The sequence below is a fragment of the Anomaloglossus baeobatrachus genome, chromosome 4 (genome assembly GCF_048569485.1).
Source record: "Anomaloglossus baeobatrachus isolate aAnoBae1 chromosome 4, aAnoBae1.hap1, whole genome shotgun sequence".
Classification (NCBI taxonomy): Eukaryota; Metazoa; Chordata; class Amphibia; order Anura; family Aromobatidae; genus Anomaloglossus; species Anomaloglossus baeobatrachus.
In genome coordinates this window covers 7,309,382-7,593,028 of record NC_134356.1, presented here as the reverse complement: position 1 = coordinate 7,593,028, position 283,647 = coordinate 7,309,382, and the positions used below count along the sequence as shown (strand labels likewise).

The window sequence follows — 283,647 nt, the reverse complement described above, 5'->3', positions numbered from 1 at the left end:
TCACCTCTCTCTGTAGTCTCTCGTGTCTCTCTAGATGGTGCCATCAGATCACCTCTCTGTAGTCTCTCGTGTCTCTCTAGACGGTGCCATCAGATCACCTCTCTCTGTAGTCTCTCATGTCTCTCTAGACGGTGCCATCAGATCACCTCTCTGTAGTCTCTCGTGTCTCTCTAGACGGTGCCATCAGATCACCTCTCTCTGTAGTCTCTCGTCTCTCTCTAGACGGTGTCATCAGTGTCATCAGATCACCTCTCTGTAGTCTCTTGTGTGTCTCTAGACGGTGCCATCAGATCACCTCTCTGTAGTCTCTCGTGTTTCTCTAGACGGTGTCATCAGATCACCTCTCTGTAGTTCCTCGTGTGTCTCTAGATGGTGCCATCAGATCACCTCTCTCTGTAGTCTCTCGTGTGTCTCTAGACTGTCCCATCAGATCACCTCTCTCTGTAGTCTCTTGTGTGTCTCCAGACGGTGCCATCAGATCACCTCTGTAGTCTCTCGTGTCTCTCTAGACGGTGCCATCAGATCACCTCTCTGTAGTCTCTCGTGTGTCTCTAGTCGGTGTCATCAGATCACCTCTCTCTGTAGTCTCTCGTGTGTCTCTAGACGGTGCCATCAGATCACCTCTCTCTGTAGTCTCTCGTGTGTCTCTAGACTGTGCCATCAGATCACCTCTTTCTGTAGTCTCTCGTGTGTCTCTAGACGGTGCCATCAGATCACCTCTTTCTGTAGTCTCTCGTGTGTCTCTAGACGGTGCCATCAGATCACCTCTCTCTCTGTAGTCTCTCGTGTGTCTCTAGACGGTGCCATCAGATCACCTCTCTCTCTGTAGTCTCTCGTGTGTCTCTAGACGGTGCCATCAGATCACCTCTCTCTGTAGTCTCTCGTGTGTCTCTAGACGGTGCCATCAGATCACCTCTCTTTGTAGTCTCTCGTGTGTCTCTAGACAGTGCCATCAGATCACCTCTCTGTAGTCTCTCGTGTGTCTCTAGACGGTGCCATCAGATCACCTCTCTCTGTAGTCTCTCGTGTGTCTCTAGATGGTGCCATCAGATCACCTCTCTCTGTAGTCTCTCGTGTGTCTCTAGACGGTGCCATCAGATCACCTCTCTCTGTAGTCTCTCGTGTCTCTAGACGGTGCCATCAGATCACCTCTCACTCTGTAGTCTCTCGTGTGTCTCTAGATGGTGCCATCAGATCACCTCTCTCTGTAGTCTCTCGTGTGTCTCTAGACGGTGCCATCAGATCACCTCTCTGTAGTCTCTTGTGTGTCTCTAGACGGTGCCATCAGATCACCTCTCTGTAGTCTCTCGTGTGTCTCTCCAGACGGTGCCATCAGATCACCTCTCTCTGTAGTCTCTGGTGTCTCTAGACGGTGCCATCAGATCACCTCTCTCTGTAGTCTCTCGTGTGTCTCTAGACGGTGCCATCAGATCACCTCTCTCTGTAGTCTCTCGTGTGTCTCTCTAGACGGTGCCATCAGATCACCTCTCTCTGTAGTCTCTCGTGTGTCTCTAGACGGTGCCATCAGATCACCTCTCTCTGTAGTCTCTCGTGTGTCTCTCTAGACGGTGCCATCAGATCACCTCTCTCTGTAGTCTCTCGTGTCTCTAGACGGTGTCATCAGATCACCTCTCTCTGTAGTTCCTCGTGTGTCTCTCTAGACGGTGCCATCAGATCACCTCTCTGTAGTCTCTCGTGTCTCTAGACGGTGCCATCAGATCACCACCTCTCTCTGTAGTCTCTCGTGTCTCTCTAGACGGTGCCATCAGATCACCTCTCTGTAGTATCTCGTGTCTCTAGACGGTGTCATCAGATCACCTCTCTGTAGTCTCTCGTGTGTCTCTCTAGATGGTGCCATCAGATCACCTCTCTCTGTAGTCTCTCGTGTCTCTAGACGGTGTCATCAGATCACCTCTCTGTAGTCTCTCGTGTGTCTCTAGACGGTGCCATCAGATCACCTCTCTCTGTAGTCTCTCGTGTGTCTCTAGTCGGTGTCATCAGATCACCTCTCTCTGTAGTCTCTCGTGTGTCTCTAGTCGGTGCCATGAGATCACCTCTCTCTGTAGTCTCTCGTGTCTCTAGACGGTGCCATCAGATCACCTCTCTCTGTAGTCTCTCGTGTGTCTCTAGACGGTGCCATCACATCACCTCTCTCTGTAGTCTCTCGTGTGTCTCTAGACGGTGCCATCAGATCACCTCTCTCTGTAGTCTCTCGTGTGTCTCTAGATGGTGCCATCAGATCACCTCTCTCTGTAGTCTCTCGTGTGTCTCTAGACGGTGCCATCAGATCACCTCTCTGTAGTCTCTCGCGTGTCTCTAGACGGTGCCATCAGATCACCTCTCTCTGTAGTCTCTCGTGTGTCTCTAGACGGTGCCATCACATCACCTCTCTCTGTAGTCTCTCGTGTCTCTAGATGGTGCCATCAGATCACCTCTCTGTAGTCTCTCGTGTCTCTCTAGACGGTGTCATCAGATCACCTCTCTGTAGTCTCTCATGTGTCTCTCTAGACGGTGTCATCAGATCACCTCTCTGTAGTCTCTCGTGTGTCTCTAGATGGTGCCATCAGATCACCTCTCTCTGTAGTCTCTCGTGTGTCTCTCTAGACGGTGTCATCAGATCACCTCTCTGTAGTCTCTCGTGTGTCTCTAGACGGTGCCATCAGATCACCTCTCTCTGTAGTCTCTCGTGTGTCTCTAGACTGTGCCATCAGATCACCTCTCTCTATAGTCTCTCGTGTCTCTAGATGGTGCCATCAGATCACCTCTCTCTGTAGTCTCTCGTGTGTCTCTAGACGGTGTCATCAGATCACCTCTCTCTGTAGTCTCTCGTGTGTCTCTAGACGGTACCATCAGATCACCTCTCTCTGTAGTCTCTCGTGTCTCTAGACGGTGCCATCAGATCACCTCTCTCTGTAGTCTCTCGTGTGTCTATAGACGGTACCATCAGATCACCTCTCTCTGTAGTCTCTCGTGTCTCTAGACGGTGTCATCAGATCACCTCTCTGTAGTCTCTCATGTGTCTCTCTAGACGGTGTCATCAGATCACCTCTCTGTAGTCTCTCGTGTGTCTCTAGATGGTGCCATCAGATCACCTCTCTCTGTAGTCTCTCGTGTGTCTCTCTAGACGGTGTCATCAGATCACCTCTCTGTAGTCTCTCGTGTGTCTCTAGACGGTACCATCAGATCACCTCTCTGTAGTCTCTCGTGTCTCTAGATGGTGTCCTCAGATCACCTCTCTGTAGTCTCTCGTGTCTCTCTAGACGGTGCCATCAGATGACCTCTCTGTAGTCTCTCATGTGTCTCTAGACGGTGCCATCAGATCACCTCTCTGTAGTCTCTCGTGTGTCTCTAGTCGGTGCCATCAGATCACCTCTCTCTGTAGTCTCTCGTGTGTCTCTAGATGGTGCCATCAGATCACCTCTCTCTGTAGTCTCTCGTGTGTCTCTGTAGATGGTGCCATCAGATCACCTCTCTGTAGTCTCTCGTGTCTCTCTAGACGGTGCCATCAGATCACCTCTCTGTAGTCTCTCGTGTGTCTCTAGTCGGTGCCATCAGATGACCTTTCTCTGTAGTCTCTCGTGTCTCTCTAGATGGTGCCATCAGATCACCTCTCTGTAGTCTCTCGTGTCTCTCTGTAGATGGTGCCATCAGATCACCTCTCTGTAGTCTCTCGTGTCTCTCTAGATGGTGCCATCAGATCACCTCTCTCTGTAGTCTCTCGTGTGTCTCTAGTCGGTGCCATCAGATCACCTCTCTGTAGTCTCTCGTGTCTCTCTGTAGATGGTGCCATCAGATCACCTCTCTCTGTAGTCTCTCGTGTCTCTCTAGATGGTGCCAATAAGATCACCTCTCTCTGTAGTCTCTCGTGTCTCTCTAGATGGTGCCATCAGATCACCTCTCTCTGTAGTCTCTCGTGTTTCTCTAGATGGTGCCATCAGATCACCTCTCTCTGTAGTCTCTCGTGTCTCTGGACGGTGTCATCAGATCACCTCTCTCTGTAGTCTCTCGTGTCTCTAGATGGTGCCATCAGATCACCTCTCTCTGTAGTCTCTCGTGTCTCTAGACGGTGCCATCAGATCACCTCTCTGTAGTCTCTCGTGTCTCTCTAGACGGTGTCATCAGATCACCTCTCTGTAGTCTCTCATGTGTCTCTCTAGACGGTGTCATCAGATCACCTCTCTCTGTAGTCTCTCGTGTGTCTCTAGATGGTCCCATCAGATCACCTCTCTCTGTAGTCTCTCGTGTGTCTCTAGATGGTGCCATCAGATCACCTCTCTGTAGTCTCTCGTGTCTCTCTAGACGGTGCCATCAGATCACCTCTCTGTAGTCTCTCGTGTCTCTCTAGTCGGTGCCATCAGATCACCTCTCTCTGTAGTTTCTCGTGTGTCTCTAGATGGTCCCATCAGATCACCTCTCTCTGTAGTCTCTCGTGTGTCTCTAGACGGTGCAATCAGATCACCTCTCTCTGTAGTCTCTCGTGTGTCTCTCTAGACGGTGTCATCAGATCACCTCTCTGTAGTCTCTCGTGTGTCTCTAGACGGTGCCATCAGATCACCTCTCTCTGTAGTCTCTCGTGTGTCTCTCTAGACGGTGTCATCAGATCACCTCTCTCTGTAGTCTCTCGTGTGTCTCTCTAGACGGTGCCATCAGATCACCTCTCTGTAGTCTCTCGTGTGTCTCTAGACTGTGCCATCAGATCACCTCTCTCTGTAGTCTCTCGTGTGTCTCTAAACGGTGCCATCAGATCACCTCTCTCTGTAGTCTCTCGTGTGTCTCTAGACGGTACCATCAGATCACCTCTCTCTGTAGTCTCTCGTGTCTCTAGATGGTGCCATCAGATCACCTCTCTCTGTAGTCTCTCGTGTCTCTAGATGGTGCCATCAGATCACCTCTCTCTGTAGTCTCTCGTGTGTCTCTAGACGGTGTCATCAGATCACCTCTCTCTGTAGTCTCTCGTGTGTCTCTAGACGGTGTCATCAGATCACCTCTCTCTGTAGTCTCTCGTGTGTCTCTAGACGGTACCATCAGATCACCTCTCTCTGTAGTCTCTCGTGTCTCTAGACGGTGCCATCAGATCACCTCTCTCTGTAGTCTCTCGTGTCTCTAGACGGTGCCATCAGATCACCTCTCTCTGTAGTCTCTCGTGTGTCTCTAGACGGTACCATCAGATCACCTCTCTCTGTAGTCTCTCGTGTCTCTAGACGGTGTCATCAGATCACCTCTCTGTAGTCTCTCATGTGTCTCTCTAGACGGTGTCATCAGATCACCTCTCTGTAGTCTCTCGTGTGTCTCTAGATGGTGCCATCAGATCACCTCTCTCTGTAGTCTCTCGTGTGTCTCTCTAGACGGTGTCATCAGATCACCTCTCTGTAGTCTCTCGTGTGTCTCTAGACGGTACCATCAGATCACCTCTCTGTAGTCTCTCGTGTCTCTAGATGGTGTCATCAGATCACCTCTCTGTAGTCTCTCGTGTCTCTCTAGACGGTGCCATCAGATGACCTCTCTGTAGTCTCTCATGTGTCTCTAGACGGTGCCATCAGATCACCTCTCTGTAGTCTCTCGTGTCTCTCTAGACGGTGCCATCAGATGACCTTTCTCTGTAGTCTCTCGTGTGTCTCTAGTCGGTGCCATCAGATTACCTCTCTCTGTAGTCTCTCGTGTGTCTCTAGATGGTGCCATCAGATCACCTCTCTCTGTAGTCTCTCGTGTGTCTCTGTAGATGGTGCCATCAGATCACCTCTCTGTAGTCTCTCGTGTCTCTCTAGACGGTGCCATCAGATCACCTCTCTGTAGTCTCTCGTGTGTCTCTAGACGGTGCCATCAGATCACCTCTCTGTAGTCTCTCGTGTCTCTCTAGATGGTGCCATCAGATCACCTCTCTCTGTAGTCTCTCGTGTGTCTCTAGTCGGTGCCATCAGATCACCTCTCTGTAGTCTCTCGTGTCTCTCTGTAGATGGTGCCATCAGATCACCTCTCTCTGTAGTCTCTCGTGTCTCTCTAGATGGTGCCAATAAGATCACCTCTCTCTGTAGTCTCTCGTGTCTCTCTAGATGGTGCCATCAGATCACCTCTCTCTGTAGTCTCTCGTGTTTCTCTAGATGGTGCCATCAGATCACCTCTCTGTAGTCTCTCGTGTCTCTGGACGGTGTCATCAGATCACCTCTCTCTGTAGTCTCTCGTGTCTCTCTAGTCGGTGTCATCAGATCACCTCTCTCTGTAGTCTCTCGTGTGTCTCTAGTCGGTGCCATCAGATCACCTCTCTCTGTAGTCTCTCGTGTGTCTCTAGATGGTCCCATCAGATCACCTCTCTCTGTAGTCTCTCGTGTGTCTCTAGACGGTGCCATCAGATCACCTCTCTGTAGTCTCTCGTGTGTCTCTAGACGGTGCCATCAGATCACCTCTCTCTGTAGTCTCTCATGTGTCTCTCTAGTCGGTGTCATCAGATCACCTCTCTCTGTAGTCTCTCGTGTGTCTCTCTAGATGGTGCCATCAGATGACCTCTCTCTGTAGTCTCTTGTGTGTCTCTCTAGACGGTGCCATCAGATCACCTCTCTCTGTAGTCTCTCGTGTGTCTCTAGATGGTCCCATCAGATCACCTCTCTCTGTAGTCTCTCATGTGTCTCTCTAGTCGGTGTCATCAGATCACCTCTCTCTGTAGTCTCTCGTGTGTCTCTCTAGACGGTGTCATCAGATCACCTCTCTCTGTAGTCTCTCGTGTGTCTCTCTAGACGGTGCCATCAGATCACCTCTCTGTAGTCTCTCGTGTGTCTCTAGACGGTGTCATCAGATCACCTCTCTCTGTAGTCTCTCGTGTGTCTCTAGACGGTGCCATCAGATCACCTCTCTGTAGTCTCTCGTGTGTCTCTCTAGACGGTGCCATCAGATCACCTCTCTCTGTATTCTCTCGTGTGTCTCTAGATGGTGCCATCAGATCACCTCTCTCTGTATTCTCTCGTGTGTCTCTCTAGACGGTGCCATCAGATCACCTCTCTCTGTAGTCTCTCGTGTGTCTCTCTAGTCGGTGTCATCAGATCACCTCTCTCTGTAGTCTCTCGTGTGTCTCTAGACGGTGTCATCAGATCACCTCTCTCTGTAGTCTCTCGTGTGTCTCTCTAGATGGTGTCATCAGATCACCTCTCTCTGTAGTCTCTCGTGTGTCTTTAGACGGTGCCATCAGATCACCTCTCTCTGTAGTCTCTCGTGTGTCTCTAGTCGGTGTCATCAGATCACCTCTCTCTGTAGTCTCTCGTGTGTCTCTAGTCGGTGTCATCAGATCACCTCTCTCTGTAGTCTCTCGTGTGTCTCTAGACGGTGCCATCAGATCACCTCTCTCTGTAGTCTCTCGTGTGTCTCTAGACGGTGCCATCAGATCACCTCTCTGTAGTCTCTCGTGTGTCTCTAGACGGTGCCATCAGATCACCTCTCTCTGTAGTCTCTCGTGTCTCTAGATGGTGCCATCAGATCACCTCTCTCTGTAGTCTCTCGTGTCTCTAGACGGTGCCATCAGATCACCTCTCTCTGTAGTCTCTCGTGTGTCTCTCTAGACGGTGCCATCAGATCACCTCTCTCTGTAGTCTCTCGTGTGTCTCTAGATGGTGCCATCAGATCACCTCTCTCTGTAGTCTCTCGTGTGTCTCTAGACGGTGCCATCAGATCACCTCTCTCTGTAGTCTCTCGTGTGTCTCTAGATGGTGCCATCAGATCACCTCTCTGTAGTCTCTCGTTTCTCTCTAGACGGTGTCATCAGATCACCTCTCTCTGTAGTCTCTCGTGTCTCTCTAGACGGTGCCATCAGATCACCTCTCTCTGTAGTCTCTCGTGTCTCTAGACGGTGCCATCAGATCACCTCTCTGTAGTCTCTCGTGTGTCTCTGGACGGTGCCATCAGATCACCTCTCTCTGTAGTCTCTCGTGTCTCTAGATGGTGCCATCAGATCACCTCTCTGTAGTCTCTCGTGTGTCTCTGGATGGTGCCATCAGATCACCTCTCTCTGTAGTCTCTCGTGTGTCTCTAGATGGTGTCATCAGATCACCTCTCTCTGTAGTCTCTCGTGTGTCTCTAGATGGTCCCATCAGATCACCTCTCTCTGTAGTCTCTCGTGTCTCTCTAGATGGTCCCATCAGATCACCTCTCTCTGTAGTCTCTCGTGTGTCTCTAGACGGTGCCATCAGATCACCTCTCTGTAGTCTCTCGTGTGTCTCTAGACAGTGCCATCAGATCACCTCTCTCTGTAGTCTCTCGTGTGTCTCTAGACGGTGCCATCAGATCACCTCTCTCTGTAGTCTCTCGTGTCTCTAGATGGTGCCATCAGATCACCTCTCTCTGTAGTCTCTCGTGTCTCTAGATGGTGCCATCAGATCACCTCTCTCTGTAGTCTCTCGTGTGTCTCTAGACGGTGCCATCAGATCACCTCTCTGTAGTCTCTCGTGTGTCTCTAGATGGTGCCATCAGATCACCTCTCTCTGTAGTCTCTCGTGTGTCTCTCTAGACGGTACCATCAGATCACCTCTCTGTAGTCTCTCGTGTCTCTAGATGGTGTCATCAGATCACCTCTCTGTAGTCTCTCGTGTCTCTCTAGACGGTGCCATCAGATGACCTCTCTGTAGTCTCTCATGTGTCTCTAGACGGTGCCATCAGATCACCTCTCTGTAGTCTCTCGTGTCTCTCTAGACGGTGCCATCAGATGACCTTTCTCTGTAGTCTCTCGTGTGTCTCTAGTCGGTGCCATCAGATTACCTCTCTCTGTAGTCTCTCGTGTGTCTCTAGATGGTGCCATCAGATCACCTCTCTCTGTAGTCTCTCGTGTGTCTCTGTAGATGGTGCCATCAGATCACCTCTCTGTAGTCTCTCGTGTCTCTCTAGACGGTGCCATCAGATCACCTCTCTGTAGTCTCTCGTGTGTCTCTAGACGGTGCCATCAGATCACCTCTCTGTAGTCTCTCGTGTCTCTCTAGATGGTGCCATCAGATCACCTCTCTCTGTAGTCTCTCGTGTGTCTCTAGTCGGTGCCATCAGATCACCTCTCTGTAGTCTCTCGTGTCTCTCTGTAGATGGTGCCATCAGATCACCTCTCTCTGTAGTCTCTCGTGTCTCTCTAGATGGTGCCAATAAGATCACCTCTCTCTGTAGTCTCTCGTGTCTCTCTAGATGGTGCCATCAGATCACCTCTCTCTGTAGTCTCTCGTGTTTCTCTAGATGGTGCCATCAGATCACCTCTCTGTAGTCTCTCGTGTCTCTGGACGGTGTCATCAGATCACCTCTCTCTGTAGTCTCTCGTGTCTCTCTAGTCGGTGTCATCAGATCACCTCTCTCTGTAGTCTCTCGTGTGTCTCTAGTCGGTGCCATCAGATCACCTCTCTCTGTAGTCTCTCGTGTGTCTCTAGATGGTCCCATCAGATCACCTCTCTCTGTAGTCTCTCGTGTGTCTCTAGACGGTGCCATCAGATCACCTCTCTGTAGTCTCTCGTGTGTCTCTAGACGGTGCCATCAGATCACCTCTCTCTGTAGTCTCTCGTGTGTCTTTAGACGGTGCCATCAGATCACCTCTCTCTGTAGTCTCTCGTGTGTCTCTAGTCGGTGTCATCAGATCACCTCTCTCTGTAGTCTCTCGTGTGTCTCTAGACGGTGCCATCAGATCACCTCTCTCTGTAGTCTCTCGTGTGTCTCTAGACGGTGCCATCAGATCACCTCTCTGTAGTCTCTCGTGTGTCTCTAGACGGTGCCATCAGATCACCTCTCTCTGTAGTCTCTCGTGTCTCTAGATGGTGCCATCAGATCACCTCTCTCTGTAGTCTCTCGTGTCTCTAGACGGTGCCATCAGATCACCTCTCTCTGTAGTCTCTCGTGTGTCTCTCTAGACGGTGCCATCAGATCACCTCTCTCTGTAGTCTCTCGTGTGTCTCTAGATGGTGCCATCAGATCACCTCTCTCTGTATTCTCTCGTGTGTCTCTAGATGGTGCCATCAGATCACCTCTCTCTGTAGTCTCTCGTGTGTCTCTAGATGGTGCCATCAGATCACCTCTCTGTAGTCTCTCGTTTCTCTCTAGACGGTGTCATCAGATCACCTCTCTCTGTAGTCTCTCGTGTCTCTCTAGACGGTGCCATCAGATCACCTCTCTCTGTAGTCTCTCGTGTCTCTAGACGGTGCCATCAGATCACCTCTCTGTAGTCTCTCGTGTGTCTCTGGACGGTGCCATCAGATCACCTCTCTCTGTAGTCTCTCGTGTCTCTAGATGGTGCCATCAGATCACCTCTCTGTAGTCTCTCGTGTGTCTCTGGACGGTGCCATCAGATCACCTCTCTCTGTAGTCTCTCGTGTGTCTCTAGATGGTGTCATCAGATCACCTCTCTCTGTAGTCTCTCGTGTGTCTCTAGATGGTCCCATCAGATCACCTCTCTCTGTAGTCTCTCGTGTCTCTCTAGATGGTCCCATCAGATCACCTCTCTCTGTAGTCTCTCGTGTGTCTCTAGACGGTGCCATCAGATCACCTCTCTGTAGTCTCTCGTGTGTCTCTAGACAGTGCCATCAGATCACCTCTCTCTGTAGTCTCTCGTGTGTCTCTAGACGGTGCCATCAGATCACCTCTCTCTGTAGTCTCTCGTGTCTCTAGATGGTGCCATCAGATCACCTCTCTGTAGTCTCTCGTGTCTCTAGATGGTGCCATCAGATCACCTCTCTCTGTAGTCTCTCGTGTGTCTCTAGACGGTGCCATCAGATCACCTCTCTGTAGTCTCTCGTGTGTCTCTAGATGGTGCCATCAGATCACCTCTCTCTGTAGTCTCTCGTGTGTCTCTAGACGGTGTCATCAGATCACCTCTCTCTGTAGTCTCTCGTGTCTCTAGATGGTGCCATCAGATCACCTCTCTCTGTAGTCTCTCGTGTGTCTCTAGATGGTGCCATCAGATCACCTCTCTCTGTAGTCTCTCGTGTGTCTCTAGATGTTGCCATCAGATCACCTTTCTCTGTAGTCTCTCGTGTCTCTCTAGTCGGTGCCATCAGATCACCTCTCTGTAGTCTCTCGTGTGTCTCTCTAGACGGTGTCATCAGATCACCTCTCTGTAGTCTCTCGTGTCTCTCTAGACGGTGCCATCAGATCACCTCTCTCTGTTGTCTCTCGTGTGTCTCTGTAGATGGTGCCATCAGATCACCTCTCTCTGTAGTCTCTCGTGTGTCTCTCTAGTCGGTGCCATCAGATGTCTTCTCTCTGTAGTCTCTCGTGTGTCTCTCTAGATGGTGCCATCAGATCACCTCTCTCTGTAGTCTCTCGTGTCTCTGTAGATGGTGCCATCAGATCACCTCTCTCTGTAGTCTCTCGTGTGTCTCTAGACGGTGTCATCAGATCACCTCTCTCTGTAGTCTCTCGTGTCTCTAGATGGTGCCATCAGATCACCTCTCTCTGTAGTCTCTCGTGTGTCTCTAGATGGTGCCATCAGATGACCTCTCTCTGTAGTCTCTCGTGTCTCTCTAGACGGTGCCATCAGATCACCTCTCTCTGTAGTCTCTCGTGTCTCTCTAGTCGGTGCCATCAGATCACCTCTCTCTGTAGTCTCTCGTGTGTCTCTTTAGTCGGTGCCATCAGATCACCTCTCTGTAGTCTCTCGTGTGTCTCTAGACGGTGCCATCAGATCACCTCTCTCTGTAGTCTCTCGTGTGTCTCTAGACTGTGCCATCAGATCACCTCTCTCTGTAGTCTCTCGTGTGTCTCTAGATGGTGCCATCAGATCACCTCTCTCTGTAGTCTCTCGTGTGTCTCTAGTCGGTGCCATCAGATCACCTCTCTCTGTAGTCTCTCGTGTGTCTCTAGATGGTGCCATCAGATCACCTCTCTCTGTAGTCTCTCGTGTCTCTAGATGGTGCCATCAGATCACGTCTCTCTGTAGTCTCTCGTGTCTCTAGATGGTGCCATCAGATCACCTCTCTCTGTAGTCTCTCGTGTCTCTAGATGGTGCCATCAGATCACCTCTCTCTGTAGTCTCTCGTGTCTCTAGATGGTGCCATCAGATCACCTCTCTCTGTAGTCTCTCGTGTCTCTAGATGGTGCCATCAGATCACCTCTCTCTGTAGTCTCTCGTGTGTCTCTAGACGGTGCCATCAGATGACCTTTCTCTGTAGTCTCTCGTGTGTCTCTAGTCGGTGCCATCAGATCACCTCTCTCTGTAGTCTCTCGTGTGTCTCTAGATGGTGCCATCAGATCACCTCTCTCTGTAGTCTCTCGTGTCTCTCTAGGTGGTGCCATCAGATCACCTCTCTGTAGTCTCTCGTGTGTCTCTGTAGATGGTGCCATCAGATCACCTCTCTCTGTAGTCTCTCGTGTGTCTCTCTAGTCGGTGCCATCAGATGACCTTTCTCTGTAGTCTCTCGTGTCTCTCTAGATGGTGCCATCAGATCACCTCTCTGTAGTCTCTCGTGTCTCTCTGTAGATGGTGCCATCAGATCACCTCTCTCTGTAGTCTCTCGTGTGTCTCTAGTCGGTGCCATCAGATCACCTCTCTGTAGTCTCTCGTGTGTCTCTAGATGGTGCCATCAGATGACCTCTCTCTGTAGTCTCTTGTGTGTCTCTCTAGACGGTGCCATCAGATCACCTCTCTCTGTAGTCTCTCGTGTGTCTCTAGATGGTCCCATCAGATCACCTCTCTGTAGTCTCTCGTGTGTCTCTAGATGGTGCCATCAGATCACCTCTCTGTAGTCTCTCGTGTCTCTCTAGACGGTGCCATCAGATCACCTCTCTGTAGTCTCTCGTGTCTCTCTAGTCGGTGCCATCAGATCACCTCTCTCTGTAGTCTCTCGTGTGTCTCTAGATGGTCCCATCAGATCACCTCTCTCTGTAGTCTCTCGTGTGTCTCTAGACGGTGCCATCAGATCACCTCTCTCTGTAGTCTCTCGTGTGTCTCTCTAGTCGGTGCCATCAGATCACCTCTCTCTGTAGTCTCTCGTGTGTCTCTCTAGACGGTGCCATCAGATCACCTCTCTCTGTAGTCTCTCGTGTGTCTCTAGACGGTGCCATCAGATGACCTTTCTCTGTAGTCTCTCGTGTGTCTCTAGTCGGTGCCATCAGATCACCTCTCTCTGTAGTCTCTCGTGTCTCTCTAGGTGGTGCCATCAGATGACCTTTCTCTGTAGTCTCTCGTGTGTCTCTCTAGTCGGTGTCATCAGATCACCTCTCTCTGTAGTCTCTCGTGTGTCTCTAGACGGTGTCATCAGATCACCTCTCTCTGTAGTCTCTCGTGTCTCTAGATGGTGCCATCAGATCACCTCTCTCTGTAGTCTCTCGTGTCTCTAGACGGTGCCATCAGATCACCTCTCTCTGTAGTCTCTCGTGTGTCTCTCTAGACGGTGCCATCAGATCACCTCTCTCTGTAGTCTCTCGTGTGTCTCTAGATGGTGCCATCAGATCACCTCTCTCTGTAGTCTCTCGTGTGTCTCTAGACGGTGTCATCAGATCACCTCTCTCTGTAGTCTCTCGTGTGTCTCTCTAGACGGTGCCATCAGATCACCTCTCTCTGTAGTCTCTCGTGTGTCTCTAGATGGTGCCATCAGATCACCTCTCTGTAGTCTCTCGTGTCTCTCTAGACGGTGTCATCAGATCACCTCTCTCTGTAGTCTCTCGTGTCTCTCTAGACGGTGCCATCAGATCACCTCTCTCTGTAGTCTCTCGTGTCTCTAGACGGTGCCATCAGATCACCTCTCTGTAGTCTCTCGTGTGTCTCTGGACGGTGCCATCAGATCACCTCTCTGTAGTCTCTCGTGTGTCTCTAGACGGTGCCATCAGATCACCTCTCTCTGTAGTCTCTCGTGTGTCTCTAGACGGTGCCATCAGATCACCTCTCTCTGTAGTCTCTCATGTGTCTCTAGACGGTGTCATCAGATCACCTCTCTGTAGTGTCTCGTGTCTCTCTAGACGGTGTCATCAGATCACCTCTCTGTAGTCTTTCGTGTGTCTCTAGATGGTGCCATCAGATCACCTCTCTGTAGTCTCTCATGTGTCTCTAGACGGTGCCATCAGATCACCTCTCTCTGTAGTCTCTCGTGTCTCTAGATGGTGCCATCAGATCACCTCTCTCTGTAGTCTCTCGTGTCTCTAGATGGTGCCATCAGATCACCTCTCTCTGTAGTCTCTCGTGTCTCTAGATGGTGCCATCAGATCACCTCTCTGTAGTCTCTCGTGTGTCTCTAGATGGTGCCATCAGATGACCTCTCTCTGTAGTCTCTCGTGTCTCTCTCTAGATGGTGCCATCAGATGACCTCTCTCTGTAGTCTCTCGTGTCTCTCTAGACGGTGCCATCAAATGACCTCTCTCTGTAGTCTCTCGTGTGTCTCTCTAGACGGTGCCATCAGATCACCTCTCTGTAGTCTCTCGTGTGTCTCTAGATGGTGCCATCAGATGACCTCTCTCTGTAGTCTCTCGTGTGTCTCTAGATGGTGCCATCAGATGTCTTCTCTCTGTAGTCTCTCGTGTCTCTCTAGATGGTGCCATCAGATCACCTCTCTCTGTAGTCTCTCGTGTGTCTCTCTAGACGGTGCCATCAGATCACCTCTCTCTGTAGTCTCTCGTGTGTCTCTAGACAGTGTCATCAGATCACCTCTCTCTGTAGTCTCTCGTGTGTCTCTCTAGACGGTGTCATCAGATCACCTCTCTGTAGTCTCTCGTGTCTCTCTAGACGGTGTCATCAGATCACCTCTCTGTAGTCTCTCGTGTGTCTCTAGACGGTGCCATCAGATCACCTCTCTCTGTAGTCTCTCGTGTGTCTCTGTAGATGGTGCCATCAGATCACCTCTCTGTAGTCTCTCGTGTGTCTCTCTAGTCGGTGCCATCAGATGTCTTCTCTCTGTAGTCTCTCGTGTGTCTCTGTAGATGGTGCCATCAGATCACCTCTCTGTAGTCTCTCGTGTCTCTCTAGATGGTGCCATCAGATCACCTCTCTCTGTAGTCTCTCGTGTGTCTCTCTAGTCGGTGCCATCAGATGACCTTTCTCTGTAGTCTCTCGTGTCTCTCTAGATGGTGCCATCAGATCACCTCTCTCTGTAGTCTCTCGTGTGTCTCTAGATGGTGCCATCAGATGACCTCTCTCTGTAGTCTCTCGTGTCTCTCTAGTCGGTGCCATCAGATCACCTCTCTGTAGTCTCTCGTGTGTCTCTCTAGTCGGTGCCATCAGATGACCTCTCTCTGTAGTCTCTCGTGTGTCTCTCTAGACGGTGCCATCAGATCACCTCTCTCTGTAGTCTCTCGTGTGTCTCTAGATGGTGCCATCAGATGACCTCTCTCTGTAGTCTCTCGTGTCTGTCTAGACGGTGCCATCAGATGACCTCTCTCTGTAGTTTCTCGTGTGTCTCTCTAGATGGTGCCATCAGATGACCTTTCTGTAGTCTCTCGTGTCTCTCTAGACGGTGCCATCAAATGACCTCTCTCTGTAGTCTCTCGTGTGTCTCTCTAGACGGTGCCATCAGATCACCTCTCTGTAGTCTCTCGTGTGTCTCTAGATGGTGCCATCAGATCACCTCTCTCTGTAGTCTCTCGTGTGTCTCTGTAGACGGTGCCATCAGATCACCTCTCTGTAGTCTCTCGTGTGTCTCTCTAGATGGTGCCATCAGATGACCTCTCTCTGTAGTCTCTCGTGTGTCTCTAGATGGTGCCATCAGATGTCTTCTCTCTGTAGTCTCTCGTGTCTCTCTAGACGGTGCCATCAGATGACCTCTCTCTGTAGTCTCTCGTGTGTCTCTAGACGGTGCCATCAGATGACCTCTCTCTGTAGTCTCTCGTGTCTCTCTAGATGGTGCCATCAGATCACCTCTCTCTGTAGTCTCTTGTGTGTCTCTAGACAGTGTCATCAGATCACCTCTCTCTGTAGTCTCTCGTGTCTCTCTAGACGGTGCCATCAGATCACCTCTCTCTGTAGTCTCTCGTGTCTCTCTAGACGGTGCCATCAGATCACCTCTCTGTAGTCTCTTGTGTGTCTCTAGACGGTGCCATCAGATCACCTCTCTGTAGTCTCTCGTGTCTCTCTAGACGGTGCCATCAGATCACCTCTCTCTGTAGTCTCTCGTGTCTCTCTAGACAGTGTCATCAGATCACCTCTCTCTGTAGTCTCTCGTGTCTCTCTAGACGGTGCCATCAGATCACCTCTCTCTGTAGTCTCTCGTGTCTCTCTAGACGGTGCCATCAGATCACCTCTCTGTAGTCTCTTGTGTGTCTCTAGACTGTGCCATCAGATCACCTCTCTCTGTAGTCTCTCGTGTGTCTCTAGACTGTGCCATCAGATCACCTCTCTCTGTAGTCTCTCGTGTGTCTCTAGACGGTGCCATCAGATCACCTCTCTCTGTAGTCTCTCGTGTGTCTCTAGATGGTGCCATCAGATGACCTCTCTCTGTAGTCTCTCGTGTGTCTCTCTAGATGGTGCCATCAGATCACCTCTCTGTAGTCTCTCGTTTGTCTCTCTAGTCGGTGTCATCAGATCACCTCTCTCTGTAGTCTCTCGTGTGTCTCTCTAGTCGGTGTCATCAGATCACCTCTCTCTGTAGTCTCTCGTGTCTCTAGACGGTGCCATCAGATGACCTCTCTCTGTAGTCTCTCTTGTGTCTCTAGATGGTGCCATCAGATCACCTCTCTCTGTAGTCTCTCGTGTCTCTAGACGGTGCCATCAGATCACCTCTCTCTGTAGTCTCTCGTGTCTCTAGATGGTGCCATCAGATCACCTCTCTCTGTAGTCTCTCTTGTGTCTCTAGATGGTGCCATCAGATGACCTCTCTCTGTAGTCTCTCGTGTCTCTAGACGGTGCCATCAGATGACCTCTCTCTGTAGTCTCTCTTGTGTCTCTAGATGGTGCCATCAGATGACCTCTCTCTGTAGTCTCTCGTGTCTCTCTAGATGGTGCCATCAGATGACCTCTCTCTCGTCCTTTTTTCCAGGTGTCTCAGCACATTAGCACAGAACGGTCTGGAAGCCACCGGAGGCAGCAGGCGTATATAACCCCCACCCTGGCCCAGGCACCGTACTCCTTCCCGCACAACAGTCCCAGCCACGGAGCGGTCCACCCTCACCTGGCGGCTACAGCCCACCTGCCCAGCCAGCCGCACCTCTACACCTATACGGCACCAGCTGCTTTGGGATCCACCGGCACCGTGGCTCATCTAGTGGCATCTCAAGGATCCGCACGCCACGCCGTGTACCCCACCAGTATCGTCCCCGTCAGCATGGCATCCCGACTGCTTCCATCTCCAAGTCTTCACCCTAGTCAGTACCAGGCTCAGTTCGCACATCAGACTTACATCCCGGCATCTCCAACTTCCACGGTCTACACTGGATACCCCCTGAGTCCGCCAAAGGTTAATCAGTACCCCTACATCTAGACCCCCGGGGAATGAAGAGTAACTCAGGGGATGCACAGACTAAACCTGGAGATGCGCCCCCTGCTGGTAACTTTCTTCCTTTGTGGACATCTGATGCCACCCAGCGAGGAGGAGAGGAGGTGCGGGGGTGCTAAGGATGGGACCACTGGAACCTTCCACCACCTAGGTGTGGACCTTGCCCATGTGACGAGAGCCTCTCCCCTGGACTGTTGGGGAGGTCGGGCATCTCTGTAGGCCCCGCCCCCGAAGAGCCGCCTGGAGACGTTGTATTTATTGATCGTAGATCGCCAGGTTCTGGTGCCGTAGACCTAGAAGCTTATACAGAGTCTATAGAGTTAGGGTTCTGGATCATTCTAGATTTTAATTTCTGGTTTTTAATATTCGCAGAGAGGTTGACGTGTATTTGCACTCTGCGCCAAAGGGAGACCCCACTTAGTTTTGTTTCCCTCCCCCACTTTAAACCCCTCCCCCTTTCGGTATAAGGGGGAGGGGCTACTCTGGATACCTCGGATAACACGTTTGCACCGTTTTTTAGTTTGGAAGCCCCCCCGATGGTATTTTAGACGCGGCTTTTTAACGTTTTACAGGACGGCGGCGGCAGACTCCATTTTTAAAAATACCAAAAGGAAAAAAAAGGGGGGGGGGGGGGGCAAAAAATATTTTACTCTGTGAAGAGGGATCTGGGAAGTCGTTTAAAGGGGTGCGAGGAAGGATGACCGTGGCTACGTGGAGCGAAGACCAGGGGAATGATGGGAAAAGACGTGGAAACTTCCGGAAGGACTTGAGTCGGACACCGCTGCTAATCTCTATTCTGAGTCACTTTATTAGTTCCTCCCCCTGCGCTGCAGTGCGGCTGAGCGCGGCCTCCTCCCCCCTGCGCTGCGGTGCGGCTGAGCGCGGCCTCCTCCCCCCTGCGCTGCGGCTGAGCGCGGCCTCCTCCCCCCTGCGCTGCGGTGCGGCTGAGCGCGGCCTCCTCCCCCCTGCGCTGCGGTGCGGCTGAGCGCGGCCTCCTCCCCCCTGCGCTGCGGTGCGGCTGAGCGCGGCCTCCTCCCCCCTGCGCTGCTGTGCGGCTGAGCGCGGCCTCCTCCCCCCTGCGCTGCGGTGCGGCTGAGCGCGGCCTCCTCCCCCTGCGCTGCGGTGCGGCTGAGCGCGGCCTCCTCCCCCTGCGCTGCGGTGCGGCTGAGCGCGGCCTCCTCCCCCTGCGCTGCGGTGCGGCTCAGCGCGGCCTCCTCCCCCTGCGGTGCGGCTGAGCGCGGCCTCCTCCCCCTGCGCTGCGGTGCGGCTGAGCGCGGCCTCCTCCCCCTGCGGTGCGGCTGAGCGCGGCCTCCTCCCCCTGCGGTGCGGCTGAGCGCGGCCTCCTCCCCCTGCGGTGCGGTGCGGCTGAGCGCGGCCTCCTCCCCCTGCGCTGCGGTGGGGCTGAGCGCGGCCTCCTCCCCCTGCGTTGCGGTGCGGCTGAGCGCGGCCTCCTCCCCCTGCGCTGCGGCTGAGCGCGGCGCTCGCGGGTTCTGCGCCTCCCGTACTCTATTACCATGATGTAGAGAGTTTGTTTTTACTTTCAGGTTGCACAAAACAAATCTTCTTTGTTTTTATTTTTTATTCTCCCCGTCGTCCGAGACACTAACCACAGAACTATCGGCATGTGACGTGGTGATGTCCCGATACCGCGTGTGTGCGCGCGTGTCCCCCGCCATTATATGTCCTCTGCTCCTAGTGCCTTACAAACCGCTGAACGTGTCTGGTCCTCGTCGTTTCTCTAACATTGTCTCCCGTTAGGTCGGTTGTCAGGGAGTCACCCCTCCCCCACCCCCGGTGCTGGAGCGTCACAGGCCCTCAGTCTTCTGTTCCTTCCCCACTAAGCTTCGGGGGGTGACATCCGCGTCCGTCCAGTATTAGTCGTATCACAAAGTGTGGGAAAGAATAAAACCTGTAATAATCACCCGTGTGCGGCTCTCTGTGTAACCAATCATTGGCGGGGGCAGGAGGGGACAAGCTGAGGATGAAGGCACCTCAGCAGGAGGGAGGAAGTGATGTGCTGGGGATGAAGGCACCGCAGCAGGGAGGAAGTGACGTGCTGGGGATGAAGGCACCGCAGCAGGGAGGAAGTGACGTGCTGGGGATGAAGGCACCGCAGCAGGAGGGAGGAAGTGACGTGCTGGGGATGAAGGCACCGCAGCAGGGAGGAAGTGACATTCTGGGGATGAAGGTACCGCAGCAGGGGGGAGGTGACGTGCTGGGGATGAAGGCACCGCAGCAGGGAGGAAGTGACATGCTGGGGATGAAGGTACCGCAGCAGGTGGGGAGGTGACGTGCTGGGGAAGAGGGCACCGCAGCAGGGAGGAAGTGACGTGCTGGGGAAGAGGGCACCGCAGCAGGGAGGAAGTGACGTGCTGGGGAAGAAGGCAGCGCAGCAGGGAGGAAGTGACGTGTTGGGGATGAAGGCACCGCAGCAGCGAGGAAGTGACGTGCTGGGGATGAAGGCACCGCAACAGGGAGGAAGTGACATACTGGGGATGAAGGTACCGCAGCAGGAGGGAGGAAGTGATGTGCTGGGGATGAAGGTACCGCAGCAGGAGGGAGGAAGTGATGTGCTGGGGATGAAGGCACCGCAGCAGGGAGGAAGTGACGTGCTGGGGATGAAGGTACCACAGCAGGGAGGAAGTGACATACTGGGGATGAAGGTACCGCAGCAGGGTGGAGGTGACGTGCTGGGGAAGAAGGCAGCGCAGCAGGGGGGAGGTGACGTGCTGGGGAAGAAGGCAGCGCAGCAGGGGGGAGGTGACGTGTTTGGGATGAAGGCATGGCGGCAGGGAGAGGGGACGTGCTGGGGAAGTAGGCAGTGCGGCAGGGGAGATGTAACGTGCTGGGGATGAAGGTACCGCAGCAGGGAGGAAGTGACGTGCCGGGGATGAAGGCAGCGCAGCAGGAGAGAGGTGACATGCTGGGGATAAAGGCACCGCAGCAGGGAGGAAGTGACGTGCTGGGGATGAAGGCACCGCACAGCAGGGAGGAAGTGACGTGCTGTGGATGAAGGCACCGCAGCAGGGAGGAAGTGACGTGCTGGGGATGAAGGCACCACAGCAGGGAGGAAGTGATGTGCTGGGGATGAAGGCACCGCAGGAGGGAGGAAGTGATGTGCTGGGGATGAAGGCACTGCAGCAGGGAGGAAGTGATGTGCTGGGGATGAAGGCACCGCAGCAGGGAGGAAGTGATGTGCTGGGGAAGAGGGCACTGCACCAGGGAGGAAGTGACGTGCTGGGGATGAAGGCACCACAGCAGGGAGGAAGTGATGTGCTGGGGATGAAGGCACCGCAGGAGGGAGGAAGTGATGTGCTGGGGATGAAGGCACTGCAGCAGGGAGGAAGTGATGTGCTGGGGATGAAGGCACCGCAGCAGGGAGGAAGTGACGTGCTGGGGATGAAGGCACCGCAGCAGGGAGGAAGTGACGTGCTGGGGATGAAGGTACCGCAGCAGGGAGGAAGTGACGTGCTGGGGATGAAGGCACCGCAGCAGGGAGGAAGTGACGTGCTGGGGAAGAAGGCACTGCAGCAGGGAGGAAATTACGTGCTGGGGAAGAGTGCACTGCAGCAGGGAGGAAGTGACGTTCTGGGGATGAAGGTACCACAGCAGGGAGGAAGTGACGTGCTGGGGAAGAGGGCACCGCAGCAGGGAGGAAGTGACGTGCTGGGGATGAAGGTACCGCAGCAGGGAGGAAGTGACGTTCTGGGGATGAAGGTACCGCAGCAGGGAGGAAGTGACGTTCTGGGGATGAAGGTACCACAGCAGGGAGGAAGTGACGTGCTGGGGAAGAAGGCCCCTGCAGCGGTCGAACCGCTTGGATCCAGGGTCTGCTGTGGCTCGAGGGTCTCCGGATCCGGGGGCTCTTGAAAAGGGGGTATTTACAGGGGATAAGAGTTTGTGACACCACCCGTGGTTTGCGGTAATTGGGAGTACCGCCGCTGCCGATGGGAGTACCCAGGGAGATGGAGTGGGGCAGCCAGATGACGTTTCCTCCACAGGTAGGAGAGGCCTCGGGACTCTGGATGGTGGTGGTGTAGGGAGCGTGGTGCAGGTTGGAAGCAGGGGAGGACAGCGCACTCACTCAGGCAGTGTTGGTGTTGATGCGACCGCAAAGCAGACTCTGACACAAATGTAAACCAAGTCTCTGGGTGCCGCTGCCACTTCAGGGGAGCCCGTCCGTGCGTCCGCTCCCTTTGGTATTGCTGATGGTCTGTACCTTGCCTCCATGCACTGTATTTTAGATGTTCTGAATGACCCCTATGCTTGAAGCTGTCGGGGGTCCCACTCCCCACTGTTTAGTAATGCTGTGCTGTCGATGGCTGACACTTGGGATTTCAGTGGGCCGCATGGGTTGGAAAGCCCTATCCCCCTCGTTGTGTTGATGCCTTCGATCTCTGAGCTCTTGGGGAAAGTCCATAAAGAAACTATCCTCCACAGGTGAATTATCAGGTTGCGTGAAGCTTCATCCTGATTTAGGGTCCAGTACCCCGCCATGCTCGGTACCAGTCCGGTTACGAGATATTCCGGTGCCAACCGTTCCCCAAAACTAAGCCTGGCACCTTTCTCCAATACCCTGCGACCGGGTCTCCGACTTCACCGGTTCCAGACCATTGTCCGCGACCTAGCCCACGTCTTCCAGGGAGCTCCAACTCCCTCAGCTCCTCACTCTCTGAGGGCTACCACTGCTCTGACTCTGCCACTCCCCCAGTCTGTCTGACCCCTAGGCGGGTGGCCCTGTTCCAGCTAGACCACCCACTGGTGTGCCTGACAGGGTGTGGTGTGAGGTGTGACTAATATTTGCATGCTGATGGAGCAATACCAAAAGTCAGGATCCCAAAACCATGGGGGGTTGAGTCCTGCACCAGACAAGAAAAGGAAGTGCAGGACCCTGTGACACCCTGACTAGCTCAGGGGCGTCACAGGGGCATTGTTTGAAAGAAGATGGGATGCCATGACCTGGAGGAGGAGTGACTTTACAGAGCGGAAGATGACCATGGCAAGGAGGATTGGACGGCAGGGAGGAAGTGCATTGTGTCATGGAGGGTTGGATGCTGTGGCAGAGAGGAAGAGCACAGTGACAAGAAGAGGGTGATGTGGCAGAAAGGATGGGAGCCGAGGCGGGGAGGGGAGGGCACTGCAGGAGAGAGGCGAGGACAGGGTGGAGAAGAGGGGAAAGGAGAGCACTGCAGGAGAGAGGAGAGGACAGGGTGGAGAAGAGGGGGCAACCTACTGGGAAGGAGGGTACTGCCGGAGAGAGGACAGGGTGGAGAAAAGGGGAAAGGAGAGCACTGCAGGAGAGAGGAGAGGGGACAGGGTGGAGAAGAGGGAGAAGGAGAGCACTGCAGGAGAGAGGAGAGAGGACAGGATGGAGAAGAGGGGGGAGGAGAGCACTGCAGGAGAGAGGACAGGGTGGAGAAGAGGGGGAAGGAGAGCACTGCAGGAGAGAGGAGAGGACAGGGTGGAGAAGAGGGGGCAACCTACTGGGAAGGAGGGTACTGCCGGAGAGAGGACAGGGTGGAGAAAAGGGGAAAGGAGAGCACTGCAGGAGAAAGGAGAGAGGACAGGGTGGAGAAGAGGGGGAAGGAGAGCACTGCAGGAGAGAGGAGAGGGGACAGGGTGGAGAAGAGGGGGAAGGAGAGCACTGCAGGAGAGAGGAGAGAGGACAGGGTGGAGAAGAGGGGGAAGGAGAGCACTGCAGGAGAGAGGACAGGGTGGAGAAGAGGGGGAAGGAGAGCACTGCAGGAGAGAGGACAGGGTGGAGAAGAGGGGGAAGGAGAGCACTGCAGGAGAGAGGAGAGGACAGGGTGGAGAAGAGGGGGAAGGAGAGCACTGCAGGAGAGAGGAGAGAGGACAGGGTGGAGAAGAGGGGGAAGGAGAGCACTGCAGGAGAGAGGAGTGGACAGGGTGGAGAAGAGGGGGAAGGAGAGCACTGCAGGAGAGAGGAGAGAGGACAGGGTGGAGAAGAGGGGGAAGGAGAGCACTGCAGGAGAGAGGAGAGAGGACAGGGTGGAGAAGAGGGGGAAGGAGAGCACTGCAGGAGAGAGGAGAGAGGACAGGGTGGAGAAGAGGGGGAAGGAGAGCACTGCAGGAGAGAGGAGAGAGGACAGGGTGGAGAAGAGGGGGAAGGAGAGAGCACTGCAGGAGAGAGGACAGGGTGGAGAAGAGGGGGAAGGAGAACACTGCAGGAGAGAGGACAGGGTGGAGAAGAGGGGGAAGGAGAGCACTGCAGGAGAGAGGAGAGGACTGGGTGGAGAAGAGGGGGCGACATACTGGGAAGGAGGGCACTGTGGCGATGAGACCAGGAGGCTGTGGAGGGACGAGCACCATCTTTTCTCGCGAGATTTTACTTAGGAGAAAGAAAAGTTTCCAAAACTGCAAAATAAAAATAAGGCACTATCTGACGAGCATTCGACTAAACAAGGTTAACTCCGATGCTGCCGAGGTAAGAATACAAAATAAAAGGGAAGATAAGACGTGATCTCAGAGAAACATTTCCAGATTGATTTTTTATTTAAAATAATAATAATAAAAATTCTAACACCACAAAGAGAAGAGGACACAATCTGGGATTGATGACATCACAAACCGGGCGTGTCTGTCAGGTGTGTCTCATCAGTGATGTCATCACCAGGGGGTGAGGCTGTATATAAGGGGTGTGGTCGCCTGCCATATCAGTGATGTCATCACCAGGGGGCGGTGCTGACAACCTCACACAGGGAATAGAATGGTTGTCAGCAGTAATAGATGATTAGCTGGGTCACATATAGTAAGCAAAAAGGGGATGGGAAGTCAGATTTGACGGCACAATCAGCGTTCATTTAATTAACGCATGAAATCCTGGCTGTGGAGCTGTCCTGGCATAAGAGTTTCCACCAGTAGAGGGAGACACAAGCCCAACATATATATGATATACAAGTCTTTATTATCTATCTGCCCTGCTATACATGGGATATCTATTATTAATGTGTGGGCACTTCCATGCTCGGGTCCTCAGTATTCCTAACTAGTGATGAGCGGGCACTACCATGCTCAGGTGCTCAGTACTGGTAACTAGTGAGGAGCGGGCACTACCATGCTCAGGTGCTCAGTACTGGTAACTAGCGATGAGCGGACACTACCATGCTCGGGTGCTCTGTACTGGTAACTAGTGATGAGCGGGCACTACCATCCTCAGGTGCTCAGTACTATAACTCGTGATGAGCGGGCACTACCATGCTCAGGTGCTCAGTACTGGTAACTAGTGATGAGCGGGCACTACCATGCTCAGGTGCTCAGTACTGGTAACTAGTGATGAGCGGGCCCTACCATGCTCAGGTGCTCAGTACTGGTAACTAGTGAGGAGCGGGCACTACCATGCTCAGGTGCTCAGTACTGGTAACTAGTGATGAGCGGGCACTACCATGCTCGGGTGGTCAGTACTCGTAACTAGTGATGAGCGGGCACTACCATGCTCAGGTGCTCAGTACTGGTAACTAGTGATGAGTGGGCACTACCATGCTCGGGTGCTGAGTACTCGTAACTAGTGATGAGCGGGCACTACCATGCTCGGGTGCTCAGTACTGGTAACTAGTGATGAGCGGGCACTACCATGCTCGGGTACTCAGTACTGGTAACTTGTGATGAGCGGGCACTACCATGCTCAGGTGCTCAGTACTGTAACTCGTGATGAGCGGGCACTACCATGCTCAGGTGCTCAGTACTGGTAACTAGTGATGAGCGGGCACTACCATGCTCAGGTGCTCAGTACTGGTAACTAGTGATGAGCGGACACTACCATGCTCGGGTGCTCAGTACTGGTAACTAGTGATGAGCGGGCACTACCATGCTTGGGTGCTCGGTACTGGTAACTAGTGATGATTGGGCACTACCATGCTCGGTACTGGTAACTAGTGATAAGCGGACACTACCATGCTCGGGTGCTCGGTACTGGTAACTAGTAATGAGCGGGCAGTACCATGCTCGGGTGCTCAGTACTGGTAACTAGTGATGAGCGGGCACTACCATGCTCAGGTGCTCAGTACTGGTAACTAGTGATGAGCGGGCACTACCATGCTCGGGTGCTCCGTACTGGTAACTAGTGATGAGCGGGCACTACCATGCTCGGGTGTTCAGTACTGGTAACTAGTGATGAGCGGGCACTACCATGCTCGGGTGCTCAGTACTGGTAACTAGTAATGAGTGGGCACTACCATGCTCGGGTGCTCAGTACTGGTAACTAGTGATGAGCGGGCACTACCATGCTTGGGTGCTCGGTACTGGTAACTAGTGATGATTGGGCACTACCATGCTCGGTACTGGTAACTAGTGATGAGCGGACACTACCATGCTCGGGTGCTCGGTACTGGTAACTAGTGATGAGCGGGCACTACCATGCTCAGGTGCTCAGTACTGGTAACTAGTGATGAGCGGGCACTACCATGCTCGGGTGCTCAGTACTGGTAACTAGTGATGAGCGGACACTACCATGCTCGGGTGCTCTGTACTGGTAACTAGTGATGAGCAGGCACTACCATGCTCAGGTGCTCAGTACTGGTAACTAGTGAGGAGCGGGCACTACCATGCTCAGGTGCTCAGTACTCGTAACTAGTGATGAGCGGGCACTACCATGCTCGGGTGCTCGGTACTGGTAACTAGTGATGAGCGGGCACTACCATGCTCAGGTGCTCAGTACTGGTAACTAGTGATGAGTGGGCACTACCATGCTCGGGTGCTCAGTACTGGTAACTAGTGATGAGTGGGCATTACCATGCTCGGGTGCTCAGTACTGGTAACTAGTGATGAGCGGGCACTACCATGCTCGGGTGCTCTGTACTCGTAACTAGTGATGAGCGGGCACTACCATGCTCAGGTGCTCAGTACTGATAACTAGTGATGAGTGGGCACTACCATGCTCAGGTGCTCAGTACTGGTAACTAGTGATGAGTGGGCACTACCATGCTCGGGGGCTCAGTACTGGTAACTAGTGATGAGCGGGCACTACCATGCTCGGGTGCTCAGTACTGGTAACTAGTGATGAGCGGGCACTACCATGCTCGGGTGCTCAGTACTGGTAACTAGTGATGAGCGGGCACTACCATGCTCGGGTGCTCAGACCTCGTAACTAGTGATGAGCGGGCACTACCATGCTCGGGTGCTCGGTACTGGTAACTAGTGATGAGCGGGCACTACCATGCTCGGGTGCTCGGTACTGGTAACTAGTGATGAGCGGGCACTACCATGCTCGGGTGCTCGGTACTGGTAACTAGTGATGAGCGGGCACTACCATGCTCGGGTGCTCAGTACTGGTAACTAGTGATGAGCGGGCACTACCATGCTCGGGTGCTCAGTACTGGTAACTAGTGATGAGCGGGCACTACCATGCTCAGGTGCTCAGTACTGGTAACTAGTGATGAGCGGGCACTACCATGCTCGGGTGTTCAGTACTGGTAACTAGTGATGAGCGGGCACTACCATGCTCGGGTGCTCAGACCTCGTAACTAGTGATGAGCGGGCACTACCATGCTCGGGTGCTCAGTACTGGTAACTAGTGATGAGCGGGCACTACCATGCTCGGGTGCTCAGACCTCGTAACTAGTGATGAGCGGGCACTACCATGCTCGGGTGCTCAGTACTGGTAACTAGTGATGAGCGGGCACTACCATGCTCAGGTGCTCAGTACTGGTAACTAGTGATGAGCGGGCACTACCATGCTCGGGTGTTCAGTACTGGTAACTAGTGATGAGCGGGCACTACCATGCTCGGGTGCTCAGACCTCGTAACTACCATGCTCGGGTGCTCAGTACTGGTAACTAGTGATGAGTGGGCACTACCATGCTCGGGTGCTCAGTACTGGTAACTAGTGATGAGCGGGCACTACCATGCTCGGGTGCTCAGTACTGGTAACTAGTGATGAGCGGGCACTACCATGCTCGGGTGCTCAGTACTGGTAACTAGTGATGAGCGGGCACTACCATGCTCGGGTGCTCAGTACTGGTGGTAACTAGTGATGAGCGGGCACTACCATGCTCGGGTGCTCAGTACTGGTAACTAGTGATGAGCGGGCACTACCATGCTCGGGTGCTCAGTACTGGTGGTAACTAGTGATGAGCGGGCACTACCATGCTCGGGTGCTCGGTACTGGTGGTAACTAGTGATGAGCGGGCACTACCATTTACTGTTTTGGGGTGAATTACGATCCTTTCCCTCTAGCCCCCCCTGACTATCCCCTGCCCCCCCCCTGACTATCCCCTGCCCCCCCCCTGACTATCCCCTGCCCCCCCCCCTGACTATCCCCTGCCCCCCCCCTGACTATCCCATGCCCCCCCTGACTATCCCCTGCCCCCCCCCCCTGACTATCCCCTGCCCCCCCCTGACTATCCCATGCCCCCCCCCCTGACTATCCCCTGCCCCCCCCTGACTATCCCCTGCCCCCCCCCTGACTATCCCCTGCCCCCCCCTGACTATCCCATGCCCCCCCCCTGACTATCCCCTGCCCCCCCCCTGACTATCCCCTGCCCCCCCCCCTGACTATCCCCTGCCCCCCCCTGACTATCCCCTGCCCCCCCTGACTATCCCCTGCCCCCCCCCCTGACTAACCCCTGCCCCCCCCTGACTAACCCCTGCCCCCCCTGACTATCCCCTGCCCCAGCATAGACAGTGCACAGTAATGGAGGAGCCTTCCTAAGATTCACCTGGAATGATCACATAATCTACTATAGGCTACGGCGTTTTTTCCGGAAACAGAGAATAGAAACTGAAACTAACACCACGTTCTATTGCTCTGCGCGATCTCCTCCTGGATGAGCTCGGTTATGGCCAGAAGTCTGTGATTGGCTGCACCGGGTGTAAGCAAGGGTCTGGTGACCCACCCAGAAGCCTCAATGGTGAAGGGTTAGATGATGTAGTCGTGGAAACGGTGATCCTAAACAGTGATGGTGCAGTCTCTGCGGGTAACTATGGCAACCTAAACTATCTACAGGTCCTGACGCAGTCTCAAATGGTCTGGTGCCAAACTGCTGTGAGGTGTGTGAACGGTGACTGACTGCGATGGCGCCCGGGGCCTCAGTTATCAACCCGGGTCTGCTGTGGACAATATGACTTAAGTACAAAGTCAGATGAGAGGCCTCTCCAACAGGTGAGCGGTACTGCCGGTAACTGCGGCCTGACTCCTCTCCAACAGGTGAGCGGTACTGCCGGTAACTGCGGCCTGACTCCTCTCCAACAGATGAGCGGTACTGCCGGTAACTGCGGCCTGACTCCTCTCCAACAGGTGAGCGGTACTGCCGGTAACTGCGGCCTGACTCCTCTCCAACAGATTAGCAGTACTGCCGGTAACTGCGGCCTGACTCCTCTCCAACAGATGAGCGGTACTGCGGGTAACTGCGGCCTGATTCCTCTCCAACAGATGAGCGGTACTGCCGATAACTGCGGCCTGACTCCTCTCCAACAGATGAGCGGTACTGCCGATAACTGCGGCCTGATTCCTCTCCAACAGATGAGCGGTACTGCCGATAACTGCGGCCTGACTCCTCTCCAACAGATGAGCGGTACTGCCGATAACTGCGGCCTGACTCCTCTCCAACAGATGAGCGGTACTGCCGATAACTGCGGCCTGACTCCTCTCCAACAGATGAGCGGTACTGCCGATAACTGCGGCCTGACTCCTCTCCAACAGATGAGCGGTACTGCCGATAACTGCGGCCTGATTCCTCTCCAACAGATGAGCGGTACTGCCGATAACTGCGGCCTGACTCCTCTCCAACAGATGAGCGGTACTGCCGATAACTGCGGCCTGACTCCTCTCCAACAGATGAGCGGTACTGCCGATAACTGCGGCCTGACTCCTCTCCAACAGATGAGCAGTACTGCCGGTAACTGCGGCCTGACTCCTCTCCAACAGATGAGCGGTACTGCCGATAACTGCGGCCTGACTCCTCTCCAACAGATGAGCGGTACTGCCGGTAACTGCGGCCTGACTCCTCGGCAACAGATGAGCGGTACTGCCGGTAACTGCGGCCTGACTCCTCTCCAACAGATGAGCGGTACTGCGGGTAACTGCGGCCTGATTCCTCTCCAACAGATGAGCAGTACTGCCGGTAACTGCGGCCTGACTCCTCTCCAACAGATGAGCGGTACTGCCGGTAACTGCGGCCTGACTCCTCGGCAACAGATGAGCGTTACTGCCGGTAACTGCGGCCTGACTCCTCTCCAACAGATGAGCGTTACTGCCGGTAACTGCGGCCTGACTCCTCGGCAACAGATGAGCGTTACTGCCGGTAACTGCGGCCTGACTCCTCTCCAACAGATGAGCGGTACTGCCGGTAACTGCGGCCTGACTCCTCGGCAACAGATGAGCGGTACTACCGGTAACTGTGGCCTGACTCCTCGGCAACAGATATGCAGTACTGCCGATAACTGCGGCCTGACTCCTCGGCGACAGATGAGCGGTACTGCTGGTAACTGTGGCCTGGCTTCTTTCCAACAGATGAGCAGTACTACCGGTAACTGCGGCCTGACTCCTCGGCAACAGATGAGCGGTACTGCCGGTAACTGTGGCCTGACTCCTCGGCAACAGATGAGCGGTACTGCTGGTAACTGTGGCCTGGCTTCTTTCCAACAGATGAGCAGTACTACCGGTAACTGCGGCCTGACTCCTCGGCAACAGGTGAGTGGTACTGCCGGTAACTGTGGCCTGACTCCTCTCCAACAGATGAGTGGTACTGCCGGTAACTGTGGCCTGACTCCTCGGCAACAGATGAGCGGTACTGCTGGTAACTGTGGCCTGGCTTCTTTCCAACAGATGAGCAGTACTGCCGGTAACTGTGGCCTGACTCCTCGGCAATAGATGAGTGGTACTGCTGGTAACTGTGGCCTGGCTTCTTTCCAACAGATGAGCAGTATTACCGGTAACTATGGCCTGACTCCTCGGCAACAGGTGACCGGTACTGCCAGTAATTGCGGCCTGACTCTTCTCCAACAGATGAGCGGTACTGATAGCAACTGTGGCCTGACTCCTCGGTAACAGGTCAGCGGTACTGCCAGTAACTGTGGCCTGACTCCTCGGCAACAGTTGAGCAGTACTGCCGGTAATTGCGGCCTGACTCCTCTCCAACAGATCAGCGGTACTGCCAGTAACTGTGGCCTGACTCCTCGGCAACAGTTGAGCAGTACTGCCGGTAATTGCGGCCTGACTCCTCTCCAACAGATCAGCGGTACTGCCAGTAACTGTGGCCTGACTCCTCGGCAACAGTTGAGCAGTACTGCCGGCAACTGCAGCCTGACTCCTCTCCAACAGATCAGCGGTACTGCCAGTAACTGTGGCCTGACTCCTCGGCAACAGGTGAGCGGTACTGCCGGTAACTGTGGCCTGACTCCTCGGCAACAGGTGAGCGGTACTGCCGGTAACTGTGGCCTGACTCCTCGGCAACAGATGAGCGGTACTGCCGGTAACTGCGGCCTGACTCCTCGGCAACAGATGAGCGGTACTGCCGGTAACTGCGGCCTGACTCCTCTCCAACAGATGAGCGGTATTGCCGATAACTGCGGCCTGACTCCTCTCCAACAGATGAGCGGTACTGCCGGTAACTGCGGCCTGACTCCTCGGCAACAGATGAGCGGTACTGCCGGTAACTGCGGCCTGACTCCTCTCCAACAGATGAGCGGTATTGCCGATAACTGTGGCCTGACTCCTCTCCAACAGATGAGCGGTATTGCCGATAACTGCGGCCTGACTCCTCTCCAACAGATGAGCGGTACTGCCGGTAACTGCGGCCTGACTCCTCTCCAACAGGTGAGTGGTACTGCCGGTAACTGCGGCCTGACTCCTCTCCAACAGATGAGCGGTACTGCCGACAACTGCGGCCTGACTCCTCTCCAGCAGATGAGCGGTACTGCCGGTAACTGCGGCCTGACTCCTCTCCAACAGATGAGCGGTATTGCCGATAACTGCGGCCTGACTCCTCTCCAACAGATGAGCGGTATTGCCGATAACTGCGGCCTGACTCCTCTCCAACAGATGAGCGGCATTGCAGATAACTGCGGCCTGACTCCTCTCCAACAGATGAGCGGTACTGCCGGTAACTGCGGCCTGACTCCTCTCCAACAGATGAGCGGTACTGCCGGTAACTGCGGCCTGACTCCTCGGCAACAGATGAGCGGTACTACCGGTAACTGTGGCCTGACTCCTCGGCAACAGATATGCAGTACTGCCGGTAACTGTGGCCTGACTCCTCGGCAACAAATGAGCGGTACTGCTGGTAACTGTGGCCTGGCTTCTTTCCAACAGATGAGCAGTACTACCGGTAACTGCGGCCTGACTCCTCGGCAACAGATGAGCGGTACTGCCGGTAACTGCGGCCTGACTCCTCGGCAACAGGTGAGTGGTACTGCCGGTAACTGTGGCCTGACTCCTCTCCAACAGATGAGTGGTACTGCCGGTAACTGTGGCCTGACTCCTCGGCAATAGATGAGTGGTACTGCTGGTAACTGTGGCCTGGCTTCTTTCCAACAGATGAGCAGTACTACCGGTAACTATGGCCTGACTCCTCGGCAACAGGTGACCGGTACTGCCGGTAATTGCGGCCTGACTCTTCTCCAACAGATGAGCGGTACTGATAGCAACTGTGGCCTGACTCCTCGGTAACAGATCAGCGGTACTGCCAGTAACTGTGGCCTGACTCCTCGGCAACAGTTGAGCAGTACTGCCGGTAACTGCGGCCTGACTCCTCGGCAACAGGTGAGCGGTACTGCCGGTAATTGCGGCCTGACTCCTCTCCAACAGATCAGCGGTACTGCCAGTAACTGTGGCCTGACTCCTCAGCAACAGTTGAGCAGTACTGCCGGTAATTGCGGCCTGACTCCTCTCCAACAGATCAGCGGTACTGCCAGTAACTGTGGCCTGACTCCTCGGCAACAGTTGAGCAGTACTGCCGGCAACTGCAGCCTGACTCCTCTCCAACAGGTGAGCGGTACTGCCGGTAACTGTGGCCTGACTCTTCGGCAACAGATGAGCGGTACTGCCGGTAACTGTGGCCTGACTCCTCGGCAATAGATGGGCGATATTGCTGGTAACTGTGGCCTGACTCCTCTCCCAACAGATGAGCGGTACTGCCGGTAACTTCGGCCTGACTCCTCGGCAACAGATGAGCGGTACTGCCGGTAACTGTGGCCTGACTCCTTGGTAACAGATGAGCGGTACTGCCAGTGATTGCGGCCTGACTCCTCAGTAACAGATGAGCGGTACTGCCGGTAACTTCGGCCTGACTCCTCGGCAACAGATGAGCGGTACTGCCGGTAACTGTGGCCTGACTCCTCAGTAACAGATGAGCGGTACTGCCAGTGATTGCGGCCTGACTCCTCAGTAACAGATGAGCGGTATTGCTGGTAACTGCGGCTTGTCTCCTTGGCGGCATTCTATCTACAATCTTCTCCCATCTGGTAAGGATTTAGTTATGGACAGGGTCCGCTCCGCTCTGTCACGGCTCTGGTCAAGGTGAGAAACTTCTATGTCTCGATATTATTGACACTCTCTCCTCTCTATAACGGTCAACTCCACCCAAGATGGCCGCCGTCTTCCTTCCCATGATGTCCATTTTATATCCACTGGTAGCTCCGCCCCGTCTATTGCAGTGTTTCATCTGTGCTGTGCGCCCTCTTGTGGCTGAATAACGACACTTTAATCCCTTGTATAGTATTATCACGTTACTACAGGCAGCAGCAGATGATAAACTACAGACAATATACACAACGCTCACAGTTATACCACACAAATATATACATCTAAACTGTGCGGGTGAGGTGGTACAGGGGCATCTAAACCACGCTGGTAAGGTGGTACAGGGGCATCTAAACCAAGCTGGAGAGGGGGTACAGGGGCATCTAAACCACGAAGGTGAGGTGGTACAGGGGCATCTAAACCACGCTGGTGAGGTGGTACAGGGGCATCTAAACCACGCTGGAGAGGTGGTACAGGGGCATCTAAACCACGCTGGTAAGGTGGTACAGGGGCATCTAAACCACGCTGGTGAGGTGGTACAGGGGCATCTAAACCACGCTGATGAGGTGGTACAGGGGCATCTAAACCACGCTGGTGAGGTGGTACAGGGGCATCTAAACCACGCTGGTGAGGTGGTACAGGGGCATCTAAACCACGCTGGAGAGGTGGTACAGGGGCATCTAAACCACGCTGGTAAGGTGGTACAGGGGCATCTAAACCACGCTGGAGAGGGGGTACAGGGGCATCTAAACCACGCTGGAGAGGGGGTACAGGGGCATCTAAACCACGCTGGTAAGGTGGTACAGGGGCATCTAAACCACGCTGGAGAGGGGGTACAGGGGCATCTAAACCATGCTGGATAAGGGGGTACAGGGGCATCTAAGCCATGCGGGTGAGGGGGTACAGGGGCATCTAAACCATGAAGGTGAGGTGGTACAGGGGCATCTAAACCACGCTGGTAAGGTGGTACAGGGGCATCTAAACCACGCTGATGAGGTGGTACAGGGGCATCTAAACCACGCTGATGAGGTGGTACAGGGGCACCTAAACCACAAAGGTGAGGTGGTACAGGGGAATCTAAACCACGAAAGTGAGGTGGTACAGGGGAATCTAAACCACGAAAGTGAGGTGGTACAGGGGCATCTAAACCACGCTGATGAGGTGGTACAGGGGCATCTAAACCACAAAGGTGAGGTGGTACAGGGGCACCTAAACCACAAAGGTGAGGTGGTACAGGGGAATCTAAACCACGAAAGTGAGGTGGTACAGGGGCATCTAAACCACGCTGATGAGGTGGTACAGGGGCATCTAAACCACAAAGGTGAGGTGGTACAGGGGCACCTAAACCACAAAGGTGAGGTGGTACAGGGGAATCTAAACCACGAAAGTGAGGTGGTACAGGGGCATCTAAACCACGCCGATGAGGTCGTACAGGGGCATCTAAACCACAAAGGTGAGGTGGTACAGGGGCATCTAAACCACGCTGATGAGGTGGTACAGGGGCATCTAAACCACAAAGGTGAGGTGGTACAGGGGCACCTAAACCACAAAGGTGAGGTGGTACAGGGGCATCTAAACCATGCTGATGAGGTGGTACAGGGGCATCTAAACCACAAAGGTGAGGTGGTACAGGGGCACCTAAACCACAAAGGTGAGGTGGTACAGGGGCACCTAAACCACAAAGGTGAGGTGGTACAGGGGCACCTAAACCACAAAGGTGAGGTGGTACAGGGGCATCTAAACCACGCTGATGAGGTGGTACAGGGGCATCTAAACTACGCTGATGAGGTGGTACAGGGGCATCTAAACCACAAAGGTGAGGTGGTACAGGGGCACCTAAACCACAAAGGTGAGGTGGTACAGGGGCATCTAAACCATGCTGATGAGGTGGTACAGGGGCATCTAAACCACAAAGGTGAGGTGGTACAGGGGCATCTAAACCACGCTGATGAGGTGGTACAGGGGCACCTAAACCACAAAGGTGAGGTGGTACAGGGGCACCTAAACCACAAAGGTGAGGTGGTACAGGGGCATCTAAACCACGCTGATGAGGTGGTACAGGGGCATCTAAACCACGCTGATGAGGTGGTACAGGGGCATCTAAACCACAAAGGTGAGGTGGTACAGGGGCACCTAAACCACAAAGGTGAGGTGGTACAGGGGCATCTAAACCATGCTGATGAGGTGGTACAGGGGCATCTAAACCACAAAGGTGAGGTGGTACAGGGGCATCTAAACCACGCTGGTGAGGTGGTACAGTGGCTAGTGTGGCGCCCCTGAGGCTTCCGTCACCACAGAGATATTGCACCTCAGCCAGAGGTGTGATATCCCATCCTGGGTAAGAATGGGGTCATATGCCGGTCCACAGACTAAAGGGGGCTTTACACGCTACGATATCGTTAATGTTTGGTCGCCAGGGTCAAGTTGTTAGTGACGCACATCCGGCGTCATTAACGATATCGCAGCGTGTGACACTGACCAGCGACCTTAGGCGACTCAAGAATGGTGAAAATCGTTCACCATGGAGAGGTCGTCCCAAAGCCAAAAATCGGTAAGGGTTGTTTAGCGTTGTGGTTCATCGCTCCTGCGGCAGCATACATCGCTATGTGTGACACCGCAGGAGCGAGGAACGTCTCCTTACCTGCCGCCGGCCACAATGAGGAAGGAAGGAGGTGGGGCGGGATGTTACGTCCCGCTCATCTCTGCCCCTCTGCTTTGATTGGCCGCCGCTTAGTGACGTTGCGTTGACGTCGCTGTGATGCCGAACGTTCCTCCCCCTTGAAGGAGGGATTGTTCGGCAGTCACAGCGCCGCCGCCGACCAGGTAAGTAAGTGTGACGCTGCGTAGCGATAATGTTCGCTACGGCAGCGATCACAAACAATCGCATGCGCGACGGGGGCGGGTACTTACATGGTCGCTATCGCTAGAAATTGCTAGCGATATCGCTACCGTGTAAAGCCCCCTTAAAACTTGCACACACCAATTGGTAGGCATACACCGGGTCAGGGATGGTGGCAGCCACCCCCATAGATGTATGCATGGGGCCATAAGTCCCATTCCTGGTCCCAATAGTGTGGGTGGGGCCTAGTCAGTGGATGTGTGGGAGGAGTCAGAAAGAGAGAGCAGACGAGGGAACCAGGAAGTTGAAGTTCAGTCAGTCAGTCAGTCAGTCAGTCAGTCAGTCAGTCAGTCAGTAAGTAGGCGTGAGGAGGTAGTTACCTCAGGAGAAAGTGACAGAAGGAGGTTCCTGGTGGAGATCCTGGGGTCTAGTTAGGCCCAGGTGGACACCTAAAGAAAGAAGGATTCCAGGGGCCACGGAAGGGCATATTGGCTCGTGGCCTGCGCCACAGGAAGATCGGGTGGAGGGATCTGGCTGCATTCGGGGACGGTCCCCAGACAGAGGGAAGAAAGACAATTCCTCATAAAGTAACACCGAAGGCCTGGGGTGGTTGGAAGCGCCCAGGGCCACAACCCACCACAGATCCCGGTGAAGGGGGCAAGATACAACTGCGGTTAGCCCCCTTTGTACAGGCCCTGTGGTGGAGGCCGAGACCAGTTCAGCTAATAGAGTCGAGGCTAAGAAGTCAGTCAGGAAAGAGACACAGGAGGGGTGCACCGGTACTGACCTCTGAACTACCCGGGATTGGCGGCAGCCCCTGACAGTGGATCCTGGCACGCCGCGGGCAACCGGTTCCACGGCCAAATTGAACTGAACAGTGAGTAAAACATCTGAACTGCAAGCCCTGTGGTCGTCTGCTTTATCCTGCACTGCATCCACAAACACCATAGACTTTACCAAGCACCAAAGGTTGCCCCGGAGTGTCCGCTCTACCTGTGGAGAGCAAGATACACCTCAGCTGCCATAATATCAGACCCGGAGGTCCCTTCCAGCAGCCGCGGCTCCATAGCTGCAAATTACCACAGGTGGCGTCACGAATCTTATATAAACTTTAACACTATCATCACCCCCAATACCGCCACATTAACTGACTTCACCAGGGCCACGGAATCGGGCCCAGCCACCGCAGACTACCCCGGACTAGTCCGGCCCGACACCGAGTCACCTAAGGCCCTGGGGTGGGCGAGTCATTGCCATACCCATCTTTAAACCAGGTACATGCAGTTTATCTGGCCATGAAAATGGGGGCTATTTCACCATCTCACAATCCCCCTCCAAAGTAGGACCATTTCCCTTATCTCTGAAGTCCTCCCCAGTAGGGCCCTTTCCCTAATTTCCTAGGTCCCCTCAGTAGGATTTTCTCCCTGACCCCCTAGGTCTCCCCCCGGAGTAGGACCCCCTCGCTGACCCCTGGAGTCTCTCTTCCCTACCCCCAGTAGTCGGAATTTCTCCCTAATCTTCGAGGTCTACCCCCCCCCCCACACACACACAGTAGCACCCCCTCCCTGACCTCCTTAATCCCCTACCCCCCAACCCCCCCCCCCCCCCCCCGCGCAGTAGAGTAGGACCCCCTCGCTGACCCCCGGAGTCCCCCTCCGCTCGCTGTGTTTCCGCCATCTTCCACCTTCTCGGATGTGTTCAGATCCGGACGTGTTTGGAATATTAATGATTTTTCTTTCCTCTCATCTGTTACCGGCGGCCGCTGATCACCACAAAACCTCGCCAAGAAGCCGCAGCCGGAGCCGAGCACTACCTGCGCTGATACATTGTAACGCCGCCTTCATCTGCTGATCAACACAAGGACGGATGATACACTGTGACAAGTGCTGCGGCTGACACACTGTGACGAGTGCTGCGGCTGACACACTGTGACGAGAGCTGCGGCTGACACACTGTGACGAGTGCTGCGGCTGACACACTGTGGCGAGGGCTGCGGCTGACACACTGTGACGAGTGCTGCGGCTGACACACTGTGACGAGTGCTGCGGCTGACACTGTGACGAGTGCTGCGGCTGACACACTGTGACGAGTGCTGCGGCTGACACACTGTGACGAGTGCTGCGGCTGACACACTGTGACGAGAGCTGCGGCTGACACTGTGACGAGTGCTGCGGCTGATACACTGTGACGAGTGCTGCGGCTGACACACTGTGACGAGTGCTGCGGCTGATACACTGTGACGAGTGCTGCGGCTGATACACTGTGACGAGTGCTGCGGCTGATACACTGTGACGAGTGCTGCGGCTGACACACTGTGACGAGTGCTGCGGCTGACACACTGTGACGAGAGCTGCGGCTGACACTGTGACGAGTGCTGCGGCTGATACACTGTGACGAGAGCTGCGGCTGATACACTGTGACGAGGGCTGCGGCTGATACACTGTGACGAGGGCTGCGGCTGATACACTGTGACGAGTGCTGCGGCTGATACACTGTGACGAGTGCTGCGGCTGACACACTGTGACGAGTGCTGCGGCTGACACACTGTGACGAGAGCTGCGGCTGACACTGACGAGTGCTGCGGCTGATACACTGTGACGAGAGCTGCGGCTGACACACTGTGACGAGAGCTGCGGCTGACACTGTGACGAGTGCTGCGGCTGACACACTGTGACGAGAGCTGCGGCTGACACTGTGACGAGTGCTGCGGCTGATACACTGTGACGAGAGCTGCGGCTGACACACTGTGACGAGTGCTGCGGCTGACACACTGTGACGAGTGCTGCGGCTGACACACTGTGACGAGTGCTGCGGGTGACACACTGTGACGAGTGCTGCGGCTGACACACTGTGACGAGAGCTGCACCTACACGGCTGACACACTGTGACGAGAGCTGCACCTACGCGGCTGACACACTGTGACGAGAGCTGCACCTACACGGCTGACACACTTCGACGAGGCCTGCACCTACACGGCTGACACACTGTGACGAGAGCTGCACCTACACGGCTGACACACTGTGACGAGAGCTGCAGCTACACGGCTGACACACTGTGACGAGAGCTGCAGCTACACGGCTGACACACTGTGACGAGAGCTGCAGCTACACGGCTGACACACTGTGACGAGAGCTGCACCTACACGGCTGACACACTGTGACGAGAGCTGCGGCTGATACACTGTGACGAGGGCTGCACCTACACGGCTGACACACTGTGACGAGGGCTGCACCTACACGGCTGACACACTGTGACGAGAGCTGCACCTACACGGCTGACACACTGTGACGAGAGCTGCGGCTGATACACTGTGACGAGAGCTGCAGCTACGCGGCTGACAAACTGTGACGAGAGCTGCACCTACGCGGCTGACACACTGTGACGAGAGCTGCAGCTACACGGCTGACACACTGTGACGAGAGCTGCACCTACACGGCTGACACACTGTGACGAGAGCTGCACCTACACGGCTGACACACTGTGACGAGGGCTGCGGCTGACACACTGTGACGAGGGCTGCGGCTGACGGCTGACACACTGTGGCGAGGGCTGCGGCTGACACACTGTGACGAGGGCTGCGGCTGACACACTGTGACGAGAGCTGCGGCTGACACACTGTGACGAGGGCTGCGGCTGACACTGTGACGAGGGCTGCGGCTGACACACTGTGACGAGGGCTGCGGCTGACGGCTGACACACTGTGGCGAGGGCTGCGGCTGACACACTGTGACGAGGGCTGCGGCTGACACACTGTGACGAGAGCTGCGGCTGACACACTGTGACGAGGGCTGCGGCTGACACTGTGACGAGGGCTGCGGCTGACACACTGTGACGAGGGCTGCGGCTGACACACTGTGACGAGGGCTGCGGCTGACACACTGTGACGAGGGCTGCGGCTGACACACTGTGACGAGGGCTGCGGCTGACACACTGTGACGAGGGCTGCGGCTGACACACTGTGGCGAGGGCTGCGGCTGACACACTGTGACGAGTGCTGCGGCTGACACACTGTGACGAGTGCTGCGGCTGACACTGTGACGAGTGCTGCGGCTGACACACTGTGACGAGGGCTGCGGCTGACACACTGTGACGAGGGGCTGCGGCTGACACACTGTGACGAGGGCTGCGGCTGACACACTGTGGCGAGGGCTGCGGCTGACACACTGTGACGAGGGCTGCGGCTGACACACTGTGACGAGGGCTGCGGCTGACACACTGTGACGAGGGCTGCGGCTGACACACTGTGACGAGAGCTGCGGCTTCGGGATGTAATAATGAGTTTCCATTCAGTGACAGGAGCGGAGTTGTGGCAAAAGGCGGTGTTCACATTCTCCGCAGCTCATTAATATTTCAGGCTTAGCCGACAACGGTAACATCATCCAACCGTATAATGAAACCTCAGCCGGGGGAGGGGGGAGAGGTGGGGGGGAAGGGGGGAGGGGGGTGCCCGCCATCTGACCCCCGAATGTACGGAGAACAGGACACGAGGCGACAAATACCAGATCTCCTGTCACAAAACCGCAGCGACCGAACTAACCGGGGTCACATGATCATAACCGGCGACTAACACAGCCCCCGATATTAGAAAAGGGCGGGGCAAAACGGACCCCCCACAAGACCCTCCATATACCGGGAACACCCCACAAGACCCTCCGTATACCGGGGAACACCCCGCAAGACCCTCCGTATACCGGGAACACCCCCACAAGACCCTCCGTATACTGGGAACACCCCACAAGACCCTCCGTATACCGAGAACACTCCACAAGACCCTCCGTATACCGGGAACACCCCACAAGACCCTCCGTATACCGGGGACACCCCACAAGACCCTCCGTATACCGAGAACACTCCACAAGACCCTCCGTATACCGGGAACACCCCTCAAGAGCCTCCGTATACCGGGGACACCCCACAAGACCCTCCGTATACCGGGAACACCCCACAAGACCCTCCGTATACCGGGGAACACCCCCTCAAGAGCCTCCGTATACCAGGAACACCCCACAAGACCCTCCGTATACCGGGAACACCCCACAAGACCCTCCGTATACCGGGAACACCCCACAAGATCCTCCATATACAGGGAACACCCCACAAGACCCTCCGTATACCGGGAACACCCCTCAAGACCCTCCGTATACCGGGAAACACCCCTCAAGACCCTCCGTATACCGGGAACACCCCACAAGACCCTCCGTATACCGGGAACGCCCCACAAGATCCTCCGTATACCGGGAACACCCCACAAGACCCTCCGTATACCGGGAACACCCCACAAGACCCTCCGTATACCGAGAACACTCCACAAGACCCTCCGTATACCGGGAACACTCCACAAGACCCTCCGTATACCGGGAACACCCCACAAGACCCTCCGTATACCGGGAACACTCCACAAGACCCTCCGTATACCGGGAACACCCCACAAGACCCTCCATATACCGAGAACACTCCACAAGACCCTCCGTATACCGGGAACACTCCACAAGACCCTCCGTATACCGGGAACACCCCACAAGACCCTCCGTATACCGGGAACACCCGACAAGACCCTCCGTATACCGAGAACACTCCACAAGACCCTCCGTATACTGAGAACACCCCACAAGACCCTCCGTATACCGGGAACACCCCACAAGACCCTCCGTATACCGGGAACACCCCGCAAGACCCTCCGTATACCGGGAACACCCCGCAAGACCCTCCGTATACCGGGAACATCCTGCAAGACCCTCCGTATACCGGGAACACTCCACAAGACCCTCTGTATACCGGGACCACTCCACAAGACCCTCTGTATACCGGGACCACCCTACAAGACCCTCCGTATACAGGGAATACCCCACAAGACCCCTCTGTATACCGGGAACACCCCACAAGACCCTCCGTATACCGGGACCACCCTACAAGACCCTCTGTATACCGGGACCACCCTACAAGACCCTCCGTATACAGGGAATACCCCACAAGACCCTCTGTATACCGGGAACACCCCACAAGACCCTCCGTATACCGGGAACATCCTGCAAGACCCTCCGTATACCGGGAACACCCCACAAGACCCTCCGTATACCGGGAACATCCTGCAAGACCCTCCGTATACTGGGAACACTCCACAAGACCCTCCGTATACTGAGAACACCCCACAAGACCCTCCGTATACCGGGAACACCCCACAAGACCCTCCGTATACCGGGAACACCCCACAAGACCCTCTGTACACCGGGACCACCCTACAAGACCCTCTGTATATCGGGACCACCCTACAAGACCCTCCGTATACCGGGACTACCCCACAAGACCCTCCAAATACCGGGAACACCCCATAAGACCCTCCGTATACCGGGAACACCCCACAAGACCCTCCGTATACAGGGAACACCCCACAAGACCCTCCGTATACTGAGAACACCCCACAAGACCCTCCATATACCGGGAACACCCCACAAGACCCTCCGTATACCGGAAACACTCCACAAGACCCTCCGTATACCGGGACCACCCCACAAGACCCTCCGTATACCGGGGACACGTCACAAGACCCTCCGTATACCGGGAACACCCCACAAGACCCTCCGTATACCGAGAACACCCCACAACACCCGCTGTATACCGGGAACACCCCACAAGACCCTCCGTATACCGGGACCACCCTACAAGACCCTCCGTATACCGGGACCACCCCAGAAGACCCTCCGTATACCGGGAACACCTCAAAAGACCCTCCGTATACCGGGAACACCTCACAAGACCCTCCGTATACAGGGAACACCCCCACAAGACCCTCCGTATACCGGGACCACCCCACAAGACCCTCCGTATACCGGGACCACCCCACAAGACCCTCCGTATACCGGGACCACCCCACAAGACCCTCCGTATACCGGGACCACCCCACAAGACCCTCCGTATACCGGGAACACCCCAAAAGACCCTCCGTATACCGGTACCACCCCACAAGACCCTCCGTATACCGGGACCACCCCACAAGACCCTCCGTATACCGGGAACACTCCACAAGACCCTCCGTAAACCGGGACCACCCCACAAGACCCTCTGTATACCGGGAACACTCCACAAGACCCTCTGTATACCGGGACCACCCCACAAGACCCTCCGTATACCGGGAACACTCCACAAGACCCTCTGTATACCGGGAACATCCTGCAAGACCCTCCGTATACCGGGAACACCCCACAAGACCCTCCGTATACCGGGAACACCCCTCAAGACCCTCCGTATACAGGGAACACCCCAAAAGACCCTCCGTATACCGGGAACACCCCACAAGACCCTCCGTATACCGGGAACACCCCACAAGACCCTCCAAATACCGGGAACACCCCATAAGACCCTCCGTATACCGGGAACATCCTGCAAGACCCTCCGTATACCGGGAACACCCCACAAGACCCTCCGTATACCGGGAACATCCTGCAAGACCCTCCGTATACTGGGAACACTCCACAAGACCCTCCGTATACTGAGAACACCCCACAAGACCCTCCGTATACCGGGAACACCCCACAAGACCCTCCGTATACCGGGAACACCCCACAAGACCATCCGTATACCGGGAACACCCCACAAGACCCTCCGTATACCGGGGACACCCCACAAGACCCTCCGTATACCGAGACCACCCTACAAGACCCTCCGTATACCGGGAACACCCCACAAGACCCTCCGTATACCGGGAACACCCCACAAGACCCTCCGTATACCGGGAACACCCCACAAGACCCTCCGTATACCGAGACCACCCTACAAGACCCTCCGTATACCGGGAACACCCTACAAGACCCTTCGTATACCGGGAACACTCAACAAGACCCTCCGTATACCGGGAACACCCCACAAGACCCTCCGTATACCGGGAACACCCCACAAGACCCTCCGTATACCGGGAACACCCGACAAGACCCTGCGTATACAGGGAACACCCCACAAGACCGTCCGTATACAGGGAACACCCCACAAGATCCTCCGTATACCGAGACCACCCTACAAGACCCTCCGTATACCGAGACCACCCTACAAGACCCTCCGTATACCGAGACCACCCTACAAGACCCTCCGTATACCGGGAACACCTCACAAGACCCTCCGTATACCGGGAACACCCCACAAGACCATCCGTATACAGGGAACACCCCCACAAGGCCCTCCGTATACCGGGGACACCCCACAAGACCTTCCGTATACCGGGGACACCCCACAAGACCCTCCGTATACCGGGACTACCCCACAAGACCCTCCAAATACCGGGAACACCCCATAAGACCCTCCGTATACCGGGACCACCCTACAAGACCCTCCGTATACCGGGAACACCCCACAAGACCCTCCGTATACCGGGAACACCCCACAAGACCTTCCGTATACCGGGAACACCCCACAAGACCTTCCGTATACCGGGAACACCCCACAAGACCTTCCGTATACCGGGAACACCCCACAAGACCTTCCATATACAGGGAACACTCCACAAGACCCTCCGTATACAGGGAACACCCCACAAGACCCTCCATATACAGGGAACACCCCACAAGACCTTCCATATACAGGGAACACTCCACAAGACCCTCCGTATACAGGGAACACCCCACAAGACCCTCCGTATACTGAGAACACCCCACAAGACCCTCCATATACCGGGAACACCCCACAAGACCCTCCGTATACCGGAAACACTCCACAAGACCCTCCGTATACCGGGACCACCCCACAAGACCCTCCGTATACCGGGGACACGTCACAAGACCCTCCGTATACCGGGACCACCCTACAAGACCCTCCGTATACCGGGAACACCCCACAAGACCCTCCGTATACCGGGACCACCCTACAAGACCCTCCGTATACCGGGACCACCCCAGAAGACCCTCCGTATACCGGGAACACCTCAAAAGACCCTCCGTATACCGGGAACACCTCACAAGACCCTCCGTATACAGGGAACACTCCCACAAGACCCTCCGTATACCGGGACCACCCCACAAGACCCTCCGTATACCGGGACCACCCCACAAGACCCTCCGTATACCGGGACCACCCCACAAGACCCTCCGTATACCGGGAACACCCCAAAAGACCCTCCGTATACCGGTACCACCCCACAAGACCCTCCGTATACCGGGACCACCCCACAAGACCCTCCGTATACCGGGAACACTCCACAAGACCCTCCGTATACCGGGACCACCCCACAAGACCCTCTGTATACCGGGAACACTCCACAAGACCCTCTGTATACCGGGACCACCCCACAAGACCCTCCGTATACCGGGAACACTCCACAAGACCCTCTGTATACCGGGAACACCCCCACAAGACCCTCCGTATACCGGGAACACCCCACAAGACCCTCCGTATACCGGGAACATCCTGCAAGACCCTCCGTATACCGGGAACACCCCACAAGACCCTCCGTATACCGGGAACACCCCTCAAGACCCTCCGTATACTAAGAACACCTCACAAGACCCTCCGTATACAGGGAACACCCCAAAAGACCCTCCGTATACCGGGAACACCCCACAAGACCCTCCGTATACCGGGAACACCCCACAAGACCCTCCAAATACCGGGAACACCCCATAAGACCCTCCGTATACCGGGAACACCCCACAAGACCCTCCATATACAGGGAACACCCCACAAGACCATCCGTATACCGGGAACACCCCACAAGACCCTCCGTATACCGGGAACACCCCACAAGACCCTCCGTATACCGGGAACACCCCACAAGACCCTCCGTATACAGGGAACACCCCACAAGACCCTCCGTATACCGAGAACACCCCACAACACCCGCTGTATACCGGGACCACCCCACAAGACCCTCTGTATACCGGGACCACCCCACAAGACCCTCTGTATACCGAGAACACCCCACAAGACCCTCCGTATACCGAGAACACCCCACAAGACCCTCCGTATAGCAGGAACACTCCACAAGACCCTCCGTATACCGGGAACACCCCACAAGACCCTCCGTATACCGAGAACACCCCACAAGACCCTCCGTATACCGGGAACACCCCACAAGACCCTCCGTATACAGGGAACGCCCCACAAGACCCTCCGTATACCGGGAACACCCCACAAGACCCTCTGTATACCGAGAACACCCCACAACACCCGCTGAATACCGAGAACACCCCACAAGACCCTCCGTATACCGAGAACACCCCACAAGACCCTCCGTATACCGAAAACACCCCACAACACCCTCCGTATACCGAGAACACCCCACAACACCCGCTGTATACCGGGAACACCCCACAACACCCGCTGTATACCGGGAACACCCCACAACACCCGCTGTATACCGGGAACACCCCACAAGACCCTCCGTATACCGAGAACACCCCACAACACCCGCTGTATACCGGGAACACCCCACAAGACCCTCCGTATACCGGGAACACCCCACAAGACCCTCCGTATACCGGGAACACCCCACAGGACCCTCCGTATACAGGGAACGCCCCACAAGACCCTCCGTATACCGGGAACACCCCACAAGACCCTCCGTATACCGAGAACACCCCACAACACCCGCTGTATACCGGGACCACCCCACAAGACCCTCTGTATACCGGGACCACCCCACAAGACCCTCTGTTTACCGAGAACACCCCACAAGACCCTCCGTATACCGGGAACATCCTGCAAGACCCTCCGTATACCGGGAACACCTCACAAGACCCTCCGTATACCGAGAACACCCCACAAGTCCCTCCGTATACCGGGAACACCCCACAAGACCCTCCGTATACCGAGAACACCCCACAAGACCCTCCGTATACCGGGAACATCCTGCAAGACCCTCCGTATACCGGGAACACCTCACAAGACCCTCCGTATACCGAGAACACCCCACAAGTCCCTCCGTATACCGAGAACACCCCACAACACCCGCTGTATACCGGGACCACCCCACAAGGCCCTCCGTATACCGGGAACACCTTACAAGACCCTCCGTATTGCGAGAACATCCCACAAGACCCTCCGTATACCGGGAACACCCCACAAGACCCTCCGTATACCGGGAACACCCCACAAGACCCTCCGTATACCGGGAACCCCCCACAAGGCCCTCCGTATACCGGGAACACCCCACAAGACCCTCCGTATGCCGAGAACATCCCACAAGACCCTCCGTATACCGGGAACACCCCACAAGACCCTCCGTATACCGGGAACACCCCACAAGACCCTCCGTATGCCGGGAACACCCCACAAGACCCTCCTTATGCCGAGAACATCCCACAAGACCCTCCGTATACCGGGAACACCCCACAAGACCCTCCGTATACCGGGAACACCCCACAAGACCCTCCGTATACCGGGAACACCCCACAAGACCCTCCGTATGCCGAGAACATCCCACAAGACCCTCCGTATACCGCGAGCACCCCACAAGACCCTCCGTATACAGGGAACACCCCACAAGACCCTCCGTATACCGGGAACCCCCCACAAGGCCCTCCGTATACCGGGAACACCCCACAAGACCCTCCGTATACCGGGAACACCCCACAAGACCCTCCGTATACCGAGAACACCCCACAAGACCCTCCGTATACCGGGAACACCCCACAAGACCCTCCGTATACCGGGAACACCCCACAAGACCCTCCGTATACCGGGAACACCCCACAAGACCCTCCGTATACTGGGAACACTCCACAAGACCCTCCGTATACAGGTAACACCCCACAAGAGCCTCCGTATACCGGGAACACCCCACAAGACCCTCCGTATACCGGGAACACCCCACAAGACCCTCCGTATACCGGGAACACTCCACAAGACCCTCCGTATACCAGGAACACTCCACAAGACCCTCCGTATACCGGGAACACCCCACAAGACCCTCCGTATACCGGGAACATCCCACAAGACCCTCCGTATACCGGGAACACCCCACAAGACCCTCCGTATACCGGAAACACCCCACAAGACCCTCCGTATACCAGGAACACTCCACAAGACCCTCCGTATACCGGGAACACCCCACAAGACCCTCCGTATACCGGGAACACCCCACAAGACCCTCCGTATACAGGGAACACCCCACAAGACCCTCCGTATACCGGGAACACCCCACAAGACCTTCCGTATACCGGGAACACCCCACAAGACCCTCCGTATACCGGGAACACCCCACAAGACCCTCCGTATACCGGGAACCCCCCACAAGACCCTCCGTATACCGGGAACACCCCACAAGACCCTCCGTATACCGGGAACACCCCACAAGACCCTCCGTATACCGGGAACACGCCACAAGACCTTCCGTATACCGGGAACACCCCACAAGACCCTCCGTATACCGGGAACACCCCACAAGACCCTCCGTATATCGGGAACACCCCACAAGACCCTCCGTATACCGGGAACACCCCACAAGACCCTGCGTATACCGGGAACACTCCACAAGATCCTCCGTATACCGGGAACACCCCACAAGACCCTCCGTATACCGGGAACACCCCATAAGACCCTCCGTATACCGGGAACACTCCACAAGATCCTCCGTATACCGGGAACACTCCACAAAACCCTCCGTATACCGGGACCACCCCACAAGACCCTCCGTATACCGGGAACACTCCACAAGATCCTCCGTATACAGGGAACACCCCACAAGACCCTCCGTATACCGGGCACACCCCACAAGACCCTCCGTATACCGGGCACACCCCACAAGACCCTCCGTATACCGGGAACACTCCACAAGATCCTCCGTATACAGGGAACACCCCACAAGACCCTCCGTATACCAGGAACACCCCCACAAGACCCTTCGTATACCGGGAACACCCCCACAAGACCCTCCGTATACCGGGAACACCCCACAAGACCCTCCGTATACCGGGAACACCCCACAAGACCCTCCGTATACCAGGAACACCCCCACAAGACCCTTCGTATACCGGGAACACCCGATAAGACCCTCCGTATACCAGGAACACCCCCACAAGACCCTTCGTATACCGGGAACACCCCACAAGACCCTCCGTATACCAGGAACACCCCCACAAGACCCTTCGTATACCGGGAACACCCCCACAAGACCCTCCGTATACCGGGAACACCCCACAAGACCCTCCGTATACCGGGAACACCCCCACAAGACCCTCCGTATACCGAGAACACCCCACAAGACCCTCCGTATACCGGGAACACCCCACAAGACCCTCCGTATACCGGGAACACCCCACAAGACCCTCCGTATACAGGGAACACCCCACAAGACCCTCCGTATACCGGGAACACCCCACAAGACCCTCCGTATACCGGGAACACCCCATAAGACCCTCCGTATACCGGGAACACCCCACAAGACCCTCCGTATACAGGGAACACCCCACAAGACCCTCCGTATACCGGGAACACCCCACAAGACCCTTCGTATACCGGGAACACCCCCACAAGACCCTCCGTATACCGGGAACACCCCACAAGACCCTCCGTATACCGGGAACACCCCACAAGACCCTCCGTATACCGGGAACACCCCCACAAGACCCTCCGTATACAGGGAACACTCCACAAGACCCTCCATATACCGGGAACACCCCACAAGACCCTCCGTATACAGGGAACACCCCACAAGACCCTCCGTATACCGGGAACACCCCACAAGACCCTCCGTATACCGGGAACACCCCACAAGACCCTCCGTATACTGGGAACACTCCACAAGACCCTCCGTATACAGGGAACACCCCACAAGACCCTCCGTATACCGGGAACACCCCACAAGACCCTCCGTATACCGGGAACACCCCACAAGACCCTCCGTATACCGGGAACACTCCACAAGACCCTCCGTATACCAGGAACACTCCACAAGACCCTCCGTATACAGGGGACACCCCACAAGACCCTCCGTATACCGAGAACACCCCACAAGACCCTCCGTATACCAGGAACACCCCACAAGTCCCTCCGTATACCAGGAACACTCCACAAGACCCTCCGTATACCGGGAACACTCTACAAGACCCTCCGTAGACCGGGAACACCCCACAAGACCCTTCGTATACCGGGAACACCCCCACAAGACCCTCCGTATACCGGGAACACCCCACAAGACCCTCCGTATACCGGGAACACCCCACAAGACCCTCCGTATACCGGGAACACCCCCACAAGACCCTCCGTATACAGGGAACACTCCACAAGACCCTCCATATACCGGGAACACCCCACAAGACCCTCCGTATACAGGGAACACCCCACAAGACCCTCCGTATACCAGGAACACTCCACAAGACCCTCCGTATACCGGGAACATCCCACAAGACCCTCCGTATACCGGGAACACCCCACAAGACCCTCCGTATACCGGAAACACCCAACAAGACCCTCCGTATACCAGGAACACTCCACAAGACCCTCCGTATACCGGGAACACCCCACAAGACCCTCCGTATACCGGGAACACCCCACAAGACCCTCCGTATACAGGGAACACCCCACAAGACCCTCCGTATACCGGGAACACCCCACAAGACCCTCCGTATACCGGGAACACCCCACAAGACCCTCCGTATACCGGGAACACCCCACAAGACCCTCCGTATACCGGGAACACTCCACAAGACCCTCCATATACCGGGAACACCCCACAAGACCCTCCGTATACCGGGAACACCCCACAAGACCTTCCGTATACCGGGAACACCCCACAAGACCCTCCGTATACCGGGAACACCCCACAAGACCCTCCGTATACCGGGAACCCCCCACAAGACCCTCCGTATACCGGGAACACCCCACAAGACCCTCCGTATACCGGGAACACCCCACAAGACCCTCCGTATACCGGGAACACCCCACAAGACCTTCCGTATACCGGGAACACCCCACAAGACCCTCCGTATACCGGGAACACCCCACAAGACCCTCCGTATATCGGGAACACCCCACAAGACCCTCCGTATACCGGGAACACTCCACAAGACCCTCCGTATACCGGGAACACCCCACAAGACCCTCCGTATACCGGGAACACTCCACAAGACCCTCCGTATACCGGAAACACCCCACAAGACCCTCCGTATACCGGGAACACTCCACAAGATCCTCCGTATACAGGGAACACCCCACAAGACCCTCCGTATACCAGGAACACCCCCACAAGACCCTTCGTATACCGGGAACACCCCCACAAGACCCTCCGTATACCGGGAACACCCCACAAGACCCTCCGTATACCGGGAACACCCCACAAGACCCTCCGTATACCAGGAACACCCCCACAAGACCCTTCGTATACCGGGAACACCCCACAAGACCCTCCGTATACCAGGAACACCCCCACAAGACCCTTCGTATACCGGGAACACCCCCACAAGACCCTCCGTATACCGGGAACACCCCACAAGACCCTCCGTATACCGGGAACACCCCCACAAGACCCTCCGTATACCGAGAACACCCCACAAGACCCTCCGTATACCGGGAACACCCCACAAGACCCTCCGTATACCGGGAACACCCCACAAGACCCTCCGTATACAGGGAACACCCCACAAGACCCTCCGTATACCGGGAACACCCCACAAGACCTTCCGTATACCGGGAACACCCCACAAGACCCTCCGTATACCGGGAACACCCCACAAGACCCTCCGTATACCGGGAACCCCCCACAAGACCCTCCGTATACCGGGAACACCCCACAAGACCCTCCGTATACCGGGAACACCCCACAAGACCCTCCGTATACCGGGAACACCCCACAAGACCTTCCGTATACCGGGAACACCCCACAAGACCCTCCGTATACCGGGAACACCCCACAAGACCCTCCGTATATCGGGAACACCCCACAAGACCCTCCGTATACCGGGAACACTCCACAAGACCCTCCGTATACCGGGAACACCCCACAAGACCCTCCGTATACCGAGACCACCCCACAAGACCCTCCGTATACCGGGAACACTCCACAAGATCCTCCGTATACCGGGACCACCCCACAAGACCCTCCGTATACCGGGAACACTCCACAAGACCCTCCGTATACCGGAAACACCCCACAAGACCCTCCGTATACCGGGAACACTCCACAAGACCCTCCGTATACCAGGAACACCCCAACAAGACCCTTCGTATACCGGGAACACCCCCACAAGACCCTCCGTATACCGGGAACACCCCACAAGACCCTCCGTATACCGGGAACACCCCACAAGACCCTCCGTATACCAGGAACACCCCCACAAGACCCTTCGTATACCGGGAACACCCCACAAGACCCTCCGTATACCAGGAACACCCCCACAAGACCCTTCGTATACCGGGAACACCCCCACAAGACCGTCCGTATACCGGGAACACCCCACAAGACCCTCCGTATACCGGGAACACCCCCACAAGACCCTCCGTATACCGGGAACACCCCACAAGACCCTCCGTATACCGGGAACACCCCACAAGACCCTCCGTATACCGGGAACACCCCACAAGACCCTCCGTATACCGGGAACACCCCACAAGACCCTCCGTATACAGGGAACACCCCACAAGACCCTCCGTATACCGGGAACACCCCACAAGACCCTCCGTATACCGGGAACACCCCAGAAGACCCTCCGTATACCGGGAACACCCCACAAGACCCTCCGTATACAGGGAACACCCCACAAGACCCTCCGTATACCGGGAACACCCCACAAGACCCTCCGTATACCGGGAACACCCCACAAGACCCTCCGTATACCAGGAACACCCCCACAAGACCCTTCGTATACCGGGAACACCCGACAAGACCCTCCGTATACCAGGAACACCCCCACAAGACCCTTCGTATACCGGGAACACCCCACAAGACCCTCCGTATACCAGGAACACCCCCACAAGACCCTTCGTATACCGGGAACACCCCCACAAGACCCTCCGTATACCGGGAACACCCCACAAGACCCTCCGTATACCGGGAACACCCCCACAAGACCCTCCGTATACCGGGAACACCCCACAAGACCCTCCGTATACCGGGAACACCCCACAAGACCCTCCGTATACAGGGAACACCCCACAAGACCCTCTGTATACCGGGAACACCCCACAAGACCCTCCGTATACCGGGAACACCCCACAAGACCCTCCGTATACAGGGAACACCCCACAAGACCCTCCGTATACCGGGAACACCCCACAAGACCCTCCGTATACCGGGAACACCCCAGAAGACCCTCCGTATACCGGGAACACCCCACAAGACCCTCCGTATACAGGGAACACCCCACAAGACCCTCCGTATACCGGGAACACCCCACAAGACCCTCCGTATACCGGGAACACCCCACAAGACCCTCCGTATACCGGGAACACCCCACAAGACCCTCCGTATACCGGGAACACCCCACAAGACCCTCCGTATACCGGGAACACCCCCACAAGACCCTCCGTATATAGGGAACACTCCACAAGACCCTCCATATACCGGGAACACCCCACAAGACCCTCCGTATACCGGGAACACCCCACAAGACCCTCCGTATACCGGGAACACCCCACAAGACCGTCCGTATACAGGGAACACCCCACAAGACCCTCCGTATACCGGGAACACCCCACAAGACCCTCCGTATACCGGGAACTCCCCACAAGGCCCTCCGTATACCGGGAACACCCCACAAGACCCTCCGTATACCGAGAACACCCCACAAGACCCTCCGTATACCGGGAACACCCCACAAGACCCTCCGTATACCGGGAACACCCCACAAGACCCTCCGTATACCGGGAACATCCCACAAGACCCTCCGTATACCGGGAACACCCCACAAGACCCTCCGTATACCGAGAACACCCCACAAGACCCTCCGTATACTGGGAACACTCCACAAGACCCTCCGTATACAGGGAACACCCCACAAGACCCTCCGTATACCGGGAACACCCCACAAGACCCTCCGTATACCGGGAACACCCCACAAGACCCTCCGTATACCGGGAACACCCCACAAGACCCTCCGTATACCGGGAACACTCCACAAGACCCTCCGTATACCGGGAACACCCCACAAGACCCTCCGTATACCGGGAACACCCCACAAGACCCTCCGTATACCGGGACCACCCCACAAGACCCTCCGTATACCGGGAACACCCCACAAGAGCCTCCGTATAGAGGGAACACCCCACAAGACCCTCCGTATACCGGGAACACCCCACAAGAGCCTCCGTATACCGGGAACACCCCACAAGACCCTCCGTATACCGGGAACACCCCACAAGACCCTCCGTATACCGGGACCACCCCACAAGACCCTCCGTATACCGGGAACACCCCACAAGACCCTCCGTATACAGGGAACACCCCACAAGACCCTCCGTATACCGGGAACACCCCACAAGACCCTCCGTATACCGGGAACACCCCACAAGACCCTCCGTATACAGGGAACACCCCACAAGACCCTCCGTATACCGGGAACACCCCACAAGACCCTCCGTATACCAGGAACACCCCCACAAGACCCTCCGTATACCGAGAACACCCCACAACACCCGCTGTATACCGGGACCACCCCACAAGACCCTCTGTATACCGGGACCACCCCACAAGACCCTCTGTATACCGAGAACACCCCACAAGACCCTCCGTATACCGAGAACACCCCACAAGACCCTCCGTATACCGGGAACACTCCACAAGACCCTCCGTATACCGGGAACACCCCACAAGACCCTCCGTATACCGAGAACACCCCACAAGACCCTCCGTATACCGGGAACACCCCACAAGACCCTCCGTATACAGGGAACGCCCCACAAGACCCTCCGTATACCGGGAACACCCCACAAGACCCTCTGTATACCGAGAACACCCCACAACACCCGCTGAATACCGAGAACACCCCACAAGACCCTCCGTATACCGAGAACACCCCACAACACCCTCCGTATACCGAGAACACCCCACAACACCCGCTGTATACCGGGAACACCCCACAAGACCCTCCGTATACCGGGAACACCCCACAAGACCCTCCGTATACCGGGAACACCCCACAGGACGCTCCGTATACAGGGAACGCCCCACAAGACCCTCCGTATACCGGGAACACCCCACAAGACCCTCCGTATACCGAGAACACCCCACAACACCCGCTGTATACCGGGACCACCCCACAAGACCCTCTGTATACCGGGACCACCCCACAAGACCCTCTGTTTACCGAGAACACCCCACAAGACCCTCCGTATACCGGGAACATCCTGCAAGACCCTCCGTATACCGGAACCACCCCACAAGACCCTCCGTATACCGAGAACACCCCACAAGACCCTCCGTATACCGGGAACATCCTGCAAGACCCTCCGTATACCGGGAACACCTCACAAGACCCTCCGTATACCGAGAACACCCCACAAGTCCCTCCGTATACCGAGAACACCCCACAACACCCGCTGTATACCGGGACCACCCCACAAGGCCCTCCGTATACCGGGAACACCTTACAAGACCCTCCGTATTGCGAGAACATCCCACAAGACCCTCCGTATACCGGGAACACCCCACAAGACCCTCCGTATACCGGGAACACCCCACAAGACCCTCCGTATACCGGGAACCCCCCACAAGGCCCTCCGTATACCGGGAACACCCCACAAGACCCTCCGTATGCCGAGAACATCCCACAAGACCCTCCGTATACCGGGAACACCCCACAAGACCCTCCGTATACCGGGAACACCCCACAAGACCCTCCGTATGCCGGGAACACCCCACAAGACCCTCCGTATGCCGAGAACATCCCACAAGACCCTCCGTATACCGGGAACACCCCACAAGACCCTCCGTATACCGGGAACACCCCACAAGACCCTCCGTATACCGGGAACACCCCACAAGACCCTCCGTATGCCGAGAACATCCCACAAGACCCTCCGTATACCGGGAGCACCCCACAAGACCCTCCGTATACAGGGAACACCCCACAAGACCCTCCGTATACCGGGAACCCCCCACAAGGCCCTCCGTATACCGGGAACACCCCACAAGACCCTCCGTATACCGGGAACACCCCACAAGACCCTCCGTATACCGAGAACACCCCACAAGACCCTCCGTATACCGGGAACACCCCACAAGACCCTCCGTATACCGGGAACACCCCACAAGACCCTCCGTATACCGGGAACACCCCACAAGACCCTCCGTATACTGGGAACACTCCACAAGACCCTCCGTATACAGGTAACACCCCACAAGAGCCTCCGTATACCGGGAACACCCCACAAGACCCTCCGTATACCGGGAACACCCCACAAGACCCTCCGTATACCGGGAACACTCCACAAGACCCTCCGTATACCAGGAACACTCCACAAGACCCTCCGTATACCGGGAACACCCCACAAGACCCTCCGTATACCGGGAACATCCCACAAGACCCTCCGTATACCGGGAACACCCCACAAGACCCTCCGTATACCGGAAACACCCCACAAGACCCTCCGTATACCAGGAACACTCCACAAGACCCTCCGTATACCGGGAACACCCCACAAGACCCTCCGTATACCGGGAACACCCCACAAGACCCTCCGTATACAGGGAACACCCCACAAGACCCTCCTTATACCGGGAACACCCCACAAGACCTTCCGTATACCGGGAACACCCCACAAGACCCTCCGTATACCGGGAACACCCCACAAGACCCTCCGTATACCGGGAACCCCCCACAAGACCCTCCGTATACCGGGAACACCCCACAAGACCCTCCGTATACCGGGAACACCCCACAAGACCCTCCGTATACCGGGAACACGCCACAAGACCCTCCGTATACCGGGAACACTCCACAAGACCCTCCGTATACCAGGAACACTCCACAAGACCCTCCGTATACAGGGGACACCCCACAAGACCCTCCGTATGCCGAGAACACCCCACAAGACCCTCCGTATACCAGGAACACCCCACAAGTCCCTCCGTATACCAGGAACACTCCACAAGACCCTCCGTATACCGGGAACACTCTACAAGACCCTCCGTAGACCGGGAACACCCCACAAGACCCTCCGTATACAGGGAACACCCCACAAGACCCTCCGTATACCAGGAACACTCCACAAGACCCTCCGTATACCGGGAACATCCCACAAGACCCTCCGTATACCGGGAACACCCCACAAGACCCTCCGTATACCGGAAACACCCAACAAGACCCTCCGTATACCAGGAACACTCCACAAGACCCTCCGTATACCGGGAACACCCCACAAGACCCTCCGTATACCGGGAACACCCCACAAGACCCTCCGTATACAGGGAACACCCCACAAGACCCTCCGTATACCGGGAACACCCCACAAGACCCTCCGTATACCGGGAACACCCCACAAGACCCTCCGTATACCGGGAACACCCCACAAGACCCTCCGTATACCGGGAACACTCCACAAGACCCTCCATATACCGGGAACACCCCACAAGACCCTCCGTATACCGGGAACACCCCACAAGACCTTCCGTATACCGGGAACACCCCACAAGACCCTCCGTATACCGGGAACACCCCACAAGACCCTCCGTATACCGGGAACCCCCCACAAGACCCTCCGTATACCGGGAACACCCCACAAGACCCTCCGTATACCGGGAACACCCCACAAGACCCTCCGTATACCGGGAACACCCCACAAGACCTTCCGTATACCGGGAACACCCCACAAGACCCTCCGTATACCGGGAACACCCCACAAGACCCTCCGTATATCGGGAACACCCCACAAGACCCTCCGTATACCGGGAACACTCCACAAGATCCTCCGTATACCGGGAACACCCCACAAGACCCTCCGTATACCGAGACCACCCCACAAGACCCTCCGTATACCGGGAACACTCCACAAGATCCTCCGTATACCGGGACCACCCCACAAGACCCTCCGTATACCGGGAACACTCCACAAGACCCTCCGTATACCGGAAACACCCCACAAGACCCTCCGTATACCGGGAACACTCCACAAGATCCTCCGTATACAGGGAACACCCCACAAGACCCTCCGTATACCAGGAACACCCCCACAAGACCCTTCGTATACCGGGAACACCCCCACAAGACCCTCCGTATACCGGGAACACCCCACAAGACCCTCCGTATACCGGGAACACCCCACAAGACCCTCCGTATACCAGGAACACCCCCACAAGACCCTTCGTATACCGGGAACACCCCACAAGACCCTCCGTATACCAGGAACACCCCCACAAGACCCTTCGTATACCGGGAACACCCCCACAAGACCCTCCGTATACCGGGAACACCCCACAAGACCCTCCGTATACCGGGAACACTCCACAAGACCCTCAGTATACCGGGAACACCCCACAAGACCCTCCGTATACCGGGAACACCCCACAAGACCCTCCGTATACCGGGAACACCCCACAAGACCCTCCGTATACCGGGAACACCCCACAAGACCCTCCGTATACAGGGAACACCCCACAAGACCCTCCGTATACCGGGAACACCCCACAAGACCCTCCGTATACCGGGAACACCCCAGAAGACCCTCCGTATACCGGGAACACCCCACAAGACCCTCCGTATACAGGGAACACCCCACAAGACCCTCCGTATACCGGGAACACCCCACAAGACCCTCCGTATACCGGGAACACCCCACAAGACCCTCCGTATACCAGGAACACCCCCACAAGACCCTTCGTATACCGGGAACACCCGACAAGACCCTCCGTATACCAGGAACACCCCACAAGACCCTTCGTATACCGGGAACACCCCACAAGACCCTCCGTATACCAGGAACACCCCCACAAGACCCTTCGTATACCGGGAACACCCCCACAAGACCCTCCGTATACCGGGAACACCCCACAAGACCCTCCGTATACCGGGAACACCCCCACAAGACCCTCCGTATACCGGGAACACCCCACAAGACCCTCCGTATACCGGGAACACCCCACAAGACCCTCCGTATACAGGGAACACCCCACAAGACCCTCCGTATACCGGGAACACCCCACAAGACCCTCCGTATACCGGGAACACCCCCACAAGACCCTCCGTATACAGGGAACACTCCACAAGACCCTCCATATACCGGGAACACCCCACAAGACCCTCCGTATACCGGGAACACCCCACAAGACCCTCCGTATACCGGGAACACCCCACAAGACCGTCCGTATACAGGGAACACCCCACAAGACCCTCCGTATACCGGGAACACCCCACAAGACCCTCCGTATACCGGGAACTCCCCACAAGGCCCTCCGTATACCGGGAACACCCCACAAGACCCTCCGTATACCGAGAACACCCCACAAGACCCTCCGTATACCGGGAACACCCCACAAGACCCTCCGTATACCGGGAACACCCCACAAGACCCTCCGTATACCGGGAACATCCCACAAGACCCTCCGTATACCGGGAACACCCCACAAGACCCTCCGTATACCGAGAACACCCCACAAGACCCTCCGTATACTGGGAACACTCCACAAGACCCTCCGTATACAGGGAACACCCCACAAGACCCTCCGTATACCGGGAACACCCCACAAGACCCTCCATATACCGGGAACACCCCACAAGACCCTCCGTATACCGGGAACACCCCACAAGACCCTCCGTATACCGGGAACACTCCACAAGACCCTCCGTATACCGGGAACACCCCACAAGACCCTCCGTATACCGGGAACACCCCACAAGACCCTCCGTATACCGGGACCACCCCACAAGACCCTCCGTATACCGGGAACACCCCACAAGAGCCTCCGTATACAGGGAACACCCCACAAGACCCTCCGTATACCGGGAACACCCCACAAGAGCCTCCGTATACCGGGAACACCCCACAAGACCCTCCGTATACCGGGAACACCCCACAAGACCCTCCGTATACCGGGACCACCCCACAAGACCCTCCGTATACCGGGAACACCCCACAAGACCCTCCGTATACAGGGAACACCCCACAAGACCCTCCGTATACCGGGAACCCCCCACAAGGCCCTCCGTATACCGGGAACACCCCACAAGACCCTCCGTATTGCGAGAACATCCCACAAGACCCTCCGTATACCGGGAACACCCCACAAGACCCTCCGTATACCGGGAACACCCCACAAGACCCTCCGTATACCGGGAACACCCCACAAGACCCTCCGTATACCGGGAACCCCCCACAAGACCCTCCGTATACCGGGAACCCCCCACAAGGCCCTCCGTATACCGGGAACACCCCACAAGGCCCTCCGTATACCGGGAACCCCCCACAAGGCCCTCCGTATACCGGGAACCCCCCACAAGGCCCTCCGTATACCGGGAACACCCCACAAGACCCTCCGTATACCGGGAACCCCCCACAAGGCCCTCCGTATACCGGGAACACCCCACAAGACCCTCCGTATGCCGAGAACATCCCACAAGACCCTCCGTATACCGGGAACACCCCACAAGACCCTCCGTATACAGGGAACACCCCACAAGACCCTCCGTATGCCGAGAACATCCCACAAGACCCTCCGTATACCGGGAACACCCCACAAGACCCTCCGTATACCGGGAACACCCCACAAGACCCTCCGTATACCGGGAACACCCCACAAGACCCTCCGTATACAGGGAACACCCCACAAGACCCTCCGTATGCCGAGAACATCCCACAAGACCCTCCGTATACCGGGAACACCCCACAAGACCCTCCGTATACCGGGAACACCCCACAAGACCCTCCGTATACCGGGAACACCCCACAAGACCCTCCGTATGCCGAGAACATCCCACAAGACCCTCCGTATACCGGGAACACCCCACAAGACCCTCCGTATACCGGGAACACCCCACAAGACCCTCCGTATGCCGGGAACACCCCACAAGACCCTCCGTATGCCGAGAACATCCCACAAGACCCTCCGTATACCGGGAACACACCACAAGACCCTCCGTATACCGGGAACACCCCACAAGACCCTCCGTATGCCGAGAACATCCCACAAGACCCTCCGTATACCGGGAACACCCCACAAGACCCTCCGTATACCGGGAACACCCCACAAGACCCTCTGTATGCCGAGAACATCCCACAAGACCCTCCGTATACCGGGAACACCCCACAAGACCCTCCGTATACCGGGAACACCCCACAAGACCCTCCGTATACCGGGAACACCCCACAAGACCCTCCGTATACAGGGAACGCCCCACAAGACCCTCCGTATACCGGCAACATCCTGCAAGACCCTCCGTATACCGGGAACACCCCACAAGACCCTCCGTATACCGGGAACACCCCACAAGACCCTCCGTATGCCGAGAACATCCCACAAGACCCTCCGTATACCGGGAACACCCCACAAGACCCTCCGTATACCGGGAACACCCCACAAGACCCTCCGTATGCCGAGAACATCCCACAAGACCCTCCGTATACCGGGAACACCCCACAAGACCCTCCGTATACCGGGAACACCCCACAAGACCCTCCGTATGCCGAGAACATCCCACAAGACCCTCCGTATACCGGGAACACCCCACAAGACCCTCCGTATGCCGGGAACACCCCACAAGACCCTCCGTATGCCGAGAACATCCCACAAGACCCTCCGTATACCGGGAACACCCCACAAGACCCTCCGTATACCGGGAACACCCCACAAGACCCTCCGTATACCGGGAACACCCCACAAGACCCTCCGTATACCGGGAACACCCCACAAGACCCTCCGTATACAGGGAACACCCCACAAGACCCTCCGTATACCGGGAACACTCCACAAGACCCTCCGTATACCGGGAACACTCCACAAGACCCTCCGTATACCGGGAACACCCCACAAGACCCTCCGTATACCGGGAACACCCCCACAAGACCCTCCGTATACCGGGAACACCCCACAAGACCCTCCGTATACCGGGAACACCCCACAAGACCCTCCGTATACCGGGAACACCCCACAAGACCCTCCGTATACCAGGAACACCCCGCAAGACCCTCCGTATACCGGGACCACCCTACAAGACCCTCCGTATACCGGGACCACCCAACAGGACACTCATTATACCGGGAACACTCCACAAAACCCTCCGTATACCGGGAACACCCCACAAGACCCTCCGTATACCGGGAACACCCTATAAGACCCTCCGTATACAGGGAACACCCCGCAAGAGCTGGGGAACCTCTCCTTGCAGATGTAGTTCTGTCCTTGGCCGCTGGGTGTCTCCCGCTCTCAGTCCGCGGATGTAATTCTCGGTCTGGCCACACGGTGTCGCCCGCTCTCCTCATTTGGGTGCAGTTGCTGTCTCGGCCGCTAGGTGTCTCCTGTGGCCTCTGCTCGCGGCTTTGTCTCCTCCCGCTGCTGCAGTGCCGCTGCTGGCCGCCAGGTGTCGCCCTCTCACCCCGGGGACCGAGCAGCGAATAGAGGGGACGCGGCTGCGGTCGGTGTGCGGGGCCGACCCCGGGATGATGCCGCGCGCTCCTCCCCGGTAACTGCAGGACGGGGACATGGACCGGGAGCTGCGAGCAGCCGCGGCCGCCTGCACCATCCTCCTCCTGGGGATCGGGCTCCAGCTGCACCGGGGGGCTGCGGAAGGTAGGTGCGGGGTCCTGCGGCGGGGGATGGGGATGTGCGGCCCGGGGGTCCCCGCCTCTGCCTGCAGGTGACACTGATACCAAAGGGGTCCCCAAGACTTCCCCTGATGCCGGGGGTCTCTGCATCTTCCCCTGATGCCGGGGGTCTCTGCGTCTTCCCCTGATGCCGGGGGTCTCTGCGTCTTCCCCTGATGTCGGGGGGTCTCTGCGTCGTCCCCTGATGCCGGGGGTCTCTGCATCTTCCCCTGATGTCGGGGGGTCTCTGCGTCGTCCCCTGATGCCGGGGGTCTCTGCATCTTCCCCTGATGCCGGGGGTCTCTGCATCTTCCCCTGATGCCGGGGGTCTCTGCGTCTTCCCCTGATGCCGGGGGTCTCTGCGTCTTCCCCTGATGCCGGGGGTCTCTGCGTCTTCCCCTGATGTCGGGGGGTCTCTGCGTCGTCCCCTGATGCCGGGGGTCTCTGCATCTTCCCCTGATGCCGGGGGTCTCTGCATCTTCCCCTGATGCCGGGGGTCTCTGCGTCTTCCCCTGATGCCGGGGGTCTCTGCGTCTTCCCCTGATGCCGGGGGTCTCTGCATCTTCCCCTGATGTCGGGGGGTCTCTGCATCTTCCCCTGATGTCGGGGGGTCTCTGCGTCGTCCCCTGATGCCGGGGGTCTCTGCGTCTTCCCCTGATGCCGGGGGTCTCTGCATCTTCCCCTGATGCCGGGGGTCTCTGCGTCTTCCCCTGATGCCGGGGGTCTCTGCGTCTTCCCCTGATGCCGGGGGTCTCTGCGTCTTCCCCTGATGCCGGGGGTCTCTGCGTCTTCCCCTGATGCCGGGGGTCTCTGCGTCTTCCCCTGATGCCGGGGGTCTCTGCGTCTTCCCCTGATGCCGGGGGTCTCTGCGTCTTCCCCTGATGCCGGGGGTCTCTGCGTCTTCCCCTGATGCCGGGGGTCTCTGCGTCTTTCCCTGATGCCGGGGGTCTCTGCGTCTTCCCCTGATGCCGGGGGTCTCTGCGTCTTCCCCTGATGCCGGGGGTCTCTGCGTCTTCCCCTGATGCCGGGGGTCTCTGCGTCTTCCCCTGATGCCGGGGGTCTCTGCGTCTTCCCCTGATGTCGGGGGGTCTCTGCGTCTTCCCCTGATGCCGGGGGTCTCTGCGTCATCCCCTGATGTCGGGGGGTCTCTGCGTCGTCCCCTGATGTCGGGGGGTCTCTGCGTCGTCCCCTGATGTCGGGGGGTCTCTGCGTCGTCCCCTGATGTCGGGGGGTCTCTGCGTCGTCCCCTGATGTCGGGGGGGGGTCTCTGCGTCGTCCCCTGATGTGGGGGGGGTCTCTGCGTCGTCCCCTGATGTCGGGGAGGTCTCTGCGTCGTCCCCTGATGTCGGGGGGTCTCTGCGTCGTCCCCTGATGTCGGGGGGTCTCTGCGTCGTCCCCTGATGTCGGGGGGTCTCTGCGTCGTCCCCTGATGTCGGGGGGTCTCTGCGTCTTCCCCTGATGTCGGGGGGTCTCTGCGTCTTCCCCTGATGCCGGGGGGTCTCTGCGTCTTCCCCTGATGCCGGGGGGTCTCTGCGTCGTCCCCTGATGCCGGGGGTCTCTGCGTCGTCCCCTGATGCCAGCGGTCTCTGCGGCGTCCCAATTTGGTGGGGGACTCGGCGGCATCCCCCGATGCCGGGGGTCTTGGCGTCACCTGATGCTGGGGGTCTCGGCGGCGTCACCTGACAGGTAGACCCCCACACCCCTATAACCTCTGCAGCAATGCTGGCAGCACTCATACATCTATTCTGTGCAGGCGACCGCTGTATACGACGCTCGTGCTCTCCGCTTCTGTGGTCGGCCATAGCTCGGCCTGATCTGAGTGGATCCTGTCTGGTTATACCTCTGTATGGTCTTGGCCGCTGTGCTGCAGATCAGGGTCAGGGGGTGACATCTTCTTATAGCCTCGGCCATCTTTATGTAGAGCAATGATTCTTATTTTCAGATCTTCAGTATTCAGTGACCGCCCGTCTCCTCCGTATTCAGTGACCGCCCGTCTCCTCCGTATTCAGTGATCGCCCGTCTCCTCCGTATTCAGTGACCGCCCGTCTCCTCCGTCCTCAGTATTCGGTGATCGCCCGTCTCCTCGGTCCTCAGTATTCGGTGATCGCCCGTCTCCTCCGTCCTCAGTATTCAGTGATCTCCTGTCTCCTCCGTCCTCAGTATTCAGTGACCGCCCGTCTCCTCGGTCCTCAGTATTCGGTGATCGCCCGTCTCCTCCGTCCTCAGTATTCGGTGACCGCCCGTCTCCTCCGTCCTCAGTATTCAGTGACCGCCCGTCTCCTCCGTCCTCAGTATTCAGTGATCGCCCGTCTCCTCGGTCCTCAGTATTCGGTGACCGCCCGTCTCCTCCGTCCTCAGTATGCGGTGATCGCCCGTCTCCTCCATCCTCAGTATTCGGTGACCGCCCGTCTCCTCTATCCTCAGTATTCGGTGACCGCCCGTCTCCTCGGTCCTCAGTATTCGGTGACCGCCCGTCTCCTCGGTCCTCAGTATTCGGTGACCGCCCGTCTCCTCGGTCCTCAGTATTCGGTGACCGCCCGTCTCCTCGGTCCTCAGTATTCGGTGACCGCCCGTCTCCTCGGTCCTCAGTATTCGGTGACCGCCCGTCTCCTCGGTCCTCAGTATTCGGTGACCGCCCGTCTCCTCGGTCCTCAGTATTCGGTGACCGCCCGTCTCCTCGGTCCTCAGTATTCGGTGACCGCCCGTCTCCTCGGTCCTCAGTATTCGGTGACCGCCCGTCTCCTCGGTCCTCAGTATTCGGTGACCGCCCGTCTCCTCGGTCCTCAGTATTCGGTGACCGCCCGTCTCCTCGGTCCTCAGTATTCGGTGACCGCCCGTCTCCTCGGTCCTCAGTATTCGGTGACCGCCCGTCTCCTCGGTCCTCAGTATTCGGTGACCGCCCGTCTCCTCGGTCCTCAGTATTCGGTGACCGCCCGTCTCCTCGGTCCTCAGTATTCGGTGACCGCCCGTCTCCTCGGTCCTCAGTATTCGGTGACCGCCCGTCTCCTCGGTCCTCAGTATTCGGTGACCGCCCGTCTCCTCGGTCCTCAGTATTCGGTGACCGCCCGTCTCCTCGGTCCTCAGTATTCGGTGACCGCCCGTCTCCTCGGTCCTCAGTATTCGGTGACCGCCCGTCTCTTCCGTCATCAGTATTCGGTGACCGCCCGTCTCCTCCGTCCTCAGTATTCGGTGATCGCCCGTCTCTTCCGTCCTCAGTATTCGGTGACCGCCGTCTCCTTCGTCCTCAGTATTCAGTGACCGCCCGTCTCCTCCGTCCTCAGTATTCGGTGATCGCCCGTCTCCTCTGTCCTCAGTATTCGGTGATCGCCCATCTCTTCCGTCATCAGTATTCGGTGATCGCCCGTCTCCTCCGTCCTCAGTATTCGGTGATCGCCCGTCTCCTCTGTCCTCAGTATTCGGTGATCGCCCATCTCTTCCGTCATCAGTATTCGGTGATCGCCCGTCTCTTCCGTCCTCAGTATTCAGTGACCGCCGTCTCCTTCGTCCTCAGTATTCAGTGACCGCCCGTCTCCTCCGTCCTCAGTATTCGGTGATCGCCTGTCTCCTCAGTATTCGGTGATCGCCCGTCTCTTCCGTCCTCAGTATTCGGTGACCGCCCGTCTCCTCGGTCCTCAGTATTCGGTGATCGCCCGTCTCCTCCGTCCTCAGTATTCGGTGACCGCCCGTCTCCTCCGTCCTCAGTATTCGGTGATCGCCCGTCTCCTCGGTCCTCAGTATTCGGTGATCGCCCGTCTCCTCCGTCCTCAGTATTCGGTGACCGCCCGTCTCCTCCGTCCTCAGAATTCGGTGACCGCCCGTCTCCTCCGTCCTCCATATTCGGTGACCGCCTGTTACGTCTCCCCCACCACCCCCAGATCTGGGCTCTTCCCTGGGTGCGATGCTCTGCAGGTGGTCCTCGCTGCAGAGCGTTGCTCCCGTTGCTGCGCTCCTCTGTGGTCCCGGGGGGAGAGGTTGTTGTTGTCTATTTACCATGATGTTGCCTGACAAAGCTGTGTAATTAGTGTTCTCTGTGCTGCGCCGGGCGACGAACTGCTGCGCTGAGGATCCTCATCCTCCGGACTGCTGACAACCTGCCCAGATACATCGCAAAGGTTGTCAGCCCCGCCCCCTGGTGATCATATAGGAGACCACACCCCTTATATTTGGCCCCGCCCCTGCTGACGTCCCCCCTGTATACTCCGCTGCTGCACTCCTCTCCCGTCTCCTCGTTATTTAATATTATCCCTGTAATATGAGGCGCACATTACATGGAGCAGCCGGAGCCGAGAACCGCGCCATATTTATCCAGAACAGCTGAAAACCACCGCGTGCCATCTACAGAGAGGAGGGGAGCCGGCTGATAACACCGAGAAATAACCCACACACGTACAAACACCTGTGCAACACTCCAGAGCTGCACTCACTATTCTGCTGGTGCAGTCACTGTGTACATACATTTCTGATCCTGAGTTACCTCCTGTATTATACTCCAGAGCTGCATTCACTATTCTGCTGGTGCAGTCACTGTGTACATACATTACTCCGGAGCTGCACTCACTATTCTGCTGGTGCAGTCACTGTGTACATACATTACTGATCCTGAGTTACCTCCTGTATTATACTCCAGAGCTGCACTCACTATTCTGCTGGTGCAGTCACTGTGTACATACATTACATTACTGATCCTTATACTCCAGAGCTGCACTCACTATTCTGCTGCTGCAGTCACTGTGTACATACATTACATTACTGATCCTGAGTTACCTCCTGTATTATACTCCAGAGCTGCACTCACTATTCTGCTGGTGCAGTCACTGTGTACATACATTACTGATCCTGAGTTACCTCCTGTATTATACTCCAGAGCTGCACTCACTATTCTGCTGGTGCAGTCACTGTGTACATACATTACTGATCCTGAGTTACCTCCTTTATTATACTCCAGAGCTGCACTCACTATTCTGCTGGTGCAGTCACTGTGTACATACATTACATTACTGATCCTGAGTTACCTCCTGTATTATACTCCAGAGCTGCACTCACTATTCTGCTGGTGCAGTCACTGTGTACATACATTACTGATCCTGAGTTACCTCCTGTATTATACTGCAGAGCTGCACTCACTATTCTACTGGTGCAGTCACTGTGTACATACATTACTGATCCTGAGTTACCTCCTGTATTATACTCCAGAGCTGCACTCAGTATTCTGCTGGTGCAGTCACTGTGTACATACATTACATTACTGATCCTGAGTTACCTCCTGTATTATACTCCAGAGCTGCACTCACTATTCTGCTGGTGCAGTCACTGTGTACATACATTACATTACTGATCCTGAGTTACCTCCTGTATTATACTCCAGAGCTGCACTCACTATTCTGCTGGTGCAGTCACTGTGTACATACATTACATTACTGATCCTGAGTTACCTCCTGTATTATACTCCAGAGCTGCGCTCACTATTCTGCTGGTGCAGTCACTGTGTACATACATTACTGATCCTGAGTTACCTCCTGAACGTCCACCGCCATTAACTTGAGAGCGGCGGCAGCTATAGCCATAGAAGTGGTGTCTAGGTATAGTAAAGTACCATGCGCTACGCAATGAAACCACCTTTAGCGCCACCTGGTGGAAAACAACGGAATTAGCATTTTTAATTCGAAAACGGAACGAGAGAGAAAAAAAGTGAAATACAAAGTTGTAGGTTTAACAGTGTGTCCCTCCCCCACCTGTGCTCATGGTGTAATAGTCTGTCTCTCCTTGACTGTCCTGTGTGTACTACTGCTGGGGGATTTTGTTCTTCTCAGCATGGGACTTCTCCAATCCACAACTTGGTAAACAAGAAATAGCCAGGAGTCTAAAGTCCATTCATGTATCAGATGTCTAGGGGGAGGTGTGCCCACCTAAGGGGCTGATCCCAGGAGAAAAGAACAATGAGACCCATGTTAGGTCAGTTAGTTGGATCTCGGCTGGAGAAGGAGTAGGATCTATAGCTGAGGCTGGATCCTAGAGCCTGTGTATGGACTGTTACAGACTGGAGATCAGTGGCCACTTGGGATTGTGTTTTATTGTTCCCCCTGTTGGACTCAAGGAACTCATATAAGGACCATTGCCCTATTTTCCCTGGCATCGGAATACCAGGCGGTGCCCCTGGATCTTTTGTTTTGTTGTGGACTCCTTGCAGACTTTAAGGATCTATATTTGTTTGGTGCTTTATCTTTGTGGTTCCAATAAAGCCCTTTGGATTGTTCCTTGGCCTGGCGTCCCTCACTGCTCTGCCACATACCCCGTCACAAACTGGTGGCAGCGGCGGGATCAGAGCAGAAAGAATGGAGGACAATGGCCCATCAACGTCTGAAACGAGAACCTCAGGATACAGGAACTGGACTGTGGTGAGCCTACAAACAAAGGCCCCGGAATTAGGAGTCGGCTACAAAGGACTCTCTAAGGAGCAACTAATTGAGGCATTGGAAAACGCTTGTCTGCAAGATGGCACCAAGGAACAATTTCCACAGCAAGGGGAGGAAAGACGGGAGCTGGAGGTAAATACCCAATAAATTCAATGGGTTGTGTGGTATGAGGAGGAGATGGCACTGCTTGGAGATGAGGCCACCATAGAAGATAAGAGGGAGGCCATTTGCAGAGCTCAAGAGAGGGCAGCATTGCTGGAGAGGAGGCTTGCTGTGGAAGCAGCTAGAGGCTCCAGACAGACTGTAACCACAGCACCAACTATGAGGGAATTCTCCAGAGTGTCCCGCAAGGACTTTAAGCCATTTAATGAAGCTGCAGGTGACATTGAGGGCTTCTTCCAGGACTTTGAGCATCAGTGCCGATTAATGGAAGTCCCAGAAAGAGAGCGAGTCAGATACCTGGTGGGCCTCTTGGAGGGTGGAGCTGCCGACGCCTATAGAGCTATGGACCCTGAGTGGAATTGTGAGTATGGGGAGATAAAACAGACCATTCTAGAACATTATGCCGTGACCCCAGATACTTATAGGACTCAGTTCCGTACGTTAGCCTGTGATGGAGAAGTGTCTTTCAAGATGTATGCCCACAGACTGAAACAAGTATGCCATCGCTGGCTGGAGGGAGAGGGGGCCTTAACTTGGGAGACCTTCCTCCAGGTCATCCCGAAAGAGCAATTCTATGCCAGGTGCCCTGCGGAAATCAGAGAATGGGTGCGTAAGAGAAAGCCGTCAACTGTGGAACAAGCTGCCGCTCTAGCTGATGAGCTTCTCACCATCAAGCCTCAATGGAAAAGGCTACTAGCCAGTGACAAAAAAAACTACCAGCTCCCCAACACCAGTGGTCCCTTGTCCTTTGGCCCCCAATGTTCAACGTCCCACTAGACTACCAACACATGGCGGACCCCGTGTGAATGTGCCTCCTACTACTCCTGCCTCCTCTTTGGGAGTACGACGTGGAGAAAGACTCATAGAACATAGATGTTATGGATGTGGGCAGCTGGGTCATCTGCAAGCTCACTGTCCAGGTGTTCGGAGGCAGAACAGCTGCAGACCCCCTTTGCCTGTTCATTATCTACAGACACCCTCAACAGGAGAAGAGCTGGATTCATTCCCTGATGATTCGACAAAAGTCTCTGATATGTTGACTTCGCTACCAGGAGTCTATGGGGTGCGAGCCACAGCCACCCGTTCTTCTGATCTTCAGCATAAACATCTACAGGAGGTTGTGCTGGATGGCCAAAGAGTTGTTGGCTTTCGTGACACTGGGGCTTTTCTCACCATCGCAGATCCCCGAGTAATTCAACCAGAAGCAATGCAAAAGGGACCAGGAATTGCCATTGAACTGGCAGGAGGTACCCAGAGATATATTCCAAGAGCGAGTGTGACCCTGGATTATGGCTTTGGAGCAAAACAATGTGTGGTCGGTGTGATGAGCGGCCTTCCTGCAGACATTCTTCTAGGGAATGATGTGGGGAATCTTCATTGCCACTTTGTCGGTGCGGTAACCAGAAGTCAAGCCAAGAGAGCAGCCCATGTAGACGTGTTCAACCCATCAATGGAAATGAGGCCACCAGAACTGCCGTCACAGCCGGTGAGTGATTCTTCTTGTGGGTCTCATATGAATGTCACTTGGGATAAAGTTCAGTTTAGACAAGAGGTAGAGACTGACCCCACCCTGGCTAGCTTTAGAGCTCGGGCTGAAGTAGGGCAGTTAGGAGAAAATGGGGAAAACATTATCAGAGAAAATGGACTTCTGTATCGGGTTACCAATGCCGACTCCCTAGATAAGCCCTGGACTTATAGCAAACAGCTGATTGTTCCTCAGAAGTACAGAATTCCCCTATTACACCTTGCTCATGACATTCCTACGGCCGGCCATCAAGGGAAAACCCGCACCGAGAGACGATTGACTCAAATTTTCTATCGGCCGGGGATTTCTCAAGCAGTGGCGCATTTCTGCCGAACTTGTGACATATGTCAGCGTAGAGGGCGACCCGGAGATCACCCAAAGGCACCCCTGCAACCGCTCCCTATAATAGAAGAACCCTTTCAAAGAGTAGCTGTCGAAATCATTGGACCACTGGCTAAACCAAGTAAATCTGGAAAGCAGTACATTCTCACCGTTGTGGACTATGCCACCCGATATCCAGAAGCCGTGGCCTTGTCAAGTATTTCTGCAGCCAAGGTGGCCGAGGCCCTTGTTACCATTTTCACCCGAGTAGGATTCCCCAGTGAAATCTTATCGGACCAAGGCTCCCAGTTCATGTCAGAGTTGATGCAGTGTCTGTGGCGCACCTGTGGAGTACGGGCAATTCGAACTACAGCATACCATCCTCAAACCAATGGACTTTGTGAACGGTTTAACCCCTTAACGACCGCGGGCCGTAAAATTACGTCCTAAATGACATAATCTTACTGCCCGCGGTCCTCCGGCGGCAGCATGCCGCGATCGGCACACATCTCAGCTGATTTTCACAGCTGAGATGTGTGCCTGCTAGGCACGAGCAGAATCGTTATCTGCTCGTGCCGATTAACCCCTTATAATGGCGCTGTCAATACATGACAGCGCCGTTATAAGCGCAATCGCGGTAAAGTTTTACTTACCGCCGAAACCGGAAGTCACGTGACGCGATCACGTGACTCCCGATAGTTGCCATGGTAGTACAGGGTCATGTGATGACTCCTGTACTACACATGAATTGGTTTCACTTTCGCTGTGCCCGGAGCACAGCAAAAGAGAAAGACAGCGTATCTGCTGTTTACAGCCTTCCAGCTGTGATCAGCAGATACTGCAGAGCGATCGGAATGCTGATCGCAATAGCCCCCTAGGGGGACTAGTAAAATAAAAAAAAAAAGTAAAAAAATAAGTTTTAAAAAATTAAAAAAAAACAAAAAAACCTAAAAGTTCAAATCACCCCCCATTCGCCCCATTAAAAATTAAAGGGTTAAAAAAATAAAAAATATACACACATTTGGTATCGCCGCGTTCAGAAACGCCCGATCTATCAAAATATAAAATCAATTAATCTGATCAGTAAACGGCGTAGCGGCAAAAAAATTCCAAACGCCAAAACGACGTTTTTTTGTCGCCACAACTTTTGCGCAAAATGCAATAAGAGGCGATCAAAACGTAGCATCTGCGCAAAAATGGTACCGTTAAAAACGTCAGCTCGAGACGGAAAAAATAAGCCGTCATTGAGCCTAAGATCCCGAAAAATGAGAACGCTACGGGTCACGGAATATGGCGTAAAACGTGCGCCACTTTTTTCGGACAAACTTCCGATTTTTTTTTAACCCCTTATATAAAAGTAAACCTATACATGTTTGGTGTCTACGAACTCGCACTGACCTGAGGCATCACACCCACACATCAGTTTTACCATATAGTGAACACAGTGAATAAAATATCTCAAAAACCATAGTGCTATCGCACTTTTTTTGCAATTTTTCAGCATTTGGAATTTTTTTGCCATTTTCTAGTACATAATATGGTAAAACTGATGGTTTCATTTAAAAGTACAGCTTGTTCCGCAAAAAATGAGCCCTCACATGACCATATTGACTGAAAAATAAAAAAGTTACGTCTCTCAGAAAAAGAATGGCGAAAAAAAAAAACGGAAAGCGAAAAATCGGCCGGTCGTGAAAGGGTTAATCAAACACTGAAAAATATGCTAAGGGCCTTCACTGACAGGGATTCCGACTGGGAGAAGTACCTACCACATCTCCTGTTCGCCTACCGGGAAGTTCCCCAGGAGTCCACTGGGTTTTCCCCCTTTGAACTACTCTATGGAAGAAAGGTCAGAGGACCCTTAACTCTGCTAAAGGAATATTGGGAGAGGCAAGTTGAAGATACAGGAACCCCTGTTGTTCCATATGTCCTCAAGCTTCGGGAAACCCTGGCTCAACTTGCTAGTTTGGCTCAGGATCATGTACGGATGGCTCAAACCAGACAGAAGACATGGTATGACCGCAAAGCACGCTATCGAGAATTTGTAGAGGGACAACAAGTCTTAATGATTGTTCCCCATCGGCAAAATAAACTCCAGACCACATGGGAGGGTCCCTTCCGGGTTCTCAGAAGACTAAACGACACCAATTACCTTCTTGCTCTAGATGATCAGGGTCTAAAACAAAGGACTGTCCATGTGAATATGATTAAGGAGTACCATGACCGGACATTACCTATGATAGCAAGCTGTCGGTTGGCTTCAGAAGATGGTCAGGAGGATGAGGACCCATTACCTGATCTTGTTGAAGCAGCCAGAGCCCCATCCACTGTGGAACATGTTCCTCTGAGAGATCACTTAGATTCCTTTCAGAAAAAACAAATGCTGGGAGTGCTCCATCAGAGACAGGCTGCTTTCTCATCCTGACCAGGTCGATCCACAGTAACCCAACATCATGTGGACACTCAGGGCATCCGTCCCATACAACAGGCTCCCTACCGGGTACCAGAATCAGTTAGAAACAGCATGAGCTGGAGGAGATGTTACAGCTCGGGGTGATTCAGGCCTCCCATAGTCCTTGGGCCTCTCCTGTTGTGTTAGTACCCAAGAAAGATGGGAGTACTCGATTTTGTGTGGACTACAGACGATGACCATACCATCAATGATGCTTACCCAATGCCCCACATTGATGAACTTCTGGACCGGCTGGCTGGGGCACGATACGTCACCACCTTGGATCTCAGTAAGGGATACTGGCAAATTCCCCTGACGGATGAAGGTAGAGAAAGGTCGGCTTTTATAACCCCCTTTGGTCTGTATGAATTTCTAAACATGCCTTTCGGAATGAAAAATGCCCCGGCCACCTTCCAGAGAATGGTGGACCAGATCCTCCGGGGATGTGGCGACTTCGCTTGTGCCTACCTGGATGATATCGCCATCTTCAGCCACACATGGGAGGAACATCTGAATCACGTAGCTGTTGTTCTTGACCGTATTCTCGCAGCCGGCCTAACCATTCTACCCAATAAATGCCAATTGGGGATGGGTGAAGTCCAATATCTAGGGCATCGAGTAGGAGGAGGGAAGTTACGTCCTGAACCTGCCAAAATCCAGGCTATTAGAGACTGGCCTGTACCCCAAACCAAGAAACAAGTTATGGCTTTTCTGGGCACTGCCAGTTATTACCGAAAATTTGTTTCTCATTTCAGCAGTGTGGCCAAGCCCCTTACAGACCTCATGAAGAAGACAATGCCCCGGCTGGTGATCTGGACTCCAGCCTGTGATGAGGCTTTTAACCGGCTGAAGGACGCTCTGGTCTGCGATCCTGTCCTGGCTGCTCCAGACTACAAGCGGAGATTCATTGTGCAGACGGACGCCTCTTCTTATGGACTGGGAGCTGTCCTCAGCCAGGTGAATGCAGCCGGGGAGGAGCACCCCATCGCCTACCTCAGCAGGAAACTGCTGGACCGAGAAGTGGCCTATGCAACTCTTGAGAAGGAATGTCTGGCTGTAGTGTGGGCCCTTAAGAAACTACGGCCGTATCTGTATGGACGGGAATTCACTGTGGTTACTGATCACAATCCCCTCACCTGGCTGAACAGAGTCTCTGGGGACAATGGACGCTTATTACGTGGAGCCTGGCTCTGCAGCCCTATAACTTTACAATACAGTATAGAAGGGGCAGCCAACACCAAAATGCAGACGGATTGTCCAGGCAAGAGGAGCCCTGAGTCAGGTCCGCCATGTTTACGTGTACTTGACAAGTGACCTGTTGAGGTCACTAGTCCTTACACAATTTGAGAGGGGAAGGGATTGTAACAGCGTGTCCCTCCCCCGCCTGTGCTCATGGTGTAATAGTCTGTCCCTCCTTTGTGCTGCTTCTGGTGGGGGATGGTTTGTTCTTTTCAGCATGGGACTTCTCCAACCACAATTTGGTAAACAAGAAATAGCCAGGAGTCTAAAGTCCATTCATGTATCAGATGTCTAGGGGGAGGTGTGCCCACCTAAGGGGCTGATCCCATGAGAGAAGAACAATGAGACCCATGTTAGGTCAGTTGGATCTCGGCTGGAGAAGCACAGGATCTATAGCTGAGGCTGGATCCTAGAGCCTGTGTATGGACTGTCACAGACTGGAGATCAGTGGCCACGGGGGATGGTGTTTTGTTGTTCACCCTGTTGGACTCAAGGAACTCATATAAGGACCATTGCCCTATTTTCCCTGGCATCGGAATACCAGGCGGTGCCCCTGGATCTTTTGTTTTGTTGTGGACTCCTTGCAGACTTTAAGGATTTATATTTGTTTGGTGCTTTATCTTTGTGGTTCTAATAAAGCCCTTTGGATTGTTCCTTGTCCTGGCGTCCATTACTGCTCTGCCGCATACCCCGTCACAGTAGGGCATCATCAATTCAATACGAATCCACACCTTGCACAGAAATGCTGTGATTAGAAGGTGTAAACCTCACAAGGCTGCGGACGTGGAGCGATTCCTCATGGAGACTGTGAGGCAAATCCTGGGATATGAAGAGGAATTATGACTGGGAGTCATAATCGCTCTCATCACTCCCTGGCAGTGCCCCCCCCCCCCCTTCTTGTCCTCAGATGTCCAGCATCTGTGAAGGCCCCAGGGCCATGTCCTGTGATATGGAAATTAGGTGATGTGAGGACAATGGACACAGGATGACTCCCTGCCGTGACCCTGTAGTGGGGGCTGCTAGCTAGTTAGCAAGGCTATGGAAGTAGCCAGACAGAACGACTCCAGTAAAAAATGGTTCATATCTCGCAAGCCATATTTCCGATAAATATGGCAACCATAAAAATGGTGTCTCCGCATGAGGACGATGCTGGCACACCCTTTTTATGGGAGCAGGACATTGGGAAATGCCCCAGGCGTGATATCAGCCAATGGGGAACTGGCAGACAGGTCATGAGTCCCCTCGTTCTGTAGCTAAATTCATAACTGTCACAATGAGAGCATTGGCGTCCGCCTACGACGCTCCCAGGCAAAGTTATGGCCGAAATCCCCTTTTCTGGATAATTCTGATCCATGCAGGGGGAGTGGCAGTGCTTCCCCGTGAGGTCACTAAGGTAGGAGGGGACCTGGATTTGCCCAGGTTGATAACCCTACTTCAGCCATTTTCCAGGGTTCTTCTCGCTGGGGGCACGTGTAGGAAACATCTGTGGGAGTTCCTAGAAACCTGGTCTACAGCGCCCCCCTGTGGCCAGACGCACAAGGTAACTGATTGAATTGCATACCTGTTTGTAAATCATGCTTTATCTGTAACTGTACTCTGACATAACTGTATATTCTGTAGATTCCCTATTGTATATATTGTAGTTTCTAGTGTGCTTTAGGCGATTAAATTATATAATTAATCTTGGGCTGTTCTGTTATCTCGATCTTGAATCCCACGTCTGTGTGTTCGGCTAATAGTTACCGTGAAGCGGTTGGTGGCAGCGAGTTGTGCCAAGGATTATTGTGGGGAGGCCAGTGAGATTCGGGGAGATTTTATATATTCCGCCCGCGGAGGTCGGGGGAATATATACCTTACTCTCACCGGGGACCCTTCAATAATCGGCATAAGTAGTATAGCGGCCTCCTTGCTTATTGTCGGGCAATTCCATAATTGGCCTGACTATAAGAGGGGCGCTAGAGAGCGCGTCACGTGCTCTGTCTGTCGGTCGGGAGGTATAAAGGAGGGGTGACCCCCACTTGTTACCCCCCGATTGTGACGTACTGGTAGCCAGCGCGGGGGATTTCTGAGTGACCCCCCCGGTGGTTTGTGACAGAGACCTCCTACAAGTCATTGGGTATGGAGGCTGTGTGGCCTCCGCTCTCCTGACCTGACCCCATTGGACTTCTTTCTGTGAGGTCACATCACACAGCAGGTGCATGCGACCCCTCCACCAACATTGCAGGACCTACCACCACGTATCACAGATGCTTGTGCAAATCTGTCATCTACCATATTGCACAGCGTGCAGCAAGATACAGTATGATGTGCAGAGCCCAGATGTGCATTGCAGCAAGATACAGTATGCTGTGCAGAGTCCAGATGTGCATTACACCAAGATACAGTATGCTGTGCAGAGTCCAGATGTGCATTGCAGCAAGATACAGTATGCTGTGCAGAGTCCAGATGTGCATTGCAGCAAGATACAGTATGATGTGCAGAGCCCAGATGTGCATTACACCAAGATACAGTATGCTGTGCAGAGCCCAGATGTGCATTACACCAAGATACAGTATGCTGTGCAGAGGCCAGATGTGCATTACACCAAGATACAGTATGCTGTGCAGAGCCCAGATGTGCATTGCAGCCAGATACAGTATGCTGTGCAGAGGCCAGATGTGCATTGCAGCCAGATACAGTATGCTGTGCAGAGCCCAGATGTGCATTGCAGCCAGATACAGTATGCTGTGCAGAGTGCAGATGTGCATTGCAGCCAGATACAGTATGCTGTGCAGAGGCCAGATGTGCATTGCAGCCAGATACAGTATGCTGTGCAGAGGCCAGATGTGCATTGCAGCCAGATACAGTATGCTGTGCAGAGCCCAGATGTGCATTGCAGCCAGATACAGTATGCTGTGCAGAGCCCAGATGTGCATTGCAGCCAGATACAGTATGCTGTGCACAGGCCAGATGTGCATTGCAGCCAGATACAGTATGCTGTGCAGAGGCCAGACGTGCACTGCAGCCAGATACAGTATGCTGTGCAGAGCCCAGATGTGCATTGCAGCCAGATACAGTATGCTGTGCACAGGCCAGATGTGCATTGCAGCAAGATACAGTATGCTGTGCAGAGCCCAGATGTGCATTGCAGCAAGATACAGTATGCTGTGCAGAGGCCAGATGTGCATTGCAGCAAGATACAGTATGCTGTGCAGAGGCCAGATGTGCATTGCACCAAGATACAGTATGCTGTGCAGAGGCCAGATGTGCAGTGCAGCCAGATACAGTATGCTGTGCAGAGCCCAGATGTGCATTACAGCTGACGGGGGCCACTAATGAGCGCCATATGCGTGACCAGCATTCAATGTGGGGGGTCATGGGTTTCATATCATAGCATTTCTGTGCAAGGTGTGGATTCCAATTGAATTGATGATGCCCAAAACTTTTGTCATTCGCTTTTTTTCTCTATCTCGTTCCGTTTTCAAGATAAAAATGCTAACTCCGTTGTTTTCCACCAGGTGGCGCTATAGGTGGTTTCATTGCGAAGTGCATGACTACTTTACTATACCTAGACACCACTTCTATGCCTATAGCTGCTGCCGCTCTCAAGATAATGGCGGTGGACAGGATATGGGTGGACACACTGTATCCAGACTAATACAGATACTGTGCAGTGTATATATACAGACTAATACAGATACTGAGGATTACACCCAGTATACAGGACAGGAGGAGTGGTACTGTGCAGTGTATATATACAGACTAATACAGATACTGAGGATTACACCCAGTATACAGGACAGGAGGAGTGGTACTGTGCAGTGTATATACAGAATAATACAGGTACTGAGGATTACACCCAGTATACAGGACAGGAGAAGTGGTACTGTGCAGTGTATATATACAGAATAATACAGACACTGAGGATTACACCCAGTATACAGGACAGGAGAAGTGGTACTGTGCAGTGTATATATACAGAATAATACAGATACTGAGGATTACACCCAGTATACAGGACAGGAGGCGCGGTACTGTGCAGTGTATATATACAGAATAATACAGATACTGAGGATTACACCCAGTATACAGGACAGGAGAAGTGGTACTGTGCAGTGTATATATACAGAATAATACAGATACTGAGGACTACACCCAGTATACAGGACAGGAGAAGTGGCACTGTGCAGTGTATATATACAGAATAATACAGATACTGAGGATTACACCCAGTATACAGGACAGGAGGAGTGGTACTGTGCAGTGTATATATACAGAGTAATACAGATACTGAGGATTACACCCAGTATACAGGACAGGATAAGTGGTACTGTGCAGTGTATATATACAGAATAATACAGATACTGAGGATTACACCCAGTATACAGGACAGGAGAAGTGGTACTGTGCAGTGTATATATACAAAATAATACAGATACTGAGGATTACACCCAGTATACAGGACAGGAGAAGTGGTACTGTGCAGTGTATATATACAGAATAATACAGATACTGAGGATTACACCCAGTATACAGGACAGGAGAAGTGGTACTGTGCAGTGTATATATACAGAATAATACAGATACTGAGGATTACACCCAGAATACAGGACAGGAGAAGTGGTACTGTGCAGTGTATATATACAGAATAATACAGATACTGAGGATTATACCCAGTATACAGGACAGGAGAAGTGGTACTATGCAGTGTATATACAGAATAATACAGGTACTGAGGATTACACCCAGTATACAGGACAGGAGAAGTGGTACTGTGCAGTGTATATATACAGAACAATACAGGTACTGAGGATTACACCCAGTATACAGGACAGGAGAAGTGGTACTATGCAGTGTATATACAGAATAATACAGGTACTGAGGATTACACCCAGTATACAGGACAGGAGAAGTGGTACTGTGCAGTGTATATATACAGAATAATACAGATACTGAGGATTACACCCAGTATACAGGACAGGAGAAGTGGTACTGTGCAGTGTATATATACAGAATAATACAGATACTGAGGATTACACCCAGAATACAGGACAGGAGAAGTGGTACTGTGCAGTGTATATATACAGAATAATACAGATACTGAGGATTATACCCAGTATACAGGACAGGATAAGTGGTACTGTGCAGTGTATATATACAGGATAATACAGGTACTGAGGATTACATCCAGTATACAGGACAGGAGAAGTGGTACTGTGCAGTGTATATATACAGAATAATACAGATACTGAGGATAACACCCAATATACAGGACAGGAGAAGTGGTACTGTGCAGTGTATATATACAGAATAATACAGATACTGAGGATTACACCCAGTATACAGGACAGGAGGAGTGGTACTGTGCAGTGTATATACACAGAATAATACAGATACTGAGGATTACACCCAGTATACAGGACAGGAGAAGTGGTACTGTGCAGTGTATATATACAGAATAATACAGATACTGAGGAATACACCCAGTATACAGGACAGGAGAAGCGGTGCTGTGCAGTGTATATATACAGAATAATACAGGTACTGAGGATTACACCCAGTATACAGGACAGGAGAAGTGGTACTGTGCAGTGTATATATACAGAATAATACAGATACTGAGGATTACACCCAGTATACAGGACAGGAGAAGCGGTGCTGTGCAGTGTATATATACAGAATAATACAGGTACTGAGGATTACACCCAGTATACAGGACAGGAGAAGTGGTACTGTGCAGTGTATATATACAGAATAATACAGGTACTGTGCAGTGTATATATACAGAATAATACAGATACTGAGGATTATACCCAGTATACAGGACAGGAGAAGTGGTACTGTGCAGTGTATATATACAGAATAATACAGATACTGAGGATTATACCCAGTATACAGGACAGGAGAAGTGGTACTGTGCAGTGTATATATACAGAATAATACAGGTACTGAGGATTACACCCAGTATACAGGACAGGAGAAGTGGTACTGTGCAGTGTATATATACAGAATAATACAGGTACTGTGCAGTGTATATATACAGAATAATACAGATACTGAGGATTATACCCAGTATACAGGACAGGAGAAGTTGTACTGTGCAGTGTATATATACAGAATAATACAGATACTGAGGATTAGACCCAGTATACAGGACAGGAGGAGTGGTACTGTGCAGTGTATATATACAGAATAATACAGATACTGAGGATTACACCCAGTATACAGGACAGGAGAAGTGGTACTGTGCAGTGTATATATACAGAATAATACAGATACTGAGGATTACACCCAGTATACAGGACAGGAGAAGTGGTACTGTGCAGTGTATATATACAGAATAATACAGATACTGAGGATTACACCCAGTATACAGGACAGGAGGAGTGGTACTGTGCAGTGTATATATACAGAATAATACAGATACTGAGGATTACACCCAGTATACAGGACAGGAGAAGTGGTACTGTGCAGTGTATATATACAGAATAATACAGATACTGAGGATTACACCCAGTATACAGGACAGGAGAAGTGGTACTGTGCAGTGTATATATACAGAATAATACAGGTACTGAGGATTACACCCAGTATACAGGACAGGAGAAGTGGTACTGTGCAGTGTATATATACAGAATAATACAGATACTGAGGATTACACCCAGTATACAGGACAGGAGAAGTGGTACTGTGCAGTGTATATATACAGAATAATACAGATACTGAGGATTACACCCAGTATACAGGACAGGAGAAGTGGTACTGTGCAGTGTATATATGCAGAATAATACAGATACTGAGGATTACACCCAGTATACAGGACAGGAGGAGTGGTACTGTGCAGTGTATATATACAGAATAATACAGATACTGAGGATTACACCCAGTATACAGGACAGGAGAAGTGGTACTGTGCAGTGTATATATATAGAATAATACAGATACTGAGGATTACACCCAGTATACAGGACAGGAGGAGTGGTACTGTGCAGTGTATATACAGAATAATACAGATACTGAGGATTACACCCAGTATACAGGACAGGAGGAGTGGTACTGTGCAGTGTATATATACAGAATAATACAGATACTGAGGATTACACCCAGTATACAGGACAGGAGAAGTGGTACTGTGCAGTGTATATATACAGAATAATACAGATACTGAGGATTACACCCAGTATACAGGACAGGATAAGTGGTGCTGTACAGTGTATATACAGGATAATACTGAAACTGAGGATTACACCCAGTATACAGGACAGGAGAAGTGGTACTGTGCAGTGTATATATACAGAATAATACAGGTACTGAGGATTACACCCAGTATACAGGACAGGAGAAGTGGTACTGTGCAGTGTATATATACAGAATAATACAGGTACTGAGGATTACACCCAGTATACAGGACAGGAGAAGTGGTACTGTGCAGTGTGTATATACAGAATAATACAGATACTAAGGATTACACCCAGTATACAGGACAGGAGAAGTGGTACTGTGCAGTGTATATATACAGAATAATACAGATACTGAGGATTACACCCAGTGTACAGGACAGGAGAAGTGGTACTGTGCAGTGTATATATACAGAATAATACAGATACTGAGGATTACACCCAGTATACAGGACAGGAGAAGTGGTACTGTGCAGTGTATATATACAGAATAATACAGGTACTGAGGATTACACCCAGTATACAGGACAGGAGGAGTGGTACTGTGCAGTGTATATATACAGAGTAATACAGATACTGAGGATTACACCCAGTATACAGGACAGGATAAGTGGTACTGTGCAGTGTATATATACAGAATAATACAGATACTGAGGATTACACCCAGTATACAGGACAGGAGAAGTGGTACTGTGCAGTGTATATATACAAAATAATACAGATACTGAGGATTACACCCAGTATACAGGACAGGAGAAGTGGTACTGTGCAGTGTATATATACAGAATAATACAGATACTGAGGATTACACCCAGTATACAGGACAGGAGAAGTGGTACTGTGCAGTGTATATATACAGAATAATACAGATACTGAGGATTACACCCAGAATACAGGACAGGAGAAGTGGTACTGTGCAGTGTATATATACAGAATAATACAGATACTGAGGATTATACCCAGTATACAGGACAGGAGAAGTGGTACTGTGCAGTGTATATATACAGAACAATACAGGTACTGAGGATTACACCCAGTATACAGGACAGGAGAAGTGGTACTATGCAGTGTATATACAGAATAATACAGGTACTGAGGATTACACCCAGTATACAGGACAGGAGAAGTGGTACTGTGCAGTGTATATATACAGAACAATACAGGTACTGAGGATTACACCCAGTATACAGGACAGGAGAAGTGGTACTGTGCAGTGTATATATACAGAATAATACAGATACTGAGGATTACACCCAGTATACAGGACAGGGGAAGTGGTACTGTACAGTGTATATATACAGAATAATACAGATACTGAGGATTACACCCAGTATACAGGACAGAAGAAGTGGTACTGTGCAGTGTATATATACAGAATAATACAGACACTGAGGATTACACCCAGTATACAGGACAGGAGAAGTGGTACTATGCAGTGTATATACAGAATAATACAGGTACTGAGGATTACACCCAGTATACAGGACAGGAGAAGTGGTACTGTGCAGTGTATATATACAGAATAATACAGATACTGAGGATTACACCCAGTATACAGGACAGGAGAAGTGGTACTGTGCAGTGTATATATACAGAATAATACAGATACTGAGGATTACACCCAGAATACAGGACAGGAGAAGTGGTACTGTGCAGTGTATATATACAGAATAATACAGATACTGAGGATTATACCCAGTATACAGGACAGGATAAGTGGTACTGTGCAGTGTATATATACAGGATAATACAGGTACTGAGGATTACATCCAGTATACAGGACAGGAGAAGTGGTACTGTGCAGTGTATATATACAGAATAATACAGATACTGAGGATAACACCCAATATACAGGACAGGAGAAGTGGTACTGTGCAGTGTATATATACAGAATAATACAGATACTGAGGATTACACCCAGTATACAGGACAGGAGAAGTGGTACTGTGCAGTGTATATACACAGAATAATACAGATACTGAGGATTACACCCAGTATACAGGACAGGAGAAGTGGTACTGTGCAGTGTATATATACAGAATAATACAGATACTGAGGAATACACCCAGTATACAGGACAGGAGAAGTGGTACTGTGCAGTGTATATATACAGAATAATACAGGTACTGAGGATTACACCCAGTATACAGGACAGGAGAAGTGGTACTGTGCAGTGTATATATACAGAATAATACAGATACTGAGGATTACACCCAGTATACAGGACAGGAGAAGCGGTGCTGTGCAGTGTATATATACAGAATAATACAGGTACTGAGGATTACACCCAGTATACAGGACAGGAGAAGTGGTACTGTGCAGTGTATATATACAGAATAATACAGGTACTGTGCAGTGTATATATACAGAATAATACAGATACTGAGGATTATACCCAGTATACAGGACAGGAGAAGTTGTACTGTGCAGTGTATATATACAGAATAATACAGATACTGAGGATTAGACCCAGTATACAGGACAGGAGAAGTGGTACTGTGCAGTGTATATATACAGAATAATACAGATACTGAGGATTACACCCAGTATACAGGACAGGAGGAGTGGTACTGTGCAGTGTATATATACAGAATAATACAGATACTGAGGATTACACCCAGTATACAGGACAGGAGAAGTGGTACTGTGCAGTGTATATATACAGAATAATACAGGTACTGAGGATTACACCCAGTATACAGGACAGGAGGAGTGGTACTGTGCAGTGTATATATACAGAATAATACAGATACTGAGGATTACACCCAGTATACAGGACAGGAGAAGTGGTACTGTGCAGTGTATATATACAGAATAATACAGATACTGAGGATTACACCCAGTATACAGGACAGGAGAAGTGGTACTGTGCAGTGTATATATACAGAATAATACAGATACTGAGGATTACACCCAGTATACAGGACAGGAGAAGTGGTACTGTGCAGTGTATATATACAGAATAATACAGATACTGAGGATTACACCCAGTATACAGGACAGGAGGAGTGGTACTGTGCAGTGTATATATACAGAATAATACAGATACTGAGGATTACACCCAGTATACAGGACAGGAGAAGTGGTACTGTGCAGTGTATATATACAGAATAATACAGATACTGAGGATTACACCCAGTATACAGGACAGGAGAAGTGGTACTGTGCAGTGTATATATACAGAATAATACAGGTACTGAGGATTACACCCAGTATACAGGACAGGAGAAGTGGTACTGTGCAGTGTATATATACAGAATAATACAGATACTGAGGATTACACCCAGTATACAGGACAGGAGAAGTGGTACTGTGCAGTGTATATATACAGAATAATACAGATACTGAGGATTACACCCAGTATACAGGACAGGAGAAGTGGTACTGTGCAGTGTATATATGCAGAATAATACAGATACTGAGGATTACACCCAGTATACAGGACAGGAGGAGTGGTACTGTGCAGTGTATATATACAGAATAATACAGATACTGAGGATTACACCCAGTATACAGGACAGGAGAAGTGGTACTGTGCAGTGTATATATATAGAATAATACAGATACTGAGGATTACACCCAGTATACAGGACAGGAGGAGTGGTACTGTGCAGTGTATATACAGAATAATACAGATACTGAGGATTACACCCAGTATACAGGACAGGAGAAGTGGTACTGTGCAGTGTATATATATAGAATAATACAGATACTGAGGATTACACCCAGTATACAGGACAGGAGGAGTGGTACTGTGCAGTGTATATACAGAATAATACAGATACTGAGGATTACACCCAGTATACAGGACAGGAGGAGTGGTACTGTGCAGTGTATATATACAGAATAATACAGATACTGAGGATCACACCCAGTATACAGGACAGGAGAAGTGGTACTGTGCAGTGTATATATACAGAATAATACAGATACTGAGGATTACACCCAGTATACAGGACAGGAGAAGTGGTACTGTGCAGTGTATATATACAGAATAATACAGATACTGAGGATTACACCCAGTATACAGGACAGGATAAGTGGTGCTGTGCAGTGTATATATACAGAATAATACAGATACTGAGGATTACACCCAGTATACAGGACAGGAGAAGTGGTACTGTGCAGTGTATATATACAGAATAATACAGGTACTGAGGATTACACCCAGTATACAGGACAGGAGAAGTGGTACTGTGCAGTGTATATATACAGAATAATACAGGTACTGAGGATTACACCCAGTATACAGGACAGGAGAAGTGGTACTGTGCAGTGTGTATATACAGAATAATACAGATACTAAGGATTACACCCAGTATACAGGACAGGAGAAGTGGTACTGTGCAGTGTATATATACAGAATAATACAGATACTGAGGATTACACCCAGTGTACAGGACAGGAGAAGTGGTACTGTGCAGTGTATATATACAGAATAATACAGATACTGAGGATTACACCCAGTATACAGGACAGGAGAAGTGGTACTGTGCAGTGTATATATACAGAATAATACAGATACTGAGGATTACACCCAGTATACAGGACAGGAGGAGTGGTACTGTGCAGTGTATATATACAGAATAACACAGATACTGAGGATTACACCCAGTATACAGGACAGGAGGAGTGGTACTGTGCAGTGTATATATACAGAATAATACAGATACTGAGGATTACACCCAGTATACAGGACAGGAGAAGTGGTACTGTGCAGTGTATATATACAGAATAATACAGATACTGAGGATTACACCCAGTATACAGGACAGGAGAAGTGGTACTGTGCAGTGTATATATACAGAATAATACAGATACTGAGGATTACACCCAGTATACAGGACAGGAGAAGTGGTACTGTGCAGTGTATATATACAGAATATTACAGATACTGAGGATTACACCCAGTATACAGGACAGGAGGAGTGGTACTGTGCAGTGTATATATACAGAATAATACAGGTACTGAGGATTACACCCAGTATACAGGACAGGAGAAGTGGTACTGTGCAGTGTATATATACAGAATAATACAGGAACTGAGGATTACACCCAGTATACAGGACAGGAGAAGTGGTACTGTGCAGTGTATATATACAGAATAATACAGGTACTGAGGATTACACCCAGTATACAGGACAGGAGGAGTGGTACTGTGCAGTGTATATATACAGAATAACACAGATACTGAGGATTACACCCAGTATACAGGACAGGAGGAGTGGTACTGTGCAGTGTATATATACAGAATAATACAGATACTGAGGATTACACCCAGTATACAGGACAGGAGAAGTGGTACTGCGCAGTGTATATATACAGAATAATACAGATACTGAGGATTACACCCAGTATACAGGACAGGAGAAGTGGTACTGTGCAGTGTATATATACAGAATAATACAGATACTGAGGATAACACCCAGTATACAGGACAGGAGAAGTGGTACTGTGCAGTGTATATATACAGAATAATACAGGTACTGAGGATTACACCCAGTATACAGGACAGGAGAAGTGGTACTGTGCAGTGTATATATACAGAATAATACAGGAACTGAGGATTACACCCAGTATACAGGACAGGAGAAGTGGTACTGTGCAGTGTATATATACAGAATAATACAGGTACTGAGGATTACACCCAGTATACAGGACAGGAGGAGTGGTACTGTGCAGTGTATATATACAGAATAACACAGATACTGAGGATTACACCCAGTATACAGGACAGGAGGAGTGGTACTGTGCAGTGTATATATACAGAATAATACAGATACTGAGGATTACACCCAGTATACAGGACAGGAGAAGTGGTACTGCGCAGTGTATATATACAGAATAATACAGATACTGAGGATTACACCCAGTATACAGGACAGGAGAAGTGGTACTGTGCAGTGTATATATACAGAATAATACAGATACTGAGGATAACACCCAGTATACAGGACAGGAGGAGTGGTACTGTGTAGTGTATATATACAGAATAATACAGATACTGAGGATTACACCCAGTATACAGGACAGGAGAAGTGGTACTGTGCAGTGTATATATACAGAATAATACAGATACTGAGGATTACACCCAGTATACAGGACAGGAGGAGTGGTACTGTGCAGTGTATATACAGAATAATACAGACACTGAGGATTACACCCAGTATACAGGACAGGAGAAGTGGTACTGTGCAGTGTATATATACAGAATAATACAGGTACTGAGGATTACACCCAGTATACAGGACAGGAGAAGTGGTACTGTGCAGTGTATATATACAGAATAATACAGGAACTGAGGATTACACCCAGTATACAGGACAGGAGAAGTGGTACTGTGTATATACTGATGTTAGGTGTGCGGGATATATTAGGGGGGGGGGGGTGGTCGGTGTTTTCTGTCTGTGCTGCACTCTGTGGCGGTATATTTCTCAGGTTTTGGTGCTTTCGGTGCACGTGTGGATCTTCTCCGTGTACACGAGCTCCTCGGTGGCTCCAGGGAATCTTCCGACCTAGTGCCGGACGCCGCTGTTCTCTCCGCTTTGTGACTCTTCTTACAAACCGGATGAGACATTGTGATGAGCTGCGGGGTCTCCGCTCCCTCGCTCTGTGGATTGCGGGCAGGGGGGGGGGGGGTCTTGTTCTGGGGAATTCAGGCGCAAATTCTGATGAAAAGTCTTATTTTTCTTTTCAAATATAAAGAGAGAATAATGCAACAAAATGTGTCTATCTGGCGGCTGTAGCATGGGGAATGCATCACCGGCCCTGACGGAGACGTTATGATGGAGGGGGGCGGGGGGGGGGGGTTACTTCAGGAAGTATTATTATTATCTGATGTAGTAGAAGTATCTGACCCCCCCCAATCATTGTAGCGAGGGGCTGCCGGATTTTAAAGTGTCTGCTTTTAGAATTGTGCCTGCAGCTCTGATGTGAATGCAGAATTATGAGTGCTGCTGTGGAGGTGGCTGGAGTACGGGGTTTGATGTGAATGCAGAATTCTGAGTGCTGCTCTGGAGATGTCTGATGTGAATGCAGAATTGTGAGTGTTGCTCTGGAGGTGGCTGATGCGAATGCAGAATTGTGAGTGCTGCTCTGGAGGTGGCTAATGTGAATGCAGAATTGTGAGTGCTGCTCTGGAGGTGTCTGATGTGAATGCAGAATTCTGAGTGCTGCTGTGGAGTTGGCTGATGTGAATGCAGAATTGTGAGTGCTGCTCTGGAGGTGTCTGATGTGAATGCAGAATTGTGAGTGTTCTGGAGGTGGCTGATGTGAATGCCGAATTCTGAGTGCTGCTCTGGAGGTGGCTGATGTGAATGCAGAATTCTGAGTGCTGCTCTGGAGGTGTCTGATGTGAATGCAGAATTGTGAGTGCTGCTCTGGAGGTGGCTGATGTGAATGCAGAATTGTGAGTGCTGCTCTGGAGGTGGCTGATGTGAATGCAGAATTGTGAGTGCTGCTCTGGAGGTGGCTGATGTGAATGCAGAATTGTGAGTGCTGCTCTGGAGGTGGCTGATGTGAATGCAGAATTGTGAGTGCTGCTGTGGAGGTGTCTGATGTGAATGCAGAATTGTGAGTGCTGCTGTGGAGGTGTCTGGTGTGAATGCAGAATTGTGAGTGCTGCTGTGGAGGTGTCTGGTGTGAATGCAGAATTGTGAGTGCTGCTGTGGAGGTGTCTGGTGTGAATGCAGAATTGTGAGTGCTGCTGTGGAGGTGTCTGATGTGAATGCAGAATTGTGAGTGCTGCTGTGGAGGTGTCTGATGTGAATGCAGAATTGTGTGTGCTGCTGTGGAGGTGTCTGATGTGAATGCAGAATTGTGTGTGCTGCTGTGGAGGTGTCTGATGTGAATGCAGAATTGTGAGTGCTGCTGTGGAGGTGGCTGATGTGAATGCAGAATTGTGAGTGCTGCTGTGGAGGTGTCTGATGTGAATGCAGAATTGTGAGTGCTGCTGTGGAGGTGTCTGATGTGAATGCAGCATTGTGAGTGCTGCTGTGGAGGTGTCTGATGTGAATGCAGAATTGTGAGTGCTGCTGTGGAGGTGTCTGATGTGAATGCAGAATTGTGAGTGCTGCTGTGGAGGTGTCTGATGTGAATGCAGCATTGTGAGTGCTGCTGTGGAGGTGTCTGATGTGAATGGAGAATTGTGAGTGCTGCTGTGGAGGTGTCTGATGTGAATGCAGCATTGTGAGTGCTGCTGTGGAGGTGTCTGATGTGAATGGAGAATTGTGAGTGCTGCTGTGGAGGTGTCTGATGTGAATGCAGCATTGTGAGTGCTGCTGTGGAGGTGTCTGATGTGAATGCAGAATTGTGAGTGCTGCTGTGGAGATGTCTGATGTGAATGGAGAATTGTGAGTGCTGCTGTGGAGGTGTCTGATGTGAATGCAGCATTGTGAGTGCTGCTGTGGAGGTGTCTGATGTGAATGCAGCATTGTGAGTGCTGCTGTGGAGGTGTCTGATGTGAATGCAGCATTGTGAGTGCTGCTGTGGAGGTGTCTGATGTGAATGCAGCATTGTGAGTGCTGCTGTGGAGGTGTCTGATGTGAATGCAGAATTCTGAGTGCTGCTGTGGAGGTGTCTGATGTGAATGCAGAATTGTGAGTGCTGCTGTGGAGGTGTCTGATGTGAATGGAGAATTGTGAGTGCTGCTGTGGAGGTGTCTGATGTGAATGCAGCATTGTGAGTGCTGCTGTGGAGGTGTCTGATGTGAATGCAGCATTGTGAGTGCTGCTGTGGAGGTGTCTGATGTGAATGCAGCATTGTGAGTGCTGCTGTGGAGGTGTCTGGTGTGAATGCAGCATTGTGAGTGCTGCTGTGGAGGTGTCTGATGTGAATGCAGAATTCTGAGTGCTGCTCTGCCTCTAATGTTGCGTCCGATGTTTTGTAGAGATCTGTGGCGCTATGTTGGGGCCTGAAATCTTCGTCTTTATTTTCCCCGTATTTTAATATTATGAGGTTGTGCCATTCATGGTCGTTCTCGTCTTTTCCCCGTACCCGGTGTACGTCCCATAAATCCGGGCGGTGGCGTCTCCACATGGTGCTGCCTCCGTCACCTCGGATATAATCAGTCGTTCTCCGCTGTGAAGCGCGACCGTTGTCCGCTAGACCGGCGCCGGCGAGACACATTAATATCAGGAGAGCGGCGGCCATCGTGTAAAATGACGACTTCACTATGTACAGTCGGGTTGTGAGGACGACGCAGCGAATCTCATCCCCCGCAGATGGCGGACATCGTGTGCGTAAAATAGAAGCTTAAAGGGCCGGTAACCCTCCGTGTCCTGGAGCAGTGTGTAGCGTGTGTGGCCCTTTAACACTACCCCCGGATAGTATTTCGCTGTCGCTCCCCGCTCCTCAGGGTCTTTGTTATGGGGACAATGCTGCGCGCCCCTCCGGAGAATTGGAGCCTTTTCTCCGGCCACCTGTCGCTATGAGGAAAGTAATATCTGCAGCCTACACCAGCAGCACAGGGGTTAACCGTTTACTATGTGGCCGCCATTACTGCTGTTATATTACATTTCAATGCTCGGTATCCACGGTAACATTTAGATAAGAGAAGACAGCCAATCAGAGCCCGGGTTTCATTTTTTCAGGGAAGTGTAATAAATGAAAGCTGAATTCTCACTGGTTACTATGGCCACCTGTTCACTGTAGCAACCAATCAATATTTAGCTTTCATTTTCTGGCAAAATGGACGCCGCTGACCCGTTACTATGAGCAACAGCGCCCCTAGCTGGGTTTATAGGCTGTGTTCAGACTGTGCATGTGACTCCGCTGCCGGGAAGATGGAATAGTCCCTCGCAGGCCGCAGTGTGGCGTCTCGCCTTTCTTCTCCCCTCCTGACATCTTCCGCAGTTCAGCGTGAGGGGGCGCGGCGCTCGCTGAGGAGGCCTCGGGGGAGCGCGGTTTCCAGGAGACCCTCAGAATATGAATATTAATGAGCCCCCGGCTCCTCGCGTAATTTATCTCTCTCATCTCTCAGAGCAGATCGATTTCCAAAAATAAAATGTCACCCGGTGAGAATCCCAAATGCTCACACGTCGTAGAGCAAACGGCGAAAAATGGCGGCGACGACGCAGCTGGCGGAAAGAAATATGATAAACCCCAGGAATGTGTCGTTATAAATCCGGGATTATAGACGGCGGGCGCGTCTGCGACCAGTGCCCCCCGGCTGAAGGGGACTACAGGGCCAGAAATAGACGCGGCAGGACGCAGCCGTGGGTGGGAGAAACGCGCCGGGTGGGAGTCAGGGCAAGACAAAATGGGTGCATGAAACGTGCTGACGTATGAATCGGCGGTTACGTGAAACGCGCTGGGGTATGAAACTGACGGGATAAAGCGGCGATTGCATGAAACGCGCTGGAGTATAAATCTGTATGAAGCAGTGGTTGTGTGAAACGCGCTGGCGTATGAAACTGACGGGATGAAGCGGCGGTTTCATGAAACGCGCAGGCATCTGACGGAGTGAAGCGGCGATTGCATGAAACGCGCTGGCGTATGAAAAGGATAAGATGAAGCAGTGGTTGCATGAAACGCGCTGGCGTATGAATCTGACGGGATGAAGCGGCAGTTGAATTAAACGCGCTGTAGTATGAATCTGATGTGATGAAGCGGCGGTTGCATGAAACGCACTGGCGTATGAATCTGGGATTGCGTGAAACGCGCTGGCGTATGAATCTGACGGGATGAAGCTGCGGTTGCATGAAACGCACTGCCGTATGAATCTGGGATTGCGTGAAACGCGCTGACGTATGAATCTGGGATTGCGTGAAACGCGCTGGCGTATGAATCTGACGGGATGAAGCGGCGGTTGCATGAAACGCACTGGCGTATGAATCTGGGATTGCGTGAAACGCGCTGACGTATGAATCTGACGGGATGAAGCGGCGGTTGCATGAAACGCACTGCCGTATGAATCTGGGATTGCGTGAAACGCGCTGGCGTATGAATCTGGGATGAACCTGCGATTGCGTGAAACGCACTGCCGTATGAATCTGGGATTGCGTGAAACGCGCTGACGTATGAATCTGGGATTGCGTGAAACGCACTGCCGTATGAATCTGACGGGATGAAGCGGCGGTTGCATGAAACGCACTGGCGTATGAATCTGGGATTGCGTGAAACGCGCTGACGTATGAATCTGGGATTGCGTGAAACACGCTGGCGTATGAATCTGACGGGATGAAGCGGCGGTTGCATGAAACGCACTGGCCTATGAATCTGTGATTGCGTGAAACCCGCTGACGTATGAATCTGGGATGAACCTGCGATTGCGTGAAACGCACTGCCGTATGAATCTGACGGGATGAAGCGGCGGTTGCATGAAACACACTGGCGTATGAATCTGGGATTGCGTGAAACGCGCTGGCGTATGAATCTGACGGGATGAAGCGGCGGTTGCATGAAACACACTGGCGTATGAATCTGGGATTGCGTGAAACGCGCTGGAATATGAATCTGACGGGATGAAGCGGCGGTTGCATGAAACGCACTGTCGTATGAATCTGGGATTGCGTGAAACGCGCTGACATATGAATCTGGGATTGCGTGAAACGCGCTGGCGTATGAATCTGACGGGATGAAGCGGCGGTTGCATGAAACGCACTGGCGTATGAATCTGGGATTGCGTGAAACGCGCTGACGTATGAATCTGACGGGATGAAGCGGCGGTTGCATGAAACGCACTGCCGTATGAATCTGGGATTGCGTGAAACGCGCTGGCGTATGAATCTGGGATGAACCTGCGATTGCGTGAAACGCACTGCCGTATGAATCTGGGATTGCGTGAAACGCGCTGACGTATGAATCTGGGATTGCGTGAAACGCACTGCCGTATGAATCTGACGGGATGAAGCGGCGGTTGCATGAAACACACTGGCGTATGAATCTGGGATTGCGTGAAACGCGCTGGCGTATGAATCTGACGGGATGAAGCGGCGGTTGCATGAAACACACTGGCGTATGAATCTGGGATTGCGTGAAACGCGCTGGCATATGAATCTGACGGGATGAAGCGGCGGTTGCATGAAACGCACTGGCGTATGAATCTGGGATTGCGTGAAACGCGCTGACGTATGAATCTGGGATTGCGTGAAACGCGCTGGCGTATGAATCTGACGGGATGAAGCGGCGGTTGCATGAAACGCACTGGCGTATGAATCTGGGATTGCGTGAAACGCGCTGACGTATGAATCTGGGATTGCGTGAAACGCGCTGGCGTATGAATCTGGGATTGCGTGAAACGCGCTGGCGTATGAATCTGGGATTGCGTGAAACGCACTGCCGTATGAATCTGGGATTGCGTGAAATGCGCTGGAATATGAATCTGGGATGAACCTGCGATTGCGTGAAACGCACTGCCGTATGAATCTGGGATTGCGTGAAACGCGCTGACGTATGAATCTGGGATTGCGTGAAACGCACTGCCGTATGAATCTGACGGGATGAAGCGGCGGTTGCATGAAACACACTGGCGTATGAATCTGGGATTGTGTGAAACGCGCTGACGTATGAATCTGACGGGATGAAGCGGCGATTGCGTGAAACGCGATACCACTTCTTATTTTTACGATTTGTTACATTTTTCCTCACTGTCTTTTTGTGTTTCTCGCAGTCGTCCACTTTGGTCCCCTTCTCCTGAAAGTGGATGAAGACTCCACCGTGACCAAGACTCCTTCAGTCTCGGAAGACATACTGCAGGATGTTTTTCCTATAACCATTTCCTCAAATGAAGCGGCTCCGTCAGAAACCATCTCCCATCAGCTCCCGGATTCAGAACCCACCACCGAGCAGCCCGCCTGGACCTCGTGGCCTTTGCCCAATGACGTCATCTTAAGTCCAAGCCTTTCCACGTCCCCAGTGTTGTTCATCTCTCCGGTTCTTGGAGACTCCGTGACTACCCAGCTCCTTGATATAGAAGACATCCGCTCTGATGCAATGGAGTCATCTGATGTTTACGCCACAACGTCTCCTGTTGCCCTGGAAACAAGTGTAAATATGGCGTCCCGCGGTACTATAGAAGACTATTTGACGGTTCAACCGTCAGAGACTTTCTACCAAACTCCATGGGCCACAAAAACTCTTCCAATATCCAGTGATGATGGAAAAATTGTCACCTCGAGCGTCGCTGTGGAAAGCACCAAATCTGCACCACTGCCTACTGATTCCTCCTTTAGCTCCTCGATAGAAGGGTCTGTGGTTGCCCACAGTACACCAGCCACCTCTCATGCTTTTTGGCCGGCTACCCCTGGGGAGAGTTTAATGCCAAGTATGACCGATACCCAAGAAGTTACCAGGTCTGCTACCAAATATCCTTTGTATAGTATCTTCTCAGATTTAGGGTTGGCTACTGTGCCAAAATCCACCATCGACCCCATCAAGGCTTTACCCTTCACATCTCTATCGTATGAAGCCTCCTACGCTGAAGTCCCAGAAAGCTCTTCTAGGTTCTTCCAAAGTTCAGTGCCTACTACTGTTCCCGAGACGTGGTCCACCACGGCTACTGACATTACCTACACTCAGTGGTGGTCAGAGGATTATGTGGAAACGAGCATTCAAACCTCAAGGTTTCCTGGAGATCTTCCTGTGACGAGCATTGTCACAAGTCAGGAGACCTCTTCATTTGAAGTTCTGGACACTGTTAGGTCTTCTCTCCCGACCCCCCTCATGTCGTTACCATATACAGATTTTATGGACTCCCCTGTGGATCTCACCAACATCATTGATGCTACTGAAGTCCTGGTAACTGTGGTGTCTCTGTCCCAGAGCTCAGAGATGCAGACTCCTTGGGTTTCTTCAGTAGAGTCTTCTCTAATGCCTTCATTGCTTGTCTCACCCATGACCTCTGTCGATCTGGAGACTTTTTCTACTACAGCAATATCTGCCCCTTACCTTCTAGAAAGTTCCACGTATGAACCTGTGAACACAGCTGAAGCTCCGGCGTTTGTGCTGACCGAGTCCGGCATGTACTTCCCACCCACTGTATCCCCTTCTGTGGAGTCTACTGTGTTGGAGTCCAGCTACTTTACCTTAGTCTCCAGCCTGGAGCCTGATGGCCTCATCTCCTCTTTGGTGGAAGAAGTGGCCGTGTCCTCCTCACCATCGTTGGCATCCAGTCACGTTTTGTCTTATGAACCTCAGGATTCTTCGACTCTACTTGCAATATCGGAATCCATGTTTAGTACTCCCTCGTCGGAATTTTACTCTACAACCATACGTGAAACCATAAGCATGGAGGTCATTCCCGTGAATTCCACTTCCTTCCCATCTCCATCAAGCATTGACTGGACTGAGAACTTTTCGTCTGAGTTTTCTGAGATGTGGGAGTCCACCATCATGACGTTGAGTGTCCTCTATACCTCTAGTACCGGTGCTACCTCTCTGCTGCCTTTACCGTCGCCATCTGCACTGACTGCCACCACATCTGCCTTGCCCGCCTCTTCCTTTGGTTTTGATCATACCAGTAGTGCTTTGGTTGAAGAAGTTCTTCCGACCTCTTCACTTACCTTGGTTCCAATCATGACGGTACCTCCGGAGTTAGATTTCTCGGGGGTCTTTACTTCACTGTTTTCAGTTACTACTTTGATGCCCCTCGGTGTTACCGATGCCCTGAGCATACCACACACATCCACCACCAGTCTGGAATCTACCATTGATTATGCGGCCACAATCGGCCAACCGTCCACAAACCCAACGTCGATAGTAAGCGTGCCATGGAGCTCACAGCCAACCGCGAGTCTGGTGTTCCCTCCGACTACTCCACAAACTCCATACATCGAACCTTCTCCATCACCAACCCAATCTGTCACCACTATAAGTGCCACCACCACACCAAGTGTCCACCCTTCCCAAACCCAACCAGTCGCTACTATAGACACCACCACACCAAGTGTCCACCCTTCCCAAACTCAACCAGTCACTGCAGCAGGCACCACCGCCACACCGAGTGCACCCCCGTCCCCAGTCCAACCTGTCACCAGCATAGGCACCACCACCACACCAAGTACTCCACCATCCCCAGTTCACCCCTTCACCACAACCCCACCAAGTTCTTCCACTCCTGCAGCTGTGAGCCATAACACACTGAGCACAACCACTCCACCGGCAACTACAAGCACCACCATCATCACTTCTGGAGCCACGATAGTGACATCCACGCTGCCTCCACCAGTGACTCCTCCGTCTGGACTCACAGCTGCAACCACTGTGACCACCACAAGGCCAAGCTTCTTATGTGACGTGTCCAATCCAGGATCTTATCTGGTGACTGTCGGTGAGTAGCCCGTTGTGTCAGAATTATACCAGTCCTCCAGAGCTGCGTTCTCAATTCTGCATCTCTCCTGTCCTCTGCAGCATTAACCATCCTGTGTATTTCTATTTCAGTTTTATCACGGGGATCAAATATCGAAAGCGTCACCCAATCCATCAAGGAAACATTAACCACGAAATTCAACCGATCTGTGGAGCTGGAGGTGAGTAACGAAATATGACGGAGCCGCGCGACCACCAGAGTATAGAGTATGTACACAGTGACTGCACCAGCAGAATAGTGAGTGCAGCTCTGGAGTATAATACAGGAGGTAACTCAGGATCAGTAATGTAATGTATGTACACAGTGACTGCACCAGCAGAATAGTGAGTGCAGCTCTGGAGTATAATACAGGAGGTAACGCAGGATCAGTAATGTAATGTATGTACACAGTGACTGCACCTGCAGAATAGTGAGTGCAGCTCTGGAGTATAATACAGGAGGTAACTCAGGATAAGTAATGTAATGTATGTACACAGTGACTGCACCAGCAGAATAGTGAGTGCAGCTCTGGGGTATAGTACAGGAGGTAACTCAGGATCAGTAATGTATGTACACAGTGACTGCACCAGCAGAATAGTGAGTGCAGCTCTGAAGTATAATACAGGAGGTAACTCAGGATCAGTAATGTAATGTATGTACACAGTGACTGCACCAGCAGAATAGTGAGTGCAGCTCTGGAGTATAATACAGGAGGTAACTCAGTATCAGTAATGTAATGTATGTACACAGTGACTGCACCAGCAGAATAGTGAGTGCAGCTCTGGAGTATAATACAGGAGGTAACTCAGGATCAGTAATGTATGTACACAGTGACTGCACCAGCAGAATAGTGAGTGCAGCTCTGGAGTATAATACAGGAGGTAACTGAGGATCAGTAATGTATGTACACAGTGACTGCACCAGCAGAATAGTGAGTACAGCTCTGGAGTATAATACAGGAGGTAACTGAGGATCAGTAATGTAATGTATGTACACAGCAGAATAGTGAGTGCAGCTCTGGAGTATAATACAGGAGGTAACTCAGGATCAGTAATGTATGTACACAGCGACTGCACCAGCAGAATAGTGAGAGCAGCTCTGGGGTGGGTCTATACTGCTGGGGGGTTTTTATCCGGTTTCTGGGGTTCTATTGCCTCTGTTCCTCGCAGTATCGGTTATGACGTGTTGCAGAGTGACAGCGCAGGGAAGTATACGGGGGAGAAGGGACAGATATGATCACCGCAGCTGAGGGTTTGTTACCCTGTATCCAGCTGTCAGGGCAGGAGAGAGATTTGGGCAGTTGCAGAGAGTTTTACGAGTGAAGGTTTTCAGCGAGCGGAGATCTTGACAATAGTGATGACTGATAGAGAGTGACGGCTGCTCTCTTCTCGGTGATATGGCGGCTGTACTCAGTGATATGGCGGCTGTTCTCGGTGATATGGCGGCTGTACTCAGTGATATGGCGGCTGTTCTCGGTGATGGCGGCTGTACTCAGTGATATGGCGGCTGTTCTCGGGGATGGCGGCTGTTCTCGGTGATGGCGGCTGGTCTCGGTGATGGCGGCTGTTCTCGGGGATGGCGGCTGGTCTCGGTGATGGCGGCTGTTCTCGGGGATGGCGGCTGTTTTCTGTGATGGCGGCTGTTTTCTGTGATGGCGGCTGTTTTCTGTGATGGCGGCTGTTTTCTGTGATGGCGGCTGTTTTCTGTGATGGCGGCTGTTTTCTGTGATGGCGGCTGTTCTCTTCTCGCTGATGGCGGCTGTTCTCGCTGATGGCTGCTGTTCTCTTCTCGCTGATGGTGGCTGTTCTCGCTGATGGTGGCTGTTCTCGCTGATGGTGGCTGTTCTCGCTGATGGCTGCTGTTCTCTTCCCGGTGATGGCGGCTGTTCTCGCTGATGGATGCTGTTCTTTTCTCGCTGATGGCGGCTGTTCTCTTCTCGGTGATGGCGGCTGTTCTCGCTGATGGCGGTTCTAGGTGATGGCGGCTGTTCTAGGTGATGGCGGCTGTTCTAGGTGATGGCGGCTGTTCTAGGTGATGGCTGTTCTCTTCTCGGTGATGGCGGCGGTTCTCTTCTCTGTGATGGCGGCTGTTCTCTTCTCTGTGATGGCGGTTCTGTTATTGGTCATGGCGGTTCTGTTCTTGCTGATGGCGGCTGTTCTCTTCTCGCTGATGGTGGCTGTTCTCGCTGATGGCGGCTGTTCTCTTCTCTGTGATGGCGGTTCTCTTCCCGGTGATGGCGGCTGTTCTCGCTGATGGATGCTGTTCTCTTCTCGGTGATGGCGGCTGTTCTCGCTGATGGATGCTGTTCTCTTCTCGGTGATTGCAGCTGTTCTCGCTGATGGCGGTTCTAGGTGATGGCGGCTGTTCTAGGTGATGGCTGTTCTCTTCTCGGTGATGGCGGCTATTCTCGCTGATGGCGGCTATTCTCGCTGATGGCGGCTGTTCTCGCTGATGGCGGCTGTTCTAGGTGATGGCTGTTCTCGCTGATGGCGGCTGTTCTAGTTGATGGCGGCGGTTCTCTTCTCTGTGATGGCGGCTGTTCTCTTCTCTGTGATGGCGGTTCTGTTATCGGTCATGGCGGTTCTGTTCTTGCTGATGGCGGCTGTTCTCTTCTCGCTGATGGTGGCTGTTCTCGCTGATGGCGGCTGTTCTCTTCTCTGTGATGGCGGTTCTCTTCCCGGTGATGGCGGCTGTTCTCGCTGATGGATGCTGTTCTCTTCTCGGTGATTGCGGCTGTTCTCGCTGATGGCGGTTCTAGGTGATGGCGGCTGTTCTAGGTGATGGCTGTTCTCTTCTCGGTGATGGTGGCTATTCTCGCTGATGGCGGCTGTTCACGCTGATGGCGGCTGTTCTAGGTGATGGCGGCTGTTCACGCTGATGGCGGCTGTTCTAGGTGATGGCGGCTGTTCTAGTTGATGGCGGCTGTTCTCTTCTCTGTGATGGCGGCTGTTCTGTTCTCTGTGATGGCGGTTCTGTTCTTGCTGATGGCGGCTGTTCTCTTCTCGCTGATGGTGGCTGTTCTCGCTGATGGCGGCTGTTCTCTTCTCTGTGATGGCGGTTCTCTTCCCAGTGATGGCGGCTGTTCTCTTCTCGGTGATGGCGGCTGTTCTCGCTGATGGATGCTGTTCTCTTCTCGGTGATTGCAGCTGTTCTCGCTGATGGTGGTTCTAGGTGATGGCGGCTGTTCTAGGTGATGGCTGTTCTCTTCTCGGTGATGGCGGCTATTCTCGCTGATGGCGGCTGTTCTCGCTGATGGCGGCTGTTCTCGCTGATGGCGGCTGTTCTCGCTGATGGCGGCTGTTCTAGGTGATGGCGGCTGTTCTCGCTGATGGCGGCTGTTCTAGTTGATGGCGGCTGTTCTCTTCTCTGTGACGGCAGCTGTTCTGTTCTCTGTGATGGCGGTTCTGTTCTTGCTGATGGCGGCTGTTCTCTTCTCGCTGATGGTGGCTGTTCTCGCTGATGGCGGCTGTTCTCGCTGATGGCAGCTGTTCTAGGTGATGGCGGCTGTTCTCTTCTCGGTGATGACGGCTTTTCTCTTCTTGGTCATGCCGGCTGTTCTCGCTGATGCCGGCTGTTCTCGCTGATGCCGGCTGTTCTCGCTGATGCCGGCTGTTCTCGCTGATGCCGGCTGTTCTCGCTGATGCCGGCTGTTCTCGCTGATGCCGGCTGTTCTCGCTGATGCCGGCTGTTCTCGCTGATGCCGGCTGTTCTCTTCTCGGTGATGGCGGCTGTTCTCTTCTCGGTGATGGCGGCTGTTCTCTTCTCGGTGATGGCGGCTGTTTTCTTCTCGGTGATGGCGGCTGTTTTCTTCTCGGTGATGGCGGCTGTTTTCTTCTCGGTGATGGCGGCTGTTCTCTTCTCGGTCATGGCGGCTGTTATCTTCTCGGTCATGGCGGCTGTTCGGTTATGACGTGTTGCAGAGTGACAGCGCAGGGAAGTATACGAGGGAGAAGGGACAGATATGATCACCGCAGCTGAGGGTTTGTTACCCTGTATCCAGCTGTCAGGGCAGGAGAGAGATTTGGGCAGTTGCAGAGAGTTTTACGAGTGAAGGTTTTCAGCGAGCGGAGATCTTGACAATAGTGATGACTGATAGAGAGTGACGGCTGCTCTCTTCTCGGGGATGGCGGCTGTTCTCGGTGATATGGCGGCTGTTCTCGGGGATGGCGGCTGTTCTCTGTGATATGGCGGCTGTTCTCGGGGATGGCGGCTGTTCTCGGTGATATGGCGGCTGTTCTCGGGGATGGCGGCTGTTCTCGGGGATGGCGGCTGTTCTCGGTGATATGGCGGCTGTTCTCGGTGATATGGCGGCTGTTCTCGGGGATGGCGGCTGTACTCAGTGATATGGCGGCTTTTCTCGGGGATGGCGGTTCTCTGGGATGGTGGCTTTTCTCGGTGATATGGCGGCTGTTCTCGGTGATATGGCGGCTGTACTCAGTGATATGGCGGCTGTTCTCGGTGATATGGCGGCTGTTCTCGGGGATGGCGGCTTTTCTCTTCTCGGTGATTGCAGCTGTTCTCTGTGATGACGGCTGTTCTCTTCTCGGTGATATGGCGGCTGTTCTCGGGGATGGCGGCTGTTCTCGGGGATGGCGGCTGTTCTCGGGGATGGCGGCTGTTCTCGGGGATGCCGGCTGTTCTCGGGGATGCCGGCTGTTCTCGGGGATGCCGGCTTTTCTCTTCTCGGTTATTGCAGCTGTTCTCTCTGATGGCGGCTGTTCTCTTCTCCGTGATGGCGGCTGTTCTCTTCTCGGTGATGGCGGCTGTTCTCTTCTCGGTGATGGCGGCTGTTCTCTTCTCGGTGATGGCGACTGTTCTCTGTGATGGCGGCTGTTCTCTTCTCGGTGATGGCGGCTTTTCTCGGTGATGGCGGCTGTTCTCTTCTCGGTGATGGCGGCTGTTCTCTTCTCGGTGATGGCGGCTGTTCTCTTCTCGGTGATGGCGGCTGTTCTCTTCTCGGTGATGGCGGCTGTTCTCTTCTCTGTGATGGCGGCTGTTCTCTTCTCTGTGATGGCGGCTGTTCTCTTCTCGGTGATGGCGGCTGTTCTCTTCTCGGTGATGGCGGCTGTTCTCTTCTCGGTGATGGCGGCTGTTCTCTTCTCGGTGATGGCGGCTGTTCTCTTCTCGGTGATGGCGACTGTTCTCTGTGATGGCGGCTGTTCTCTTCTCGGTGATGGCGGCTGTTCTCTTCTCGGTGATGGCGGCTGTTCTCTTCTCGGTGATGGCGGCTGTTCTCTTCTCGGTGATGGCGGCTGTTCTCTTCTCGGTGATGGCGGCTGTTCTCTTCTCTGTGATGGCGGCTGTTCTCTTCTCGGTGATGGCGGCTTTTCTCTTCTCGGTGATGGCGGCTGTTCTCTTCTCGGTGATGGCGGCTGTTCTCTTCTCGGTGATGGCGGCTGTTCTCTTCTCGGTGATGGCGGCTGTTCTTGCTGATGGCGGCTGTTCTCTTCTCTGTGATGGCGGCTGTTCTCTTCTCGGTGATGGCGGCTGTTCTCTTCTCGGTGATGGCGGCTGTTCTCTTCTCGGTGATGGCGGCTGTTCTCTTCTCGCTGATGGCGGCTGTTCTCTTCTCGGTGATGGCGGCTGTTCTCTTCTCGGTGATGGCGGCTGTTCTCGGTGATGACTGCTCTTCTCGGTGATGACAGCCGGGGAGGAGATGCGGGTGATACCGCCAGTCACGCCCGCTGTTAACCCTGAGAACACATGTACCCCCCAATCTGACACCCCCGATCTCGCGGATTACAGCCATTTCTCTCTACCTGGGAGATCTTCTCATCTATAATTCATCAGCAACTAATCTAGAAAATGTCAGATAAATGATAGATCAGCCATTAGTGGCCACAGCAGCACAGAGTATGTCAGGAGTAGAAAGTGCAGATCTTGTGAGAGGTTGAGCAGCGTCCCCCGCAGCACAGAGTATTTCAGGATTGGGCTGTGCTGATATTGTGAGGGTCACGGAAGTGAATGTTCCCTGTGTGATGCCCCTTGTTGCTGGCGCTGGAGATTCTCTGTTTTCCTTCCGTCCCGAGGGTTCTCTGCTGTTACTGTTTTGTGTCTGATGGTAGCAACCACTTTTCCCATAGAGACTGATGGAAACATGCAGAGGTAACCCCGAGGGGGGACAGAGGATGAGCGGTAAAGACGTAACCCTGGAGGGGACACAGGCAGAGGATAAGAGAGGTACTAAGGTAACCCCGAAGGGGGAAAGAGGATGAGAGGTACAGAGGATACCCCGAGGGAGGAAAGAGGATGAGAGGTACAGAAGATACCCCGAGGGGGGAAAGAGGATGAGAGGTATAGAGGATACCCCGAGGGGGGAAAGAGGATGAGAGGTATAGAGGATACCCCGAAGGGGGAAAGAGGATGAGAGGTACAGAGGATACCCCGAGGGGGGAAAGAGGATGAGCGATACAGAGGATACCCCGAGGGGGGAAAGAGGATGAGAGGTACAGAGGATACCCCAAGGGGGGAAAGAGGATGAGAGGTACAGAGGATACCTCGAAGGGGGACAGAGGCAGAGGAAAAGAGAGGTACAGAGGATACCCCGGGAGGGGACACAGGCAGAGGATAAGAGAGGTACAAAAGTAAGCCCAAAGGGGGACAGAGGATAAGAGAGGTACAGAGGATACCCCGAAGGGGGGAAAGAGGATGAGAGGTACAGAGGATACCCCGAGGGGGGAAAGAGGATGAGAGGTACAGAGGATATCCCGAAGGGGGGAAAGAGGATGAGAGGTACAGAGGATACCCCAAGGGGGGAAAGAGGATGAGAGGTACAGAAGATACCCCGAGGGGGGAAAGAGGATGAGCGGTACAGAGGATACCCCAAGGGGGGAAAGAGGATGAGCGGTACAGAGGATACCCCGAGGGGGGAAAGAGGATGAGAGGTACAGAGGATACCCCGAGGGGGGAAAGAGGATGAGAGGTACAGAGGATACCCCAAGGGGGGAAAGAGGATGAGCGGTACAGAGGATACCCCAAGGGGGGAAAGAGGATGAGAGGTACAGAGGATACCTCGAAGGGGGACAGAGGCAGAGGAAAAGAGAGGTACAGAGGATACCCCGGGAGGGGACACAGGCAGAGGATAAGAGAGGTACAAAAGTAACCCCAAAGGGGGACAGAGGATAAGAGAGGTACAGAGGATACCCCGAGGGGGGAAAGAGGATGAGAGGTACAGAGGATACCTCGAAGGGGGACAGAGGCAGAGGATAAGAGAGGTACAAAGGTAACCCCAAAGGGGGACAGAGGCAGAGGATAAGAGAGTTGCAGAGTTCGCCCCAGAGGGGACGGATGCCCACGAAGTTGCAGGTTATAATCCGGTGTTGGATTGTCATAATCTGGTCATAGTCTGCATTATCTTCTCCTGTGCAGGCGGCGGCCTCTGCTGGTGAGAGCTGGTACTGCAGTCAGATACAGTGCCTTGTGAAAGTATTCAGCCCCTTGAATTTTTCACCCTTCTCCCACATTTCAGACTTCAAACATAAAGGTAAAATGTTAATGTTCTGGTGAAGAATCTACAACAAGTGACACAGTTGTGAAGAGGAAGGAAATTTATTGCTTATTTTATACTTTTATAAAAAATAAATACCTGTAAATTGTGGCGTGCAATATTATTCACCCCCTGTAAGTGAATCCTTTGTAGCGCCCCCTTTTGCTGCGGTTACAGCTGCAGTCTCTTGGGGGATGTGTCTATCAGTTTTGCACATGGAGAGGTGAAATTCTCGCCCATTCTTCCTTTGTAAACAGCTGGAGCTGAGTGAGGTTGGATGGAGGCGTTTGTGATCAGCAGTTTTCAGCTCTTTCCACAGGTTCTCGATTGGGTTCAGGTCTGGACTGTGACTTGGCCATTCTAACACCTGGATACGGTTATTTGTGAACCCTTCCATTGTAGATTTTGCTTTATCTTTGGGATCATTGTCTTGTTGGAAGACAAATCTCCGTCCCAGTCTCAGGTCTTTTGCAGACTCCAACAGGTTTTCTTCAAGAATGGTCCTGTATTTGGCTCCATTCATTTTCCCATCAATTGTAACCATCTTCCCTGTCCCTGCTGAAGAAAAGCAGGCCCAAACCATGATGCTGCCTCCACCATGTTTGACAGTGGGGATGGTGTGTTCAGGGTGATGAGCAGTGTAGCTTTTAACATATCGTTTTGCATTGTGCCTAAATAGTGTGATTTTGGTTTCCTCTGAGCAGAGCCCCTTCTTCCACATGTTTGGTGTCTCCAGGGGCTTGTGGCAAACTTTAAACAACACTTTCTATGGATATCTTTGAGAATTGGCTTTCTTCTTGCCACTCTTCCATAAAGGCCAGGGTTGTGCAGTGTAGACTGATTGTTGTGCTATGGACAGACTCTCCCTCCTCAGCTGTAGATCTCTGCAGATCATCCACAGGGATCATGGGTCTCTTGGCTGCATCTGATCAGTCTTCTCCTTGTGTGAGATGAAGGTTTGGATGGACGCCGGGTCTTGGTAGATTTGCAGTGGTATGATTCTCCTTCCATTGCAATATGATTGCTTGCACAGGGCTCCTTGGGATGTTTAAAGTTGTGGAAATCTTTTTGTAACCAAATCCAGCTTTAACCTTCTCCACAACAGTATCACGGACCTGCCTGTTGTGTTCCTTGGTCTTCATGATGCTCTCTGCGCTTTACACAGAGCCCTGAGCCTATCACAGAGCAGGGGCATTATACGGAGGCTTCATTACACACAGGGGCTGATATTTATCATCATCAGTCATTTAGGCTCTGTGCGCACTAGAAAAGTGATTTTTCTCAAGAAAATTTCTTGAGAAACTTCTGGGAGTTAAAGATTACCGCACCTGCGGTAAAAAAAACGCACCAAAACCGCGGGAAAAACGCATGCGTTTTTGCCGTGATTTTGCCACGGTTTTTCCGCAGGTTGGTCCCTGCGTTTTTTTTATGCTGAACTGCAATAAATAATATAGATAATAGATAGATAATCGATAGAGGGAAAGATGGATGAATAGATAGATAGATGAGAAAGACCTATAGAATGTCCCACCCCCCTGCATATTCTAAGCTGGCACCCTTTAGTGACTTTCATGTGGCACTAAAAGATGCTTAGCCTTGTATTTAGCCAAAAAATAAATAAATAATTAAAAAAAAAAAAATGACGTAGGGTCCCCCCATCTTTTGTAGCCAGCTAGGGTAAAGCAGACGGCTGCAGCCTGCAAACCACAGCTGGCAGCTTCACCTTGGCTGGTAATCCAAAACAGAGGGCACCCCACGCTGTTATTTTACATTAAATAAATAATTTAAAACAAAAAACGTGGGGTCCCCCCCAAATTGGATCACCAGCCAAGGTAAAGCAGACAGCTGGGGTCTGATATTCTCAGACTAGGGAGGTCCACTGTTATTGGACACTCCCCAGCCTAAAAATAGCAGGCTGCAGCCGCCCCAGAAGTGGCGCATCCATTAGATGCGCCAATCCTGGCGCTTTGCCCCAACTCATCCCGTTGCCCTGGTGCGGTGCCAAACGGGGTAATATATGGGGTTAATGCCAGATGTGTAATGTCACCTGGCATCAAGCCCTGGGGTTAGTGATGTCACGCGTCTATCAGATACCCGACATCACCAACCCAGTCAGTAAGAAATAAAAAATAGACAACAAAAAAAGTTTTATTTGAAAAAACACTCCCCACATTCCCTCTTTCACCAATATATTGAAAAGAACAATCAAATCCGGGTCCGGCGTAATCCAATAAGGGGTTCCCATGACGATCCATACCATAGTCAATGTCCCAGTAAGTGAAGAATAGAAGGTTCCCCATTGGCTGGGAGAGTAATGCAGTGACCTGAGCTAACATCAATAGCCCAGGTCACTGCAGGGGATGACGAGCGCTGCCATCAGGAGCATAGATGAGACCATTACCTGCTGTGATGATCTCCTGCTCTCCTGACGTCAGCGCTGTCACTGCCTTCTATGCCCGCCGCGTTGTCAGCAGTATCGTGAGAGCCCGTGACGTCACCGCTAGTGACAGTCTCGGGCCGCGGGCATAGACGGCAGTGACAGCGGTGACGTCAGGAGGCAGGAGATCGTCACAGCAGGTAATGATCTCATCTCACCTCCTGACAGCAGCGCCCGTCATTCCCGCGGCTGCACGCACTGCTGTGTGTCAGTGTCTGCCTGCGCTGCAGGGTGACAAGCCGCTAATACTGCGGGCAGACACTGACACACTGCAGGGCAGGCAGCCGCGGGGCTGGAGCGGGACACAGACTGCACGTGCACCTGGAGGTCACACGGAAGCGCTTCTGTGCGGCGTCCAGGGAGTGTGACGTGTGTTTCCTCTGCTCCGCTTCCTCTTCTGTCATAATGACATCACTTCCTGCAAAACCGCAGGCAGCGATGAGCATTACCACAGGTAAACCGCGGCTATACCGGGGGTATACCGCACATCATTTGCTACCTGCACTATACCCCCGGAATTTCGCGATAGATTCTTCACCAGAACATTAACATTTTTATATTTATGCTTGAAGCCTGAAATGTGGGAAAAGGTTGAAAAATTCAAGGGGCCGAATACTTTCGCAAGGCACTGTGTTTGCTGATGTCCTGTATCGTTCTCTCGCTGTGCAGGTGGCGGCCTCTGCTGGTGGGAGCTGGTACTGCAGTCAGATCAGTGTCTGCTCCTCGCTGATGTCTGTGCAGGTGGTGGCCTCTGCTGGTGGGGGCTGGTACTGCAGTCAGATCAGTGTCTGCTCCTCGCTGATGTCTGTGCAGGTGGCGGCCTCTGCTGGTGGGAGCTGGTACTGCAGTCAGATCAGTGTCTGCTCCTCGCTGATGTCTGTGCAGGTGGTGGCCTCTGCTGGTGGGGGCTGGTACTGCAGTCAGATCAGTGTCTGCTCCTCGCTGATGTCTGTGCAGGTGGCGGCCTCTGCTGGTGGGAGCTGGTACTGCAGTCAGATCAGTGTCTGCCCCTCGCTGATGTCTGTGCAGGTGGCGGCCTCTGCTGGTGGGGGCTGGTACTGCAGTCAGATCAGTGTCTGCTCCTCGCTGATGTCTGTGCAGGTGGTGGCCTCTGCTGGTGGGGGCTGGTACTGCAGTCAGATCAGTGTCTGCTCCTCGCTGATGTCTGTGCAGGTGGCGGCCTCTGCTGGTGGGAGCTGGTACTGCAGTCAGATCAGTGTCTGCTCCTCGCTGATGTCTGTGCAGGTGGTGGCCTCTGCTGGTGGGAGCTGGTACTGCAGTCAGATCAGTGTCTGCTCCTCGCTGATGTCTGTGCAGGTGGCGGCCTCTGCTGGTGGGGGCTGGTACTGCAGTCAGATCAGTATCTGCTCCTCGCTGATGTCTGTGCAGGTGGCGGCCTCTGCTGGTGGGGGCTGGTACTGCAGTCAGATCAGTGTCTGCTCCTCGCTGATGTCTGTGCAGGTGGCGGCCTCTGCTGGTGGGGGCTGGTACTGCAGTCAGATCAGTGTCTGCTCCTCGCTGATGTCTGTGTAGGTGGCGGCCTCTGCTGGTGGGAGCTGGTACTGCAGTCAGATCGGTGTCTGCTCCTCGCTGATGTCTGTGCAGGTGGTGGCCTCTGCTGGTGGGAGCTGGTACTGCAGTCAGATCAGTGTCTGCTCCTCGCTGATGTCTGTGCAGGTGGCGGCCTCTGCTGGTGGGAGCTGGTACTGCAGTCAGATCAGTGTCTGCTCCTCGCTGATGTCTGTGCAGGTGGTGGCCTCTGCTGGTGGGAGCTGGTACTGCAGTCAGATCAGTGTCTGCTCCTCGCTGATGTCTGTGCAGGTGGTGGCCTCTGCTGGTGGGGGCTGGTACTGCAGTCAGATCAGTGTCTGCTCCTCGCTGATGTCTGTGCAGGTGGCGGCCTCTGCTGGTGGGGGCTGGTACTGCAGTCAGATCAGTGTCTGCTCCTCGCTGATGTCTGTGCAGGTGGCGGCCTCTGCTGGTGGGGGCTGGTACTGCAGTCAGATCAGTGTCTGCCCCTCGCTGATGTCTGTGTAGGTGGCGGCCTCTGCTGGTGGGAGCTGGTACTGCAGTCAGATCAGTGTCTGCCCCTCGCTGATGTCTGTGCAGGTGGCGGCCTCTGCTGGTGGGGGCTGGTACTGCAGTCAGATCAGTGTCTGCTCCTCGCTGATGTCTGTGCAGGTGGCGGCCTCTGCTGGTGGGAGCTGGTACTGCAGTCAGATCAGTGTCTGCTCCTCGCTGATGTCTGTGCAGGTGGCGGCCTCTGCTGGTGGGAGCTGGTACTGCAGTCAGATCAGTGTCTGCTCCTTGCTGATGTCTGTGCAGATGGCGGCCTCTGCTGGTGGGAGCTGGTACTGCAGTCAGATCAGTGTCTGCTCCTCGCTGATGTCTGTGCAGGTGGTGGCCTCTGCTGGTGGGAGCTGGTACTGCAGTCAGATCAGTGTCTGCCCCTCGCTGATGTCTGTGCAGGTGGCGGCCTCTGCTGGTGGGGGCTGGTACTGCAGTCAGATCAGTGTCTGCTCCTCGCTGATGTCTGTGCAGGTGGCGGCCTCTGCTGGTGGGGGCTGGTACTGCAGTCAGATCAGTGTCTGCTCCTCGCTGATGTCTGTGCAGGTGGTGGCCTCTGCTGGTGGGGGCTGGTACTGCAGTCAGATCAGTGTCTGCCCCTCGCTGATGTCTGTGCAGGTGGTGGCCTCTGCTGGTGGGGGCTGGTACTGCAGTCAGATCAGTGTCTGCTCCTCGCTGATGTCTGTGCAGGTGGCGGCCTCTGCTGGTGGGGGCTGGTACTGCAGTCAGATCAGTGTCTGCTCCTCGCTGATGTCTGTGCAGGTGGTGGCCTCTGCTGGTGGGGGCTGGTACTGCAGTCAGATCAGTGTCTGCTCCTCGCTGATGTCTGTGCAGGTGGCGGCCTCTGCTGGTGGGGGCTGGTACTGCAGTCAGATCAGTGTCTGCTCCTCGCTGATGTCTGTGCAGGTGGCGGCCTCTGCTGGTGGGGGCTGGTACTGCAGTCAGATCAGTGTCTGCTCCTCGCTGATGTCTGTGCAGGTGGCGGCCTCTGCTGGTGGGGGCTGGTACTGCAGTCAGATCAGTGTCTGCTCCTCGCTGATGTCTGTGCAGGTGGCGGCCTCTGCTGGTGGGGGCTGGTACTGCAGTCAGATCAGTGTCTGCCCCTCGCTGATGTCTGTGCAGGTGGCGGCCTCTGCTGGTGGGAGCTGGTACTGCAGTCAGATCAGTGTCTGCCCCTCGCTGATGTCTGTGCAGGTGGTGGCCTCTGCTGGTGGGAGCTGGTACTGCAGTCAGATCAGTATCTGCCTCTCGCTGATGTCTGTGCAGGTGGCGGCCTCTGCTGGTGGGGGCTGGTACTGCAGTCAGATCAGTGTCTGCCCCTCGCTGATGTCTGTGCAGGTGGCGGCCTCTGCTGGTGGGAGCTGGTACTGCAGTCAGATCAGTGTCTGCCCCTCGCTGATGTCTGTGCAGGTGGTGGCCTCTGCTGGTGGGGGCTGGTACTGCAGTCAGATCAGTGTCTGCCCCTCGCTGATGTCTGTGCAGGTGGTGGCCTCTGCTGGTGGGGGCTGGTACTGCAGTCAGATCAGTGTCTGCTCCTCGCTGATGTCTGTGCAGGTGGCGGCCTCTGCTGGTGGGGGCTGGTACTGCAGTCAGATCAGTGTCTGCCTCTCGCTGATGTCTGTGCAGGTGGCGGCCTCTGCTGGTGGGAGCTGGTACTGCAGTCAGATCAGTGTCTGCTCCTCGCTGATGTCTGTGCAGGTGGTGGCCTCTGCTGGTGGGAGCTGGTACTGCAGTCAGATCAGTGTCTGCTCCTCGCTGATGTCTGTGCAGGTGGTGGCCTCTGCTGGTGGGGGCTGGTACTGCAGTCAGATCAGTGTCTGCCCCTCGCTGATGTCTGTGCAGGTGGTGGCCTCTGCTGGTGGGGGCTGGTACTGCAGTCAGATCAGTGTCTGCTCCTCGCTGATGTCTGTGCAGGTGGCGGCCTCTGCTGGTGGGGGCTGGTACTGCAGTCAGATCAGTGTCTGCTCCTCGCTGATGTCTGTGCAGGTGGCGGCCTCTGCTGGTGGGGGCTGGTACTGCAGTCAGATCAGTGTCTGCCCCTCGCTGATGTCTGTGTAGGTGGCGGCCTCTGCTGGTGGGAGCTGGTACTGCAGTCAGATCAGTGTCTGCCCCTCGCTGATGTCTGTGCAGGTGGCGGCCTCTGCTGGTGGGGGCTGGTACTGCAGTCAGATCAGTGTCTGCTCCTCGCTGATGTCTGTGCAGGTGGCGGCCTCTGCTGGTGGGAGCTGGTACTGCAGTCAGATCAGTGTCTGCTCCTCGCTGATGTCTGTGCAGGTGGCGGCCTCTGCTGGTGGGAGCTGGTACTGCAGTCAGATCAGTGTCTGCTCCTTGCTGATGTCTGTGCAGATGGCGGCCTCTGCTGGTGGGAGCTGGTACTGCAGTCAGATCAGTGTCTGCTCCTCGCTGATGTCTGTGCAGGTGGTGGCCTCTGCTGGTGGGAGCTGGTACTGCAGTCAGATCAGTGTCTGCCCCTCGCTGATGTCTGTGCAGGTGGCGGCCTCTGCTGGTGGGGGCTGGTACTGCAGTCAGATCAGTGTCTGCTCCTCGCTGATGTCTGTGCAGGTGGCGGCCTCTGCTGGTGGGGGCTGGTACTGCAGTCAGATCAGTGTCTGCTCCTCGCTGATGTCTGTGCAGGTGGTGGCCTCTGCTGGTGGGGGCTGGTACTGCAGTCAGATCAGTGTCTGCTCCTCGCTGATGTCTGTGCAGGTGGCGGCCTCTGCTGGTGGGGGCTGGTACTGCAGTCAGATCAGTGTCTGCCCCTCGCTGATGTCTGTGCAGGTGGTGGCCTCTGCTGGTGGGGGCTGGTACTGCAGTCAGATCAGTGTCTGCTCCTCGCTGATGTCTGTGCAGGTGGCGGCCTCTGCTGGTGGGGGCTGGTACTGCAGTCAGATCAGTGTCTGCTCCTCGCTGATGTCTGTGCAGGTGGTGGCCTCTGCTGGTGGGGGCTGGTACTGCAGTCAGATCAGTGTCTGCTCCTCGCTGATGTCTGTGCAGGTGGCGGCCTCTGCTGGTGGGGGCTGGTACTGCAGTCAGATCAGTGTCTGCTCCTCGCTGATGTCTGTGCAGGTGGCGGCCTCTGCTGGTGGGGGCTGGTACTGCAGTCAGATCAGTGTCTGCCCCTCGCTGATGTCTGTGCAGGTGGTGGCCTCTGCTGGTGGGGGCTGGTACTGCAGTCAGATCAGTGTCTGCTCCTCGCTGATGTCTGTGCAGGTGGTGGCCTCTGCTGGTGGGGGCTGGTACTGCAGTCAGATCAGTGTCTGCTCCTCGCTGATGTCTGTGCAGGTGGTGGCCTCTGCTGGTGGGGGCTGGTACTGCAGTCAGATCAGTGTCTGCCCCTTGCTGATGTCTGTGCAGGTGGCGGCCTCTGCTGGTGGGAGCTGGTACTGCAGTCAGATCAGTGTCTGCTCCTCGCTGATGTTTGTGCAGGTGGCGGCCTCTGCTGGTGGGAGCTGGTACTGCAGTCAGATCAGTGTCTGCTCCTCGCTGATGTCTGTGCAGGTGGCGGCCTCTGCTGGTGGGGGCTGGTACTGCAGTCAGATCAGTGTCTGCTCCTCGCTGATGTCTGTGCAGGTGGCGGCCTCTGCTGGTGGGGGCTGGTACTGCAGTCAGATCAGTGTCTGCTCCTCGCTGATGTCTGTGCAGGTGGCGGCCTCTGCTGGTGGGGGCTGGTACTGCAGTCAGATCAGTGTCTGCCCCTCGCTGATGTCTGTGCAGGTGGCGGCCTCTGCTGGTGGGAGCTGGTACTGCAGTCAGATCAGTGTCTGCCCCTCGCTGATGTCTGTGCAGGTGGTGGCCTCTGCTGGTGGGAGCTGGTACTGCAGTCAGATCAGTATCTGCCTCTCGCTGATGTCTGTGCAGGTGGCGGCCTCTGCTGGTGGGGGCTGGTACTGCAGTCAGATCAGTGTCTGCCCCTCGCTGATGTCTGTGCAGGTGGCGGCCTCTGCTGGTGGGAGCTGGTACTGCAGTCAGATCAGTGTCTGCCCCTCGCTGATGTCTGTGCAGGTGGTGGCCTCTGCTGGTGGGGGCTGGTACTGCAGTCAGATCAGTGTCTGCCCCTCGCTGATGTCTGTGCAGGTGGTGGCCTCTGCTGGTGGGGGCTGGTACTGCAGTCAGATCAGTGTCTGCTCCTCGCTGATGTCTGTGCAGGTGGCGGCCTCTGCTGGTGGGGGCTGGTACTGCAGTCAGATCAGTGTCTGCCTCTCGCTGATGTCTGTGCAGGTGGCGGCCTCTGCTGGTGGGAGCTGGTACTGCAGTCAGATCAGTGTCTGCTCCTCGCTGATGTCTGTGCAGGTGGCGGCCTCTGCTGGTGGGGGCTGGTACTGCAGTCAGATCAGTGTCTGCTCCTCGCTGATGTCTGTGCAGGTGGCGGCCTCTGCTGGTGGGGGCTGGTACTGCAGTCAGATCAGTGTCTGCCTCTCGCTGATGTCTGTGCAGGTGGCGGCCTCTGCTGGTGGGGGCTGGTACTGCAGTCAGATCAGTGTCTGCTCCTCGCTGATGTCTGTGCAGGTGGCGGCCTCTGCTGGTGGGGGCTGGTACTGCAGTCAGATCAGTGTCTGCTCCTCGCTGATGTCTGTGCAGGTGGCGGCCTCTGCTGGTGGGGGCTGGTACTGCAGTCAGATCAGTGTCTGCCTCTCGCTGATGTCTGTGCAGGTGGTGGCCTCTGCTGGTGGGGGCTGGTACTGCAGTCAGATCAGTGTCTGCTCCTCGCTGATGTCTGTGCAGGTGGCGGCCTCTGCTGGTGGGGGCTGGTACTGCAGTCAGATCAGTGTCTGCTCCTCGCTGATGTCTGTGCAGGTGGTGGCCTCTGCTGGTGGGGGCTGGTACTGCAGTCAGATCAGTGTCTGCTCCTCGCTGATGTCTGTGCAGGTGGCGGCCTCTGCTGGTGGGAGCTGGTACTGCAGTCAGATCAGTGTCTGCTCCTCGCTGATGTCTGTGCAGGTGGCGGCCTCTGCTGGTGGGAGCTGGTACTGCAGTCAGATCAGTGTCTGCTCCTCGCTGATGTCTGTGCAGGTGGCGGCCTCTGCTGGTGGGGGCTGGTACTGCAGTCAGATCAGTGTCTGCTCCTCGCTGATGTCTGTGCAGGTGGCGGCCTCTGCTGGTGGGGGCTGGTACTGCAGTCAGATCAGTGTCTGCTCCTCGCTGATGTCTGTGCAGGTGGTGGCCTCTGCTGGTGGGGGCTGGTACTGCAGTCAGATCAGTGTCTGCTCCTCGCTGATGTCTGTGCAGGTGGCGGCCTCTGCTGGTGGGGGCTGGTACTGCAGTCAGATCAGTGTCTGCTCCTCGCTGATGTCTGTGCAGGTGGCGGCCTCTGCTGGTGGGAGCTGGTACTGCAGTCAGATCAGTGTCTGCTCCTCGCTGATGTCTGTGCAGGTGGCGGCCTCTGCTGGTGGGGGCTGGTACTGCAGTCAGATCAGTGTCTGCCCCTCGCTGATGTCTGTGCAGGTGACGGCCTCTGCTGGTGGGGGCTGGTACTGCAGTCAGATCAGTGTCTGCCCCTCGCTGATGTCTGTGCAGGTGGTGGCCTCTGCTGGTGGGGGCTGGTACTGCAGTCAGATCAGTGTCTGCTCCTCGCTGATGTCTGTGCAGGTGGCGGCCTCTGCTGGTGGGAGCTGGTACTGCAGTCAGATCAGTGTCTGCTCCTCGCTGATGTCTGTGTAGGTGGCGGCCTCTGCTGGTGGGGGCTGGTACTGCAGTCAGATCGGTGTCTGCCCCTCGCTGATGTCTGTGCAGGTGGCGGCCTCTGCTGGTGGGAGCTGGTACTGCAGTCAGATCGGTGTCTGCCCCTCGCTGATGTCTGTGCAGGTGGTGGCCTCTGCTGGTGGGGGCTGGTACTGCAGTCAGATCGGTGTCTGCCCCTCGCTGATGTCTGTGCAGGTGGCGGCCTCTGCTGGTGGGAGCTGGTACTGCAGTCAGATCGGTGTCTGCCCCTCGCTGATGTCTGTGCAGGTGGCGGCCTCTGCTGGTGGGGGCTGGTACTGCAGTCAGATCAGTGTCTGCCTCTCGCTGATGTCTGTGCAGGTGGCGGCCTCTGCTGGTGGGAGCTGGTACTGCAGTCAGATCAGTGTCTGCCCCTCGCTGATGTCTGTGCAGGTGGTGGCCTCTGCTGGTGGGGGCTGGTACTGCAGTCAGATCAGTGTCTGCCCCTCGCTGATGTCTGTGCAGGTGGCGGCCTCTGCTGGTGGGGGCTGGTACTGCAGTCAGATCAGTGTCTGCTCCTCGCTGATGTCTGTGCAGGTGGCGGCCTCTGCTGGTGGGGGCTGGTACTGCAGTCAGATCAGTGTCTGCTCCTCGCTGATGTCTGTGCAGGTGGTGGCCTCTGCTGGTGGGGGCTGGTACTGCAGTCAGATCAGTGTCTGCTCCTCGCTGATGTCTGTGCAGGTGGCGGCCTCTGCTGGTGGGGGCTGGTACTGCAGTCAGATCAGTGTCTGCCCCTCGCTGATGTCTGTGCAGGTGGCGGCCTCTGCTGGTGGGGGCTGGTACTGCAGTCAGATCAGTGTCTGCTCCTCGCTGATGTCTGTGCAGGTGGTGGCCTCTGCTGGTGGGAGCTGGTACTGCAGTCAGATCAGTGTCTGCCCCTCGCTGATGTCTGTGCAGGTGGTGGCCTCTGCTGGTGGGGGCTGGTACTGCAGTCAGATCAGTATCTGCCCCTCGCTGATGTCTGTGCAGGTGGTGGCCTCTGCTGGTGGGGGCTGGTACTGCAGTCAGATCAGTGTCTGCCCCTCGCTGATGTCTGTGCAGGTGGTGGCCTCTGCTGGTGGGGGCTGGTACTGCAGTCAGATCAGTGTCTGCCCCTTGCTGATGTCTGTGCAGGTGGTGGCCTCTGCTGGTGGGGGCTGGTACTGCAGTCAGATCAGTGTCTGCTCCTCGCTGATGTCTGTGCAGGTGGCGGCCTCTGCTGGTGGGAGCTGGTACTGCAGTCAGATCGGTGTCTGCCCCTCGCTGATGTCTGTGCAGGTGGCGGCCTCTGCTGGTGGGAGCTGGTACTGCAGTCAGATCAGTGTCTGCTCCTCGCTGATGTCTGTGCAGGTGGTGGCCTCTGCTGGTGTGAGCTGGTACTGCAGTCAGATCGGTGTCTGCCCCTCGCTGATGTCTGTGCAGGTGGCGGCCTCTGCTGGTGGGGGCTGGTACTGCAGTCAGATCAGTGTCTGCCCCTCGCTGATGTCTGTGCAGGTGGCGGCCTCTGCTGGTGGGGGCTGGTACTGCAGTCAGATCAGTGTCTGCTCCTCGCTGATGTCTGTGCAGGTGGCGGCCTCTGCTGGTGGGAGCTGGTACTGCAGTCAGATCAGTGTCTGCTCCTCGCTGATGTCTGTGCAGGTGGTGGCCTCTGCTGGTGGGGGCTGGTACTGCAGTCAGATCAGTGTCTGCTCCTCGCTGATGTCTGTGCAGGTGGCGGCCTCTGCTGGTGGGGGCTGGTACTGCAGTCAGATCAGTGTCTGCTCCTCGCTGATGTCTGTGCAGGTGGTGGCCTCTGCTGGTGGGGGCTGGTACTGCAGTCAGATCAGTGTCTGCTCCTCGCTGATGTCTGTGCAGGTGGCGGCCTCTGCTGGTGGGGGCTGGTACTGCAGTCAGATCAGTGTCTGCTCCTCGCTGATGTCTGTGCAGGTGGCGGCCTCTGCTGGTGGGGGCTGGTACTGCAGTCAGATCGGTGTCTGCTCCTCGCTGATGTCTGTGCAGGTGGCGGCCTCTGCTGGTGGGAGCTGGTACTGCAGTCAGATCAGTGTCTGCCCCTCGCTGATGTCTGTGCAGGTGGCGGCCTCTGCTGGTGGGGGCTGGTACTGCAGTCAGATCAGTGTCTGCCCCTCGCTGATGTCTGTGCAGGTGGCGGCCTCTGCTGGTGGGGGCTGGTACTGCAGTCAGATCGGTGTCTGCCCCTCGCTGATGTCTGTGCAGGTGGCGGCCTCTGCTGGTGGGGGCTGGTACTGCAGTCAGATCAGTGTTTGCTCCTCGCTGATGTCTGTGCAGGTGGTGGCCTCTGCTGGTGGGAGCTGGTACTGCAGTCAGATCAGTGTCTGCTCCTCGCTGATGTCTGTGCAGGTGGCGGCCTCTGCTGGTGGGAGCTGGTACTGCAGTCAGATCAGTGTCTGCCCCTCGCTGATGTCTGTGCAGGTGGCGGCCTCTGCTGGTGGGGGCTGGTACTGCAGTCAGATCAGTGTCTGCTCCTCGCTGATATCTGTGCAGGTGGCGGCCTCTGCTGGTGGGGGCTGGTACTGCAGTCAGATCGGTGTCTGCCCCTCGCTGATGTCTGTGCAGGTGGCGGCCTCTGCTGGTGGGGGCTGGTACTGCAGTCAGATCGGTGTCTGCCCCTTGCTGATGTCTGTGCAGGTGGCGGCCTCTGCTGGTGGGGGGTGGTACTGCAGTCAGATCAGTGTCTGCTCCTCGCTGATGTCTGTGCAGGTGGTGGCCTCTGCTGGTGGGAGCTGGTACTGCAGTCAGATCAGTGTCTGCTCCTCGCTGATGTCTGTGCAGGTGACGGCCTCTGCTGGTGGGGGGTGGTACTGCAGTCAGATCAGTGTCTGCTCCTCGCTGATGTCTGTGCAGGTGGCGGCCTCTGCTGGTGGGGGCTGGTACTGCAGTCAGATCGGTGTCTGCCCCTCGCTGATGTCTGTGCAGGTGGCGGCCTCTGCTGGTGGGGGCTGGTACTGCAGTCAGATCAGTGTCTGCTCCTCGCTGATATCTGTGCAGGTGGTGGCCTCTGCTGGTGGGGGCTGGTACTGCAGTCAGATCAGTGTCTGCTCCTCGCTGATGTCTGTGCAGGTGGCGGCCTCTGCTGGTGGGGGCTGGTACTGCAGTCAGATCAGTGTCTGCCCCTTGCTGATGTCTGTGCAGGTGGCGGCCTCTGCTGGTGGGGGCTGGTACTGCAGTCAGATCAGTGTCTGCTCCTCGCTGATGTCTGTGCAGGTGGCGGCCTCTGCTGGTGGGGGCTGGTACTGCAGTCAGATCAGTGTCTGCTCCTCGCTGATGTCTGTGCAGGTGGCGGCCTCTGCTGGTGGGAGCTGGTACTGCAGTCAGATCAGTGTCTGCTCCTCGCTGATATCTGTGCAGGTGGTGGCCTCTGCTGGTGGGGGCTGGTACTGCAGTCAGATCAGTGTCTGCTCCTCGCTGATGTCTGTGCAGGTGGCGGCCTCTGCTGGTGGGGGCTGGTACTGCAGTCAGATCAGTGTCTGCTCCTCGCTGATGTCTGTGCAGGTGGCGGCCTCTGCTGGTGGGGGCTGGTACTGCAGTCAGATCAGTGTCTGCTCCTCGCTGATGTCTGTGCAGGTGGCGGCCTCTGCTGGTGGGGGCTGGTACTGCAGTCAGATCAGTGTCTGCCCCTCGCTGATGTCTGTGCAGGTGGCGGCCTCTGCTGGTGGGAGCTGGTACTGCAGTCAGATAAGTGTCTGCTCCTCGCTGATGTCTGTGCAGGTGGCGGCCTCTGCTGGTGGGGGCTGGTACTGCAGTCAGATCAGTGTCTGCTCCTCGCTGATGTCTGTGCAGGTGGTGGCCTCTGCTGGTGGGGGCTGGTACTGCAGTCAGATCAGTGTCTGCCCCTCGCTGATGTCTGTGCAGATGGCGGCCTCTGCTGGTGGGGGCTGGTACTGCGGTCAGATCAGTGTCTGCTCCTCGCTGATGTCTGTGCAGGTGGTGGCCTCTGCTGGTGGGAGCTGGTACTGCAGTCAGATCAGTGTCTGCTCCTCGCTGATGTCTGTGCAGGTGGTGGCCTCTGCTGGTGGGAGCTGGTACTGCAGTCAGATCAGTGTCTGCTCCTCGCTGATGTCTGTGCAGGTGGTGGCCTCTGCTGGTGGGAGCTGGTACTGCAGTCAGATCAGTGTCTGCTCCTCGCTGATGTCTGTGCAGGTGGCGGCCTCTGCTGGTGGGGGCTGGTACTGCAGTCAGATCAGTGTCTGCTCCTCGCTGATGTCTGTGCAGGTGGCGGCCTCTGCTGGTGGGGGCTGGTACTGCAGTCAGATCAGTGTCTGCCTCTCGCTGATGTCTGTGCAGGTGGCGGCCTCTGCTGGTGGGGGCTGGTACTGCAGTCAGATCAGTGTCTGCCCCTTGCTGATGTCTGTGCAGGTGGCGGCCTCTGCTGGTGGTGGCTGGTACTGCAGTCAGATCAGTGTCTGCTCCTCGCTGATGTCTGTGCAGGTGGCGGCCTCTGCTGGTGGGGGCTGGTACTGCAGTCAGATCAGTGTCTGCTCCTCGCTGATGTCTGTGCAGGTGGCGGCCTCTGCTGGTGGGGGCTGGTACTGCAGTCAGATCAGTGTCTGCTCCTCGCTGATGTCTGTGCAGGTGGAGGCCTCTGCTGGTGGGGGCTGGTACTGCAGTCAGATCAGTGTCTGCCTCTCGCTGATGTCTGTGCAGGTGGTGGCCTCTGCTGGTGGGAGCTGGTACTGCAGTCAGATCAGTGTCTGCCCCTCGCTGATGTCTGTGCAGGTGGCGGCCTCTGCTGGTGGGGGCTGGTACTGCAGTCAGATCGGTGTCTGCCCCTCGCTGATGTCTGTGCAGGTGGCGGCCTCTGCTGGTGGGAGCTGGTACTGCAGTCAGATCAGTATCTGCCTCTCGCTGATGTCTGTGCAGGTGGCGGCCTCTGCTGGTGGGGGCTGGTACTGCAGTCAGATCAGTGTCTGCTCCTCGCTGATGTCTGTGCAGGTGGCGGCCTCTGCTGGTGGGAGCTGGTACTGCAGTCAGATCAGTGTCTGCCCCTCGCTGATGTCTGTGCAGGTGGCGGCCTCTGCTGGTGGGGGCTGGTACTGCAGTCAGATCAGTGTCTGCCCCTCGCTGATGTCTGTGCAGGTGGCGGCCTCTGCTGGTGGGAGCTGGTACTGCAGTCAGATCAGTGTCTGCCTCTCGCTGATGTCTGTGCAGGTGGCGGCATCTGCTGGTGGGGGCTGGTACTGCAGTCAGATCAGTGTCTGCTCCTCGCTGATGTCTGTGCAGGTGGCGGCCTCTGCTGGTGGGGGCTGGTACTGCAGTCAGATCAGTGTCTGCCCCTCGCTGATGTCTGTGCAGGTGGCGGCCTCTGCTGGTGGGGGCTGGTACTGCAGTCAGATCAGTGTCTGCTCCTCGCTGATGTCTGTGCAGGTGGTGGCCTCTGCTGGTGGGGGCTGGTACTGCAGTCAGATCAGTGTCTGCTCCTCGCTGATGTCTGTGCAGGTGGCGGCCTCTGCTGGTGGGAGCTGGTACTGCAGTCAGATCAGTGTCTGCTCCTCGCTGATGTCTGTGCAGGTGGCGGCCTCTGCTGGTGGGAGCTGGTACTGCAGTCAGATCAGTGTCTGCCCCTCGCTGATGTCTGTGCAGGTGGCGGCCTCTGCTGGTGGGAGCTGGTACTGCAGTCAGATCAGTGTCTGCTCCTCGCTGATGTCTGTGCAGGTGGCGGCCTCTGCTGGTGGGAGCTGGTACTGCAGTCAGATCAGTGTCTGCTCCTCGCTGATGTCTGTGCAGGTGGTGGCCTCTTCTGGTGGGAGCTGGTACTGCAGTCAGATCAGTGTCTGCTCCTCGCTGATGTCTGTGCAGGTGGTGGCCTCTGCTGGTGGGGGCTGGTACTGCAGTCAGATCAGTGTCTGCTCCTCGCTGATGTCTGTGCAGGTGGCGGCCTCTGCTGGTGGGAGCTGGTACTGCAGTCAGATCAGTGTCTGCTCCTCGCTGATGTCTGTGCAGGTGGTGGCCTCTGCTGGTGGGAGCTGGTACTGCAGTCAGATCAGTGTCTGCTCCTCGCTGATGTCTGTGTAGGTGGCGGCCTCTGCTGGTGGGGGCTGGTACTGCAGTCAGATCAGTGTCTGCTCCTCGCTGATGTCTGTGCAGGTGGTGGCTTCTGCTGGTGGGGGCTGGTACTGCAGTCAGATCAGTGTCTGCTCCTCGCTGATGTCTGTGCAGGTGGCGGCCTCTGCTGGTGGGGGCTGGTACTGCAGTCAGATCAGTGTCTGCTCCTCGCTGATGTCTGTGCAGGTGGCGGCCTCTGCTGGTGGGAGCTGGTACTGCAGTCAGATCAGTGTCTGCTCCTCGCTGATGTCTGTGCAGGTGGCGGCCTCTGCTGGTGGGAGCTGGTACTGCAGTCAGATCAGTGTCTGCTCCTCGCTGATGTCTGTGCAGGTGGCGGCCTCTGCTGGTGGGGGCTGGTACTGCAGTCAGATCAGTGTCTGCTCCTCGCTGATGTCTGTGCAGGTGGCGGCCTCTGCTGGTGGGGGCTGGTACTGCAGTCAGATCAGTGTCTGCCCCTCGCTGATGTCTGTGCAGGTGGTGGCCTCTGCTGGTGGGGGCTGGTACTGCAGTCAGATCAGTGTCTGCTCCTCGCTGATGTCTGTGCAGGTGGCGGCCTCTGCTGGTGGGGGCTGGTACTGCAGTCAGATCAGTATCTGCCCCTCGCTGATGTCTGTGCAGGTGGGGGCCTCTGCTGGTGGGAGCTGGTACTGCAGTCAGATCAGTGTCTGCTCCTCGCTGATGTCTGTGCAGGTGGCGGCCTCTGCTGGTGGGGGCTGGTACTGCAGTCAGATCAGTGTCTGCTCCTCGCTGATGTCTGTGCAGGTGGCGGCCTCTGCTGGTGGGGGCTGGTACTGCAGTCAGATCAGTGTCTGCTCCTCGCTGATGTCTGTGCAGGTGGCGGCCTCTGCTGGTGGGAGCTGGTACTGCAGTCAGATCAGTGTCTGCCCCTCGCTGATGTCTGTGCAGGTGGCGGCCTCTGCTGGTGGGAGCTGGTACTGCAGTCAGATCAGTGTCTGCCCCTCGCTGATGTCTGTGCAGGTGGCGGCCTCTGCTGGTGGGGGCTGGTACTGCAGTCAGATAAGTGTCTGCCCCTCGCTGATGTCTGTGCAGGTGGCGGCCTCTGCTGGTGGGAGCTGGTACTGCAGTCAGATCAGTGTCTGCTCCTCGCTGTTGTCTGTGCAGGTGGCGGCCTCTGCTGGTGGGGGCTGGTTCTGCAGTCAGATCAGTGTCTGCCCCTCGCTGATGTCTGTGCAGGTGGCGGCCTCTGCTGGTGGGGGCTGGTACTGCAGTCAGATCAGTGTCTGCCCCTCGCTGATGTCTGTGCAGGTGGCGGCCTCTGCTGGTGGGAGCTGGTACTGCAGTCAGATCAGTGTCTGCTCCTCGCTGATGTCTGTGCAGGTGGCGGCCTCTGCTGGTGGGAGCTGGTACTGCAGTCAGATCAGTGTCTGCTCCTCGCTGATGTCTGTGCAGGTGGTGGCCTCTGCTGGTGGGGGCTGGTACTGCAGTCAGATCAGTGTCTGCTCCTCGCTGATGTCTGTGCAGGTGGTGGTCTCTGCTGGTGGGAGCTGGTACTGCAGTCAGATCAGTATCTGCCTCTCGCTGATGTCTGTGCAGGTGGCGGCCTCTGCTGGTGGGGGCTGGTACTGCAGTCAGATCAGTGTCTGCCTCTCGCTGTTGTCTGTGCAGGTGGTGGCCTCTGCTGGTGGGGGCTGGTACTGCAGTCAGATCAGTGTCTGCTCCTCGCTGATGTCTGTGCAGGTGGTGGCCTCTGCTGGTGGGAGCTGGTACTGCAGTCAGATCAGTGTCTGCTCCTCGCTGATGTCTGTGCAGGTGGCGGCCTCTGCTGGTGGGGGCTGGTACTGCAGTCAGATCAGTGTCTGCTCCTCGCTGATGTCTGTGCAGGTGGTGGCCTCTGCTGGTGTGAGCTGGTACTGCAGTCAGATCAGTGTCTGCCCCTCGCTGATGTCTGTGCAGGTGGGGGCCTCTGCTGGTGGGAGCTGGTACTGCAGTCAGATCAGTGTCTGCTCCTCGCTGATGTCTGTGCAGGTGGTGGCCTCTGCTGGTGGGGGCTGGTACTGCAGTCAGATCAGTGTCTGCCCCTCGCTGATGTCTGTGCAGGTGGTGGCCTCTGCTGGTGGGAGCTGGTACTGCAGTCAGATCAGTGTCTGCTCCTCGCTGATGTCTGTGCAGGTGGCGGCCTCTGCTGGTGGGAGCTGGTACTGCAGTCAGGTCAGTGTCTGCTCCTCGCTGATGTCTGTGCAGGTGGTGGCCTCTGCTGGTGGGAGCTGGTACTGCAGTCAGATCAGTGTCTGCTCCTCGCTGATGTCTGTGCAGGTGGCGGCCTCTGCTGGTGGGGGCTGGTACTGCAGTCAGATCAGTGTCTGCTCCTCGCTGATGTCTGTGCAGGTGGTGGCCTCTGCTGGTGGGGGCTGGTGCTGCAGTCAGATCAGTGTCTGCTCCTCGCTGTTGTCTGTGCAGGTGGTGGCCTCTGCTGGTGGGGGCTGGTACTGCAGTCAGATCAGTGTCTGCTCCTCGCTGATGTCTGTGCAGGTGGTGGCCTCTGCTGGTGGGAGCTGGTACTGCAGTCAGATCAGTGTCTGCCCCTCGCTGATGTCTGTGCAGGTGGTGGCCTCTGCTGGTGGGAGCTGGTACTGCAGTCAGATCAGTGTCTGCTCCTTGCTGATGTCTGTGCAGATGGCGGCCTCTGCTGGTGGGAGCTGGTACTGCAGTCAGATCAGTGTCTGCCCCTCGCTGATGTCTGTGCAGGTGGTGGCCTCTGCTGGTGGGAGCTGGTACTGCAGTCAGATCAGTGTCTGCTCCTCGCTGATGTCTGTGCAGGTGGCGGCCTCTGCTGGTGGGAGCTGGTACTGCAGTCAGATCAGTGTCTGCTCCTCGCTGATGTCTGTGCAGGTGGCGGCCTCTGCTGGTGGGGGCTGGTACTGCAGTCAGATCAGTGTCTGCTCCTCGCTGATGTCTGTGCAGGTGGCGGCCTCTGCTGGTGGGGGCTGGTACTGCAGTCAGATCAGTGTCTGCTCCTCGCTGATGTCTGTGCAGGTGGCGGCCTCTGCTGGTGGGAGCTGGTACTGCAGTCAGATCAGTGTCTGCTCCTCGCTGATGTCTGTGCAGGTGGCGGCCTCTGCTGGTGGGGGCTGGTACTGCAGTCAGATCAGTGTCTGCTCCTCGCTGATGTCTGTGCAGGTGGCGGCCTCTGCTGGTGGGGGCTGGTACTGCAGTCAGATCAGTGTCTGCTCCTCGCTGATGTCTGTGCTGGTGGGGGCTGGTACTGCAGTCAGATCAGTATCTGCTCCTCGCTGATGTCTGTGCTGGTGGGAGCTGGTACTGCAGTCAGATCAGTGTCTGCCCCTCGCTGATGTCTGTGCAGGTGGCGGCCTCTGCTGGTGGGGGCTGGTACTGCAGTCAGATCAGTGTCTGCTCCTCGCTGATGTCTGTGCAGGTGGCGGCCTCTGCTGGTGGGGGCTGGTACTGCAGTCAGATCAGTATCTGCCCCTCGCTGATGTCTGTGCAGGTGGCGGCCTCTGCTGGTGGGAGCTGGTACTGCAGTCAGATCAGTGTCTGCTCCTCGCTGATGTCTGTGCAGGTGGCGGCCTCTGCTGGTGGGGGCTGGTACTGCAGTCAGATCAGTATCTGCCCCTCGCTGATGTCTGTGCAGGTGGCGGCCTCTGCTGGTGGGAGCTGGTACTGCAGTCAGATCAGTGTCTGCTCCTCGCTGATGTCTGTGCAGGTGGCGGCCTCTGCTGGTGGGGGCTGGTACTGCAGTCAGATCAGTGTCTGCCTCTCGCTGATGTCTGTGCAAGTGGCGGCCTCTGCTGGTGGGGGCTGGTACTGCAGTCAGATCAGTGTCTGCTCCTCGCTGATGTCTGTGCAGGTGGCGGCCTCTGCTGGTGGGAGCTGGTACTGCAGTCAGATCAGTGTCTGCCCCTCGCTGATGTCTGTGCAGGTGGTGGCCTCTGCTGGTGGGAGCTGGTACTGCAGTCAGATCAGTGTCTGCCCCTCGCTGATGTCTGTGCAGGTGGCGGCCTCTGCTGGTGGGGGCTGGTACTGCAGTCAGATCAGTGTCTGCTCCTCGCTGATGTCTGTGCAGGTGGCGGCCTCTGCTGGTGGGGGCTGGTACTGCAGTCAGATCAGTGTCTGCTCCTCGCTGATGTCTGTGCAGGTGGCGGCCTCTGCTGGTGGGAGCTGGTACTGCAGTCAGATCAGTGTCTGCCCCTCGCTGATGTCTGTGCAGGTGGCGGCCTCTGCTGGTGGGGGCTGGTACTGCAGTCAGATCAGTGTCTGCCCCTCGCTGATGTCTGTGCAGGTGGCGGCCTCTGCTGGTGGGGGCTGGTACTGCAGTCAGATCAGTGTCTGCCCCTCGCTGATGTCTGTGCAGGTGGCGGCCTCTGCTGGTGGGGGCTGGTACTGCAGTCAGATCAGTGTCTGCTCCTCGCTGATGTCTGTGTAGATGGCGGCCTCTGCTGGTGGGAGCTGGTACTGCAGTCAGATCAGTGTCTGCCCCTCGCTGATGTCTGTGCAGGTGGCGGCCTCTGCTGGTGGGAGCTGGTACTGCAGTCAGATCAGTATCTTCCTCTCGCTGATGTCTGTGCAGGTGGTGGCCTCTGCTGGTGGGAGCTGGTACTGCAGTCAGATCAGTGTCTGCCCCTCGCTGATGTCTGTGCAGGTGGCGGCCTCTGCTGGTGGGGGCTGGTACTGCAGTCAGATCAGTGTCTGCTCCTCGCTGATGTCTGTGCAGGTGGTGGCCTCTGCTGGTGGGAGCTGGTACTGCAGTCAGATCAGTATCTGCTCCTCGCTGATGTCTGTGCAGGTGGCGGCCTCTGCTGGTGGGGGCTGGTACTGCAGTCAGATCAGTGTCTGCTCCTCGCTGATGTCTGTGCAGGTGGCGGCCTCTGCTGGTGGGAGCTGGTACTGCAGTCAGATCAGTGCCTGCCCCTCGCTGATGTCTGTGCAGGTGGCGGCCTCTGCTGGTGGGGGCTGGTACTGCAGTCAGATCAGTGTCTGCTCCTCGCTGATGTCTGTGCAGGTGGTGGCCTCTGCTGGTGGGGGCTGGTACTGCAGTCAGATCAGTGTCTGCTCCTCGCTGATGTCTGTGCAGGTGGTGGCCTCTGCTGGTGGGGGCTGGTACTGCAGTCAGATCAGTGTCTGCTCCTCGCTGATGTCTGTGCAGGTGGTGGCCTCTGCTGGTGGGGGCTGGTACTGCAGTCAGATCAGTATCTGCCTCTCGCTGATGTCTGTGCAGGTGGCGGCCTCTGCTGGTGGGGGCTGGTACTGCAGTCAGATCAGTGTCTGCTCCTCGCTGATGTCTGTGCAGGTGGTGGCCTCTGCTGGTGGGAGCTGGTACTGCAGTCAGATCAGTGTCTGCTCCTCGCTGATGTCTGTGCAGGTGGCGGCCTCTGCTGGTGGGGGCTGGTACTGCAGTCAGATCAGTGTCTGCTCCTCGCTGATGTCTGTGCAGGTGGCGGCCTCTGCTGTTGGGAGCTGGTACTGCAGTCAGATCAGTGTCTGCCCCTCGCTGATGTCTGTGCAGGTGGCGGCCTCTGCTGGTGGGAGCTGGTACTGCAGTCAGATCAGTGTCTGCTCCTCGCTGATGTCTGTGCAGGTGGCGGCCTCTGCTGGTGGGAGCTGGTACTGCAGTCAGATCAGTGTCTGCCCCTCGCTGATGTCTGTGCAGGTGGCGGCCTCTGCTGGTGGGGGCTGGTACTGCAGTCAGATCAGTGTCTGCTCCTCGCTGATGTCTGTGCAGGTGGTGGCCTCTGCTGGTGGGAGCTGGTACTGCAGTCAGATCAGTGTCTGCTCCTCGCTGATGTCTGTGCAGGTGGTGGCCTCTGCTGGTGGGAGCTGGTACTGCAGTCAGATCAGTGTCTGCTCCTCGCTGATGTCTGTGCAGATGGTGGCCTCTGCTGGTGGGGGCTGGTACTGCAGTCAGATCAGTGTCTGCTCCTCGCTGATATCTGTGCAGGTGGTGGCCTCTGCTGGTGGGGGCTGGTACTGCAGTCAGATCAGTGTCTGCTCCTCGCTGATATCTGTGCAGGTGGTGGCCTCTGCTGGTGGGGGCTGGTACTGCAGTCAGATCAGTGTCTGCTCCTCGCTGATGTCTGTGCAGGTGGCGGCCTCTGCTGGTGGGGGCTGGTACTGCAGTCAGATCAGTGTCTGCCCCTCGCTGATGTCTGTGCAGGTGGCGGCCTCTGCTGGTGGGGGCTGGTACTGCAGTCAGATCAGTGTCTGCCCCTCGCTGATGTCTGTGCAGGTGGCGGCCTCTGCTGGTGGGGGCTGGTACTGCAGTCAGATCAGTGTCTGCCCCTCGCTGATGTCTGTGCAGGTGGTGGCCTCTGCTGGTGGGGGCTGGTGCTGCAGTCAGATCAGTGTCTGCTCCTCGCTGATGTCTGTGCAGGTGGTGGCCTCTGCTGGTGGGAGCTGGTACTGCAGTCAGATCAGTGTCTGCTCCTCGCTGATGTCTGTGCAGGTGGCGGCCTCTGCTGGTGGGGGCTGGTACTGCAGTCAGATCAGTGTCTGCTCCTCGCTGATGTCTGTGCAGGTGGCGGCCTCTGCTGGTGGGGGCTGGTACTGCAGACAGATCAGTGTCTGCTCCTCGCTGATGTCTGTGCAGGTGGCGGCCTCTGCTGGTGGGAGCTGGTACTGCAGTCAGATCAGTGTCTGCCCCTCGCTGATGTCTGTGCAGGTGGCGGCCTCTGCTGGTGGGAGCTGGTACTGCAGTCAGATCAGTGTCTGCCCCTCGCTGATGTCTGTGCAGGTGGCGGCCTCTGCTGGTGGGGGCTGGTACTGCAGACAGATCAGTGTCTGCTCCTCGCTGATGTCTGTGCAGGTGGCGGCCTCTGCTGGTGGGAGCTGGTACTGCAGTCAGATCAGTGTCTGCCCCTCGCTGATGTCTGTGCAGGTGGCGGCCTCTGCTGGTGGGAGCTGGTACTGCAGTCAGATCAGTGTCTGCCCCTCGCTGATGTCTGTGCAGGTGGCGGCCTCTGCTGGTGGGAGCTGGTACTGCAGTCAGATCAGTGTCTGCTCCTCGCTGATGTCTGTGCAGGTGGCGGCCTCTGCTGGTGGGAGCTGGTACTGCAGTCAGATCAGTGTCTGCCCCTCGCTGATGTCTGTGCAGGTGGCGGCCTCTGCTGGTGGGGGCTGGTACTGCAGACAGATCAGTGTCTGCTCCTCGCTGATGTCTGTGCAGGTGGCGGCCTCTGCTGGTGGGAGCTGGTACTGCAGTCAGATCAGTGTCTGCTCCTCGCTGATGTCTGTGCAGGTGGCGGCCTCTGCTGGTGGGGGCTGGTACTGTAGTCAGGTCAGTGTCTGCCCCTCGCTGATGTCTGTGCAGGTGGTGGCCTCTGCTGGTGGGGGCTGGTACTGCAGTCAGATCAGTGTCTGCTCCTCGCTGATGTCTGTGCAGGTGGCGGCCTCTGCTGGTGGGGGCTGGTACTGCAGTCAGATCAGTGTCTGCCCCTCGCTGATGTCTGTGTAGGTGGCGGCCTCTGCTGGTGGGGGCTGGTACTGCAGTCAGGTCAGTGTCTGCCCCTCGCTGATGTCTGTGCAGGTGGTGGCCTCTGCTGGTGGGAGCTGGTACTGCAGTCAGATCAGTGTCTGATCCTCGCTGATGTCTTTGCAGGTGGTGGCCTCTGCTGGTGGGGGATGGTACTGCAGTCAGATCAGTGTCTGCTCCTCGCTGATGTCTGTGCAGGTGGCGGCCTCTGCTGGTGGGAGCTGGTACTGCAGTCAGATCAGTGTCTGCCCCTCGCTGATGTCTGTGCAGGTGGCGGCCTCTGCTGGTGGGAGCTGGTACTGCAGTCAGATCAGTGTCTGCCCCTCGCTGATGTCTGTGCAGGTGGCGGCCTCTGCTGGTGGGGGCTGGTACTGCAGTCAGATCAGTGTCTGCTCCTCGCTGATGTCTGTGCAGGTGACGGCCTCTGCTGGTGGGGGCTGGTACTGCAGTCAGATCAGTGTCTGCCCCTCGCTGATGTCTGTGCAGGTGGCGGCCTCTGCTGGTGGGGGGTGGTACTGCAGTCAGATCAGTGTCTGCTCCTCGCTGATGTCTGTGCAGGTGGCGGCCTCTGCTGGTGGGGGCTGGTACTGCAGTCAGATCAGTGTCTGCTCCTCGCTGATGTCTGTGCAGGTGGCGGCCTCTGCTGGTGGGAGCTGGTACTACAGTCAGATCAGTGTCTGCCCCTCGCTGATGTCTGTGCAGGTGGTGGCCTCTGCTGGTGGGAGCTGGTACTGCAGTCAGATCAGTGTCTGCTCCTCGCTGATGTCTGTGCAGGTGGCGGCCTCTGCTGGTGGGGGCTGGTACTGCAGTCAGATCAGTGTCTGCTCCTCGCTGATGTCTGTGCAGGTGGCGGCCTCTGCTGGTGGGGGCTGGTACTGCAGTCAGATCAGTGTCTGCTCCTCGCTGATGTCTGTGCAGGTGGCGGCCTCTGCTGGTGGGGGCTGGTACTGCAGTCAGATCAGTGTCTGCTCCTCGCTGATGTCTGTGCAGGTGGCGGCCTCTGCTGGTGGGGGCTGGTACTGCAGTCAGATCAGTGTCTGCTCCTCGCTGATGTCTGTGCAGGTGGCGGCCTCTGCTGGTGGGAGCTGGTACTGCAGTCAGATCAGTGTCTGCCCCTCGCTGATGTCTGTGTAGGTGGCGGCCTCTGCTGGTGGGGGCTGGTACTGCAGTCAGGTCAGTGTCTGCCCCTCGCTGATGTCTGTGCAGGTGGCGGCCTCTGCTGGTGGGAGCTGGTACTGCAGTCAGATCAGTGTCTGATCCTCGCTGATGTCTTTGCAGGTGGTGGCCTCTGCTGGTGGGGGATGGTACTGCAGTCAGATCAGTGTCTGATCCTCGCTGATGTCTTTGCAGGTGGTGGCCTCTGCTGGTGGGGGATGGTACTGCAGTCAGATCAGTGTCTGCCCCTCGCTGATGTCTGTGCAGGTGGCGGCCTCTGCTGGTGGGAGCTGGTACTGCAGTCAGATCAGTGTCTGCCCCTCGCTGATGTCTGTGCAGGTGGCGGCCTCTGCTGGTGGGAGCTGGTACTGCAGTCAGATCAGTGTCTGCTCCTCGCTGATGTCTGTGCAGGTGGCGGCCTCTGCTGGTGGGGGCTCGTACTGCAGTCAGATCAGTGTCTGCTCCTCGCTGATGTCTGTGCAGGTGGTGGCCTCTGCTGGTGGGGGCTGGTACTGCAGTCAGATCAGTGTCTGCTCCTCGCTGATGTCTGTGCAGGTGGTGGCCTCTGCTGGTGGGGGCTGGTACTGCAGTCAGATAAGTGTCTGCCCCTCGCTGATGTCTGTGCAGGTGGCGGCCTCTGCTGGTGGGAGCTGGTACTGCAGTCAGATCAGTGTCTGCTCCTCGCTGATGTCTGTGCAGGTGGTGGCCTCTGCTGGTGGGAGCTGGTACTGCAGTCAGATCAGTGTCTGCCCCTCGCTGATGTCTGTGCAGGTGGTGGCCTCTGCTGGTGGGGGCTGGTACTGCAGTCAGATCAGTGTCTGCTCCTCGCTGATGTCTGTGCAGGTGGCGGCCTCTGCTGGTGGGGGCTGGTACTGCAGTCAGATCAGTGTCTGCCCCTCGCTGATGTCTGTGCAGGTGGTGGCCTCTGCTGGTGGGAGCTGGTACTGCAGTCAGATCAGTGTCTGCTCCTCGCTGATGTCTGTGCAGGTGGTGGCCTCTGCTGGTGGGAGCTGGTACTGCAGTCAGATCAGTGTCTGCCCCTCGCTGATGTCTGTGCAGGTGGTGGCCTCTGCTGGTGGGAGCTGGTACTGCAGTCAGATCAGTGTCTGCTCCTCGCTGATGTCTGTGCAGGTGGTGGCCTCTGCTGGTGGGGGCTGGTATTGCAGTCAGATAAGTGTCTGCTCCTCGCTGATGTCTGTGCAGGTGGCGGCCTCTGCTGGTGGGGGCTGGTACTGCAGTCAGATCAGTGTCTGCCCCTCGCTGATGTCTGTGCAGGTGGCGGCCTCTGCTGGTGGGAGCTGGTACTGCAGTCAGATCAGTGTCTGCCTTTCGCTGATGTCTGTGCAGGTGGCGGCCTCTGCTGGTGGGAGCTGGTACTGCAGTCAGATCAGTGTCTGCCCCTCGCTGATGTCTGTGCAGGTGGTGGCCTCTGCTGGTGGGAGCTGGTACTGCAGTCAGATCAGTGTCTGCTCCTCGCTGATGTCTGTGCAGGTGGTGGCCTCTGCTGGTGGGAGCTGGTACTGCAGTCAGATCAGTGTCTGCCCCTCGCTGATGTCTGTGCAGGTGGCAGCCTCTGCTGGTGGGGGCTGGTACTGCAGTCAGATCAGTGTCTGCCCCTCGCTGATGTCTGTGCAGGTGGCGGCCTCTGCTGGTGGGAGCTGGTACTGCAGTCAGATCAGTGTCTGCTCCTCGCTGATGTCTGTGCAGGTGGCGGCCTCTGCTGGTGGGGGCTGGTACTGCAGTCAGATCAGTGTCTGCCCCTCGCTGATGTCTGTGCAGGTGGCGGCCTCTGCTGGTGGGGGCTGGTACTGCAGTCAGATCAGTGTCTGCCCCTCGCTGATGTCTGAGCAGGTGGCGGCCTCTGCTGGTGGGGGCTGGTACTGCAGTCAGATCGGTGTCTGCCCCTCGCTGATGTCTGTGCAGGTGGTGGCCTCTGCTGGTGGGGGATGGTACTGCAGTCAGATCAGTGTCTGCCCCTCGCTGATGTCTGTGCAGGTGGTGGCCTCTGCTGGTGGGGGCTGGTACTGCAGTCAGATCAGTGTCTGCTCCTCGCTGATGTCTGTGCAGGTGGTGGCCTCTGCTGGTGGGGGCTGGTACTGCAGTCAGATCAGTGTCTGCCCCTCGCTGATGTCTGTGCAGGTGGTGGCCTCTGCTGGTGGGGGCTGGTACTGCAGTCAGATCAGTGTCTGCTCCTCGCTGATGTCTGTGCAGGTGGTGGCCTCTGCTGGTGGGAGCTGGTACTGCAGTCAGATCAGTGTCTGCCCCTTGCTGATGTCTGTGCAGGTGGTGGCCTCTGCTGGTGGGAGCTGGTACTGCAGTCAGATCAGTGTCTGCCCCTCGCTGATGTCTGTGCAGGTGGCGGCCTCTGCTGGTGGGAGCTGGTACTGCAGTCAGATCAGTGTCTGCTCCTCGCTGATGTCTGTGCAGGTGGCGGCCTCTGCTGGTGGGAGCTGGTACTGCAGTCAGATCAGTGTCTGCTCCTCGCTGATGTCTGTGCAGGTGGTGGCCTCTGCTGGTGGGGGCTGGTACTGCAGTCAGATCAGTGTCTGCTCCTCGCTGATGTCTGTGCAGGTGGCGGCCTCTGCTGGTGGGGGCTGGTACTGCAGTCAGATCAGTGTCTGCCCCTCGCTGATGTCTGTGCAGGTGGTGGCCTCTGCTGGTGGGGGCTGGTACTGCAGTCAGATCAGTGTCTGCTCCTCGCTGATGTCTGTGCAGGTGGCGGCCTCTGCTGGTGGGAGCTGGTACTGCAGTCAGATCAGTGTCTGCCCCTCGCTGATGTCTGAGCAGGTGGTGGCCTCTGCTGGTGGGGGCTGGTACTGCAGTCAGATCAGTGTCTGCCCCTCGCTGATGTCTGTGCAGGTGGCGGCCCCTGCTGGTGGGGGATGGTACTGCAGTCAGATCAGTGTCTGCTCCTCGCTGATGTCTGTGCAGGTGGCGGCCTCTGCTGGTGGGGGCTGGTACTGCAGTCAGATCAGTGTCTGCCCCTCGCTGATGTCTGTGCAGGTGGCGGCCTCTGCTGGTGGGAGCTGGTACTGCAGTCAGATCAGTGTCTGCTCCTCGCTGATGTCTGTGCAGGTGGCGGCCTCTGCTGGTGGGGGCTGGTACTGCAGTCAGATCAGTGTCTGCCCCTCGCTGATGTCTGTGCAGGTGGCGGCCTCTGCTGGTGGGAGCTGGTACTGCAGTCAGATCAGTGTCTGCTCCTCGCTGATGTCTGTGCAGGTGGCGGCCTCTGCTGGTGGGAGCTGGTACTGCAGTCAGATCAGTGTCTGCTCCTCGCTGATGTCTGTGCAGGTGGGGCCTCTGCTGGTGGGAGCTGGTACTGCAGTCAGATCAGTGTCTGCTCCTCGCTGATGTCTGTGCAGGTGGCGGCCTCTGCTGGTGGGAGCTGGTACTGTAGTCAGGTCAGTGTCTGCCCCTCGCTGATGTCTGTGCAGGTGGTGGCCTCTGCTGGTGGGGGCTGGTACTGCAGTCAGATCAGTGTCTGCTCCTCGCTGATGTCTGTGCAGGTGGCGGCCTCTGCTGGTGGGAGCTGGTACTGCAGTCAGATCAGTGTCTGCCCCTCGCTGATGTCTGTGCAGGTGGCGGCCTCTGCTGGTGGGAGCTGGTACTGCAGTCAGATCAGTGTCTGCTCCTCGCTGATGTCTGTGCAGGTGGCGGCCTCTGCTGGTGGGGGCTGGTACTGCAGTCAGATCAGTGTCTGCTCCTCGCTAATGTCTGTGCAGGTGGTGGCCTCTGCTGGTGGGGGCTGGTACTGCAGTCAGATCAGTGTCTGCTCCTCGCTGATGTCTGTGCAGGTGGTGGCCTCTGCTGGTGGGGGCTGGTACTGCAGTCAGATCAGTGTCTGCCCCTCGCTGATGTCTGTGCAGGTGGCGGCCTCTGCTGGTGGGGGCTGGTACTGCAGTCAGATCAGTGTCTGCTCCTCGCTGATGTCTGTGCAGGTGGTGGCCTCTGCTGGTGGGGGCTGGTACTGCAGTCAGATCAGTGTCTGCTCCTCGCTGATGTCTGTGCAGGTGGCGGCCTCTGCTGGTGGGGGCTGGTACTGTAGTCAGGTCAGTGTCTGCCCCTCGCTGATGTCTGTGCAGGTGGTGGCCTCTGCTGGTGGGGGCTGGTACTGCAGTCAGATCAGTGTCTGCTCCTCGCTGATGTCTGTGCAGGTGGCGGCCTCTGCTGGTGGGGGCTGGTACTGCAGTCAGATCAGTGTCTGCCCCTCGCTGATGTCTGTGCAGGTGGTGGCCTCTGCTGGTGGGGGCTGGTACTGCAGTCAGATCAGTGTCTGCTCCTCGCTGATGTCTGTGCAGGTGGCGGCCTCTGCTGGTGGGGGCTGGTACTGCAGTCAGATCAGTGTCTGCTCCTCGCTGATGTCTGTGCAGGTGGCGGCCTCTGCTGGTGGGAGCTGGTACTGCAGTCAGATCAGTGTCTGCTCCTCGCTGATGTCTGTGCAGGTGGCGGCCTCTGCTGGTGGGGGCTGGTACTGCAGTCAGATCAGTGTCTGCCCCTTGCTGATGTCTGTGCAGGTGGCGGCCTCTGCTGGTGGGAGCTGGTACTGCAGTCAGATCAGTGTCTGCTCCTCGCTGATGTCTGTGCAGGTGGCGGCCTCTGCTGGTGGGGGCTGGTACTGCAGTCAGATCAGTGTCTGCTCCTCGCTGATGTCTGTGCAGGTGGCGGCCTCTGCTGGTGGGGGCTGGTACTGCAGACAGATCAGTGTCTGCCCCTCGCTGATGTCTGTGCAGGTGGCGGCCTCTGCTGGTGGGGACTGGTACTGCAGACAGATCAGTGTCTGCCCCTCGCTGATGTCTGTGCAGGTGGCGGCCTCTGCTGGTGGGGGCTGGTGCTGCAGTCAGATCAGTGTCTGCCCCTCGCTGATGTCTGTGCAGGTGGCGGCCTCTGCTGGTGGGAGCTGGTACTGCAGTCAGATCAGTGTCTGCTCCTCGCTGATGTCTGTGCAGGTGGTGGCCTCTGCTGGTGGGGGCTGGTTCTGCAGTCAGATCAGTATCTGCTCCTCGCTGATGTCTGTGCAGGTGGCGGCCTCTGCTGGTGGGAGCTGGTACTGCAGTCAGATCAGTGTCTGCCCCTCGCTGATGTCTGTGCAGGTGGCGGCCTCTGCTGGTGGGGGCTGGTACTGCAGTCAGATCAGTGTCTGCTCCTCGCTGATGTCTGTGCAGGTGGCGGCCTCTGCTGGTGGGGGCTGGTACTGCAGTCAGATCAGTATCTGCTCCTCGCTGATGTCTGTGCAGGTGGTGGCCTCTGCTGGTGGGGGCTGGTTCTGCAGTCAGATCAGTATCTGCCCCTCGCTGATGTCTGTGCAGGTGGCGGCCTCTGCTGGTGGGGGCTGGTACTGCAGTCAGATCAGTGTCTGCCCCTCGCTGATGTCTGTGCAGGTGGCGGCCTCTGCTGGTGGGGGCTGGTACTGCAGTCAGATCAGTGTCTGCTCCTCGCTGATGTCTGTGCAGGTGGTGGCCTCTGCTGGTGGGGGCTGGTACTGCAGTCAGATCAGTGTCTGCTCCTCGCTGATGTCTGTGCAGGTGGCGGCCTCTGCTGGTGGGAGCTGGTACTGCAGTCAGATCAGTGTCTGCTCCTCGTTGATGTCTGTGCAGGTGGCGGCCTCTGCTGGTGGGGGCTGGTACTGCAGTCAGATCAGTGTCTGCCCCTCGCTGATGTCTGTGCAGGTGGCGGCCTCTGCTGGTGGGGGCTGGTACTGCAGTCAGATCAGTATCTGCCCCTCGCTGATGTCTGTGCAGGTGGCGGCCTCTGCTGGTGGGAGCTGGTACTGCAGTCAGATCAGTGTCTGCCCCTCGCTGATGTCTGTGCAGGTGGTGGCCTCTGCTGGTGGGAGCTGGTACTGCAGTCAGATCAGTGTCTGCCCCTCGCTGATGTCTGTGCAGGTGGCGGCCTCTGCTGGTGGGAGCTGGTGCTGCAGTCAGATCAGTGTCTGCTCCTCGCTGATGTCTGTGCAGGTGGTGGCCTCTGCTGGTGGGGGCTGGTACTGCAGTCAGATCAGTGTCTGCTCCTCGCTGATGTCTGTGCAGGTGGCGGCCTCTGCTGGTGGGGGCTGGTACTGCAGACAGATCAGTGTCTGCTCCTCGCTGATGTCTGTGCAGGTGGCGGCCTCTGCTGGTGGGAGCTGGTACTGCAGTCAGATCAGTGTCTGCCTCTCGCTGATGTCTGTGCAGGTGGCGGCCTCTGCTGGTGGGGGCTGGTACTGCAGTCAGATCAGTGTCTGCCCCTCGCTGATGTCTGTGCAGGTGGCGGCCTCTGCTGGTGGGGGCTGGTACTGCAGTCAGATCAGTGTCTGCTCCTCGCTGATGTCTGTGCAGGTGGCGGCCTCTGCTGGTGGGGGCTGGTACTGCAGTCAGATCAGTGTCTGCTCCTCGCTGATGTCTGTGCAGGTGGCGGCCTCTGCTGGTGGGGGCTCGTACTGCAGTCAGATCAGTGTCTGCCCCTCGCTGATGTCTGTGCAGGTGGCGGCCTCTGCTGGTGGGGGCTGGTACTGCAGTCAGATCAGTGTCTGCCTCTCGCTGTTGTCTGTGCAGGTGGCGGCCTCTGCTAGTGGGGGCTGGTACTGCAGTCAGATCAGTGTCTGCTCCTCGCTGATGTCTGTGCAGGTGGCGGCCTCTGCTGGTGGGGGCTGGTACTGCAGTCAGATCAGTGTCTGCCCTCGCTGATGTCTGTGCAGGTGGCGGCCTCTGCTGGTGGGAGCTGGTACTGCAGTCAGATCAGTGTCTGCTCCTCGCTGATGTCTGTGCAGGTGGTGGCCTCTGCTGGTGGGAGCTGGTACTGCAGTCAGATCAGTGTCTGCTCCTCGCTGATGTCTGTGCAGGTGGCGGCCTCTGCTGGTGGGGGCTGGTACTGCAGTCAGATCAGTGTCTGCTCCTCGCTGATGTCTGTGCAGGTGGCGGCCTCTGCTGGTGGGAGCTGGTACTGCAGTCAGATCAGTGTCTGCCCCTCGCTGATGTCTGTGCAGGTGGCGGCCTCTGCTGGTGGGGGCTGGTACTGCAGTCAGATCAGTGTCTGCTCCTCGCTGATGTCTGTGCAGGTGGTGGCCTCTTCTGGTGGGGGCTGGTACTGCAGTCAGATCAGTGTCTGCCCCTCGCTGATGTCTGTGCAGGTGGCGGCCTCTGCTGGTGGGGGCTGGTGCTGCAGTCAGATCAGTGTCTGCCCCTCGCTGATGTCTGTGCAGGTGGCGGCCTCTGCTGGTGGGGGCTGGTACTGCAGTCAGATCAGTGTCTGCTCCTCGCTGATGTCTGTGCAGGTGGCGGCCTCTGCTGGTGGGGGCTGGTACTGCAGTCAGATCAGTGTCTGCTCCTCGCTGATGTCTGTGCAGGTGGCGGCCTCTGCTGGTGGGAGCTGGTACTGCAGTCAGATCAGTGTCTGCTCCTCGCTGATGTCTGTGCAGGTGGCGGCCTCTGCTGGTGGGGGCTGGTACTGCAGTCAGATCAGTGTCTGCTCCTCGCTGATGTCTGTGCAGGTGGCGGCCTCTGCTGGTGGGGGCTGGTACTGCAGTCAGATCAGTGTCTGCTCCTCGCTGATGTCTGTGCAGGTGGCGGCCTCTGCTGGTGGGGGCTGGTACTGCAGTCAGATCAGTGTCTGCTCCTCGCTGATGTCTGTGCAGGTGGCGGCCTCTGCTGGTGGGGGCTCGTACTGCAGTCAGATCAGTGTCTGCCCCTCGCTGATGTCTGTGCAGGTGGCGGCCTCTGCTGGTGGGGGCTGGTACTGCAGTCAGATCAGTGTCTGCCTCTCGCTGTTGTCTGTGCAGGTGGCGGCCTCTGCTGGTGGGGGCTGGTACTGCAGTCAGATCAGTGTCTGCTCCTCGCTGATGTCTGTGCAGTTGGCGGCCTCTGCTGGTGGGGGCTGGTACTGCAGTCAGATCAGTGTCTGCCCCTCGCTGATGTCTGTGCAGGTGGCGGCCTCTGCTGGTGGGGGCTGGTACTGCAGTCAGATCAGTGTCTGCCTCTCGCTGTTGTCTGTGCAGGTGGCGGCCTCTGCTGGTGGGGGCTGGTACTGCAGTCAGATCAGTGTCTGCTCCTCGCTGATGTCTGTGCAGGTGGCGGCCTCTGCTGGTGGGGGCTGGTACTGCAGTCAGATCAGTGTCTGCCCCTCGCTGATGTCTGTGCAGGTGGCGGCCTCTGCTGGTGGGAGCTGGTACTGCAGTCAGATCAGTGTCTGCTCCTCGCTGATGTCTGTGCAGGTGGCGGCCTCTGCTGGTGGGGGCTGGTACTGCAGTCAGATCAGTGTCTGCTCCTCGCTGATGTCTGTGCAGGTGGCGGCCTCTGCTGGTGGGAGCTGGTACTGCAGTCAGATCAGTGTCTGCTCCTCGCTGATGTCTGTGCAGGTGGTGGCCTCTGCTGGTGGGGGCTGGTACTGCAGTCAGATCAGTGTCTGCCCCTCGCTGATGTCTGTGCAGGTGGTGGCCTCTGCTGGTGGGGGCTGGTACTGCAGTCAGATCAGTGTCTGCCTCTCGCTGATGTCTGTGCAGGTGGCGGCCTCTGCTGGTGGGAGCTGGTACTGCAGTCAGATCAGTGTCTGCTCCTCGCTGATGTCTGTGCAGGTGGCGGCCTCTGCTGGTGGGGGCTGGTACTGCAGTCAGATCAGTGTCTGCTCCTCGCTGATGTCTGTGCAGGTGGTGGCCTCTGCTGGTGGGAGCTGGTACTGCAGTCAGATCAGTGTCTTCCCCTCGCTGATGTCTGTGCAGGTGGCGGCCTCTGCTGGTGGGAGCTGGTACTGCAGTCAGATCAGTGTCTGCCCCTCGCTGATGTCTGTGCAGGTGGCGGCCTCTGCTGGTGGGGGCTGGTACTGCAGTCAGATCAGTGTCTGCTCCTCGCTGATGTCTGTGCAGGTGGTGGCCTCTTCTGGTGGGGGCTGGTACTGCAGTCAGATCAGTGTCTGCTCCTCGCTGATGTCTGTGCAGGTGGCGGCCTCTGCTGGTGGGGGCTGGTACTGCAGTCAGATCAGTGTCTGCTCCTCGCTGATGTCTGTGCAGGTGGCGGCCTCTGCTGGTGGGAGCTGGTACTGCAGTCAGATCAGTGTCTGCTCCTCGCTGATGTCTGTGCAGGTGGCGGCCTCTGCTGGTGGGGGCTGGTACTGCAGTCAGATCAGTGTCTGCTCCTCGCTGATGTCTGTGCAGGTGGCGGCCTCTGCTGGTGGGGGCTGGTACTGCAGTCAGATCAGTGTCTGCTCCTCGCTGATGTCTGTGCAGGTGGCGGCCTCTGCTGGTGGGGGCTGGTACTGCAGTCAGATCAGTGTCTGCTCCTCGCTGATGTCTGTGCAGGTGGTGGCCTCTGCTGGTGGGGGCTGGTACTGCAGTCAGATCAGTGTCTGCTCCTCGCTGATGTCTGTGCAGGTGGCGGCCTCTGCTGGTGGGAGCTGGTTCTGCAGTCAGATCAGTGTTTGCTCCTCGCTGATGTCTGTGCAGGTGGCGGCCTCTGCTGGTGGGGGCTGGTACTGCAGTCAGATAAGTGTCTGCCCCTCGCTGATGTCTGTGCAGGTGGCGGCCTCTGCTGGTGGGAGCTGGTACTGCAGTCAGATCAGTGTCTGCTCCTCGCTGATGTCTGTGCAGGTGGCGGCCTCTGCTGGTGGGAGCTGGTACTGCAGTCAGATCAGTGTCTGCCCCTTGCTGATGTCTGTGCAGGTGGTGGCCTCTTCTGGTGGGAGCTGGTACTGCAGTCAGATCAGTGTCTGCTCCTCGCTGATGTCTGTGCAGGTGGTGGCCTCTGCTGGTGGGGGATGGTACTGCAGTCAGATCAGTGTCTGCCCCTCGCTGATGTCTGTGCAGGTGGTGGCCTCTGCTGGTGGGGGCTGGTACTGCAGTCAGATCAGTGTCTGCTCCTCGCTGATGTCTGTGCAGGTGGCGGCCTCTGCTGGTGGGGGCTGGTACTGCAGTCAGATCAGTGTCTGCTCCTCGCTGATGTCTGTGCAGGTGGCGGCCTCTGCTGGTGGGAGCTGGTACTGCAGTCAGATCAGTGTCTGCTCCTCGCTGATGTCTGTGCAGGTGGTGGCCTCTGCTGGTGGGGGCTGGTACTGCAGTCAGATCAGTGTCTGCTCCTCGCTGATGTCTGTGCAGGTGGCGGCCTCTGCTGGTGGGAGCTGGTACTGCAGTCAGATCAGTGTCTGCTCCTCGCTGATGTCTGTGCAGGTGGTGGCCTCTGCTGGTGGGGGCTGGTACTGCAGTCAGATCAGTGTCTGCTCCTCGCTGATGTCTGTGCAGGTGGTGGCCTCTGCTGGTGGGGGCTGGTACTGCAGTCAGATCAGTGTCTGCTCCTCGCTGATGTCTGTGCAGGTGGTGGCCTCTGCTGGTGGGGGCTGGTACTGCAGTCAGATCAGTGTCTGCTCCTCGCTGATGTCTGTGCAGGTGGCGGCCTCTGCTGGTGGGGGCTGGTACTGCAGTCAGATCAGTGTCTGCTCCTCGCTGATGTCTGTGCAGGTGGTGGCCTCTGCTGGTGGGGGCTGGTACTGCAGTCAGATCAGTGTCTGCTCCTCGCTGATGTCTGTGCAGGTGGTGGCCTCTTCTGGTGGGAGCTGGTACTGCAGTCAGATCAGTGTCTGCTCCTCGCTGATGTCTGTGCAGGTGGTGGCCTCTGCTGGTGGGGGCTGGTACTGCAGTCAGATCAGTGTCTGCTCCTCGCTGATGTCTGTGCAGGTGGCGGCCTCTGCTGGTGGGGGCTGGTACTGCAGTCAGATCAGTGTCTGCCCCTCGCTGATGTCTGTGCAGGTGGCGGCCTCTGCTGGTGGGAGCTGGTACTGCAGTCAGATCAGTGTCTGCTCCTCGCTGATGTCTGTGCAGGTGGCGGCCTCTGCTGGTGGGGGCTGGTACTGCAGTCAGATCAGTGTCTGCTCCTCGCTGATGTCTGTGCAGGTGGTGGCCTCTTCTGGTGGGAGCTGGTACTGCAGTCAGATCAGTGTCTGCTCCTCGCTGATGTCTGTGCAGGTGGCGGCCTCTGCTGGTGGGAGCTGGTACTGCAGTCAGATCAGTGTCTGCTTCTCGCTGTTGTCTGTGCAGGTGGCGGCCTCTGCTGGTGGGAGCTGGTACTGCAGTCAGATCAGTGTCTGCTCCTCGCTGATGTCTGTGCAGGTGGCGGCCTCTGCTGGTGGGGGCTGGTACTGCAGTCAGATCAGTGTCTGCCCCTCGCTGATGTCTGTGCAGGTGGTGGCCTCTGCTGGTGGGAGCTGGTACTGCAGTCAGATCAGTGTCTGCTCCTCGCTGATGTCTGTGCAGGTGGCGGCCTCTGCTGGTGGGGGCTGGTACTGCAGTCAGATCAGTGTCTGCTCCTCGCTGATGTCTGTGCAGGTGGTGGCCTCTGCTGGTGGGAGCTGGTATTGCAGTCAGATCAGTGTTTGCTCCTCGCTGATGTCTGTGCAGGTGGTGGCCTCTGCTGGTGGGGGCTGGTACTGCAGTCAGATCAGTGTCTGCCCCTCGCTGATGTCTGTGCAGGTGGTGGCCTCTGCTGGTGGGAGCTGGTACTGCAGTCAGATCAGTGTCTGCCCCTCGCTGATGTCTGTGCAGGTGGCGGCCTCTGCTGGTGGGGGCTGGTACTGCAGTCAGATCAGTGTCTGCTCCTCGTTGATGTCTGTGCAGGTGGCGGCCTCTGCTGGTGGGGGCTGGTACTGCAGTCAGATCAGTATCTGCCCCTCGCTGATGTCTGTGCAGGTGGCGGCCTCTGCTGGTGGGAGCTGGTACTGCAGTCAGATCAGTGTCTGCCTCTCGCTGATGTCTGTGCAGGTGGCGGCCTCTGCTGGTGGGGGCTGGTACTGCAGTCAGATCAGTGTCTGCCCCTCGCTGATGTCTGTGCAGGTGGCGGCCTCTGCTGGTGGGGGCTGGTACTGCAGTCAGATCAGTGTCTGCTCCTCGCTGATGTCTGTGCAGGTGGCGGCCTCTGCTGGTGGGGGCTGGTACTGCAGTCAGATCAGTGTCTGCTCCTCGCTGATGTCTGTGCAGGTGGCGGCCTCTGCTGGTGGGAGCTGGTACTGCAGTCAGATCAGTGTCTGCCCCTCGCTGATGTCTGTGCAGGTGGTGGCCTCTGCTGGTGGGGGCTGGTACTGCAGTCAGATCAGTGTCTGCCCCTCGCTGATGTCTATGCAGGTGGCGGCCTCTGCTGGTGGGAGCTGGTACTGCAGTCAGATCAGTGTCTGCCCCTCGCTGATGTCTGTGCAGGTGGCGGCCTCTGCTGGTGGGGGCTGGTACTGCAGTCAGATCAGTGTCTGCTCCTCGCTGATGTCTGTGCAGGTGGCGGCCTCTGCTGGTGGGGGCTGGTTCTGCAGTCAGATCAGTATCTGCCTCTCGCTGATGTCTGTGCAGGTGGCGGCCTCTGCTGGTGGGGGCTGGTACTGCAGTCAGATCAGTATCTGCCTCTCGCTGATGTCTGTGCAGGTGGTGGCCTCTGCTGGTGGGAGCTGGTACTGCAGTCAGATCAGTGTCTGCTCCTCGCTGATGTCTGTGCAGGTGGCGGCCTCTGCTGGTGGGAGCTGGTACTGCAGTCAGATCAGTGTCTGCTCCTCGCTGATGTCTGTGCAGGTGGCGGCCTCTGCTGGTGGGGGCTGGTACTGCAGTCAGATCAGTGTCTGCCCCTCGCTGATGTCTGTGCAGGTGGCGGCCTCTGCTGGTGGGAGCTGGTACTGCAGTCAGATAAGTGTCTGCTCCTCGCTGATGTCTGTGCAGGTGGCGGCCTCTGCTGGTGGGGGCTGGTATTGCAGTCAGATCAGTGTCTTCCCCTTGCTGATGTCTGTGCAGGTGGTGGCCTCTGCTGGTGGGGGCTGGTACTGCAGTCAGATCTGTGTCTGCTCCTCGCTGATGTCTGTGCAGGTGGCGGCCTCTGCTGGTGGGGGCTGGTGCTGCAGTCAGATCAGTGTCTGCTCCTCGCTGATGTCTGTGCAGGTGGTGGCCTCTGCTGGTGTGAGCTGGTACTGCAGTCAGATCAGTGTCTGCCCCTCGCTGATGTCTGTGCAGGTGGCGGCCTCTGCTGGTGGGGGCTGGTGCTGCAGTCAGATCAGTGTCTGCTCCTCGCTGATGTCTGTGCAGGTGGTGGCCTCTGCTGGTGGGGGCTGGTACTGCAGTCAGATCAGTATCTGCCCCTCGCTGATGTCTGTGCAGGTGGTGGCCTCTGCTGGTGGGAGCTGGTACTGCAGTCAGATCAGTGTCTGCTCCTCGCTGATGTCTGTGCAGGTGGTGGCCTCTGCTGGTGGGGGCTGGTACTGCAGTCAGATCAGTGTCTGCTCCTCGCTGATGTCTGTGCAGGTGGTGGCCTCTGCTGGTGGGGGCTGGTACTGCAGTCAGATCAGTGTCTGCTCCTCGCTGATGTCTGTGCAGGTGGTGGCCTCTGCTGGTGGGGGCTGGTACTGCAGTCAGATCAGTGTCTGCTCCTCGCTGATGTCTGTGCAGGTGGCGGCCTCTGCTGGTGGGAGCTGGTACTGCAGTCAGATCAGTGTCTGCCCCTCGCTGATGTCTGTGCAGGTGGCGGCCTCTGCTGGTGGGAGCTGGTACTGCAGTCAGATCAGTGTCTGCTCCTCGCTGATGTCTGTGCAGGTGGTGGCCTCTGCTGGTGGGGGCTGGTACTGCAGTCAGATCAGTGTCTGCTCCTCGCTGATGTCTGTGCAGGTGGTGGCCTCTGCTGGTGGGGGCTGGTACTGCAGTCAGATCAGTGTCTGCTCCTCGCTGATGTCTGTGCAGGTGGCGGCCTCTGCTGGTGGGAGCTGGTACTGCAGTCAGATCAGTGTCTGCCCCTCGCTGATGTCTGTGCAGGTGGCGGCCTCTGCTGGTGGGAGCTGGTACTGCAGTCAGATCAGTGTCTGCTCCTCGCTGATGTCTGTGCAGGTGGTGGCCTCTGCTGGTGGGGGCTGGTACTGCAGTCAGATCAGTGTCTGCTCCTCGCTGATGTCTGTGAAGGTGGCGGCCTCTGCTGGTGGGAGCTGGTACTGCAGTCAGATCAGTGTCTGCCCCTCGCTGATGTCTGTGCAGGTGGCGGCCTCTGCTGGTGGGAGCTGGTACTGCAGTCAGATCAGTGTCTGCTCCTCGCTGATGTCTGTGCAGGTGGCGGCCTCTGCTGGTGGGGGCTGGTACTGCAGTCAGATCAGTGTCTGCTCCTCGCTGATGTCTGTGCAGGTGGCGGCCTCTGCTGGTGGGAGCTGGTACTGCAGTCAGATAAGTGTCTGCCCCTCGCTGATGTCTGTGCAGGTGGTGGCCTCTGCTGGTGGGGGCTGGTACTGCAGTCAGATCAGTGTCTGCTCCTCGCTGATGTCTGTGCAGGTGGTGGCCTCTGCTGGTGGGGGCTGGTACTGCAGTCAGATCAGTGTCTGCTCCTCGCTGATGTCTGTGCAGGTGGTGGCCTCTGCTGGTGGGGGCTGGTACTGCAGTCAGATCAGTGTCTGCTCCTCGCTGATGTCTGTGCAGGTGGTGGCCTCTGCTGGTGGGGGCTGGTACTGCAGTCAGATCAGTGTCTGCTCCTCGCTGATGTCTGTGAAGGTGGCGGCCTCTGCTGGTGGGAGCTGGTACTGCAGTCAGATCAGTGTCTGCCCCTCGCTGATGTCTGTGCAGGTGGTGGCCTCTGCTGGTGGGGGCTGGTACTGCAGTCAGATCAGTGTCTGCTCCTCGCTGATGTCTGTGCAGGTGGTGGCCTCTGCTGGTGGGGGCTGGTACTGCAGTCAGATCAGTGTCTGCTCCTCGCTGATGTCTGTGCAGGTGGTGGCCTCTGCTGGTGGGGGCTGGTACTGCAGTCAGATCAGTGTCTGCTCCTCGCTGATGTCTGTGCAGGTGGTGGCCTCTGCTGGTGGGGGCTGGTACTGCAGTCAGATCAGTGTCTGCTCCTCGCTGATGTCTGTGCAGGTGGCGGCCTCTGCTGGTGGGAGCTGGTACTGCAGTCAGATCAGTGTCTGCCCCTCGCTGATGTCTGTGCAGGTGGCGGCCTCTGCTGGTGGGAGCTGGTACTGCAGTCAGATCAGTGTCTGCTCCTCGCTGATGTCTGTGCAGGTGGTGGCCTCTGCTGGTGGGGGCTGGTACTGCAGTCAGATCAGTGTCTGCTCCTCGCTGATGTCTGTGCAGGTGGCGGCCTCTGCTGGTGGGGGCTGGTGCTGCAGTCAGATCAGTGTCTGCTCCTCGCTGATGTCTGTGCAGGTGGTGGCCTCTGCTGGTGGGGGCTCGTACTGCAGTCAGATCAGTGTCTGCCCCTCGCTGATGTCTGTGCAGGTGGCGGCCTCTGCTGGTGGGGGCTGGTACTGCAGTCAGATCAGTGTCTGCCTCTCGCTGTTGTCTGTGCAGGTGGCGGCCTCTGCTGGTGGGGGCTGGTACTGCAGTCAGATCAGTGTCTGCTCCTCGCTGATGTCTGTGCAGGTGGCGGCCTCTGCTGGTGGGAGCTGGTACTGCAGTCAGATCAGTGTCTGCCCCTCGCTGATGTCTGTGCAGGTGGCGGCCTCTGCTGGTGGGAGCTGGTACTGCAGTCAGATCAGTGTCTGCCCCTCGCTGATGTCTGTGCAGGTGGCGGCCTCTGCTGGTGGGGGCTGGTACTGCAGTCAGATCAGTGTCTGCCTCTCGCTGATGTCTGTGCAGGTGGCGGCCTCTGCTGGTGGGAGCTGGTACTGCAGTCAGATCAGTGTCTGCCCCTCGCTGATGTCTGTGCAGGTGGCGGCCTCTGCTGGTGGGAGCTGGTACTGCAGTCAGATCAGTGTCTGCCCCTCGCTGATGTCTGTGCAGGTGGCGGCCTCTGCTGGTGGGAGCTGGTACTGCAGTCAGATCAGTGTCTGCTCCTCGCTGATGTCTGTGCAGGTGGTGGCCTCTGCTGGTGGGGGCTGGTACTGCAGTCAGATCAGTGTCTGCTCCTCGCTGATGTCTGTGAAGGTGGCGGCCTCTGCTGGTGGGAGCTGGTACTGCAGTCAGATCAGTGTCTGCCCCTCGCTGATGTCTGTGCAGGTGGCGGCCTCTGCTGGTGGGAGCTGGTACTGCAGTCAGATCAGTGTCTGCTCCTCGCTGATGTCTGTGCAGGTGGCGGCCTCTGCTGGTGGGGGCTGGTACTGCAGTCAGATCAGTGTCTGCTCCTCGCTGATGTCTGTGCAGGTGGCGGCCTCTGCTGGTGGGGGCTCGTACTGCAGTCAGATAAGTGTCTGCCCCTCGCTGATGTCTGTGCAGGTGGTGGCCTCTGCTGGTGGGGGCTGGTACTGCAGTCAGATCAGTGTCTGCTCCTCGCTGATGTCTGTGCAGGTGGTGGCCTCTGCTGGTGGGGGCTGGTACTGCAGTCAGATCAGTGTCTGCTCCTCGCTGATGTCTGTGCAGGTGGTGGCCTCTGCTGGTGGGGGCTGGTACTGCAGTCAGATCAGTGTCTGCTCCTCGCTGATGTCTGTGCAGGTGGTGGCCTCTGCTGGTGGGGGCTGGTACTGCAGTCAGATCAGTGTCTGCTCCTCGCTGATGTCTGTGCAGGTGGCGGCCTCTGCTGGTGGGAGCTGGTACTGCAGTCAGATCAGTGTCTGCCCCTCGCTGATGTCTGTGCAGGTGGCGGCCTCTGCTGGTGGGAGCTGGTACTGCAGTCAGATCAGTGTCTGCTCCTCGCTGATGTCTGTGCAGGTGGCGGCCTCTGCTGGTGGGGGCTGGTACTGCAGTCAGATCAGTGTCTGCTCCTCGCTGATGTCTGTGCAGGTGGCGGCCTCTGCTGGTGGGGGCTCGTACTGCAGTCAGATCAGTGTCTGCCCCTCGCTGATGTCTGTGCAGGTGGCGGCCTCTGCTGGTGGGGGCTGGTACTGCAGTCAGATCAGTGTCTGCCGCTCGCTGATGTCTGTGCAGGTGGCGGCCTCTGCTGGTGGGGGCTGGTGCTGCAGTCAGATCAGTGTCTGCTCCTCGCTGTTGTCTGTGCAGGTGGTGGCCTCTGCTGGTGGGGGCTCGTACTGCAGTCAGATCAGTGTCTGCCCCTCACTGATGTCTGTGCAGGTGGCGGCCTCTGCTGGTGGGGGCTGGTACTGCAGTCAGATCAGTGTCTGCCTCTCGCTGTTGTCTGTGCAGGTGGCGGCCTCTGCTGGTGGGGGCTGGTACTGCAGTCAGATCAGTGTCTGCTCCTCGCTGATGTCTGTGCAGGTGGCGGCCTCTGCTGGTGGGGGCTGGTACTGCAGTCAGATCAGTGTCTGCCCCTCGCTGATGTCTGTGCAGGTGGCGGCCTCTGCTGGTGGGAGCTGGTACTGCAGTCAGATCAGTGTCTGCCCCTCGCTGATGTCTGTGCAGGTGGCGGCCTCTGCTGGTGGGAGCTGGTACTGCAGTCAGATCAGTGTCTGCCCCTCGCTGATGTCTGTGCAGGTGGCGGCCTCTGCTGGTGGGGGCTGGTACTGCAGTCAGATCAGTGTCTGCTCCTCGCTGATGTCTGTGCAGGTGGTGGCCTCTGCTGGTGGGAGCTGGTACTGCAGTCAGATCAGTGTCTGCTCCTCGCTGATGTCTGTGCAGGTGGCGGCCTCTGCTGGTGGGGGCTGGTACTGCAGTCAGATCAGTGTCTGCTCCTCGCTGATGTCTGTGCAGGTGGCGGCCTCTGCTGGTGGGAGCTGGTACTGCAGTCAGATCAGTGTCTGCTCCTCGCTGATGTCTGTGCAGGTGGCGGCCTCTGCTGGTGGGAGCTGGTACTGCAGTCAGATCAGTGTCTGCCCCTCGCTGATGTCTGTGCAGGTGGCGGCCTCTGCTGGTGGGGGCTGGTACTGCAGTCAGATCAGTGTCTGCTCCTCGCTGATGTCTGTGCAGGTGGCGGCCTCTGCTGGTGGGAGCTGGTACTGCAGTCAGATCAGTGTCTGCTCCTCGCTGATGTCTGTGCAGGTGGCGGCCTCTGCTGGTGGGGGCTGGTACTGCAGTCAGATCAGTGTCTGCTCCTCGCTGATGTCTGTGCAGGTGGTGGCCTCTTCTGGTGGGGGCTGGTACTGCAGTCAGATCAGTGTCTGCTCCTCGCTGATGTCTGTGCAGGTGGCGGCCTCTGCTGGTGGGGGCTGGTACTGCAGTCAGATCAGTGTCTGCTCCTCGCTGATGTCTGTGCAGGTGGCGGCCTCTGCTGGTGGGAGCTGGTACTGCAGTCAGATCAGTGTCTGCTCCTCGCTGATGTCTGTGCAGGTGGCGGCCTCTGCTGGTGGGGGCTGGTACTGCAGTCAGATCAGTGTCTGCTCCTCGCTGATGTCTGTGCAGGTGGCGGCCTCTGCTGGTGGGGGCTGGTACTGCAGTCAGATCAGTGTCTGCTCCTCGCTGATGTCTGTGCAGGTGGTGGCCTCTGCTGGTGGGGGCTGGTACTGCAGTCAGATCAGTGTCTGCTCCTCGCTGATGTCTGTGCAGGTGGCGGCCTCTGCTGGTGGGAGCTGGTTCTGCAGTCAGATCAGTGTTTGCTCCTCGCTGATGTCTGTGCAGGTGGCGGCCTCTGCTGGTGGGGGCTGGTACTGCAGTCAGATAAGTGTCTGCCCCTCGCTGATGTCTGTGCAGGTGGCGGCCTCTGCTGGTGGGGGCTGGTACTGCAGTCAGATCAGTGTCTGCTCCTCGCTGATGTCTGTGCAGGTGGCGGCCTCTGCTGGTGGGAGCTGGTACTGCAGTCAGATCAGTGTCTGCTCCTCGCTGATGTCTGTGCAGGTGGCGGCCTCTGCTGGTGGGAGCTGGTACTGCAGTCAGATCAGTGTCTGCCCCTTGCTGATGTCTGTGCAGGTGGTGGCCTCTTCTGGTGGGAGCTGGTACTGCAGTCAGATCAGTGTCTGCTCCTCGCTGATGTCTGTGCAGGTGGTGGCCTCTGCTGGTGGGGGATGGTACTGCAGTCAGATCAGTGTCTGCCCCTCGCTGATGTCTGTGCAGGTGGTGGCCTCTGCTGGTGGGGGCTGGTACTGCAGTCAGATCAGTGTTTGCTCCTCGCTGATGTCTGTGCAGGTGGTGGCCTCTGCTGGTGGGGGCTGGTACTGCAGTCAGATCAGTGTCTGCCCCTCGCTGATGTCTGTGCAGGTGGTGGCCTCTGCTGGTGGGAGCTGGTACTGCAGTCAGATCAGTGTCTGCCCCTCGCTGATGTCTGTGCAGGTGGCGGCCTCTGCTGGTGGGGGCTGGTACTGCAGTCAGATCAGTGTCTGCTCCTCGCTGATGTCTGTGCAGGTGGCGGCCTCTGCTGGTGGGGGCTGGTACTGCAGTCAGATCAGTGTCTGCTCCTCGCTGATGTCTGTGCAGGTGGTGGCCTCTGCTGGTGGGAGCTGGTACTGCAGTCAGATCAGTGTCTGCCCCTCGCTGATGTCTGTGCAGGTGGCGGCCTCTGCTGGTGGGGGCTGGTACTGCAGTCAGATCAGTGTCTGCCTCTCGCTGATGTCTGTGCAGGTGGTGGCCTCTGCTGGTGGGAGCTGGTGCTGCAGTCAGATCAGTGTCTGCTCCTCGCTGATGTCTGTGCAGGTGGCGGCCTCTGCTGGTGGGAGCTGGTACTGCAGTCAGATCAGTGTCTGCCCCTCGCTGATGTCTGTGCAGGTGGCGGCCTCTGCTGGTGGGAGCTGGTACTGCAGTCAGATCAGTGTCTGCCTCTCGCTGATGTCTGTGCAGGTGGCGGCCTCTGCTGGTGGGGGCTGGTACTGCAGTCAGATCAGTGTCTGCCTCTCGCTGATGTCTGTGTAGGTGGCGGCCTCTGCTGGTGGGGGCTGGTACTGCAGTCAGATCAGTGTCTGCCCCTCGCTGATGTCTGTGCAGGTGGTGGCCTCTGCTGGTGGGAGCTGGTACTGCAGTCAGATCAGTGTCTGCTCCTCGCTGATGTCTGTGCAGGTGGTGGCCTCTGCTGGTGGGAGCTGGTACTGCAGTCAGATCAGTGTCTGCCCCTTGCTGATGTCTGTGCAGGTGGCGGCCTCTGCTGGTGGGGGCTGGTACTGCAGTCAGATCAGTGTCTGCTCCTCGCTGATGTCTGTGCAGGTGGTGGCCTCTGCTGGTGGGAGCTGGTACTGCAGTCAGATCAGTGTCTGCCTCTCGCTGATGTCTGTGCAGGTGGCGGCCTCTGCTGGTGGGGGCTGGTACTGCAGTCAGATCAGTGTCTGCCCCTCGCTGATGTCTGTGCAGGTGACGGCCTCTGCTGGTGGGGGCTGGTACTGCAGTCAGATAAGTGTCTGCCCCTCGCTGATGTCTGTGCAGGTGGCGGCCTCTGCTGGTGGGAGCTGGTACTGCAGTCAGATCAGTGTCTGCCCCTCGCTGATGTCTGTGCAGGTGGCGGCCTCTGCTGGTGGGAGCTGGTACTGCAGTCAGATCAGTGTCTGCCCCTCGCTGATGTCTGTGCAGGTGGCGGCCTCTGCTGGTGGGGGCTGGTACTGCAGTCAGATCAGTGTCTGCTCCTCGCTGATGTCTGTGCAGGTGGTGGCCTCTGCTGGTGGGGGCTGGTACTGCAGTCAGATCAGTGTCTGCTCCTCGCTGATGTCTGTGCAGGTGGTGGCCTCTGCTGGTGGGAGCTGGTACTGCAGTCAGATCAGTGTCTGCCCCTCGCTGATGTCTGTGCAGGTGGCGGCCTCTGCTGGTGGGGGCTGGTACTGCAGTCAGATCAGTGTCTGCCTCTCGCTGATGTCTGTGCAGGTGGCGGACTCTGCTGGTGGGGGCTGGTACTGCAGTCAGATCAGTGTCTGCTCCTCGCTGATGTCTGTGCAGGTGGCGGCCTCTGCTGGTGGGGGCTGGTACTGCAGTCAGATCAGTGTCTGCTCCTCGCTGATGTCTGTGCAGGTGGCGGCCTCTGCTGGTGGGGGCTGGTACTGCAGTCAGATCAGTGTCTGCCCCTCGCTGATGTCTGTGCAGGTGGCGGCCTCTGCTGGTGGGAGCTGGTACTGCAGTCAGATCAGTGTCTGCCTCTCGCTGATGTCTGTGCAGGTGGCGGCCTCTGCTGGTGGGAGCTGGTACTGCAGTCAGATCAGTGTCTGCTCCTTGCTGATGTCTGTGCAGGTGGTGGCCTCTGCTGGTGGGGGCTGGTACTGCAGTCAGATCAGTGTCTGCTCCTTGCTGATGTCTGTGCAGGTGGCGGCCTCTGCTGGTGGGGGCTGGTACTGCAGTCAGATCAGTGTCTGCTCCTCGCTGATGTCTGTGCAGGTGGCGGCCTCTGCTGGTGGGAGCTGGTACTGCAGTCAGATCAGTGTCTGCCCCTCGCTGATGTCTGTGCAGGTGGCGGCCTCTGCTGGTGGGGGCTGGTACTGCAGTCAGATCAGTGTCTGCTCCTCGCTGATGTCTGTGCAGGTGGCGGCCTCTGCTGGTGGGGGCTGGTACTGCAGTCAGATCAGTGTCTGCTCCTCGCTGATGTCTGTGCAGGTGGCGGCCTCTGCTGGTGGGAGCTGGTACTGCAGTCAGATCAGTGTTTGCTCCTCGCTGATGTCTGTGCAGGTGGCGGCCTCTGCTGGTGGGGGCTGGTACTGCAGTCAGATCAGTGTCTGCTCCTCGCTGATGTCTGTGCAGGTGGCGGCCTCTGCTGGTGGGAGCTGGTACTGCAGTCAGATCAGTGTCTGCTCCTCGCTGATGTCTGTGCAGGTGGCGGCCTCTGCTGGTGGGGGCTGGTACTGCAGTCAGATCAGTGTCTGCTCCTCGCTGATGTCTGTGCAGGTGGCGGCCTCTGCTGGTGGGAGCTGGTACTGCAGTCAGATCAGTGTCTGCTCCTCGCTGATGTCTGTGCAGGTGGCGGCCTCTGCTGGTGGGGGCTGGTACTGCAGTCAGATCAGTGTCTGCCTCTCGCTGATGTCTGTGCAGGTGGCGGCCTCTGCTGGTGGGGGCTGGTACTGCAGTCAGATCAGTGTCTGCTCCTCGCTGATGTCTGTGCAGGTGGCGGCCTCTGCTGGTGGGGGCTGGTACTGCAGTCAGATCAGTGTCTGCCCCTCGCTGATGTCTGTGCAGGTGGCGGCCTCTGCTGGTGGGAGCTGGTACTGCAGTCAGATCAGTGTCTGCCCCTCGCTGATGTTTGTGCAGGTGGCGGCCTCTGCTGGTGGGGGCTGGTACTGCAGTCAGATCAGTGTCTGCCTCTCGTTGATGTCTGTGCAGGTGGCGGCCTCTGCTGGTGGGAGCTGGTACTGCAGTCAGATAAGTGTCTGCCCCTCGCTGATGTCTGTGCAGGTGGCGGCCTCTGCTGGTGGGGGCTGGTACTGCAGTCAGATCAGTGTCTGCTCCTCGCTGATGTCTGTGCAGGTGGCGGCCTCTGCTGGTGGGAGCTGGTACTGCAGTCAGATCAGTGTCTGCCTCTCGCTGATGTCTGTGCAGGTGGCGGCCTCTGCTGGTGGGAGCTGGTACTGCAGTCAGATCAGTGTCTGCCCCTCGCTGATGTCTGTGCAGGTGGTGGCCTCTGCTGGTGGGAGCTGGTACTGCAGTCAGATCAGTATCTGCCCCTCGCTGATGTCTGTGCAGGTGGCGGCCTCTGCTGGTGGGGGCTGGTACTGCAGTCAGATCAGTGTCTGCCTCTCGCTGATGTCTGTGCAGGTGGCGGCCTCTGCTGGTGGGGGCTGGTACTGCAGTCAGATCAGTGTCTGCCCCTCGCTGATGTCTGTGCAGGTGGTGGCCTCTGCTGGTGGGGGCTGGTACTGCAGTCAGATCAGTGTCTGCCTCTCGCTGATGTCTGTGCAGGTGGCGGCCTCTGCTGGTGGGAGCTGGTACTGCAGTCAGATCAGTGTCTGCCTCTCGCTGATGTCTGTGCAGGTGGCGGCCTCTGCTGGTGGGGGCTGGTACTGCAGTCAGATCAGTGTCTGCTCCTCGCTGATGTCTGTGCAGGTGGTGGCCTCTGCTGGTGGGAGCTGGTACTGCAGTCAGATCAGTGTCTGCTCCTCGCTGATGTCTGTGCAGGTGGCGGCCTCTGCTGGTGGGGGCTGGTACTGCAGTCAGATCAGTGTCTGCTCCTCGCTGATGTCTGTGCAGGTGGCGGCCTCTGCTGGTGGGGGCTGGTGCTGCAGTCAGATCAGTGTCTGCCCCTCGTTGATGTCTGTGCAGGTGGCGGCCTCTGCTGGTGGGGGCTGGTACTGCAGTCAGATCAGTGTCTGCTCCTCGCTGATGTCTGTGCAGGTGGTGGCCTCTGCTGGTGGGAGCTGGTACTGCAGTCAGATCAGTGTCTGCTCCTCGCTGATGTCTGTGCAGGTGGTGGCCTCTGCTGGTGGGGGCTGGTACTGCAGTCAGATCAGTGTCTGCCCCTCGTTGATGTCTGTGCAGGTGGCGGCCTCTGCTGGTGGGGGCTGGTACTGCAGTCAGATCAGTGTCTGCTCCTCGCTGATGTCTGTGCAGGTGGCGGCCTCTGCTGGTGGGAGCTGGTACTGCAGTCAGATCAGTGTCTGCCTCTCGCTGATGTCTGTGCAGATGGCGGCCTCTGCTGGTGGGGGCTGGTACTGCAGTCAGATCAGTGTCTGCTCCTCGCTGATGTCTGTGCAGGTGGCGGCCTCTGCTGGTGGGGGCTGGTACTGCAGTCAGATCAGTGTCTGCTCCTCGCTGATGTCTGTGCAGGTGGCGGCCTCTGCTGGTGGGGGCTGGTGCTGCAGTCAGATCAGTGTCTGCCCCTCGTTGATGTCTGTGCAGGTGGCGGCCTCTGCTGGTGGGGGCTGGTACTGCAGTCAGATCAGTGTCTGCTCCTCGCTGATGTCTGTGCAGGTGGTGGCCTCTGCTGGTGGGGGCTGGTACTGCAGTCAGATCAGTGTCTGCTCCTCGCTGATGTCTGTGCAGGTGGTGGCCTCTGCTGGTGGGGGCTGGTACTGCAGTCAGATCAGTGTCTGCCCCTCGTTGATGTCTGTGCAGGTGGCGGCCTCTGCTGGTGGGGGCTGGTACTGCAGTCAGATCAGTGTCTGCTCCTCGCTGATGTCTGTGCAGGTGGCGGCCTCTGCTGGTGGGAGCTGGTACTGCAGTCAGATCAGTGTCTGCCTCTCGCTGATGTCTGTGCAGGTGGCGGCCTCTGCTGGTGGGGGCTGGTACTGCAGTCAGATCAGTGTCTGCTCCTCGCTGATGTCTGTGCAGGTGGCGGCCTCTGCTGGTGGGGGCTGGTACTGCAGTCAGATCAGTGTCTGCTCCTCGCTGATGTCTGTGCAGGTGGCGGCCTCTGCTGGTGGGGGCTGGTGCTGCAGTCAGATCAGTGTCTGCCCCTCGTTGATGTCTGTGCAGGTGGCGGCCTCTGCTGGTGGGGGCTGGTACTGCAGTCAGATCAGTGTCTGCTCCTCGCTGATGTCTGTGCAGGTGGTGGCCTCTGCTGGTGGGGGCTGGTACTGCAGTCAGATCAGTGTCTGCCCCTCGCTGATGTCTGTGCAGGTGGTGGCCTCTGCTGGTGGGAGCTGGTACTGCAGTCAGATCAGTGTCTGCCCCTCGCTGATGTCTGTGCAGGTGGCGGCCTCTGCTGGTGGGGGCTGGTACTGCAGTCAGATCAGTGTCTGCTCCTCGCTGATGTCTGTGCAGGTGGCGGCCTCTGCTGGTGGGGGCTGGTACTGCAGTCAGATCAGTGTCTGCTCCTCGCTGATGTCTGTGCAGGTGGCGGCCTCTGCTGGTGGGAGCTGGTACTGCAGTCAGATCAGTGTCTGCCCCTCGCTGATGTCTGTGCAGGTGGTGGCCTCTGCTGGTGGGGGCTGGTACTGCAGTCAGATCAGTGTCTGCCCCTCGCTGATGTCTGTGCAGGTGGTGGCCTCTGCTGGTGGGAGCTGGTACTGCAGTCAGATCAGTGTCTGCTCCTCGCTGATGTCTGTGCAGGTGGCGGCCTCTGCTGGTGGGGGCTGGTACTGCAGTCAGATCAGTGTCTGCCCCTCGCTGATGTCTGTGCAGGTGGCGGCCTCTGCTGGTGGGGGCTGGTACTGCAGTCAGATCAGTGTCTGCCCCTCGCTGATGTCTGTGCAGGTGGCGGCCTCTGCTGGTGGGGGCTGGTACTGCAGTCAGATCAGTGTCTGCCCCTCGCTGATGTCTGTGCAGGTGGCGGCCTCTGCTGGTGGGGGCTGGTACTGCAGTCAGATCAGTGTCTGCTCCTCGCTGATGTCTGTGCAGGTGGTGTCCTCTGCTGGTGGGAGCTGGTACTGCAGTCAGATCAGTGTCTGCCCCTCGCTGATGTCTGTGCAGGTGGCGGCCTCTGCTGGTGGGGGCTGGTACTGCAGTCAGATCAGTGTCTGCCCCTCGCTGATGTCTGTGCAGGTGGCGGCCTCTGCTGGTGGGAGCTGGTACTGCAGTCAGATCAGTGTCTGCCCCTCGCTGATGTCTGTGCAGGTGGCGGCCTCTGCTGGTGGGGGCTGGTACTGCAGTCAGATCAGTGTCTGCCTCTCGCTGATGTCTGTGCAGGTGGCGGCCTCTGCTGGTGGGGGCTGGTACTGCAGTCAGATCAGTGTCTGCTCCTCGCTGATGTCTGAGCAGGTGGTGGCCTCTGCTGGTGGGGGCTGGTACTGCAGTCAGATCAGTGTCTGCCTCTCGCTGATGTCTGTGCAGGTGGTGGCCTCTGCTGGTGGGGGCTGGTACTGCAGTCAGATCAGTGTCTGCCCCTCGCTGATGTCTCTGCAGGTGGCGGCCTCTGCTGGTGGGGGCTGGTACTGCAGTCAGATCAGTGTCTGCTCCTCGCTGATGTCTGTGCAGGTGGCGGCCTCTGCTGGTGGGGGCTGGTACTGCAGTCAGATCAGTGTCTGCTCCTCGCTGATGTCTGTGCAGGTGGTGGCCTCTGCTGGTGGGAGCTGGTACTGCAGTCAGATCAGTGTCTGCTCCTCGCTGATGTCTGTGTAGGTGGCGGCCTCTGCTGGTGGGAGCTGGTACTGCAGTCAGATCAGTGTCTGCTCCTCGCTGATGTCTGTGCAGGTGGCGGCCTCTGCTGGTGGGAGCTGGTACTGCAGTCAGATCAGTGTCTGCCCCTTCGCTGATGTCTGTGCAGGTGGCGGCCTCTGCTGGTGGGGGCTGGTACTGCAGTCAGATCAGTATCTGCTCCTCGCTGATGTCTGTGCAGATGGCGGCCTCTGCTGGTGGGAGCTGGTACTGCAGTCAGATCAGTGTCTGCTCCTCGCTGATGTCTGTGCAGGTGGCGGCCTCTGCTGGTGGGAGCTGGTACTGCAGTCAGATCAGTGTCTGCTCCTCGCTGATGTCTGTGCAGGTGGCGGCCTCTGCTGGTGGGGGCTGGTACTGCAGTCAGATCAGTGTCTGCTCCTCGCTGATGTCTGTGCAGGTGGCGGCCTCTGCTGGTGGGAGCTGGTACTGCAGTCAGATCAGTGTCTGCTCCTCGCTGATGTCTGTGCAGGTGGCGGCCTCTGCTGGTGGGGGCTGGTACTGCAGTCAGATCAGTGTCTGCTCCTCGCTGATGTCTGTGCAGGTGGCGGCCTCTGCTGGTGGGAGCTGGTACTGCAGTCAGATCAGTGTCTGCTCCTCGCTGATGTCTGTGCAGGTGGTGGCCTCTGCTGGTGGGGGCTGGTACTGCAGTCAGATCAGTGTCTGCCCCTCGCTGATGTCTGTGCAGGTGGCGGCCTCTGCTGGTGGGAGCTGGTACTGCAGTCAGATCAGTGCCTGCCCCTCGCTGATGTCTGTGCAGGTGGCGGCCTCTGCTGGTGGGGGCTGGTACTGCAGTCAGATCAGTGTCTGCTCCTCGCTGATGTCTGTGCAGGTGGTGGCCTCTGCTGGTGGGGGCTGGTATTGCAGTCAGATCAGTGTCTGCTCCTCGCTGATGTCTGTGCAGGTGGCGGCCTCTGCTGGTGGGGGCTGGTACTGCAGTCAGATCAGTGTCTGCTCCTCGCTGATGTCTGTGCAGGTGGCGGCCTCTGCTGGTGGGGGCTGGTACTGCAGTCAGATCAGTGTCTGCTCCTCGCTGATGTCTGTGCAGGTGGTGGCCTCTGCTGGTGGGGGCTGGTACTGCAGTCAGATCAGTGTCTGCTCCTCGCTGATGTCTGTGCAGGTGGTGGCCTCTGCTGGTGGGGGCTGGTACTGCAGTCAGATCAGTGTCTGCTCCTCGCTGATGTCTGTGTAGGTGGCGGCCTCTGCTGGTGGGAGCTGGTACTGCAGTCAGATCAGTGTCTGCTCCTCGCTGATGTCTGTGCAGGTGGTGGCCTCTGCTGGTGGGAGCTGGTACTGCAGTCAGATCAGTGTCTGCCCCTCGCTGATGTCTGTGCAGGTGGCGGCCTCTGCTGGGGGGGGCTGGTACTGCAGTCAGATCAGTATCTGCTCCTCGCTGATGTCTGTGCAGGTGGCGGCCTCTGCTGGTGGGGGCTGGTTCTGCAGTCAGATCAGTGTCTGCTCCTCGCTGATGTCTGTGCAGGTGGTGGCCTCTGCTGGTGGGGGCTGGTACTGTAGTCAGGTCAGTGTCTGCCCCTCGCTGATGTCTGTGCAGGTGGCGGCCTCTGCTGGTGGGGGCTGGTACTGCAGACAGATCAGTGTCTGCCTCTCGCTGATGTCTGTGCAGGTGGCGGCCTCTGCTGGTGGGGGCTGGTACTGCAGTCAGATCAGTGTCTGCTCCTCGCTGATGTCTGTGCAGGTGGTGGCCTCTGCTGGTGGGGGCTGGTACTGCAGTCAGATCAGTGTCTGCCCCTCGCTGATGTCTGTGCAGGTGGCGGCCTCTGCTGGTGGGGGCTGGTACTGCAGTCAGATCAGTGTCTGTCCCTCGCTGATGTCTGTGCAGGTGGTGGCCTCTGCTGGTGGGGGCTGGTACTGCAGTCAGATCAGTGTCTGCTCCTCGCTGATGTCTGTGCAGGTGGTGGCCTCTGCTGGTGGGAGCTGGTACTGCAGTCAGATCAGTGTCTGCTCCTCGCTGATGTCTGTGCAGGTGGTGGCCTCTGCTGGTGGGAGCTGGTATTGCAGTCAGATCAGTGTCTGCTCCTCGCTGATGTCTGTGCAGGTGGTGGCCTCTGCTGGTGGGAGCTGGTACTGCAGTCAGATCAGTGTCTGCTCCTCGCTGATGTCTGTGCAGGTGGCGGCCTCTGCTGGTGGGAGCTGGTACTGCAGTCAGATCAGTGTCTGCTCCTCGCTGATGTCTGTGCAGGTGGTGGCCTCTGCTGGTGGGGGCTGGTACTGCAGTCAGATCAGTGTCTGCTCCTCGCTGATGTCTGTGCAGGTGGTGGCCTCTGCTGGTGGGGGCTGGTACTGCAGTCAGATCAGTGTCTGCTCCTCGCTGATGTCTGTGCAGGTGGTGGCCTCTGCTGGTGGGGGCTGGTACTGCAGTCAGATCAGTGTCTGCCCCTCGCTGATGTCTGTGCAGGTGGCGGCCTCTGCTGGTGGGGGCTGGTACTGCAGTCAGATCAGTGTCTGTCCCTCGCTGATGTCTGTGCAGGTGGTGGCCTCTGCTGGTGGGGGCTGGTACTGCAGTCAGATCAGTGTCTGCTCCTCGCTGATGTCTGTGCAGGTGGTGGCCTCTGCTGGTGGGAGCTGGTATTGCAGTCAGATCAGTGTCTGCTCCTCGCTGATGTCTGTGCAGGTGGTGGCCTCTGCTGGTGGGAGCTGGTACTGCAGTCAGATCAGTGTCTGCTCCTCGCTGATGTCTGTGCAGGTGGCGGCCTCTGCTGGTGGGAGCTGGTACTGCAGTCAGATCAGTGTCTGCCCCTCGCTGATGTCTGTGCAGGTGGCGGCCTCTGCTGGTGTGAGCTGGTACTGCAGTCAGATCAGTGTCTGCTCCTCGCTGATGTCTGTGCAGGTGGTGGCCTCTGCTGGTGGGGGCTGGTACTGCAGTCAGATCAGTGTCTGCTCCTCGCTGATGTCTGTGCAGGTGGCGGCCTCTGCTGGTGGGAGCTGGTACTGCAGTCAGATCAGTGTCTGCCTCTCGCTGTTGTCTGTGCAGGTGGCGGCCTCTGCTGGTGGGGGCTGGTACTGCAGTCAGATCAGTGTCTGCCCCTCGCTGATGTCTGTGCAGGTGGCGGCCTCTGCTGGTGGGGGCTGGTACTGCAGTCAGATCAGTGTCTGCCCCTCGCTGATGTCTGTGCAGGTGGTGGCCTCTGCTGGTGGGGGCTGGTACTGCAGTCAGATCAGTGTCTGCCTCTCGCTGTTGTCTGTGCAGGTGGCGGCCTCTGCTGGTGGGGGCTGGTACTGCAGTCAGATCAGTGTCTGCCCCTCGCTGATGTCTGTGCAGGTGGTGGCCTCTGCTGGTGGGGGCTGGTACTGCAGTCAGATCAGTGTCTGCCTCTCGCTGTTGTCTGTGCAGGTGGTGGCCTCTGCTGGTGGGGGCTGGTACTGCAGTCAGATCAGTGTCTGCCTCTCGCTGTTGTCTGTGCAGGTGGTGGCCTCTGCTGGTGGGGGCTGGTACTGCAGTCAGATCAGTGTCTGCTCCTCGCTGATGTCTGTGCAGGTGGTGGCCTCTGCTGGTGGGAGCTGGTACTGCAGTCAGATCAGTGTCTGCTCCTCGCTGATGTCTGTGCAGGTGGCGGCCTCTGCTGGTGGGGGCTGGTACTGCAGTCAGATCAGTGTCTGCCCCTCGCTGATGTCTGTGCAGGTGGTGGCCTCTGCTGGTGGGGGCTGGTACTGCAGTCAGATCAGTGTCTGCTCCTCGCTGATGTCTGTGCAGGTGGTGGCCTCTGCTGGTGGGAGCTGGTACTGCAGTCAGATCAGTGTCTGCTCCTCGCTGATGTCTGTGCAGGTGGCGGCCTCTGCTGGTGGGAGCTGGTACTGCAGTCAGATCAGTGTCTGCCCCTCGCTGATGTCTGTGCAGGTGGTGGCCTCTGCTGGTGGGGGCTGGTACTGCAGTCAGATCAGTGTCTGCCTCTCGCTGTTGTCTGTGCAGGTGGCGGCCTCTGCTGGTGGGGGCTGGTACTGCAGTCAGATCAGTGTCTGCCTCTCGCTGTTGTCTGTGCAGGTGGCGGCCTCTGCTGGTGGGGGCTGGTACTGCAGTCAGATCAGTGTCTGCTCCTCGTTGATGTCTGTGCAGGTGGCGGCCTCTGCTGGTGGGGGCTGGTACTGCAGACAGATCAGTGTCTGCCTCTCGCTGATGTCTGTGCAGGTGGCGGCCTCTGCTGGTGGGAGCTGGTACTGCATTCAGATCAGTATCTGCCCCTCGCTGATGTCTGTGCAGGTGGCGGCCTCTGCTGGTGGGGGCTGGTACTGCAGTCAGATCAGTGTCTGCTCCTCGCTGATGTCTGTGCAGGTGGCGGCCTCTGCTGGTGGGGGCTGGTACTGCAGTCAGATCAGTGTCTGCTCCTCGCTGATGTCTGTGCAGGTGGCGGCCTCTGCTGGTGGGGGCTGGTACTGCAGTCAGATCAGTGTCTGCTCCTCGCTGATGTCTGTGCAGGTGGCGGCCTCTGCTGGTGGGAGCTGGTACTGCAGTCAGATCAGTGTCTGCTCCTCGCTGATGTCTGTGCAGGTGGCGGCCTCTGCTGGTGGGAGCTGGTACTGCAGTCAGATCAGTGTCTGCCTCTCGCTGATGTCTGTGCAGGTGGCGGCCTCTGCTGGTGGGAGCTGGTACTGCAGTCAGATCAGTGTCTGCCCCTCGCTGATGTCTGTGCAGGTGGTGGCCTCTGCTGGTGGGGGCTGGTACTGCAGTCAGATCAGTGTCTGCTCCTCGCTGATGTCTGTGCAGGTGGCGGCCTCTGCTGGTGGGGGCTGGTACTGCAGTCAGATCAGTGTCTGCTCCTCGCTGATGTCTGTGCAGGTGGCGGCCTCTGCTGGTGGGAGCTGGTACTGCAGTCAGATCAGTGTCTGCCTCTCGCTGATGTCTGTGCAGGTGGCGGCCTCTGCTGGTGGGAGCTGGTACTGCAGTCAGATCAGTGTCTGCCCCTCGCTGATGTCTGTGCAGGTGGTGGCCTCTGCTGGTGGGGGCTGGTACTGCAGTCAGATCAGTGTCTGCTCCTCGCTGATGTCTGTGCAGGTGGCGGCCTCTGCTGGTGGGGGCTGGTACTGCAGTCAGATCAGTGTCTGCCCCTCGCTGATGTCTGTGCAGGTGGTGGCCTCTGCTGGTGGGGGCTGGTACTGCAGTCAGATCAGTGTCTGCCTCTCGCTGATGTCTGTGCAGGTGGCGGCCTCTGCTGGTGGGAGCTGGTACTGCAGTCAGATCAGTGTCTGCTCCTCGCTGATGTCTGTGCAGGTGGTGGCCTCTGCTGGTGGGAGCTGGTACTGCAGTCAGATCAGTGTCTGCTCCTCGCTGATGTCTGTGCAGGTGGTGGCCTCTGCTGGTGGGAGCTGGTACTGCAGTCAGATCAGTGTCTGCTCCTCGCTGATGTCTGTGCAGGTGGCGGCCTCTGCTGGTGGGGGCTGGTACTGCAGTCAGATCAGTGTCTGCCTCTCGCTGATGTCTGTGCAGGTGGCGGCCTCTGCTGGTGGGAGCTGGTACTGCAGTCAGATCAGTGTCTGCCCCTCGCTGATGTCTGTGCAGGTGGTGGCCTCTGCTGGTGGGGGCTGGTACTGCAGTCAGATCAGTGTCTGCTCCTCGCTGATGTCTGTGCAGGTGGCGGCCTCTGCTGGTGGGGGATGGTACTGCAGTCAGATCAGTGTCTGCTCCTCGCTGATGTCTGTGTAGGTGGCGGCCTCTGCTGGTGGGGGATGGTACTGCAGTCAGATCAGTGTCTGCTCCTCGCTGATGTCTGTGTAGGTGGTGGCTTCTGCTGGTGGGAGCTGGTACTGCAGTCAGATCAGTGTCTGCCCCTCGCTGATGTCTGTGCAGGTGGCGGCCTCTGCTGGTGGGAGCTGGTACTGCAGTCAGATCAGTGTCTGCTCCTCGCTGATGTCTGTGCAGATGGTGGCCTCTGCTGGTGGGGGCTGGTACTGCAGTCAGATCAGTGTCTGCTCCTCGCTGATATCTGTGCAGGTGGTGGCCTCTGCTGGTGGGGGCTGGTACTGCAGTCAGATCAGTGTCTGCTCCTCGCTGATGTCTGTGCAGGTGGCGGCCTCTGCTGGTGGGGGCTGGTACTGCAGTCAGATCAGTGTCTGCCCCTCGCTGATGTCTGTGCAGGTGGCGGCCTCTGCTGGTGGGGGCTGGTACTGCAGTCAGATCAGTGTCTGCCCCTCGCTGATGTCTGTGCAGGTGGCGGCCTCTGCTGGTGGGAGCTGGTACTGCAGTCAGATCAGTGTCTGCTCCTCGCTGATGTCTGTGCAGGTGGCGGCCTCTGCTGGTGGGGGCTGGTACTGCAGTCAGATCAGTGTCTGCCCCTCGCTGATGTCTGAGCAGGTGGTGGCCTCTGCTGGTGGGGGCTGGTACTGCAGTCAGATAAGTGTCTGCTCCTCGCTGATGTCTGTGCAGGTGGCGGCCTCTGCTGGTGGGGGCTGGTACTGCAGTCAGATCAGTGTCTGCCCCTCGCTGATGTCTGAGCAGGTGGTGGCCTCTGCTGGTGGGGGCTGGTACTGCAGTCAGATAAGTGTCTGCTCCTCGCTGTTGTCTGTGCAGGTGGCGGCCTCTGCTGGTGGGGGGTGGTACTGCAGTCAGATCAGTGTCTGCCTCTCGCTGATGTCTGTGCAGGTGGCGGCCTCTGCTGGTGGGGGCTCGTACTGCAGTCAGATCAGTGTCTGCTCCTCGCTGATGTCTGTGCAGGTGGCGGCCTCTGCTGGTGGGGGCTGGTACTGTAGTCAGGTCAGTGTCTGCCCCTCGCTGATGTCTGTGCAGGTGGTGGCCTCTGCTGGTGGGGGCTGGTACTGCAGTCAGATCAGTGTCTGCTCCTCGCTGATGTCTGTGCAGGTGGCGGCCTCTGCTGGTGGGAGCTGGTACTGCAGTCAGATCAGTATCTGCCCCTCGCTGATGTCTGTGCAGGTGGCGGCCTCTGCTGGTGGGGGCTGGTACTGCAGTCAGATCAGTGTCTGCCCCTCGCTGATGTCTGTGCAGGTGGCGGCCTCTGCTGGTGGGAGCTGGTATTGCAGTCAGATCAGTGTCTGCCCCTCGCTGATGTCTGTGCAGGTGGCGGCCTCTGCTGGTGGGGGCTGGTACTGCAGTCAGATCAGTGTCTGCTCCTCGCTGATGTCTGTGCAGGTGGCGGCCTCTGCTGGTGGGGGCTGGTACTGCAGTCAGATCAGTGTCTGCCCCTCGCTGATGTCTGTGCAGGTGGCGGCCTCTGCTGGTGGGGGCTGGTACTGCAGTCAGATCAGTGTCTGCTCCTCGCTGATGTCTGTGCAGGTGGCGGCCTCTGCTGGTGGGAGCTGGTACTGCAGTCAGATCAGTGTCTGCCTCTCGCTGATGTCTGTGGAGGTGGCGGCCTCTGCTGGTGGGGGCTGGTACTGCAGTCAGATCAGTGTCTGCTCCTCGCTGATGTCTGTGCAGGTGGTGGCCTCTGCTGGTGGGGGCTGGTACTGCAGTCAGATCAGTGTCTGCTCCTCGCTGATGTCTGTGCAGGTGGCGGCCTCTGCTGGTGGGGGCTGGTACTGCAGTCAGATCAGTGTCTGCCCCTCGCTGATGTCTGTGCAGGTGGCGGCCTCTGCTGGTGGGAGCTGGTACTGCAGTCAGATCAGTGTCTGCTCCTCGCTGATGTCTGTGCAGGTGGCGGCCTCTGCTGGTGGGGGATGGTACTGCAGTCAGATCAGTGTCTGCTCCTCGCTGATGTCTGTGCAGGTGGCGGCCTCTGCTGGTGGGAGCTGGTACTGCAGTCAGATCAGTGTCTGCCCCTCGCTGATGTCTGTGCAGGTGGCGGCCTCTGCTGGTGGGAGCTGGTACTGCAGTCAGATCAGTGTCTGCTCCTCGCTGATGTCTGTGCAGGTGGCGGCCTCTGCTGGTGGGGGCTGGTACTGCAGTCAGATCAGTGTCTGCTCCTCGCTGATGTCTGTGCAGGTGGTGGCCTCTGCTGGTGGGGGCTGGTACTGCAGTCAGATCAGTGTCTGCTCCTCGCTGATGTCTGTGCAGGTGGCGGCCTCTGCTGGTGGGGGCTGGTACTGCAGTCAGATCAGTGTCTGCCCCTTGCTGATGTCTGTGCAGGTGGCGGCCTCTGCTGGTGGGAGCTGGTACTGCAGTCAGATCAGTGTCTGCTCCTCGCTGATGTCTGTGCAGGTGGCGGCCTCTGCTGGTGGGAGCTGGTACTGCAGTCAGATCAGTGTCTGCTCCTCGCTGATGTCTGTGCAGATGGCGGCCTCTGCTGGTGGGAGCTGGTACTGCAGTCAGATCAGTGTCTGCCTCTCGCTGATGTCTGTGCAGGTGGCGGCCTCTGCTGGTGGGGGCTGGTACTGCAGACAGATCAGTGTCTGCCCCTCGCTGATGTCTGTGCAGGTGGCGGCCTCTGCTGGTGGGGGCTGGTACTGCAGACAGATCAGTGTCTGCCCCTCGCTGATGTCTGTGCAGGTGGCGGCCTCTGCTGGTGGGGACTGGTACTGCAGACAGATCAGTGTCTGCCCCTCGCTGATGTCTGTGCAGGTGGCGGCCTCTGCTGGTGGGGGCTGGTGCTGCAGTCAGATCAGTGTCTGCCCCTCGCTGATGTCTGTGCAGGTGGCGGCCTCTGCTGGTGGGAGCTGGTACTGCAGTCAGATCAGTGTCTGCTCCTCGCTGATGTCTGTGCAGGTGGCGGCCTCTGCTGGTGGGAGCTGGTACTGCAGTCAGATCAGTGTCTGCCCCTCGCTGATGTCTGTGCAGGTGGCGGCCTCTGCTGGTGGGGGCTGGTACTGCAGTCAGATCAGTGTCTGCTCCTCGCTGATGTCTGTGCAGGTGGCGGCCTCTGCTGGTGGGAGCTGGTACTGCAGTCAGATCAGTGTCTGCCCCTCGCTGATGTCTGTGCAGGTGGCGGCCTCTGCTGGTGGGGGCTGGTACTGCAGTCAGATCAGTATCTGCTCCTCGCTGATGTCTGTGCAGGTGGTGGCCTCTGCTGGTGGGGGCTGGTACTGCAGTCAGATCAGTGTCTGCCCCTCGCTGATGTCTGTGCAGGTGGCGGCCTCTGCTGGTGGGGGCTGGTACTGCAGTCAGATCAGTGTCTGCCCCTCGCTGATGTCTGTGCAGGTGGTGGCCTCTGCTGGTGGGGGCTGGTACTGCAGTCAGATCAGTGTCTGCTCCTCGCTGATGTCTGTGCAGGTGGTGGCCTCTGCTGGTGGGAGCTGGTACTGCAGTCAGATCAGTGTCTGCCCCTCGCTGATGTCTGTGCAGGTGGTGGCCTCTGCTGGTGGGAGCTGGTACTGCAGTCAGATCAGTGTCTGCTCCTCGCTGATGTCTGTGCAGGTGGCGGCCTCTGCTGGTGGGAGCTGGTACTGCAGTCAGATCAGTGTCTGCTCCTCGCTGATGTCTGTGCAGGTGGCGGCCTCTGCTGGTGGGGGCTGGTACTGCAGTCAGATCAGTGTCTGCTCCTCGCTGATGTCTGTGCAGGTGGTGGCCTCTGCTGGTGGGAGCTGGTACTGCAGTCAGATCAGTGTCTGCCCCTCGCTGATGTCTGTGCAGGTGGTGGCCTCTGCTGGTGGGAGCTGGTACTGCAGTCAGATCAGTGTCTGCCCCTCGCTGATGTCTGTGCAGGTGGCGGCCTCTGCTGGTGGGAGCTGGTACTGCAGTCAGATCAGTGTCTGCCCCTCGCTGATGTCTGTGCAGGTGGCGGCCTCTGCTGGTGGGGGCTGGTACTGCAGTCAGATCAGTGTTTGCTCCTCGCTGATGTCTGTGCAGGTGGCGGCCTCTGCTGGTGGGAGCTGGTACTGCAGTCAGATCAGTGTCTGCTCCTCGTTGATGTCTGTGCAGGTGGCGGCCTCTGCTGGTGGGGGCTGGTACTGCAGTCAGATCAGTGTCTGCTCCTCGCTGATGTCTGTGCCGGTGGCGGCCTCTGCTGGTGGGGGCTGGTACTGCAGTCAGATCAGTGTCTGCCCCTCGCTGATGTCTGTGCAGGTGGCGGCCTCTGCTGGTGGGGGCTGGTACTGCAGTCAGATCAGTGTCTGCTCCTCGCTGATGTCTGTGCAGGTGGCGGCCTCTGCTGGTGGGGGCTGGTACTGCAGTCAGATCAGTGTTTGCTCCTCGCTGATGTCTGTGCAGGTGGCGGCCTCTGCTGGTGGGAGCTGGTACTGCAGTCAGATCAGTGTCTGCTCCTCGTTGATGTCTGTGCAGGTGGCGGCCTCTGCTGTTGGGGGCTGGTACTGCAGTCAGATCAGTGTCTGCTCCTCGCTGATGTCTGTGCCGGTGGCGGCCTCTGCTGGTGGGGGCTGGTACTGCAGTCAGATCAGTGTCTGCCCCTCGCTGATGTCTGTGCAGGTGGCGGCCTCTGCTGGTGGGGGCTGGTACTGCAGTCAGATCAGTGTCTTCCCCTTGCTGATGTCTGTGCAGGTGGCGGCCTCTGCTGGTGGGGGCTGGTACTGCAGTCAGATCAGTGTCTGCCCCTCGCTGATGTCTGTGCAGGTGGCGGCCTCTGCTGGTGGGAGCTGGTACTGCAGTCAGATCAGTGTCTGCCCCTCGCTGATGTCTGTGCAGGTGGTGGCCTCTGCTGGTGGGGGCTGGTACTGCAGTCAGATCAGTGTCTGCCCCTCGCTGATGTCTGTGTAGGTGGCGGCCTCTGCTGGTGGGAGCTGGTACTGCAGTCAGATCAGTGTCTGCTCCTCGCTGTTGTCTGTGCAGGTGGCGGCCTCTGCTGGTGGGGGCTGGTTCTGCAGTCAGATCAGTGTCTGCCCCTCGCTGATGTCTGTGCAGGTGGTGGCCTCTGCTGGTGGGGGCTGGTACTGCAGTCAGATCAGTGTCTGCTCCTCGCTGATGTCTGTGCAGGTGGCGGCCTCTGCTGGTGGGAGCTGGTACTGCAGTCAGATCAGTGTCTGCTCCTCGCTGATGTCTGTGCAGGTGGCGGCCTCTGCTGGTGGGAGCTGGTACTGCAGTCAGATCAGTGTCTGCTCCTCGCTGATGTCTGTGCAGGTGGTGGCCTCTGCTGGTGGGGGCTGGTACTGCAGTCAGATCAGTGTCTGCTCCTCGCTGATGTCTGTGCAGGTGGCGGCCTCTGCTGGTGGGAGCTGGTACTGCAGTCAGATCAGTGTCTGCCCCTCGCTGATGTCTGTGCAGGTGGCGGCCTCTGCTGGTGGGGGCTCGTACTGCAGTCAGATCAGTGTCTGCCCCTCGCTAATGTCTGTGCAGGTGGCGGCCTCTGCTGGTGGGGGCTGGTACTGCAGTCAGATCAGTGTCTGCCCCTCGCTGATGTCTGTGCAGGTGGCGGCCTCTGCTGGTGGGGGCTGGTACTGCAGTCAGATCAGTGTCTGCTCCTCGCTGATGTCTGTGCAGGTGGCGGCCTCTGCTGGTGGGGGCTGGTGCTGCAGTCAGATCAGTGTCTGCTCCTCGCTGATGTCTGTGCAGGTGGTGGCCTCTGCTGGTGGGGGCTCGTACTGCAGTCAGATCAGTGTCTGCCCCTCGCTGATGTCTGTGCAGGTGGCGGCCTCTGCTGGTGGGGGCTGGTACTGCAGTCAGATCAGTGTCTGCCTCTCGCTGTTGTCTGTGCAGGTGGCGGCCTCTGCTGGTGGGGGCTGGTACTGCAGTCAGATCAGTGTCTGCTCCTCGCTGATGTCTGTGCAGGTGGCGGCCTCTGCTGGTGGGAGCTGGTACTGCAGTCAGATCAGTGTCTGCCCCTCGCTGATGTCTGTGCAGGTGGCGGCCTCTGCTGGTGGGAGCTGGTACTGCAGTCAGATCAGTGTCTGCCCCTCGCTGATGTCTGTGCAGGTGGCGGCCTCTGCTGGTGGGGGCTGGTACTGCAGTCAGATCAGTGTCTGCCTCTCGCTGATGTCTGTGCAGGTGGTGGCCTCTGCTGGTGGGGGCTGGTACTGCAGTCAGATCAGTGTCTGCCCCTTGCTGATGTCTGTGCAGGTGGCGGCCTCTGCTGGTGGGAGCTGGTACTGCAGTCAGATCAGTGTCTGCCCCTCGCTGATGTCTGTGCAGGTGGTGGCCTCTGCTGGTGGGGGCTGGTACTGCAGTCAGATCAGTGTCTGCCCCTCGCTGATGTCTGTGCAGGTGGCGGCCTCTGCTGGTGGGAGCTGGTACTGCAGTCAAATCAGTATCTGCCCCTCGCTGATGTCTGTGCAGGTGGCGGCCTCTGCTGGTGGGAGCTGGTACTGCAGTCAGATCAGTGTCTGCTCCTCGCTGATGTCTGTGCAGGTGGCGGCCTCTGCTGGTGGGGGCTGGTACTGCAGTCAGATCAGTGTCTGCTCCTCGCTGATGTCTGTGCAGGTGGCGGCCTCTGCTGGTGGGGGCTGGTACTGCAGTCAGATCAGTGTCTGCTCCTCGCTGATGTCTGTGCAGGTGGCGGCCTCTGCTGGTGAGGGCTGGTACTGCAGTCAGATCAGTGTCTGCTCCTCGCTGATGTCTGTGCAGGTGGCGGCCTCTGCTGGTGGGGGCTGGTACTGCAGTCAGATCAGTGTCTGCTCCTCGCTGATGTCTGTGCAGGTGGCGGCCTCTGCTGGTGGGGGCTGGTACTGCAGTCAGATCAGTGTCTGCTCCTCGCTGATGTCTGTGCAGGTGGTGGCCTCTGCTGGTGGGAGCTGGTACTGCAGTCAGATCAGTGTCTGCTCCTCGCTGATGTCTGTGCAGGTGGTGGCCTCTGCTGGTGGGGGCTGGTACTGCAGTCAGATCAGTGTCTGCCTCTCGCTGATGTCTGTGGAGGTGGCGGCCTCTGCTGGTGGGGGCTGGTACTGCAGTCAGATCAGTGTCTGCCCCTCGCTGATGTCTGTGCAGGTGGTGGCCTCTGCTGGTGGGGGCTGGTACTGCAGTCAGATCAGTGTCTGCCCCTCGCTGATGTCTGTGCAGGTGGCGGCCTCTGCTGGTGGGAGCTGGTACTGCAGTCAGATCAGTGTCTGCCCCTCGCTGATGTCTGTGCAGGTGGTGGCCTCTGCTGGTGGGAGCTGGTACTGCAGTCAGATCAGTTTCTGCTCCTCGCTGATGTCTGTGCAGGTGGCGGCCTCTGCTGGTGGGAGCTGGTTCTGCAGTCAGATCAGTGTCTGCTCCTCGCTGATGTCTGTGCAGGTGGCGGCCTCTGCTGGTGGGGGCTGGTACTGCAGTCAGATCAGTGTCTGCCCCTCGCTGATGTCTGTGCAGGTGGCGGCCTCTGCTGGTGGGGGCTGGTACTGCAGTCAGATCAGTGTCTGCTCCTCGCTGATGTCTGTGCAGGTGGCGGCCTCTGCTGGTGGGAGCTGGTACTGCAGTCAGATCAGTGTCTGCTCCTCGCTGATGTCTGTGCAGGTGGCGGCCTCTGCTGGTGGGAGCTGGTACTGCAGTCAGATCAGTGTCTGCCCCTCGCTGATGTCTGTGCAGGTGGTGGCCTCTGCTGGTGGGGGCTGGTACTGCAGTCAGATCAGTGTCTGCTCCTCGCTGATGTCTGTGCAGGTGGTGGCCTCTGCTGGTGGGAGCTGGTACTGCAGTCAGATCAGTGTCTGCCCCTCGCTGATGTCTGTGCAGGTGGTGGCCTCTGCTGGTGGGAGCTGGTACTGCAGTCAGATCAGTGTCTGCCCCTCGCTGATGTCTGTGCAGGTGGTGGCCTCTGCTGGTGGGGGCTGGTACTGCAGTCAGATCAGTGTCTGCTCCTCGCTGATGTCTGTGCAGGTGGCGGCCTCTGCTGGTGGGAGCTGGTACTGCAGTCAGATCAGTGTCTGCTCCTCGCTGATGTCTGTGCAGGTGGCGGCCTCTGCTGGTGGGGGCTGGTACTGCAGTCAGATCAGTGTCTGCTCCTCGCTGATGTCTGTGCAGGTGGTGGCCTCTGCTGGTGGGAGCTGGTACTGCAGTCAGATCAGTGTCTGCCCCTCGCTGATGTCTGTGCAGGTGGCGGCCTCTGCTGGTGGGGGCTGGTACTGCAGTCAGATCAGTGTCTGCTCCTCGCTGATGTCTGTGCAGGTGGCGGCCTCTGCTGGTGGGGGCTGGTACTGCAGTCAGATCAGTGTCTGCTCCTCGCTGATGTCTGTGCAGGTGGTGGCCTCTGCTGGTGGGAGCTGGTACTGCAGTCAGATCAGTGTCTGCCCCTCGCTGATGTCTGTGCAGGTGGCGGCCTCTGCTGGTGGGAGCTGGTACTGCAGTCAGATCAGTGTCTGCTCCTCGTTGATGTCTGTGCAGGTGGTGGCCTCTGCTGGTGGGGGCTGGTACTGCAGTCAGATCAGTATCTGCCCCTCGCTGATGTCTGTGCAGGTGGCGGCCTCTGCTGGTGGGAGCTGGTACTGCAGTCAGATCAGTGTCTGCTCCTCGCTGATGTCTGTGCAGGTGGTGGCCTCTGCTGGTGGGAGCTGGTACTGCAGTCAGATCAGTGTCTGCCCCTCGCTGATGTCTGTGCAGGTGGCGGCCTCTGCTGGTGGGAGCTGGTACTGCAGTCAGATCAGTGTCTGCTCCTCGCTGATGTCTGTGCAGGTGGTGGCCTCTGCTGGTGGGAGCTGGTACTGCAGTCAGATCAGTGTCTGCTCCTCGCTGATGTCTGTGCAGGTGGCGGCCTCTGCTGGTGGGGGCTGGTACTGCAGTCAGATCAGTGTCTGCTCCTCGCTGATGTCTGTGCCGGTGGCGGCCTCTGCTGGTGGGGGCTGGTACTGCAGTCAGATCAGTGTCTGCCCCTCGCTGATGTCTGTGCAGGTGGCGGCCTCTGCTGGTGGGGGCTGGTACTGCAGTCAGATCAGTGTCTTCCCCTTGCTGATGTCTGTGCAGGTGGCGGCCTCTGCTGGTGGGGGCTGGTACTGCAGTCAGATCAGTGTCTGCCCCTCGCTGATGTCTGTGCAGGTGGCGGCCTCTGCTGGTGGGAGCTGGTACTGCAGTCAGATCAGTGTCTGCCCCTCGCTGATGTCTGTGCAGGTGGTGGCCTCTGCTGGTGGGGGCTGGTACTGCAGTCAGATCAGTGTCTGCCCCTCGCTGATGTCTGTGTAGGTGGCGGCCTCTGCTGGTGGGAGCTGGTACTGCAGTCAGATCAGTGTCTGCTCCTCGCTGTTGTCTGTGCAGGTGGCGGCCTCTGCTGGTGGGGGCTGGTTCTGCAGTCAGATCAGTGTCTGCCTCTCGCTGATGTCTGTGCAGGTGGTGGCCTCTGCTGGTGGGGGCTGGTACTGCAGTCAGATCAGTGTCTGCTCCTCGCTGATGTCTGTGCAGGTGGCGGCCTCTGCTGGTGGGGGCTGGTACTGCAGTCAGATCAGTGTCTGCTCCTCGCTGATGTCTGTGTAGGTGGCGGCCTCTGCTGGTGGGAGCTGGTACTGCAGTCAGATCAGTGTCTGCTCCTCGCTGATGTCTGTGCAGGTGGCGGCCTCTGCTGGTGGGAGCTGGTACTGCAGTCAGATCAGTGTCTGTCCCTCGCTGATGTCTGTGCAGGTGGCGGCCTCTGCTGGTGGGGGCTGGTACTGCAGTCAGATCAGTGTCTGCTCCTCGCTGATGTCTGTGCAGGTGGCGGCCTCTGCTGGTGGGAGCTGGTACTGCAGTCAGATCAGTGTCTGCTCCTCGCTGATGTCTGTGCAGGTGGCGGCCTCTGCTGGTGGGGGCTGGTACTGCAGTCAGATCAGTGTCTGCTCCTCGCTGATGTCTGTGTAGGTGGCGGCCTCTGCTGGTGGGGGCTGGTACTGCAGTCAGATCAGTGTCTGCCCCTCGCTGATGTCTGTGCAGGTGGCGGCCTCTGCTGGTGGGAGCTGGTACTGCAGTCAGATCAGTGTCTGCTCCTCGCTGATGTCTGTGCAGGTGGTGGCCTCTGCTGGTGGGGGCTGGTACTGCAGTCAGATCAGTGTCTGCTCCTCGCTGATGTCTGTGCAGGTGGCGGCCTCTGCTGGTGGGAGCTGGTACTGCAGTCAGATCAGTGTCTGCCCCTCGCTGATGTCTGTGCAGGTGGCGGCCTCTGCTGGTGGGGGCTGGTACTGCAGTCAGATCAGTGTCTGCTCCTCGCTGATGTCTGTGCAGGTGGTGGCCTCTGCTGGTGGGGGCTGGTACTGCAGTCAGATCAGTGTCTGCTCCTCGCTGATGTCTGTGCAGGTGGCGGCCTCTGCTGGTGGGGGCTCGTACTGCAGTCAGATCAGTGTCTGCCCCTCGCTGATGTCTGTGCAGGTGGCGGCCTCTGCTGGTGGGGGCTGGTACTGCAGTCAGATCAGTGTCTGCCCCTCGCTGATGTCTGTGCAGGTGGCGGCCTCTGCTGGTGGGGGCTGGTACTGCAGTCAGATCAGTGTCTGCTCCTCGCTGATGTCTGTGCAGGTGGCGGCCTCTGCTGGTGGGGGCTGGTGCTGCAGTCAGATCAGTGTCTGCTCCTCGCTGATGTCTGTGCAGGTGGTGGCCTCTGCTGGTGGGGGCTCGTACTGCAGTCAGATCAGTGTCTGCCCCTCGCTGATGTCTGTGCAGGTGGCGGCCTCTGCTGGTGGGGGCTGGTACTGCAGTCAGATCAGTGTCTGCCTCTCGCTGTTGTCTGTGCAGGTGGCGGCCTCTGCTGGTGGGGGCTGGTACTGCAGTCAGATCAGTGTCTGCTCCTCGCTGATGTCTGTGCAGGTGGCGGCCTCTGCTGGTGGGAGCTGGTACTGCAGTCAGATCAGTGTCTGCCCCTCGCTGTCTGTGCAGGTGGCGGCCTCTGCTGGTGGGAGCTGGTACTGCAGTCAGATCAGTGTCTGCCCCTCGCTGATGTCTGTGCAGGTGGCGGCCTCTGCTGGTGGGGGCTGGTACTGCAGTCAGATCAGTGTCTGCCTCTCGCTGATGTCTGTGCAGGTGGTGGCCTCTGCTGGTGGGGGCTGGTACTGCAGTCAGATCAGTGTCTGCCCCTCGCTGATGTCTGTGCAGGTGGCGGCCTCTGCTGGTGGGAGCTGGTACTGCAGTCAGATCAGTGTCTGCTCCTCGCTGATGTCTGTGCAGGTGGCGGCCTCTGCTGGTGGGAGCTGGTACTGCAGTCAGATCAGTGTCTGCTCCTCGCTGATGTCTGTGCAGGTGGCGGCCTCTGCTGGTGGGGGCTGGTACTGCAGTCAGATCAGTGTCTGCTCCTCGCTGATGTCTGTGCAGGTGGCGGCCTCTGCTGGTGAGGGCTGGTACTGCAGTCAGATCAGTGTCTGCTCCTCGCTGATGTCTGTGCAGGTGGCGGCCTCTGCTGGTGGGGGCTGGTACTGCAGTCAGATCAGTGTCTGCTCCTCGCTGATGTCTGTGCAGGTGGCGGCCTCTGCTGGTGGGGGCTGGTACTGCAGTCAGATCAGTGTCTGCTCCTCGCTGATGTCTGTGTAGGTGGCGGCCTCTGCTGGTGGGGGCTGGTACTGCAGTCAGATCAGTGTCTGCTCCTCGCTGATGTCTGTGCAGGTGGCGGCCTCTGCTGGTGGGAGCTGGTTCTGCAGTCAGATCAGTGTCTGCTCCTCGCTGATGTCTGTGCAGGTGGCGGCCTCTGCTGGTGGGGGCTGGTACTGCAGTCAGATCAGTGTCTGCCCCTCGCTGATGTCTGTGCAGGTGGCGGCCTCTGCTGGTGGGGGCTGGTACTGCAGTCAGATCAGTGTCTGCTCCTCGCTGATGTCTGTGCAGGTGGCGGCCTCTGCTGGTGGGAGCTGGTACTGCAGTCAGATCAGTGTCTGCTCCTCGCTGATGTCTGTGCAGGTGGCGGCCTCTGCTGGTGGGAGCTGGTACTGCAGTCAGATCAGTGTCTGCCCCTCGCTGATGTCTGTGCAGGTGGTGGCCTCTGCTGGTGTGAGCTGGTACTGCAGTCAGATCAGTGTCTGCTCCTCGCTGATGTCTGTGCAGGTGGCGGCCTCTGCTGGTGGGAGCTGGTACTGCAGTCAGATCAGTGTCTGCTCCTCGCTGATGTCTGTGCAGGTGGCGGCCTCTGCTGGTGGGGGCTGGTACTGCAGTCAGATCAGTGTCTGCTCCTCGCTGATGTCTGTGCAGGTGGTGGCCTCTTCTGGTGGGAGCTGGTACTGCAGTCAGATCAGTGTCTGCTCCTCGCTGATGTCTGTGCAGGTGGTGGCCTCTGCTGGTGGGGGCTGGTACTGCAGTCAGATCAGTGTCTGCCCTCGCTGATGTCTGTGCAGGTGGTGGCCTCTGCTGGTGGGAGCTGGTACTGCAGTCAGATCAGTGTCTGCCCCTTGCTGATGTCTGTGCAGGTGGCGGCCTCTGCTGGTGGGAGCTGGTACTGCAGTCAGATCAGTGTCTGCTCCTCGCTGATGTCTGTGCAGGTGGTGGCCTCTGCTGGTGGGAGCTGGTACTGCAGTCAGATCAGTGTCTGCCTCTCGCTGATGTCTGTGTAGGTGGCGGCCTCTGCTGGTGGGGGCTGGTACTGCAGTCAGATCAGTGTCTGCCTCTCGCTGATGTCTGTGCAGGTGGCGGCCTCTGCTGGTGGGGGCTGGTACTGCAGTCAGTCAGTGTCTGCCCCTTGCTGTTGTCTGTGCAGGTGGTGGCCCTCTGCTGGTGAGGGCTGGTACTGCAGTCAGATCAGTGTCTGCCCCTCGCTGATGTCTGTGCAGGTGGTGGCCTCTGCTGGTGGGGGCTGGTACTGCAGTCAGATCAGTGTCTGCTCCTCGCTGATGTCTGTGCAGGTGGCGGCCTCTGCTGGTGGGAGCTGGTACTGCAGTCAGATAAGTGTCTGCCCCTCGCTGATGTCTGTGCAGGTGGTGGCCTCTGCTGGTGGGAGCTGGTACTGCAGTCAGATCAGTGTCTGCCCCTCGCTGATGTCTGTGCAGGTGGCGGCCTCTGCTGGTGGGAGCTGGTACTGCAGTCAGATCAGTGTCTGCCCCTCGCTGATGTCTGTGCAGGTGGTGGCCTCTGCTGGTGGGGGCTGGTACTGCAGTCAGATCAGTGTCTGCCTCTCGCTGATGTCTGTGCAGGTGGCGGCCTCTGCTGGTGGGGGCTGGTACTGCAGTCAGATCAGTGTCTGCTCCTCGCTGATGTCTGTGCAGGTGGCGGCCTCTGCTGGTGGGAGCTGGTACTGCAGTCAGATCAGTGTCTGCTCCTCGCTGATGTCTGTGCAGGTGGCTGGCCTCTGCTGGTGGGGGCTGGTACTGCAGTCAGATCAGTGTCTGCTCCTCGCTGATGTCTGTGCAGGTGGCGGCCTCTGCTGGTGGGGGCTGGTACTGCAGTCAGATCAGTGTCTGCTCCTCGCTGATGTCTGTGCAGGTGGCGGCCTCTGCTGGTGGGGGGCTGGTACTGCAGTCAGATCAGTGTCTGCTCTCGCTGATGTCTGTGCAGGTGGCGGCCTCTGCTGGTGGGGGCTGGTACTGCAGTCAGATCAGTGTCTGCTCCTCGCTGATGTCTGTGCAGGTGGCGGCCTCTGCTGGTGGGGGCTGGTACTGCAGTCAGATCAGTGTCTGCCCCTCGCTGATGTCTGTGCAGGTGGCGGCCTCTGCTGGTGGGGGCTGGTACTGCAGTCAGATAAGTGTCTGCCCCTCGCTGATGTCTGTGCAGGTGGCGGCCTCTGCTGGTGGGAGCTGGTACTGCAGTCAGATCAGTATCTTCCTCTCGCTGATGTCTGTGCAGGTGGTGGCCTCTGCTGGTGGGAGCTGGTACTGCAGTCAGATCAGTGTCTGCTCCTCGCTGATGCCTGTGCAGGTGGCGGCCTCTGCTGGTGGGGGCTAGTATTGCAGTCAGATCAGTATCTGCCTCTCGCTGATGTCTGTGCAGGTGGCGGCCTCTGCTGGTGGGAGCTGGTACTGCAGTCAGATCAGTGTCTGCCCCTCGCTGACGTCTGTGCAGGTGGTGGCCTCTGCTGGTGGGAGCTGGTACTGCAGTCAGATCAGTGTCTGCCCCTCGCTGATGTCTGTGCAGGTGGCGGCCTCTGCTGGTGGGAGCTGGTACTGCAGTCAGATCAGTGTCTGCCCCTCGCTGATGTCTGTGCAGGTGGCGGCCTCTGCTGGTGGGGGCTGGTACTGCAGTCAGATCAGTGTCTGCCTCTCGCTGATGTCTGTGCAGGTGGCGGCCTCTGCTGGTGGGGGCTGGTACTGCAGTCAGATCAGTGTCTGCTCCTCGCTGATGTCTGAGCAGGTGGTGGCCTCTGCTGGTGGGGGCTGGTACTGCAGTCAGATCAGTGTCTGCCTCTCGCTGATGTCTGTGCAGGTGGTGGCCTCTGCTGGTGGGGGCTGGTACTGCAGTCAGATCAGTGTCTGCCCCTCGCTGATGTCTGTGCAGGTGGCGGCCTCTGCTGGTGGGGGCTGGTACTGCAGTCAGATCAGTATCTGCCTCTCGCTGATGTCTGTGCAGGTGGCGGCCTCTGCTGGTGGGGGCTGGTACTGCAGTCAGATCAATGTCTGCTCCTCGCTGATGTCTGTGCAGGTGGCGGCCTCTGCTGGTGGGGGCTGGTACTGCAGTCAGATCAGTGTCTGCTCCTCGCTGATGTCTGTGCAGGTGGTGGCCTCTGCTGGTGGGGGCTGGTACTGCAGTCAGATCAGTATCTGCCTCTCGCTGATGTCTGTGCAGGTGGCGGCCTCTGCTGGTGGGGGCTGGTACTGCAGTCAGATCAATGTCTGCTCCTCGCTGATGTCTGTGCAGGTGGCGGCCTCTGCTGGTGGGAGCTGGTACTGCAGTCAGATCAGTGTCTGCTCCTCGCTGATGTCTGTGCAGGTGGCGGCCTCTGCTGGTGGGGGCTGGTACTGCAGTCAGATCAATGTCTGCTCCTCGCTGATGTCTGTGCAGGTGGCGGCCTCTGCTGGTGGGGGCTGGTACTGCAGTCAGATCAGTATCTGCTCCTCGCTGATGTCTGTGCAGGTGGCGGCCTCTGCTGGTGGGAGCTGGTACTGCAGTCAGATCGGTGTCTGCCCCTCGCTGATGTCTGTGCAGGTGGCGGCCTCTGCTGGTGGGAGCTGGTACTGCAGTCAGATCAGTGTCTGCCCCTCGCTGATGTCTGTGTAGGTGGTGGCCTCTGCTGGTGGGGGCTGGTTCTGCAGTCAGATCAGTGTCTGCTCCTCGCTGATGTCTGTGCAGGTGGTGGCCTCTGCTGGTGGGGGCTGGTACTGCAGTCAGATCAGTGTCTGCTCCTCGCTGATGTCTGTGCAGGTGGCGGCCTCTGCTGGTGGGGGCTGGTACTGCAGTCAGATCAGTGTCTGCTCCTCGCTGATGTCTGTGCAGGTGGCGGCCTCTGCTGGTGGGAGCTGGTACTGCAGTCAGATCAGTGTCTGCCCCTCGCTGATGTCTGTGCAGGTGGCGGCCTCTGCTGGTGGGAGCTGGTACTGCAGTCAGATCAGTGTCTGCTCCTCGCTGATGTCTGTGCAGGTGGCGGCCTCTGCTGGTGGGAGCTGGTACTGCAGTCAGATCAGTGTCTGCCTCTCGCTGATGTCTGTGCAGGTGGTGGCCTCTGCTGGTGGGGGCTGGTACTGCAGTCAGATCAGTGTCTGCCCCTCGCTGATGTCTGTGCAGGTGGCGGCCTCTGCTGGTGGGGCTGGTACTGCAGTCAGATCAGTATCTGCCTCTCGCTGATGTCTGTGCAGGTGGCGGCCTCTGCTGGTGGGGGCTGGTACTGCAGTCAGATCAGTGTCTGCTCCTCGCTGATGTCTGAGCAGGTGGTGGCCTCTGCTGGTGGGGGCTGGTACTGCAGTCAGATCAGTGTCTGCTCCTCGCTGATGTCTGTGCAGGTGGCGGCCTCTGCTGGTGGGAGCTGGTACTGCAGTCAGATCAGTGTCTGCTCCTCGCTGATGTCTGTGCAGGTGGCGGCCTCTGCTGGTGGGGGCTGGTACTGCAGTCAGATCAGTGTCTGCCTCTCGCTGATGTTTGTGCAGGTGGCGGCCTCTGCTGGTGGGAGCTGGTACTGCAGTCAGATCAGTGTCTGCCTCTCGCTGATGTCTGTGCAGGTGGTGGCCTCTGCTGGTGGGGGCTGGTACTGCAGTCAGATCAGTGTCTGCTCCTCGCTGATGTCTGTGCAGGTGGTGGCCTCTGCTGGTGGGAGCTGGTACTGCAGTCAGATCAGTGTCTGCTCCTCGCTGATGTCTGTGCAGGTGGCGGCCTCTGCTGGTGGGGGCTGGTACTGCAGTCAGATCAGTGTCTGCTCCTCGCTGATGTCTGTGCAGGTGGTGGCCTCTGCTGGTGGGAGCTGGTACTGCAGTCAGATCAGTGTCTGCCCCTCGCTGATGTCTGTGTAGGTGGCGGCCTCTGCTGGTGGGGGCTGGTACTGCAGTCAGATCAGTGTCTGCTCCTCGCTGATGTCTGTGCAGGTGGCGGCCTCTGCTGGTGGGAGCTGGTACTGCAGTCAGATCAGTGTCTGCCTCTCGCTGATGTCTGTGCAGGTGGCGGCCTCTGCTGGTGGGAGCTGGTACTGCAGTCAGATCAGTGTCTGCCCCTCGCTGATGTCTGTGCAGGTGGCGGCCTCTGCTGGTGGGAGCTGGTACTGCAGTCAGATCAGTGTCTGCTCCTCGCTGATGTCTGAGCAGGTGGTGGCCTCTGCTGGTGGGAGCTGGTACTGCAGTCAGATCAGTGTCTGCTCCTCGCTGATGTCTGTGCTGGTGGGGGCTGGTACTGCAGTCAGATCAGTGTCTGCTCCTCGCTGATGTCTGTGCAGGTGGTGGCCTCTGCTGGTGGGGGCTGGTACTGCAGTCAGATCAGTGTCTGCTCCTCGCTGATGTCTGTGCAGGTGGCGGCCTCTGCTGGTGGGGGCTGGTACTGCAGTCAGATCAGTATCTGCTCCTCGCTGATGTCTGTGCTGGTGGGGGCTGGTACTGCAGTCAGATCAGTGTCTGCTCCTCGCTGATGTCTGTGCAGGTGGTGGCCTCTGCTGGTGGGGGCTGGTACTGCAGTCAGATCAATGTCTGCTCCTCGCTGATGTCTGTGCAGGTGGCGGCCTCTGCTGGTGGGGGCTGGTACTGCAGTCAGATCAGTGTCTGCTCCTCGCTGATGTCTGTGCAGGTGGCGGCCTCTGCTGGTGGGGGCTGGTACTGCAGTCAGATCAGTGTCTGCCCCTCGTTGATGTCTGTGCAGGTGGCGGCCTCTGCTGGTGGGGGCTGGTGCTGCAGTCAGATCAGTGTCTGCCCCTCGTTGATGTCTGTGCAGGTGGCGGCCTCTGCTGGTGGGAGCTGGTACTGCAGTCAGATCAGTGTCTGCTCCTCGCTGATGTCTGTGCAGGTGGCGGCCTCTGCTGGTGGGAGCTGGTACTGCAGTCAGATCAGTGTCTGCCCCTCGCTGATGTCTGTGCAGGTGGCGGCCTCTGCTGGTGGGGGCTGGTGCTGCAGTCAGATCAGTGTCTGCCCCTCGCTGATGTCTGTGCAGGTGGCGGCCTCTGCTGGTGGGGGCTGGTACTGCAGTCAGATCAGTGTCTGCCCCTCGCTGATGTCTGTGCAGGTGGCGGCCTCTGCTGGTGGGAGCTGGTACTGCAGTCAGATCAGTGTCTGCTCCTCGCTGATGTCTGTGCAGGTGGCGGCCTCTGCTGGTGGGAGCTGGTACTGCAGTCAGATCAGTGTCTGCTCCTCGCTGATGTCTGTGCAGATGGTGGCCTCTGCTGGTGGGAGCTGGTACTGCAGTCAGATCAGTGTCTGCTCCTCGCTGATGTCTGTGCAGATGGTGGCCTCTGCTGGTGAGGGCTGGTACTGCAGTCAGATCAGTGTCTGCTCCTCGCTGATGTCTGTGTAGGTGGCGGCCTCTGCTGGTGGGAGCTGGTACTGCAGTCAGATCAGTGTCTGCCCCTCGCTGATGTCTGTGCAGGTGGCGGCCTCTGCTGGTGGGGGCTGGTACTGCAGTCAGATCAGTGTCTGTTCCTCGCTGATGTCTGTGCAGGTGGCGGCCTCTGCTGGTGGGGGCTGGTACTGCAGTCAGATCAGTGTCTGCTCCTCGCTGATGTCTGTGCAGGTGGTGGCCTCTGCTGGTGGGAGCTGGTACTGCAGTCAGATCAGTGTCTGCCTCTCGCTGATGTCTGTGCAGGTGGCGGCCTCTGCTGGTGGGGGCTGGTACTGCAGTCAGATCAGTGTCTGCTCCTCGCTGATGTCTGTGCAGGTGGTGGCCTCTGCTGGTGGGAGCTGGTACTGCAGTCAGATCAGTGTCTGCCCCTCGCTGATGTCTGTGCAGGTGGCGGCCTCTGCTGGTGGGGGCTCGTACTGCAGTCAGATCAGTGTCTGTCCCTCGCTGATGTCTGTGCAGGTGGCGGCCTCTGCTGGTGGGGGCTGGTACTGCAGTCAGATCAGTGTCTGCTCCTCGCTGATGTCTGTGCAGGTGGTGGCCTCTGCTGGTGGGGGCTGGTACTGCAGTCAGATCAGTGTCTGCCCCTCGCTGATGTCTGTGCAGGTGGCGGCCTCTGCTGGTGGGGAGCTGGTACTGCAGTCAGATCAGTGTCTGCTCCTCGCTGATGTCTGTGCAGGTGACGGCCTCTGCTGGTGGGGGCTGGTACTGCAGTCAGATAAGTGTCTGCCCCTCGCTGATGTCTGTGCAGGTGGTGGCCTCTGCTGGTGGGAGCTGGTACTGCAGTCAGATCAGTGTCTGCCCCTCGCTGATGTCTGTGCAGGTGGCGGCCTCTGCTGGTGGGAGCTGGTACTGCAGTCAGATCAGTGTCTGCTCCTCGCTGATGTCTGTGCAGGTGGCGGCCTCTGCTGGTGGGGGCTGGTTCTGCAGTCAGATCAGTGTCTGCCCCTCGCTGATGTCTGTGCAGGTGGCGGCCTCTGCTGGTGGGAGCTGGTACTGCAGTCAGATCAGTGTCTGCTCCTCGCTGATGTCTGTGCAGGTGACGGCCTCTGCTGGTGGGGGCTGGTACTGCAGTCAGATAAGTGTCTGCCCCTCGCTGATGTCTGTGCAGGTGGTGGCCTCTGCTGGTGGGAGCTGGTACTGCAGTCAGATCAGTGTCTGCCCCTCGCTGATGTCTGTGCAGGTGGTGGCCTCTGCTGGTGGGGGCTGGTACTGCAGTCAGATCAGTGTCTGCTCCTCGCTGATGTCTGTGCAGGTGGTGGCCTCTGCTGGTGGGAGCTGGTACTGCAGTCAGATCAGTGTCTGCCCCTCGCTGATGTCTGTGCAGGTGGCGGCCTCTGCTGGTGGGAGCTGGTACTGCAGTCAGATCAGTGTCTGCCCCTCGCTGATGTCTGTGCAGGTGGCGGCCTCTGCTGGTGGGAGCTGGTACTGCAGTCAGATCAGTGTCTGCCCCTCGCTGATGTCTGTGCAGGTGGTGGCCTCTGCTGGTGGGGGCTGGTACTGCAGTCAGATCAGTGTCTGCCCCTCGCTGATGTCTGTGCAGGTGGTGGCCTCTGCTGGTGGGAGCTGGTACTGCAGTCAGATCAGTGTCTGCTCCTCGCTGATGTCTGTGCAGGTGGCGGCCTCTGCTGGTGGGAGCTGGTACTGCAGTCAGATCAGTGTTTGCTCCTTGCTGATGTCTGTGCAGGTGGCGGCCTCTGCTGGTGGGGGCTGGTACTGCAGTCAGATCAGTGTCTGCTCCTCGCTGATGTCTGTGCAGGTGGTGGCCTCTGCTGGTGGGAGCTGGTACTGCAGTCAGATCAGTGTCTGCTCCTCGCTGATGTCTGTGCAGGTGGCGGCCTCTGCTGGTGGGAGCTGGTACTGCAGTCAGATCAGTGTTTGCTCCTTGCTGATGTCTGTGCAGGTGGCGGCCTCTGCTGGTGGGGGCTGGTACTGCAGTCAGATCAGTGTCTGCTCCTCGCTGATGTCTGTGCAGGTGGTGGCCTCTGCTGGTGGGAGCTGGTACTGCAGTCAGATCAGTGTCTGCTCCTCGCTGATGTCTGTGCAGGTGGCGGCCTCTGCTGGTGGGAGCTGGTACTGCAGTCAGATCAGTGTTTGCTCCTTGCTGATGTCTGTGCAGGTGGTGGCCTCTGCTGGTGGGGGCTGGTACTGCAGTCAGATCAGTGTCTGCCCCTCGCTGATGTCTGTGCAGGTGGCGGCCTCTGCTGGTGGGGGCTGGTACTGCAGTCAGATCAGTGTCTGCCTCTCGCTGATGTCTGTGCAGGTGGCGGCCTCTGCTGGTGGGAGCTGGTACTGCAGTCAGATAAGTGTCTGCCCCTCGCTGATGTCTGTGCAGGTGGCGGCCTCTGCTGGTGGGGGCTGGTACTGCAGTCAGATCAGTGTCTGCTCCTCGCTGATGTCTGTGCAGGTGGCGGCCTCTGCTGGTGGGAGCTGGTACTGCAGTCAGATCAGTGTCTGCCTCTCGCTGATGTCTGTGCAGGTGGCGGCCTCTGCTGGTGGGGGCTGGTACTGCAGTCAGATCAGTGTCTGCTCCTCGCTGATGTCTGTGCAGGTGGCGGCCTCTGCTGGTGGGGGCTGGTACTGCAGTCAGATCAGTGTCTGCTCCTCGCTGATGTCTGTGCAGGTGGTGGCCTCTGCTGGTGGGAGCTGGTACTGCAGTCAGATCAGTGTCTGCCCCTCGCTGATGTCTGTGCAGATGGCGGCCTCTGCTGGTGGGGGCTGGTACTGCAGTCAGATCAGTGTCTGCCTCTCGCTGATGTCTGTGCAGGTGGCGGCCTCTGCTGGTGGGGGCTGGTACTGCAGTCAGATCAGTGTCTGCTCCTCGCTGATGTCTGTGCAGGTGGCGGCCTCTGCTGGTGGGGGCTGGTACTGCAGTCAGATCAGTGTCTGCCCCTCGCTGATGTCTGTGCAGGTGGCGGCCTCTGCTGGTGGGAGCTGGTACTGCAGTCAGATCAGTGTCTGCCCCTCGCTGATGTCTGTGCAGGTGGCGGCCTCTGCTGGTGGGAGCTGGTACTGCAGTCAGATCAGTGTCTGCCCCTCGCTGATGTCTGTGCAGGTGGCGGCCTCTGCTGGTGGGGGCTGGTACTGCAGTCAGATAAGTGTCTGCCCCTCGCTGATGTCTGTGCAGGTGGCGGCCTCTGCTGGTGGGAGCTGGTACTGCAGTCAGATCAGTATCTTCCTCTCGCTGATGTCTGTGCAGGTGGCGGCCTCTGCTGGTGGGGGCTAGTATTGCAGTCAGATCAGTATCTGCCTCTCGCTGATGTCTGTGCAGGTGGCGGCCTCTGCTGGTGGGAGCTGGTACTGCAGTCAGATCAGTGTCTGCCCCTCGCTGACGTCTGTGCAGGTGGTGGCCTCTGCTGGTGGGAGCTGGTACTGCAGTCAGATCAGTGTCTGCCCCTCGCTGATGTCTGTGCAGGTGGCGGCCTCTGCTGGTGGGAGCTGGTACTGCAGTCAGATCAGTATCTGCCTCTCGCTGATGTCTGTGCAGGTGGTGGCCTCTGCTGGTGGGGGCTGGTACTGCAGTCAGATCAGTGTCTGCCTCTCGCTGATGTCTGTGCAGGTGGTGGCCTCTGCTGGTGGGGGCTGGTACTGCAGTCAGATCAGTGTCTGCTCCTCGCTGATGTCTGTGCAGGTGGTGGCCTCTGCTGGTGGGGGCTGGTACTGCAGTCAGATCAGTGTCTGCCCCTCGCTGATGTCTGTGCAGGTGGTGGCCTCTGCTGGTGGGAGCTGGTACTGCAGTCAGATCAGTGTCTGCTCCTCGCTGATGTCTGTGCAGGTGGCGGCCTCTGCTGGTGGGGGCTGGTACTGCAGTCAGATCAGTGTCTGCTCCTCGCTGATGTCTGTGCAGGTGGTGGCCTCTGCTGGTGGGGGCTGGTACTGCAGTCAGATCAGTGTCTGCTCCTCGCTGATGTCTGTGCAGGTGGCGGCCTCTGCTGGTGGGGGCTGGTACTGCAGTCAGATCAGTATCTGCCTCTCGCTGATGTCTGTGCAGGTGGCGGCCTCTGCTGGTGGGGGCTGGTACTGCAGTCAGATCAATGTCTGCTCCTCGCTGATGTCTGTGCAGGTGGCGGCCTCTGCTGGTGGGAGCTGGTACTGCAGTCAGATCAGTGTCTGCTCCTCGCTGATGTCTGTGCAGGTGGCGGCCTCTGCTGGTGGGAGCTGGTACTGCAGTCAGATCAGTGTCTGCCTCTCGCTGATGTCTGTGCAGGTGGTGGCCTCTGCTGGTGGGAGCTGGTACTGCAGTCAGATCAGTATCTGCCTCTCGCTGATGTCTGTGCAGGTGGCGGCCTCTGCTGGTGGGGGCTGGTACTGCAGTCAGATCAGTGTCTGCTCCTCGCTGATGTCTGTGCAGGTGGTGGCCTCTGCTGGTGGGAGCTGGTACTGCAGTCAGATCAGTATCTGCCTCTCGCTGATGTCTGTGCAGGTGGTGGCCTCTGCTGGTGGGAGCTGGTACTGCAGTCAGATCAGTATCTGCCTCTCGCTGATGTCTGTGCAGGTGGCGGCCTCTGCTGGTGGGGGCTGGTACTGCAGTCAGATCAATGTCTGCTCCTCGCTGATGTCTGTGCAGGTGGCGGCCTCTGCTGGTGGGGGCTGGTACTGCAGTCAGATCAGTGTCTGCTCCTCGCTGATGTCTGTGCAGGTGGCGGCCTCTGCTGGTGGGGGCTGGTACTGCAGTCAGATCAGTGTCTGCCCCTCGCTGATGTCTGTGCAGGTGGCGGCCTCTGCTGGTGGGGGCTGGTACTGCAGTCAGATCAATGTCTGCTCCTCGCTGATGTCTGTGCAGGTGGCGGCCTCTGCTGGTGGGAGCTGGTACTGCAGTCAGATCAGTGTCTGCCCCTCGCTGATGTCTGTGCAGGTGGCGGCCTCTGCTGGTGGGGGCTGGTACTGCAGTCAGATCAGTGTCTGCTCCTCGCTGATGTCTGTGCAGGTGACGGCCTCTGCTGGTGGGAGCTGGTACTGCAGTCAGATCAGTATCTGCCTCTCGCTGATGTCTGTGCAGGTGGTGGCCTCTGCTGGTGGGGGCTGGTACTGCAGTCAGATCAGTGTCTGCTCCTCGCTGATGTCTGTGCAGGTGGCGGCCTCTGCTGGTGGGGGCTGGTACTGCAGTCAGATCAGTGTCTGCTCCTCGCTGATGTCTGTGCAGGTGGTGGCCTCTGCTGGTGGGAGCTGGTACTGCAGTCAGATCAGTGTCTGCTCCTCGCTGATGTCTGTGCAGGTGGCGGCCTCTGCTGGTGGGGGCTGGTACTGCAGTCAGATCAGTGTCTGCTCCTCGCTGATGTCTGTGCAGATGGTGGCCTCTGCTGGTGGGAGCTGGTACTGCAGTCAGATCAGTATCTGCCTCTCGCTGATGTCTGTGCAGGTGGCGGCCTCTGCTGGTGGGAGCTGGTACTGCAGTCAGATCAGTATCTGCCTCTCGCTGATGTCTGTGCAGGTGGCGGCCTCTGCTGGTGGGAGCTGGTACTGCAGTCAGATCAGTATCTGCCTCTCGCTGATGTCTGTGCAGGTGGTGGCCTCTGCTGGTGGGGGCTGGTACTGCAGTCAGATCAGTGTCTGCCCCTCGCTGATGTCTGTGCAGGTGGTGGCCTCTGCTGGTGGGGGCTGGTACTGCAGTCAGATCAGTGTCTGCTCCTCGCTGATGTCTGTGCAGGTGGTGGCCTCTGCTGGTGGGGGCTGGTACTGCAGTCAGATCAGTGTCTGCTCCTCGCTGATGTCTGTGCAGGTGGTGGCCTCTGCTGGTGGGGGCTGGTACTGCAGTCAGATCAGTGTCTGCTCCTCGCTGATGTCTGTGCAGGTGGCGGCCTCTGCTGGTGGGGGCTGGTACTGCAGTCAGATCAGTGTCTGCCCCTCGCTGATGTCTGTGCAGGTGGCGGCCTCTGCTGGTGGGGGCTGGTACTGCAGTCAGATCAGTGTCTGCTCCTCGCTGATGTCTGTGCAGGTGGCGGCCTCTGCTGGTGGGGGCTGGTACTGCAGTCAGATCAGTGTCTGCCCCTCGCTGATGTCTGTGCAGGTGGCGGCCTCTGCTGGTGGGGGCTGGTACTGCAGTCAGATCAGTGTCTGCCCCTCGCTGATGTCTGTGCAGGTGGCGGCCTCTGCTGGTGGGGGCTGGTACTGCAGTCAGATCAGTGTCTGCTCCTCGCTGATGTCTGTGCAGGTGGCGGCCTCTGCTGGTGGGGGCTGGTACTGCAGTCAGATCAGTGTCTGCTCCTCGCTGATGTCTGTGCAGGTGGTGGCCTCTGCTGGTGGGAGCTGGTACTGCAGTCAGATCAGTGTCTGCCTCTCGCTGATGTCTGTGCAGGTGGCGGCCTCTGCTGGTGGGGGCTGGTACTGCAGTCAGATCAGTGTCTGCCTCTCGCTGATGTCTGTGCAGGTGGCGGCCTCTGCTGGTGGGGGCTGGTACTGCAGTCAGATCAGTGTCTGCTCCTCGCTGATGTCTGAGCAGGTGGTGGCCTCTGCTGGTGGGGGCTGGTACTGCAGTCAGATCAGTGTCTGCTCCTCGCTGATGTCTGAGCAGGTGGTGGCCTCTGCTGGTGGGGGCTGGTACTGCAGTCAGATAAGTGTCTGCCCCTCGCTGATGTCTGTGCAGGTGGCGGCCTCTGCTGGTGGGAGCTGGTACTGCAGTCAGATCAGTGTCTGCTCCTCGCTGATGTCTGTGCAGGTGGTGGCCTCTGCTGGTGGGGGCTGGTACTGCAGTCAGATCAGTGTCTGCTCCTCGCTGATGTCTGTGCAGGTGGTGGCCTCTGCTGGTGGGGGCTGGTACTGCAGTCAGATCAGTGTCTGCTCCTCGCTGATGTCTGTGCAGGTGGCGGCCTCTGCTGGTGGGAGCTGGTACTGCAGTCAGATCAGTGTCTGCTCCTCGCTGATGTCTGTGCAGGTGGCGGCCTCTGCTGGTGGGAGCTGGTACTGCAGTCAGATCAGTGTCTGCTCCTCGCTGATGTCTGTGCAGGTGGCGGCCTCTGCTGGTGGGGGCTGGTACTGCAGTCAGATCAGTGTCTGCCTCTCGCTGATGTTTGTGCAGGTGGCGGCCTCTGCTGGTGGGAGCTGGTACTGCAGTCAGATCAGTGTCTGCCCCTCGCTGATGTCTGTGCAGGTGGCGGCCTCTGCTGGTGGGGGCTGGTACTGCAGTCAGATCAGTGTCTGCCCCTCGCTGATGTCTGTGCAGGTGGCGGCCTCTGCTGGTGGGAGCTGGTACTGCAGTCAGATCAGTATCTGCCTCTCGCTGATGTCTGTGCAGGTGGCGGCCTCTGCTGGTGGGAGCTGGTACTGCAGTCAGATCAGTGTCTTCCCCTCGCTGATGTCTGTGCAGGTGGCGGCCTCTGCTGGTGGGGGCTGGTACTGCAGTCAGATCAGTGTCTTCCCCTCGCTGATGTCTGTGCAGGTGGCGGCCTCTGCTGGTGGGAGCTGGTACTGCAGTCAGATCAGTGTCTGCTCCTCGCTGATGTCTGTGCAGGTGGTGGCCTCTGCTGGTGGGGGGTGGTACTGCAGTCAGATCAGTGTCTGCTCCTTGCTGATGTCTGTGCAGGTGGCGGCCTCTGCTGGTGGGGGCTGGTACTGCAGTCAGATCAGTGTCTGCTCCTCGCTGATGTCTGTGCAGGTGGCGGCCTCTGCTGGTGGGGGCTGGTACTGCAGTCAGATCAGTGTCTGCTCCTTGCTGATGTCTGTGCAGGTGGTGGCCTCTGCTGGTGGGGGCTGGTACTGCAGTCAGATCAGTGTCTGCCCCTCGCTGATGTCTGTGCAGGTGGCGGCCTCTGCTGGTGGGGGCTGGTACTGCAGTCAGATCAGTGTCTGCTCCTCGCTGATGTCTGTGCAGGTGGCGGCCTCTGCTGGTGGGAGCTGGTACTGCAGTCAGATCAGTGTCTGCCCCTCGCTGATGTCTGTGCAGGTGGTGGCCTCTGCTGGTGGGAGCTGGTACTGCAGTCAGATCAGTGTCTGCTCCTCGCTGATGTCTGTGCAGGTGGCGGCCTCTGCTGGTGGGAGCTGGTACTGCAGTCAGATCAGTATCTGCCTCTCGCTGATGTCTGTGCAGGTGGTGGCCTCTGCTGGTGGGAGCTGGTACTGCAGTCAGATCAGTATCTGCCCCTCGCTGATGTCTGTGCAGGTGGCGGCCTCTGCTGGTGAGGGGTGGTACTGCAGTCAGATCAGTGTCTGCCTCTCGCTGATGTCTGTGCAGGTGGCGGCCTCTGCTGGTGGGGGCTGGTACTGCAGTCAGATCAGTATCTGCTCCTCGTTGATGTCTGTGCAGGTGGCGGCCTCTGCTGGTGGGGGCTGGTACTGCAGTCAGATCAGTGTCTGCCCCTCGCTGATGTCTGTGCAGGTGGCGGCCTCTGCTGGTGGGAGCTGGTACTGCAGTCAGATCAGTGTCTGCTCCTCGCTGATGTCTGTGCAGGTGGTGGCCTCTGCTGGTGGGAGCTGGTACTGCAGTCAGATCAGTGTCTGCCCCTCGCTGATGTCTGTGCAGGTGGTGGCCTCTGCTGGTGGGAGCTGGTACTGCAGTCAGATCAGTGTCTGCTCCTCGCTGATGTCTGTGCTGGTGGGGGCTGGTACTGCAGTCAGATCAGTGTCTGCTCCTCGCTGATGTCTGTGCAGGTGGTGGCCTCTGCTGGTGGGGGCTGGTACTGCAGTCAGATCAGTGTCTGCTCCTCGCTGATGTCTGTGCAGGTGGCGGCCTCTGCTGGTGGGGGCTGGTACTGCAGTCAGATCAGTGTCTGCCCCTCGTTGATGTCTGTGCAGGTGGCGGCCTCTGCTGGTGGGGGCTGGTGCTGCAGTCAGATCAGTGTCTGCCCCTCGTTGATGTCTGTGCAGGTGGCGGCCTCTGCTGGTGGGAGCTGGTACTGCAGTCAGATCAGTGTCTGCTCCTCGCTGATGTCTGTGCAGGTGGCGGCCTCTGCTGGTGGGAGCTGGTACTGCAGTCAGATCAGTGTCTGCTCCTCGCTGATGTCTGTGCAGGTGGTGGCCTCTGCTGGTGGGGGCTGGTACTGCAGTCAGATCAGTGTCTGCTCCTCGCTGATGTCTGTGCAGGTGGTGGCCTCTGCTGGTGGGGGCTGGTACTGCAGTCAGATCAGTGTCTGCTCCTCGCTGATGTCTGTGCAGGTGGCGGCCTCTGCTGGTGGGGGCTGGTACTGCAGTCAGATCAGTGTCTGCTCCTCGTTGATGTCTGTGCAGGTGGCGGCCTCTGCTGGTGGGGGCTGGTACTGCAGTCAGATCAGTGTCTGCTCCTCGCTGATGTCTGTGCAGGTGGTGGCCTCTGCTGGTGGGAGCTGGTACTGCAGTCAGATCAGTGTCTGCTCCTCGCTGATGTCTGTGCAGGTGGCGGCCTCTGCTGGTGGGGGCTGGTACTGCAGTCATATCAGTGTCTGCCCCTTGCTGATGTTTGTGCAGGTGGCGGCCTCTGCTGGTGGGAGCTGGTACTGCAGTCAGATCAGTGTCTGCTCCTCGCTGATGTCTGTGCAGGTGGCGGCCTCTGCTGGTGGGGGCTGGTACTGCAGTCAGATCAGTGTCTGCTCCTCGCTGATCTCTGTGCAGGTGACTGCCTCTGCTGGTGGGGGCTGGTACTGCAGTCAGATCAGTATCTGCCTCTCGCTGATGTCTGTGCAGGTGGCGGCCTCTGCTGGTGGGAGCTGGTACTGCAGTCAGATCAGTGTCTGCTCCTCGCTGATGTCTGTGCAGGTGGGGGCCTCTGCTGGTGGGAGCTGGTACTGCAGTCAGATCAGTATCTGCCTCTCGCTGATGTCTGTGCAGGTGGCGGCCTCTGCTGGTGGGAGCTGGTACTGCAGTCAGATCAGTGTCTGCCCCTCGCTGATGTCTGTGCAGGTGGCGGCCTCTGCTGGTGGGGGCTGGTACTGCAGTCAGATCAGTGTCTTCCCCTCGCTGATGTCTGTGTAGGTGGCGGCCTCTGCTGGTGGGGGCTGGTACTGCAGTCAGATAAGTGTCTGCCTCTCGCTGATGTCTGTGCAGGTGGCGGCCTCTGCTGGTGGGGGCTGGTACTGCAGTCAGATCAGTGTCTGCTCCTCGCTGATGTCTGTGCAGGTGGCGGCCTCTGCTGGTGGGAGCTGGTACTGCAGTCAGATCAGTGTCTGCTCCTCGCTGATGTCTGTGCAGGTGGCGGCCTCTGCTGGTGGGGGCTGGTACTGCAGTCAGATCAGTGTCTGCTCCTCGCTGATGTCTGTGCAGGTGGTGGCCTCTGCTGGTGGGAGCTGGTACTGCAGTCAGATAAGTGTCTGCCCCTCGCTGATGTCTGTGCAGGTGGTGGCCTCTGCTGGTGGGGGCTGGTACTGCAGTCAGATCAGTGTCTGCTCCTCGCTGATGTCTGTGCAGGTGGCGGCCTCTGCTGGTGGGGGCTGGTACTGCAGTCAGATCAGTGTCTGCTCCTCGCTGATGTCTGTGCAGGTGGTGGCCTCTGCTGGTGGGAGCTGGTACTGCAGTCAGATCAGTGTCTGCTCCTCGCTGATGTCTGTGCAGGTGGTGGCCTCTGCTGGTGGGGGCTGGTACTGCAGTCAGATCAGTGTCTGCTCCTCGCTGATGTCTGTGCAGGTGGCGGCCTCTGCTGGTGGGGGCTGGTACTGCAGTCAGATCAGTGTCTGCCCCTCGCTGATGTCTGTGCAGGTGGCGGCCTCTGCTGGTGGGGGCTGGTTCTGCAGTCAGATCAGTGTCTGCCCCTCGCTGATGTCTGTGCAGGTGGCGGCCTCTGCTGGTGGGGGCTGGTACTGCAGTCAGATCAGTGTCTGCCTCTCGCTGATGTCTGTGCAGGTGGCGGCCTCTGCTGGTGGGAGCTGGTACTGCAGTCAGATCAGTGTCTGCCTCTCGCTGATGTCTGTGCAGGTGGCGGCCTCTGCTGGTGGGGGCTGGTACTGCAGTCAGATCAGTGTCTGCCCCTCGCTGATGTCTGTGCAGGTGGTGGCCTCTGCTGGTGGGGGCTGGTACTGCAGTCAGATCAGTGTCTGCCCCTCGCTGATGTCTGTGCAGGTGGCGGCCTCTGCTGGTGGGGGCTGGTACTGCAGTCAGATCAGTGTCTGCCTCTCGCTGATGTCTGTGGAGGTGGCGGCCTCTGCTGGTGGGGGCTGGTACTGCAGTCAGATCAGTGTCTGCTCCTCGCTGATGTCTGTGCAGGTGGTGGCCTCTGCTGGTGGGGGCTGGTACTGCAGTCAGATCAGTGTCTGCTCCTCGCTGATGTCTGTGCAGGTGGCGGCCTCTGCTGGTGGGGGCTGGTACTGCAGTCAGATCAGTGTCTGCCCCTCGCTGATGTCTGTGTAGGTGGCGGCCTCTGCTGGTGGGGGCTGGTACTGCAGTCAGATCAGTATCTGCCTCTCGCTGATGTCTGTGCAGGTGGCGGCCTCTGCTGGTGGGGGCTGGTACTGCAGTCAGATCAGTATCTGCCTCTCGCTGATGTCCGGTATCTTTCTTTTGCAGGTTTATTCCTTGTCGGACGGTTACTCATTCATGGTGACATCCGGTCCGGTTGTTTACACCGCCATTGCCGTTAGTGACGTCCTGAGTGGGAGTGGCCTCGTGGTCGGAAGGTTTCCCCCCATCCTTTCCCTGCAGACCATGTTCACGGGGCTGGATCTGAGGTTCCATGTCCAGACAGGTAAGACGGCACTACAACTCCCAGCATGCTGTGTCCCCGTGCTACATTACCCTTTCCTTATGACACCCCGCCCCAGGGCCGGGGGACTCAGAAACGGGCTGGACTAGTCCGGGGACGTCAGCCATGGCGGGGTTCGGTGCCGTGACCCTGGTGGTGTCTTTTGGAGTAAATAAAGGGGATTTTTGTCGACTACGCCACTTGCGGGGTGCGGCCAGGTTATTGAGGCCGCTGCAGGCTTCTGCTGGGGCTGATGGAGTGATGGAGCCTGGATGGTTAGAGCCCTCCACAATCAGAGACAGGCCCCAGCCGTGGATGATGGGGGTTGTAGTGGGGCACAGTCTATGTGAGTGCACTCCGTCAAGGAAACAGTCCACACCAGGGTTGTAGTGTAACTTGCCTTGTTTACTTTGCTGTGGTGGTTCCTGAACCCGCGGGTGCCGGTCCCGGGTGTTCCCGCTCCCCTTGTTCTCCGCTGTGACCTGGGATCGCTGTCCTCCGTGCACACTTGTTGATGGGCTCCCGCGGCCTAGAGCTTCTGGGGGACCCCTCCGTTTCAGTTTTATTGCAGGCAGTCTGGACTATTTAAGGGGTTCAGTCCCCGGCCCCCTCTTTGCTGCTGATGCTTCAGACTCTTTTGGTGGTGGAGAACCCTGGAGATTCCTTCACCTGCAGAACTGACAATATCCATTAAAGGGTCTCACTGTCCTAGGGGTCTGCACCCCGCCTTGTGCTGAGCTCTGTGAGCTCGGTCCCGTCCTTCCACGGACACGCTGCGGTTCCTGGAGTCTCGTACGTCCACAGAGGCCACAGGTCCTGGAGGTCCCGGTTCCTCCCCTCACGGTCCTCTCTCCTTATTACAGCACTCCATTCTCACTGCAGGTCGTCTTCTGTCACTTTCTACTCCTTCAGACTCCTCCTCCACCTCTCCTTCACTTCCTTCTCCACCTCATTCTCTGACAGGACTCCCCCCTGACAGGACTCCCCCCTGACAGGACTCCCCCCTGACAGGACTCCCCCCTGACAGGACTCCCCCCTGACAGGACTCCCCCCTGACAGGACTCCCCCCTGACAGGACTCCCCCCTGACAGGACTCCCCCCTGACAGGACTCCCCCCTGACAGGACTCCACCCTGACAGGACTCTCCCCCCTGACAGGACTCTCCCCCCTGACAGGACTCTCCCCCCTGACAGGACTCTCCACCCTGACAGGACTCTCCCCCCTGACAGGACTCTCCCCCCCTGACAGGACTCTCCCCCCTGACAGGACTCTCCCCCCTGACAGGACTCTCCCCCCCTGACAGGACTCTTCCCCCCTGACAGGACTCTTCCCCCCTGACAGGACTCTTCCCCCCTGACAGGACTCTTCCCCCCTGACAGGACTCTTCCCCCCTGACAGGACTCTTCCCCCCTGACAGGACTCTCCCCCCTGACAGGACTCTCCCCCCTGACAGGACTCTCCCCCCCTGAGAGGACTCTCCCCCCCCTGAGAGGACTCTCCCCCCCTGAGAGGACTCTTCCCCCCCTGACAGGACTCTTCCCCCCTGACAGGACTCTTCCCCCCTGACAGGACTCTTCCCCCCTGACAGGACTCTTCCCCCCTGACAGGACTCTTCCCCCCTGACAGGACTCTTCCCCCCTGACAGGACTCTTCCCCCCTGACAGGACTCTTCCCCCCCCCTGACAGGACTCTTCCCCCCCCTGACAGGACTCTTCCCCCCCTGACAGGACTCTTCCCCCCTGACAGGACTCTTCCCCCCCTGACAGGACTCTTCCCCCCCTGACAGGACTCTTCCCCCCCTGACAGGACTCTTCCCCCCCTGACAGGACTCTTCCCCCCTGACAGGACTCTTCCCCCCTGACAGGACTCTTCCCCCCCTGACAGGACTCTTCCCCCCTGACAGGACTCTTCCCCCCCTGACAGGACTCTTCCCCCCTGACAGGACTCTTCCCCCCCTGACAGGACTCTTCCCCCCTGACAGGACTCTTCCCCCCCTGACAGGACTCTTCCCCCCTGACAGGACTCTTCCCCCCTGACAGACTGTACACCACTTCCTCCCGCCTTTTCCAACTGTCCCACTGGCCCCTCCCCCTCTCTGGGTCTCTCCCTCTGGTTGGGTGGCTACTATCCAATCAGTGCCCTCCCCTTTTACCTGTTACTGGGCAGTCTCTCGGCTTGGTGTTGAGGCTGTGGCCTGAAGGTGCTGGTGCGTTTGCTCTGGCACGGATATTCCGGGGTTTGGATTTCCACGGATTGCATTTGTGGCACCTGGTACCTTAGGGGTGCTACACTTATGTTCCACCATCTTTCCACTTTTAGTTTTGCAGTTTGTGCCGCAGTCCGTGGACATCAGACTCTGTACATTCAGTGAACAGATACAGAAAGGGTTAACGCTGGCATTGTACGAGGTGCGGAGACTGCGCCCGGAGAGCGACAACTTCACCGTCCAGGTAAGTGCTTATCCTCATGCTTTACACTGCAGCTCTGCTCGTTCAGTGGCAGGCTACTGTGCACAGATATGAGGCGGAGCTTCAATAAGGGGCGGAACCTACGGATTATACATTTTTTTTGTCTTTTCTGCAGATTGTGAACATCAGCTCCAGCGCGGCGCGGCTCGGATACTGGAAGGCTCCGGTCACCGTCTCCTACGCCGTCAGGGAGCGGAACGGCTTCATGAACGGCTCCGACGTCAGCGATCAGCTCCGAAACCTGAGCCTGGTGGAGTTCAGCTTCTTCCTGGGGTTTCCTGTAAAGCAGATCGCAGAGCGTGAGTACTGAGATCCCTACAGAAGGGGAGTGGAGAGCAGGAGAGGCGGAGTCACAGGCTGGGGGCGTGTCCTCAGCCAGAGCTGCACTCGCTATTCTGCTGTTACATCCAGAGCTCCACTCGCTGTTCTGCTGTTACATCCAGAGCTCCACTCGCTGTTCTGCTGTTACTTCCAGAGCTGCACTCGCTGTTCTGCTGTTACATCCAGAGCTGCACTCGCTATTCTGCTGTTACATCCAGAGCTCCACTCGCTTTTCTGCTGTTACATCCAGAGCTCCACTCGCTGTTCTGCTGTTACATCCAGAGCTCCACTCGCTGTTCTGCTGTTACTTCCAGAGCTGCACTCGCTGTTCTGCTGTTACATCCAGAGCTGCACTCGCTGTTCTGCTGTTACATCCAGAGCTCCACTCTCTGTTCTGCTGTTACATCCAGAGCTCCACTCGCTGTTCTGCTGTTACATCCAGAGCTGCACTCGCTGTTTTGCTGTTACATCCAGAGCTGCTTTCGCTGTTCTGCTGTTACGTCCAGAGCTGCACTCGCTGTTCTGCTGTTACATCCAGAGCTGCTTTCGCTGTTCTGCTGTTACATCCAGAGCTGCACTTGCTGTTCTGCTGTTAAATCCAGAGCTGCACTTGCTATTCTGCTGTTACATCCAGAGCGCAACTCGCTGTTCTGCTGTTACATCCAGAGCTGCACTCGCTGTTCTGCTGTTACATCCAGAGCTCCACTCGCTGTTCTGCTGTTACATCCAGAGCTGCACTCGCTGTTCTGCTGTTACATCCAGAGCTCCACTCGCTGTTCTGCTGTTACATCTAGAGCTCCACTCGCTGTTCTGCTGTTACATCCAGAGCTGCACTCGCTGTTCTGCTGTTACATCCAGAGCTGCACTCGCTGTTCTGCTGTTACATCCAGAGCTGCACTCGCTATTCTGCTGTTACATCCAGAGCTCCACTCGCTATTCTGCTGTTACATCCAGAGCTGCACTCGCTGTTTTGCTGTTACATCCAGAGCTGTACTCGCTGTTTTGCTGTTACATCCAGAGCTGCTTTCGCTGTTCTGCTGTTACGTCCAGAGCTGCACTCGCTGTTCTGCTGTTACATCCAGAGCTGCTTTCGCTGTTCTGCTGTTACATCCAGAGCTGCACTTGCTGTTCTGCTTTTACATCCAGAGCTGCACTTGCTGTTCTGCTTTTACATCCAGAGCTGCACTCGCTGTTCTGCTGTTATATCCAGAGCTGCACTCGCTGTTCTGCTGTTACATCCAGAGCTGCACTCGCTGTTCTGCTGTTAATCCAGAGCTGCACTCGCTATTCTACTGTTACATCCAGAGCTGCACTCGCTATTCTGCTTTTACATCCAGAGCTGCACTCGCTGTTCTGCTGTTACATCCGGAGCTCCACTCGCTGTTCTGCTGTTACATCCAGAGCTGCACTCGCTATTCTGCTTTTACATCCAGAGCTGCACTCGCTGTTCTGCTGTTACATCCAGAGCTCCACTCGCTGTTCTGCTGTTACATCCAGAGCTGCACTCGCTGTTCTGCTGTGTTAAGTTGTGAGAAATCCCCACCTCCGCTGCCCTTCACTGACATTGAAGCCGAGAGAAATACTTGGCTTCAATGTACAGAGGATCTATACTATCCCTCCTACTCCAGAACAACTACCCCCCTCCTCCTCCTCTAGGACCACTGCCCCCTCCAGAATGTGCTGGGTGAGAGGTGGTCAGTGATGCTCGGGCTGATTGCTCCCCATTCACTGATGGCAGTGAAGTATAGAATATATGTATAGAATCAGCCTGATAGTGCCAGTATAGCACTGTATGTATAGACTCAGCCTGATAGTGCCAGTATAGCACTGTATGTATAGACTCAGCCTGATAGTGCCAGTATAGCACTGTATGTATAGACTCAGCCTGATAGTGCCAGTATAGCACTGTATGTATAGAATCAGCCTGATAGTGCCAGTATAGCACTGTATGTATAGACTCAACCTGATAGCGCCAGTATAGCACTGTATGTATAGACTCAGCCTGATAGTGCCAGTATAGCACTGTATGTATAGAATCAGCCTGATAGTGCCAGTATAGCACTGTATGTATAGAATCAGCCTGATAGTGCCAGTATAGCACTGTATGTATAGAATCAGCCTGATTGTGCCAGTATAGCACTGTATGTATAGAATCAGCCTGATAGTGCCAGTATAGCACTGTATGTATAGAATCAGCCTGATAGTGCTAGTATAGCACTGTATGTATAGAATCAGCCTGATAGCGCCAGTATAGCACTGTATGTATGGAATCAGCCTGATAGCGCCAGTATAGGACTGTATGTATAGAATCAGCCTGATAGTGCCAGTATAGCACTGTATATATAGAATCAGCCTGATAGCGCCAGTATAGTACTGTATGTATAGAATCAGCCTGATAGTGGCAGTATAGCACTGTATGTATAGAATCAGCCTGATAGCATCAGTATAGCACTGTATGTTTAGAATCAGCCTGATAGTGCCAGTATAGCACTGTATGTATAGAATCAGCCTGATAGTGCCAGTATAGCACTGTATGTATAGAATCAGCCTGATAGTGCCAGTATAGCACTGTATGTATAGAATCAGCCTGATAGCGCTAGTATAGCACTGTATGTATAGACTCAGCCTGATAGTGCCAGTATAGCACTGTATATATAGAATCAGCCTGATAGTGCCAGTATAGCACTGTATGTATAGAATCAGCCTGATAGTGCAGTATAGCACTGTATGTATAGAATCAGCCTGATAGCGCCAGTATAGCACTGTATGTATAGAATCAGCCTGATAGTGCCAGTATAGCACTGTATGTATAGAATCAGCCTGATAGTGCCAGTATAGCACTGTATGTATAGAATCAGCCTGATAGTGCCAGAATAGCACTGTATGTATAGAATCAGCCTGATAGTGCCAGTATAGCACTGTATGTATAGAATCAGCCTGATAGTGCCAGTATAGCACTGTATGTATAGAATCAGCCTGATAGCGCCAGTATAGCACTGTATGTATAGAATCAGCCTGATAGTGCCAGTATAGCACTGTATGTATAGAATCAGCCTGATAGCACCAGTATAGCACTGTATGTATAGAATCAGCCTGATAGTGCCAGTATAGCACTGTATGTATAGAATCAGCCTGATAGTGCCAGTATAGCACTGTATGTATAGAATCAGCCTGATAGTGCCAGTATAGCACTGTATGTATAGAATCAGCCTGATAGTGCCAGTATAGCTCTATATGTATAGACTCAGCCTGATAACGCCAGTATAGCACTGTATGTATAGAATCAGCCTGATAGCGCCAGTATAGCACTGTATGTATAGAATCAGCCTGATAGCGCCAGTATAGCACTGTATGTATAGAATCAGCCAGATAGCGCCAGTATAGCACTGTATGTATAGACTCAGCCTGATAGTGCCAGTATAGCACTGTATGTATAGAATCAGCCTGATAGTGCCAGTATAGCACTGTATGTATAGAATCAGCCTGATAGCGCTAGTATAGCACTGTATGTATAGAATCAGCCTGATAGTGCCAGTATAGCACTGTATGTATAGAATCAGCCTGATAGCGCCAGTATAGCACTGTATGTATAGAATCAGCCTGATAGTGCCAGTATAGCACTGTATATATAGAATCAGCCTGATAGCGCCAGTATAGCACTGTATGTATAGAATCAGCCTGATAGCGCCAGTATAGCACTGTATGTATAGAATCAGCCTGATAGTGCCAGTATAGCACTGTGTGTATAGAATCAGCCTGATAGTGCCAGTATAGCACTGTATGTATAGAATCAGCCTGATAGCGCCAGTATAGCACTGTATGTATAGAATCAGCCTGATAGTGCCAGTATAGCACTGTATGTATAGAATCAGCCTGATAGTGCCAGTATAGCACTGTATGTATAGACTCAGCCTGATAGTGCCAGTATAGCACTGTATGTATATAATCAGCCTGATAGCGCCGGTATAGCACTGTATGTATAGAATCAGCCAGATAGCGCCAGTATAGCACTGTATGTATAGACTCAGCCTGATAGTGCCAGTATAGCACTGTATGTATAGACTCAGCCTGATAGTGCCAGTATAGCACTGTATGTATAGAATCAGCCTGATAGTGCCAGTATAGCACTGTATGTATAGACTCAGCCTGATAGTGCCAGTATAGCACTGTATGTATAGAATCAGCCTGATAGCGCCAGTATAGCACTGTATGTATAGAATCAGCCTGATAGTGCCAGTATAGCACTGTATGTATAGAATCAGCCTGATAGCGCCAGTATAGCACTGTATATATAGAATCAGCCTGATAGCGCCAGTATAGCACTGTATGTAGAGAATCAGCCTGATAGTGCCAGTATAGCACTGTATGTATAGACTCAGCCTGATAGTGCCAGTATAGCACTGTATGTATAGAATCAGCCTGATAGTGCCAGTATAGCACTGTATGTATAGAATCAGCCTGATAGTGCCAGTATAGCACTGTATGTATAGAATCAGCCTGATAGCGCTAGTATAGCACTGTATGTATAGAATCAGCCTGATAGTGCCAGTATAGCACTGTATGTATAGAATCAGCCTGATAGCGCCAGTATAGCACTGTATATATAGAATCAGCCTGATAGCGCCAGTATAGCACTGTATATATAGAATCAGCCTGATAGTGCCAGTATAGCACTGTATGTATAGACTCAGCCTGATAGTGCCAGTATAGCACTGTATGTATAGAATCAGCCTGATAGTGCCAGTATAGCACTGTATGTATAGACTCAGCCTGATAGTGCCAGTATAGCACTGTATGTATAGAATCAGCCTGATAGCGCCAGTATAGCACTGTATGTATAGAATCAGCCTGATAGTGCCAGTATAGCACTGTATGTATAGAATCAGCCTGATAGTGCCAGTATAGCACTGTATGTATAGACTCAGCCTGATAGTGCCAGTATAGCACTGTATGTATAGAATCAGCCTGATAGTGCCAGTATAGCACTGTATGTATAGACTCAGCCTGATAGTGCCAGTATAGCACTGTATGTATAGAATCAGCCTGATAGCGCCAGTATAGCACTGTATATATAGAATCAGCCTAATAGCGCCAGTATAGCACTGTATGTAGAGAATCAGCCTGATAGTGCCAGTATAGCACTGTATGTATAGACTCAGCCTGATAGTGCCAGTATAGCACTGTATGTATAGAATCAGCCTGATAGTGCCAGTATAGCACTGTATGTATAGAATCAGCCTGATAGTGCCAGTATAGCACTGTATGTAGAGAATCAGCCTGATAGTGCCAGTATAGCACTGTATGTATAGAATCAGCCTGATAGTGCCAGTATAGCACTGTATGTATAGAATCAGCCTGATAGCGCCAGTATAGCACTGTATGTATAGAATCAGCCTGATAGCGCCAGTATAGCACTGTATGTATAGAATCAGCCTGATAGTGCCAGTATAGCACTGTATGTATAGAATCAGCTGATAGTGCCAGTATAGCACTGTATATATAGAATCAGCCTGATAGTGCAGTATAGCACTGTATGTATAGAATCAGCCTGATAGTGCCAGTATAGCACTGTATGTATAGAATCAGCCTGATAGTGCCAGTATAGCACTGTATGTATAGAATCAGCTGATAGTGCCAGTATAGCACTGTATATATAGAATCAGCCTGATAGTGCAGTATAGCACTGTATGTATAGAATCAGCCTGATAGTGCCAGTATAGCACTGTATGTATAGAATCAGCCTGATAGCGCCAGTATAGCGCTGTATGTATAGAATCAGCCTGATAGTGCCAGTATAGCACTGTATGTATAGAATCAGCTGATAGTGCCAGTATAGCACTGTATGTATAGAATCAGCCTGATAGTGCCAGTATAGCACTGTATGTATAGACTCAGCCTGATAGTGCCAGTATAGCACTGTATGTATAGAATCAGCTGATAGTGCCAGTATAGCACTGTATATATAGAATCAGCCTGATAGTGCAGTATAGCACTGTATGTATAGACTCAGCCTGATAGCGCCAGTATAGCACTGTATGTATAGACTCAGCCTGATAGTGCCAGTATAGCACTGTATGTATAGAATCAGCTGATAGTGCCAGTATAGCACTGTATATATAGAATCAGCCTGATAGTGCAGTATAGCACTGTATGTATAGACTCAGCCTGATAGTGCCAGTATAGCACTGTATGTATAGACTCAGCCTGATAGTGCCAGTATAGCACTGTATGTATAGAATCAGCCTGATAGTGCCAGTATAGCACTGTATGTATAGAATCAGCCTGATAGTGCCAGTATAGCACTGTATGTAGAGAATCAGCCTGATAGTGCCAGTATAGCACTGTATGTATAGACTCAGCCTGATAGTGCCAGTATAGCACTGTATGTATAGAATCAGCCTGATATACCAGTATAGCACTGTATGTATAGAATCAGCCTGATAGTGCCAGTATAGCACTGTATGTACAGACTCAGCCTGATAGTGCCAGTATAGCACTGTATGTATAGAATCAGCCTGATAGTGCCAGTATAGCACTGTATGTATAGAATTAGCCTGATAGTGCAGTTTAGCACTGTATGTATAGAATCAGCCTGATAGTGCCAGTATAGCACTGTATGTATAGAATCAGCCTGATAGCGCCAGTATAGCACTGTATGTATAGAATCAGCCTGATAGTGCCAGTATAGCACTGTATGTATAGAATCAGCATAATAGTGCCAGTATAGCACTGTATGTATAGAATCAGCCTGATAGTGCCAGTATAGCACTGTATGTATAGAATCAGCCTGATAGTGCCAGTATAGCACTGTATGTATAGAATCAGCCTGATAGTGCCAGTATAGCACTGTATGTATAGAATCAGCCTGATAGTGCCAGTATAGCACTGTATGTATAGAATCAGCCTGATAGCGCCAGTATAGCGCTGTATGTATAGAATCAGCCTGATAGTGCCAGTATAGCACTGTATGTATAGAATCAGCTGATAGTGCCAGTATAGCACTGTATGTATAGAATCAGCCTGATAGTGCCAGTATAGCACTGTATGTATAGACTCAGCCTGATAGTGCCAGTATAGCACTGTATGTATAGAATCAGCTGATAGTGCCAGTATAGCACTGTATATATAGAATCAGCCTGATAGTGCAGTATAGCACTGTATGTATAGACTCAGCCTGATAGCGCCAGTATAGCACTGTATGTATAGACTCAGCCTGATAGTGCCAGTATAGCACTGTATGTATAGAATCAGCTGATAGTGCCAGTATAGCACTGTATATATAGAATCAGCCTGATAGTGCAGTATAGCACTGTATGTATAGACTCAGCCTGATAGTGCCAGTATAGCACTGTATGTATAGACTCAGCCTGATAGTGCCAGTATAGCACTGTATGTATAGAATCAGCCTGATAGTGCCAGTATAGCACTGTATGTATAGAATCAGCCTGATAGTGCCAGTATAGCACTGTATGTAGAGAATCAGCCTGATAGTGCCAGTATAGCACTGTATGTATAGACTCAGCCTGATAGTGCCAGTATAGCACTGTATGTATAGAATCAGCCTGATATACCAGTATAGCACTGTATGTATAGAATCAGCCTGATAGTGCCAGTATAGCACTGTATGTACAGACTCAGCCTGATAGTGCCAGTATAGCACTGTATGTATAGAATCAGCCTGATAGTGCCAGTATAGCACTGTATGTATAGAATTAGCCTGATAGTGCAGTTTAGCACTGTATGTATAGAATCAGCCTGATAGTGCCAGTATAGCACTGTATGTATAGAATCAGCCTGATAGCGCCAGTATAGCACTGTATGTATAGAATCAGCCTGATAGTGCCAGTATAGCACTGTATGTATAGAATCAGCATAATAGTGCCAGTATAGCACTGTATGTATAGAATCAGCCTGATAGTGCCAGTATAGCACTGTATGTATAGAATCAGCCTGATAGTGCCAGTATAGCACTGTATGTATAGAATCAGCCTGATAGTGCCAGTATAGCACTGTATGTATAGAATTAGCCTGATAGTGCAGTTTAGCACTGTATATATAGAATCAGCCTGATAGTGCCAGTATAGCACTGTATGTATAGAATCAGCCTGATAGTGCCAGTATAGCACTGTATGTATAGAATCAGCCTGATAGTGCCAGTATAGCACTGTATGTATAGAATCAGCATAATAGTGCCAGTATAGAACTGTATGTATAGACTCAGCCTGATAGTGCCAGTATAGCACTGTATATATAGAATCAGCCTGATAGTGCCAGTATAGCACTGTATGTATAGAATCAGCCTGATAGTGCCAGTATAGCACTGTGTGTATAGAATCAGCCTGATAGTGCCAGTATAGCACTGTATGTATAGAATCAGCCTGATAGCGCCAGTACAGCACTGTATGTATAGAATCAGCCTGATAGCGCCAGTATAGCACTGTATGTATAGAATCAGCCTGATAGCGCCAGTATAGCACTGTATGTATAGAATCAGCCTGATAGCGCCAGTATAGCACTGTATGTATAGAATCAGCCTGATAGTGCCAGTATAGCACTGTATGTATAGAATCAGCCTGATAGTGCCAGTATAGCACTGTATGTATAGAATCAGCCTGATAGTGCCAGTATAGCACTGTATGTATAGAATCAGCCTGATAGTGCCAGTATAGCACTGTATGTATAGACTCAGCCTGATAGTGCCAGTATAGCACTGTATGTATAGAATCAGCCTGATAGCGCCAGTATAGCACTGTATGTATAGAATCAGCCTGATAGTGCCAGTATAACACTGTATGTATAGAATTAGCCTGATAGTGCCAGTATAGCACTGTATATATAGAATCAGCCTGATAGTGCCAGTATAGCACTGTATGTATAGAATCAGCCTGATAGTGCCAGTATAGCACTGTATATATAGAATCAGCCTGATAGTGCCAGTATAGCACTGTATGTATAGAATCAGCCTGATAGTGCCAGTATAGCACTGTATGTATAGAATCAGCCTGATAGTGCCAGTATAACACTGTATGTATAGAATTAGCCTGATAGTGCAGTTTAGCACTGTATATATAGAATCAGCCTGATAGTGCCAGTATAGCACTGTATGTATAGAATCAGCCTGATAGTGCCAGTATAGCACTGTATGTATAGAATCAGCCTGATAGTGCCAGTATAGCACTGTATGTATAGAATCAGCATAATAGTGCAGTATAGCACTGTATGTATAGACTCAGCCTGATAGTGCCAGTATAGCACTGTATGTATAGAATCAGCCTGATAGTGCCAGTATATCACTGTATGTATAGAATCAGCCTGATAGTGCCAGTATAGCACTGTATGTATAGAATCAGCCTGATAGTGCCAGTATAGCACTGTATGTATAGAATCAGCCTGATAGTGCCAGTATAGCACTGTATGTATAGAATCAGCCTGATAGCGCCAGTATAGCACTGTATGTATAGAATCAGCCTGATAGTGCCAGTATAACACTGTATGTATAGAATTAGCCTGATAGTGCCAGTATAGCACTGTATGTATAGAATCAGCCTGATAGTGCCAGTATAGCACTGTATGTATAGAATCAGCCTGATAGTGCCAGTATAGCACTGTATGTATAGACTCAGCCTGATAGTGCCAGTATAGCACTGTATGTATAGAATCAGCCTGATAGTGCCAGTAAAGCACTGTATGTATAGAATCAGCCTGATAGTGCCAGTATAGCACTGTATGTATAGAATCAGCCTGATAGTGCCAGTATAACACTGTATGTATAGAATTAGCCTGATAGTGCAGTTTAGCACTGTATATATAGAATCAGCCTGATATTGCCAGTATAGCACTGTATGTATAGAATCAGCCTGATAGTGCCAGTATAGCACTGTATGTATAGAATCAGCCTGATAGTGCCAGTATAGCACTGTATGTATAGAATCAGCATAATAGTGCCAGTATAGCACTGTATGTATAGACTCAGCCTGATAGTGCCAGTATAGCACTGTATGTATAGAATCAGCCTGATAGTGCCAGTATATCACTGTATGTATAGAATCAGCCTGATAGTGCCAGTATAGCACTGTATGTATAGACTCAGCCTGATAGTGCCAGTATAGCACTGTATGTATAGAATCAGCCTGATAGTGCCAGTATAGCACTGTATGTATAGACTCAGCCTGATAGTGCCAGTATAGCACTGTATGTATAGAATCAGCCTGATAGCGCCAGTATAGCACTGTATGTATAGACTCAGCCTGATAGCACCAGTATAGCACTGTATGAATAGAATCAGCCTGATAGTGCCAGTATAGCACTGTATGTATAGAATCAGCCTGATAGTGCCAGTATAGCACTGTATGTATAGAATCAGCCTGATAGTGCCAGTATAGCACTGTATATATAGAATCAGCCTGATAGCGCCAGTATAGCACTGTATGTATAGAATCAGCCTGATAGTGCCAGTATAACACTGTATGTATAGAATCAGCCTGATAGTGCCAGTATAGCACTGTATGTATAGACTCAGCCTGATAGTGCCAGTATAGCACTGTATGTATAGAATCAGCCTGATAGTGCCAGTATAGCACTGTATGTATAGAATCAGCCTGATAGTGCCAGCATAGCACTGTATGTAGAGAATCAGCCTGATAGTGCCAGTATAGCACTGTATGTATAGACTCAGCCTGATAGTGCCAGTATAGCACTGTATGTATAGACTCAGCCTGATAGTGCCAGTATAGCACTGTATGTATAGAATCAGCCTGATATACCAGTATAGCACTGTATGTATAGAATCAGCCTGATAGTGCCAGTATAGCACTGTATGTATAGACTCAGCCTGATAGTGCCAGTATAGCACTGTATGTATAGAATCAGCCTGATAGTGCCAGTATAGCACTGTATGTATAGAATTAGCCTGATAGTGCCAGTATAGCACTGTATGTATAGAATCAGCCTGATAGCGCCAGTATAGCACTGTATGTATAGAATCAGCCTGATAGTGCCAGTATAGCACTGTATGTATAGAATCAGCCTGATAGTGCCAGTATAGCACTGTATGTATAGAATCAGCATAATAGTGCCAGTATAGCACTGTATGTATAGACTCAGCCTGATAGTGCCAGTATAGCACTGTATGTATAGAATCAGCCTGATAGTGCCAGTATATCACTGTATGTATAGAATCAGCCTGATAGTGCCAGTATAGCACTGTATGTATAGACTCAGCCTGATAGTGCCAGTATAGCACTGTATGTATAGAATCAGCCTGATAGTGCCAGTATAGCACTGTATGTATAGAATCAGCCTGATAGTGCCAGTATAGCACTGTATGTATAGAATCAGCCTGATAGTGCCAGTATAGCACTGTATATATAGAATCAGCCTGATAGCGCCAGTATAGCACTGTATGTATAGAATCAGCCTGATAGTGCCAGTATAGCACTGTATGTATAGAATCAGCCGTGATAGTGCCAGTATAGCACTGTATGTATAGAATCAGCCTGATAGCGCCAGTATAGCACTGTATGTATAGAATCAGCCTGATAGTGCCAGTATAGCACTGTATGTATAGAATCAGCCTGATAGCGCCAGTATAGCACTGTATGTATAGAATCAGCCTGATAGTGCCAGTATAGCATTGTATGTATAGAATCAGCCTGATAGTGCCAGTATAGCACTGTATGTATAGAATCAGCCTGATAGCGCCAGTATAGCACTGTATGTATAGAATCAGCCTGATAGTGCCAGTATAGCACTGTATAGAATCAGCCGTGATAGTGCCAGTATAGCACTGTATGTATAGACTCAGCCTGATAGTGCCAGTATAGCACTGTATGTATAGAATCAGCCTGATAGTGCAGTATAGCACTGGCTATAGGTTATATAGGAAAATCCTGGTGACTGGTGCTCTTTAATTGCCCTGTGACTACGCAGTGCCGTGACCGTAGTCCTCTTAGTCCGCAGTCCTGTGACTCCGCAGTGACGGGTGGGGGGCGCTCTGACAACCACACACTTTACTCTGTGCTGTAATCAGTGTCCTGCGCACGGTAACTTTTGTCTCTTGTGTTTTCCATGCAGCGTCCACTTATCCTCAGCTCAATATCTCACCGCTCCTGAAGGATTCCTGGCTCCGGACAAGTAAGTGAAGCAGTCACTGTGCCGCACTGCTTTGCTGAAATCCTCTGTGCCGCACTGCTCTGCTGAAATCCTCTGTGCCGCACTGCTCTGCTGAAATCCTCTGTGCTGCACTCCTCTGCTGAAATCCTCTGTGCCGCACTCCTCTGCTGAAATCCTCTGTGCCGCACTCCTCTGCTGAAATCCTCTGTGCCGCACTCCTCTGCTGAAATCCTCTGTGCCGCACTCATCGCTGAAATCCTCTGTGCCGCACTCCTCTGCTGAAATCCTCTGTGCCGCACTCCTCTGCTGAAATCCTCTGTGCCGCACTCATCTGCTGAAATCCTCTGTGCCGCACTCCTCTGCTGAAATCCTCTGTGCCGCACTCCTCTGCTGAAATCCTCTGTGCCGCACTGCTCTGCTGAAATCCTCTGTGCCGCACTGCTCTGCTGAAATCCTCTGTGCTGCACTCCTCTGCTGAAATCCTCTGTGCCGCACTCCTCTGCTGAAATCCTCTGTGCCGCACTCCTCTGCTGAAATCCTCTGTGCCGCACTCCTCTGCTGAAATCCTCTGTGCCGCACTCATCTGCTGAAATCCTCTGTGCCGCACTCCTCTGCTGAAATCCTCTGTGCCGCACTCCTATGCTGAAATCCTCTGTGCCGCACTCCTCTGCTGAAATCCTCTGTGCCGCACTCCTCTGCTGAAATCCTCTGTGCCGCACTCCTCTGCTGAAATCCTCTGTGCCGCACTCCTGTGCTGAACTCCTCTGTGCCGCACTCCTCTGCTGAAATCCTCTGTGCCGCACTCCTCTGCTGAACTCCTCTGTGCCGCACTCCTCTGCTGAACTCCTCTGTGCCGCACTACTCTTCTGAAATCCTGTGCCGAAATCCTCTGTGCCGCACCACTCTTCTGAAATCCTGTGCTGAAATCCTCTGTGCCCCACTACTCTTCTGAAATCCTGTGCTGAAATCCTCTGTGCCGCACTACTCTTCTGAAATCCTGTGCTGAAATCCTCTGTGCCGCACTCCTCTGCTGAAATCCTCTGTGCCGCACTCCTCTGCTGAAATTCTCTTTGCCACACTCCTCTGCTGAAATCCTCTGTGCCGCACTGCTCAGCTGAAATCCTGTGCCGCACTCCTCTGCTGAAATTCTCTGTGCCGCACTCCTCTGCTGAAATTCTCTGTGCCGCACTCCTCTGCTGAAATTCTCTGTGCCGCACTCCTCTGCTGAAATCCTCTGTGCTGCACTCCTCTGCTGAAATCCTCTGTGCTGCACTCCTCTGCTGAACTCCTCTGTGCTACACTCCTCTGCTGAAATCCTCTGTGCCGCACTCCTCTGCTGAAATTCTCTGTGCTGCACTCCTCTGCTGAAATCCTCTGTGCTGCACTCCTCTGCTGAACTCCTCTGTGCCACACTCCTCTGCTGAAATCCTCTGTCCTGCACTCCTCTGCTAAAATTCTCTGTGCCACACTCCTCTGCTGAAATCCTCTGTGCTGCACTCCTCTGCTGAAATCCTCTGTGCTGCACTCCTCTGCTGAAATCCTCTATGCTGCACTCTTCTGCTGAAATACTCTATGCCGCACTCCTCTGCTGAAATCCTGTGTGCCGCACTCCTCTGCTGAAATCCTGTGTGCCGCACTCCTCTGCTGAAATCCTCTGTGCTGCACTCCTCTGCTGAAATCCTCTGTGCCGCACTCCTCTGCTGAAATCCTGTGTGCCGCACTCCTCTGCTGAAATCCTCTGTGCCGCACTCCTCTGCTGAAATCCTCTGTGCCGCACTCCTCTGCTGAAATCCTGTGTGTCGCACTCCTCTGCTGAAATCCTGTGTGTCGCACTCCTCTGCTGAAATCCTCTGTGCTGCACTCCTCTGCTGAAATCCTCTGTGCCGCACTCCTCTGCTGAAATCCTCTGTGCCGCACTCCTCTGCTGAAATCCTCTGTGCCGCACTCCTCTGCTGAAATCCTCTGTGCCGCACTCCTCTGCTGAAATCCTCTGTGCCGCACTCCTCTGCTGAAATCCTCTGTGCCGCACTCCTCTGCTGAAATCCTCTGTGCCGCACTCCTCTGCTGAAATCCTCTGTGCCGCACTCCTCTGCTGAAATCCTCTGTGCTACACTCCTCTGCTGAAATCCTCTGTGCTGCACTCTTGTGCTGAAATCCTCTGTGCCAAACTCCTCTGCTGAAATCCTCTGTGCCGCACTCCTCTGCTGAAATCCTCTGTGACGCACTCCTCTGCTGAAATCCTCTGTGCCGCACTCCTCTTCTGAAATCCTCTGTGCTGCACTCTTGTGCTGAAATCCTCTGTGCCAAACTCCTCTGCTGAAATCCTCTGTGCCGCACTCCTCTTCTGAAATCCTCTGTGCCGCACTCCTCTGCTGAAATCCTCTGTGCGGCACTCTTGTGCTGAAATCCTCTGTGCCAAACTCCTCTGCTGAAATCCTCTGTGCTGCACTCCTCTGCTGAAATCCTCTGTGCTGCACTCCTCTGCTGAAATCCTCTGTGCTGCACTCCTCTGCTGAAATCCTCTGTGCGGCACTCTTGTGCTGAAATCCTCTGTGCTGCACTCCTCTGCTGAAATCCTCTGTGCCGCACTCCTCTGCTGAAATCCTCTGTGCTGCACTCCTCTGCTGAAATCCTCTGTGCCAAACTCCTCTGCTGAAATCCTCTGTGCTGCACTCCTCTGCTGAAATCCTCTGTGCCGCACTCCTCTGCTGAAATCCTCTGTGCTGCACTCCTCTGCTGAAATTTTCTGTGCCGCACTCCTCTGCTGAAATACTCTGTGCTGCACTCCTCTGCTGAAATTTTCTGTGCTGCACTCCTCTGCTGAAATCCTGTGTGCCGCACTCCTCTGCTGAAATCCTCTGTGCCGCACTCCTCTGCTGAAATCCTCTGTGCCGCACTCCTCTGCTGAAATCCTGTGTGTCGCACTCCTCTGCTGAAATCCTGTGTGTCGCACTCCTCTGCTGAAATCCTCTGTGCTGCACTCCTCTGCTGAAATCCTCTGTGCCGCACTCCTCTGCTGAAATCCTCTGTGCCGCACTCCTCTGCTGAAATCCTCTGTGCCGCACTCCTCTGCTGAAATCCTCTGTGCCGCACTCCTCTGCTGAAATCCTCTGTGCCGCACTCCTCTGCTGAAATCCTCTGTGCCGCACTCCTCTGCTGAAATCCTCTGTGCCGCACTCCTCTGCTGAAATCCTCTGTGCCGCACTCCTCTGCTGAAATCCTCTGTGCTACACTCCTCTGCTGAAATCCTCTGTGCTGCACTCTTGTGCTGAAATCCTCTGTGCCAAACTCCTCTGCTGAAATCCTCTGTGCCGCACTCCTCTGCTGAAATCCTCTGTGACGCACTCCTCTGCTGAAATCCTCTGTGCCGCACTCCTCTTCTGAAATCCTCTGTGCTGCACTCTTGTGCTGAAATCCTCTGTGCCAAACTCCTCTGCTGAAATCCTCTGTGCCGCACTCCTCTTCTGAAATCCTCTGTGCCGCACTCCTCTGCTGAAATCCTCTGTGCGGCACTCTTGTGCTGAAATCCTCTGTGCCAAACTCCTCTGCTGAAATCCTCTGTGCTGCACTCCTCTGCTGAAATCCTCTGTGCTGCACTCCTCTGCTGAAATCCTCTGTGCTGCACTCCTCTGCTGAAATCCTCTGTGCGGCACTCTTGTGCTGAAATCCTCTGTGCTGCACTCCTCTGCTGAAATCCTCTGTGCCGCACTCCTCTGCTGAAATCCTCTGTGCTGCACTCCTCTGCTGAAATCCTCTGTGCCAAACTCCTCTGCTGAAATCCTCTGTGCTGCACTCCTCTGCTGAAATCCTCTGTGCCGCACTCCTCTGCTGAAATCCTCTGTGCTGCACTCCTCTGCTGAAATTTTCTGTGCCGCACTCCTCTGCTGAAATCCTCTGTGCTGCACTCCTCTGCTGAAATTTTCTGTGCTGCACTCCTCTGCTGAAATCCTCTGTGCCGCACTCCTCTGCTGAAATCCTCTGTGCTGCACTCCTCTGCTGAAATCCTCTGTGCCAAACTCCTCTGCTGAAATCCTCTGTGCTGCACTCCTCTGCTGAAATCCTCTGTGCCGCACTCCTCTTCTGAAATCCTCTGTGCCGCACTCCTCTGCTGAAATCCTCTGTGCGGCACTCTTGTGCTGAAATCCTCTGTGCCAAACTCCTCTGCTGAAATCCTCTGTGCTGCACTCCTCTGCTGAAATCCTCTGTGCTGCACTCCTCTGCTGAAATCCTCTGTGCTGCACTCCTCTGCTGAAATCCTCTGTGCGGCACTCTTGTGCTGAAATCCTCTGTGCTGCACTCCTCTGCTGAAATCCTCTGTGCCGCACTCCTCTGCTGAAATCCTCTGTGCTGCACTCCTCTGCTGAAATCCTCTGTGCCAAACTCCTCTGCTGAAATCCTCTGTGCTGCACTCCTCTGCTGAAATCCTCTGTGCCGCACTCCTCTGCTGAAATCCTCTGTGCTGCACTCCTCTGCTGAAATTTTCTGTGCCGCACTCCTCTGCTGAAATCCTCTGTGCTGCACTCCTCTGCTGAAATTTTCTGTGCTGCACTCCTCTGCTGAAATCCTGTGTGCCGCACTCCTCTGCTGAAATCCTCTGTGCCGCACTCCTCTGCTGAAATCCTCTGTGCCGCACTCCTCTGCTGAAATCCTGTGTGTCGCACTCCTCTGCTGAAATCCTGTGTGTCGCACTCCTCTGCTGAAATCCTCTGTGCTGCACTCCTCTGCTGAAATCCTCTGTGCCGCACTCCTCTGCTGAAATCCTCTGTGCCGCACTCCCCTGCTGAAATCCTCTGTGCCGCACTCCTCTGCTGAAATCCTCTGTGCCGCACTCCTCTGCTGAAATCCTCTGTGCCGCACTCCTCTGCTGAAATCCTCTGTGCCGCACTCCTCTGCTGAAATCCTCTGTGCCGCACTCCTCTGCTGAAATCCTCTGTGCCGCACTCCTCTGCTGAAATCCTCTGTGCTACACTCCTCTGCTGAAATCCTCTGTGCTGCACTCTTGTGCTGAAATCCTCTGTGCCAAACTCCTCTGCTGAAATCCTCTGTGCCGCACTCCTCTGCTGAAATCCTCTGTGACGCACTCCTCTGCTGAAATCCTCTGTGCCGCACTCCTCTTCTGAAATCCTCTGTGCTGCACTCTTGTGCTGAAATCCTCTGTGCCAAACTCCTCTGCTGAAATCCTCTGTGCCGCACTCCTCTTCTGAAATCCTCTGTGCCGCACTCCTCTGCTGAAATCCTCTGTGCGGCACTCTTGTGCTGAAATCCTCTGTGCCAAACTCCTCTGCTGAAATCCTCTGTGCTGCACTCCTCTGCTGAAATCCTCTGTGCTGCACTCCTCTGCTGAAATCCTCTGTGCTGCACTCCTCTGCTGAAATCCTCTGTGCGGCACTCTTGTGCTGAAATCCTCTGTGCTGCACTCCTCTGCTGAAATCCTCTGTGCCGCACTCCTCTGCTGAAATCCTCTGTGCTGCACTCCTCTGCTGAAATCCTCTGTGCCAAACTCCTCTGCTGAAATCCTCTGTGCTGCACTCCTCTGCTGAAATCCTCTGTGCCGCACTCCTCTGCTGAAATCCTCTGTGCTGCACTCCTCTGCTGAAATTTTCTGTGCCGCACTCCTCTGCTGAAATCCTCTGTGCTGCACTCCTCTGCTGAAATTTTCTGTGCTGCACTCCTCTGCTGAAATCCTCTGTGCCGCACTCCTCTGCTGAAATCCTCTGTGCTGCACTCCTCTGCTGAAATCCTCTGTGCCAAACTCCTCTGCTGAAATCCTCTGTGCTGCACTCCTCTGCTGAAATCCTCTGTGCCGCACTCCTCTGCTGAAATCCTCTGTGCTGCACTCCTCTGCTGAAATTTTCTGTGCCGCACTCCTCTGCTGAAATTCTCTGTGCCGCACTCCTCTGCTGAAATCCTCTGTGCTGCACTCCTCTGCTGAAATCCTCTGTGCTGCACTCCTCTTCTGAAATCCTCTGCTGAAATTCTCTGTGCCACACTCCTGTGCTGAAATCCTCTGTGCCGCACTCCTGTGCTGAAATCCTCTGTGCCGCACTCCTCTTCTGAAATCCTCTGCTGAAATCCTCTGTGCTGCACTCCTGTGCTGAAATCCTCTGTGCTGCACTCCTGTGCTGAAATCCTCTGTGCCGCACTCCCCTGCTAAAGTCCTCTGTGCCGCACTCCTCTGCTGAAATCCTCTGCTGAAATCCTCTGTGCTGCACTCCTGTGCTGAAATCCTCTGTGCTGCACTCCTGTGCTGAAATCCTCTGTGCCGCACTCCTCTGCTGAAATCCTCTGTGCCGCATGGGTCATAGTTTTGCTATGTAATTTAATGAATGTAACCTGCCATAAAATCAGGGCAATCCTTTCCTGTAATCCTCTGTGCTGCTGTCAGCCCTCCTGCTATGTAACTGTCTGCAGCCTGAGTTTATCACCCGCCACTCCTTAGAGCGCACCAATCAGCAGGGTTTTCGTACATAACCTAGTGCCGGTATAGTAGTGGCGCTATCGGGCTGATTCTATACAGACCTTTAGTGGTCACTCGGATGTTTAGGTTCTGAAATCCAAGAAAGTAAAGTTTATAAAATCGGCAGCTTCTTGAGTGACAGCAGCTGAGGATCAGGTAGTATCTGGGGCGTGTTCATACTTATCCCCTCCCCCTGTTAGAATTAGCATAAGTATTGTACAATCGATGTAACGTTTCACTTCCAGGACCTGTGTGAGGTCATACCCATGTGACCAGAAGGGGCGGTGCCTCAGTAAATAAGAAAATGTTGCTTCCTGAATCAGCTTTGTCGGCTGAGGCCCCGCCCCTTCTGGTCACATGGGTATGAGCACATCTGGCTTCAGGTTATATAGGACAATCCTGGTGATTGGTGCGCTGTAAACACTCTGTGCTGCTGGTGCTTTTTCTCCGCGTCTCCTGATCCCGCCGCTGTCTCTTCTCAGTTCTTCTGGGAGTCCAGGAGCAGCGTTTGCAGGACGAGGCGTTCCAGACCGAGATGGAGCGGAAACTCGCGCAGATCATCGGCGAGGCCACATCCCAGAAACGGCGCTGGAAGAGAGCGAGCTACGCCGGGAGCAACGCCGTGCAGGTGAGCGGGAGCGCAGTGATGTCACCAGCAAGGGGCGGCACTATGCCATAATATATCTGTGATGTCACCAGCAGGGGGTGGCACTATGCCATAATATATCTGTGATGTCACCAGCAGGGGGTGGGGCTATGCCATAATATATCTGTGATGTCACCAGCAGGGGGTGGCACTATGCCATAATATATCTGTGATGTCACCAGCAAGGGGCGGCACTATGCCATAATATATCTGTGATGTCACCAGCAGGGGGTGGCACTATGCCATAATATATCTGTGATGTCACCAGCAGGGGGTGGGGCTATGCCATAATATATCTGTGATGTCACCAGCAGGGGGTGGCACTATGCCATAATATATCTGTGATGTCACCAGCAGGGGGTGGCACTATGCCATAATATATCTGTGATGTCACCAGCAGGGGGTGGCACTATGCCATAATATATCTGTGATGTCACCAGCAGGGGGCGGCACTATGCCATAATATATCTGTGATGTCACCAGCAGGGGGCGGCACGATGCCATAATATATCTGTGATGTCACCAGCAGGGGGTGGCACTATGCCATAATATATCTGTGATGTCACCAGCAGGGGGTGGCACTATGCCATAATATATCTGTGATGTCACCAGCAGGGGGTGGCACTATGCCATAATATATCTGTGATGTCACCAGCAGGGGGTGGCACTATGCCATAATATATCTGTGATGTCACCAGCAGGGGGTGGCACTATGCCATAATATATCTGTGATGTCACCAGCAGGGGGTGGCACTATGCCATAATATATCTGTGATGTCACCAGCAGGGGGCGGCACTATGCCATAATATATCTGTGATGTCACCAGCAGGGGGTGGCACTATGCCATAATATATCTGTGATGTCACCAGCAGGGGGTGGCACTATGCCATAATATATCTGTGATGTCACCACCAGGGGGTGGGGCTGGGACGTATCAGTGATGTCACCAGCAGGGGGTGGGGCTGGGACGTATCAGTGATGTCACCAGCAGGGGGTGGGGCAGTGACGTATCAGTGATGTCACCAGCAGGGGGCGGGGCAGTGACGTATCAGTGATGTCACCAGCAGGGGGTGGGGCTGGGACGTATCAGTGATGTCACCAGCAGGGGGTGGAGCTGGGACGTATCAGTGATGTCACCAGCAGGGGGTGGGGCAGTGACGTATCAGTGATGTCACCAGCAGGGGGCGGGGCAGTGACGTATCAGTGATGTCACCAGCAGGGGGTGGGGCTGTGACGTATCAGTGATGTCACCAGCAGGGGGTGGGGCTGGGACGTATCAGTGATGTCACCAGCAGGGGGTGGGGCTGGGACGTATCAGTGATGTCACCAGCAGGGGGTGGGCTGTGACGTATCAGTGATGTCACCAGCAGGGGGTGGGGCTGGGACGTATCAGTGATGTCACCAGCAGGGGGTGGGGCTATGACCTATCAGTGATGTCACCAGCAGGGGGCGGGGCAGTGACGTATCAGTGATGTCACCAGCAGGGGGTGGGGCTGGTACGTATCAGTGATGTCACCAGCAGGGGGTGGGCTGTGACGTATCAGTGATGTCACCAGCAGAGGGCGGGGCTTGAACCCTTGTAACCCTTTCCTTGCAGGTGGTGAATGTCTCCCGTCTGGATGGTCAGGATGACCCGGTCCAGTTGGTGTATTTTATGGAGGATCAGTACGGCGAGCGTCTGGCTGCAGACAAGGCCTCCAGTCTGATTAATGAGGTGAACATCCAGCGAGCGGCCATCATCCTCGGGTACCGGCTGCAGGGCGTGGTGGCACAACGTGAGTGATGGGTAACGGGTGGAGCCGGCAGCTCTGAGCCGCCGCAGCCCGGCACTGAAGTCTTCCTCCATCTCTGTAGCTCTTAACCAGCCGGCGGAGTCGGATCGGCAGGCGCAGAACCTGTGGATCATCGTGGGTGTGGCCGTGCCGGTGCTGGTGGTGACCGTCATCATCGTCATCCTGTACTGGAAGTTGTGCCGGACGGACAAGCTGGACTTCCAGCCCGACACCATAAGCAACTTACAGCAGAGGCAGAAGGTGAGCGCGGGGGTCTGCGGTTACACCCCGGAATCTGGTCATGTGCTCGTTCCGGTTACACCGCAGTATCTGGTCAGGGGCTCGTTCCGATTACACCCCGGAATCTGGTCACGTGCTCGTTCCGGTTACACCCCGGTATCGGGTCATGGGCTCGTTCCGGTTACATCCCGGAATCTGGTCACGTGCTCGTTCCGGTTACACCCCGGTATCTGGTCATGGGCTCATTCCAGTTACATCCCGGAATCTGGTCATGTGCTCGTTCCGGTTACACCCCGGAATCTGGTCATGTGCTCGTTCCGGTTACACCCCGGAATCTGGTCATGTGCTTGTTCCAGTTACACCCCGGTATCTGGTCATGTGCTCGTTCCGGTTACACCCCGGAATCTGGTCATGTGCTTGTTCCGGTTACACCCCGGAATCTGGTCATGTGCTTGTTCCGGTTACACCCCGGTATCTGGTCATGTGCTCGTTCCGGTTACACCACAGTATCTGGTCAGGGGCTCGTTCCGGTTACACCGCAGTATCTGGTCAGGGACTCGTTCCGGTTACATCCCGGTATCTGGTCATGTGCTCGTTCCGGTTACACCCCGGAATCTGGTCACGGGCTCGTTCCGGTTACACCCCGGTATCTGGTCATGTGCTTGTTCCGGTTACACCCCGGTATCTGGTCACGTGCTCGTTCCGGTTACACCCCGGTATCTGGTCACGGGCTCGTTCCGGTTACACCCCGGTATCTGGTCATATGCTCGTTCCGGTTACACCCCGGAATCTGGTCATGTGCTCGTTCCGGTTACACCCCAGTATCTGGTCATATGCTTGTTCCGGTTACACCCCGGTATCTGGTCATGTGCTTGTTACGGTTACACCCCGGTATCTGGTCATGTGCTTGTTCCAGTTACACCCCGATATCTGGTCATGTGCTTGTTCCGGTTACACCCCGGTATCTGGTCATGTGCTCGTTCCGGTTACACCCCGGTATCTGGTCACGGGCTTGTTCCGGTTACACCCCGGAATCTGGTCATGTGCTCGTTCCGGTTACACCCTGGAATCTGGTCATGTGCTCGTTCCGGCTACACCCCGGAATCTGGTCATGTGCTCGTTCCGGTTACACCCCGGAACCTGGTCATGTGCTTGTTCCGGTTACACCCCGGTATCTGGTCATGGGCTCGTTCCGGTTACACCCCGGTATCTGGTCATGTGCTCGTTCCGGTTACACCCTGGAATCTGGTCATGTGCTTGTTCCGGTTACACCCCGGAATCTGGTCATGGGCTCGTTCCGGTTACACCCTGGAATCTGGTCATGTGCTTGTTCCGGTTACACCCCGGTATCTGGTCATGTGCTCGTTACGGTTACACCCCGGTATCGGGTCATGGGCTCGTTACGGTTACACCCCGGTATCGGGTCATGGGCTCATTCCGGTTACACCTCGGTATCTGGTCATGGGCTCGTTCCGGTTACACCCTGGAATCTAGTCATGTGCTCGTTCCGGTTACACCGCAGTATCTGGTCATGTGCTCGTTCCGGTTACACCCCGGTATCTGGTCATGTGCTCGTTCCGGTTACACCCCGGTATCTGGTCACGGGCTCGTTCTGGTTACACCCCGGTATCTGGTCATGTGCTCGTTCCGGTTACACCCCGGACCTGGTCATGTGCTCGTTCCGGTTACACCCCGGTATCTGGTCATGTGCTCGTTCCGGTTACACCCCGGTATCTGGTCATGTGCTCGTTCCGGTTACACCCCGGTATCTGGTCATGTGCTCGTTCCGATTACACCCCGGTATCTGGTCATGTGCTCGTTCCGGTTACACCCCGATATCTGGTCATGTGCTCGTTCCGGTTACACCCCGGTATCTGGTCATGTGCTCGTTTCGGTTACACCCCGGTATCTGGTCATGTGCTCGTTTCGGTTACACCCCGGTATCTGGTCATGTGCTCGTTTCGGTTACACCCCGGTATCTGGTCACGGGCTCGTTCTGGTTACACCCCGGTATCTGGTCATGTGCTCGTTTCGGTTACACCCCGGTATCTGGTCATGTGCTCGTTTCGGTTACACCCCGGTATCTGGTCATGTGCTCGTTCCGGTTACACCCCGGTATCTGGTCATGGGCTCGTTCCGGTTACACCCCGGTATCTGGTCATGGGCTCGTTCCGGTTACACCCCGGTGTCTGGTCACGGGCTCGTTCCGGTTACACCCCGGTATCTGGTCACGGGCTCGTTCCGGTTACACCCCGGTATCTGGTCAGGGGCTCGTTCCGGTTCTTGCTGATCACGTGACCCCGATTGTCCGCAGCTCCAGGCTCCCAACGTGAAAGGCTTTGACTTTGCTAAGCAGCACTTGGGGCAGCACAATAAAGACGAGGTCCTGGTGGTCCATGAGCCGCCCCCTGCCGTGCTGCACGGGCCCCTCAAAGACTCCACGCCCTCCGAAAATGGCGACATCCCCACCCCGAGGTCCAAGTGCTCCACTAAACCCAGCAAGCTCGGACGCCATCGGAGCAGGTGAGGAGCGGCGGCTGCTCGGGGCACCGGATTATCAGGCGTATTTCTGATATTTGTATATTTCCTCCAGTAGGGTCACCCCCTCTGACGCCGGATCCACCGCCAGCGAACCCTCCAGCGGGAAGGAATCCGGAGAAGAGGGGCCGAGACCCTCAGCTCCACCGCAGGAAACCAGACTGCGCCCGACTGGTAAAGGGGGTGAGTTCAGCCACTAGGGTCAGTCCTGTGACTGCGCTGACCGGCAGGTAACGTCCCGTACATTATAACGTTATTACGTCCCGGCAGAACTCCCCACATTGGGCAGCGGAGCCGAGCAGCATTCCACGGCCTCCATCTTTGAGCACGTTGACCGGATGTCGCGTTCCTCTGAAGCCAGCCGCCGTCTGCCCAGCAAGATTCAGCTAATCGCCATGCAGCCGATGGCGGCGCCCCCCATGCACGGGCTGTCCACGGCGGAGCGGGAGGTGGAGGCAAATAAGGTAAACAGTGAGGTATGTATGCGGCGGGGGGGAGCAATGCTGTGCGGGCCGCCTGCGGGGACAAAAAGTGAGTGACGCGCAAGTGACGAGCATCAGCCCTATAGAAGTGCGCCGCCGCGGTCACATGACGGCCTCATCTCTGCGCAGATCCAGACCACGCTACGGCACAAGTCGGAGATCGAGCACCACCGCAATAAAATCCGCCTGCGAGCCAAGAGGAAGGGGCACTACGAGTTCCCGCTGGTGGATGTGGTGGGAATGGTGGACACCAAGGAACGGCAGCGCATGTACCGCAGAGCACAGATGCAATTCGATAAGATCCTGGACCCTGTGCTGGGCGTCCCCACCGTGTTCATAGAGCCGCGCAAGAGGTGAGACACTAAAGACTCCTCCACCTGCAGATACCGAGCACAGCGTCCGCATCACCGGGTCACTCACAGGAACTGCAGAAAGCAGTGATCTAAGCTCCAGCTCCAAATCCTCCCCCAAACTAAACTCCTCCCCCCATTTTAGGCTGCTCCTCCTCTATCCCCAGTTTGAGCTCCTCCCTCCCCTCCCAGTTTGATCTCCTCCTCCCAGTTTGATCCCCTGCCTCCTCTCCCAGTTTGACCCTCTCCCTCCTCTCCCAATTTGAGCTCCTCCTCCCAGTTTGAGCTCCTCCCTCCTCTCCCAGTTTGAGCTCCTCCTCCCAGTTTGATCTCTTCCTCCCAGTTTGAGCTCCTCCTCCCAGTTTGAGCTCCTCCTCCCAGTTTGAGCTCCTCCTCCCAGTTTGATCCCCTCCCTCCTCTCCCAGTTCGAGCTCCTCTCCCATTTTGAGCTCTTTCTCCCAGTTTGAGCTCTTTCTCCCAGTTTGAGCTCTTTCTCCCAGTTTGAGCTCTTTCTCCCAGTTTGAGCTCTTTCTCCCAGTTTGAGCTCTTTCTCCCAGTTTGAGCTCTTTCTCCCAGTTTGAGCTCTTTCTCCCAGTTTGAGCTCTTTCTCCCAGTTTGAGCTCCTCCCTCCTCTCCCAGTTTGAGCTCCTCCCTCCTCTCCCAGTTTGAGCTCCTCCCTCCTCTCCCATTTTGAGCTCCTCCCTCCTCTCCCAGTTTGAGCTCCTCCCTTCCTCTCCCAGTTCCAGCTCCTCCCTCCTCTCCAGTTCCAGCTCCTCCCTCCTCTCCCAGTTCCAGCTCCTCCCTCCTCTCCCAGTTCCAGCTCCTCCCTCCTCTCCCAGTTCCAGCTCCTCCCTCCTCTCCCAGTCCAGCTCCTCCTCCAGCTCCTCCCTCCTCTCCCAGTTCCTGCTCCTCCCTCCTCTCCCAGTTCGAGCTCCTCCCTCCTCTCACCAGTTCGAGCTCCTCCCTCCTCTCCCAGGTTCGAGCTCCTCCCTCCTCTCCAGTTCGAGCTCTCCCTCCTCTCCCAGTTCGAGCTCCTCCCCTCCTCTCCCAGTTCGAGCTCCTCCCTCCTCTCCAGTAAGGAGCTCCTCCCTCCTCTCCCAGTTTGAGCTCCTCCCTCCTCTCCCAGTTTGAGCTCCTCCCTCCTCTCCAGTTTGAGCTCCTCCCTCCTCTCCCAGTTTGAGCTCCTCCCTCCTCTCCAGTTTGAGCTCCTCCCTCTCCCAGTTTGAGCTCCTCCCTCCTCTCCCAGTTTGAGCTCCTCCCCTCCTCTCCCAGTTTGAGCTCCTCCCTCCTCTCCCAGTTTGAGCTCCTCCCTCCTCTCCCAGTTTGAGCTCCTCCCTCCCTCTCCCAGTTTGAGCTCCTCCCTCCCAGTTTGAGCTCCTCCCTCCTCTCCCAGTTTGATCTCCTCCCTCCTCTCCCCAGTTTGAATCTCCTCCCTCCTCTCCCAGTTTGATCTCCCTCCTCCTCTCCCAGTTTTAGCTCCTCCTCCCAGTTTGAGCTCCTCCGTCCTCCTCCCAGTTTGAGCTCTTCCTCCCAGTTCGATCTCCTCCCTCCTCTCCCAGTTCGATCTCCTCCCTCCTCTCCCAGTTTGAGCTCCTCCCTCCTCCTCCCAGTTTGGGCTCCTCCTCCCAGTTCGATCTCCTCCCTCCTCCTCCAGTTTGAGCTCCTCCCTCCTCTCCAGTTTGAGCTCCTCCCTCCTCCCAGTTTGAGCTCTTCCTCCCAGTTCGATCTCCTCCCTCCTCTCCCAGTTTGAGCTCCTCCCTCCTCTCCCAGTTTGAGCTCCTCCTCCTCCTCCCAGTTTGGAGCTCCTCCCTCCTCCTCCCAGTTTGAGCTCCTCCCTCCTCCTCCCAGTTTGGGCTCCTCCTCCCAGTTCGATCTCCTCCCTCCTCCTCCCAGTTTGAGCTCCTCCCTCCTCCTCCCAGTTTGAGCTCCTCCCTCCTCTCCCAGTTTGAGCTCCTCTCCATCCTCTCCCAGTTTGAGCTCCTCCCTCCTCTCCCAGTTTGAGCTCCTCCTCCTCCTCCCAGTTTGAGCTCCTCCTCCCAGTTTGAGCTCCTCCTCCCAGTTCGATCTCCTCCCTCCTCCTCCCAGTTTGAGCTCCTCCTCCAGTTTGAGCTCCTCCTCCCAGTTTGAGCTCCTCCCTCCTCTCCCAGTTTGAGCTCCTCCCTCCTCTCCAGTTTGAGCTCCTCCCTCCTCTCCCAGTTTGAGCTCCTCCTCCTCCTCCCAGTTTGAGCTCTTCCTCCCAGTTCGATCTCCTCCCTCCTCTCCCAGTTCGATCTCCTCCCTCCTCTCCCAGTTTGAGCTCCTCCCTCCTCCTCCCAGTTTGGGCTCCTCCTCCCAGTTCGATCTCCTCCCTCCTCCTCCCAGTTTGAGCTCCTCCCTCCTCTCCCAGTTTGAGCTCCTCCCTCCTCCCAGTTTGAGCTCTTCCTCCCAGTTCGATCTCTCTCCCTCCTCTCCCAGTTTGAGCTCCTCCCTCCTCTCCCAGTTTGAGCTCCTCCCTCCTCCTCCCAGTTTGAGCTCCTCCCTCCTCCTCCCAGTTTGGGCTCCTCCTCCCAGTTCGATCTCTCCCTCCTCCTCCCAGTTTGAGCTCCTCCCTCCTCCTCCCAGTTTGAGCTCCTCCCTCCTCTCCCAGTTTGAGCTCTCCCTCCTCTCCCAGTTTGAGCTCCTCCCTCCTCTCCAGTTTGAGCTCCTCCCTCCTCCTCCCAGTTTGAGCTCCTCCTCCCAGTTTGAGCTCCTCCTCCCAGGTTCGATCTCCTCCCTCCTCCTCCCAGTTTGAGCTCCTCCTCCCAGTTTGAGCTCCTCCTCCCAGTTTGAGCTCCTCCTCCCAGTTTGAGCTCCTCCCTCCTCTCCCAGTTTGAGCTCCTCCTCCTCTCCCAGTTTGAGCTCCTCACCCCTCCTCTCCCAGTTTGAGCTCCTCCCTCCTCTCCCAGTTTGAGCTCCTCCCTCCTCTCCCAGTTTGAGCTCCTCCCTCCTCTCCCAGTTTGAGCTCCTCCCTCCTCTCCCAGTTTGAGCTTCCTCCCCTCCTCCTCCCAGTTTGAGCTCCTCCTCCCAGTTTGAGCTCCTCCTCCCAGTTCGATCTCCTCCCTCCTCCTCCCAGTTTGAGCTCCTCCTCCCAGTTTGAGCTCCTCCTCCCAGTTTGAGCTCCTCCTCCCAGTTTGAGCTCCTCCCTCCTCTCCCAGTTTGAGCTCCTCCCTCCTCTCCCAGTTTGAGCTCCTCCCTCCTCTCCCAGTTTGAGCTCCTCCCTCCCTCTCCCAGTTTGAGCTCCTCCCTCCTCCTCCCAGTTTGAGCTCCTCCTCCCAGTTTGAGCTCCTCCTCCCAGTTCGATCTCCTCCCTCCTCCTCCCAGTTTGAGCTCCTCCTCCCAGTTGAGCTCCTCCTCCCAGTTTGAGCTCCTCCTCCCAGTTTGAGCTCCTCCCTCCTCTCCCAGTTTGAGCTCCTCCCTCCTCTCCCAGTTTGAGCTCCTCCCTCCTCTCCCAGTTTGAGCTCCTCCCTCCTCTCCCAGTTTGAGCTCCTCCCTCCCTCTCCCAGTTTGAGCTCCTCCTCCCAGTTTGAGCTCCTCCCTCCTCTGCCAGTTTGAGCTCCTCCTCCCAGTTTGAGCTCCTCCCTCCTCTCCCAGTTTGAGCTCCTCCCTCCTCTCCCAGTTTGAGCTCCTCCCTCCTCTCCCAGTTTGAGCTCCTCCCTCCTCTCCCAGTTTGAGCTCCTCCCTCCTCCTCCCAGTTTGAGCTCCTCCTCCCAGTTTGAGCTCCTCCTCCCAGTTCGATCTCCTCTCCCTCCTCCTCCCAGTTTGAGCTCCTCCTCCCAGTTTGAGCTCCTCCTCCCAGTTTGAGCTCCTCCTCCCAGTTTGAGCTCCTCCTCCTCTCCCAGTTTGAGCTCCTCCTCCTCTCCAGTTTGAGCTCCTCCCTCCTCTCCCAGTTTGAGCTCCTCCCTCCTCTCCCAGTTTGAGCTCCTCCCTCCCTCTCCCAGTTTGAGCTCCTCCCTCCTCTCCCAGTTTGAGCTTCTCCCTCCTCTCCAGTTTGAGCTCCTCCTCCCAGTTTGAGCTCCTCCCTCCTCTGCCAGTTTGAGCTCCCTCCTCCCAGTTTGAGCTCCTCCCTCCTCTCCCAGTTTGAGCTGTTCCTCCCAGTTGAGCTCTTCTCCCAGTTTGAGCTCCTCCTCCCTCCTCTCCCAGTTTGAAGCTCCTCCTCCCAGTTTGAGCTCCTCCCTCCTCTCCCAGTTTGAGCTCCTCCTCCCAGTTTGAGCTCCTCCTCCCAGTTTGAGCTCCTTCTCCCAGTTTGAGCTCCTTCTCCCAGTTTGAGCTCCTCCTCCCAGTTTGAGCTCCTCCTCCCTCCTCTCCCAGTTTGAGCTCCTCCTCCCAGTTTGAGCTCCTCCTCCCAGTTTGAGCTCCTCCCTCCTCTCCCAGTTTGAGCTCCTCCCTCCTCTCCCAGTTTGAGCTCCTCCTCCCAGTTTGAGCTCCTCCTCCCTCCTCTCCCAGTTTGAGCTCCTCCCTCCTCTCCCAGTTTGAGCTCCTCCTCCCAGTTTGAGCTCCTCCTCCCTCCTCTCCAGTTTGAGCTCCTCCTCCCAGTTTGAGCTCCTCCCTCCTCTCCCAGTTTGAGCTCCTCCTCCCAGTTTGAGCTCCTCCCTCCTCTCCCAGTTTGAGCTCCTCCTCCCAGTTTGAGCTTCCTCCTCCCCTCCTCTCCCAGTTTGAGCTGCTCCTCCCAGTTTGAGCTCCTCCCTCCTCTCCCAGTTTGAGCTGCTCCTCCCAGTTTGAGCTCCTCCTCCCAGTTTGAGCTCCTCCCTCCTCTTCCAGTTTCAGAAACATGGCAGGGCAAGAAGCACAGATTTCCAGCTGAGATGTAGTCGTTTTGTCTTGTGGAGCAGAGCTGCAGTATAAAGCATGAGAAAGGGATACAGCAGCATCTGGTGATAATTCTACATGTCGTGTTTAATTTTCAGCTCACGAGCGAGACGGTCGCCAAAGCAACGCCGCAGGCAGCAGGGGTCCTCGAGCCCCCCGGACGCAGATCGAGATCGCCTAATCACCACTGACAGTGACGGCACCTACAAGAGGCCGCCGGGCGTCAGTAACTCCGCCTACGTGGTGCGTGAACAATCACCTATATAATGTGATGCTGAGCGTAAGCTGCTGGTCTCTGGTATCACCCACAGATATATATCACTGGCTGATAACAGAGGAAAAATGATCACAATCAGTCAACAATATTATACGCTCCATGCGGGGTCACCATGTATCTGGCTGATAACAGATTACACTTGCTTTTCTTCTCTAGTCTGACCCCGATATCCCCTCCGATAACCCCACCCCCGGTGTCAGAAATCGGCAAGTATCCCGGCTCCCCCCCGCGCCTCCCGGCTCAGTATGTGGCTCCTCAGCCGTCCATTGAAGAGGTGCGCCAGACTATGCAGTCTCTGCTGGACGACGCCTTCGCACTGGTGGCCCCGAGCAGCCAGGGGCCCGGAGCCATACAGTCTGGAAACACGTCAGCGCAGCATGCGGGGAACAGCTCCTCAGATCGGACCGGGCAGGGGTCCGCACCGTGGCAATATCCCTCTCACCAGTCCTCCCAGTACAATGTGAGTCCCTACTGGGAAAAAAACGGGACATGGGGGGTCCGGGAAACTCCCCTGTGACATCACCAGGGACATGGGGGGATCCCGGGAAACTCCCCCCCGTGACATCACCAGGGACATGGGGAGAATCCCGGGAAACTCACCTGTGACATCACCAGGGATATGGGGAGAATCCCGGGAAACTCCCCCCGTGACATCACCAGGAACATGGGGAGAATCCCGGGAAACTCCCCCTGTGACAATCACCAGGGACATGGGGGATCCCGGGAAACTCCCCCTGTGACATCACCAGGGCATGGGGGGATCCCGGGAAACTCCCCTGTGACATCACCAGGAACATGGGGAGAATCCCGGGAAACTCCCCCTGTGACATCACCAGGGACATGGGGGATCCCGGGAAACTCCCCTGTGACATCACCAGGGATATGGGGGGTCCTGGGAATCTCCCCTGTGACATCACCAGGGACATGGGGAATCCCGGGAAACTCCCCTGTGACATCACCAGGGATATGGGGGGTCCTGGGAAACTCCCTGTGACATCACCAGGGACATGGGAGGAATCCCGGGAAACTCCCCCTGTGACATCACCAGGGACATAGGGAGAATCCCAAGAAACTCCCCCCGTGACATCACCAGGGACATGGGGAGAATCCCGGGAAACTCCCCCTGGGACATCACCAGGGACATGAGGGGGATCCTGGGACACTCCCCCCTGTGACATCACCAGGGATATGGGGGATCCTGGGAAACTCCCCTGTGACATCACCAGGGACATGGGAGAATCCCAGGAAACTCCCCCCGTGACATCACCAGGGACATGAGGGGGGATCCTGGGAAACTCCCCTGTGACATCACCAGGGATATGGGGGATCCTGGGAAACTCCCCTGTGACATCACCAGGGACATGAGGGGGGATCCTGGGAAACTCCCCCTGTGACATCACCAGGGGACATGAGGGGGGATCCTGGGAAACTCCCCTGTGACATCACCAAGGATAATGGGGGATCCTGGGAAACTCCCCTGTGACATCACCAGGGACAATGGGGGATCCCGGGGAAAATCCCCCTTGTGACATCGCCAGGGACATGGGGGGGTCCTGGGAAACTCCCCCTGTGACATCACCAGGGACATGGGGGGGGGATCCCGGGGAAACTCCCCTGTGATATCACCAGGGACATGAGGGGGATCCCGGGAAACTCCCCTGTGACATGACCAGGGACATGGGGGGGAGGAGGAATACTGGGATACTCCCCCTGTGACATCACCGGAGACATGGGGAAACCTGGGACACTTCACCCCTCACCTCCTGTGACATGTGGGAATCCTGAAACCCCTTCCCCCGTCATCCCCTTTAACTTCACCAGAAATGTAAGGGAATCCTGGAAACCCCCTGGAATATTGCCAGGGGAGATAGGGGAATCAAGGGACTGCAGCTCTGGAGGATAAGACATGATGTAACAGCAGAATAGTGCCCGCAGCTCTGGAGGTGACTGGAGGATAAGACATGATGTAACAGCAGAATAGTGCCCGCAGCTCTGTGAGGTGACTGGAGAATAAGACAACAATGTAATAACAGAATAGTGACTGCAGCTTTGGAGGTGACTGTGAGAATAAGATACAATGTATTAACAGAAAAGTGACTGGCAGCTCTGGAGGTGACTGGGAGAATAAGACACAATGTAATAACAGAATAGTGACTGCAGCTTTGGAGGTGACTGAGAATAAGATACAATGTATTAACAGAAAAGTGACTGCAGCTCTGGAGGTGACTGGAGAATAAGACACAATGTAATAACAGAATAGTGACTGCAGCTTTGAGAGGTGACTGGAGAATAAAGATACAATGTAATAACAGAATAGTGACTGCAGCTCTGGAGGTGACTGGAGGATAAGACATGATGTAACAACAGAATAGTGACTGCAGCTCTGGAGGTGACTGGTGGATAAGACATGATGTAACGGCAGAATAGTGACTGCAGCTCTGGAGCTGACGGGGAGGATAAGACACGATGTAACATCCGAATAGTGACTGCAGCTCTGGAGGTGACTGGAGGATAAAACATGATGTAACAGCAGAGTAGTGACCGCAGCTCTGGAGGTGACTGGAGAATAAGACACAATGTAATAACAGAATAGTGACTGCAGCTCTGGAGGTGACTGGAGGATAAAACATGATGTAACAGCAGAATAGTGACTGCAGCTCTGGAAGTGATTGGAGGATAAGACATGATGTAACAGCAGAATAGTGACTGCAGCTCTGGAGGTGACTGGTGGATAAGACCTGATGTAACAGCCGAATAGTGACTGCAGCTCTGGAGGTGACTTGAGGATAAGACACAATGTAACGGCAGAAAAGTGAGTGCAGCTCTGGAGGATAAGATCTGATTTAACATCCGAATAGTGACTGCAGCTCTGGAGATGACTGGAGGATAAGACATGATGTAGCAGCAGAATAGTGAGTGCAGCTCTGGAGGTGACTGGAGGATAAGACACGATGTAACAGCAGAATAGTGAGTGCAGCTCTGGAAGTGACTGGAGGATAAGACCTGATGTAACAGCAGAATAGTGAGTGCAGCTCTGGAAGTGACTGGAGGATAAGACCTGATGTAACAGCAGAATAGTTAGTGCAGCTCTGGAGGTGACTGGAGGATAATACATGATGTAACAGTAGGATAGTGAGTGCAGCTCTGGAGGTGACTGGAGGATAAGACACGATGTAACAGCAGAATAGTTAGTGCAGCTCTGGAGGTGACTGGAGGATAATACATGATGTAACAGCAGGATAGTGAGTGCAGCTTTGGAGGTGACTGGAGGATAAGACATGAAATGTAACAGCAGAATAGGGAGTGCAGCTCTGGAGATGACTGGAGGATAAGACATGATGTAGCAGCAGAATAGTGAGTACAGCTCTGGAAGTGACTGGAGAATAAGACACGATGTAACAACAGAATAGTGACTGCAGCTCTGGAAGTGACTGGAGGATAAGACCTGATGTAACAGCAGAATAGTGAGTGCAGCTCTGGGGGTGACTGGAGTGGGGGGGTCAGATATATACAGGATTGGAGCGTTGATCATGTATAATGAAATCTTCCTTTTCCTTTTCAGAGGTTTCTGGATTTCGGGGGTCCGCAGCCCTCGGCTCCGAGCCTTATGACAAGGTAATGATGGCCGCCGGTCGGGGGAGTGGTGGGGGGGGGGGGCGCGGCGTATTATGTAGAGAATCTGCATCGTTCCCTCTGTAAAGTTCTGGAAGTTTCTCGGTTTCTTGTCTTAGTTTCCGTTCGCTGTCAGTAACTGGAATCAGGACTTGTGCTGCTCGCAGCTGATCAGCTTGTTACAATGTGTCAGTGCAGTCACTTCCCTCATGTCCAGGAGTCCCAGCTGCACTGACACATTGTAACAAACCCCCCCAGGTCAGAGCTGCTCCTGCAGTTACCCAGAATGCCGCTGGCTTGGGGCAGTGGTTGGAATTTTCCGTCCGTGCTCTTGGGGTTGGATTGAATGGTCCGTGCAGCAGTCACGGCCCATTAACTGCAGAGATGGGAACAAAGATTATGCCCCCCTCCCCCGACCGTGGAATATTCCGCACCTCGTAGCCCACGTGTCAGGCGTCCGCCGTGATCCGTGCACAAACTGCTCCCACGGGGGTGGGGGGGCTTGGGGACCAGCAGTGGGGCTATGTCATGTGGTTAGAGTTGGGCTTGTGGTCACGGGAAGTATTGTGATCAAGGGGGACCTGCAGTCGGAGTATGTTGTGTGGCCACAGGAGGGCGTGCGGTCGGGGTATGTCGTGTGGCCACAGGAGGGCGTGCGGTCGGGGGGGACCTGGGGTCAAGGTATGTCGTGTGGCCACAGGAGGGCGTGCGGTCGGGGGGACCTGGGGTCAAGGTATGTCGTGTGGCCACAGGAGGGCGTGCGGTCGGGGGGACCTGGAGTCGGAGTATGTCGTGTGGCCACAGGAGGGCGTGCGGTCGGGGAGGACCTGGGGTCGGGGTATGTCGTGTGGCCACAGGAGGGTGTGCGGTCGGGGGGACCTGGAGTTTGGAGTATATTGTGTGGCCACAGGAGGGCGTACGGTCGGGGGGACCTGGAGTCGGAGTATATTGTGTGGCCACAGGAGGGCGTGCGGTCGGGGGGGGACCTGGAGTCGGAGTATATTGTGTGGCCACAGGAGGGCGTGCGGTCGGGGGGGGACCTAGAGTCGGAGTATGTTGTGTGGCCACAGGAGGGCGTGCGGTCGGGGGGACCTGGAGTCGGGGTATGTCACGTGGCCACAGGAGGGCGTGCGGTCGGGGGGGACCTGGAGTTATAGTATGTCATGTGGCCACAGGAGGGCGTGCGGTCGGGGGGACCTGGGGTTGGGGTATGTCGTGTGGCCACAGGAGGGCGTGCGGTCGGGGTATGTCGTGTGGCCACAGGAGGGCGTGCGGTCGGGGGGACCTGGGGTTGGGGTATGTCGTGTGGCCACAGGAGGGCGTGCGGTCGGGGGGACCTGGAGTCGGGGTATGTCGTGTGGCCACAGGAGGGCGTGCGATCGGGGAGGACCTGGAGTCGGAGTATGTCGTGTGGGCACAGGAGGGCGTGCGGTCGCGGTATGTCGTGTGGCCACAGGAGGGCGTGCGGTCGCGGTATGTCGTGTGGCCACAGGAGGGCGTGCGGTCGGGGAGGACCTGGGGTCGGGGTATGTCGTGTGGCCACAGGAGGGCGTGCGGTCGGGGAGGACCTGGAGTTTGGAGTATGTCGTGTGGCCACAGGAGGGCGTGCGGTCGGGTGCGACCTGGCGGTTGGAGTATATTGTGTGGCCACAAGAGGGCGTGCGGTCGGGGGGACCTGAAGTCGGGGTATGTCATGTGGCCACAGAAGGGCGTTGCGGTCGGGGGGACCTGGGGTCGGAGTATGTCGTGTGGCCACAGGAGGGGCGTGTGGTCGGGAGGACCTGGGGTCGGGGTATGTCATGTGGCCACAGGAGGGCGTGCGGTCGCGATATGTCGTGTGGCCACAGGAGGGCGTGCGGTCGGGGAGGACCTGGGGTCAGAGTATGTCGTGTGGCCACAGGAGGGCGTGCGGTCGGGGGGACCTGGGGTTGGGGTATGTCGTGTGGCCACAGGAGGGCGTGCGGTCGGGGGGACCTGGAGTCGGGGTATGTCGTGTGGCCACAGGAGGGCGTGCGATCGGGGAGGACCTGGAGTCGGAGTATGTCGTGTGGGCACAGGAGGGCGTGCGGTCGCGGTATGTCGTGTGGCCACAGGAGGGCGTGCGGTCGCGGTATGTCGTGTGGCCACAGGAGGGCGTGCGGTCGGGGAGGACCTGGGGTCGGGGTATGTCGTGTGGCCACAGGAGGGCGTGCGGTCGGGGAGGACCTGGAGTTTGGAGTATGTCGTGTGGCCACAGGAGGGCGTGCGGTCGGGTGCGACCTGGAGGTTGGAGTATATTTGTGTGGCCACAAGAGGGCGTGCGGTCGGGGGGACCTGAAGTCGGGGTATGTCATGTGGCCACAGAAGGGCGTGCGGTCGGGGGGACCTGGGGTCGGAGTATGTCGTGTGGCCACAGGAGGGCGTGTGGTCGGGAGGACCTGGGGTCGGGGTATGTCATGTGGCCACAGGAGGGCGTGCGGTCGCGATATGTCGTGTGGCCACAGGAGGGCGTGCGGTCGGGGAGGACCTGGGGTCAGAGTATGTCGTGTGGGCCACAGGAGGGCGTGTGGTCGGAAGGACCTGGGGTCGGGGTATGTCATGTGGCCACAGGAGGGCGTGCGGTCGCGATATGTCGTGTGGCCACAGGAGGGCGTGCGGTCGGGTGCGACCTGGAGTTTGGAGTATATTGTGTGGCCACAGAAGGGTGTGCGGTCGGGGGGACCTGGGGTTGGAGTATGTCGTGTGGCCACAGGAGGGCGTGCGGTCGGGGAGGACCTGGGGTCGGGGTATGTTGTGTGGCCACAGGAGGGCGTGCGGTCGCGGTATGTAGTGTGGCCACAGGAGGGCGTGCGGTCGGGGGGACTTGGGGTCAGGGTATGTCGTGTGGCCACAGGAGGGCGTGCGGTCGGGGGGACTTGGGGTTGGGGTATGTCGTGTGGCCACAGGAGGGCGTGCGGTCGCGGTATGTCGTGTGGCCACAGGAGGGCGTGCGGTCGGGGGGACTTGGGGTCGGGGTATGTCGTGTGGCCACAGGAGGGCGTGCGGTCGGGGGGACTTGGGGTCGGGGTATGTCGTGTGGCCACAGGAGGGCGTGCGGTCGCGGTATGTCGTGTGGCCACAGGAGGGCGTGCGGTCGGGGGGACTTGGGGTCGGGGTATGTCGTGTGGCCACAGGAGGGCGTGCGGTCGGGGTATGTCGTGTGGCCACAGGAGGGCGTGCGGTCGGGATATGTCGTGTGGCCACAGGAGGGCGTGCGGTCGTGGTATGTTGTGTGGCCACAGGAAGGCGTGCGGTCGGGGGGACTTGGGGTCAGGGTATGTCGTGTGGCCACAGGAGGGCGTGCGGTTGGGGGGACTTGGGGTCGGGGTATGTTGTGTGGCCACAGGAGGGCGTGCGGTCGCGGTATGTCGTGTGGCCACAGGAGGGCGTGCGGTCGGGGAGGACCTGGGGTCGGGGTATGTTGTGTGGCCACAGGAGGGCGTGCGGTCGGGCAGGACCTGGGGTCGGGGTATGTCGTGTGGCCACAGGAGGGCGTGCGGTCGCGGTATGTCGTGTGGCCACAGGAGGGCGTGCGGTCGGGGAGGACCTGGGGTCGGGGTATGTCGTGTGGCCACAGGAGGGCGTGCGGTCGCGGTATGTCGTGTGGCCACAGGAGGGCGTGCGGTCGGGGAAGACCTGGGGTCGGGGTATGTCGTGTGGCCACAGGAGGGCGTGCGGTCGGGCAGGACCTGGGGTCGGGGTATGTCGTGTGGCCACAGGAGGGCGTGCGGTCGCGTTATGTCGTGTGGCCACAGGAGGGCGTGCGGTCGGGGAGGACCTGGGGTCGGGGTATGTCGTGTGGCCACAGGAGGGCGTGCGGTCGCGGTATGTCGTGTGGCCACAGGAGGGCGTGCGGTCGGGGAGGACCTGGGGTCGGGGTATGTCGTGTGGCCACAGGAGGGCGTGCGGTCGCGGTATGTCGTGTGGCCACAGGAGGGCGTGCGGTCGGGGAAGACCTGGGGTCGGGGTATGTTGTGTGGCCACAGGAGGGCGTGCGGTCGGGCAGGACCTGGGGTCGGGGTATGTCGTGTGGCCACAGGAGGGCGTGCGGTCGCGGTATGTCGTGTGGCCACAGGAGGGCGTGCAGTCGGGGAGGACCTGGGGTCGGGGTATGTCGTGTGGCCACAGGAGGGCGTGCGGTCGGGCAGGACCTGGGGTCGGGGTATGTCGTGTGGCCACAGGAGGGCGTGCGGTCGGGGGGACTTGGGGTCGGGGTATGTCGTGTGGCCACAGGAGGGCGTGCGGTCGCGGTATGTCGTGTGGCCACAGGAGGGCGTGTGGTCGCGGTATGTCGTGTGGCCACAGAAGGGCGTGCGGTCGCGGTATGTCATGTGACCACAGGAGGGCGTGCGGTCAGTTGAGTTCCAGTTACCTGTGAGTGCGGCCTTTTCCTGATGGTGGCGCTGTTTCTCTGTGTTGGACACTTTGAGCCGTCTTCTCTTTGCAGGAGCCCGGGGTTCGGCTCCGGTTTTTTGCCTCCGGCTGATACGGCCACCGAGTCCCAGCAGGCAGAAGGTCAGTACCCCGGCCGGATGTACCCCGAGGACTTAACCTCCGTAGCCAGACCACGGCCACTGGGGAGCAATTCTGGTGAGTACCGTCTATTGCTCCCTGTTATCAGCCATTACTGGGGGGACTGTATAGTAGCCTCTCCGGCACTGATCCTATATCTCACCTTTCAGGCCCGGCTCAGATTCACCAGCTGACCCAGGTGGGCATCGCAAGTCGCATGGGGGCACAGTCCACGGAGCTGTCGCACAGCCAGTCTGTGCAGGCGTTCTCTGGCCCCGGGTGGCCCTCCTACTACAGTCACGAAGAAGAGACCCCCAGAAATGCAGCGCACAGGGAAGCAGTAAGTGACGGGGGTACTCCGTGTGCGGAGGGCTCCCAGCTCCTCTGCTTGCTGTCAGTGAGTGGCAGCATCCCTTTATGTCAGGACTTGTTTATTTTGCAGGGTCTCACACACGGACCCCAAGACTACAGCGGCCCCCAGATGTTCTCCGTGAACCGGGGCCCCACTCGCCAGCCGGGCTCACATCTGCCCCCGTCCATCTGTTACCCCTCCAGCTCAGCTGAGGACGTCCACCCGGGTCACTCCTCCGCCTCCCTCATCAAGGCCATCCGGGAAGAACTGCTGCGCCTCTCCCAGAAACAGGCGGTCGCCCCCTCCTACCACAGCTGATAGGGGCTGCGCGCCGCCGGCTACGTGTCCGCTTCCTATGGAAGCCAGAGGGGAGAGAGGAGCAGCCGAAATATTGGAGCAACACTGGGCATCAGTATATGTGATGGGTCAGCAGCAGCATGGGGGTCGCACTGTACAGGGGGGGCATCTGCGGGGGAGAAAAAACTGGATGGAGAGAGGACGGGTCATTCAGAACAGCAGGAGGTGATGGGGGCGGCGGGGCGAGGCGGCCGGCAGGGTAGAGGTGCCTGGGTGGAACAGGTCGGATTGTGCCGGTCCTGGAGGAATGTGTTTGTGGTTGTGATTTTCATGTTTCATCTGTAAACAGGACACAGATGAGTGAAGAAAGGACAGGAAAGGACAGGACGGGAGGGACACAATGAGGGGAGAGAACGGGTGACACAACGGGCCGAGCAACGAGAGGACGCGGATGGGGGGCCGACAAACGAGTGGACAAGCACTGTGTCCGAGCAACGAGAGGACGGGGATGGGGGGCCGACAAACGAGTGGACAAGCACTGTGGCCGAGCAACGAGAGGACGGTGATGGGGGGCCGACAAACGAGTGGACAAGCACTGTGGCCGAGCAACGAGAGGACGGGGATGGGGGGCCGACAAACGAGTGGACAAGCACTGTGGCCGAGCAACGAGAGGACGAGGATGAGTGAAGAAAGGATAAAACAGGCCAAGAAAGGACAGGACGGGAGGGACACAATGAAGGGAAAGAACAGGTGACACAACGAGGGCTGAGCAACGAGAGGACAGGGGCCGGGGGCCGTGCAGCGAGAGGACAGGGACTGGGGCCAGGCAACGAGGACAGGGATGGGGGCCGAGCAATAAAAGTACAGGGACGGGGGTCAAGCAACGAGAGGACAAAGACAGAGGGCAAGCAATGAGAGGACAGGGACGAGGGCCAGGCAATGAGAGGACAGGGATGGGGGCCGAGCAACAAGAGGATAGGGACGGTGGCCAAGCAACAAGAGGATGGGGGCCAAGCAATGAGAGAACAGGGATGAGGCTGAGCAATGCAAGGAAAGGGGGCCAAGCAACGAGAGGACAGGACAAGCCAAGAAATGACAAGACAGGAGACTCAATGAGGGGAGAGAATGAGTGACACAACGGGGGTCGAGCAGCAAGAGGAAAGGGACGATGGCCGAGCAACGAGAGGACAGGGATGGGGGCCAAGCAACAAGAGAATAGGGACTGTGGCCGAGCAACAAGAGGACGGGGGGCCAGGCAACAAGAGGACACGGACGCTGGCCGAGCAACGAAAGGACACGGACGCTGGCCGAGCAACGAAAGGACACGGACGCTGGCCGAGCAACGAAAGGACACGGACGCTGGCCGAGCAACGAAAGGACACGGACGCTGGCCGAGCAACGAAAGGACACGGACGCTGGCCGAGCAACAAGAAGAAAAGGACCGGGCCAAGCAAAAAGATGAATGGACAGAATGAAGGATGAGCAGCAACGAGAAGACAAAGACAGAGGTCAAGCAACAAGATGAGTGGACAGAATGAAGTATGAGAAGAACGGAAAGGACAGGGGCTGAGCAAAGAGAGGAATGGGACGAGGGCCGGGCAACAAGATGAGTTTGTCGAAAAGGAGGAGGAGAAGAGAGGAAGGGACAGAGGCTGATCAATTAATGAGCAGGGATGGCGACCGATCAAAAAGATGAGTGGACGGAAGGAAGGCCAAGAAAGAGACAAGAGCCGAGCAATAAGAGGACAAGGACGGGGGCCGAGCAGCGAGAGGACAGGGATGGGGGCCGAGCAATGAAAGAGCAGGGATGGCGACCGATCAAAAAGATGAGTGGACGGAAGGAAGGCCAAGAAAGAGACAAGAGCCGAGCAATAAGAGGACAAGGACGGGGGCCGAGCAGCGAGAGGACAGGGATGGGGGCCGAGCAATGAAAGAGCAGGGATGGCGACCGATCAAAAAGATGAGTGGACGGAAGGAAGGCCAAGAAAGAGACAAGAGCCGAGCAATAAGAGGACAAGGACGGGGGCCGAGCAGCGAGAGGACAGGGATGGGGGCCGAGCAATGAAAGAGCAGGGATGGCGACCGATCAAAAAGATGAGTGGACGGAAGGAAGGCCAAGAAAGAGACAAGAGCTGAGCAATAAGAGGACAAGGTCGAGGGCCGAGCAATGAGCTGAGAGAATGCGAATAGAGGAAGAGACAGGTCCAGTAACAAGAGGAAAGGGACAAGGGCCGAGTAATAAGATTAGTGGACGGAATGAATGCTGAGTAATGAGACCAGAGGAGGGCACAAGTTGAGTAACGAGAAGGGGACGAAGGCTGAGTAAAGAAGAGAAAATGGGACTGGGGCCATGTAACGAAAGGAGAGAATGAGCCTTAGGACAGGGGGCCTAGAGGAGAGGACAAGACAGACCAAGTAGAGAGAATGGGACAGGCTGCAAAGCGAAGATGGTGGCCAAGCAAAAAGAGCGAAGGGATGAGGCCGCGCAATGAGAGGAAAGAACAGGACAGAGCGAGAAGAGAGGGTGGTATAGGATGATACGGGGGCTGAGAGCAAAGGACAGGAGGGGAAATGGACAGAGAATCGTGATTGACTAAAGGGGGCCCAACAACGAGAGGGGAGGACGGGTAGTGGACCGAGAAGAGAGGATGGTAAGGGGCCAAGCAACAAGAGAGAACAGGACAGGTCAAGAAGAGAAGATGGAATGCAAGGGAGGCTGAGAGGAGAGGACAAGACAGACCGAATAGAGAGAGCAGGAAAGTAGGGGACGGGGAACGAGATTAGAGAACAGGACGGGGGCTCAAGAAACAAGAGGACAGGGCAAGAAGAGAGGATTTTATTGGATGGGGTCGACAGGAGAGGACAAGAGGAGCAGAGAAATAAGGACCGTGACCAAGCAATGAGAAGGAAGGATGGGGCTGAGCAGCAAGAGAAGAGAACAGGCCAAGAAGAGAGGATGGGGTGGAGGAGAAGCTAAGAGGAGAGAACTGGACAAGCCGGGAAGAGAGGAGGGGACAGGGAACGAGCAATGAGATGAGAGAAAAGGCCGGGGTCCGAGAAATGAGAGGACAAGACAAGAAGAGAAGATGGGATGCAAGGGAGGCTGAGAGGAGAGGACAAGACAACCCGAATAGAGAGAACTGGATAGGAGGGGACGGGGAACGAGATGAGAGGACAGGACGGGGGTCAGAGAAACGTGAGGACAGGGCAAGAAGAGAGGATTGTATTGAATGAGGTCGACAGGAGAAGACAAGACAGGCCAAGAAGTAAGGACTGTGACTAAGCAATGAGAAGGGATGATGCGGATGAGCAATAAAAGAAGAGGACAAGCCAAGAAGATGGGATGAAAGGGAGGATGCGGCTGAGCAACAAAAGAAGAGGATAGGCTATGAACAGAGAATGGGATGGAAGGGAGGCCGACATGAGCGGACAAGACAAGATGCGAAGAGAGGACGGGACAGGGTACGAGCAATAAGAGAACGGGATGGGGTCAGAGAAACGAGAGGACACTGCCAGAAGAGAGGATCTTATTAGATGGAAGCCGAGAGTAGAGGGTAAGACAAGCTGAGGAGTAAGGACTGGGACCAAGCAATGAGAAGGGAGGATGAGACTGGGGCTGAGCAATGAGAGGAGAGGATTGAATGGAAGTGAGGCCGAGAGGATAGGACAAAAGAGACTGAGAAGAGAGGAATTGACAGGGGCCAAGAAACAAGATGGGAGGACGGTACGGGCGTCGAGAAATGAGAAGAGGGAACAAGACAGGATTATTTACTGGGTAGGGAAATCGTGATGGGACCGAATAACAAGAAAGGGGCCAAGTAACCAAAAATCAGGACTGGACGATTGAGAGGAGAAGATGCTGCAGGGCAGAGAAATGAACAATGAGGACGGGAATTAGAGGAGAGTGGGGGCCAAGTAACGAGAGAAGTGGAGAATGTGTGGTAATGAGCGAAGTTAGTGTGTGAATCGGGTGCAGGACCTCCAGACTAGCAGTATGCAAGTAATCCAGGCAGGGGTCGGGGGCAGCACTTAGTGATTCAGGTGGGGTGCAGGACCTCCAGACCAGCAGTATGCAAGTAATCCAGGCAGGGGTCGGGGGCAGCACTTAGTGATTCAGGTGGGGTGCAGGACCTCCAGACTAGCAGTATGCAAGTAATCCAGGCAGGAGTTGAGGGGCAGCACCTACTTAGTGGGCCAGGTGGGGTGCAGGACCTCCTGACTAGCAGTATACAAGTAATACAAGCAGGAGGTCGGGGGGCAGCACTTAGTGATTCAGGTGGGGTGCAGTACCTCCGGACTAGCAGTATACAAGTAATGCAGGCAGGAGTTGGGGGGCAGCACCTACTTAGTGGGCCAGGTGGGGTGCAGGACCTCCTGACTAGCAGTATACAAGTAACCAGGCAGGAGTTGGGGGGCAGCACCTACTTAGTGGGCCAGGTGGGGTGCAGGACCTCCTGACTAGCAGTATACAAGTAACCAGGCAGGAGTTGGGGGGCAGCACCTACTTAGTGATTCAGGTGGGGTGCAGGACCTCCAGACTAGCAGTATGCAAGTAATCCAGGCAGGGGTCGGGGGCAGCACATAGTGGTCCAGGTGGGGTGCAGGACCTCCAGACTAGCAGTATGCAAGTAATCCAGGCAGGGGTCGGGGGCAGCACTTAGTGATTCAGGTGGGGTGCAGGACCTCCGGACTAGCAGTATGCAAGTAACCAGGCAGGGGTCGGGGGCAGCACTTAGTGGTCCAGGTGGGGTGCAGTACCTCCGGACTAGCAGTATGCAAGTAACCAGGCAGAGGTCGGGGGCAGCACTTAGGGTACTTTCACACCTCCGGTTTTTCTTCTGCGGCACAATCCGGCACTTTGCAGGAAAATCGCAACCGGTTTTTTTTGCTGCCGGTTGCGATTTTCCTGCATAGACTTTAATTAGTGCCGCATTGTGCCGCATGGCCTTGCGTTCCATCCGGTTTTTGCCGCATGCGGCAGATTTAGCCAATGCGGCGGCCGGATGGAACGTTGCCTGGCACGTTTTTTCGTGCGGCAAAAAAAACCGCATCGCGCCGCATTCGGCCGATGCGGCGCATCTCTCAATGCATGCCTATGGCGGCCGGATGCGGCGCGATGCGGCAAATACCGCATTCGGCCGCCGCATGCGGTTTTTGCCACTGCGCATGCTCAGTAGCATGCCGCAAGCGGCAAAAACCGGGCGGGCCGCAAAGGAAAAACTTATGCAAAGGATGCGGTGTTTTCACCGCATCCGTTGCATAGCTTGCACAGCCGGATTGAGCCGCAGGGCTCAAGCCGGATGTGTGAAAGTAGCCTTAGTGGTCCAGGTGGGGTGCAGGACCTCCGGACTAGCAGTATACAAGTAATCCAGGCAGGGGTCGGGGGCAGCACTTAGTGATTCAGGTGGGGTGCAGGACCTCCGGACTAGCGGTATACAAGTAATCCAGGCAGGGGTCGGGGGCAGCACTTAGTGGTCCAGGTGGGGTGCAGGACCTCCGGACTAGCAGTATGCAAGTAATCCAGGCAGGAGTTGGGGGGCAGCACCTACTTATTGGGCCAGGTGGGGTGCAGGACCTCCGGACTAGCAGTATGCAAGTAATCCAGGCAGGAGTTGGGGGGCAGCACCTACTTAGTGGGCCAGGTGGGGTGCAGGACCTCCTGACTAGCGGTATACAAGTAATCCAGGCAGGAGTTGGGGGGCAGCACCTACTTAGTGGGCCAGGTGGGGTGCAGGACCTCCCGAATAGCTTTATGCAAGTAATACAAGCAGGAGGTTGGGGGCAGCACTTAGTGGTCCAGGTGGGGTGCAGGACCTCCTGACTAGCAGTATACAAGTAATACAAGCAGGAGGTCGGGGGGCAGCACTGACTTAGTGGTCCAGGTGGGGTGCAGGACCTCCTGACTAGCAGTATACAAGTAATACAAGCAGGAGGTCGGGGGGCAGCACTTACTTAGTGGCCCAGGTGGGGTGCAGGACCTCCTGACTAGCAGTATACAAGTAATACAAGCAGGAGGTCGGGGGGCAGCACTTACTTAGTGGTCCAGGTGGGGTGCAGGACCTCCTGACTAGCAGTATACAAGTAATACAAGCAGGAGGTCGGGGGGGGCAGCACTTACTTAGTGGTCCAGGTGGGGTGCAGGACCTCCAGACTAGCAGTATGCAAGTAATGCAGGCAGGAGGTCGGGGGGCAGCACTTACTTAGTGGTCCAGGTGGGGTGCAGGACCTCCAGACTAGCAGTATGCAAGTAATGCAGGCAGGAGGTCGGGGGGCAGCACTTACTTAGTGGTCCAGGTGGGGTGCAGGACCTCCAGACTAGCAGTTTGCAAGTAATGCAGGCAGGAGGTCGGGGGGCAGCACTTAGTGGTCCAGGTGGGTGCAGGACCTCCAGACTAGCAGTTTGCAAGTAATACAAGCAGGAGGTCGGGGGGCAGCACTTACTTAGTGGTCCAGGTGGGGTGCAGGACCTCCAGACTAGCAGTTTGAAAGTAATGCAGGCAGGAGGTCGGGGGGCAGCACTTACTTAGTGGTCCAGGTGGGGTGCAGGACCTCCAGACTAGCAGTTTGCAAGTAATACAAGCAGGAGGTCGGGGGGCAGCACTTACTTAGTGGTCCAGGTGGGTGCAGGACCTCCAGACTAGCAGTTTGAAAGTAATGCAGGCAGGAGGTCGGGGGGCAGCACTTACTTAGTGGTCCAGGTGGGGTGCAGGACCTCCAGACTAGCAGTTTGCAAGTAATACAAGCAGGAGGTCGGGGGGCAGCACTTACTTAGTGGTCCAGGTGGGGTGCAGGACCTCCAGACTAGCAGTTTGAAAGTAATGCAGGCAGGAGGTCGGGGGGCAGCACTTACTTAGTGGTCCAGGTGGGGTGCAGGACCTCCAGACTAGCAGTTTGCAAGTAATACAAGCAGGAGGTCGGGGGGCAGCACTTACTTAGTGGTCCAGGTGGGTGCAGGACCTCCAGACTAGCAGTTTGCAAGTAATACAAGCAGGAGGTCGGGGGGCAGCACTTACTTAGTGGTCCAGGTGGGGTGCAGGACCTCCAGACTAGCAGTTTGCAAGTAATACAAGCAGGAGGTCGGGGGGCAGCACTTACTTAGTGGTCCAGGTGGGGTGCAGGACCTTGCGGCCCACATTGGGGCATTGGTCCTACAGTCCCTCGTTCCGGTTATTCCCACGTGCTGCTGACCCATCCGGCATTGAGGGGTTAATCTAAGGTGCTATTTCCGCGCAGCAATATCCAGCGCCTCCGCGCAGCACAGCCACCATCGGCGTCTCTTCCCATTGCCAGGAGGAAAATACAAATCAGCAAATCAAAAAAAAAAAATGACCCGAACATTTTCTGAAAACCGAGAAAACTTTTTGAAAGACTGAAATGAAGATGCAGTGGCGTCTCCTCCAGGGGTTCGTCTTCTATCGTCCGTTACATGTTGTCGCCCCCTCGCGGTCGGCGTGCAGGCCTCGCGGGCCGTGGAGGGGTTCATCTCGGGCCCCTTCTGTGTGCGGGGCCCCGGAGTATCTGAGTGTTGTCGCGGGCCCCGTGAATGTGGCCGTGTATAGACATCTTTGTATTGTTTTTCTTGTTTTGTCGGGGGGCTGGCGGGACCAGTCGGGGGGGGGGGGAGGGGATTTGCTGTGACCTCAGGGGTTTTTGGGATTTTTTATTTTCTTTCTTGTAACTTTAGTCTTTTTTTGTTCTTCACTATGTGCACGTAGTGTGGGGGTCCAGTAACGGGGGCTCGGGACCGGGATGTGGTGGTTGTGTCACTGGTGCATGATATCAATAAAGGAAAGTCCAGAAGTTAATGATTTCAGGGGTTCAGATTTTATTTCCTTATAATGTACAAGATGGCGGCCACAATACAGCCCCGAGGGGTGAGGTACATCGTGCCCCCTGCTCCACATTTCACCTCACAATACAGCCCCGAGGGGTGAGGTACATCGTGCCCCCTGCTCCACATTTCACCTCACAATACAGCCCCGAGGGGTGAGGTACATCGTGCCCCCTGCTCCACATTTCACCTCACAATACAGCCCCGAGGGGTGAGGTACATCGTGCCCCCTGCTCCACATTTCACCTCACAATACGGCCTTTCCTCAATTAAAATGGCTGAAATTGTGATAACAAACATTAGGCCTCATCTTAGAAAACTGTTCCCATAGCAACCAGAGTTCTTTCATTTTTCCAATGCAGGTTAGAAAATGCATTCTGATTGGTTCAACTGGCATCATGTGATAAAAGTAGCTGAAATGAACCAATGAAATCACATCTTTAATTTCCTACCCTGCTGTGAAAAAATGAAAGCTAAAATCTGATTGGTTGCTATGGGCAGAACTACTAATACAATAACTAAGGTGATGTTCTTGGAGACCAATCATGTTTCTTCTTCTATATTTTAAGCTCAACAACATAAATGAAAGCCGAAATCCAATTGGTCGCCATGGGCAACGTGGCCTTGTTGCAGGCTTTTTGCTTACGCTAGGCCCAGTATTTGACAGTCATTTTTCTTGACCACAAAGAAGCACTTTCTTGTTAGTGTCATGACTAAGAGGCTGACGAATGTCCTTTACAGTCTAATTTTTGCTTGTTTCCTCCGGACGCCATGTTTACGGTGTTTCGGTAGATTTTATATTTTCCCGGCGTTCTTTCTGACGGTTTCCTCGTCTTACTCCTGGACGTACTCGTATTTGGGCTCGTTCGGCCTCAGGTCCATAACTTTACCAATGCACATGAGGATGATGGTGAAAACCCACAGACTCCAGCCCACAGCGGCCGCGATCCAGCCATAGCTATCCATCCCGGGCATGCAGCACTGACTCGCCACATCGCAGAACGTAGTGTTATCTGGTGGGGGAATGGAAACCAATGTCAAATTTTGTTCGGAGATGTCAAATCTGCTTAACCTGGGATCCACTGTCTGCAGCCACCACTAGGGGGAGCTCCCTGTATACAGAGATACATGATAAGATCCTGTCTGCAGCCACTAGGGGGAGCTCCCTGTATACAGAGATACATGATAAGATCCTGTCTGCAGTCACCACTAGGGGGAGCTCCCTGTATACAGAGATACATGATAAGATCCTGTCTGCAGCCACCACTAGGGGGAGCTCCCTGTATACAGAGATACATGATAAGATCCTGTCTGCAGCCACCACTAGGGGGAGCTCCCTGTATACAGAGATACATGATAAGATCCTGTCTGCAGCCACCACTAGGGGGAGCTCCCTGTATACAGAGATACATGATAAGATCCTGTCTGTAGCCACCACTAGGGGGAGCTCCCTGTATACAGAGATACATGATGAGATCCTGTCTGCAGCCACCACTAGGGGGAGCTCCCTGTATACAGAGATACATGATAAGATTCTGTCTGCAGCCACCACTAGGGGGAGCTCCCTGTATACAGCGATACATAAGATCCTGTCTGCAGCCACCACTAGGGGGAGCTCCCTGTATACAGCGATACATGATAAGATCCTGTCTGTACCACCACTAGGGGGAGCTCCCTGTATACAGAGATACATGATAAGATCCTGTCTGCAGCCACCACTAGGGGGAGCTCCCTGTATACAGAGATACATGAGAAGATCCTGTCTGCAGTCACCACTAGGGGGAGCTCCCTGTATACAGAGATACATGATAAGATCCTGTCTGCAGCCACCACTAGGGGGAGCTCCCTGTATACAGATATACATGATAAGATCCTGTCTGCAGCCACCACTAGGGGGAGCTCTATGTGTACAGATATCTGATAATGTTATGTCTGCAGCCACCACTAGGGGGAGCTCCCTGTATACAGATATCTGATAATGTTATGTCTGCAGTCACCACTAGGGGGAGCTCCCTGTATACAGATATCTGATAATGTTATGTCTGCAGCCACCACTAGGGGGAGCTCTATGTGTACAGATATCTGATAATGTTATGTCTGCAGCCACCACTAGGGGGAGCTCCCTGTATACAGAGATACATGATAAGATCCTGTCTGCAGCCACCACTAGGGGGAGCTCCCTGTATACAGAGATACATGAGAAGATCCTGTCTGCAGTCACCACTAGGGGGAGCTCCCTGTATACAGAGATACATGATAAGATCCTGTCTGCAGCCACCACTAGGGGGAGCTCCCTGTATACAGATATACATGATAAGATCCTGTCTGCAGCCACCACTAGGGGGAGCTCTATGTGTACAGATATCTGATAATGTTATGTCTGCAGCCACCACTAGGGGGAGCTCCCTGTATACAGATATCTGATAATGTTATGTCTGCAGTCACCACTAGGGGGAGCTCCCTGTATACAGAGATCCATGATAAGATCCTGTCTGCAGCCACCACTAGGGGGAGCTCCCTGTATACAGAGATACATGATAAGATTCTGTCTGCAACCACCACTAGGGGGAGCTCCCTGTATACAGATATCTGATAATGTTATGTCTGCAGTCACCACTAGGGGGAGCTCCCTGTATACAGAGATCCATGATAAGATCCTGTCTGCAGCCACCACTAGGGGGAGCTCCCTGTACACAGAGATACATGATAAGATCCTGTCTGCAGTCACCACTAGGGGGAGCTCTATGTATACAGATATCTGATAATGTTATGTCTGCAGCCACCACTAGGGGGAGCTCCCTGTACACAGAGATACATGATAAGATCCTGTCTGCAGCCACCACCAGGGGGAGCTCCCTGTATACAGAGATACATGATAAGATCCTGTCTGCAGCCACCACTAGGGGGAGCTCCCTGTATACAGAGATACATGATAAGATCCTGTCTGCAGTCACCACTAGGGGGAGCTCCCTGTATACAGAGATACATGATAAGATCCTGTCTGCAGCCACCACTAGGGGGAGCTCCCTGTATACAGATATCTGATAATGTTATGTCTGCAGCCACCACTAGGGGGAGCTCCCTGTACACAGAGATACATGATAAGATCCTGTCTGCAGCCACCACCAGGGGGAGCTCCCTGTATACAGAGATACATGATAAGATCCTGTCTGCAGCCACCACTAGGGGGAGCTCTCTGTATACAGATATCTGATAATGTTATGTCTGCAGCCACCACTAGGGGGAGCTCCCTGTATACAGAGATACATGATAAGATCCTGTCTGCAGCCACCACTAGGGGGAGCTCCCTGTACACAGAGATACATGATAAGATCCTGTCTGCAGCCACCACTAGGGGGAGCTCCCTGTATACAGAGATACATGATAAGATCCTGTCTGCAGTCACCACTAGGGGGAGCTCCCTGTATACAGAGATACATGATAAGATCCTGTCTGCAGCCACCACTAGGGGGAGCTCCCTGTATACAGAGATACATGATAAGATCCTGTCTGCAGCCACCACTAGGGGGAGCTCCCTGTATACAGATATCTGATAATGTTATGTCTGCAGCCACCACTAGGGGGAGCTCCCTGTATACAGATATCTGATAATGTTATGTCTGCAGTCACCACTAGGGGGAGTACATTGTATATTTCATCAAGAGCTGAACATCATCAGGATATTTGGATTTGATCAGAGAGGTTTCTTTTCCTTTCTTGAGTAGGAGTAAAGATGTTCTGCAGCAGATGTGGCCGAGTCTCACCTGGACACTGCAGCAAACCTTCCACGGTGCCATTGGAGGCTGAAACAAAAGAGAAGACGATTATCCACAGGTAGATGTCGCTGGATACGTTATAACTGATTGCTGGGAAGTGGATACGGTTACAGGCCGCTCTCCGATTAGGACAGATTCTCAGATTACAGCGGCGCGTGACTTCAGATAGATACATTATCTCAGGTGCATCAGATTACAGGGAAATGTTCAGATTAAAACAAATTATAAGATTAGAGGTAAATGACTGAGGAGCATCGTCATTAATATGTTACATTATATAAAAAAAGAAATATTGCAGAGATATGTTGGATTATTGGGGCCGCAATTTGGAGGATTACTGGGGACGCAACATACCTGATTACTGGGGGTGCGCTGCTGCGGATTACTGGGGGTGTGCGATGTGAGATTACTGGGGGTGCGCTGCTGCGGATTACTGGGGGTGCACTGCTGCAGATTACTGGGGGTGTGCGATGTGAGATTACTGGGGGTGCGCTGCTGCGGATTACTGGGGGTGCGCTGCTGCGGATTACTGGGGGTGTGCGATGTGAGATTACTGGGGGTGCGCTGCTGCGGATTACTGGGGTTGCGCTGCTGTGGATTACTGGGGGTGTGCTGCTGCGGATTACTGGGGGTGCGCTGCTGCGGATTACTGGGGGTGCGCTGCTGCGGATTACTGGGGGGTGCGCTGCTGCGTATTACTGGGGGTGCGCTGCTGCGGATTACTGGGGTTGTGCTGCTGTGGATTACTGGGGGTGCGCTGCTGCGGATTACTGGGGGTGCGCTGCTGCGGATTACTGGGGGTGCGCTGCTGCGGATTACTGGGGGGTGCGCTGCTGCGGATTACTGGGGGGTGCGCTGCTGCGTATTACTGGGGGTGTGCTATGTGAGATTACTGGGGGTGCGTTGCTGCGGATTACTGGGGGTGCGCTGCTGCGGATTACTGGATGTGCACTGCTGCGGATTACTGTGGAGGTGCGCTGCTGCGGATTACTGGGGGTGCGCTGCTGCGGATTACTGGGGGTGCGCTGCTGTGGATTACTGGGGGTGCGCTGCTGCGGATTACTGGGGGGTGCGCTGCTGCGTATTACTGGGGGTGTGCTATGTGAGATTACTGGGGGTGCGTTGCTGCGGATTACTGGGGGTGCGCTGCTGCGGATTACTGGATGTGCACTGCTGCGGATTACTGGAGGTGCGCTGCTGCGGATTACTGGGGTTGTGATGTGTCAGATTACAGGGGCTACAGATATTCCCACCTTGTCTACTCCCTCGTCATACACTGGACCTTGCACATCTGGATTATGAGGGATTAATCCCCCTCGGTGCCCCCCATGAGGCAGATTGCAGGGATTATCAGATATCAGTGCTAATCTCACCTGCCCAGGACTCCTGGATGTAGCAGAGCTGGAGGAGGAGGAGGACGGTGATCTTCATACTGATCCCAGCACTGAATGATTTGACCGCGGAGGGACAACCTGCCGGAGGTGGAGGGCACACCTGTGCTTGCTCCGCCCACCTGAGCTCGCTCCGCCCACCTGTGAGCTCCCGCTCCACCCCCTCTCACCTGTGCGCCCCTACACTGGGAGTTCTGCAGTTTTCACCTTTTTCACTATCTCTGCTTCCAGTCAGTGAATGGAAACTCACAAGTAGCGCAAGCTCTTTCCTGATAGTTTGCTACAATGTATCATTGCTGGGAAATGTATCAATCTTCATACACTGGATGCAACTGTAACAAAGCCTCAGCTGTGAGAAGTGTTGGGTCTGGAGGGGTTTCCAGTACAACTGAGCACAAGTTGCCCACGGCCACCGGACAGTAGCTCTGTCAGCCTCCCCCGAGCAGCTGCCCCCTTCTCATTGCCCCTAGCCGGCCCCCAGTCCCCCCTCACTCCCCCAATCTCCCCCTCGCCCCTAGTCTCCCCCTCGCCCTCTCTAGTCTCCCCCTCGCCCCCCCTTAACCCCTCCATAGTCTCCCCTTCATCCTGTCCCTCCTAGTCTCCCCCCCTCCTAGTCTCCCCCCCCTAGTCTCCCCCCCTCCTAGTCTCCCCCCCTAGTCTCCCCCCCTCCTAGTTGCCCCCTCCCCCCTCCTAGTCTCCCCCTCCCCCTCTCCTAGTCTCCCCCCCTCCTAGTCTCCCCCCCTCCTAGTTGCCCCCTCCCCCCTCCTAGTCTCCCCCTCCCCCCCTCTCCTAGTCCCCCCCTCCTAGTCTCCCCCCTCCCCCCCTAGTCTCCCCACCCCCCCAGTCTCCCCCTCGCCCCCCCTTCACCCCTCCATAGTCTCCTCATCGCCCCCTGCCCCCCTTGTCCCCCCCCAGTCTCCCCCACGCGCCGCCCCCACGGTGTCAGGAATTGGTGCACATACAGAAATGCTGACTTTTGTCTCTTTTGCACTTTTTTACAGTAAAGAGCCCGGATCCGTCCAGTCCGAGATTGTGGGGAGCAAAAAGCCTCTGACCTTTCCAAAAGTCGCTGATGAACAAATGATGCGCCAAACTCAAAAAGGAAAACCGCGTCCACTGCGCCAAACACAAAAAGGAAAACCGCATCCACTGCGCCAAACACAAAAATGAAAACCGCATCCACTGCACCAAACACAAAAAGGAAAACCGCATCCACTGCGCCAAACACAAAAAGGAAAACCGCATCCACTGCGCCAAACACAAAAAGGAAAACCGCATCCACTGCGCCAAACACAAAAAGGAAAACCGCATCCACTGCGCCAAACACAAAAAGGAAAACCGCGTCCACTGCGCCAAACACAAAAAGGAAAACCGCGTCCACTGCGCCAAACACAAAAAGGAAAACCGCGTCCACTGCGCCCAACACAAAAAGGAAAACCGCGTCCACTGCACCAAACACAAAAAGGAAAACCGCATCCACTGCGCCCAACACAAAAAGGAAAACCGCATCCACTGCACCAAACACAAAAAGGAAAACCGCGTCCACTGCACCAAACACAAAAAGGAAAACCGCGTCCACTGCGCCAAACACAAAAAGGAAAACCGCATCCACTGCACCAAACACAAAAAGGAAAACCGCGTCCACTGCACCAAACACAAAAAGGAAAACCGCGTCAACTGCACCAAACACAAAAAGGAAAACCGCGTCCACTGCACCAAACACAAAAAGGAAAACCGCGTCCACTGCACCAAACACAAAAAGGAAAACCGCATCCACTGCGCCAAACACAAAAAGGAAAACCGCATCCACTGCGCCAAACACAAAAAGGAAAACCGCGTCCACTGCGCCAAACACAAAAAGGAAAACCGCGTCCACTGCGCCAAACACAAAAAGGAAAACCGCGTCCACTGCGCCAAACACAAAAAGGAAAACCGCGTCCACTGCGCCTAACACAAAAAGGAAAACCGCGTCCACTGCGCCAAACACAAAAAGGAAAACCGCGTCCACTGCGCCAAACACAAAAAGGAAAACCACGTCCACTGCGCCAAACACAAAAAGGAAAACCACGTCCACTGCGCCAAACACAAAAAGGAAAACCGCATCCACTGCGTCAAACACAAAAAGGAAAACCGCGTCCACTGCGCCCAACACAAAAAGGAAAACCGCGTCCACTGCACCAAACACAAAAAGGAAAACCGCGTCCACTGCACCCAACACAAAAAGGAAAACCGCGTCCACTGCACCAAACACAAAAAGGAAAACCGCGTCCACTGCACCCAACACAAAAAGGAAAACCGCGTCCACTGCACCAAACACAAAAAGGAAAACCGCGTCCACTGCACCAAACACAAAAAGGAAAACCGCGTCCACTGCGCCAAACACAAAAAGGAAAACCGCGTCCACTGCACCAAACACAAAAAGGAAAACCGCGTCCACTGCGCCCAACACAAAAAGGAAAACCGCGTCCACTGCCCCAAACACAAAAAGGAAAACCGCGTCCACTGCACCAAACACAAAAAGGAAAACCGCGTCCACTGCGCCCAACACAAAAAGGAAAACCGCGTCCACTGCACCAAACACAAAAAGGAAAACCGCGTCCACTGCACCAAACACAAAAAGGAAAACCGCGTCCACTGCGCCAAACACAAAAAGGAAAACCGCGTCCACTGCACCAAACACAAAAAGGAAAACCGCGTCCACTGCGCCCAACACAAAAAGGAAAACCGCGTCCACTGCACCAAACACAAAAAGGAAAACCGCGTCCACTGCACCAAACACAAAAAGGAAAACCGCGTCCACTGCGCCCAACACAAAAAGGAAAACCGCGTCCACTGCACCAAACACAAAAAGGAAAACCGCGTCCACTGCACCAAACACAAAAAGGAAAACCGCGTCCACTGCACCAAACACAAATGTGAAAAACGGTGCAAATTAAATAATGAAAGACTAAAAAAGTGATTAGAAATGTCGCTATCGGAGAATAAAGAAAAGGGCAAAGAATCCGGCACACGGCGGTGACTGCACGGGCAGCACTGGATGCGGCTGCAGGGGCCCGGGGAACACTGGATGCGGCTGCAGGGGCCCGGGGAGCATGGGGAGCACTGGATGCGGCTACAGGGGAGCACGGGGAGCACTGGAGGCGGCTGCAGGGGAGCACGGGGAGCACTGGATGCGGCTGCAGGGGAGCACGGGGAGCACTGGATGCGGCTGCAGGGGAGCACGGGGAGCACTGGATGCGGCTGCAGGGGAGCACTGGATGCGGCTGCAGGGGAGCACGGGGAGCACTGGATGCGGCTGCAGGGGCCCAGGGAGCACTGGATGCGGCTGCAGGGGCCCGGGGAGCACTGGATGCGGCTGCAGGGGAGCACGGGGAGCACTGGATGCGGCTGCAGGGGCCCGGGGAGCACTGGATGCGGCTGCAGGGGCCCGGGGCCACCACTCACCAGTTCACTGTTTCCTAAACATGAGCCGGTGAAGGTGACCCCTCCGCTGAGTGCACCTGACGGGGAGGGGCAGAGGGGCTGCAGACCCCACAATGCTGGGAGGGAGTGGCACCAAAGGGTTAAATTGTATTTCTTTTATTTTTGTGTTATTCATTTATTTTATTCCTTTTTCCTTCTTTCTTTCTAATCCTAGGACCCGAGGGGTTAAATGATGGCGGAGGCGAGTGACAGCCAGGTGGGGGGGGGGCGCATACCTGCACTGTTATTACCTGCAACTCTGCTCTGCTGCCACAACACACTCCGCTCTGCAGAGCCGGACCAGGGCTGCTGGATCCCACCACAAGGAGGAGGCACGAGATCCACACAAAACAGGCACGAAAAACATCCACCCAGAAATCACACACTCACAGGAGCCGCACTGACAGCAGGTGACAGGAGAGGAGCCGCACTGACAGCAGCTGACGGGAGAGGAGCTGCACTGACAGCAGGTGACGGGAGAGGAGCTGCACTGACAGCAGGTGACGGGAGAGGAGCTGCACTGACAGCAGGTGACAGGAGAGGAGCTGCACTGACAGCAGGTGACGAGAGAGGAGCCGCACTGACAGCAGGTGACGAGAGAGGAGCCGCACTGACAGCAGGTGACGGGAGAGGAGCTGCACTGACAGCAGGTGACGAGAGAGGAGCTTCACTGACAGCAGGTGACGAGAGAGGAACCGCACTGACAGCAGGTGACGAGAGAGGAGCCGCACTGACAGCAGGTGACGGGAGAGGAGCTGCACTGACAGCAGGTGACGGGAGAGGAGCTGCACTGACAGCAGGTGACGGGAGAGGAGCTGCACTGACAGCAGGTGACAGGAGAAGAGCTGCACTGACAGCAGGTGACAGGAGAGGAGCCGCACTGACAGCAGGTGACAGGAGAGGAGCCGCACTGACAGCAGGTGACAGGAGAGGAGCTGCACTGACAGCAGGTGACAGGAGAGGAGCTGCACTGACAGCAGGTGACAGGAGAGGAGCTGCACTGACAGCAGGTGAGTCCCAGCTCTGATCGTGCGTTGCAGGTCGGTATTAGGTTGTGTTCACATTCAGAGGTTTTTAGAGCAGAAATCCCCCAAACAAAAATTTCTATTGGAGAGTTGTAGAATTTCTTCTCCGGAGACTCCCGTACAATCACACAGGCAGTCCCATTGCTGTTTTTGCTGCGGTTCTCGGGGCTATTTTTGCTGCGAATTTTGTTGCTGTTTGTGCTGCAGATTTTGTTGCTGTTTTTGCTGCGGTTCTCGGGGCTGTTTTTGCTGCAGATTTTGTTGCTGTTTTTGCTGCAGATTTTGTTGCTGTTTTTGCTGCGGATCTCGGGGCTGTTTTTGCTGCGGATCTCTGGGCTGTTTTTGCTGCGGATCTCGGGGCTGTTTTTGCTGTGGATCTCGTTGCTGTTTTTGCTGCGAATCTTGGTGCTGCTTCTCGCTATGTTTGCTGCGGATCTCGGGGCTGTTTTTGCTGCAGATCTTGGTGCTGCTTCTCGCCTGTTTGCTGCAGATCTCGGGGCTGTTTTTGCTGCGGATCTCGTTGCTGTTTTTGCTGCAGATCTTGGTGCTGCTTCTCGCCTGTTTGCTGCAGATCTCGGGGCTGTTTTTGCTGCGGATCTCGTTGCTGTTTTTGCTGCAGATCTTGGTGCTGCTTCTCGCCATGTTTGCTGTGGATCTCGTTGCTGTTTTTGCTGCGGATCTTGGTGCTGCTTCTCGCTATGTTTGCTGCGGATCTCGGGGCTGTTTTTGCTGCGGATCTCGGTGCTGCTTCTCGCCTGTTTGCTGCGGATCTCGGGGCTGTTTTTGCTGCGGATCTCGGGGCTGTTTTTGCTGCGGATCTCGGTGCTGCTTCTCGCTGTTTTTGCTGCGGATCTCGTTGCTGTTTTTGCTGCAGATCTTGGTGCTGCTTCTCGCCTGTTTGCTGCGGTGTTGCTGCACTCTTTTAGTTCTGTTTTATCTGCAGTTTTTGAGCCTGTTGCTCCAGTGGATCCAGTAGGACAATGGAGAAATCTCTCTCGTTTGCGTCCACTCATATTACTTTCCCCGTGGATTCTGCAGCTGATCCGCTTTGTAATCTACAGACCTCGGTCTGCAGGAACCTCGGGGAATCTTCCTGGATCTTTTGTCGCATCGTCTCGGCACAATATTCGGACATATTATTGTCAACATTTTTTAAAACCGCAAGAAAAGAGAGAACCACGTCCTCGGCTCAGTCTCACAGCTGAGGGTTTGTCACTGTCGCGTCTGATCTACACAATCCTCTGTGATGGACGGACACAATGTAACAAACCCTCAGCTGTGGAGCAGGACTGAGCCATCAGAATATGTCAGTGATCGTCAGCAGCGGTGCCTCCGCCCTGAGTCGCTCATTCTCTGACATGTGGAGTATAACCCCTATCATCTCTCATCGGTCGCAGGATGGGGTCGCTGTTCCGGAGCGAGGAGATGTGCCTGACGCAGCTGATCCTGCAGGTGGAGGCCGGGTACTGCTGCATCGCGGAGCTGGGGGAGCTCGGCCTGGTCCAGTTCAGAGATGTAAGTACCGGGGTGCAATGATCTGCAGCGGGGACACAGCGATAACCTGCAGGGAGGGCAGTGTAAGAGGAGGGTGTAATAGTCTGCAGGATGAATCACTGTATCAGGAGGTGGAGGAGCGATGCTCTGCAGTGAGGTCAGAGGTGTAATAATTTCATATGACTGTGTATCAGGAAGTGGAGGAGCGATGCTCTGCAGAGAGGTCAGAGGTGTAATAATCTCATATGACTATGTATCAGGAAGTGGAGGAGCGATGCTCTGCAGAGAGGTCAGTGATGTAATAATCTGCAGGATATATCACTATGTATCTGTCAGGAGGTGGAGGAGCGATGCTCTGCAGTGAGGTCAGAGGTGTAATAATCTCATATGACTATGTATCAGGAAGTGGAGGAGCGATGCTCTGCAGAGAGGTTAGTGGTGTAATAATCTCATATGACTGTGTATCAGGAAGTGGAGGAGCGATGCTCTGCAGAGAGGTCAGTGGTGTAATAATCTGCAGGATATCACTATGTATCTGTCAGGAGGTGGAGGAGCGATGCTCTGCAGAGAGGTCAGTGGTGTAATAATCTGCAGGATATCACTATGTATCTGTCAGGAGGTGGAGGAGCGATGCTCTGCAGTGAGGTCAGAGGTGTAATAATTTCATATGACTGTGTATCAGGAAGTGGAGGAGCGATGCCCTGCAGAGAGGTCAGAGGTGTAATAATCTCATATGACTATGTATCAGGAAGTGGAGGAGCGATGCTCTGCAGAGAGGTCAGTGATGTAATAATCTGCAGGATATATCACTATGTATCTGTCAGGAGGTGGAGGAGCGATGCTCTGCAGTGAGGTCAGAGGTGTAATAATCTCATATGACTATGTATCAGGAAGTGGAGGAGCGATGCTCTGCAGAGAGGTTAGTGGTGTAATAATCTCATATGACTGTGTATCAGGAAGTGGAGGAGCGATGCTCTGCAGAGAGGTCAGTGGTGTAATAATCTGCAGGATATCACTATGTATCTGTCAGGAGGTGGAGGAGCGATGCTCTGCAGAGAGGTCAGAGGAGTAATAATCTCATATGACTGTGTATCAGGAAGTGGAGGAGCGATGTTCTGTAGAGGTCCATGGTGTAATAATCTGCAGGATGCATCACTGAATATCAGGAGGTGGAGGAGCGATGCTCTGCAGAGAGGTCAGTGGTGTAATAATCTGCAGGATATATCACTATGTATCTGTCAGGAGGTGGAGGAGCGATGCTCTGCAGAGAGGTCAGTGGGGTAATAATCTCATATGACTATATATCAGGAAGTGGAGGAGCGATGCTCTGCAGAGAGGTCAGTGGAGTAATAATCTGCATGGTATATCACTCTGTATGTCATTAGGTGGAGGAGCGATGCTCTGCAGATAGGTCAGTGGTGTAATAATCTGCAGGATATATCTCTCTGTATGTCGATGTTCTGCAGATCTTCTGATTAACCCTTTCCTCTTGCAGCTGAATGGCAGTGTGAATAACTTCCAGCGGCGTTTTGTGAACGAGGTGCGGCGGTGCGAGGGGATGGAGCGGATCCTGCGTGAGTACCGGGGTCTCTGTGTGTCGGGGGAGGTCTCTGTGAGTCGGGGGAGGTCTCTGTGTGTCGGGGGAGGTCTCTGTGTGTCGGGGGAGGTCTCTGTGAGTAGGGGGAGGTCTCGGTGTGTCGGGGGGTCTCTGTGTGTCGGGGGTCTCTCTGTGTGTCGGGGGAGGTCTCTGTGTGTCGGGGGAGGTCTCTGTGTGTCGGGGGAGGTCTCTGTGTGTCGGGGGAGGTCTCTGTGTGTCGGGGATCTCTGTGTGTCGGGGATCTCTGTGTGTCGGGGATCTCTGTGTGTCGGGGATCTCTGTGTGTCGAGGATCTCTGTGTGTCGGGGATCTCTGTGTGTGTCGGTGGGTTTCTGTGTGTTGGGAGCTCTCTGTGTGTCCCGGGGGAGGTCTCTGTGTGTCGGGGGAGGTCTCTGTGTGTCGGGGGAGGTCTCTGTATGTCGGGGGAGGTCTCTGTGTGTCGGGGATCTCTGTGTGTGTCGGTGGGTTTCTGTGTGTTGGGAGCTCTGTGTGTGTCCCGGGGGAGGTCTCTGTGTGTTGGGGGTGTCTCTGTGTGTGTGTGGGGGGGTCTCTCTGTGTGTGGGGGGGGGGGGGGGTCTCTCTGTGAGTCGGGGAAGGTCTCTGTGTGTCGGTGGGACTCTCTGTGTGTCGGGGGTCTCTCTGTATGTCGGGGGAGGTCTGTGTGTGTCGGGGGAGGTCTGTGTGTGTCGGGGGAGGTCTGTGTGTGTCGGGGGAGGTCTCTGTGAGTCGGGGGATGTCTCTTTATGTCGGTGGTTCTCTCTGTGTGTCGGGGGTCTCTCTGTATGTCGGGGGAGGTCTCTGTGTGTCGGGGGAGGTCTCTGTGTGTCAGGGGAGGTCTGTGTGTGTCGGGGGAGGTCTGTGTGTGTCGGGGGAGGTCTGTGTGTGTCGGGGGAGGTCTGTGAGTGTCGGGGGAGGTCTGCATGTGTGTCGGGGGAGGTATGCGTGTGTGTCGGGGGAGGTATGCGTGTGTGTCGGGGGAGGTATGCGTGTGTGTCGGGGGAGGTCTGCGTGTGTGTCGGGGGAGGTCTGTGTGTGTCGGGGGAGGTCTGTGTGTGTCGGGGGAGGTCTGTGTGTGTCGGGGGAGGTCTGTGTGTGTCGGGGGAGGTCTGTGTGTGTCGGGGGAGGTCTGTGTGTGTCGGGGGAGGTCTGTGTGTGTCGGGGGAGGTCTGTGTGTGTCGGGGGAGGTCTGTGTGTGTCGGGGGAGGTCTCTGTGTGTCGGGGGAGGTCTCTGTGTGTCGGGGGAGGTCTCTGTGTGTCGGGGGAGGTCTGTGTGTGTCGGGGGAGGTCTGTGTGTGTCGGGGGAGGTCTGTGTGTGTCGGGGGAGGTCTGTGTGTGTCGGGGGAGGTCTCTGTGTGTCGGGGGAGGTCTCTGTGTGTCGGGGGAGGTCTGTGTGTGTCGGGGGAGGTCTGTGTGTGTCGGGGGAGGTCTGCGTGTGTGTCGGGGGAGGTCTGCGTGTGTGTCGGGGGAGGTCTGCGTGTGTGTCGGGGGAGGTATGCGTGTGTGTCGGGGGAGGTATGCGTGTGTGTCGGGGGAGGTCTGCGTGTGTGTCGGGGGAGGTCTGCGTGTGTGTCGGGGGAGGTCTGTGTGTGTCGGGGGAGGTCTGTGTGTGTCGGGGGAGGTCTGTGTGTGTCGGGGGAGGTCTCTGTGTGTCGGGGGAGGTCTGTGTGTGTCGGGGGAGGTCTGTGTGTGTCGGGGGAGGTCTGTGTGTGTCGGGGGAGGTCTGTGAGTGTCGGGGGAGGTCTGCGTGTGTGTCGGGGGAGGTATGCGTGTGTGTCGGGGGAGGTATGCGTGTGTGTCGGGGGAGGTCTGCGTGTGTGTCGGGGGAGGTCTGTGTGTGTCGGGGGAGGTCTGTGTGTGTCGGGGGAGGTCTGTGTGTGTTGGGGGAGGTCTGTGTGTGTCGGGGGAGGTCTGTGTGTGTCGGGGGAGGTCTGTGTGTGTCGGGGGAGGTCTGTGTGTGTCGGGGGAGGTCTGTGTGTGTCGGGGGAGGTCTGTGTGTGTCGGGGGAGGTCTGTGTGTGTCGGGGGAGGTCTGTGTGTGTCGGGGGAGGTCTGTGTGTGTCGGGGGAGGTCTCTGTGTGTCGGGGGAGGTCTCTGTGTGTCGGGGGAGGTCTCTGTGTGTCGGGGGAGGTCTCTGTGTGTCGGGGGAGGTCTGTGTGTGTCGGGGGAGGTCTGTGTGTGTCGGGGGAGGTCTGCGTGTGTGTCGGGGGAGGTCTGCGTGTGTGTCGGGGGAGGTCTGCGTGTGTGTCGGGGGAGGTCTGCGTGTGTGTCGGGGGAGGTCTGCGTGTGTGTCGGGGGAGGTCTGCGTGTGTGTCGGGGGAGGTCTGTGTGTGTCGGGGGAGGTCTGTGTGTGTCGGGGGAGGTCTGTGTGTGTCGGGGGAGGTCTGCGTGTGTGTCGGGGGAGGTCTGCGTGTGTGTCGGGGGAGGTCTACGTGTGTGTCGGGGGAGGTCTGCGTGTGTGTCGGGGGAGGTCTGCGTGTGTGTCGGGGGAGGTCTGCGTGTGTGTCGGGGGAGGTCTGCGTGTGTGTCGGGGGAGGTCTGCGTGTGTGTCGGGGGAGGTCTGCGTGTGTGTCGGGGGAGGTCTGCGTGTGTGTCGGGGGAGGTCTGCGTGTGTGTCGGGGGAGGTCTACGTGTGTGTCGGGGGAGGTCTGCGTGTGTGTCGGGGGAGGTCTGCGTGTGTGTCGGGGGAGGTCTGCGTGTGTGTCGGAGGAGGTCTGCGTGTGTGTCGGGGGAGGTCTTTGTATGTTGACGGGTGTCATGAACAGCTGGGGGGGTCACTCAGATATCCCACAGCTGTTCGCTGATTTGTCACAACCACGACTACTCTCTAGCGCCCCCTTTTCGACAGGCCACTTTTGGTACTGCAGGACAATGAACAGAATGAGGCTGCTGAGCTAATAATGCCAAATATTGGAGGTCTCACAGCAAGGGTAAATGTATATATCACCGATTCCCGCTGATGGAATATATATATATACACCTCGGTACCCTTAATGATAGCACCCTAATAATTCTATGCAATAATAATTACGCTGCCACCACCGGACGTTTCACAGGCAGTCCAGGCACCCGTTACAGATCACATAAGGCCCTTCGGGTTTTTGGATTCGTATATAAAGCATGAGGAAAGAAACTATTAAATTTTATATATTTAATCCAAAATAGAAGGCAGTGGTTCTAAAAATATACAGGAATTTACAAAAGGTTACAATACAAATACAGTATAGACAGTTACATAAAAATAAAAGGTATAAACGTGAAACTTACTAAACTCGTGCCATAGATGTATCGTCTGAATTTAGGGAGGGAGGGTCTCCAGGAGAAGAAGATGGTAGAAAGACGGCCAGCATCACCACTTACTGACGCCCTCCAGTACTGACTCCACCCATCAAGGAGCTAATCGCTCTTATGCCCTCAGGTAACCCCCCTCTTCTGTGACCTCATTTTACAGTCTGTTGTGGGCTGTGCTGAGATTGTCACAAAGTTCTCTAATTCTAGCTTTTCACATATCTTTGCCCCTGGGCCACACAGGTGAAAGATATTAGCGTCATATTTTATATCTCGATTTTACAGTTACATAGATACCAAACACAACACATCTAGCATGATTTTTCTGGCCAATACTCATTTGTCGCGCTACCAGCGATCTCTAAGTTAAGCGAGACGGTTCAGCGCTCCACAGGGATTCTGGCAATATGTTTTTAATTTTTCTAGCATTAACGTAGCACTTAAAACTGCTTTGGAAGTTTTCCCTCCAACAGAACAAAGGATTGTCTTTTCTATGCATCTTTTGGCTGTAGCTCTACCATCACCCAAAGTCATAAATACCTAGACTTTCAGGCCGATCAGATAATCGTCATGATGATCTGTGGCTGATGGTGGGGAGGGGGGTAAGGACCCTTCAAGAGTTTTACATGACGGAGGGGGGGGGGGGGGGTTCTGTGTCTGGAGTCTCTCTGTGTGACCAGCAGGGGGCTCTGAGGGGGTCGCACATTTCCTCCAGTTCCTCCCTTTTCAGGATCTCTGCTGCTGTCAGTGAATTTGGACATTTAACCCTTTCTGATCTAGGCGTCTTCATGGCTGAAGCTTTGTCACTATTGTATCCAGTCAGCCAATCACATCCACAGCACCGATCTCTGCAGATGATTTGTTACAATGTATCGGTGCAGATGATCTGTTACAGTGTATCGGTGCAGATGATCTGTTACAGTGTATCGGTGCAGATAATCTGTTACAGTGTATCGATGCAGGTGATTGTCACACTGGATGCAATGGTAACAACCCCTCAGCTGTGAGGAGTCTGATGGCAGAGACTTTGATGAACGAGGCTCCCATTCGCGGTCAGCACAGAGATAAAGATGGAGGACAGGTGCAGGTCTGTGTCCTCCTCGATGAATCGCAGATCTCTTCTGTCTCCAGGATTCTTGATGTGTGAGATGCAGAACGACAAGATCGATGTGAGGAACCCGGAGAAATCGCCCCAAACCCCCCTCCCGAGAGAGATGATCGACCTGGAGGTGAGGTCACAGCAGCAATCAGTGATGTCATCACCGGGGGCGGGGCTGTATATAAGGGGAGTGGTCTCCTGTCAGTATATCAGTGATGTCATCACCAGGGGCGGGGCTGTATATAAGGAGTGTGGTCTCCTGTCAGTATATCAGTGATGTCATCACCAGGGCTGGGGGCTGTATATAAGGGGTGTGGTCTCCTGTCAGTATATCAGTGATGTCATCACCAGGGGGGGGGCTGTATATAAGGGGTGTGGTCTCCTGTCAGTATATCAGTGATGTCATCACCAGGGGGCGGGGCTGTATATAAGGAGTGTGGTCTCCTGTCAGTATATCAGTGATGTCATCACCAGGGGCAGGGCGGTATATAAGGGGTGTGGTCTCCTGTCAGTATATCAGTGATGTCATCACCAGGGGCGGGGCTGTATATAAGGGGTGTGGTCTCCTGTCAGTATATCAGTGATGTCACCACCAGGGGCGGGGCGGTATATAAGGGGTGTGGTCTCCTGTCAGTAATGTCATAACCAGGGGCGGGGCTGTATATAAGGGGTGTGGTCTCCTGACAGTATATCAGTGATGTCATCACCAGGGGCGGGGCTGTATATAAGGGGTGTGGTCTCCTGTCAGTATATCAGGGATGTCATCACCAGGGGCGGGGCTGTATATAAGGGGTGTGGTCTCCTGTGATTATATCAGTGATGTTATCACCAGGGGTGGGGCTGTATATAAGGGGAGTGGTCTCCTGTCAGTATATCAGTGATGTCATCACCAGGGGGGGGGCTGTGTGTAAGGGGTGTGGTCTCCTGTCAGTATATCAGTGATGTCATCACCAGGGGGGGGGGCTGTATATAAGGGGTGTGGTCTCCTGTCAGTATATCAGTGATGTCATCACCGGGGCGGGGCTGTATATACGGGGTGTGGTCTCCTGTCAGTATATCAGTGATGTCATCACCAGGGGGGGGGCTGTGTGTAAGGGGTGTGGTCTCCTGTCAGTATATCAGTGATGTCATCACCAGGGGCGGGGCTGTGTGTAAGGGGTGTGGTCTCCTGTCAGTATATCAGTGATGTCATCACCAGGGGGGGGCTGTATATACGGGGTGTGGTCTCCTGTCAGTATATCAGTGATGTCACCACCAGGGGGCGGGGCTGACACCCTCACACTGGTACCCGGGCAGGTTGTCAGCGGTAATTCCTGCCATGTCTTCCTTCCTCGCAGACCTCCTTGGAGAAGTTGGAGGGGGAGCTGCAGGAAGTGAACCGGAACCAGCAGACCCTGAAGCAGAACTTTCTGGAGCTGACGGAGCTGAAACATTTACTGAAGAAGACTCAGGATTTCTTCGAGGTGATGATCCATGTGACAGCGGTGATCTGCAGCAGCGGTGACCCCTGCGCCCTGCTGACAATCACCGATCACATGACCTCTCTGCACTCTGTATTTCATGTTTTCTCCAGGCGGAAGCAAATCTCCCGGATGAATTCTTCAATGAAGACACCAGCAGCCTCCTGGAGCTCCGGACCGTGCCCTCCGCCGCAGCCGCCGGCAAACTGGGGTGAGAGTCGCAAGACAGTCACCTCCAGAGCTGCACTCACTATTCTGCTGTTACCAGTCACCTCCAGAGCTGCACTCACTATTCTGCTGTTACCAGTCACCTCCAGAGCTGCAGTCACTATTCTGCTGTTACCAGTCACCTCCAGAGCTGCACTCACTATTCTGCTGTTACCAGTCACCTCCAGAGCTGCAGTCACTATTCTGCTGTTACCAGTCACCTCCAGAGCTGCACTCACTATTCTGCTGTTACCAGTCACCTCCAGAGCTGCACTCACTATTCTGCTGTTACCAGTCACCTCCAGAGCTGCAGTCACTATTCTGCTGTTACCAGTCACCTCCAGAGCTGCACTCACTATTCTGCTGTTACCAGTCACCTCCAGAGCTGCACTCACTATTCTGCTGTTACCAGTCACCTCCAGAGCTGCAGTCACTATTCTGCTGTTACATCATAACAAGGAAGGAGAAAAGGCGATCATACCGTAGAAGCCCAGACACACAATAAGATATAATTCAATTTTTTATTTATTAGTATGAACAATCTTTAGTGCAGGCAGTGGTGAGGACCAGCATAATATGCATGATATTCATATGTGCTCTACACAAGGTAATGTCACAAATAGATTACATTTCATAAACATCATATATATCTGTAATTTAGTATCCATAATTCCAATTACTCTCACTCATAAAAATATATATCGAGGAAAATAGATTATCCACCTACAATGTGACCAGACAGAAGGAGCATTAGAAGAGAGACATACGTGTTTCGATAGACTCTTCGTCAGGGGATGTGTCTAAGTTGCCAACTTAGACACGCCCCCTGACGAAGAGTCTATCGAAACATGTGTCGGGGGTCTATGCTCCTGACTGGTAATGTCTTTTCTAATGCTCCTTGTGTCTGGTCACACTGTTTGCTGCCGGTCTCGGGGTATGCTGACACATGGCTAGTCACCCGGCTAACCAGCAGCTTGATGATGATCTCAGGTGATCGGTGGAATGTGATACATATATATATATGTTTTATATGGCTGCAGTGACATCTAATGGCGATAGCTAGTAGGTACAGATAGGTGGTATCTATACCGCAATATATGTGTTTGCGAGCCTGATTCAGGTTGCAATCTACGTCATTTTGTGGGTGATGAATACCGCCACTGTGTACATTGGAGGTGATATATATAAAGCTTGTGGTATATTCAGTCCGGGCTGTGATAGGGTCGGGCTTATTTGCGCCGGTGCTGTACAACTATCAGGACGCACCACTTTAAGATATATAGAATTATTGTTGATATATAGCAATTGTTGCTTGACCTCTATGTATACATTGGCGGTATTTATCTAGCTAAGATCCGCTGTGGCAGGATTGCGATCAGCCATGTGGCCTTATTTACATTAATTTAGCTCACTTATTGTAGGTGGATAATCTATTTTCCTCGATATATATTTTTCTGAGTGAGAGTAATTGGAATTATGGATACTAATTACAGATATATATGATGTTTATGAAATGTAATCTATTTGTGACATTCCCTTGTGTAGAGCATATATGAATATCCTGCATATTATGTTGGTCCTCACCACTGCCTGCACTAAAGATTGTTTACACTAATAAATAAAAATGGAATGATATCTTCTTGTGTCTGGGCTTCTATGATCGCCTTTTCTCCTTCCTTGTTCACATGTTCATGCGATTTCCCTCACACGTAGTCCTATCTGATGATTAGATTGATGGTTTCTACTATATATATAATGAATATCAGTTCACTGTATCTCACTCTTTTTGCTGTTACATCATGTCTTATCCTCCAGTCACCTCCAGAGCTGCAATCACTATTCTGCTGTTACATCATGTCTTATTCTCCAGTCACCTCCAGAGCTGCAGTCACGATTCTGCTATTACATCATGTCTTATCCTCCAGTCACCTCCAGAGCTGCACTCACTATTCTGCTGTTACATCATGTCTTATCCTCCAGTCACCTCCAGAACTGCAATCATTATTCTGCTGTTACATCATGTCTTATTCTCCAGTCACCTCCAGAGCTGCAGTCACTATTCTCTAGTTACATCGTGTCTTACCCTCCAGAGCTGTAGTCACTATTCTGCTGTTAAATCCTCCAGTCACCTCCAGAGCTGCACTCACTTTTCTTTAGTTACATTGTGTCTTATCCTCCAGTCACCTCCAGAGCTGCAGTCACTATTCTCTAGTTACATTGTGTCTTCTCCTCCACTCACCTCCAGAGCTGCACTCACTATTCTCTAGTTACATTGTGTCTTCTCCTCCAGTCACCTCCAGAGCTGCACTCGCTATTCTCTAGTTACATTGTGTTTTACCCCCAGAGTTGCACTCACTTTTCTTTAGTTACATTGTGTCTTCTCCTCCAGTCACCTCCAGAGCTGCACTCACTATTCTTTAGTTACATTGTGTCTTCTCCTCCAGTCACCTCCAGAGCTGCACTCACTATTCTCTAGTTACATTGTGTCTTATCCTCCAGTCACATCCAGAGCTGCAGTCACTATTCTGCTGTTATATTCTGTCTTATCCTCCAGTCACCTCCAGAGCTGCACTCACTATTCTCTAGTTACATTGTGTCTTATCCTCCAGTCACATCCAGAGCTGCACTCATTATTCTCTAGTTACATTGTGTCTTATCCTCCAGTCACATCCAGAGCTGCAGTCACTATTCTGCTTTTATATTCTGTCTTATCCTCCAGTCACCTCCAGAGCTGCACTCACTATTCTCTAGTTACATTGTGTCTTATCCTCCAGTCACATCCAGAGCTGCACTCATTATTCTCTAGTTACATTGTGTCTTATCCTCCAGTCACCTCCAGAGCTGCACTCACTTTTCTTTAGTTACATTGTGTCTTACCCCCCAGAGCTGTATTCCCACTTCAGCCGCGCTCGGTTCTCATTGTGCACTGCTTAGTGGAATGTGGCCTGTGCGCTGCTCGGGGCTCGGATCGCGGTCATGGAGGGGTCCGGCCGCGGGCGGTGTCCGGTGTCTCTGTAGGAACAGAGGCTCAGTGTCTGGTTCTGCTCCTCGGTTTGCAGGTTCACGGCCGGGGTGATCGGCAGGGAGCGGATGGCGTCTTTTGAGCGGCTGCTGTGGAGGGTCTGCAGGGGGAACATCTACCTGAAGTACAGCGAGCTGGACACGTCCCTGGAGGATCCCGTCACTGTAAGGACAGACCCCGGGGTCCCGGACCCCCATTACTATAGATCTCCTCCCCTGGTTCTGGCAGGAGATGAGCGGTGTCGGACGCTAGTCCTCCCAAAGCCAATACTTATAGACGGGGGCAAAACTACAATCCCAGCGGGCCCTGGAGCCTCGGGGGCCCCAAAAAGACCCAATGCCCCATATAAAGGACCAATGCTATTAAAGACCTGCAGTAATTGGGGTCCGGTGGAGATTTTACATTGGGGGCCACGAGCCCCAGGTTCAGCCGCTGTTTATAGGTTGAGACCCCGCTGAGGACGGGGAGGAGCAGAGTTGTCACGGGGGCGCCAGGGACAGGACCCCTCAGTATGTCAGGCAGGCGGACGTCTCGGGGGTCTTTGCTGCTGATCTCGTCTCTGTTCTCCCCCAGAAAGAAGAAGTGAAGAAGAACGTGTTCATCATCTTCTACCAGGGCGACCAGCTGAAGCAGAAGATCCGCAAGATCTGCGAGGGGTGCGCCGAGGGCCTCTAGAGGCGGATCCAGGCACTGCAGGGAGCCTCCAGGGGTCGTCCCGGTGCTGTAACGGGGCACACTAACCCCCCGCCCAAATATACCCGGGGGTAAAGCGGCCCAGGCCAGATTATACTCCTCCGTATACCCCAACTGCTGTAGATCGGGGCCACAGGCAGCGCACGAGGGGGCAGAGACAGCGCACGGGGGGGCAGAGACAGCGCACGGGGGGGCAGAGGCAGCGCACGGGGGGGCAGAGGCAGCGCACGGGGGGGCAGAGGCAGCGCACGGGGGGGCAGAGGCAGCGCACAGGGGGGCAGAGGCAGCGCACGGGGGGGGCAGAGACAGCGCACGGGGGGGCAGAGGCAGCGCACGGGGGGGCAGAGGCAGCACACAGGGGGGCAGAGACAGCGCACAGAGGGGCAGAGACAGCGCACAGGGGGGCAGAGGCAGCGCACGGGGGGGCAGAGGCAGCACACGGGGGGGCAGAGGCAGCACACGGGGGGGCAGAGGCAGCGCACGGGGGGGCAGAGGCAGCGCACGGGGGGGCAGAGGCAGCGCACAGGGGGGCAGAGGCAGCGCACAGGGGGGCAGAGGCAGCGCACGGGGGGCAGAGGCAGCGCACGGGGGGGCAGAGGCAGCGCACGGGGGGGCAGAGGCAGCGCACGGGGGGGCAGAGGCAGCGCACGGGGGGGGCAGAGGCAGCGCACGGGGGGGCAGAGGCAGCGCACAGGAGCCCTGCATCTTCCCCCCCACTGCACACTTTCTGTGCCCCCTGTGCACTGCCTGTGGCCCCTTTTGCACTTTTTGGGGCCCCGTGCGCTGTCTCTGCCCCCCCGTGCGCTGTCTCTGCCCCCATATGTGCTGAGGGGTATAATCTGGCCTAGGCCAATTTAACCTCGGCTGTATTCTAGGCGAGGGGCTAGGCTGGCCTGTTACACCGGGACTCTTCGCTGGAGGGGGTGTAATACTCGGGAGCCCCCCGCTCTGAGCCCTCCATGTGTATCAGTGCGTCACAGAGGATCGCTGACACAATGTAACGAGCGTCAGCTGTGTGAACGCGCCAGGAAGAGACCGTCCTAATCTTCTCATGTTACAGGTTTAAAGCGACGGTGTACCCGTGTCCGGAGTCCGCGGCCGAGCGCAGGGACATGGCCGCCGACGTCAACACCAGGATTGAAGATCTGAACTCGGTGAGCGGGGGGTGGGGGGAGCTGCTCCGCCATGTCCGATCCCTGACCCCAGAATTAGGGTCCTGTGTGACGGGCTTCATGAAGCAGGAGGCTCAGGATGAGCACCCCCAGAATTAGGGTCCTGTGTCATAGCCTTCATGAAGCAGGCAGCTCAGGATGAGCACCCCAGAATTAGGGTCCTGTGTGACGGGCTTCATGAAGCAGGAAGCTCAGGATGAGCACCCCCAGAATTAGGGTCCTGTGTGACGGGCTTCATGAAGCAGGCAGTTCAGGATGAACACCCCAGAATCAGGGTCCTGTGTGACATGCTTCATGAAGCAGGCAGCTCAGGATGAGCACGTCTTGGTCCACCTGTTTCAGGTGATTACGCAGACGGAGTCGCACCGGCAGCGCGTGTTGTTGGAGGCGGCGCAGAATCTGTCCGCGTGGATGATCAAGGTGAAGAAGATGAAGGCCGTGTACCACGTGCTGAACCTGTGCAACATCGACGTCACCCAGCAGTGCGTCATCGCCGAGATCTGGTGCCCGACCAACGACAAGGAGCGCATCAAACGGGCGCTGCACCGCGGGATGGTGAGCGCTGCAGGCAGACGGTATAAGGGGCCCATGGGATACAATGTAACCCCCTCCTCCATTGCAGGAGCGCAGCGGCTCCACCATCGCTCCCATCCTCACCGATATACCCACCAAAATGGAGCCGCCGACCTTCAACCGGACCAACAAGTTCACCTCCGGCTTCCAGAACATCATTGACGCCTACGGGGTCGGGAACTACAGAGAGATGAACCCAAGTAAGATCCCCGGGGGCCGGGCGGGGGGGATTATCATGGGGGAGGGGAGGCTCCATCCTAATGACCCCTGTCCTCCTCTCCAGCCCCGTACACCATCGTCACCTTCCCCTTCCTCTTCGCCGTGATGTTTGGTGATTGTGGACACGGCACCGTCATGTTGGGGTTCGCGGCCTGGATGGTGGCGAATGAGAAAAAGCTTCTGGCCTCCAAGACGGACAACGAGGTGAGAAGTGATCGGCGGCAGCTGCCGGCCGTGTAACCCCCGAGATGCCAGGATGGCTGGTGACTGCAGCATCTAAACGGTTAACAGAGGAAGGGGCTCATCATGGTCTGTAAACGAAGCAACGTTCCTCACCGCCTCACGTTTACCGTCACAGATCTGGAACACGTTCTTCGGGGGCCGGTACCTGATCCTCCTCATGGGCGTGTTCTCCGTCTACACCGGCTTCATCTACAACGACTGCTTCTCCAAGTCATTCAACATCTTCGGCTCCTCATGGCGGGTGCGGCCCATGTTCACCAGCGGCGCCTGGAAGTAGGTCCAATCCCACAGTCCTCGCCCCTTCCCTTCACCGAGTTCCTTGTCCCGTCCCGCGGTCCTCACTCCATCCTCTCTTCCCCATTCCTCGATCCTGTCTCATATACCTGCTCCTCGCCATATCCCTCCTTCTCCACTGTTCCCCATTCCGACCCCTCTCCCCAATCCTTGCCCCGTCCCCTCTCCCCGGACCTCACCCCATCCCTTACTCCCGGACCTCACCCAGCTTATCCTCCCGTCCCCTCTCCCCAATCCTTGCCCCGTCCCTTCTCCCCGGACCTCACCCAGCTTATCCTCCCATCCCCTCTTCTCGATTCTTGTCAGTCTTCTCCCCGACCATCGTCTCCCGGTCCTCATCCTGTCCCCTCCCCTGTTCCTCGTCCCGTCCCTCCCCTGGTCCTCGTCTCGTCCCCTCCCCCGGTCCTCGGTGGTCTGGACACATTATAGACCGTCCTGTCTCCTTCCTCTTCTTTCTTAGTGATCAGTTGTTGCACCAGGGAATAGATTTGCAGCTCGACCCGAAGGTCCCGGGTGTGTATTCCGGGAATCCGTACCCATTTGGCATCGACCCGGTGAGTTCAGTTTGAAGTTTTGTGTGTGTTTATTTTTGGGGGACTGTACCCCAATATTTCCTGCCGTCCCCCCAGATCTGGAATATCGCTAAGAACAAGCTGACCTTCCTGAACTCCTACAAGATGAAGATGTCGGTGGTGATGGGGATCACGCAGATGGTGTTCGGGGTGATACTGGGACTGCTGAACCACATGTGAGTGCGGACCCCAATAAAGGAGCTCATCGGCTGTATGGGGGGGCCTGGGGTGCAGAGCATTGATATGGGGAGTCCAGCAATGTGGAGGATCAGTATGGGGGGGTCCCGCTGTGTGGAGGATCGGTATGGGGGGTCCAGTTCGGGGGGGGTCCCGCCGTGTGGAGGATCGGTATGGTGGGTCCAGTTCGGGGGGTCCCGCTGTGTGGGGGATTGGTATGGGGGGTCCTGCTGTGTGGAGGATCGGTATGGGGGGTCCAGTTCGGGGGGTCCCGCTGTGTGGGGGATTGGTATGGGGGGTCCTGCTGTGTGGGGGATTGGTATGGGGGGTCCTGCTGTGTGGGGGATCGGTATGGGGGTCCAGTTCGGTGGGGTCCCGCTGTGTGGAGGATTGGTAGGGGGGGTCCCGCTGTGTGGAGGATTAGTAGGGGGGGTCCCGCTGTGTGGGGGATTGGTATGGAGGGTCCAGTTCGGGGGGGGTCCCGCTGTGTGGAGGATTGGTATGGGGGGGTCCAGTTTGGGGGGGTCCCGCTGTGTGGGGGGTCCCTCTTGAATCCCATTACTTCTCTTCGCCCCTCAGCAATTTCCGGCGTCACATTAACATCGTGCTGCAGTTTATCCCGGAGATGATCTTCATCCTCTGCCTCTTCGGTTACCTCGTCTTCATGATCATCTTCAAGTGGTGCGTGTACAACGCGGGGAACTCGCAGGAGGCGCCGAGTATCCTCATCCACTTCATCAACATGTTCCTGTTCAACTACAACGACCCGACCAATGCGCCCCTGTACCAGCACCAGGTACGATCCGGGGGGCACCAAGAGCGGGGGGCGACCGGATATCTGCACGCAGAGCGGGGGCCAACCGGATATCTGCACCCAGAGCGGGGGGCGACCGGATATCTGCACCCAGAGCGGGGGGCGACCGGATATCTGCACCCAGAGCGGGGGGCGACCGGATATCTGCACCCAGAGCAGGGGGCGACCGGATATCTGCACCCAGAGCGGGGGGCGACCGGATATCTGCACCCAGAGCAGGGGGCGACCGGATATCTGCACCCAGAGCAGGGGGCGACCGGATATCTGCACCCAGAGCGGGAAGCGACCGGATATCTGCACCCAGAGCGGGGGGCGACCGGATATCTGCACCCAGAAGGGGGGGGGGCGACCGGATATCTGCACCCAGAGCGGGGGGCGACCGGATATCTGCACCCAGAGCAGGGGGCCAACCGGATATCTGCACCCAGAGCAGGGGGCGACCGGATATCTGCACCCAGAGCGGGGGGCGACCGGATATCTGCACCCAGAGCGGGGGGGCGACCGTATATCTGCACCCAGAGCGGGGGGCGACCGTATATCTGCACCCAGAGCGGGGGGAGACCGTATATCTGCACCCAGAGCGGGGGGCGACCGGATATCTGCACCCAGAGCGGGAAGCGACCGGATATCTGCACCCAGAGCGGGGGGCGACTGTATATCTGCACCCAGAGCGGGGGGCGACCGTATATCTGCACCCAGAGCGGGGGACGACCGGATATCTGCACCCAGAGCGGGGGGAGACCGGATATCTGCACGCAGCGCGGGGGGCGCCCAGATCTGCATCACGGGGCATGCTGAGACTTGTGGTTCTCCGGGCTCCTTGTTGTCGGACTTATTTTTCTCTTTCTTGGCGGTTTCAGAAGGAAGTTCAGAGCTTTCTGGTGATCTTCGCGCTGATCGCCGTCCCCTGGATGCTGCTGATAAAACCCTTCATCCTGCGAGCAAATCACCAAAAGCAGCAGAGGATGGTGAGTGCAGGACCGAACTAGGGTGATGGCTGATAACGGGGAGTAATTGTACTCACCCATCCTACAGTCTCCTCCCCCAGTAATGGCTGATAACAGGGAGTAATAGCTTGTAGTAACTTGTCTTAGTCGTCGTCTCTCCTCAGTTTGCGATGGCTGATAACAGAGAATCGTTGCCCTTTTTTCCCCTTGTTCAGCTCTCACCTGGCTTCTCACCGTTGCCTCGCTTTGTCCTCCACAGCTGCACTCCTCGTCTGCACCTGAAGAAGATATTGAGATCACAGACGTGGAAAATGCAAATCATTCCAAGAAGGAGGATAAAAAGGAGGCGCCTGCGTCTGCGCACGGAGGACACGATGACCACGGAGGACACGATGACCACGGAGGACACGGCGGCGAGGTCTGGATAGCCGCTCCGCGGGGGCGGGACACATGCAGATTATGCAATATGAAGCAATCTATTAAACCACACCCATAACTTCCCAGGGCGGAGTCTCGGGTATAAAGGATACACCCCCTCAACTATCCCTCATCCATGCCATAGCTCCACCCACAATCGTACCCCGCCCACTGTATCCAAGATCTCCACATTTGAAAAATGATGAAAAGGCAGGTGGCAGCAGAGCTGCAGTACTGGTCCTGGCAGGCAGGTGGCAGCATAGCTGCAGTACTGGTCCTGGCAGGCAGGTGGCAGCAGAGCCGCAGTACTGGTCCTGGCAGGCAGGTGGCAGCATAGCTGCAGTACTGGTCCTGGCAGGCAGGTGGCAGCAGAGCCGCAGTACTGGTCCTGGCAGGCAGGTGGCAGCAGAGCCGCAGTACTGGTCCTGGCAGGCAGGTGGCGGCAGAGCCGCAGTACTGGTCCTGGCAGGCAGGTGGCAGCATAGCTGCAGTACTGGTCCTGGCAGGCAGGTGGCGGCAGAGCCGCAGTACTGGTCCTGGCAGGCAGGTGGCGGCAGAGCTGCAGTACTGGTCCTGGCAGGCAGGTGGCGGCAGAGCCGCAGTACTGGTCCTGGCAGGCAGGTGGCGGCAGAGCCGCAGTACTGGTCCTGGCAGGCAGGTGGCGGCAGAGCCGCAGTACTGGTCCTGGCAGGCAGGTGGCGGCAGAGCCGCAGTACTGGTCCTGGCAGGAAGGTGGCGGCAGAGCCGCAGTACTGGTCCTGGCAGGCAGGTGGCGGCAGAGCTGCAGTACTGGTCCTGGCAGGCAGGTGGCAGCAGAGCCGCAGTACTGGTCCTGGCAGGCAGGTGGCGGCAGAGCCGCAGTACTGGTCCTGGCAGGCAGGTGGCGGCAGAGCCGCAGTACTAGTCCTGGCAGGCAGGTGACGGCAGAGCCGCAGTACTGGTCCTGGCAGGCAGGTGGCGGCAGAGCCGCAGTACTGGTCCTGGCAGGCAGGTGGCAGCAGAGCCGCAGTACGGGTCCTGGCAGGCAGGTGGCAGCAGAGCCGCAGTACGGGTCCTGGCAGGCAGGTGGCAGCAGAGCCGCAGTGCTGGTCCTGGCAGGCAGGTGGCAGCAGAGCCGCAGTACTGGTCCTGGCAGGCAGGTGGAAGCAGAGCCGCGCAGTACTGGTCCTGGCAGGCAGGTAGCAGCAGAGCCGCAGTACTCGTCCTGGCAGGCAGATGGAAGCAGAGCCGCGCAGTACTGGTCCTGGCAGGCAGGTGGCAGCAGAGCCGCAGTACTGGTCCTGGCAGGCAGGTGGCAGCAGAGCCGCAGTACAGGTCCTGCTAGGCAGATGGAAGCAGAGCCGCGCAGCACTGGTCCTGGCAGGCAGGTGGCAGCAGAGCCGCAGTACTGGTCCTGGCAGGCAGGTGGCAGCAGAGCCGCAGTACTGGTCCTGGCAGGCAGGTGGAAGCAGAGCCACGCAGTACTGGTCCTGGCAGGCAGGTGGCGGCAGAGCTGCAGTACTGGTCCTGGCAGGCAGGTGGCAGAGCTGCAGTACTGGTCCTGGCAGGCAGGTGGCGGCAGAGCTGCATTACTGGTCCTGGCAGGCAGGTGGCAGCAGAGCCGCAGTACTGGTCCTGGCAGGCAGGTGGCAGAGCTGCAGTACTGGTCCTGGCAGGCAGGTGGCAGAGCTGCAGTACTGGTCCTGGCAGGCAGGTGGCGGCAGAGCTGCATTACTGGTCCTGGCAGGCAGGTGGCAGCAGAGCCGCAGCGCTGGTCCTGACAGGCAGGTGGCAGCAGAGCCGCAGTACTGGTCCTGGCAGGCAGGGGGCAGCAGAGCCGCAGTACTGGTCCTGGCAGGCAGGTGGAAGCAGAGCCGCAGTACTGGTCCTGGCAGGCAGGTGGAAGCAGAGCCGCGCAGTACTGGTCCTGGCAGGCAGGTAGCAGCAGAGCCGCAGTACTCGTCCTGGCAGGCAGATGGAAGCAGAGCCGCGCAGTACTGGTCCTGGCAGGCAGGTGGCAGCAGAGCCGCAGTACTGGTCCTGGCAGGCAGGTGGCAGCAGAGCCGCAGTACAGGTCCTGCTAGGCAGATGGAAGCAGAGCCGCGCAGCACTGGTCCTGGCAGGCAGGTGGCAGCAGAGCCGCAGTACTGGTCCTGGCAGGCAGGTGGCAGCAGAGCCGCAGTACTGGTCCTGGCAGGCAGGTGGAAGCAGAGCCACGCAGTACTGGTCCTGGCAGGCAGGTGGCGGCAGAGCTGCAGTACTGGTCCTGGCAGGCAGGTGGCAGAGCTGCAGTACTGGTCCTGGCAGGCAGGTGGCGGCAGAGCTGCATTACTGGTCCTGGCAGGCAGGTGGCAGCAGAGCCGCAGTACTGGTCCTGGCAGGCAGGTGGAAGCAGAGCCGCAGTACTGGTCCTGGCAGGCAGGTGGAAGCAGAGCCACGCAGTACTGGTCCTGGCAGGCAGGTGGCGGCAGAGCTGCAGTACTGGTCCTGGCAGGCAGGTGGCAGAGCTGCAGTACTGGTCCTGGCAGGCAGGTGGCGGCAGAGCTGCATTACTGGTCCTGGCAGGCAGGTGGCAGCAGAGCCGCAGCACTGGTCCTGGCCGGCAGGTGGCAGCAGAGCCGCAGTACTGGTCCTGGCAGGCAGGGGGCAGCAGAGCCGCAGCACGGGTCCTGGCAGGCAGGGGGCCTTTTTGTATAGGTTCCCTGATCCCGTGGGTTGTGTTGGAGATATTTGCAGGGCTGGCCGCCTGACGGTGTTTATACGTCACATATTGGGGCAATCCTAAGTCTGTCGGTGCAGGCGCCGGTCACATAATGAGACTTTTCCAGTTTAGTAGGGACGGTTTTTCCTTCGTGGTGACAGGTGAACTCCACCCCTTTGTGAAGGAATGTGGGATCAGCGGAGGCCGTGAGAAGGGGTCTTTATTGAGGGTATATTTTGTCAGCTGACCGTGCTCCACGTGACGACTCCACTCTCTTTACAGTTTGATTTCGGGGATATATTTGTCCACCAAGCCATCCACACCATCGAGTACTGCCTGGGCTGCATCTCCAACACCGCCTCCTACCTGCGCCTCTGGGCCCTGAGTCTGGCGCATGCACGTAAGAGAATCATGTGACCTCCGCCCTTCCCTTTAATGACCACAGGGGAATACCTACTTTAACCTTTAGGGGTTCGGGGTGGGCTGTGACCCCTCTTAGCTGTATGTTTCCTGAATGCTGCTCGTCCTCTGTTCTTCACCTATCACAGTGTATATTATAAAGCTCGTGCTCCTCGTGGGCGTTGCTCTGTTTTCTCACTCTGTGATTCGCTGATGTATTAACACTCGGTTCCTCCCCTGCAGAGCTCTCTGAGGTCTTGTGGACCATGGTGATGCACATTGGTCTCTCCAGCGCTGGGTGGGGCGGCCTTGTTGGCGTTTTTATCATTTTTGCTATCTTTGCCGTTCTCACGATAGCCATATTGTTGATCATGGAGGGTCTGTCTGCCTTTCTGCACGCTCTGCGTCTCCACTGGTGAGTACTGAGGGGTCCGTGGTATATGTGTACGCTCATGTCAAGGGCAAATGGAGAACATGGTGACCTCAGGCGATGAACTGAAGGGTCCATAGTATCTCACGCCTATCAGTATAAAGCTTGAGGACTCCTCGGGGGCGGGGCTTATGCTCCTCATGGGACTGATTGTAATATTTGCATTCTTGTGATTTTCCGGAGCTGTAATAATGGCCTCATCTTTCGCCTCTTGTCTTTCCTCAGGGTGGAGTTCCAGAACAAGTTTTACTCCGGCACCGGACAAATGTTCAGCCCGTTCTCCTTCCAGAGCATCTTGGACGGTTCTGCAGATGATTAGAAGAAGGGGCCAAAAGTAATGAAGCAAATGATAAAGCAGGAGTTTATAGGAAGTTCAGCGCCAGACTCCATCTTTATATAAACACTCGCATTAATAAAACCTAATTTATATTCCGATTATTGTGATCAGTTATTTCTCTAGTTTGTCTCCTACTCCAGTCACATCCGGAGCTGTATTTATAGCGCTGCACGACCTCGCACCTCTCTACTTCTCCTGCTGGATCAGTCTCTGTAAAAAGCTCAACCCCAGACAAAATGGTGAAAGAAGAATTCAATATGACCGGCAATTCTATATATATAACACATATGAGACAGGGGTGTGGCGCCCCTGAGGCTTCAGGCGCTACAGGGTACTGCACCTGATTTTAGGTGCTGCGCTCATCCCGGATTCCTAGGTGACCAGTGCCGGTTCCACACAACACCACAAACTACACACGGCAGACTTCCCTCCACAATGGGGACTGGGACCAGGGTCTGGTCACAAAGGGGGTCTATAGGATGCCACCGCACTTAGGGACTCCCGATCCACTGGATCCTGGACTTAGGGTCATGAAGGAGGAGTCACTGGGGAATGGGAGGAGCCAAAGAACCATTAGTGACAGTCGGAGTAGGGTAGTCGTGAGGGATTTCGGTCGAGAAAGGAACTCGAGTGACGTCGGTGGGACAGGAGAGTTACGGTCGCCGGTGGGATACGATGTCAGTTCCCCCGGGACCGGCGCAGTTGGGGTGTAGAGCCCTAAGTTAGGGGACACTACAAGCTCGCATACAGCCTGGGAATGGGAATAGAGACTTAGATCCAGCCCACTACAGGTTCCTGCTGACCGCGAACGGACCAGGACTTTTTACACAAAATAAGGGGACCCCAAGTAGCTTCAAGCCACGGGGATCCGCCAACAACAGAGCGCATAGAGGAAGGGTCCACCAGTCACAATACCGGCACCGGGATCCGAAGAGTTCGGGATCGCCTGGAGCCCATCTTGGCTGCGGGCAGAAAGGACAATCAGTGAGCAAACAACTTGAACCGCAGCCCCCGTGTCGTCTGTTTACTTGCCGTCGCCCTGTACCTCAGCGCCACCATCACTACGACCATCATCATCCTCCCTGGGGCCTAACTCTGCTTGCTGGAACATCCTATCTGCGTCATACCATCAGCCCCAGCAGTGAGGGACACTACGCAGCGGCGGCTCCCCTCATAGTCCGACCCAGTTCTGAGTACCTCCGGCCCTGGAGTTGGGCATGTCAATTTGGTGGTCAGCGGTGGCGGTGCTCGGCTCCGTGACCCTGGCGGTGTCTTTTCAAATGATAAAGGGAGATGATGATGGGACGGGACTCCCGGGGCTGGTGTTATGGCAGCTGAGGTGTTCCTGCTCCCCACAGGTGGAGACGGTAACCCCGGGGCAACCGTTAGGGGAGTCTGTGGTAGGGACCGGGTGGACTTTAGGGTGCTGGGCCAGGCACAGACACAAACAAGGATTTCTTCACTTTCTCCTTTACTTGGCTTAACTGATGGAGGCCGCCAGGGAGCCTGTTACAGGTGGCGGTGGGGTCCGGTAGTCCGGAAGCGGTTTGGTAAACTCACACTGGCCAGGAGAGTAATGAGGCCTGATCCCTACGCTCTGTCTGGTTATGCAGGGCCCCGCTGCTTCAGCGATGCTGTTCTCTGAGGTAATTTTTACCTCACCCGTATGGCGGGATGCGTGGACTGACACAAGTATCGCTCTGCTGGTCGCGGCTCTAGGTCCTGGCTCTGCCTCCGGGTGTGGGGCGGGCAGGAGACCTGAAGTCCTTCTGTCCTCCGGATGCATCTACCGGTACTCCAGTACTCGAGTGGTCCCGAGCTCCGGTATTCAGTTTTTGAGCGGTGACTTCGGGGTGAGCCGGCTGCGCTCCACTCCCCGGTTGTCCTTCTCATCTTGGCCTCGCTGCGGACTGTACTTTACTGAGCTGAGCGGACCGGCTCCAATCCCAACTCGTACGGCCTCACTACTCTACCTCTCTCCTCAGCTCGCCTCAGGACTGACCGACTCCTCCACCAGGTCACAGCTTAAGGAATGCTCCCGGGAACTCCAGGTTTACAGCTCCCCCTGCTGGCTCAGAGGAGGAATTGTGTTGTATGATGGTACTCACTGGCCAATGGACTCCCCCATCTGCCTCCAGGTGCAGAATTAACCCTTTTAGGGAGGGCAACACTACTGTGGCACCCAGACCGCAAGGGTGCCACATTGGCGTTGGAGTATATACAGTACATCACATAGGAGATGCTGGGGCTGGAATACGTACCTTACTTAGGAGACACTGAGACTGCTGTATATACATCAGATAGGACACACTGAGACTGCTGTATATACATCAGATAGGAGACACTGGGGCAGGAGTATATAAATCGCATGAGAAACACTGATGTTGGATATATACATCACACAAGATCAGGACAATATACATCACATAGGAGACACTTTTTCAGGACAATATACATCACATAAGAGACACTGGAGCAGGAGCATATTCATCACATAGGTGATACTGGGGCTGCTGTATATACATCACATAGAAAATACTGCGGCAGAACTATATAAATCTCATGAGAGACACTGGGGTTGAATATAGACATCCCACAAGACACTAGGGCAGGAGCATATACATCACATAGGAGACACGAGCAGGAGTATATATATCACATAGGAGATGCTGGAATGTATAAATCTCATGAGAGACAAGGGGGTTGGATATATACATCACACAAGATACTGGTGCAGGAACATATAAATCACATAGGAGACACTTTTTCAGCACAATATACAGTACATCACATAAGACACACTGGAGCAGGAGTATATACATCACATAGGAGACACTAGGATTAGAGTATATGCATCACATAAGAGGCACTGGGGATGGAGTATACATATACCTCAAATGGGAGACGCTGGGGCAGGAGCAGATACAGCACAAGAGATGCGGGGGCAGGAGCAGATACAGCACAAGAGACGCTGGGGCAGGAGCAGATACAGCACAGGAGACGCTGGGGTAGGAGCAGATACAGCTCAGGAGACGCGGGGGCAGGAGCAGATACAGCGCAGGAGACGCTGGGGCAGGAGCAGATGCAGCACAGGAGTCGCGGGGGCAGGAGCAGATACAGCACAAGAGATGCAGGGCCGGAGCAGATACAGCACAGGAGACAGGGGGCAGAAGCAGATACAGCACAGGAGACGCTGGGGCAGGAGCAGATACAGCGCAGGAGATGCTGGGGCAGGAGCAGATACAGCACAGGTGACACTGGGGCAGTAGCAGATACAGCACAGGACACGCGGGAGCGGCAGCAGATACAGCACAGGTGACGCTGGGGCAGGAGCAGATACAGCACAGGAGACGCTGGGGAAAGAGCAGATACAGCACAGGTGACGCTGGGGCCGGAGCAGATACAGCACAGGAGACGCTGGGCCAGGAGCAGATACAGCACAGGAGACGCTGGGGCAGGAGCAGATACAGCACAGGAGACGCTGGGGCAGGAGCAGATACAGCACAGGTGACGCTGGGGCAGGAGCAGATACAGCACAGGAGACGCTGGGGCAGGAGCAGATACAGCACAGGAGACGCTGGGGCAGGAGCAGATACAGCACAGGAGACGCGGAGGCAGCAGCAGAAACAGCACAGGAGACGCGGGGGCAGCAGCAGAAACAGCACAGGAGATGCGGGGGCAGGAGCAGATACAGCACAGGTGATTCTGGGGCAGGAGCAGATACAGCACAGGTGACGCTGGGGCAGGAGCAGATACAGCGCAGGAGACGCTGGGGCAGGAGCAGATACAACACAGGAGACGCTGGGGCAGGAGCAGATACAGCACAGGAGACAAGGGGCAGGAGCAGATACAGCACAGGATACGCTGGGGCAGGAGCAGATACAGCACAGGAGATGCGGGGGCAGGAGCAGATACAGCACAGGAGACGCTGGGGCAGGAGCAGATACAGCACAGGAGACGCTGGGGCAGGAGCAGATACAGCACAGGAGACGCGGGGGCAGGAGCAGATACAGCACAGGAGACGCTGGGGCAGGAGCAGATACAGCACAGGAGACGCGGAGGCAGCAGCAGAAACAGCACAGGAGACGCGGGGGCAGCAGCAGAAACAGCACAGGAGACGCGGGGGCAGGAGCAGATACAGCACAGGTGATTCTGGGGCAGGAGCAGATACAGCACAGGTGACGCTGGGGCAGGAGCAGATACAGCGCAGGAGACGCTGGGGCAGGAGCAGATACAACACAGGAGACGCTGGGGCAGGAGCAGATACAGCACAGGAGACAAGGGGCAGGAGCAGATACAGCACAGGAGACGCTGGGGCAGGAGCAGATACAGCACAGGAGACAGGGGGCAGAAGCAGATACAGCACAGGAGACGCTGGGGCAGGAGCAGATACAGCGCAGGAGATGCTGGGGCAGGAGCAGATACAGCACAGGTGACACTGGGGCAGTAGCAGATACAGCACAGGACACGCGGGAGCGGCAGCAGATACAGCACAGGTGACGCTGGGGCAGGAGCAGATACAGCACAGGAGACGCTGGGGAAAGAGCAGATACAGCACAGGTGACGCTGGGGCCGGAGCAGATACAGCACAGGAGACGCTGGGCCAGGAGCAGATACAGCACAGGAGACGCTGGGGCAGGAGCAGATACAGCACAGGAGACGCTGGGGCAGGAGCAGATACAGCACAGGTGACGCTGGGGCAGGAGCAGATACAGCACAGGAGACGCTGGGGCAGGAGCAGATACAGCACAGGAGACGCTGGGGCAGGAGCAGATACAGCACAGGAGACGCGGAGGCAGCAGCAGAAACAGCACAGGAGACGCGGGGGCAGCAGCAGAAACAGCACAGGAGACGCGGGGGCAGGAGCAGATACAGCACAGGTGATTCTGGGGCAGGAGCAGATACAGCACAGGTGACGCTGGGGCAGGAGCAGATACAGCGCAGGAGACGCTGGGGCAGGAGCAGATACAACACAGGAGACGCTGGGGCAGGAGCAGATACAGCACAGGAGACAAGGGGCAGGAGCAGATACAGCACAGGATACGCTGGGGCAGGAGCAGATACAGCACAGGAGATGCGGGGGCAGGAGCAGATACAGCACAGGAGACGCTGGGGCAGGAGCAGATACAGCACAGGAGACGCTGGGGCAGGAGCAGATACAGCACAGGAGACGCGGGGGCAGGAGCAGATACAGCACAGGAGACGCTGGGGCAGGAGCAGATACAGCACAGGAGACGCGGAGGCAGCAGCAGAAACAGCACAGGAGACGCGGGGGCAGCAGCAGAAACAGCACAGGAGACGCGGGGGCAGGAGCAGATACAGCACAGGTGATTCTGGGGCAGGAGCAGATACAGCACAGGTGACGCTGGGGCAGGAGCAGATACAGCGCAGGAGACGCTGGGGCAGGAGCAGATACAACACAGGAGACGCTGGGGCAGGAGCAGATACAGCACAGGAGACAAGGGGCAGGAGCAGATACAGCACAGGATACGCTGGGGCAGGAGCAGAAACAGCACAGGAGATGCGGGGGCAGGAGCAGATACAGCACAGGAGACGCTGGGGCAGGAGCAGATACAGCACAGGAGACGCGGGGGCTAGAGCAGATACTGCACAGGAGACGGGGGCAGGAGCAGATACAGCACAGGAGACGCGGGGGCAGGAGCAGATACAGCACAGGAGACACTGGGGCAGGAGCAGATACAGCACAGGAGACACTGGGGCAGTAGCAGATACAGCACAGGAGACGCTGGGGCAGGAGCAGATACAGCACAGGAGATGCGGGGGCAGGAGCAGATACAGCACAGGAGACGCGGGGGCAGCAGCAGTAACAGCACAGGTGACGCTGGGGCAGGAGCAGATACAGCACAGGAGACGCGGGGGCAGGAGCAGATACAGCACAGGAGACGCTGGGGCAGGAGCAGATACAGCACAGGAGACGCTGGAGCAGGAGCAGATACAGCACAGGAGACGCGGGGCAGGAGCAGATACAGCACAGAAGACGCTGGGGCAGGAGCAGATACAGCACAGGAGACGCTGGGGCAGGAGCAGATACAGCACAGGAGACGCTGGGGCAGGAGCAGATACAGCACAGGAGACGCTGGGGCAGGAGCAGATACAGCACAGGAGACGCTGGGGCAGGAGCAGATACAGCACAGGAGACGCGGGGGCAGGAGCAGATACAGCACAGGAGACGCTGGGGCAGGAGCAGATACAGCACAGGAGACACTTGGGGAAGGAGCAGATACAGCACAGGAGACGCTGGGGCTGGAGCAGATACTGCACAGGAGACGGGGGGCAGGAGCAGATACAGCACAGGAGACTCTGGGGCAGGAGCAGATACAGCACAGGAGACGCGGGGGCAGGAGCAGATACAGCACAGGAGACACGGGGCAGGAGCAGATACAGCACAGGAGACACTGGGTCAGCAGCAGATACAGCACAGGAGACGCTGGGGCAGGAGCAGATACAGCACAGGAGACGCGGGGGGCAGGAGCAGATACAGCACAGGAGACGCGGGGGCAGCAGCAGATACAGCACAGGAGACGCTGGGGCAGGAGCAGATACAGCACAGGAGACGCTGGGGCAGGAGCAGATACAGCACAGGAGACGCTGGGGCAGGAGCATATACAGCACAGGAGACGCTGGGGCAGGAGCAGATACAGCACAGGAGACGCTGGGGCAGGAGCAGATACAGCACAGGAGACGGGGGGCGGCTGTCACCGACTTCATGTGTAATCTGTGACATGCGGGTCCGTCACATGCTAACTCTGGTGTAATCTTCATTGCTTGCGCCTCACTGTGTGCATGATAGCAATGCAAGAAGGAATTAAAGGCTGGTAAAATAGATCCACTGGGCCAAAGATTGCAGATCCCGGGGATCGTCTGGAGGATCACACCTGCTCTACACTGACAGCAAACACAGATCTTGCAAATGGAGAACAATGAAAATGCAAAGTATGTTGGAAGAATAACCTCTCATCAGACAGATCAGGATTTCTGCCCTTATGTCTGTGCAGATGGTCTCCAGTGAGATCGATGGGATCCTCCATTATATAATTGTCCTGTAATGTAATAACCGACAGTTTCTGCAGATTGAAATATAAACTCTGGATCAGACGCCGCATTGTTCTGTCACATGTGAAGGGGCCGGAGCCATCAGCCGCAAACACGTGAGGAGCGGAACCCGAGACTCTCCAAATATCCCACTGTAACAAAAGCGCGCACAAAAGGCTCCGATACACGGAATAGGGGGGACCGCAGACCCCCGAAACCATCACAGCAAGGGGAGGAATCTGCACCAAAGGCATCATCACAGCACACCCTAATGGAGGCTGTCTACAAAGAGCTCCCCCTAGTGGTGACTGCAGACAGGATCTTATCACGTATCTCTGTATACAGGGAGCTCCCCCTAGTGGTGGCTGCAGACAGGATCTTATCATGTATCTCTATATACAGGGAGCTCCCCCTAGTGGTGGCTGCATACAGGATCTTATCATGTATCTCTGTATACAGGGAGCTCCCCCTAGTGGTGGCTGCAGACAGGATCTTATCATGTATTTCTGAATACAGGGAGCTCCCTCTAGTGGTGGCTGCAGACAGGATCTTATCATGTATCTCTGTATACAGGGAGCTCCCCCTAGTGGTGGCTGCATACAGGATCTTATCATGTATCTCTGTATACAGGGAGCTTCCCCTAGTGGTGGCTGCATACAGGATCTTATCATGTATCTCTATATACAGGGGGCTCCCCCTAGTGGTAACTGCAGACAGCATCTTATCATGTATCTCTGTATACAGGGAGCTCCCCCTAGTGGTGGCTGCAGACAGGATCTTATCATGTATCTCTATATACAGGGAGCTCCCCCTAGTGGTGGCTGCAGACAGGATCTTATGTATCTCTGTATACAGGGAGCTCCCCCTAGTGGTGGCTGCAGACAGCATCTTATCATGTATCTCTGTATACAGGGAGCTCCCCCTAGTGGTGGCTGCAGAAAGGATCTTATCATGTATCTCTGTATACAGGGAGCTCCCCCTAGTGGTGGCTGCAGACAGGATCTTATGTATCTCTGTATACAGGGAGCTCCCCCTAGTGGTGACTGCAGACAGGATCTTATCATGTATCTCTGTATACAGGGAGCTCCCCCTAGTGGTGGCTGCAGACAGGATCTTATCATGTATCTCTGTATACAGGGAGCTCCCCCTAGTGGTGGCTGCAGACAGGATCTTATCATGTATCTCTGTATACAGGGAGCTCCCCCTAGTGGTGGCTGTAGACAGGATCTTATCATGTATCTCTGTATACAGGGAGCGCCCCCTAGTGGTGGCTGCAGACAGGATCTTATCATGTATCTCTGTATACAGGGAGCTCCCCCTAGTGGTGGCTGCAGACAGGATCTTATCATGTATCTCTGTATACAGGGAGCTCCCCCTAGTGGTGGCTGCAGACAGGATCTTATCATGTATCTCTGTATACAGGGAGCTCCCCCTAGTGGTGGCTGCAGACAGGATCTTATCATGTATCTCTGTATACAGGGAGCTCCCCCTAGTGGTGGCTGCAGACAGGATCTTATCATGTATCTCTGTATACAGGGAGCTCCCCCTAGTGGTGGCTGCAGACAGGATCTTATGTATCTCTGTATACAGGGAGCTCCTCCTAGTGGTGGCTGCAGACAGGATATTATCATGTATCTCTGTATACAGGGAGCTCCCCCTAGTGGTGGCTGCAGACAGGATCTTATCATGTATCTCTGTAAACAGGGAGCGCCCCCTAGTGGTGGCTGCAGACAGGACCTTATCATGTATCTCTGTATACAGGGAGCTCCCCCTGGTGGTGACTGCAGACAGGATCTTATCATGTATCTCTGTATATAGGGAGCTCCTCCTAGTGGTGGCTGCAGACAGGATCTTATCATGTATCTCTGTATACAGGGAGCTCCCCCTAGTGGTGACTGCAGACAGGATCTTATCATGTATCTCTGTATACAGGGAGCTCCCCCTAGTGGTGACTGCAGACAGGATCTTATCATGTATCTCTGTATACAGGGAGCTCCCCCCTAGTGGTGACTGCAGACAGGATCTTATCATGTATCTCTATATACAGGGAGCTCCCCCTAGTGGTGGCTGCAGACAGGATCTTATGTATCTCTGTATACAGGGAGCTCCCCCTAGTGGTGGCTGCAGACAGCATCTTATCATGTATCTCTGTATACAGGGAGCTCCCCCTAGTGGTGGCTGCAGAAAGGATCTTATCATGTATCTCTGTATACAGGGAGCTCCCCCTAGTGGTGACTGCAGACAGGATCTTATCATGTATCTCTGTATACAGGGAGCTCCCCCTAGTGGTGACTGCAGACAGGATCTTATCATGTATCTCTGTATACAGGGAGCTCCCCCCTAGTGGTGGCTGCAGACAGGATCTTATCATGTATCTCTATATACAGGGAGCTCCCCCTAGTGGTGGCTGCAGACAGGATCTTATGTATCTCTGTATACAGGGAGCTCCCCCTAGTGGTGGCTGCAGACAGCATCTTATCATGTATCTCTGTATACAGGGAGCTCCCCCTAGTGGTGGCTGCAGAAAGGATCTTATCATGTATCTCTGTATACAGGGAGCTCCCCCTAGTGGTGGCTGCAGACAGGATCTTATGTATCTCTGTATACAGGGAGCTCCCCCTAGTGGTGACTGCAGACAGGATCTTATCATGTATCTCTGTATACAGGGAGCTCCCCCTAGTGGTGGCTGCAGACAGGATCTTATCATGTATCTCTGTATACAGGGAGCTCCCCCTAGTGGTGGCTGCAGACAGGATCTTATCATGTATCTCTGTATACAGGGAGCTCCCCCTAGTGGTGGCTGTAGACAGGATCTTATCATGTATCTCTGTATACAGGGAGCGCCCCCTAGTGGTGGCTGCAGACAGGATCTTATCATGTATCTCTGTATACAGGGAGCTCCCCCTAGTGGTGGCTGCAGACAGGATCTTATCATGTATCTCTGTATACAGGGAGCTCCCCCTAGTGGTGGCTGCAGACAGGATCTTATCATGTATCTCTGTATACAGGGAGCTCCCCCTAGTGGTGGCTGCAGACAGGATCTTATCATGTATCTCTGTATACAGGGAGCTCCCCCTAGTGGTGGCTGCAGACAGGATATTATCATGTATCTCTGTATACAGGGAGCTCCCCCTAGTGGTGGCTGCAGACAGGATCTTATCATGTATCTCTGTAAACAGGGAGCGCCCCCTAGTGGTGGCTGCAGACAGGACCTTATCATGTATCTCTGTATACAGGGAGCTCCCCCTGGTGGTGACTGCAGACAGGATCTTATCATGTATCTCTGTATATAGGGAGCTCCTCCTAGTGGTGGCTGCAGACAGGATCTTATCATGTATCTCTGTATACAGGGAGCTCCCCCTAGTGGTGACTGCAGACAGGATCTTATCATGTATCTCTGTATACAGGGAGCTCCCCCTAGTGGTGACTGCAGACAGGATCTTATCATGTATCTCTGTATACAGGGAGCTCCCCCCTAGTGGTGACTGCAGACAGGATCTTATCATGTATCTCTGTATACAGGGAGCTCCCCCTAGTGGTGGCTGCAGACAGGATCTTATCATGTATCTCTGTATACAGGGAGCTCCCTCTAGTGGTGGCTGCAGACAGGATCTTATCATGTAACTCTGTATACAGGAAACTCCCCCCTAGTGGTGACTGCAGACAGGATCTTATCATGTAACTCTGTATACAGGAAACTCCCCCCTAGTGGTGACTGCAGACAGGATCTTATCATGTATCTCTGTATACAGGGAGCTCCCCCTAGTGGTGGCTGCAGACAGGATCTTATCATGTATTTCTGAATACAGGGAGCTCCCTCTAGTGGTGGCTGCAGACAGGATCTTATCATGTATCTCTGTATACAGGGAGCTCATCCTAGTGGTGGCTGCATACAGGATCTTATCATGTATCTCTGTATACAGGGAGCTTCCCCTAGTGGTGGCTGCATACAGGATCTTATCATGTATCTCTATATACAGGGGGCTCCCCCTAGTGGTGACTGCAGACAGCATCTTATCATGTATCTCTGTATACAGGGAGCTCCCCCTAGTGGTGGCTGCAGACAGGATCTTATCATGTATCTCTATATACAGGGAGCTCCCCCTAGTGGTGGCTGCAGACAGGATCTTATGTATCTCTGTATACAGGGAGCTCCCCCTAGTGGTGGCTGCAGACAGCATCTTATCATGTATCTCTGTATACAGGGAGCTCCCCCCTAGTGGTGGCTGCAGAAAGGATCTTATCATGTATCTCTGTATACAGGGAGCTCCCCCTAGTGGTGGCTGCAGACAGGATCTTATGTATCTCTGTATACAGGGAGCTCCCCCTAGTGGTGACTGCAGAGAGGATCTTATCATGTATCTCTGTATACAGGGAGCTCCCTCTAGTGGTGGCTGCAGACAGGATCTTATCATGTATCTCTGTATACAGGGAGCTCCCCCTAGTGGTGGCTGCAGACAGGATCTTATCATGTATCTCTGTATACAGGGAGCTCCCCCTAGTGGTGGCTGCAGACAGGATCTTATCATGTATCTCTGTATACAGGGAGCTCCCCCTAGTGGTGACTGCAGACAGGATCTTATCATGTATCTCTGTATACAGGGAGCTCCCCCTAGTGGTGACTGCAGACAGGATCTTATCATGTATCTCTGTATACAGGGAGCTCCCCTTAGTGGTGGCTGCAGACAGGATCTTATCATGTATCTCTGTATACAGGGAGCTCCCCCTAGTGGTGGCTGCAGACAGGATCTTATCATGGATGTCTGTATACAGGGAGCTCCCCCTAGTGTTGGCTGCAGACAGGATCTTATCATGTATCTCTGTATACAGGGAGCTCCCCCTAGTGTTGGCTGCAGACAGGATCTTATCATGTATCTCTGTATACAGGGAGCTCCCCCTAGTGGTGGCTGCAGACAGGATCTTATCATGTATATCTGTATACAGGGAGCTCCCCCTAGTGTTGGCTGCAGACAGGATCTTATCATGTATCTCTGTATACAGGGAGTTCCCCCTAGTGGAGGCTGCAGACAGGATCTTATCATGTATCTCTGTATACAGGAGGCTCCCCCTAGTGGTGGCTGCAGACAGGATCTTATCATGTATCTCTGTATACAGGGAGCTCCCCCTAGTGGTGGCTGCAGACAGGATCTTATCATGTATCTCTGTATACAGGGAGCTCCCCCTAGTGGTGACTGCAGACAGGATCTTATCATGTATCTCTGTATACAGGGAGCTCCCCCTAGTGGTGGCTGCAGACAGGATCTTATCATGTATCTCTGTATACAGGGAGCTCCCCCTAGTGGTGGCTGCAGACAGGATCTTATCATGTATCTCTGTATACAGGGAGCTCACCCTAGTGGTGGCTGCAGACAGGATCTTATCATGTATCTCTGTATACAGGGAGCTCCTCCTAGTGGTGGCTGCAGACAGGATCTTATCATGTATCTCTATATACAGGGAGCTCCCCCTAGTGGTGGCTGCAGACAGGATCTTATGTATCTCTGTATACAGGGAGCTCCCCCTAGTGGTGGCTGCAGACAGGATCTTATCATGTATCTCTGTATACAGGGAGCTCCCCCTAGTGGTGGCTGCAGACAGGATCTTATCATGTATCTCTGTATACAGGGAGCTCCCCCTAGTGGTGGCTGCAGACAGGATCTTATCATGTATCTCTGTATACAGGGAGCTCCCCCTAGTGGTGACTGCAGACAGGATCTTATCATGTATCTCTGTATACAGGGAGCTCCCCCTAGTGGTGACTGCAGA

At 56.0% G+C, this 283,647-nt stretch overlaps 5 protein-coding genes across 8 annotated transcripts in view; 3 read left to right on the top strand and 2 right to left on the bottom strand.

The window, feature by feature from the left end:
• HIPK2 (homeodomain interacting protein kinase 2) overlaps positions 1–18,781 on the top strand; it is an 82,403-nt gene extending 63,622 nt beyond the window's left edge. The window contains 1 exon segment of the mRNA XM_075343535.1: positions 16,905–18,781. Within this exon segment, the coding sequence (XP_075199650.1) occupies positions 16,905–17,345 (441 nt within the window). The 3' untranslated portion in view covers positions 17,346–18,781.
• A 9,622-nt stretch (positions 18,782–28,403) lies between these two features.
• LOC142301764 (uncharacterized) lies at positions 28,404–37,501 on the bottom strand. The gene is made up of 4 exons (XM_075342785.1): positions 37,488–37,501; positions 30,693–31,437; positions 28,578–29,261; positions 28,404–28,424 (listed from the first exon to the last, which is right to left on the bottom strand). The coding sequence occupies exons 1-4, from the start codon at positions 37,499–37,501 to the stop codon at positions 28,404–28,406; spliced, it is 1,464 nt and encodes a 487-aa protein (XP_075198900.1).
• A 24,626-nt stretch (positions 37,502–62,127) lies between these two features.
• Positions 62,128–236,050, top strand: KIAA1549 (KIAA1549 ortholog). The gene is given in 21 exon segments (XM_075343534.1): positions 62,128–62,306; positions 94,197–96,854; positions 96,965–97,053; positions 189,761–189,938; positions 192,255–192,385; positions 192,519–192,702; positions 204,797–204,856; positions 211,775–211,920; positions 213,537–213,714; positions 213,794–213,972; positions 216,266–216,474; positions 216,545–216,672; positions 216,760–216,965; positions 217,101–217,324; positions 222,244–222,388; positions 222,579–222,616; positions 222,618–222,882; positions 225,985–226,037; positions 230,500–230,642; positions 230,735–230,904; positions 230,989–236,050. Coding segments are annotated over 21 exon segments (5,718 nt in total). The 5' UTR covers positions 62,128–62,218; the 3' UTR covers positions 231,235–236,050.
• Positions 236,051–239,029: 2,979 nt separating this feature from the next.
• On the bottom strand, positions 239,030–244,268 carry TMEM213 (transmembrane protein 213). The gene is made up of 3 exons (XM_075341931.1): positions 244,194–244,268; positions 242,809–242,847; positions 239,030–240,057 (listed from the first exon to the last, which is right to left on the bottom strand). Exons 1-3 carry the CDS (start codon positions 244,249–244,251, stop codon positions 239,879–239,881), a joined length of 276 nt encoding a protein of 91 aa, XP_075198046.1. The 5' UTR covers positions 244,252–244,268; the 3' UTR covers positions 239,030–239,878.
• Positions 244,269–247,903: 3,635 nt separating this feature from the next.
• ATP6V0A4 (ATPase H+ transporting V0 subunit a4) lies at positions 247,904–270,926 on the top strand. 4 transcript variants are annotated; one of them, XM_075343530.1, is made up of 21 exons: positions 247,904–248,027; positions 250,096–250,213; positions 251,688–251,766; positions 256,205–256,302; positions 257,510–257,635; positions 257,746–257,843; positions 260,899–261,025; positions 261,435–261,517; positions 262,615–262,708; positions 263,069–263,281; positions 263,349–263,499; positions 263,583–263,722; positions 263,877–264,034; positions 264,516–264,609; positions 264,685–264,803; positions 265,384–265,600; positions 266,479–266,586; positions 266,825–266,983; positions 269,945–270,062; positions 270,305–270,476; positions 270,717–270,926. In XM_075343530.1, exons 2-21 carry the CDS (start codon positions 250,097–250,099, stop codon positions 270,808–270,810), a joined length of 2,565 nt encoding a protein of 854 aa, XP_075199645.1. In that variant the 5' UTR covers positions 247,904–248,027; position 250,096; the 3' UTR covers positions 270,811–270,926. The 4 variants fall into 4 exon arrangements, with proteins under 4 accessions (XP_075199645.1, XP_075199648.1, XP_075199647.1 ...); XM_075343533.1 differs by lacking the exon at positions 247,904–248,027 and adding an exon at positions 248,058–248,503; XM_075343532.1 differs by lacking the exon at positions 247,904–248,027 and adding an exon at positions 248,058–248,533.
• Positions 270,927–283,647: the final 12,721 nt, after the last annotated feature.

Excerpts from the sequence above, each read along its gene's own strand:
- LOC142301764 (XM_075342785.1), bottom strand. Across the intron at positions 29,262-30,692 it reads TCAGGCCACAGTTACCGGCA|TTATCGGCAGTACCGCTCAT; the intron begins GTACCGCTCACC and ends GTCAGGCCGCAG. Across the intron at positions 28,425-28,577 it reads TCAGGCCGCAGTTACCGGCA|CAGACCCGGGTTGATAACTG; the intron begins GTACCGCTCATC and ends TATTGTCCACAG.
- TMEM213 (XM_075341931.1), bottom strand. The coding sequence starts at position 244,251 with ATGAAGATCACCGTCCTCCTCCTCCTCCAGCTCTGCTACATCCAGGAG. Across the intron at positions 242,848-244,193 it reads CATCCAGGAGTCCTGGGCAG|CCTCCAATGGCACCGTGGAA; the intron begins GTGAGATTAGCA and ends CTTTTGTTTCAG. Across the intron at positions 240,058-242,808 it reads AGGTTTGCTGCAGTGTCCAG|ATAACACTACGTTCTGCGAT; the intron begins GTGAGACTCGGC and ends TTCCCCCACCAG.
- ATP6V0A4 (XM_075343530.1), top strand. The coding sequence starts at position 250,097 with ATGGGGTCGCTGTTCCGGAGCGAGGAGATGTGCCTGACGCAGCTGATC. Across the intron at positions 262,709-263,068 it reads GGATTGAAGATCTGAACTCG|GTGATTACGCAGACGGAGTC; the intron begins GTGAGCGGGGGG and ends CACCTGTTTCAG. Across the intron at positions 266,587-266,824 it reads ACCAAAAGCAGCAGAGGATG|CTGCACTCCTCGTCTGCACC; the intron begins GTGAGTGCAGGA and ends TGTCCTCCACAG.